General features: G+C 35.3%; 7 protein-coding genes and 1 long non-coding RNA gene across 14 annotated transcripts; 3 read left to right on the forward strand and 5 right to left on the reverse strand.

Annotated features, from left to right (window-relative positions):
- Nucleotides 1–6,965: 6,965 nt before the first annotated feature.
- LOC126810518 (meiosis-specific with OB domain-containing protein) lies at nucleotides 6,966–26,285 on the reverse strand. Of its 3 annotated transcripts, none has more exons than XM_050535629.2 (14): nucleotides 26,070–26,285; nucleotides 18,093–18,287; nucleotides 17,245–17,302; nucleotides 16,691–16,816; nucleotides 15,820–15,895; nucleotides 14,914–15,106; nucleotides 14,662–14,762; nucleotides 12,529–12,578; nucleotides 12,119–12,214; nucleotides 10,879–10,992; nucleotides 9,874–10,021; nucleotides 7,609–7,813; nucleotides 7,396–7,482; nucleotides 6,966–7,223 (listed from the first exon to the last, which is right to left on the reverse strand). In XM_050535629.2, exons 2-14 carry the CDS (start codon nucleotides 18,264–18,266, stop codon nucleotides 7,131–7,133), a joined length of 1,521 nt encoding a protein of 506 aa, XP_050391586.2. In that variant the 5' UTR covers nucleotides 18,267–18,287; nucleotides 26,070–26,285; the 3' UTR covers nucleotides 6,966–7,130. The 3 variants fall into 3 exon arrangements, with proteins under 3 accessions (XP_050391586.2, XP_050391584.2, XP_050391583.2); XM_050535627.2 differs by lacking the exon at nucleotides 26,070–26,285 and adding an exon at nucleotides 25,477–25,582; XM_050535626.2 differs by lacking the exon at nucleotides 26,070–26,285 and adding an exon at nucleotides 25,426–25,567.
- Nucleotides 25,805–42,790, forward strand: LOC126810521 (protein Njmu-R1). 2 transcript variants are annotated; one of them, XM_056099164.1, is made up of 11 exons: nucleotides 25,805–25,927; nucleotides 29,489–29,677; nucleotides 31,022–31,165; nucleotides 32,793–32,850; nucleotides 33,526–33,561; nucleotides 34,297–34,416; nucleotides 35,213–35,277; nucleotides 39,536–39,672; nucleotides 40,211–40,317; nucleotides 41,235–41,305; nucleotides 41,658–42,790. In XM_056099164.1, the coding sequence occupies exons 1-11, from the start codon at nucleotides 25,806–25,808 to the stop codon at nucleotides 41,794–41,796; spliced, it is 1,188 nt and encodes a 395-aa protein (XP_055955139.1). In that variant the 5' UTR covers nucleotide 25,805; the 3' UTR covers nucleotides 41,797–42,790. The 2 variants fall into 2 exon arrangements, with proteins under 2 accessions (XP_055955139.1, XP_055955140.1); XM_056099165.1 differs by lacking the exon at nucleotides 33,526–33,561.
- Nucleotides 42,791–44,129: 1,339 nt separating this feature from the next.
- On the reverse strand, nucleotides 44,130–56,389 carry LOC126810513 (src kinase-associated phosphoprotein 2). Its single transcript, XM_050535618.2, has 5 exons — nucleotides 56,191–56,389; nucleotides 49,682–49,759; nucleotides 49,370–49,486; nucleotides 47,054–47,130; nucleotides 44,130–46,048 (listed from the first exon to the last, which is right to left on the reverse strand). The coding sequence occupies exons 1-5, from the start codon at nucleotides 56,251–56,253 to the stop codon at nucleotides 45,454–45,456; spliced, it is 930 nt and encodes a 309-aa protein (XP_050391575.1). The 5' UTR covers nucleotides 56,254–56,389; the 3' UTR covers nucleotides 44,130–45,453.
- A 3,659-nt stretch (nucleotides 56,390–60,048) lies between these two features.
- On the reverse strand, nucleotides 60,049–77,933 carry LOC130010349 (syntaxin-binding protein 5-like). The gene is made up of 11 exons (XM_050537240.2): nucleotides 77,710–77,933; nucleotides 73,451–73,570; nucleotides 72,558–72,680; nucleotides 71,874–72,038; nucleotides 71,183–71,283; nucleotides 68,576–68,666; nucleotides 66,020–66,128; nucleotides 65,655–65,750; nucleotides 64,434–64,558; nucleotides 63,805–63,926; nucleotides 60,049–62,406 (listed from the first exon to the last, which is right to left on the reverse strand). Exons 2-11 carry the CDS (start codon nucleotides 73,524–73,526, stop codon nucleotides 62,269–62,271), a joined length of 1,146 nt encoding a protein of 381 aa, XP_050393197.1. The 5' UTR covers nucleotides 73,527–73,570; nucleotides 77,710–77,933; the 3' UTR covers nucleotides 60,049–62,268.
- Nucleotides 77,934–78,985: 1,052 nt separating this feature from the next.
- Nucleotides 78,986–169,478, reverse strand: LOC126811551 (syntaxin-binding protein 5). Its single transcript, XM_056099211.1, has 19 exons — nucleotides 169,214–169,478; nucleotides 169,017–169,114; nucleotides 138,830–138,911; nucleotides 137,140–137,240; nucleotides 125,673–125,807; nucleotides 125,278–125,341; nucleotides 124,195–124,278; nucleotides 123,675–123,798; nucleotides 121,758–121,836; nucleotides 121,269–121,423; nucleotides 120,420–120,492; nucleotides 119,477–119,627; nucleotides 94,924–94,991; nucleotides 93,129–93,369; nucleotides 87,813–87,959; nucleotides 84,609–84,754; nucleotides 83,812–83,900; nucleotides 80,473–80,573; nucleotides 78,986–79,196 (listed from the first exon to the last, which is right to left on the reverse strand). Exons 1-19 carry the CDS (start codon nucleotides 169,355–169,357, stop codon nucleotides 79,134–79,136), a joined length of 2,145 nt encoding a protein of 714 aa, XP_055955186.1. The 5' UTR covers nucleotides 169,358–169,478; the 3' UTR covers nucleotides 78,986–79,133.
- Nucleotides 113,591–114,742, forward strand: LOC126811562 (uncharacterized). The gene is made up of 2 exons (XR_007675641.2): nucleotides 113,591–113,671; nucleotides 114,353–114,742. It is a non-coding gene; the product is annotated as an uncharacterized LOC126811562 (long non-coding RNA).
- Nucleotides 169,479–173,936: 4,458 nt separating the features above from the next.
- LOC126811554 (oxygen-dependent coproporphyrinogen-III oxidase) lies at nucleotides 173,937–193,775 on the forward strand. 4 transcript variants are annotated; one of them, XM_050537243.2, is made up of 14 exons: nucleotides 173,937–174,051; nucleotides 175,420–175,524; nucleotides 176,754–176,814; nucleotides 180,503–180,586; nucleotides 180,964–181,014; nucleotides 181,177–181,251; nucleotides 183,645–183,763; nucleotides 184,399–184,468; nucleotides 184,645–184,770; nucleotides 185,621–185,732; nucleotides 186,377–186,456; nucleotides 186,773–186,852; nucleotides 190,904–191,033; nucleotides 193,017–193,775. In XM_050537243.2, exons 2-14 carry the CDS (start codon nucleotides 175,433–175,435, stop codon nucleotides 193,101–193,103), a joined length of 1,167 nt encoding a protein of 388 aa, XP_050393200.1. In that variant the 5' UTR covers nucleotides 173,937–174,051; nucleotides 175,420–175,432; the 3' UTR covers nucleotides 193,104–193,775. The 4 variants fall into 4 exon arrangements, with proteins under 4 accessions (XP_050393200.1, XP_050393203.1, XP_050393202.1 ...); XM_050537246.2 differs by lacking the exon at nucleotides 173,937–174,051 and adding an exon at nucleotides 174,101–174,119; XM_050537245.2 differs by lacking the exon at nucleotides 173,937–174,051 and adding an exon at nucleotides 174,156–174,174.
- A 9,975-nt stretch (nucleotides 193,776–203,750) lies between these two features.
- LOC126811555 (palmitoleoyl-protein carboxylesterase NOTUM) lies at nucleotides 203,751–237,380 on the reverse strand. Its single transcript, XM_050537247.1, has 12 exons — nucleotides 237,313–237,380; nucleotides 217,602–217,853; nucleotides 212,031–212,083; nucleotides 211,574–211,669; nucleotides 208,325–208,385; nucleotides 207,943–208,001; nucleotides 207,423–207,525; nucleotides 206,687–206,875; nucleotides 204,793–204,890; nucleotides 204,339–204,505; nucleotides 204,108–204,155; nucleotides 203,751–203,789 (listed from the first exon to the last, which is right to left on the reverse strand). Exons 2-10 carry the CDS (start codon nucleotides 217,844–217,846, stop codon nucleotides 204,348–204,350), a joined length of 1,062 nt encoding a protein of 353 aa, XP_050393204.1. The 5' UTR covers nucleotides 217,847–217,853; nucleotides 237,313–237,380; the 3' UTR covers nucleotides 203,751–203,789; nucleotides 204,108–204,155; nucleotides 204,339–204,347.
- Nucleotides 237,381–277,846: the final 40,466 nt, after the last annotated feature.

Below are 277,846 nucleotides of genomic sequence, written 5' to 3' on the forward strand. Positions count from 1 at the left end.
TCTGGTTTTGACGAAACTTAAAATATTGGTCTATCTTCCAAAGATCTCGGCATGTATCGGACAATAACTTCATGGATTATGACCCCTGATTGTACGAAAAATTATGTTTTTGGCTTGTGGACATGCTAGAGGTCACAATTTTCACCCAATTTTGATGAAACTTGAAATGCATGTTTATAACCCAAGATCTTGGTCCTTTCGATATTCACGCATGTCGGATCGTAACTTCCTGAATTATGGCCCCTAATTGTACGAAAAATCGCATTTTTAGCTTGTGGTCCCTATAAAGGTCACAATTATTAACCGATTTAAAAAAACGTTTGAATATATCACCGTTACACCATAAGGTTGGTTGAGTTTGAATTTCGTGAAAATCAGACCAAAACTGACGGACAAAATGGCTGCCCCTTGTAAGCAAATAATGTAAACATCTGGTATATCAAGATTGTGGACACTCTAGAGGTCACAATTTTGGTCCGATTTTGATGGAACTTGAAAAGCATGTTTGTACCTCAAAGATCTTGGTTCCTTTCAATATTCGCGCATATCGGATCACAACGTCCTGAATTATGGCCCCTGATTGTACAAAAAATCACGTATTTAGCATGTGGTCCCTTTAGAGGTCAGAATTTTTATCCGATTTAAAAAAAAAACGTGTGAATATATCACCGTCACACACTAAAATCTTGGTTCCTTTTGATAATCGCGGATATCCGAACATAACTTCCTGGATTTTGGCTCTTGATTGTTTGAAAAATCGTATTTTTAGCTTGCGGATTCTCTTAAGGTCACAAATTTTTTTTCTGATTTTAAAACCATAATGAAGGTTGAATTCGAATTTTGTGAAAATTAAAATGAAACTGCTCAACAAAATGGCCGCTCTTTGTACGCAAAGTGTATAAAAGTACGTAATACGAAGGTTGTGGACACTCTAGAGGTCACAATTTTTATCTGATTTTGACGAAACTTAAAACATATCTTTATATCTCAAAGATCTCAGTCCCTTTTGATATTTGCGCATTTCAGACCATAACTTTCTGGATTATTGACCCTGATTGTACAAAAAATCGCGTTTGTTTTTAGCTTGTTCTCTATCCATCACTTGCAAAATGTGGGTGTATCCTGCCTGGCAGCCGCTGGATTAATGTTTCAAGGCCGATAACTTTGGAATCAATAAACTGGTATCAGGGATGACTGACAGGGCTAATTTATTAGGAATATAAACATAAAATTAATTAATCAGCATAGGGTAGCAAAGAGAAATATTATGACTTTTACGATTTTGTGAAACACAATTTTTCAGCTGTTTGGGTTTTTTTTTTGCACCAGCATTATTTATTTATTCAGCTTCTAGCATGATGTTAATTTGTCGTGTCTTCGTCCTAATACTGCTTTAATGTATGGTTGTGAAAAAGCAAGATGTACATGGCCACTGTCAGCTACCATATACAGTAATTTCAAACAACCCAATCTCTAACCATAATTGTAATGAGAATTATGTCATCTTTACTGCATAACATTCATGAAATGTCAAAATACTTCAAAACTAAATTGACTGCTTTAATGTAAACGTATGACTGAATTAAAAGTAATAATGGAAGTAGAACAAAATACAAATTTAAACTGCTATATTTAAAGAATAAGTCATAAATTAGCATTTTTATACGCCCACATTTTCATGTGGACGTATTATGCTGTCCCCCTTGTTTGTCCGTCCGTCCACAATTTGTTTGTGGACACTCTACAGGTCACAATTTTTATCCGATTTCAACGAAACTTGAAATATAGCTTTATCTCCCTAAGATCTCAGTTCCTTTCGATATTGGCATGTATCGGACCATAACTTCATGAATTATGGCCCCTAATTGTACGAAAAATCACGTTTTTAGCTTGTGGACACTCTAAGAGGTCACAATTTTGATCCGATTTTGATGAAACTTGAAATGCATGCTTATAACTCAAAGATCTTGGGTCCTTTCGGTATTCGCGGATATCGGATCGTAACTTCCTGAATTATGGTCCCTGATTGTACGAAAAATCGCGTTTTTGGCTTGTGGTCCCTCCAGAGGTCACAATTATTATCCGATTTCAAAAAACGTTTGATTATATCACCATTACATCGTAATGAAGGTTGGGTTCGAATATCGGGAAAATCGGACCAAAACTGCCAGACAAAATGGCCGCCCCTCGTACGCAAATAGTGAAAACATCTGGTATATCAAGGTTTTGGACCCTCTGGAGGTCACAGTTTTGTGCTGATTTTGATGAAACTTGAAATGCATTTTTATAACCCAAAGATCTTGGTTCCTTTCGATATTCGCGCATATCGGATCGTAACTTCCTGGATGTTGGTCCCTGATTGGTCAAAAAATCACATTTTTAGTTTGTGGATTCTCCATAGGTCACAATTTTTTTTTTGATTTTAAAAACCGTTCAGATCACTATTCCACCATAATGATGGTTGAATTGGAATTTTGGGAAAATCGTAATGAAACTGCCGACAAAATGGCCGCTCTTTGTATGCAAATTGTATATAAGTATGTAATTCAAAGGTTATGGACCCTCTAGAGGTCACAATTTTTATCCAATTTTGATGAAACTTAAAACATATCTTTAGATTCCAAAAATCTCAGTCCCTTTTGATATTTGCGCATTTCAGACAATAACTTTCTGGATTATGGCCCCTGATTGTACAAAAACCATCTCTTGCAAAATGTGGGCATATCCTGCCTGGCAGACGCTGGTTACATATGTAGGCTACATAGCCAATTTACTACCAGTAAGCTTATTAGAATATTAGCGTGCATTCCCAGATGATGTTGGAATTATGTTGTGAATTTCCCTTCATACAAACTGATAAATAATAAAATGGTCACAATGACTTCTCTTGATAATGACTTCTCTTGCTAATGACTAGAGAAGCCTAGTCGAAAAAGTCGCTCAGTAATAAGCAGTAATTATATTCCATAGAATTGTGACCTAAACTGTTTAATCCAGTTCAATTACTAAACGAGGAAAATAGGACATCCATCCACAAAAACATCCATGGGGTGCGTGCAAGACAAAAACGTGAGGGTATCCTTAAAAGGCAGCCTGTTAGCTCGAGTGATGTAAGGAGCACTTCTTATGTGTTGATCTAATGGCTATTGGTTGTGAGAATACTGAGAGAATTAAGGCAGAAAAAGGAATTTACTTAGGCTTCAATATTTTTGTAAATGGATAGTGACTAAGGGCAAATACAAGCTGATAATTGTTTTGAAAGGGATTTGAAGCAAATTTTGGTTTTTTTATATCATAGTTGGATCTAAATTATAAGAATGGTTACCTTTTTATATGCCCACATTTTCATGTGGACGTATATTGTTGTCGCCCCTGTTTGTCCGTCCGTCCACAATTTGTTTGTGGACACTCTACAGGTCACAATTTTTATCCGATTTCAATGAAACTTGAAATATAGCTTTATCTCCCTAAGATCTCGGTTCCTTTCGATATTGGCATGTATCGGACCATAACTTCACGGATAATGGCCCCTGCGGAACGTTGCGCAACAAATCACACACTTCATAATACCAATTACTGTCCTGACTACTATCATTATCAAGTAACTGGAAACGAATTATGTGTATCACCCGCCTCAAAATTGTCCATGTGTTGGTCAGCAAGACGTCATTCACGACTTTGTCGAGAGTGCATCGTCTACATTGTCACTATGCACTCCGCCATTTTACGGTTTGCCGCTTTGAAACACGTGGAAATGTTTTAGTGTATAGAAAAAACAATAGATGGCACTTGCAGTTACGGTACTAATTTTAGCGAGGGCTTTACTGAGTATACGGTAATACCGGGTACGCGTATTTTAACGACATTTTATTATACGCCCACATTTTTATGTGGACGTATTATGCCGTCGCCCCTGTCCGTCCACAATTGTTTGTGGACTCTCTATAGGTCACAATTCTTATCCGATTTTGAGGAAACTTGAAATATAGGTTTATCACCAAAAGATCTCGGCTGCTTTCGATATTAGCATGTATCGGATCGAAACTTCATGGATTATGGCCCCTGATTGTACGAAAAATCACGTTTTTAGCTTGTGGACCCTATAGAGGTCACAATTTTTATCTGATTTTGTTGAAAATTTAAATGTAAATTTATAACCCAAAGATCTCGGTTCCTTTCGATATTTGCACATATCGGACCATAACTTCCTGAATTATGGCCCCTGATTGTACGAAAAATCGCGTTTTTAGCTTGTGGACCCTATAGAGGTCATAAATTTTATCCGATTTAAATATTATTATATCACCGTTACACCCTAAGGATGGCTGAGTTCGAATTTTGTGAAAATCTGCCAAAAATTGACAGACAAAATGGCCGCCGTTCGTTCTCAAATAATGTAAAAATATGGTATATCAAGGTCGTGGACCCTATAGACATCACAATTTTTATCCGATTTTGTTGAAACTTGAAATGTAAGTTTATAACCCAAAGATCTCAGTTCCTTTCGATATTCGCGCATATCGGACCGTAACTTCCTGAATTATCGCCCCTGATTGTATGAAAAATCTGGTGGACCCTAAAGAGGTCATAATTTTTATCCAATTTAAAAAAAACTGTATTATTATATCATTGTTACACCCTAAGGACGACTGAATTCGAATTTCGTGAAAATCAACCCCAAATTGACAGACAAAATGGCCGCCGTTTGTTCTCAAATAGCGTAAAAATATGGTATATCAAGGTTGTGGACCTTATAGAGGTCACAATTTTTATCCGATTTTGTTGAAACTTGAAATGTAAGTTTATAACCCAAAGATCTCGGTTCCTTTCGATATTTGCGCATATCGAATTGTAATTTCCTGAATTATGGCCCTTGATTGTAGGAAAAATCACTTTCTTTTTAGCTTGTTCTCTATCCATCTCTCGAAAATGTGGGCGTATCCTGCCTGGCAGCCACTGGTAATACCCGGTACTACCAGGTAGACGCATTAAAAGGGTTAGGGTTGGGGACCCTCTCGAGGTCACAATTGTCATCTGATTTTGATAAAACTTGAAATGCATTTTTACAACCCACAGATCTCGGTTTCTTTCAATATTCGCGCATATCAGACGTTGATTTCCTGAATTCTGGCCCCTGATTGTACGAAAAATCACGTTTTTAGCTTGTGGACCCCATTATAGAGGTCACAATTTTTATCCCATTTAAAAAACCGTTTGAATATATCACCGTTACACACTACGGATGGTTGAGTTAGAATTTTTCGAATAAAACAGAACGAAACTGACAGACAAAATGGCCGCCCCTCGTTCGCAAATAGTGTCACAATATTGTGTATCAGGGTTGTGGACCCTCTGGAGGTCACAATTTTCATCTGATTTTGATGAAACTTGAAATGCATGTTTATAACCCACAGATCTCAGTTCCTTTCGATATACGCGCATATCAGACCATAACTTCCTGAATTATGGTTCCTGATAGTACGAAAGATCGCCTTTTTTCGCTTGTGGATGCCATAGAGGTCACAATTTTTATCCAATTTAAAAAAAGGATGGCTGAGTTCAAATTTCATGAAAATGAGACCTCGCACGCAAATAGTGTAAACATCTGGTAAATCAAAGTTGTGGACCCTCTAGAGGCCACAATTTTGATGAAACTTGAAATGCAAGTTTATAACCCAAAGATATCGGTTCCTTTCAATATTCGCGCAAATCGGATTGTAACTTCCTGAATTATGGCCTGTGATTGTACGCAATTTCGCGTTTTTAGCTTGTGGTCCCTCTAGAGGTCACAATTATTATTCGATTTAAAAAAACGTTCGAATATATCATTGTTGCACCGTAATGTTTGTTGAGTTTGAATTTCGTATAAATCAGGCCAAAACTGCCGGACAAAATGGCCGCCCCTTGTTTGCAAATAGTGTAAACATCTGGTAAATCAAGGTTGTGGACCCTCTAGAGATCACAATTTTGATCCGATTTCGATTAAACTTGAAATACTTCTTTATAACCCAAAGATATTTGTTCCTGTCGATATTCACGCATATCGGATCGTAACTTCCTGAATTATGGCCCTGTAGCGGTCACAATTTTTATCCGATTTAAAAAAAACGTGTGAATATATCACCATTACACACTAAGATCTTAGTTCCTTAACTTAACTTCCTGGATTATGCCCCCTGATTGTTCCAAAAATCGCATTTTCAGCTTGCGGATTCTCTAGAGGTCACAATTTTTTTCCGATTTTAAAAACCTAGAATACATCACCATTCCACCATAAGGAAGGTTGAATTCGTATTTCAGGAAAATCGAAATGAAACTGCCCGACAAAATGGACGCTCTTTGTACGCAAATTGTGTAGATGTGTGTAATACATCGGTTGTGGACCCTTTAGAGGTCGCGATTTTTATCCGATTTTGATGAAACTTAAAACATATCTTTATATCCCAAAGATCTCTGTCCCTTTTGATATTTGCACATTTCAGGCCATAACTTTCTGGATTATTGACCCTGATTGTACAAAAAATCCTGTTTGTTTTCAGCTTGTTCTCTATCCATCTCTTGCAAAATGTGGGCGTATCCTGCCTGGCAGCCGCTGGTTTTATCAGGTCTAGAAATAATTTTAGTTGTAGTTGTAATAGACAAAATGTCAGGTTATACTGAAATTGTATCCAAAAAGGTAAATCGGCAGTGCAACACAAAAAAAAAGGCACCAGAGGAATGGTTCCTGACAAAACCTGAATTGTCCGGGACAGGTGGCTTTTTCCAGGCTAACTTTTCATATTCCACAATCAGTGAAGTCATTTTGTGTTGGTTCTGAGTGTTAAATACTTCTGTTTGTGCTAGTGTTAAATCACCAAGTGGAATATTAACAGGAATGTTACTTGATTTTGATGGATATGTGGTTGTATATTGTGGTCGCCTCTGTTTGTCATCCCTGATTTCTGGTTAACACTCTACAGACCAAATTATCATTTTATCTTTTATCAGTGAGATGAAGAAGTGAAGTCCATAGAATTAAACAATTTCTGATAACTTCTAGTTCATAAAATCTTCTGAATGCTCTAGCAACAGAAGTTCACTTAAATATCACAGATAGTTTGTGTTTAAAAAATAGATTTTACAGTTATCCTTTATAAAGATGAGAAATAGGAATGAACTTCATTGTGGTCTGCTACCATTAAAGATAAAATTCTTACAGTGATGCGCGAGTTGAATTTTTTGATCTGCAACAAACATCAGTTTTTGATATTAAAAAAAATAATCTATTATCGGTAATGAACATGAGTAAATTGGAATGAATCATTGTTCTTACTTGTTTATTTAATATTTCAGTAATAAACAAAATTAATATTTTAACATCAAAATCCACAAAAAACAATTTAAAAAATCTATTACCTTAAATTTCAGTTTACATCGTTCTAAAAGATAATTCCATTTTATTTGTGTTAATTTGTCCAGGTTTACTTCATTGATGTTATCTGCCTATTAGTATTAAAGAACAAAATATGAATAACAAATAGATAATTTAGAATGCATTAGCTTACTACATAATGGAAAGCATCATAACTTATTTGCATGCATTCAACATTTTAAAAATAAATGTTTTACCTTAAACCCCAAAATATTTTCAGCAGCTGTTGATTGTAGTTGACAGAAGTCTAAAGTCCCAGTATGATCAGATATTGATACTGATATGTTATATTCAAAAGCATTCTTGTTGCCGTTAAATATAGCATTATCTTCATCTCCTGAACATGATGGATTTAAACAAATAAAATTGGATTCTTCCTTCACTGTTCGTCTACATTTGTTGCTGCAGATAAAACATATTTCATTTCATTTGACTTTTCACTTGGAAAGAGCAGTAGGAATCAAACTCAAGTTTGGTGAGAAAGGACCCAGACAATGTACCAGCGGCTGCCAGGCAGGATACGCCCACATTTTCGAGAGATGGATAGAGAACAAGCTAAAAAGAAAGTGATTTTTCCTACAATCAAGGGCCATAATTCAGGAAATTACAATTCGATATGCGCAAATATCGAAAGGAACCGAGATCTTTGGGTTATAAACTTACATTTCAAGTTTCAACAAAATCGGATAAAAATTGTGACCTCTATAGGGTCCACAACCTTGATATACCCTATTTTTACGCTATTTGAGAACGAGGGGCGGTCATTTTGTCTGTCAGTTTTGGGCCGATTTTCACGAAATACGAACTCAGCCGTCCTTAGGGTGTAACGGTGATATAATAATACGTTTTTTAAAATCGAATAAACATTATGACCTCTACAAGCTAAAAACGCGATTTTTCGTACAATCAGGGGCCATAATTCAGGAAGTTACGGTCCGATATGCGCGAATATCGAAAGGAACTGAAATCTTTGGGTTATAAACTTACATTTCAAGTTTCAACAAAATCGGATAAAAATTGTGACCTCCATCGGGTCCACAACCTTGATATACCATATTTTTACGCAATTTGAGAACAAACGGTGGCCATTTTGTCTGTCAGTTTTGGGCCGATTTTCACGAAATTCGAACTCAGCCGTCCTTAGGTATTAACGGTGATATAATAATATGTTTTTTTAAATCAGATAAAAATAATGACCTCTATAGGGTCCACAAGCTAAAAACGCGATTTTTCGTACAATCAGGGGCCATAATTCAGGAAGTTACGGTCCGCTATGCACGAATATCGAAAGGAACCGAGATCTTTGTGTTATAAACTTACATTTCAAGTTTCAACAAAATCGGATAAAAATTGTGACCTTTATCAGGTCCACAACCTTGATATACCATATTTTTACGCTATTTGAGAACGAACGGGGGCCATTTTGTCTGTCAGTTTTGGGCCGATTTTCACGAAATTCGAACTCAGCCGTCCTTAGGGTTTTACGGTGATATAATAATACGTTTTTTTAAATCAGATAAAAATTATGACCTCTATAGGGTCCACAAGCTAAAAACACAATTATCATTCAATCAGGGGCCATAATTCAGGAAGTTACGGTTCGCTATGCGCGAATATCGAAAGGAACCGAGATCTTTGTGTTATAAACTTACATTTCAAGTTTCAACAAAATTGGATAAAAATTGTGACCTCTATCGGGTCCACAACCTTGATATACCATATTTTTACGCTATTTGAGAACAAACGGCGGCCATTTTGTCTTTCAGTTTTGGGCCGATTTTCACGAAATTCGAACTCAGCCGCCCTTAGGGTTTAACGGTGATATAATAATAAGTTTTTTTAAATCAGATAAAAATTATGACCATAATTCAGAAAGTTACGGTCCGATATGCACGATTATCGAATGGAACCGAGATCTTTCGGTTATAAGGATACATTTCAAGTTTAAACCAAATCGGATAAAAATTGTGACCTCTACAGTGTTCACAATTGCTAAAAAAGTGATTTTTCGTACAATCAGGGGCCATAATCCATGAAGTTACAGTCTGATACATGCCAATATCGAAAGGAACCGAGATCTTAGGGTGATAAACCTATATTTCAAGTTTCGTTGAAATCGGATAAAAATTGTGACCTGTAGACTGTTCACAAACAATTGTGGACGGACGGATGGACAGGGGCGACGACAATATACGTCCACATGAAAATGTGGGCGTATAAAAAGTAGAACTAGAATAATGCATTTTAACATAAATACTTTTGCAGTTAATAGACATGGTAGATTGCAAATTTATCACCATTAATACCATACCATGTAGGCATTCCCTGGTTTTTTTTTGTGAGCACATTATCTTCTGTAGTGTCATAATAACTGTTTCAACCTGCATTTGTTAACATTTTCATTGCTATTACCCTGGTGAACTTATTATGGTAAAAATAAAACACAGAGAAATTTCACATACCATACTTGTCTAGTAATTAAATGGTCTTCACTATCAATATCAAATTTTGACAAGAAAACAAAAGCAACACCATAATCTGCCTGAAAATCAGTGTTGTTGCATTTGGTCTTCATCTGTTCAATGTTGTAGATTTCCTTTATGCTTTCCACTGAAAGTTGTATTATTAATATTTGGCATCAGTTTGGTGTATGATAATTCAAGTAATTTTGCAACTAAGAAGATGATTCAGTAAAGAGCTTTTTCCAGACACATGAAATTATGTAATGGATCTAAGCCATAAGAATAATTTCAATGCAATTGTTCAACCAAATATGCATCCAAGGATTTAATAACATTTACTATAATATATAAGACTGTTGTCACCTGTCAGATTTTTTCCTGGATATAACTTGAAACTTGTGTACTTAAACATTGTAATGCAATTTAGGTACATTTGTGTTGCAGAAGAGTACCATGTAAACTCATATTATTATAACTCGAATGAGCGTATGGTTACCAGTCAAATCTCAAAGGGGGTAACCCAGAAATGGTCGTGGAACACTGAAAATCGATAGAATAGGTTCTCTCATGATCTCATTGCTTCACACCAAATTCGAAAAATCCATTAAAAACTAAAGGTGAACAGAAAAGGGGTGGAACGAAAGGTCACGAAAATCCTTTCATTACTGATGCTTCTAACCAAAATCTGTTTAAAAAAACTTAAAGGGTACAGTAAAGGGGATGCTATGGGGTGGAATGAAAGTTCGCGAAAATCCTCTCATGACTGATGCTTCAAACTAAATTTGAATAAAAAAACAACCCAAAACTTAGAAACTTTACAATTCAATGATTCATGGACCGACAGACATGGGTGACGACATAATTTCAGAGGGAATGTATAAAATATCCTTCCAGGATGAATTTGGAATGATTCTATTCATTTTATATTAAATTTCATGTTATTTACTAAATAATGGAGTTTTAGGATACAATGTTTTTTGTTTAATATAAAAGTAAAGTCCTCACAATCTGGATCTATTTCTTTCACAAAGTTTGCAATTTCTCCTTCATTACTTATATCATTTGTCCAACTGGTATCTGACATTGCATAACTATGTAAACTGTAAGCCTCTGTTGTCTCTGAAACAACAGCAGTACAACCTCAACGTTTTTATTTGCATATTATTACATCATTAAGAATAGTATACAAAACATACACATACATCAATATACATGTATACAAAAATATATTGTGATATAGCAATGAAAGTATAACAATGAAATGAAAATATGAAGTATAACCTTGTACATACATGTATAATGATCAAATATAGAGAAAGAACATGCAGCAGAAAAATAGACTAAGCAGGTGCTCCCCTTTTCTTAAAAGCATGATATGTGTACATTGCTACTGCTTTAGACAGAAAATCTGGCGGTTTAAAAAGAAGTTCAAAAGTTAATTGACAAGATTGTATTCAAGTATGGTAGATATATTTCAAGCACAGGTTTTCATATCTGGGACAGTGGAACGGTAGAAAGAGAACATTGGGTGCATAACCTTTGGTCAGGTTGAATATTCTTGTATCATTCTCTATTTCCAAAAAACATAACTATCTTCTAAATCCAATAATCCAATAATTTTTAAAGATGCCTTCCCGTGTACACACTGTGTTATTTGATTATATATTTGGACTAAAAACATATTCAAACTAATTTATCCATCAAAAGTTTGCTGCAAATGCCTCTCTAAACATTTTAATCTGAAGGAAAGTACCCCCATCTATTTTAAACAATCTTGTTTGTCATTTGACTTGACTGGGGGAGAATTCTTTTCTGGTTTGTGTTAGTTGCTATCTTTTTACCATAAATATTGAAGAGTAATAAAATTCTTGGATTATACTTTGTCAACTTCTCTTTCCACTGTTTAGTTGCAGAGTCTACTGGACATTTAATTCCCTAAATGTTATCACAACCGTTAGCCATTAGATCAACACAAATTCTCCTTAAGTCACTGTAGCTGACATATTGTCAGTCAAGGGCACCCTTACATTTTTGTATTGTGCACATTCCCATGAGTGTTTTTCAGGGAATCCATTACTTGTCTTGTAAGATTAGGTGTCTCTACTTTCCATATACCGGTACACCAAAATTGACATACATGTACTTTTATTGGAAATAACTACCTGATAAATACTTTTGTGGTTAATTATTTGATGTAATTATTTTTTTTTATCCGTTTTGTTTTAAACATACATGTTACACAAACCTGGATCTACTGTAAATATTGTTTTACTATCAGCCACAGCTATCATTGATGACTTAAAATCACTGTGAATAATTTTTACATCTGCAGCAAAAATAACTGAAATAAATTTAATCATGTGCATTATTAAAAACTTCATATTTAAATAACAGAATTGGTAGGTGCCTATAATTTTTGTTTATAAGATTTATAACTTTCTATTGAAGTAACAGAATTAATAACTTTCTATCAAAATAACAGAATTTATAACTTTCTATTGAAATAGCAGAATTAATAACTTTCTATTGAAACAATATAATTAATAACCTATTAATAACTTAATAACAAAATTAATAACTTTCTATCAAAGAATTAAATACAAACATTCAATCTTTAAACAAATTCCTATTACTATTATTAATACTTATTGATACCAGTTTGATGAGCTATCCAAGTCTGTACTTGCTCAACATTTATATTCCATCTAAAAATATAATTTTGTAAAAGATCATCTCAACTACCGGTACCAATTTTCTTTTCACAATAAGAAACATTCCAGTGTCATTTCATCAGATATCAGCTTTTGTCATCATATTTTCTTATTTAAACTTACAATTAAATAATGGAATCCACTATTGACAAGAGAAGAGGAATATTTTTATTGCAAATTCACAAGGATTATTTGGGATAGATCAATTCAAGTGCCCATTTAAATTTACAAATTTCAAAGAATAATGGCTTGGCGAATGTGGTCACAAATAAAGCAAAGATAGGTTGCCAGGTAACGAAATTACACCCACAGAAACTAAGTCGCCCGAGCAGTCAACAAGGGTTTTAAACACTATAAATGTATAAATTTAAAGTCAATGGGATGATAACTTTGGTCTGTAGAACATGAACAAGAATATTCAAAGAGGTCAAGGGCTATAACTCTGGCAGTAATTATGGGACATCGGCTTTTTTGCTTTATGACATTAAACACTGAGTATAAATTTAAAGTCAATCAGAAGATAACTTTGGTCTGGCAGTAATCATTTTACAAAGAGGTCAAGGGCCATAACTCTGACAGTAATTATCGTAAATCATGAAAAATCAATAGGCTTCTTCATCTTATGATCATAAACACTGTGTATAAATTTAAAGTCAGTTGGATATTAACTCTTTAACTCTAGAGCGTCCACAAGATTTTTCAAAGAGATCAAGGGCCATAACTCTGACAGTTATTATCGTAAATTGTTGAAAATCAATAGGCTTCTTCATCTCATGATCATAAACACTTTGTATAAATTAAGAGTCAGATATTAACTTTAGCCTCCAGAGCGTCCACAAGTTTCTTAAAGAGGTCAAGGGCCATAACTCTGGCAGTAATTATCAGAAATCGTTGAAAATCAATAGAATTCTTCTTCTTATGACCTTGACCTTAAACACTGTATATAAATTTAAAGTCAATCGGATATTCACTTTAAGCCCCTCGAGCGTACACAGGCAATTGTGGATGTCGGGCGCAACGACAATATACTACCACATTTCAATGTGGGACAGTGCATGGGCCTATAAAAATAACTTCCTTGATCCACACATGCATGCATGCATAATTGTTACATGTAGTTAAAGCTAGAGTAAACAAGCTAACAATGAGGCTGATGACCAATGGTATTGCTTAGCTCTGCTTAGCCTTAACGGAAAATGTTAATGATTTAAATCAGTTAAGACATTTACCTAATGAACATCTACACCAGACTTGTTATATTCCAAAGTCTTTACCAATCGAATCACTTATCACTACTTAGCCTAATCAGAAAATTCTTATCATCAAACTTAGTCATGGTATTGATGTGATGACACTATACAAGTTTCACCCCTCTCACTCATTTAGATTCAATATTGTTATTGAGTTCCAAAGTCTCGACCAATCAAATTGCTTATCTCTGTTTACCATTAGTTGAAAATGCTCATCAACCTCTGTCAAGACAATCACCTAATAAACACCTTAACCAAGTTTAAACATTGTACCTCAATTTATAGAAGGAGAGTAATTGTGTTCCAAAGTCTCGACTTATCTGATTGAAGTCTCTACTTAGCCTAAGCAGAAACTGCTCATTATCGAACTTAGTCAAGATATTGATGTAATGAAACTATACACAAGTTTCGTTTCAGCTCTCTCACTCATTTAGAATCAAAGTTATTGAGCTCCAAAGTCTTGACCAATCAAATTTCTTATCACTCGAATCTGCTTACAATGAGCAGAAAGTGCCCATTATCGAACTTAGTCCAGGCACTGATCTAAGTTTCATCTTTCTCACTTAATTAGAATTAAAGTTATCATGTCCTATAGCATCAGTCAATCCAATTGCTTATCTCCACTTAACCTAATCAGAGTATGCTCATCTTCGAACTCCATGAAGACATTCATCTAATAAACATTCTAGGTCAATTAGGAGAGTTATTGTGTCCCAAAAACTGTGACCAACAGACAGACAGACACATGGACGGATGGACACACCATTTAAATAGTCCCCTGCTTTCTTCAAAAGTTGGGGGACAGTAAAATTTTGTTTCAAGCTTACAGATCTAAGGTAAAGTTTGAGCATGTTTCGTCAAAAAGTAAAACTTCACATTTCTTTGTCATTTTTCCAGTCTTCGTGGTAATATCTCTGACTTTACCAAGCTGTAATAAAATAAAGTAGAATTGGGTTATTCTTTCCTAAGCAAAAATGTATAAGCTTATGAGCATTATGTAAATGTAAAACTGTTAATGAAGACTTAATTTTTAAACAAATTCTATTTTATATACATTTTGTACCATAAGAGTAACTCACTTTTTTGACAGCTGCTAATATATTTATGTGTTCTCCTTGTAAAGACATTCCATTAACATTTATATCTTCTAATGTGTAGTAGTCATTTTTAGGTTTTGTTGGCAAATGTTGAAGACCTCGAAAATTTTCAGAATCCCAGCCCGAATATAACTCTATATAGCCATGATTTTCCGAAATATTCAGTTGATAGGGACTAAGAAAACAATCCAACAGTGAGGCTGATGTCCCCCACCGAAATCCCAAAATAAACAGATGACACATTAATTAATTGCACATTTATCTTTTTCAAAAGTATAAAGTTATCGAGTAATCAAACTGATTATCTATGCTTAGTCTAAGCATAAAATGTTCACTATCAAACTCAAGTTTTGAAGTAACTGGTAAAGTCTGTCTCAAAAAGTGTGAGACAGACAGACAGACGGACAGACAGATAGACAGACGAACTCATTTTAATAGTCCCCTGTTTTCTTCGAAAGGCGGGGGACAAAAATCAAAATTGATACATACATGAAATGTTAACTCATTTCCTTTAAATACTGATTTTTGTTTTCAATTAAAATATAATGGCCATATTTTCCAAAATATTGAAACTCAAAAGTTTGGTAACAGGCAATGGCCCCCATTTTGCATCAACAAAAAAATTTCTTATGACTAATCAGATCTTGATCACAAATATTAATCGTGACTTGTAATTTCGAAGTCTTACTTCAAATTAGATATTAGTCAAAACATTTCTCAAGGTGCCAGTTCAATATATCGATCCAACATACTGTATTTAAATTTATTAAACAGGAGTTACTAAATGGACTCATTAGATTGGGTATATTGATGAGTCTGTAATAAAAGAATACCTAATCCAGACTCTCTTCGTTGTCAAACTGTAGTTAAATTGTAAATGGTCCTTACCTTGGTGTTGTGGGTTTATATTTATCATCCATTCCATTATTTGGTTTACTCTGAACTTGGGCATTACTAACCCGAACTGAAATACAGATAAATTTAAATACGGGTACATTATAATTTTCTCAACTGCAACATTATCTTTTAAAATACCCAAGTCAGCTCCATAGAACTCGGGAAAGGTCATTTGTTCTCATTTTAATATTTTATGTTAATTTGTGGCGTGTGACGATGTCTCCGATACAGCTATTTTACTAAGATATGATATTTTATGTTATCATATATAATCGTAGCCTATTAGTATCATTGAGTTTTGAATATGTTAAAAAAATTTCAAATCCTATCATAGCCAGTCTTACACAATCTTAGCGTATCTTGGCCAATGGAAGCATGTGAGTGAGTACAATCATGGACTATTGCAGTAGCATTTGAACTGAAGTAGTTGCTACCAACTGGGGGAGATACGCCCCTTCAAATCCTATCATAGCCAGTCTTACACAATCTTAGCGTATCTTGGCCAATGGAATCATGTGAGTATAACCATGGACTATTGCAGTAGCATTTGATCTGAAGTAGTTGCTACCAACTGGGAGAGATACGCCCCTGCAAGGTTCAAACCTTACACTGGGAAGAAAAAACAAGCTTCCACGTTAGAGTAGTGGTAACATGTATAAATGCTATTGCTTTCGATGTGTTCCTATTGAAGGATTTTAAGTTAAACTTGAAGTAGGCTGGTCACAGAAGGCTTTTATATGACTCAATGGTTGCCATTTGAATTATAAAGAAAAACAGTAGAGGTGACCAAAACATATTTCTTAAATTTTCCATTTTAATTTAGTTTAACTTTAATGGAAGTCCAGCTTAATAGCATACTTACCCACATCACCAATTTGTATTAATTGTGCTGCAGATAGAATATAACTTTCATTACCCCATGACGTAACATTTATAAAACTTTCTTCAGCATCTCTTACTGTTAATGCCAACAAGTATCTCTCTGTACCTAAATCAGTAAAAGAATGAAAAGATAATGAAATCTTTAACTAAAATCTAACCATAAAACTTGAATTAACTTCATCCTATTACTGATGCTCCCTATAAAAATAGTTTTATAAATGATTTTCTGAAAAGGCAGAAAATATGATAATTGCAATGATGACTGTCTAAAACATAAGAATGAACCATTTGAAAAAGACAACTGTATGATTTTGGACAGATTCAGATGAAAATAATATACATACTGAAGTCAACATTAAATGTGAGAGTAACAATAATGAGTATTTTTGTCTTAAAATGTCAAAGAAATGTCTGATCAATAAAAATATAAACTTTGATTAGATTGTAACAATTAACTTGAAATTTTATTTAATGCACAAATCCCCAATAGAAGGTGGGGAATATGAATCAACATGAGAACTGTAGAAAACTTACCCTTCTTGCTTATGATTGACTTAGGACCATCTTTGCTAATAACTAAACCAATAATAGTCTGGAGTGGAAGAGAATAATAACGTAATTTCAACTTGTATGATATCATGTTCCTGTAGCAACGACTGCAAGTTTTACAACATCGGGATAAGATGTATGTAGTTAAAGCGATATCAAGCCTTCTATTGAAAATGATATCGTATAAGATTATATGTGGAAATCCAATAAAGAGAAAATGAGCATATAAAATAGTTCTTTATTGTCATCTCTTTTCATGAAAGTAAAATTCCCATATAAAACTCAAAATTTCACTTGAGATTGTAGACAAGATTTTGAATACTATAAGTTTACAATTTGTAGAACTCTTCTGATTTTTCAATAAAAATAAGAAGGTCTCATTGAGGAATAAAACAATGTCTCAATAAGAAACAAGTAGATTGGCTCATCAACAAGGGTGGGTCAATATTTAAAGTTAATGGTGCTCCTGTCAACGAAACCCTTGTAAATATTCTACTTGCTGGAATTGTTTGGCTGGTCCTAAAGAGGAACCCCTAACAAAATTTCGGGTCATGATTTGGAGATTTTTTTTTCAAACTTTCTGTGATTCATATCATCATAAGGAGCAACCAAATGTCAAAATTCAGACTTAACCATTATTCATATAGTTGTTGCCCTTGATAACTTGAAAGTCACCCTTCAAAATGCTGCTATTGGGCATACACCTTCAAAATGCTGCTGTTGGGCATATACTCATTACCTGGGAATGCTATGTTTACAGTACTTAGTTGAAATCTTCAGGGAATTATTTAAACAACTAAAGTCCTTTAAAATTATCACTGGGAAGTACTTACAACATAGGAATGACTGGATGAAATATCATAAATCTTTAAAACTTCTGTAACTTTGGAACTACTGGTAGTAGTGTCATTATTTCCATTGAAAGATTGTCGTTGATTATTTGCACTCTTTGATTGGTACCCATTTCCTGAATTGAAATCCTCAAAATGACCTTTCCATGATGTCATAATGTATTGTTATCAGGGGATCTGAAATAGGCAATATTCAATAACTAGCTTTTATACATGTGTGTTACTAATAAAAGAAAGAAGTAGGCAAAGGCTTGCAAAGCAGAGAAGGTCTGATGAATCTGTCATTTGACCAGTTAACACATGTCATTCTACTTGTCATTTGTCTGGTAAACCTGTGTCATTCTCTTTGTCCATCATCTGGGTAACCTCAGTCATTCTCTTTTCATTCATCTGGTGAACCTGTGTCACTCTCTTTGTCAATCCAGTCCGGTGAACCTATGTCATTCTCTTTGATTAAGAACACTGGTGAACCTATGTCATTCTCTCTGATATTCTCTTCTTTGTCAGTCTCTTTGTCATTCTCCAGGTGAACCTGTGTCATTTGCCAGGTGAACCTGTGTCATTCTCTTTGTCATTCGTCTGGTGAACCTGTGTCATTATCTTTGTCATTCGTCTGGTGAACCTGTGTCATTATCTGTGTCATTCGTCTGGTGAACCTGTGTCATTCTCTTTGGCATTCACCTGGTTAACCTCTGTCATTCTCTTTCTCTTTCATCTGGTGAACCTTCATCAATCGACCAGTGAACATGTGGCATTCTAGTTGTCATCCATCTGGTGAACCCTTGTCATTCGCTTTGTCATTTGTTTGGTGAACCTGGCATTGTCTTTTTCATTCATTTGGGTAACTTTTCATTCTCTGTGTCATTCGTCTGGTGAACCTGTGTCATTATCTTTGTCATCCATCTGGTGAACCCTTTGTCAATCGTCCGGTGAACCTGTCATTCTCTTTGTCATTCGCATGGCGAACTTCTGTCATTCTCTTTGTCAGTCGGATTGGGTGGCTGAATGGTTAACATGTGTCATTGAGTCAAGTGGCGTAGTTTTAATTCCCCGCTTATAAGTGACAAGGAGTAATGTTGCCTGTCCAACGTCGTGGGTTTTCTCTGGGTCCTCTGGTTTCCTTCCACAGCTAAAGACCCCTACGCACAAGCAAATTATTGAAATAAAATATGTTAAACTCAATTTCTCTCTAGATCGACTGATGAACCTCTGTCATTCCTTTTGTCATTTGTCTAGTGAACCTTTGTCACTCTTTTTGTCATTCGTCTGATGAACCCCTGCCATTCAACTAGTGAATATGTGTCATTCTACTTGTCATTCCTCTTTGGGTGAACATGTGTCATTCTATGTGTCATTTGTCTTGTGAAAATGTGTCATTTAAATTGTCATTCCTCTGGTGAACATGTGTCATTCTCTTTGTCATTCATCTGGTGAATCTGATTCATTCTCTTTATCATTCGTCTGGTCACTGGAGGTGTATCCGTCATTCCTTTAGTCATTCTTCCATTGGGCTCTGTCATTATCTTTGTCATTCATCCAGTAAGCCTCTGCCATTCTCTGACATCTATGTGTCACTCATCCAGTCAGCCCCTGTTATCCATCCAGTAAGCCTCAGTCATTCTGCGTCATTCATCAAGTGAGCCTCTGTCATTCTCTTTGTCATTCCTTGCTGTCACTTTTTTTATACGCCCATATTTTCATGTGGACATATATTGTCATTGCCCTCTGTCCGTCCACAATTTGTTTGTAGATACTCTACAGGTCACAATTCTTATCCGATTTTGACGAAACTTGAAATATAGATTTATCTCCCTAAGATCTCGCTTCCTTTTGATATTGCCATCGGATCAAAACTTCATCGATTATGGCCTCTGATTGTGCGAAAAATCACATTTTTAGATTGTGAACACTCTAGAGATCACAATTTTCACCTGATTTAGATGAAACTTGAAATGCATGTTTATAACCCAAAGATCTTGGTTTCTTTTGATATTCGCGCATATCAAATCGTAAAATCCTGAATTATGGCCCCTGATTGTACGAAAAATCGCGTTTTTAGCTTGTGGTCCCTCCAGAGGTCAAAATTATTATCTGATTTAAAAAAAAAGTTTGAATATATCACCATCACCGTTACACAGTAATGATGGTTGAGTTCGAATTTCGTGAAAATCGGACTAAGACTACCAAACAAAATGGCCGCCCCTTATACGTAAATAGTTATGTGGACCCTCCAGAGGTCACAATTTTGATCCAATTTAGATGAAACTTGAAATGCATGTTTATAACCCAAAGATCTTGGTTTCTTTTGATATTCGCACATATCAAATCGTAAAATCCTGAATTAAGGCCCCTGATTGTACGAAAAATCGCGTTTTTAGCTTGTGGTCCCTCCAGAGGTCAAAATTATTATCCGATTTAAAAAAAACGTTTGAATATGTCACCATCCCCGTTACACAGTAATGATGGTTGAGTTCGAATTTCGTAAAAATCGGTCTAAAACTACCAAACAAAATGGCCGCCCCTTATACGTAAATAGTTATGTGGACCCTCCAGAGGTCACAATTTTGATCCAAATTTGATGAAACTTGAAATACATGTTTATAACCCAAAGATCTTGGTTCCTTTCTATATTTGCGGATATCGGATCATAACTTCCTGAATTATGGCCCTTTATTGTACGAGATATCGTGTTTTTAACTAGTGGTCCCTCTAGAGGTAACAATTTTTATCCGATTAACAAAAACATTTGAATATATCACCGTTACAACCTAATAATGGTTGAGTTTCGATATTTGTGCGTATCATCAGCAAAACCATGAAGCTGATGTTTATGAATAATTTTACCAAGTGAAGTCCCGAAGTACATACAGTAAGAAAAGAAGTGGACCTAGTGTTGATCTCTGTGGGGCTCCAATAGACAGCGGTTTGGATACAAAGTTGCTGCTATGAATATGGACACTTTGCTTCTGTTAGTTACTGAGTTAGATAAGACTTCAACCAATCCAGCGCAGATCCTTTGATTCCCACAGATAACTGCAGTTGATATTCATTAAACCCATTCCATGAAATGATTTAATTGTGTTGTCATAAGGGGAGAAGTTATTGTTTACAAATTTCTTGTCATTCGTCATTCTGAATGACTCAATCGGTTGCCATTCTTTCTTCATTCAGTAGGGAATCCTGATTATAGACTATCATAGCTACGAAAACGTAAATAACCAGCGGCTGCCAGGCAGGATATGCCCACATTTTCGAGAGATGGATAGAGAACAAGCTAAAAAGAAAGCGATTTTTCGTACAATCAGGGGCCATAATTCTGGCAGTTAAGGTCCGATATGCACGAATATCGAAAGGAACCGAGATCTTTGGATTATAAACTTACATTTCAAGTTTCAACAAAATCGGATAAAAATTGTGACCTCTATAGGGTCCACAACCTTGATATACCATATTTTTACGAACGGCGGCCATTTTGTCTGTCAATTTTGGGGCGATTTTCACAAAATTCGAACTCAACTGTCCTAAGTAAGGGTGGAACGGTAATATAATAATACAGTTTTTTAAATCGGATAAAAATTATGACCTCTAATGGGTCCACAAGCTAAAAACACAATTTTTCGTACAATCAGTGGCCATAATTCAGGAAGTTACGGTCCGATATGGGCGAATATCAAAAGGAACCGAGATCCTTGGGTTATAAACTTACATTTCAAGTTTCAACAAAATCGGATAAAATTGTGACCTCTATAGGGTCCACAACCTTGATATACCATATTTTTACGCTATTTGAGAACGAACGGCGGCCATTTTGTCTGTCAATTTTGGGCCGATTTTCATGAAATTCGAACTCATTCGTCCTTAGGGTGTAACGGTGATATAATAATATGTTTTTTTAAATCGGATAAAAATTATGACCTCTATAGGGTTCACAAGCAAAAACAAGCTAAAAACATGATTTTTCGTACAAACAGGGGCCATAATCCATGAAGTTTCGATCCGAGATCTTTGGATTGTAAACTTACATTTCAAGTTTCAACAAAATCTGATAAAAATTGTGACCTCTGGGTGTAACGGTGATATAATAATACGGTTTTTTAAATCGGATAAAAATTATGACCTCTATAGGGTCCACAAGCTAAAAACGTGATTTTTCGTTCAATCAGGGGCCATAATTCAGGAAGTTACGGTCCGATATGCGCGAATATCGAAAGGAACCGAGATCTTTGGGTTATCAACTTACATTTCAAGTTTCAACAAAATCGGATAAAAATTGTGACCTCTATAGTGTCCACAAGCTAAAAACATGATTTTTCGTACAAACAGGGGCCATAATCCATGAAGTTTCGATCCGATATATGCCAATATCGAAAGAAGCCGAGATCTTTTGGAGATAAACCTACATTTCAAGTTTCGTCAAAATCGGATAAGAATTGTGACCTGTAGAGGGTGGACGGACGGACGGACGGAGGCATAATACGTCCACATGAAAATGTGGGCGTATAAAAACGTTGAGATATACTGATGTGTTACGGAGGGTTGAGAGATGAGATTTCTTATCTAAGTCTATATCAGTTCTAATACTACTAGGCCTAGATCTATCACTATATCAACATATTTAGTATTTAAAGTAGGCCACCCACCCATAACATCATAACGATTAAAGTCCGTAACTCAATATCATCCAAAATCTTCGACATTGAAAACATAATCTTTTTTGCAATTTAAATCAGCATTGGTGTTGTGATCTTACCTGGAAAAGATGGGCTTCTGATATCCAATATTTAAGACAAAATAAACATTTTACCATTGGTACACGAATCGTGTACCATAATATGCGTTTCAGCGCCATTTGTAACAAGGTGCTCAAAGAATGAGGCTAGACATATACTGAGCGCCATGGAAAACGCATCACTTAGTTTTTCGTATAACAAAATTATTCTGTAAACATATCTTATTTATTTTGTTTCTTATTGTGAACAATATTCAAATGGGAACACATCAATAACAACACATTTGTACACTTATGGATGTTTAATCTGTAATCAACGGTACAAAGTCAGAGGGGTCAAAACCAAAAGTATGACACAGATGTCAGTAGCGCGTGTGTCCTCCACAGGCTCTTATACACGCTGTGCAGCGACGTTGCATGGAATTTACCAATGTTTGAAAGAAGGCCTGGGGAAAATTGTTCCATTCTTGGACAAGAGCAGCTTCTAAAGCAGCAATGGTGTGCATCTGTGGTCTCCGATACAGACGGCGTCCAATCTCATCCCAGACATGTTCTATCAGTGCCATGTCCGGAGACATGGCTGGCCAGTCCAAGACATTGATGTTGTTAGCAGCCAGGTAGTCCATGCTAAAACGGGCTGTATGCGGACGTGCATTATCCTGTTGGAAGTGCTGAAGTTGTGGGTGCGCTCGAAACATCGGAACAACAATTGGTTGCAAGACATCATCACGGTAGGCTACAGCATTAACGCGACCCCTGCAAATGTGTAGGGCAGTCCGGTGATGAAATGTGAAGCCTCCCCACACCATTACACTTCCCCCACCCATCGATTCGTTTCGAAGACGCAGCAGTCTGCAAGACGTCTCCACACATGTTGACGGCCATCAGCGTGATAAAGATGAAAGCGACTCTCATCACTGAAGAGCATACTTTGCCAGTCTACTCTTCTCCATGTCTGGTGTCCTTGAGCCCATATCAAACGCCGCTGACGGTGAAGATCCCTGAGGATAGCTCCGACATAAGGTCATCGTGCACGGGGTCCTACTTCTCTCAGACGACGTCTTACGGTGTTGGCACTTACTGGTCCTTGTCTTCCGACGACTGCTGCACCTGTTCGAGTCGCTGGGCGGAATCTGTCACGCAGATGAGTGACCCGGATGTAGCAGTCTTGAGCATGGGTTGTAACGCGTTGTGGACCAGGACGTTGACGGTCACGTGTTGATCCAGTAACTCGAACACGTTCCACCAACCTTACAAGTTACAATAGTGGACTGATGACAATTGAAGTGTCTGGCAATAGCACGTATAGACATGCCAGCCCTGGACATTCCCATGGCTTCATTCCGTTGATTTTCAGTAAGTCTTGGCATATCTAGCTCGATTCCTTCACACGTTCAACAACAAATTACGACAGATTGACGTTTCACAGTTCATGTACTGCACATTAAGTTGAAAACATGCTTTTAAAGGGCTCACACACAATGCTGCACGTGAATATTGGGTTTTTCATGTGCATCTTAGTGCAATTTTTTTTTTGGCACACGGGCCGATATTTTTTGCGTTTGGGAGCATTGTGTGAAACAATAGTTCATAGTATTGCATAATATTATACATACCCAACCACCTAGTAATAAAATATTTGGGAAAAAAAAGTGATGCGTTTTCCATGGCGCTCAGTATATTTCACAAGTCATGTCAAACGGTGATATCATGTTGTTATTTGAAGAGCATGCGCAATAAATAATATCGGTGTTGACTGGAATAACCAGACGCTAGAAACTGACTTACGGTTGAGACTTCTGGCCTATTTCGCCGAACATAACTGATGACAATTCACAGTAAAACGGACACGATTGAATTTAAAACAGTTTATCTAAATTTATATTACACTATTAAATATTATATGTGTTAATTGTGACCCATTGGTGCCAATTTCTAGGTCAAAAATATTAGCGATTTAGCTCCTTTAAAGGGACAATAACACTCTTGCTGACTTGACAGCTCCAGAAAATAACAAATAGTCTTATTCTAAGTACTAGATGTGTTAGTGTCCTACCTGTTGTGTAAATTATCTATTAAATCCTATTTTACTTGTCCAAAGAGTTCAAAAATAGTTTTAAATCCAAGTCACATTTGAAAAGCTTTATGTCAGGCTTTTCAAATCATTTAGTTGAATTTTTCCAATTTTTTAAATTGGGTGTGTAAAGATGAAATTTGTATCATCAATTATAGGCTAATTGGAATATTGTAAATAGTACAATTTGTTGACCAGAATAAAGATTGGGACATATTCAGTTACAAGGGTGGTGAGCCTTTAAACTTTAATTAATGCCAATTGTTAAATTATAACATTTTAATGTTAAGGCCAAGAATGCTGTTTCGGACACAGGACCAAAATGGTTTAGAAAATTTTAACCTATGATTATGGTCATATGCGACATGGTGTGATAGGCTATAGGGCCTAGAATATAGGCCCTAAAATGCAGGCTATAAACACTGCTAATAGTAATAGACACTGTCTACTTTAACTTTAATGGAAACACACAACCAACCACACTCACACTAGGCCTATCACACACCACTTACATTTCCGTTCAGTTATTATAAATATTATTAAATAGTAGTTGTAGATATTACAAGAAAGACTGAATGGAGAACTGTGCTAGATTGCCTTTCAGCAGTGGTGTTGGAAGACAAGGCTAATTTCAGCAGACGACAAAAATTGATGTCTGGTTAACCAGGTTTAAAAACACTCGCTGAATTATTTACAGAAACGAAATTGAGGGTAGACAAATCACCGGAATTCACTTACAAAATTGCTCTTTGTAAAATGTTTATAGAAAATCCTATGAAAATCAATATTTAATGAATTTACGTCAAGTCAAAAATTACCAACGGACTTTTTTTGGTATTTTTCTAGAAATCGGTCGTTTCGTTTCGGTTTCCAATCAGTAAAAAACTCCAAGATGGCAGACGAGAGCGATAGTGGATCTGTTCACAGTAATTTAAGTGAACAAAATGCCGATAAAAAAGCACCGTATAATAACTGTCTCAGATTTTATGCCTTATATTCGTTTTACCCTAATAGGTAATTATCATTTTTAAATGAAATGTAATATGTAACAGGCATTGCCTGAGTAGAGCAAAGCTACTGTGTGAACCATCGTAAATTTTAAACGGATTTCTTCGATTATGAACAAATTACTTAACTTTGGTCATTATAAACTTACCTGTGTGTTTGTAATGAACCCCCGTTCGATAAAATCCATTGCACAACTAATTATCACAACGATGAGAACAAGTTCTCTCTTGAAAAATTTGAAAATTTACTTGTAATTTCGACTGAGTCGATGTCAACAATGTCTTCGTGACGTATTGGTCGAATCCAATATACCTGTTGCGGGGGTTGGTTAACATTGAAAGATAGTTTGACAGCGCGATCATTTTGATTGTATATGGGTTTGGGCGACGAAAAATATCAATTGAAGGCAATAAAATAGGAGATTTATATGGAAACCATTGATCGCCAGTCTATCAAATTTTCTTCACAATTAAAATATCACTGATTGCACGGATACTCGTAAAAATAAAGTCATGTATAAACTATAAATATCCTATTTTCTTTATGTTATAAATAATTTAACAAGGATCATGAAGCTTACCTCCGAATTCTCTAAGTGTATTTTTAATTTTATACGCATTCTTTCGATCGAATAATAACCGCTTCAGTAACATCTTTAAGCGTGTTGCGGCAGCCCTCAGCGTGTCTATTGGGTGCCCGGGTGGGTATATAATGCTACTAAGCCCGTATGACCCCGTAAGAAGCGGAACATTAATTCTCGATTCGACAGTTTTGACCAAAGTGTGATAAAGCCCGTAAAACGAATGTATAGTTGTGTTTGTGCGGCATGCGTGTTCAAAAGTAAATAATCCCATCCGAGTCGCTAATCAAATAATTAGAACAAAATATTTCAAAAAGTAAAGCTATAAAATTTGCAGAGATTTTACTAGAATGTAAAAGATGGTAACTAAATACAGGAATGCGGGTAGTTATGTGTGCGAACGCTCAAACTCAATGCCAATTGTCGTAGGTATCCAGACCACTCGGACCAAAGACTACTCGGACTAAGACCAATTAAATTATATTATAAGGCTAGACAATATGCTATTTATTTATTATTAAATCACAATACAAAGAAGCAAATAATTCTTATACGGAATTCTTATATTTAGAGTTGTTTAGTTCAATTTTGTGTACGGAAAATAAATCAACGATTAGTTTTAAAATTAATTAATAATGGTGCCAAAAAAAAATATCAATCTAATTTTTCTTTACTCTTGCAATGAGACTCGGTATGTCCAGACTTTTGACAGTTTCTACATATACGGGTATACTGTTCTTGTCTGATAGCCTAATTTTACTTTTTCCACATTCGCTTAAATATCCCCAGTGGTTTCATTCCGTTCTACCCCACTAACCCCTGGGGTACTATATATGGGGGGGGGGGACACGTTTTCAAGTTATCCGCTCTTGATGCGTTAATATAAACAGCACATAATAATACGAAGACCAGACGTTTATATGCCCCTTTTTAAACGTGACTACAAGTGTGGTTCTCGATATTTTGCGATTTGGAATACAATTATCAATTTATTCAAACAACACGTTATTATTAGATCGAGTAGTCATATTAAAACACACACAATTAGCAATTTATTCAAATAACACTTTATTATTGGTTCGAGTAGTCATATTAAAATAAACACAATTATCAATTTATTAAAATAACACTTTATTATTGGTTCGAGTAATCATATTAAAACAAACGCAATTATCAATTTATTAAAACAACACTTTGTTATTGGTCCGAGTCGTCTTTCTGTTGGGTCCGAATAGTCTTTTTGTATGGTCCGAGTAGTCTACTTGTTTGGGCTGAGTGGTCTATCAGTTGGTCCGACTGGTCTTGAACCGAGTGGTCTTTGGTCCGAGTGGTCATGGATTCTTGTCGTAATTGTACTTGAATTTCCTATGCTGTCACCCCTAATACGAAATGATATCTTCCGCAGAGTGACGTAACCATCTTCCATATTGGTATTTTTCTCTGGGAAAAGTTTGTGATATTTCAATTTTTCAAGAGAGAACTTGTTTTCATCGTTGTGATAATTAGTTGTGCAATGGATTTTATCGAACGGGAGTTCATTACAAACACACAGGTAAGTTTATAATAACCAAAGTTAAGTAGTTTGTTCATAATCGAAGAAATCCGTTTAAATTTACCAAGACTCAGACAGTAGTGATTATTGTCAAATATAAAACCTTTATAATTAATTTTCTCAAGTGATACAAAAAATGTTTAATAATTTAGTTTTTTAAAAGTGATTTTTATTTAGATCTAAATTTTATACATTAATTTTGTCTTTAAAAAAAGAACAAAAAAGTGTGAGAATTATTTTCATTGACGTAAAAAATATGTGACGTCATTGATTAGACGCGTCATAGAAATAGTTCTACTTCTATGATGAGGCGTGTAATCTCGCTTGGCGAGATTTGGTGTGTAGAATTATTTTTGTTAGTTACGAGATCTCGCTTGGGCGAGATATGGTAAGCTGACATGCGCATTGCCTGTTTTGCCCAGTGTATCCGGTTCCGGTCTGAATTTTTTTTTAATCAACAGTCTGTGGGTGACATTTTCAATTACGCTCCTGTGTTACCGGAAAAGAGATTTGCTCCAGCACCGCGCTTTGTGCGGTGCTTTAGAGCTTCGCTCTGTAATAATCAAACAGTAATATAATAGAAACTGACATTAAAATTAATATTTGGCTTGCAGAGTGTGAGAGTGGGGCGTTTTTTCAACAAAAACACAGTAGGCCTATATAGCATGCTATTTAATAACCAATCAAGCAATATTCAGTCATAGTTATTAGTATGAAGGATACAGCTTTGCATATTAGTTGAACGCTCACTGTGCCGATTATTGACATTTCAATCCATGCCTTTTATCGGAAGTCATTACAAAACTGTTTTGTAGGCCTATTTAACATCACTTCTTTATATATAAATTATAGGCCTAACTTTAGGCTAGTAGTTCCTTTTACAAACTGTCTCTGAGCGGACGAAGTCAGCGGTGCTACATGTACACCGTACGGCCTACTCCTATATCAAATTGCAGCTGCCAAAGGCTCTTTTACGTGCATAGTCATACCAATGTGATCAATACCCATTTTTGCATCTAATAAATATGAATGTTTTTAGAAAAATACATGTAGGATGTAACTATGTAAGCTTATGCAACTAGTTTTCATCAAATATAATCAAACAAGTACATGTCTGACTTAAATCAAATGCCAAGTTCTGAGTTACTGGTTGGTAAAAGTTATTCAAAGAATATTTTTCTTAAAAGTTGTAGTTAATGACCAATATGAAGACAGCTGCAATGGTTAATTTTCAGAATTGAGTAGGCAAGAGAATTGTCGTTGTACATGTGTTACCTACTGCATACAGACAATGAAATATAGCCCATCCTCTTCAGTCCACAGAATGGGATCTAGATAACCAGGCCCTTACCATAATGATCTTCTACTTTAATTTTACATGAATTCTCCATGTTATTTAAAGCGTGTATAAAGACACATCTACATTTTATTGCAGATCTAATAAACATGGAAATACAACACCAGATGCTAAGCCGAATGAAGATGAGTGTAATTTTAGTTTAAGTATAGCTGCTACAAATTTGTCAGCTTCTGCTGAAACAGATCTACGTCGATGTCTAGCCAATAAATTGTCCAAGGGATCCTATATGCCAGGTTCAGGAAACTTTCTGTCATTAGGAATCAGGTAATGAAGCAGTTTTGACAAGATGTTATTGTGCATTGATTGGGTTATCACTTATCAAAGCTCCCTTTTCCATGCTAGGCACGGTTCTTTGTCACTATATGGTGGATTAAAAAATATGTTCGAGGCTGGTGAAACCCTTTTAATACGCCCACATTGAAATGTGGTCGTATATTGTCGTCGCCCCCGTCCGTCCGTCCGTATCTAGAGGCTAAAGTTAATATCCGATTGACTTTAAATTTATATACAGTGTTAAAGGCCATGAGACGAAGAAGCCTATTGATTTTCAGCGATTTCCGATAATTACTGCCAGAGTTATGGCCCTTGATCACTTCAAAAGATCTTGTGGACGCTCTAGAGGCCAAAGTTAATATCTGATTGACTTTAAATTTATACACAGTGTTTAAGGTCATGAGACGAAGAAGCCTATTGATTTTCAGCGATTTCTGATAATTACTGCCAGAGTTATGGCCCTTGATCACTTCAAAAGATCTTGTGGACGCTCTAGAGGCCAAAGTTAATATCCGATTGACTTTAAATTTATACACAGTGTTTAAGGTCATGAGACGAAGAAGCCTATTGATTTTCAGCAATTTACGATAATTACTGCCAGAGTTATGGCTCATGAGACGAAGAAGTCTATTCATTTTCAGTGATTTTCGATAATTACTGCCAGAGTTATGGCCCTTGATCACTTCAAAAAACCTTGTGGATGCTCTAAAGGCTAAAGTTAATATCTGATTGACTTTAAATTTATACACAGTGTTTGAGGTCACGAGGCGAAGAATCCTATTGATTTTCAAAGATTTCTGATAATTACTGCCAAAGTTATGGCCCTTGATCACTTTGAAAAATCTTGTGGACGCTCTAGAGGCCAAAGTTAATATCCGATTGACCTCAGATTGATACACAGAGTTTAAGATCTTGAGACGAACAAGTATATTGATTTTCAATGAATTTTTATGACTTGGAACAGCTAAATCCATGATACAGTATTAAAAGTTTTGTATACAAAACGTTAGCATGGGGCAGAACTTTATAAAAACCAAACAAATTCTAATGGTTTTCTGATTTGTTGCTCTTAATCAGATTTTAGTGTATTATAAATGTTTCATTACCGAAAAAAGTAAAAATATGCGACAACTCGTGTTGACTGCCCGGACGATTTAGCTGCTGTGGGCGTATGTTTGGTTGCCTGGCAACCTATCTTTTATCTTTCCAGAAAAATTATCTATGGGTGTGGTAATGTTAAAATGGACCAAGACAAGTGTTGCAATGCTGCATGTGTGTTCAATACTGTTTGTGTTATATATATAATGGTTTACAAATCTTTCATTTTTTTTATAGTTCAAGTGAAGATATCAGCAATTCAGCAGTTTGCTATTATAATGTTCTGTCCTGTGAACCTATAGAAATAGAAAACAATGGAGAACCAGAGTACAAACAATTTGTTGTCTGTTTTGTTTCTTTTTCTGATAGTTCTCTAGATTTATATCCTTTTTATAAGCCCACATTTTCATGTGGACGTACATGTATTATGCCGTCGCCTCTGTCTGTCCGTCCGTCTGTCCACAATTTGTCTGTGGACACTCTGCAGGTCACAATTTTTATCCGATTTTGATAAAACTTGAAATATAGGTCTATCTCTCAAAGATCTCGGTTCCTTTCAATATTTTCATGTATCGGACCATAAATTCATGGATTATGGCCCATGATTGTACGAACATTCAGGTTTTTAGCTTGTGGTCAGAATTTTGATCAGATTTTGATGAAACTTGAAATATATCTTTATAACCCACAGATCTTGGTTCCTGTCTATATTTGTACATATCGGATCGTAACTTCCTGAATTATGGCCCTTGATTACACGAAAAATTTGCGTTTTTAGCTTGTGGTCTCTCTAGAGGTCACAATTTTTATCCGATTTAAAAAAAACTTTGAATATATCATCTTTACACCCTAATGATGGTTTAATTCGAATTTTGTGAAAATCGGATCAAAACTGCTGGATAAAATGGCTGCCCCTCCTACGCAAATAGTGTAAATACAATGTATATAAGGTATATCATTCCACAATAATGAAGGTTGAATTCGAATTTCAGGAAAATCGAAACGAAACTGTCAGACAGAATTGTGTAAAAGTATGTAATACGAAGATTTTGAACCCTCTAGAGGTCACAATTTTTATCGGCTTTTGTTGAAGCTTAAAATCTTTCTTTATATCTCAAAGATCTCAGTCTCATTCGATATTTGCACATTTCAGACCATAACTTTCTGGATTATGGCCCGATTGTAGGAAAAATTACTATTGTTTTTAGCTTGTTCTCTATCCATCTCTTGCAAAATGTGGGTGTATCTTGCCTGGCAACCACTGGTTCATAAAGCATTCAAATTTAATTCATACATTGCATAATCTAGGGAGTCATGGAAGCTTAGTGGGTCGTGTGTTCGATCACAGGGAGTTAGCTGAGTGAGAAATTTCCTTGAAATATTCCTAACTGGCTTACCCTTGTCAGTAGTGTTGGATGTCTTGCATGACAAGGAAGAACTTCTAGTCATTCAGATTATACGAAAAAATGAGGTCTTGTGTACACTTTAGCGTGCAGGTAAAAGATTAGATGAAGATTAGGTGGAAATTGCATGCCATATTTCTATTTTCATTAGCTTGTTTTGTACATAAAAGTAGGACGTTAAATCCCATTTCATTTCAAACTGTGGTACACTGAATTACTTTAAAAGATTTGTGTTTTGTTTAATTAAACAATCCAAGATTTCACAGCATGTTGATTGATACATGTTCATTTAAGTATGCAAATCTAATGCCAAAATGTAAAAAAAAAAAATTATAGCTCATTAACTTTAACCAAATGTTTCCTCTCAAAATATCGTACTGGTCCGGGCCAATGACAAACTTATAGACATGATTCTTTGGCCACTACTTTAGTTGATTTGGAAACCTGTCAAGCTGAGAATGTGTATTTCTTTGAAAAATTATACTGATTTTTAAGTTGCATGTGACATTATTTTGCACAGGTTTGAACGCCCAATTGATCAGTTTGTTTTTTTCCGCACTGAGGTTAAATTTGAAAACCTGATATGATAACCTTAACCTGTATACATTTAGATTTGAGTTGGATACATACTGTAAAGGTATAACTAAACTTCTTGATGCTGAGGTGAGTAAAATACATGTACATTGATTAGTGAATGTTTCATGTATCATTGCATCATATAAATCCCATTAGTACATGTTTTCCAAACGGACTTTAGCCACACTCACACCACAGGTATCATATTGGTAATAAAAATGTAATTTATGAGCTACATCAGCAATGAGACATATTAAATCTAGTAAAGGGAGATAACTGTGGTATGAGTCATTAGTGCAATATTACCTCCCCTTAGACCACATCCAGAAAAATAACTCTAAAACAGTATTTGTATTTGAATATAAAATATAATTTTCTTTTAAGATTGAGTCATTATTTGTTTGTAGATTTTTGTAGCCATTTCATATAGGTTAAATGTTAAATCTTTACTTAAACTTAAAGCAAGTAATTTATTTCTGCTGAAGATTTGTTGCGTTTTGAAAACCGCAGGCATTAATAAGCTCAGCATCTGTTTTATTTTTTAGCAGTTTATAGCATTGAACATTTTATTCTATATTCATAATATTGTATGATAAGTTGTTGATTGTAACTCTAAGCATTTTATTTTTGCTTCATATATTATCTTTTTTTGAATTGTGCTGACACGCATACCAATACTATAAAACCAACAATACAATGTGTATATTTAATCTTTTTCCCTTTTTCTGCATTTCCTTTGCTGTCTGCATGTGTATTACACAGTCCTCTGTTCTTGTTTCTGATCCAACCAGTCAACAGGTGAGCTGCATTGATTAAATTAATATGAAACTTGGATGATACTTGTACGGGTATACCATACAAATATAGCATTTCTGATATTTTTTTTAGAATTATTATTGTTTGATATTACTGATTTGAACATTCTTGATAGTTGGTACAATGGTACTCAGGATATTCAAGTCTATGTGTACTTCTCCCTTGTCTGAATGCCTTGGATGGTACTAAAAACAGAATTCCACCCATGCTCCTTATTGCCGTGTACCTTAATAGGATTCTCTACAGTTGGAACTACTTGCAGAGTGGGCATAAAACCCACTGTCTGGGCAAATTTCCCTCATAGCAGCTGCATGACATATGCCTGTTTTCATTAGCCTGGTTTGTGCAGAACAGTAAGATGTTAACCCAATTTCATTTCATTTTGATACTCTATATAATAATGATCAACAATAAATCATTTTTATGACATAACTTGTTTATGTAGTTTATGCTTACATAATACTAATACTGAACTTGTACATATCTTTGACACATGTTTTAACATTTAATATATCTCTGGTTTAAAATTATAAAAAGGGAAAGATCTGAAATCACATGTAATCTCATGAAATAAATCAATTCTGGAAATGAACATGACATGTTTTTAAGCTATAATCATGTGGAGCATATTAACTTGATGGCATGTACCGCTATTATTATAATGATTATAGTTTTGTACATCTACCGAAATAATCATTTCTGTTGTTGTTATTGCAGTTATCACAGATTGATACTAATTTAAAAGATTATCTGGATAGTTGGCATCAAACAGTTTTAGAATATTTAACCAGATGCGTGAAAAGGCTTAATAAAAACATACATTATCTTATTTTTTCAGTAAGTCCTTTATATTTTGTTTTACACTAGCAGTATGCATTGAACCCTTTGTTTTGTCCATTTGTGGACACTCTACAGGTCACAATTTTTATCCGATTTTGAAAAAACTTGAAATATAGGTCTATCTCCCAAAGATCTCGGTTCCTTTCGATATTGGCATGTATGGGACCATAACTTCATGGATTACGGCCCCTGATTGTACGAAAAATCTCATTTTTAGCTTGTGGACCCAATTTTAAAAAATGGTTAAATTTATCACCGTTAGACCCTAATGATTTTGTGAAAGTCGGACCAAAACTGCCTGACACAATGGCGATGGCTTTTACGCAAATAGTGTAAAAGTATGTCATGCCAAGGTTGTGGACCCTCTAGAAGTCACAATTGTTATCCGATTTTGATGAAACTTAAAATATATGTTTATGTCCCAAAGATCTTGGTTCCTTTTGCTATTTGCGCATATCAGACCAGAACTACCTGGATTACGGCCCCTGATTGTACGGAAAAATTTTATCCGATTTTAAAAAACGTTTAAATAAATCACTGTTCCACCATAATGAAGGGGAAAATCAAAACCGACAGCCCGACAAAATGGCCGCTCTTTGTACGCAAAGTGTGTAAAAGTACGTAATACGAAAGTTGTGGACACTCTAGAAATAAAACTGAATCCTCTCCTATGTTTACATGTAGCTATGGCAAATACCTCATGTTTGGTTATAAACAATTTTATCATTTTATACACATTTAGTGTATTTATTACATTAATATTAATTAACTAAATCAGTTTGTTTTGTTTTAGTCATTGCTTGATGCTCAGTTAATTATAACAGGAGCTACACCACAAGAAGAGGAAGACATCAATAAGTAAGTATTTAACTAAGAATTACAATTGTTTATGGGCAGGGTAGGGGATTATTATTATTTTTGTCCCCCACCTATTTTAATGGGGGATTATTAAAATGGGTCTATCACACTTTTTAGGACATAATAACTCTCCTTCTAATTGATCTAGAATGTTCAAACCTGGTGTAGGTGAATGCCTTGATGGAGTTCAAAGATGAGCATTTTCTACATAGGCTAAGCAGAGATAAGCTGAAAGCATTGGTTGATGATTTGTGACACAATAACTTTGGTTCTAATTAAGCTAGAGTGATTAAACTTGATGTATAGTTTCAATATATTAATACCTTGACTATTTTTGATAATGGGCATTTTCGGCTCAGGGTAAGCAGAGCTTAAGGAATTTTGATTAGTTGAGACTTTGGAGCTCGATAACTTTGATTCTAATTGAGTGAGAATGGTGAAACTTGACTAAGTTCGATGGTGAGCATTTTTTGCTTAGGCTAAGTAGATACTTCAATCTGATTGGTCGAGACTTTGGGACACAATAACTACCCTTCTAATTGAGGTAGAATGTTCAAAACTTAAAGGGACAATAACACTCTTGCTGGCTTGAAAGCTCCAGACAATAAATAATATCTCTATCTAAGTAGTAGATGTTTAAGTGTCCTACCTGTTGTGTAAATTATCCATTACATCCTATTTTACTTGTCCAGAATGTTCGAAAATATTTTTAAATCGAAGTTTCATTTGAAAAGGTTTACGTTAGACGTTTCAAACCATTATGTTGAATTTTTCAAAATTTTTAAATAAGGTGTGTTAAGATGAAATTTGTATCATCAGTTAATTGAAATATTCTAAAATAGTACAATTTGTTGACCAGAATAAAGATTGTGACATATTATTCAGTTACAATAAGAGTGGTATTGAGGCTTTAAGGCGTTTTTTGATTAGCCAAAGTGATTTGCATTCAATCAAATTTTCATCTTTAACGTCCATCTAATTCAAATTGGTTACCCTAATCAACGAATTTATCAACACCGATTTCCGAAGCGATTTGATGTAATTTGATTGAATGCAAATCACTTTGGCTAATCAAAAAACGCCTTGAAGCCTCAAATTTGACGATTTGGTCGGGTGATCACGTGTTTTTTTCAACTGTGTCCAGCCACAACAATTGTTTACAGCTAATCGGAGCATTTAACGAACTCGCCAAAGTACTTTGAAATCGACTATATTGTCACATGACATCTCCACTAAATTCAAATCGATTTGGCAAGTCGATAAAAAAGCCTTTAGTGTAGGTGTTTATTAGGTGAATGCCTTAATGGAGTTCGAAGATGAGCATTTTCTGCTTAGGGTAAGCAGATATAAGCAATTTGATTGGTTGATGCTTTGGGGCATGAAAACTTGGCTTCTAATTAAGTGAGAGTGATGAAACTTGATTTATAGTTTCATTATGGTTACATCTCACTGTGCCCACTTTTGATTAATCCAATTAAGGTCTAATTAGGATTAGGTGTTATAGGTAATTAGATGGAAAAAAACAAATATTGAAAGTGACTAAATATTCAGTCTTATAATTGGTGAGATGAACTCACTGTAATCGTTAAAGTGATGAATTTTATTCAAAAAATGACACTTGAATATAATATGAATTATGTTCAGTAAGCCTACACATTACACGGTCTTTATAAGGACACACAGAAGTCAGTCTGTCATATTTCATCATGGCAAACGTTCAAGTAAACATCCAGTACATCCCCAATGCTCAAGGTGGAGAAAACTTAGTCCATGAAGAATACAAATTCCGAGTGAAGAATAGGAAGGCAGAACGAGTATACTGGAGATGTTGTATAAAAGGTTGTCCAGCAACCCTGAACACCCACCAAGGCTATATTACCAAATATTCCAGAAACCACAACCATGTTGCTAACCCACACAAGGTGGCAGTCGACAAATTTCTCGTTGCCATGAAAACCAAGGTGCAAGAGGAAACCAAACCAGTCTGTGCCATCTATCAAGAAGAAGTATCAGGTATGTATTTATCTCTAATGTTGTGTGCCGTTGATTTAAATGATTCAACGTTAAAGCATACTGAACATGTTCTTCCGTAACAAACCAATCAAGTGTCTGGTCGAGTATTAATGATATAATAATATGTATAATAAATATTTTCTTTTTGTTTGTTTACAGCCCTTCGATCTGACCGTGACTCAGGTGAGATGATCAGAGAGATTCCAACATTCTATAGTTGCTGTGCTTCCCTGTATAGAGCCCGAGCAAAGATCCTCCCAGCACTTCCTCAGACCCGCAACGATATCCAGCTTCCAGATTCTTACACCAAGACCACATCCGGAGACGACTTCCTTCTCCACGCAGCAGCCGACAACAGGTTTCTAGTGTTTTCCACACAAGAAAATCTTTACCATCTCGCCAATGCAGACACTATATACTGTGATGGAACATTTAGCATGAGTCCTACCTTATTCACCCAGATCTACACTATACATGCTTTTGTACACAATAAAATGTTCCCTTAGGTGTATGCACTATTACCCGATAAGAAGGAGGCAACATATGTTGAGTTCCTCAGATGTGTTAGAGACAAAACATTGGCACTTGTCAATGTTAATCTTAACCCAGGCCATGTGTTTACAGATTTCGAAGTTAGTATGCAAAATGCTGTGAGAACTGTGTTGCCGAGGTCAGAACTAAAAGGTTGGTTTTTTTCACTTTGGTCAGTGTATTTGGCGCAATGCGCAGAAATATGGACTACAAGCAGATTTTTCTCGGGTGCCAGAAATCAATAAAATCGTCAAGCAAGCAGCAGCATTACCATTAATTCCAATACAGCAGGTTGAAGATGTATGGCTGCATGCCCTTGATGATGCACCACTCCAAGATGCCAGAGTGTTGCAATTTGCAGATTACGTAACTGAGTTCTGGGTGGAGGGGCAGCATGGCAGAATGATGTGGAACCATTTCCACACTGAAGGTCCACGCACAACGAACCATGTTGAAGGATGGCATTCCAAGATAACATCCATTATTGCCACCCCTCACCCAAATATTTTTAAGTTGGTGGCTTTTTTTAAGAATGAACAAGCTTACTCCGAAGTAACCATTCTCCAGTTAGGTGCCAACGGAAAATTACGGCGTAAGAGAAGAAAGTACAGGCAACTAGAAACCCGACTCCAAACTCTGAAAACAGATCTTCAGAACAGTATAAAGACTGTATTCGAGTATGCCGATGGCGTAGCCCGTTTAACTACATTGTAAATTTTCATTGTTTATCTTGTTTTTGTGTGATGTATGTTATACTTTTATTACATATTTTATATATAAAACATCGAAAATTGTTATATTTTCATTAAATTATAAAGTGCTAATGTGATGTATGATATATCCATGTATGTTATATTTTTATTACATATTTTATATATAAAACATCGAAAATTGTTATATTTTCATTAAATTATAAAGTGCTAATGTGATGTATGATATATCCATGGATGTTATATTTTTATTAAATATATATAAAACATCGAAAAATAAAAAAAAAATTACATAAAATATTTGGGTTTTTTTTCCATCTAATTACCTATAACACCTAATCCTAATCCGCTTAATCCACTAATCCTAATTAGACCTTAATTGGATTAATCAAAAGTGGGCACAGTGAGGACACACCTTCATTATATCAATCCCTTAACTAAGTTCAATAATTAACATTTTCTACTGTGGATAAGCAGAGCGGTAAGTAATTTGATTGGTTGAGACTTCAGAGCTTTATAACTTTGATTCTAATTGAGTTAGAGTGGTGAAACTTTGTGTATAGTTTTATTAAAATTACATCAATACCTTGACTGAGTTTAATGAAAAGAATTTTCTGCTTTGGTTACGTAGTGATAAACAATTTTATTGGTCAAGACTTCGGAACATAACAACTCTTGATTTTAATTTAGTTCGGTTTTTAAAACTTTGTGTAGATGTTCAATGATTAACATTTTCCACTAAAGCTAAGCAGTTTCATTAGTCGATGCTTTGGTCGATAACTTTGATTCTAACTGATAGAGAGTGATGAACCTTGACTGAGTTTGATTGTGAAAATTTTCTGCTTAGACTAAGATTAGATAATCAGTTTGATTGCTCGATACTTTTCAAAAAGATAAATGTGCAATTAATTAGTATGTGTCATCTATTTATTTTGGGACATCTGCTGGGGACATCAGCCTCACTGTCGGCTTGTTTATATCTGATTTTATGCTTTTATTCACAGATTTGTTCAGTGTTGTAGTATAGCTCCACTTGTTGAACAGTTAAGACCAGAACTTGATGACAATCTCGTTGATATTAGAAATCAGCCCATTATCAAATTAAACTTGGACAAAGATTCTGTAACTTTTGACACTAACGGTGAGTGGACTTCGTTGAAAAGAAAAGATAAAATACTATGAAAGAACTTCCTGCTTACATGAAAATATCTGTTGGAGCAAAATGTTTATGTCTCATTGGAATATTGGAAAATTGATATTGTTATCTAATTACTGTATGTTGTGAAAACATTAAAGCTGATCAGGTATAATAATTGTTTAGCAATAATATTTTTAGTCAGCTGATAGTAGTGATAGTGAGAGAACTTCAATCAGTCAGGAGGCAATTGGTAGTTGACTGGCTAACCGGATGTGGACAGTTTGCTTGACACAGGATACACTGGATGTGGGCGTGGCCTGCCTGTGTTTTTGTTACCCCTAAGCGATCACCATGTTTCTTCTTCAAATTTAAAACAAGTATGGCGGTCGTTTAGGGTGTTACCTTTTTTTATTTAATTATTTCTGTAATTTTTAATTGGAGTTCTGCTTTAACTAAGTGCAGTTGGATTTTAGAACCCCGGAATTAAATTATCATTATTTTCATTTTTTGACTAACATATTTACTTATTTGTATTTTAAAGGTAACATTCCAAGTCAATTTTGTAGACTAGCTGGAGAACATCTTTTAACTATTGAGTCTCAAAACATAACAAAATTGCGTGATTCGTTAGAGTCAGTAAAGTTAGCAGTAAGTAAAATTTCTACCATGACATATGATTTTAAAGAAATGTTAGCATTTTATTTTGTTCAGTGTGTTTTTTTTTAAAATAAGATTATCGTAAACTGTTAGGTTAAGGGTAGAGCATAGATGTTGAATTATTTGTTATCTGCACGGTTAATGAACCTTTCTAGAAAGAGTATACATACCCTGTCTAGTGTATGACACTTATATAGTAAGTGCAGGAGGACCACACTACACGTAAAACAAAAATCTACAAGATAAACCTACGGACAAGACAGAAAATAGACATTACACCAAATAAACAAATATCAAATCAAGTGAATGGATCCGGGGGCCAGCCGTAAGCATCCACTGCGCTGTACCGTCCCGGGCCTGTAGTATCACAGACTTCACTCAAGTTTGAAAACAATCGGGAATACAAAAAAGACGTAACAGAAATAATGCATTTTGTATGAACATTTCACAAACTTCTGGCAATAAATCTTATAACAACTATCTCTTAGCAATGGTTGGCATTTTTTTTTTTTTTCAAATTTTCCATACCATATTTTTGACAGATCTTCTTTATCAAATTTTAAATTTATAGGTGAATATATTGTTTAGGACATACCTAAATGTTGTCATTATTTTGCTTCCAAAATTAAAGTGGTCTTGCGACCTACATGCTTTAGATGACTTTGCCAAATTCTATAACTTTTTCTAAAATCAAATTTGATTTAATATCATAACACCTATTTGCCCCACATAGATAAATATGGTTCTAATGTGGTAACCCAGGTGTAATTTATAAAATAACATTTACAGGTATAGGTATTGTATGTCTGTCTATAGACTAGTTGGTAATCAATCAATAAACTGTTGGATGAATTCCAGAATGTGAATTTTGTTAATTTGATATTAAATGATTGCATTATATTTTACAGTTTATTCATAACTTAAACAAAGTAAAGAGATTTTTAAAACAAGCTGAAATTGATCATTATGCTTTATACAGGTAACATTTTAATCTTACAAACAATAAATCAAGATGCATCATTTCTTAACAACTTGAAATGTACCAACATATAGCTATTATAGAAAGTTAATTACTCTTAGACTAATATTTTTTATTTTATTTTTGTTACATACTCACATTTTAATGTGGTTGTTCGTATTCATATTCACTATTTATCAGTGAATGATGTATGAGTTAGAATTATCAACATATCTGGTTCAAACTGAACAAGAAACTTATAATGTCTGATATAAAGCCAACCATACGAATTTTTAAAATATTATTTATTGATCTCCATCATAGTTCAGTTATGATATAATCTTCTGAAAATCATGTTCTTGTCTTTTTACAGATCTTATCTTTATTTACGTAAGTGTGGATCAGGTGAACTGTTGATAAGATATGTAAAAATTGATGCTACATCAGAAACGCTAAGTGTGTTAAAAACATTGGAAGAATTTATTCAGAAACAAGGGCATTCTTTGCAATAAATGTCTTTGAATTCAATAATATAACAGGGCTGTGAGCATATAAATATATATATATATATATATATATATGATTAAAAAAAGAAAGTAGTGCAAGATATCGTACATGTTTTACATTTTTTTTTATCATTCCACAATATGTTATGGTATTATTTATTTCATGTGAGTGAAAAATTTATTTTACATGTATACAATACTTTTATTTATTTAAATTGACTATGTTAGTCAATAAAGAGCATTTTTGAAATGTGACAAAAAGACTCAAATTATACTAGTCAATATACGGCACAAAGAGACATTATTTGATTATTAATGAGAGGGAATCATCTAGGATTGTTGTATATATAGTGCTATACACTATCAATAATGTACAAGATTATTTTCAGCATGGGATAAATTACAGATGTATATTTATTTACTTGCTATTTTACAATGAGCACAGTTCTAGCATCTAAATATTTGTATTAACTTAATCCCTAGTACCTTGCTTTAACATAGCCTCAGTTTTCCAAACAATTTCATTTTCGAATATAACAAAGGCTGAATTACATATGACATTACAAATTGACAATAATTAATTTTTTTTATCCTAATTGACAGGACTTTAGAACCTGAAATCAATAGTGTAATACCTCACTATCACAAGATCTGGTTTTATTAAAACATCTTTCAGTCAAACACATCATTTATCTAACAAATGGACATTATTAACTGACCATATTTAACTATTATTTATTTTTGTAATGTTTTAATTAATAGAGTATAATTGAAAAAATTATCATTAAACAGTTGAAGAAAAGTGTATTCTCTATAAATTCTGGACAAACTTAATCAATTGATCAAAATAAGATATTCATTTTTATCCAGTTATTGTTTTATTGTTACATTATTATGTATTGTTATAAATACTTTGTCTTTGTATAAGAGTACTAATCATGCTAATGTTCTATTATATCTTTCTTCCAAATATTTTTCATAAATAAAATGTACAGTTCAAGATTTTGTTATTTTCCCTTCTTAAAAAGTTAATTGAATATAATTATAGTAATGTTTTGTATTTTCGATTAACTGATTAGATGGGTTTGCCTGTGTGTTTGGAATACAATAACTTCTAATTGGGTTATAATGTTCAAACTTGGTGTGTGTGTGTGGGGGGGGGGGGTTGGATTGGGTGGCCGAATGCTTAGCACGTGCGCGCTGTATCATAAGGCCTGTCATTGAGTCAACTGGCATGGTTTCGAATCCCTGGTTGTACGTGACAAGGAGTACGCGACCCACCTGTCCACCCTCATGGGTTTCTCTGGGTCCTCCCACTGCTGCTAAAGACCCCTACGTGCAAGCAAATTATGGAAATAAAATTGAACCATATGTTAGTCCTGAAATGACCTAGTTTGTGTTGAGTGGACGTTAAACCCCATTTCTCTCTCTCTCCTAATCAACTGTTCAATCATGATTTAGAGCAATCTGGCCCACTCCTCTTGCAGTGCCACGGCCAATTCTTGCAGTGTTGTCGGTTGACGTAGATTCCGAAGAACAGGTCTCCCGATCAAATTAAACATAACACACTAAAGCAAAGATACGCTAAACAGTAAATCTTATGCAAGAACCGATAGGAAAGCAAACATGGATAGGATATACCAGCAAACTCCAGTTTTCATCAACCCTTCCTTGAAGTGTCAAATTTGACAATGAACCCCTCCCACGTGTATGGCGCTATTGCGTGTCGCATGTGCAGCTCAGTGGTTCTGTTGGGGTGATAAGTTCTTCATCTGTGAACATACTCTCAAAGCATGTCAAGTGTCCATGACTATTTATCATATCATATTTTTTTTGAAGAGTATATAAAAAAAATTAAACCATACGTTAGTCCCGAAATGACTTAGTTTGTGACGAGTGGATGTTAAACCCCATTTCTCTCTCTCTCTCTCAAACTTGGTGTAGATATTCATTTGCTAATTGTCTTGACTTTGTTTCGATAATAACCATTTTTTGCTAAGGCTAAGCAGAGATAAACAATTTGATTGGTTGATGTTTTACAAAAAGATAAATGTGCAAGTAATCGATATGTGTCATCTATTTATTTTGGGATTTAGGCAGGGGCCATCAACCTCACTGTTGGCTTGTTTCAACCAAGGCTCTTGTTTGAGTCATATCTGCCAGACTTGAATGAACTTGTGTAAAAACACTATTAAATTTGGATTATGCTTAACATTGTCATTACACACTATTCAAATACAAAAAAAAAGTTTATTGAAGCAGGAAAACTATTTTCCTCATAAATACACTATCGTAAAATGTGCATTGACATTACATAAATAAAAAAAAAACAATAGACAATAATATTAAAGTATTTTATTGTAAAAAAAGGATCTTTACTAAACTAAAAGAAGTACTACAATAATAATAATAATAATGGGAGAATTCTTAGACATTTTCTATGAAAACCAGTACTATGATTATACTCTAAATAGATCATATGGTAATTTTGGATTGAAAATTGACATAACATTACACTAGACATTCTATTTACTTCATAAATATGTACTTTTGTAATTAACAAGGAAAGATATTGCCTATTCTCAAAAGATTATCTTTACATTTTTATGTTAATAGATTTTTTTCAAACATTGTTGTGCCCAGTTTATAATTCTGAATGTATTGCAATAAGGGTGCTCGATTGTCAGTCCTAAATTGATAATTCAGCCCTGTCACAGTTCTACCAGTCCCGGCAGCTGAGGTGGTGTGAGTAGAATTGTGATGTATTTTAAGTAACAAATATTTTTCAGCTGTCATGATTTGTTGAGATATTTTTTGATGCAGTCGGCACATGCATTAAAGTATGCCCAGTCTTTGACATTGAAAACACAAATTATTTGTGAATTTAATTAAACATTGATGTTCTGATATCCAATATTTAAGACAAAATAAACATTTTACCATTGGTACACAAATCGTGTACCAGACTGTGTTTCAGCACCATTTGTAACAAGGGACTCAAAGAACGAGACTAGACATACTCCACAAGTCGTGTCAAACGGTGACGTCATGTTCTTATCTGAAGAGCATGCGCAATAAATACTACTGCTGTAGACTGGAATAACCAGGTGCTAGAGATTGCCATTTAATTGAGACTTCTCGTGTATTTCGTCGACCATAACTGATTTGAAATTAGGGTAAAAACGGAAACGATTGAATGTAAATCAGTTTATATACTTTCAAATTACATTATTATATGCATTTCGACCCATATATGTCAATTTCTAGGTATCAAATATTAGCGATTTAACTCCTTCAAGCAACATTTCTAACTGCTATGATAAGGAAGTAGCCTGGAACAAACATCTATATATATGTGTTATATCATTTTGTAAAGCAACTAATTGTGAAAATACTGCGTGGTAATATATTCTGAAACTCAGAGTTATTTGACTAAATTATTTTTGTCGAGATTTTTTTTTTGTGCAGAATTGAAATTAATCATGTTATTTTTTTGATTTGCATGTTTTAACTTACACATTGAACAAAAGCAAAAGTAATTTTTAAATTACTATTCAAATTTTGTAACAGATAGTAACCATTCAGCCTTTATTTTGCAAGTGACTAAACAATAAACAATACAAATATACAAAATTAGCTTTATGGAGTTTTTAATGCCATGTACTAGTTTGATTGTACGTTCAATGAGTTCATGTAACTTTTCAATGATTTAAATGGATCTTCATTATCACCATGTTGATATGATCCCCTTTTGAAGTTATTATTCGATAGAAAATTTTGTAAATCTGACAATGGACTTAAATCCTTTTTGTTTAATGTGTGTTGATCTTTTGGAATAGATGGAAAAGATTGTGGAATTAAGGCATGGATGTCATCTATCGATTCACCATCAGAATCTGAACTGTTGTCACGATTTCGAAAGATATTCGTCTGAACTGTTTCAGACTGTTTATTATTATTTTGTTGTGTCCTTTGATTTTTTTGTAAGACTTTAGTATATTCAACAGACTTGGTTGAACTTTTCGATTTGTGTGCGTCACTCTTGTTAATATCTTGATCTACAGTCTGACTTGCTCTGTTAAATACGTCATCATCTATGTTTACAGATTCATAGATTGAACTTTCTGTTTGGTTTTCGTTAGCTGTATTTGATTTATGCCTCATTTCTACGATAGGATCACATATTTCTGCATAATCATCTGGCAATGATACAGACTGTGATTGAACTTGTTCTACATCACTTGATGAATTTGATTTCCTGTAATGTAATAAATTATATCCATTTATTGAAAAAAAAAATGAATTAATAAGAAGAATTCGCTAGTTGGTATATGAACTAAAGTTATAAATAGCCATATAGAAATTTATGTGAAAATGCAAACTGAAATTTTTTCATTGTGCCAGGGGCCTGTAGACCCATGATTTTGCATAAGAACAAGATCCCATCCGGGCCTCCCAAAAACAATATATGTGTGGGTGGGAGAGGGGGGGCTCCCAGTGCCGCCAGGTAATATTAGTCTGTGTGGAACATGCTAGAGTTGTTTTGTTTCATATCCGACTCCCGGTATATGTTTGACACTAGTTAAGCATTATGATTATAATGTTGAAAATCACGTTGAAACTGCATGATTGTTTGCCATTTGCAAGGGGGCACAAAAACTCAAGGGGGGCGCAAAAACTCAAAACCATGACGCAAAGTTCGTCATTGCGTCCCTCTCACTGAGTCCCTGCAATGCACTATATAAATTATAAAACCATAATCTCAAAATACTTATACTTTTATGGTTCAGTTTGTGCATAACTTCTAAATGACATTCAAAACTTGACCTACATATAACCTTTTCACTTTTTTATATAACACTACATTTAAATATGGTTGTAGATTACAGTCAAACCATCTGTCCATACCAATCAAAGCTCTAAAGACCAAAGTTATCATCTGATTGACTTGAATTCTAAGCTTATATACATCGTTTATGTTACGGTGACATATAGAAGCTTAATTAATAGAATGTTTCTATGTTGCCCATAACCACTTTTAAATGCTCATTGTGATGTACATGTATGTTTCACTGACTGGTTACCTATCTTTATGAACTCAGGCCCAGTTAGGAAGATGGCGGTGTGAAAACAATAGAAACTGATGGTAAATTTAGAATTGATTGATGTGAATAATGTTTTTTATGAGTATGGTCTTAGACACTATGTTTGACTCATATTCAAGCATGTTGCCCTTCTAAGGTAATACAATGGCAATACTAACACATTATTATCATTTCTGGTCATAGCTGTCTGTAGATGTTTAACCCAGTCATTGCATTCTTCTGGAGAACTGGCAGTCTGAAAAATAATGTAGAATAATAATAAAAAACAAAGAGACTTTACTTTTGGTCATTAGACATTGCTGTCAAATGAAACAGGCTGCTGCATATGAAGCGAAGTAGCTTACACTTATTCTTTATAGAACACCCGATACTACACCTCCAGGGATGGTAACCCAATGATTTGTGACCCCCAAACTTGATAGGGTCCCCTCTTTAGTCAAACCAATTCATTAAACAATCCATTAAAAACTTTGTCCTGCGTAGTGTTCACATGCATTATAGAATAAAATATAACCTCAAAGATATCTTGGCAGGACTTGTTCGAAAATTTACGAACTGAAATTAAATATGTCCTTGGTTATACCTAAATAAAAAATCTTCCATCATGAACTCAGAACTAATTCACAATCACAACATTTTATAAATTTGAACTGTGACATTCTAAATTTCAACTCAAAGAAAAATGCATGTCAATTTATAGAAAAAAATTGTAAAGAATTTGGACCTGCAGAGATGTTGTAATTTGTATACATGTATGAAACCTCATTTCTAGGCTATTTGACTATCTTGCGAAAATTTTGCTCCAGATGGTCACGGTAGAACCAATGGGAGAATTCATTGCATGCTCTAGCATGAACCACAGTTACTAAATGTGTTGGACCACAGTTTAAACTTTAAAGATGCATTATGTAAGAGCTAAATCTGCTTAATGCAGATCTTTCCTTTGGTCTCAAAAGTTATAGAAATCATTAATTAGACAATTATTCACATACCAAGCCCATAATCAACTCTCTAGACCATCAGATGGTTTTGATTTTCAACGATTTAAACACGATTGTCAGTTAATATTTTCATTAAAAAATGGATAATCGAGACTTTGTTTATTATCGTAACAACAGTAGCAATGGCAATCAAGACTACAATGTTCTTCAAATGGCCGTAACTCCAATCAGAATGAAGTGATTTGATTGAAATTTTCAACATATTTCATTTCTATTATTTATTTTTATACGCCCACATAAGCCACATTTTTATGTGGACTTATATTATCATTGTCCCTGTCCGTCCAGACGTCAGTCCATGGTTTGTTCGTGGACAGTCTACAGGTCACAATTTTTATCTGATTTTGACGAAACTTGAAATATAGGTTTATCTCCAAAAAATCTCAGGCATGTATCGGACTGTAACTTCGTGTATTATGGCCCCTGATTGTACCAAAAATTCGAACTCAACCATCCTTAGGGTGTAACAGTGATATATTGTAACGTTTTTTTAAATTCGGATAAAAATTGTGACCTCTATGGGGTCCACAAGCTAAAAACACGATTTTTTTTGTACAATCAGGGGCCATAATTCAGAAAGTTATGGTCCCATATGCGCGAATATCGAAAGGAACCAAGATCTGTGGGTTATAAACATACATTTCAAGTTTAAACCAAATCGGATAAAAATTGTGACCTCTACAGTGTTCACAAGCTAAAAACGTGATTTTCCTTACAATCAAGGGCCATAATCCATGAAGTTACAGTCCAATACATGCCAATATCAAAAGGAACCAAGATCATAGGGTGATAAACCTATATTTCAAGTTTCATTGAAATCGGATAAAAATTTGGACCTGTAGAGTGTTCACAAACAATTGTGGACGGACGGACAGGGGCGACGACAATATACGTCCACATGAAAATGTGGGCGTATAAAAATCGCATTATTTTTTTTTAGCTTGTTCGCTGTCCATCTCTTTCAAAATGTGTGTGTATCTTGCATGGTAACCGCTGGTTTAATTATTATAGCAAGAACTGTCAGCTCTTTATCTAAATCTTACATTGTAATTAACTTTAAAAGCAACCAGGATGGTTAGATTCTGGCAAACTATTGTTATAGTTCTAGTATTCTTCCCAGAGATTTTCTGCCAATTAAATTGCATTTTGAAAGGTATGGAGGGGGGTTTGGTGGCCAAATGGTTAGCATGTGTGCACTGTATCATAAGGTCTGTCATAGAGTCAACTGGTATGGTTTTGATTCCCCGGTTGTACGTGACAAGGAGTAGGGTTGCCTGTCCAGTCTTGTGGGTTTCCTCCGGTTTCTTCCCAAAGACCCCTACGTGCAAGCGAATTATTGAAATAAAATTAAACATGTGTTAGTCCCAAAATGATCTAGTTTGTGTCGAATGTATGTTAAACCCCATTTCTCTCTCTCTCTCTCTCTCTCTCTCTCTCTCTCTCTCAGAAAGGTATAGAAATAATGATACTTACAAAGACAGTTGTTTTATCCTTAGTAGCAATTTCAAACTGCATTCCTGTGCGATCTGTGGTTACTTTCTTTATAGATTGAGCTTGTTTTAGGTCTATTGATGTAGCTACCGATGACTGCTGTAATATATAATATTTTATAGGTGTTTGACAAAATAATTATACAAATTTATTATAAGGAAGTGTGATGCATTAAATATCCTATGAGTCACCATCAATTTCGAGAAAAGAGGAAGAAAAACCCAGGAAACATTACATTTTGACCACTTTTTGCGTTCCTTTGTAACACCATCTATTAAAAAAAATTAATCATACTTTATTTGTACTTTCTTGGTGACAATGAAGAGTTGTATCTATTAAAAAGCACCAGTTTCTCTTCTTAGGTAAAAATCTCTGAAGAAAATAAAATAGATATCTTTAACATAATTATTTGATAATAAAGATCCTCATATGTCCAATATGTCAAAGCACAGTCCAGAATGTCTGACTCTTTACCTTCAACAATTTAAAGGGACCATCCCGATTTGAACAATGTCTCAGACAAACCAGCGGCTGCCAGGCAGGATACGCCCACATTTTCGAGAGATGGATAGAGAACAAGCTAACAAGAAAGTGATTTTTCCTACAGTCAAGGGCCATAATTCAGGAAATTACAATTCGATATGCGCATATATCGAAAGGAACTGAGATCTTTGTGTTATAAACTTACATTTCAAGTTTCAACAAAATCGGATAAAAATATTTTTACGCTATTTGAGATCGAACGGCGGCCATTTTGTCTGTCAATTTTGGGGCGATTTTCACAAAATTCAAACTCAACTGTCCTTAGGGTGGAATGGTAATATAATAATACGGTTTTTTAAATCGGATAAAAATTATGACCTGTAATGGGTCCACAAGCTAAAAACATGATTTTTCGTACAATCAGGGGCCATAATTCAGGAAGTTACGGTCCAATATGGGCAAATATTGAAAGGAACCGAGATCTTTGGGTTATAAACTTATATTTCAAGTTTCAACAACATCGGATAAAAATTGTGACCTCTATAGGGTCCACAACCTTGATATACCATATTTTTACGCTAATTGAGAACGAACGGCGGCCATTTTGTCTGTCAATTTTGGGGCGATTTTCACAAAATTCGAACTCAACTGTCCTAAGTAAGGGTGGAACGGTAATATAATAATACAGTTTTTTAAATCGGATAAAAATTATGACTTCTGTAGGGTCCACAAGCTAAAAACGTGATTTTTCGTACAATCAGGGGTCATAATTCAGGAAGTTACGGTCCGATATGCACGAATATCGAAAGGAACCGAGATCTTTGGGTTATAAACTTACATTTCAAGTTTCAACAAAATCGGATAAAAATTGTGACCCCTATAGGGTCCACAACCTTGATATACCATATTCTTACGCTATTTGGGAACGAATGGCGGCCATTTTGTCTGTCAATTTTGGGCCGATTTTCACAAAATTCGAACTTAGTCATCCTTAGTGTGTAACGGTGATATAATAGAACGTTTTTTTAAATTGGATAAAAATTATGACTTCTATAGTTACCCTGCTGTGTACATATGAAATTTAAGCACCACAATATAGAGGATGGTGTATTTACCTTGTCTGAAAATTTCAGCTCAAAATATTGAGTCATTTGGACACGTAATTCTTTTAAGATTTCGGGTCAATTGTTTCGTTGGGTGACCTGATAATCGATTGCCGTTCCTTTAAAAGTTTAAACAATGAATGACCCATGTGCTGTACTTGATAACGAAGGTAAATTTAACCTATACATTATTTTTATAAAGTAAAAGGCTGGTTTGATCCATTTTTGGCCGCCATCTTGAATATTTAATTTTCACCAAGGGTGACACGACCAAATCCACTCTGGAAAAATCAAGGGGACCCTACCCAACAATAATCCAGGGAGAAACATTATATATCAAACAAAAGTGGGTTCTCGGGCCTGGCGTCCGGACTAATTTTCAGATGAAGACTGACAAGTTTAAATTGTTTAAAAACGTATCACGTATATTAAGTTAGTTGCTCAAGGTTTTAACAGGCTTTTCACACAAAATTAAACAGTTTTATTCTCCAAAATATAATCTTTTTATGAGATGCATACATTGATCGAAAGTTTAATTATGTGTTAATAAGCTGTTCATTAAAAAATCCATATTAAAGTAGCTAAGTCCGTAAAATATCATCCAAAATCTTCGACATTGAAAACACAAATTTTTTTGCAATTTAAATCAGCATTGGTGTTGTGGTCTTACCTGGAAAAGATGGGCTTCTGATATCCAATATTTAAGACAAAATAAACATTTTACAATTGGTACACGAATCGTGTACCATAATGTGTTTCAGCGCCATCTGTAACAAGGTGCTCAAAGAATGAAGCTAGACATATTCGACAAGTCATGTCAAACGGTGATGCCATATTCTTATTTGGAGAGCATGCACAATATATACTATCGGTGTTGACTGGAATAACCAGATGCTAGAAACTGTCTTTCGGTTGAGACCACTGGCGTATTTCGCCGAACATAACTGATGGCAATTCACAGTAAAACGGAAACGATTGAATGTAAAACAGTATACATGTATATAAATTCATATTACATTATTATATGTGTTGCGACCCATATGTGTCAATTTCTAGGCCCAAAATATTAGCGATTTAGCTCCTTTAAATATTATAAGTTTTAGGGTTTCAATACTATAGATAACCCATTTATATTCAAAGTAATATTTAAAAGAAAATTACATAGTTTTAATTATTGTGTATAACTATAATACATATACATGTGCATGTATTTTTGTTCTGCAAAGTTTTACCTAACAATAAAATTCTTTTATCTGAAATTAACATGATAACCAAAATGAATTATTATTACATGGGGATAAAGTTCATAATTTATTGTGAACAGAAAGCTAAATTAAATAGTGTCCTTCTTGCCACTCAGTCACACTTTTTGCAAGGCTATATATTTATTTTTAGTGAATGAATTTCAATAAAATCTAAAATAGACCTTACTTTTCCTGTATAAGTATGAACATCAATGCTATCAATCAATGCATATTTAATTAGCCAACTATAATTTTTGGGGGGTTGATTCTTTGATATGAAACTGAACTAAATTTGAAATTGCATTCTTAATAATTGTATCTACCCTAACATTGATGCCACCTGCACATTTCACTATTTGATTATATGAAATGCAATTGTATTTCTAGTTTATAACTGATTTTGAAGCTTCATTTTATCTGTCTCCCACATAAATTCAAACATCAATGCCATCTGTAGCCTATGTATTTAATGAGTCTGTAGGAGTACCATATGACCAATATTTAGATACCCTTCTTGTATTTGATTGATAAATGTTACATTCACTGTAATCTATCCTTCATGTGAAAACTTAGATACTATAGGTTAGTTGTATCCTTAAGTCAGTTGTGCAATCCCATAGTTTTCTATACTTTAAAATAAAGAAGGCTAGGCATTGAGTTTGTTTTGCCAAATTTACAGACTAAATTTAACAAAATGTGGGTGTGACATCGCCCCTGTGGGGTCGGGACATGCACCAAAATAAATAGTTGCTATTTTTACGGTATAAGGAATAAATATGCCAAGTTTCAAGATGATCCATTCAGATTCAGAATTCCAGCCTGTAGACCAATATAAATGGGTATAACCCTTTGATGGATCATTCTGAATTGGATCCCAATATGTTAATAATTGCAACCTGTAGATTATTTACAGACAAAATATTAAACAAAAAGTGGGTGTGGAACTGCCCGAGGGGTGGACCATGTAGCAAGATCAATAGATGCCGTTTTTGGGGTATAAGGAAAATATATACTAAGTTCCAAGATAATCCTTTCAGAATTGTGGCATTCAGACGCTAAATATATAAAAAAAAATGGCTTGCCTCTGCCCCTAGGAGTCGGGCCATGCACCAAAATCAGTAGTTGCCGTTCTTAGGCTATAAGGAATACTTATATCAAGTTCCAAGACGATCCATTAAAAATTGTGGCACAGACACACAAAGCAAAAACAGGTGTGGCTCAGCCCCTGGGGGTCTGGTAACACCAAAAACAATAGGATCATCCTTAGAAGTAAAGTATCAAAAGGATCTGTAAAGAATTGCGGCCTGTCGGCGACACAAAGACACACAAAAAACTTGAGTATGGCTCTGTCCGAGGGTGTCAGGCATGCACCAAAAATAATAATGGTCATCTTTAGGGTATAAGGAATAAGTATGAAAAGTTTTTAAGACGATCCATTAAGAATTGCGGCCTGTAGGCGACACACAGACACACAAAGAGAAAATGGGAGTGGCTCTGTCCCTGGGGGTTGAAGATGCATCAAAAACAATAGGGGTGATCCTTAGGGTATAAGGAATAAGTATCCAAAGTTTCAAGATGATCTGATCTGTTAAGAAATGTATCCTGTATATGACAAACAAATAAATACAAAAAATGGGTGGGGCTCAGCCCCTGGGGGGCGGTGGGGGGGCATGCACCAAAAACAATAGGGATCATCCTTAGGGTATAAGGAATAAGTATACAAAATTTCAACATATAAAAAACTATAGAAAAATATTTTGTTCTATAGGTTTTGTAGACAAACGTATAAGAACCTGTTTGAATGGCATTTAGGTAGTAACTGAACCGTAACTACACAGGATCAATTGCTTGAAACATTGCTCAGTAATAAACAGTAATTGTATACCATAAAATTGTTTTCTGATTACAGACAAGCAAACTGTAGTTTTCTGTGGAATTTCACCGCATACTTATTCCTTCAGAATAATGACGGGAAACTGATCCATGCTAAAGAATTTATAATTTGGACATCTGTTTACTACAGAATTTCGCATAGAATATGTTCTGCAGAATGTGTTGGTCATGGTGCTCCTGTATTATTTTTTGTTACTTTAGTGTCATACAAAGTAACAAAATCTGTTTAACAAAAACATGTTTCATAACATGTGAAATAAATACATTTTTTTTCTCTCAAAGCAAATCTTTTAAACATTAACAATCGTATCTGGTCAGTTGTTGTAAAGCTGTATAAAAAGATTTGGTACGATATCAATAATAAATTATTATAGGAAACTACCATATTTATAAGCCCGAGAGGACCACTGACTTACTTTATAAAACTAAACCATAGTTTGTAGAAAAGACCTTCTCTCCAAACTCTATCAAAGGCTTTATAAATAGTTATTCTTACAGTCAATTAAATTAAGAAAAATAAGAATAGATGTCTTGTTTGGAACCTTACTTACATTTCTTACAGAGCAAATGAAAATAGTTTTCCTTCTGTCAATTACCTTTTTATATTTTGTGCATTAAATAAATTTATGTACATGTTTATATTGTAGGCTATGCTATCCTCAGTGGATGTATCGATACAATAAAATCTTATCTTATCTTTTTCTGCTCAACAAGGCTAATGAAGACATTCACACGCCATCTGTGCTATTTTAAAAGGAAATTTTGGTCAGCGCTATGGCCTACTCTTCAGCTCCTCCTAAGTGTGCCGTGAAATTTTGAACGGCACACTAAGAAAATGCAAAAAACCATGTGATCCCAATTGAGTATTCACTGGTGCTGCAAAAAACCATGTGATCCCAATTGAGTATTCACTGGTGCTGCAAAAAACCATGTGATCCCAATTGAGTATTCACTGGTGCTGCAAAAAACCATGTGATCCCAATTGAGTATTCACTGGTGCTGGTAAGTTCATAGTTGTGTTTCTCTTTATTTAGTTGGAGTCATTCTATGTGTTTATGACTAGTTTGTGTCTATATGGTTGTATGCCGTCTATGACTTGCCATGTTTTTATTTTGCAACATTCAAATATTTTTCATATATATATTTAGCCAAGTGTGCCGCTATATTTTCATGTGTTCCAAGGTGTGCCGTTAGCAAAAAAAAGGTTGAAAACCACTGGTCTAGACGCTGTGCCTTCCCAGGCCCTCTATCCTACATCCTTTCAGAACAGTTTGTGGCCGGAGGGACAAAGTGGGTCTACTTCATCTGTCCAGATATCGTTTTGATAGGAACTTAAATTGGGGAAACCCTGCTGGAAAATCCTGAGATAATTTCGAATTTTAAAATTCCACCTTTGATTGGATGACCACTGGGTCTAGGCATCTTCGCATAACCATTATCCGTAATATGTGAACATCATCATAGATTGTATTTCTAAAGGAGCTAAATCGCTAATTTTGGGACCTAGAAATTGACACTTAAATGGGTCGCAACGCATATAATAATGTAATATGAATGAATATGAATGTATATAAACTGATGTCCAGTCAATTGTTTCCGTTTTTACTGTAATTTCAAATCAATTATGTTCAGCGAAATACGCCAGATGTGTCAATCGAATGGCAACTTCTAGCGTCTGGTTATTCCAGTCTATACCGATAGTTCTTATGTATGCTCTCCAAATAAGAATATGACGTCACCATTTGACATGACTTGTGGAATATGTCTAGCCCCATTCTTCGAGTCCCTTGTTACAAATGGCACTGTATAACCCATTATGGTACAGGATTCATATGTAGCCTAATGGTAAAATGTTTATTTTGTCTTAAATATTAGGCCCTATATATATGGATATCAGAAGCCCATCTCTTTTCCCGGTAAGATCACAATATCAATGTTGATTTAAATTGGCATATAATTCGTGTTTTCAATGTCAAGAATTTGGATGATATTGAGTTAAAGACTTAGCTACGGAACTTTAATACTGTGGGAGGGAGTGTAATGATTGAATAATTATATTAACTAGCCTCCGCCCACTTACTGATACATGACCGGTCCCTTGTTTTTCTAGATGTCCCTCAATAGTTCTAACATTCAGTGCCATTCTGACCAATAGTTTGTATCATTTGTCAGTCACATATTTTAACGACACCATTGTTTTGCCCTAAGGCCAGTGACCTAATAAGTAATATTTCAACAATAGCCGTGGATAAACCTTCCTTGTCTGTTTACTTTTCCCGGTTGTGTCAAGGGAGATAATAATAGAGGCGGACCTGGATTCAGCCGGGTAAACCTTGGCCCACTGACTTCAATATTAAATCAATATTATGCCTTGGCCCAAGTATTGAAGGGACTTGACTATCTCGATTTTTTTTCTAAAGTAGATCAAAGAAATCTGTTGGCTGTGGCATTATTTTAATACCTGATTTCCCTTATGTCTGGCAGGAAATGTAAATTCAAACACACTTCTTTATATTCTGATGATAACAATGCATATCTTGATTATGGAAAAATTATTCATTTGTCAGAGATTTTAATAGCATTAGCAGTGAAGAAATTTACACAGTGAAATGAAATGAGGTTTGAATTCGTACACCATGCTGGGTACTATAAGGGAAATTTTCCCCTGGCTAGTGTTGTTTACAAGCACACAAAGAAGTACACAGCTGGACCTTGATAGTTTGTCCCATCCTAATGACTAGACCACATTTCCTTGCCAGGCCTTCTATCCAGCACCACTTAAACCAAAGAATTTTCTCGGCCAACACTGGGACTGAACCTGAGACCCCCTACATGTAGTTAGTGAGCCAGCTACATACAAACTTTGGATATGAAATTTACAATGGAAAACAATTAGAAAGCTTACTACCTATTTAGACTGACAGGGGGACGAGTAGGTCGCTGCATGGTTTAACGCATGTGCATTGGATTATAAGGTCTGTCATGAAGTCAAGTGGCATGGTTTCTCTTCCCTGTTTGAAGTTGACAAGGAGTAGGGTCGACTGTCCAACCTGGTTTCCTTCCATGCAAGAGAATTATAGAAACAAGCCACCAGTGAGACTGATGTCCCCCGCTGAAATCCCAAGATAAATAGAAGACACATATTAATTAATAGTGCATTTATTCTTTTCAAAAGTATCAAGCAATCAAACTGATTATCAACTATACACTAAGTTTCATCACTCTCTACCAGATAGATCTTGTCCCAAAGCATCAACCAATGAAATTGCTTAGCTCTGCAATGTTAATCATTGAACTCAGTCAAGACATTCACCTAATGAACATCTACATCAAGTTTAAATATTCTAAATCAATTAAAAGTAGGGTTGTTATGTTCCAAAGTCTTGACCAATCAAATTGCTTATCGCTCCCCACTCTCACTTACTTAGAACTAAAATTATCGTGTCCCAAAGCATCAATCAATCAAATTGCTTATCTCTGTTTACCCTAAGCAGAAAATTCTCATCTTCGAACTCCATCAAGGCATTCATCTAATAAACACCTATGCCAAGTGTGAACATTCTAGCTCAATTAGAATGAGAGTTATTGTGTTCCAAAGTCTCGACCAATCAAATTGCTTATCGCTCTGCTTACCCTGAGCAGAAAATGCTCATTATCGAACTTAGTCAAGGTAGGCCTATTGATGTAATAAAACTATACACCAAATTTCATCACTTTCACTTAATTAGAACTAAAGTTATCATGTCCCAAAGCATCAACCAATCAAATTGCTTATCTCTGCTTAACTCATCTTCGAACTACATCAAGGTATTGACCTAATAAACACCTACATCCCGTTTGAACATTCTAGCTCAATTACAAGGAATGTTATTGTGTCCCAAAAAGTGTGTCGGACAGACAGACGGACATACCCATTTTAATACTCCCCTGCTTTCTTTGAAAGGCGGGAGACAATAAAAGATTGAACTATGTTAGCCCCAAAATGACTTAGTTTGTGTCGAGTGGACATTAAACCCCATTTCTCTCTCTCTAATGATTGACCAGTCTCGTCCATTGTTTTGGTATGAATTGTCAACAAAGAGTTGATAATCTCAGTGTGGGGTAAACAATTCGAAATCTTCTGTTTATTTTCTTGCCAAATCAAATCTAAAATCCAGTTACTGATGTTACAAAAGGACATAGGCCTATGGTATAAACCTGAACTCCCAAGATGAAAAACCAACAACACCTTGCAGATTTGACTAACGAACTAAGGTATTTGTTATGGAATTTAAGCACATAAAGCTTAGACAATGCTCAACAAACCATTTATAGAAATAATTAACTATATGTAGCACTTATACCTAGGTCAGTCTGGCAGAACTGTGGTTAACTTTAATGTCAATTTTTTTGTTTATTTGATAGGTTATGCTCAAATCCTGTTGAATTTAAAAGGAGTTTATCGGTAGAGTAGTTGCTGAGAAAAATGCTTTTTTGTACAAAAATGTCCAAATGCTATACTAGGTAACTGCAAACACACAGATGAAAATATAAAAAATTTCAAAGCTCTTTCCCTTTTTTTCTGTCGATATTTATTTACCAGACGCACACAAGTATCTTTTCCAAACATTTCAGTGTTGGGGATATGTGATGATATCAATATTGAAATAATTATAACTGGTGAAAAAACTCAATTTTTTAAGTTTTATTTAGTTCAAATGCCAAATATTGCCCTATTTGGCTTGGGAGTTTTATTCTTTAAATGCCAAAATTTTGGATTTAATTATACTTCTCTATGACATTAATTAGGTTAGAATTCTAAAATGTTGATCATACTGTTTTAAACAAAAGCAAGGAGTTGAGGTAGCTGAGTTGGTAAGGTGCTGGCTCTCTTATTTGGATGTACGGAGTTCAATCCTGGTGTTGGTCAATAAAGTTCCTCAGGATTCTCCGACATGGTTTCCCCTCAGTGGGTGGAGGATTGAAGGCCACATAGTCATTTGGATGGGCTAGAAAAAGGTGCCATGTACACCTTGGCATGCACGTAAAAGAACCATGACAGTTGGAATTGAATTGCTGTCCAGGCAAAATTCCCTCTTAGCACACTGCATGATGTATGCTTGTCTTCATAAATCCGGTTGGAACAGAAGAGTAGGAGTTAAACCCTATTTCAATCATTCATTAGTATAAAAATTAACTCCATTTCCTTCATTCATTATTATCTATAAAGTTGACAAACACACTTTTTTTTAATATTACTCATTTTATTGGGTGATGTATCTTTTTTTGTACAGATTGTTGACTTAAATAGTGAGGAATAATCTAATGAAATAAGACTGGTAACAAGAAATGGTATTGGGGGGAGGAGGGGCGGAGGGGGAACTGGGGAGGGAGGGACTAACACCTATCATGTATATCATCATACTGTTGATATAAGTCTAACTAACATATATCAATGTAAAAAAAACAAATCAAACATTCTATGAACACTGTTGAGAATTAATAAAAATTGCAGTAGACAGATTTGTGCAAGCATTTTCAGCTTAATTTGGAACAGAAATGATTTACAATGTATAGATGAAATTAATCATATCATGCACATATTAAATTATGCAAACAATACTTACATATAGAGTGATCAAGTGATTTACCTATATGTTATTTATATATTACATGTTATAGAATTTTCAACAAAGACAAACTTAATATTGCTTATACTACAAATTTCATTATGATAATGACATATTTACAGTCTGTCATAATTTACACAATAATAAATAATATAATAAGAGTATTGTTAATTTTGAATATTTCTATATATTTAGTCAGTCTGTGCCTATATGTGCTGTAACTAATTAGTGCAAGGAAAATATAGATTTTATACATATTTTTGTAATTTTTGATGAAAGTGATCCAATAAGATCAATTTGACAACAGCACTGAAATTACTCTGTGCAAATATCATAAGTAATATATAATGTGTCAACACCTGAAATCTACATCCTAATTCTAAAAGTATGATAGTGTTTCAAGATTAATTAATGAAAACACTATGGATGAAATAGTTATGACATTAAGTTACAATCAACTGTCGATCAAGGATGACTCTTAGTTTTTAGATTTTTTGCCTTCTGTTTCCTGTAAATCTTCACAAAAGTGATACCTAAACATCTTTTAACACCATCATAGTGACCATTTTGTATGGACTAAATATTTCGATAGCACCCTTTTACAAAACAAGTACATTGAATGTGTTGATCATTTGATTATTCATAATCATATCAGACTGAAAGTTTTAAGTACATTTTTTTCTCACAGCAGCATTGTCCACCAAAAAAATTAAATATATTTCATCGAGCTAATTCACTGCAATACCAGAAAGTTTATATGTTATAAAGTTTTAATAGCCTGGGCATTAATTAATTTGAGAACTAAGATTTTAAAGGTGGGTAAGGAGACTTTTTCCCTCAATTATTTAAAATCTGTTCAATCAATTGATTAAACCCATTGTACGTATAAGCTTTACAGCCAAGAAGAAATTTTATTTGTAAAACATCTAATAAAATAAGGAATGAGTAAAGCAACATGTTATTAAATAGTCTTTAGTTTGTAGCACTACAGATTATGCTTAGGATTTCAAAGTTAAGATTCAATAAATTGAATATGTCACAGTATCATAATGGCATAAATTATAATAATAAATGAATAAATATTATGATTGTAACTGAATAACCTATATTTGTAATTGAATAAATTATGACCATAACATATTAATTTAATAAATATTTTAGATAAATAATTCAATCTTGAGTCCATAATAGAACAGTATAACATAAAAATATTATTTTCACTTGAAGGAATAAATTTGATTTCCATATAATTTTGAATCCAAAATTGATATACTCTTGAGAATAAATTGCATTTTCCTATGCTATTTAAATAGAATGAATTACTACACCATATTGTTTTCACAGAATAAACATAAACAGTATTATTTATTGATCACACAAATTTATTGTACTGAATGCAAAATGAGAAATGCAACAATAACTTGAATTGTATAATGCCCAATTCATCCAAACAATCTTTGGTTAGGATTGTAGAGAATATAAATGTAATAATAGTCCTGTGATGACAAATTATATATCAATAAAAATAACCTGAACTCTAAATTAAACACAAAGCTATTTTGATTGTGTATACATTTCTATAAATCAACTAACTTATTAACAACAATATTTAAATAATAAATAGAACATAATGAGTTTTCTTTAAATTTAAACTAATATTAATTCCATCTTCAAACTCATTCTGAATTCAGGGAAGGATTTAATAATGTTGAAATGTTGTGTAAAGAAAACCCTTAACAGATAAATTATGTTCTACAATAATTGTGGTTGATAGTATTATTAGTAGCCGTTAATTGGTTAGCTGCGAATTGGTCCCATGCGAACATGGAATGCATTAATAAAACCAAATGTACAAAAATCTAACGTCTATATACAACATAAATAAGCTCTGTATGAACAAACAACACAATCACAGCCATAATAACATATACAATCTCTCTTAATACATATAACATTATAAGAGGAACAATCTCTACAGCCTAAAACAATGGTAGACCAATATGGACTAGGCAACATTTCACACAAATTGACAATATTGCACTTGTTTACCTTGTTGTGGTAGTATAATTTCCTATACTGTACTTCTAGTGTCACAAGACAGTACCTAATCACCGACTAAAATTCTAAAACAACACAAATAGACATAAACCCTTGGTGTAACATCACACTTAAACAACTAAATATACAAAATAAGGTGATTATAGTACATAGTTTACAATAATAAAACAAATCATGTTATCAGCATAACAACGAAAAAAATCATCACATAGTATCCATTCTGGAATGAAAAGGTCCCCAGTTGAGCAGATGTAGGGAAAAATCTAGAGGTATTTGATCTGTGTCGGCGATGCCCCTTCAGACATGTGAAACCCAGGAATTCTGTTGCTAGAGTTCAGCAACCGAAACGTTTGTTGCTGAACGACAAAACTTTCCACAGAGTTGGAAGAGGCGACAAGCCTGGCGGTGCCAACATGCACAGCAATGCTAGACTGCAACAACTGTAGTCTTCCTTGATGACTAAGCCACTGTAACTAATGGTGTGCAATTCACTAAAACTGGTACCACTTTTTATCTTTGTATTTGTTCATGATTTGATGTGCTGCTTGAGCAAAACTTTCTGCCTGGGCCATCATTTGAGCCGATCTATCATCTAAATCGCCAAGTCTTTCCCCTCTCTCATTTAAAGCCTGAAAAGTGTTTCAATGTTCAAGAATTAGCTTGTTTGCCAGAAAATAACAGTTGGGTAACATTGTAATACTACCAGCGGTTGACAGGCAAGATACACCGACATTTTGCAAGAGATGGATAGAGAACAAGCTAAAAACCAAATCCAGAAAGTTATGGTCAGAAATAAGCAAATATCAAAAGCGACTGAGATCTTTGGGATACAAAGATACATTTTAAGTATCATCAAAATCAAATAAAAATTGTGACCTGTAGGAGATCCACAACCTTCGTATTACATACTTTTACACAATTTGCGTAATTAAAAAAGAGCGGCCATTTTGTCAGGCAGTTTTGTTTCAATTTTCCAGAAATTCAAATTCAACCTTCATTATGGTGGAATGGTGACATATTTAAATGTTTTTTTAAAATCGGAAAAAAAAAACTGTGACAAAACTGTGACCTCTAGAGAATCTACAATCAGTGGCCATAATCAAGGAAATTACAGTCTGATATGCGTGAATATTGAAAGCAAAAAGAGAGAGAAATGGGGTTTATCATCCACTTGACACAACATGGGACTAACATATGGTTCAATTATGCTATAACAGTAATAACTGTTTTTTTAAATTCGACAAATATCGTGCGAATATCGAAAGGAACAAAGATCTTTAGGTTATAAACATGTATTTCAAGTTCCATCAAAATTCACAAAATTCGAACTCAACCAACATTATGGTGTAATGGTGATATATTCGAACGTCTTTTATCAATGGGATAATAATTGTGACCTCTAGAGGGACCACAAGCTAAAAACACAATATTTCGTACTATCAGGGCCATAATTCAGGAAGATACGATCCATTATTCGCGGATATTGAAAGGAACCAAGATCTTTGAGTTATAAACGTGCATATCAAGTTTCATCAAAATCAGATGAAAATTGTGACCTCTAGAGCATCCACAAGCTAAAAACATGATTTTTTGTACAATCAGGGGGCATAATCAATGAAGTTATGGTCCAATATCGAAAGGAACCCAGATCTTTTTGAGATAGACCTATATTTCAAATTTCGTCAAAATTGGATAAAATTGTGACCTGTAGAGTGTCCACAAACAAATTGTGTTAGGATGGACAGAGGCAACGGCATAATACACCCACATGAAAATGTGAGCACATAAAAAGGAAATTGAACAAAAAGATCTTGTTTTTTTTACCTTTTTTTGCCATCATGATTTCTGTTTCACAACCTCAAATACAGTGTTTTAAATCTTATGAACAGAACAATGTCATGGTAAAGAATTGGTGTTTGCATATACAACCAAATTTTTCGTACTTTTTTGCCAAGTTAATTGATTTGATGCATCTATTAACAATTTAAAACCTTATATAAAACCCTTTTATATTTTTTGTCACTTACCAATCTAGTACGTGCCAAATCTCCAGCAATACCAGTACTCTCTGCTTTTAAATGAGCCATTCCTCCAGAACCAGGAATATGTTTGGCTAAACCTTTTGATGCTTTGCCACTAGACTCGCCAACTAAAATGTAAATTTTAAAAGAAAACCTTAAATTAAATTTATTTTCAATTAACTTGAAGTTGTTCATCAGCATTTGCATTTTTTCAGACAATATCTAACTTTACACTGCCTAATCCACTCTTAAATGTACTCAAATTAATAACATTTAACATATATATTTTAAAAAAAAAATAATTTGCCTAATATCAACAGCAAATAATGTCCCAGCTTGGATTGAATAGGATTAAAAAGAAACCCATCAAAAGACGTCAGACTTCAGCTAAGATTTTAGGTGGTAGTTTGTTTTGACAATATCCTATAAATAAGCTGAGGATGCCGACTGTTGAACCAATTTTGGACCGATATTCCAATTAGATATCCAGCTTCCTAAATATTACAGTTGCGTAGGATTAATTTTCTATAGAACATTCTATGCAAGATTGTAAAGTTGTCACAAAATGGAAATATTCATTCTAAACCCTTTTGTAATGTGTCTGTCCAGTAATCATAAAAAAAAAAAAAACTTACACAATTCTTCTCTGTCTAAAACACCAGTTCCTCCTCCAAAAAGATTTTTGAAGAAGCTTTGTTTGGGTGCCTCTGGTGTTTCACATGGTAAAAACAAATCTCCTAACATTTCATTTAAATTGTCACTGAAATGAGACAAATTTATGAATGTACAGACAAGAAAAGAATTGAAGGCCTTAAAAGATACTAGTGTCTACCCCTGTTCCCCCTTTCTGCAACAAGTGAATGGAGGAAATTAATGTGCACACAATATTTAGGAGAGAGAGAGAAATGGAGTTTAACGTTCACTCGACACAAAGTAGGTCATTTCGGGAGTAACATATGGTTTTTAATTTTTTATTTCAGGGGTCTTTAGCAGTGGGAGGACCCGGGGAAAACCCACGAGGTTGGACAGACGACCCTACTCCTTGTCATGTACAACCGGGGATTCAAAACCATGCAAGTTGACTCAATGACAGGCCTTATGATGCAGCGCACTGCTAACCATTCGGCCATCCAACCCCCCCACAATATTTAGGACATACGTGTGGAAATATGCTTACATATCAGCTATGTTGTGAAAAAAAAAAAAAGATAGTCACAGACAGCAGCTTATTTGAAATCTGATCGTGTTCACACCAAATATGAAGACAGCCACGCAGTGAGTAGAAATAAGCCCATACAGTAGATATGTCTCAACAGCAACTTATAGGAGAAGAAACTTGGGATGTTGAACTTGCCTTCAAGAAATCTGATTTCTGTTGTGCTTACAGAGCTTGAAAAAACCTGTTAAACACTGTTGCATATATGCTGAATAACAATAGGGTCCATGCTCTCATGATCACAATGCTTCGCACCTTTCTCTCAGGACCCCATGCTTCCCACCAAATTTGAAAAGAATTTCTTAAAAAATATAGCCTCTATCGCCTTAACAATGTTTATGACAAACGGGGCATAACTCTGGTTCGAAAGGTTGCAGAACACCAAATATCGATAGAGAGAGAGAGAGAAATGGGGTTTAACGTCCACTCGACACAAACTAGGTCATTTTGGGACTAACATATGGTTTAATTTTATTTACATAATTCGCTTGCGCGTAGGGGTCTTTAGCAGTGGGAGGAAACCGGAGGACCCGGAGAAAACCCACGAGGTTGGACAGGCGACCCTACTAATATCGATAGAGTTCATCCTCTCATGACCTGAATGCTAGACCATGACACCAATTTTTTTCATAGTGCTTACCATATTTCTGATGAGTAGGTTATTTTCTGTATTTCTGTAGGAGAACAAAGGTATAAGGCATGACCACTATTACTGAAACAGAATGTCCGTGCAACTCTGAAATACAAAAGATGATTAAATGAAAGGTCAAAATTGTAAAATAAGTTCAACAGGTGCCATGAATATAAATCAGCAAAGTATCTTTATCTTGTTCAATTCTATTGTAATAAAGCATCTCCTCAATCAATTCTTAATCGCCTTGGCATTTATAACATCATTAGTTTTGACAAGTATACCTTTTCGAAAATACAAATAAACTAAATATAACATTATCAATATCATTCAATTACAGTAAAAGTCATATGATTAAATAATATAAAACATACCTGTAGTCGGTAAGAGGCAAAAAATCAACATTTAAAAGTGGTTTTAAACTGGGTAAACTATAGGCCAATATACGACCATTGGCAACATAACACATTAAACATACACTCTCTGAAATAATAAAAACAATGTCTGATTTAAGCTTAGATTAATTCAAATTTCATGTTTAAACTAGAATTACACAGGTTTCATGCTGCAATCATTCCTTATCCATGATTAACATAAACATCATATAACAAGTTGTGAATAACATTTGTTACAGTCATAATTACTATTCATTATTCACATACGTACTAGTACTTGCGTCATTGTAAAGTATTAAGCATGTATGTAGTTGTCTCCCTTTAGTTGAAAACACACTCAATCAAGTTGTGCTCAGTCAATCATGGTTGTGCGCATGTCTAAATGAAATGAAATGAAATGGGGTTTAATGTCCTACTATTTTGCTCTGAATTGGGCTAATGAAGACGGGCATACACCATACAGTGTGTCAAGGGATCTTTTACGTGTACGTGAATGTGTACACGGGACCTCGGTTTCTTGTCCCATCCGAACGACTAGACAGTTGTTGTCAACCCCTCCGTCCTGCATCACTGATAAGGGAGAAACACGCTGGAAAATCTGGAATCTACTTTCTCGGACAATGCAGGGATCGAACACCCGACCTCCAAGCTAGCGAGCCAGCGTCTTACATGACCATGTCTAACAACAAATTTCTAAATACAAATCTACAAATACAAATCTTGCAAAACATTTCTCCCAAAACATTTGTGCAATAACATTTCTCCAAAAACATTTTTCGAATTCCATCGAACTGGAATATCATGACGACATGAGCGGAAATCAACCTTGAATACAATAAATCACCATACAATAAAGGAGAATCGAGCAAGCATATTAGTCCGGAAGGTGCGGAAGGTTTGGCATGCTAGTGGTGTATGTCTGGGTTAGGAGACCCCAGAAACCCAATTCTTAAGTTGCGCCAGTGGTGGGTGTGGTAGGAGGAGCCACCCATAGTACCCCCCAAAATGGGTTTATTCAACATGGAAGGTGCAAGTTCCACTTCAATGGCATTTGATAGAGGAATGTGCCCTGTACTAGGAAATATAACTTAAAAATGGGATTTTTGGTGGAAGGGCCACTTAAGAAGAGGCCAAAGGTCACTAATTAGCTATTTTTCGATTTTACTGAAAACGATTTTTCCATTATCTCGTGATCTATTCCAAGTATATTGCACAAAACTACATGGACATTTTTGATAGTGCTAGGAGCAAAAATATGAGACATAAAATAAATGAAGTTTTAGCTAAAAGTATGACATAATCTCAAAAATAACGAAAATATCACTCGACCCCCATCGGTAATTCAAATGTTAATCAACATGAAAGGTGCGAGTGAGAAACCAAGCCTAAATTGTACGGAATGATATCAGAAATCATTATCATCAACTTAAGAATGAAATTTCTGGTGGTCAGTGTACTTAAGAAGAGAATAATGCTGGTTTGCACAGAATGACCCCTAATTAGAAATTTCATTAACATGAAAGGTGCGACATTGGAACAAGGTGTAAAATGTAGGGAATGATCATAGGATTCACAACCACTAATTTAAGAATGAATATTTCCAGTGGTAAATGAACTTAAGAACAGCATATGTGACCAATAACCTTAAAAAAATCAGTGACAAGCAGTGCAATATGTTTCCTTACCGGTCTATAATATTTTTTTAATCCTTATTCACATATTTTTGAGAGTTTGGGTATCTTGATGCATTATTTTAAGATTACAATTTCTGCGCATGTACAAACAGATATAAACGTACAACAGTCCACCCGCTAAAACATGTGACTGGAATAAGCCCATTGCATGATGATCAAAAAGATAGAATCAGAGAACACATCAGTACATCGCAGAGTCCTCTCTAGTCTTTGATCCCGTTTCAATGTGTGTTGAGATCATACATCATCATGCAGTGGACTTCTACAGAAATAAGAGATCACAAAATCTTACAATAATTCCTATTTAGGCTTTTGAATTTTTATTTAAAATTTATAAACTATGAAATAAACAATGGTCCTCCTTTGATCGCTGTCGCTGATGTGAAATAGTTCCAAATCTTACTACTTTGTTGCATTTTTTTTCCTTTGTTTTATCTAACTGGTATACGCGTGATTGAAATGAAGGATGGAAACGAAGGGGGGGGGAGGGAATGGGGGGAGAAAATCACGTAACTGCCACTGTTGACAGACAGGAAGCTATGTAACTACATCGATTATCATAACAGAGACATTTTAATGAGTTTTAATAGTTTTATATCCACCACTATCGATAATTGTATCTGTAGTGGCCGATATATTTCACTGTCAATATCTGATATCAGTAGCCATATCAAACCATCACTAGTTATCTCCCTGGAATATAGTTTGGGTTAAAAAATTTCTATTGATGACAAATTTACTTGAAAATGCAAGGTGAAAATCAATACTTCATTTATAAATGCCAACCGCTAACAGTTAGTTGACATGGGGGGTGAAGATGGAAAATGATTTTAGTAAGTACCTCTAACAGAAACAACTTCAGCACGGACAACAAAAGAATTTTCTGTGATCTGGGCCTTGTAAGCACATGTTTGGGAAGGTAATGACATCACCTGCAAATAAAAATACAAATATAAAACAAACTCCTCATAAGAAGTTAGTGCTCATCGTAATTTCACATGTCATGTATAATATCATTTAAACTTAGCATATACATCATGGTATTGCACACAGCCTTATTAGAGTGAAGTCATGAAATAAAAGGCAGATATAGGGGGTGAATGTTAATTTATTAATACCGGTATCACAAAAGCTAGGAAAGTAACTGGTGTTGAGTTATGGTATAAGTTTAACAGTCCCTAAAAGAAATTAGAGCATCGCTAACGCTGCAATATATGTCCACATTCCTGCTTTCATTGATATGGTACCTTTTAAAATGAAGAAAATGAAATATGAAATAGCTGCAATGACTGTAATATGACAAGAGGCAAAGAAGGCTAGGCGTTGGGTTTGTTTTGCTAAATTTAGAGACTAATTATTATCAAAAAGAGTGGGTGTGACAATGCCCCAGGGGGTTGGGGAATGCACCAAAATAAACGGTTGCTGTTTTTACGGTGAGTCGGTGACTCTGTTCCAGGGGGTCACGCATGTACCAAAAATAATAGAGGTCATCCTTGGGGAACAAGGAATAAGTATGAAAAGTTTTCAAGACAATAGATTAAGAATTGCGGCCTGTAGCCGACACACAAAAAGAAAATGGGCGTGCACCACAAATACAATATCATTTACAGACAAAATATTAATAAAAAGTGGGTGGGGGGGTGGGGGAATCATGCCACCAAAATCGTTAGGGTTCTAAGATAATCCATTCAGAATTGTGGACTTCGAACGGGCTAAACACATAAACTGGACATGGCTCTGCCTCTGGGGGTCGGGACATGCACCAAAATCAATGGTTGCCGTCTTTTGGCTAAACCTATAAGGAACAAGCCAACAGTGGGGCTGATGTCTGCCGCCGAAATCCCAAAATAAATAGATGATACACATTAATTATTCGCACATTTATTTTTTTCAAAAGTCTCAAGCAATCAAACTGATTATCAACTATTATACACTAAGTTTCATCACTGTCTATCAGATAGAATCAAAGTTATTTTGTTCTAAAGCATCAACCAATGAAATTGTTCGCTCTGCTTGACTTTAGCTCTAAATGTTAATCATTCACCTACATGTAATGAACATCTACATCAAGTTTAAACATTCTACCTCAATTAAAAGCAGAGTTGTTATGTTCCAAAGTTTTTACCAATCAAATTGCTTATCGCTCCTTAGCCTAAGCAGAAAATTCTCATCATCGAACTTAGTCAAGGTAATAATATGATAAAACTATACAACAAGTGTCCTCACTCTCACTTAATTAGAACTAAAATTATCGTGTCCCAAAGCATCAACCAATCAAATTGCTTATCTCTGCTTATCCTAAGCAGACAATTCTCATCTTCGAACTTCATCAAGACATTCATCTAATAAACACCTACGCCAAGTGTGAACATTCTTGCTCAATTAGAATGAGAGTAATTGTAGGGGTCTTTAGCAGGTTTATCCTACGAAGAAAATGCTCATCTTCGAACACCATCAAGGCACTGACCTAATAAACACCTACACCAAGTTTGAACATTCTACCCCAATTCGAAGTAAAGTAATTGTTCCAAACTCTTGACCAATCAAATTTCTTATCGCTCTGCTTACCCTAAGCAGAAAATGCTCATCTTCGAACTCCATCAAGGCATTGACCTAATAAACACCTACACCAAGTTTGAACATTCTAGCTCAATTAGAAGGAAAGTTATTGTGTCCCAAAAAGTGTGATGGACAGACAGACGGATGGACAGACAGACAGACAGACAGACAAACCCATTTTAATAGTCCCCTAGGCAGGGGACAATAATATATTCTAAGTACAAAGACAATCCATTAAGAATTGTGGCCAGTAGGCAAAACACAGACATACAAAGAAAAAATGGGTGTGGCTCTGTCCCTGGGGGTCGGGCATTCACCAAAAAACAATTGGGATCAACCTTAGGGTATAAGGAATAAGTATGCAAAGTTTCAAGATGATATGTTAGGAAATGTGTCCTGTAGACAACAAACAAATACAAGAAATAGGTGTGGCTCTGCCCCTGGGGGTTGGACATGCACCAAAAACAAAAGGGATCATCCTTAGGGGATAAGAAATTAAGTATGTAAAGTTTCAAGACGATCAGTTAAGAATTGCGGCCCATAGGTGACATACAGACACACACACTATAATTTACATAGTTAATTATCAAATAATTGAACTACAGCGGTCGCAGATAATCACTCAATATTTCTTTTGAAATTTAATGAAAATATCATACAAACGTGTGTAATTTATTTACCAGTTTGAAAAAAATGCAAAAAAATGGAAAAGACCATAAAAGTGTCTAATATTGATTGTATTATGATAAATGATATATGAGACACAATCATTTCACCAGGTGTTACATTAATAGAATTATACATTAAATCATAAAATTGACAGTTTCATGTACTAATGTATTTTAAGTTCAAAATCTATTACATGTCAATAAATAATATGCATTCATACCCGAGCTTGTTTTTCTGAACAGATGATGCCAAATTGTCGATCACACAACTCAGTTGATGATGTAGGCGATATTCTTTGTTTACTTGTAACAGACATCTGTCCTGAAAATGCAAAATATGAAAAAATTAAAATACTTTGTTTAATTATCAACTGTTCACCTGTCTTAGGACACATAACAGACTAAGACTAGGGGTTCTTGCAAGATTTTTGTTCAAATCTGCAGTAATTGCTTATTGTGTCAAAAGGAAGTAATCTTTTGCAATGCAGAAGACAAAGTTTAACACACGTTTTACAAATTATTGCAACAGAGTGACATTTAGATTACCGGTATAAGGTAGCACCCTGAGTTTATTGCAAATCTTTTTGGATTGGACACTTAAAAATTATAAACAACATACTGGACAAAATTTATTATTAGAATTATTCAAAACATTAAGGCTGTATTCATTGAGAAATAAAGAATACAAATATATTGAATTCTTATACAAAATTTAGCCTAAGTTACCTCTTTGTTCACATTTTTACTTTTGAAAATGGTGAACACAATACAGTGGTTTCACTTAACAGGTTGTGGCAAAAGTACGGAGGTGGATGTCTATTTTAATGTGTTACTAGAAATTACATTCAAATATGCTTTCATAAATATTTTATACATTATTTTAATCAAAACAAGAAACACAAACAGGCGTACCAGACTTACTAAATTTTAAAGCTCTTTCATCTCTGGTCATATCTCTAGCTTCCTTGGGGTTTCCTGGTGATTCTTTCCAATGTTCACATTGGGATGGTATTAACACTCCATTACAGTCTAAAAATGACATGGCTAATATTGACCCTTTTAATCGGAATATTGTACCTGCAACAAAAACAGAAATATTAAATATAATTTATGACAATTTAGTAATATGATATGAGTACATAATGTTGTGTATCATTTGTATTTCTTTATTTTAGCGGATTAAAGATGTTATCTAGCTTGCTCTACTAACTGGTCAGTTAGCCTATGCAGGAAATCTGCACAGCAAAACATAGAGAGACCAAACAAAATAGCATAGACAATACAGATAATATAGGATATATTCATACTATCAAGACATGTCAATCACTTGATTGACTGATTGAAAATAATTTTCAATACAGTTTATGTCAAATAATTGTTATTTGAGTTTGCAGAAACCACCTGTAGTAGATCTATGGTTACATAGGTACAATAATAAAAATTATCGGAACATTTCAATGTTATCTTCTACAGGACATCAGAAAAAAACAAAAAAGTTTCATCTGTCCTCTGTCATTGCTATTTGATATGTCAAGAATTGTGGTAGATGCATTTCTGTTGATGGTGTGAACTATGCAAATTAAATGAAGAACTTGCCACTAGGAGAGACAATCACTGGTTGTGTTGCTCTCTGTTCCTCTGAAGTTGGTAAATTTAAAACTATAACTATCACAGACCCTAGACTGGTTCCCACATACAAACATGGACATGTAAAATTATCTGAAAATAAAACAAACACAAACTATATAGTAGGGTGCCCCCACCATAAATAGATATATCCAAGTATTTTGACAATTATACCACAATATCTCGTAATGAAAAAATAGACAGGCCAGGATAATCAAGACTATTTTCTATATAACATTACAGAAAGCTAGATCGATAAATCTAATTAAGTAACTCTTGAGTTAGGCAACTCAACAATTGTTTTGAGAACCTTGTAAAAGCAAAAAGAAAATACTACTAGTATTCTATTCTTGTCTAATGACGGAGCGTTGGAGTCATTAATGGTACCAAACCAAAAGATGCCACTCTGAACGATATAGCTAAGTTTCTAAAGCTGCTGTAACAACCAAAAAGCTAAGTATCGTTAATAAGATTTTTTACTAAGATTTTTTACGGCTTTAATAGTCGATAGATGTGTAGAAAAATTCATGTGTGATGGTTATTTATAGCCTAATAGAACATACCCCGAATTATTCTCATGCTGCGTGCATTCTATAGCCTGTAATCACATGAGAACTCACATTTAAGAGTGAACATTTACTGTGGTGAGTTTAATTATTAATAGAGCAAATTTTGACTGCGTGGGACACCCTATATATAGTTACTGATATGACCGGAAAGTAAATGAACAAATGATCACGTCATGAAATTCTAGTGGAAAATTTGAAACATAATTGTATCCTTAACATTGAACATCTGTACAAGGAATGTAAATAATAATCAAAACCAAGCAATTTTAACAATAATATCGTAAGAATCTTTACCTGTTTTGCGAGTATATGAGTCAGCAAATGTTAAACATTGAATGGCTTCTTTAGATACATTTTCTATACTAGACATACTAGAACTACGGGATCGAGAAAATGATGACCCATCATTACGATCTAAAAGAAAAACATATATTACACAATTAGACAAAATGTTCAAAAATGTATCTAAGTGTAAAGGTAAGCTTCCCAATAAATCAGATAATTTGAGTGCAATAATAGTAATGCTTAAAATTACTTATTGAAATTTATTACATGTATTTTCAAAATTAACAAACACAAATCTGTCCAGATATAGATGAATGAAATTTACATGTAAAGATATTATATTACATTATCAGGGAAAACAAAGGCTATATATAACACATTATAATTAATAATAATCTGTAATAATATAAAAATCAAATAAATTCAAATCTTCTTTAATAAAAAAGACATTGTCTTATTCTATACTTTAAAACATTTGGGAACAAACATCTATTTATAGTTTACTTCCATAATATATCAAAAAGAGAGATCACAGTAGTAGGCCACTGAGATTATAAAATCCCATGAACATTGTACAAATTTTATATATACATTACAGCAGCCTGAAACTCATGTTTTATTCAAATAATAGAGTACCTGATACTTTATACAAGCGGTTGCCATACAAGATACGCCCACATTTTGCAATAGATGGACGGAGAACTGGGAAACGGGGGTCATTCTCTCATTGTTCCAATGCTTTACATTGGATTAGAAATAAACCCTCTATCGTTTTCACAAGGTTTTCAAAAAAGGGGGTAACTACGAAATGGAAGGTTGCAGAATGCTAAATATATATATCGATTGGGTCCGAAATAAAACTCTGTACATATATGCCATATCCTTCAATAATAACGACAATATTTTTAAAATTAAACCTCTGTCAGCATGTGTATAAAATAAAAAATCTTTACGGTAAATAAAATTCTGTACAAATATGCCATATCCTTCAATAATAATGACAATATTTTTAATATTAAACGTCTGTCAGCATGTGTATAAAATAAAAAATCTTTACGGTAAATGCTATGTAAAACTGAATCTACCTAATCCCAACAGATGCATGTCACGCGTCATCGGGATTAGGCATTGAAGATTCTGTCTGAAAAATATATCATTAATGACTGCTTCTCGGGATATTCGGTGTTGTATCATGCGATTATATTTAACTGGTCAGTGAAACCACCAAATGTATGATACAATTATTATTTTAATATCTACCCAGAACTCATACGGAGCGTCAAAGACGGCGTGATTCCCGAGATTCACACTCATTGCCAAAATGGCTTATTTCCACAAAGGCAACTTGTTATTGCAGCCGACAAGCAAGTTGATTGACTTCTTAATCAACGAGTAATTATTAATCCGTTGTAATTGATTTCTGATATACCATAGTGGCCAGTTCATTGTTTTATCAATCGGCTGGACCTTTCATGAACCCAGTGGTTCAGAATGTGACCTCTAGGGGGTCCACAAGCTAAAAACATGAGTTTTGTACAATCAGGGGTCATAATCCAAGATGTTACGGTCAGATATGCGCGACTATAGTAAGGAACCGTGATCTTTGGGATATAAACACATATTTTAAGTTTTATCTAAATTGGATAAAAAAAAATTTATCCAATTTAGATAAAACTTAAAATTTTTCATAGAATCATGCGCCATAATCCATGAAGTTATATTCCGGTACATGTAATATCAAAAGGAACCAAGATACTTGGGATATAACCATATATTTTAAGTTTCGACAAAATTGGAAAAAAATTGTGACCTGTAGAGTGTCAATAAACAAATATAAACAAATGAATGTACGGACGGACAGGGGCAACAGCATAATACGGTCACATGAAATTGTTGGCATATAAAAAGGCAATGTTTCAAATTTGCACTATTCTTGTTATTTTATCAAATGATAATGTGATTTTGAACCAAATATTTCATCAAATATTATTTCTGATAATTATAAACTATCTGACATTGCAGCCAATCAACTATTTACAACATAAAATATAATGTGATAAATGTGTTTAGAGGTGCCCATAATTAGAAATAACCAAACTTTCATTTTATATAAAGCTGGATCATTTTGCTATTTACAATAAAAACATGCAGCAGATCACAAAATAAACTGTAATAATTCTGTTCCGTTATAGAAACTAGAGGTAAATAAAATTTAGATAAAGAAAAGATAAAAAGAATTTAGAAGTTTTACAAACTACAAAAGAAAATTAAATTATCTACTGGTACATCCTCTTTCCTTAGAAGAAATTCAATCATGTCTAAATCTTTTCTAACCATACATACACCCACATCAAACTTTAAGATCCAGCCAGGTATTCAGTCACAAATTCATTGTTATTTATCTAGAATAAGCCTGTACAATGTTTTACAATTTTTTTAAATGGATTTTCTAAAATCTGGTGTTGTCATATGTAATGACAAAGACAACAATTGTTCAATTAATGCACGGCCAGACTTGTTTTGGCAATGACAATATAAGACCACAATCCACAGATATTTTGGTAGGCGAATAAATAATATAATTAGTGCTATGTAGAGATACTCTACCTAACTCATTAATATCATAAACATCTATATAAATAATAGATCTGATCATAAAAATCATGGAAACACAGTGTTTAACTTCTTTTTTCTAAGTCAAGAGGATGTATACATGATTTGTAACACAATTTATTAAGCAAGTTCGCTTTGACTCTTTAAAGATAAGGACTTTCTTCTACTCTTTCAGAAGATGGTTATTACTCCTAAATTGAATTGTGTTGACCTTATAATAGATCATAGGGTCCATGACTGAACACAACCAACTAAAAAGTGCCCCTCTTGCAGACGTGGAAAATCTTTTTTTTTTTTCTTTTTTTAAATTGGAAGATGATAATAATGTATTGTAAATCTGTCTTCCACTTACTAGAAGCCTCCATAATTTAAACAAACCAGCTATAAAAGAACATTTAAAAAATATTTGAAAATAACAACAAAAGGATGATACAACTATGAACTGACGGTGTGGGAAGATTCCTCATCAACAATATTTAACAACAAAATCCAATATAAAAGTACAAGAGTTACTCTACCCCATGATGTCATTCACATTACTAAGGTGTGAAATATACATGTATATAGGTGAATCAAAGTTTGTAAAACACTGTATATTATCTATAGGTATTATTTTGTTCATTACATAAAGTGAATTAAAGTAGAATTAACTCTAACCTTTTTTCTAAGTTTGTATAAATGTTCATACATCAATGAAATTAAATGAGCCATACCAGATATATGTCTGTGACAGAAACTGGTTAATTCTGTGTGAAAGACTCGTAGAAAAGTTTATCCTAAAGATTTGTAATAATTATTCAAATAAATACAATCAATCACTTTTTGAGTGAAAAGCAAAATCTTTTCTTGAAAGCAGCATTTATCAGGTCACCTTTTGGACATAATCTACAAGCCAAGATTCTTTCTTTGTGTTTCGTAATCACATTAAGCAATTAAAGTGGCTCAATATTTTTGAGGTTAAACTTTCAGGCACATAACATAGGCAATTTCTTTACTATATATAACTCACTGTTGTTTAAACCACACCCACTCTTTGTTGTCTATACTTTAACTGAAAATAATGTCTGCATGTATTATGTCTTAATGTTTTTATTATATGTTACTATAAAATATATCACAACACTTTTTGAACTATATTTAGGACAGTGTAATAAATGTGCTCATGTGTAAAAATCCAATTAAAAAGGTTCACAAAACACAACACTAGACAACATGAAACCATTTTGGGATACTTTTTCTATCCAATAGATATAGAGTATTTATATACTGTTATAATTTCAAAGAGTTTTAAAATGCTAAATTTAGTAAAATAATAGCCTAAACTGTGCAAGAAAGGGTCAGTGGTCAGAAAATGAAACAGCCAGATAATGTCTAGAAAAATGTTTTCTAGTTGGTGATTTATTTATTTCTTTTAAAGTGACAGCACTGCATGTTTTGCTGACAAAAAATCACCAGACTTTAATCATGCCACATAGATAATTATGTGTTATGTTTATTTTTAAGGGAATAGAGAAGTATTAAAAGAATAGGTAAGATGAACATCATGGGGTTTAAGTAACATTTCACTACAACTAAAATATAAAGCCGGGCACCTCCACCATTCGATTCCTCCACAGACGCCACACTTTGAACCTTCTTCAATTTTTGGGTGGTACCTTGAGATTTTGTCCGCTGTATTGCCGGAGGATGTTGTCTCTTTTGTTTGAAACTCGTAGGACTCAAACACACACCGTTAATCTAGAAATCAAGGTTAAAATCAAATTCCAAATCAAATACCATTCAAAACCTAACATCACAAACCAATACATGCTCATGCAAAATAATCGCATTGCCCAAATTCTACAGACAGAAACACTGAAGTGAATCTAAAAATAAGCAAATATAGAAAACTGCTTGGAGTGTAACGTAATAGATCTATCTAAATGTTCTTTATAAATACAATCTAATTTTCATCCAAATTTGAAATTTTGATTTAATAAGAAATTCCCCGAGCAGTTTCCTTCTGAAAGACTATACATGAAAACCAGATGAAACCCATATACAAGAGAAACATTCACTTCTCTCCCAGATCTAGTGCAAGGGAAGCAAATCTCACCCTGAAAAAAGCCAAAAACATGGATAAAATATCAAACACCACAGATAAAAACATTACCATTAAAATACATACGACAGGTACTGAAGTATATACCTACCTACTTTTAAACTGTGTAAGATATCAGATACACTCATGCGCCTCACCGAAGGCTTGTGGGCATTTTCGGAACTTAAATCAACCACATCTACTTTAAAGCTGCTTTTCGGTTTCTCTTTTTCTTTTTCTGAATGTCTATGGGCATGATGAGAATCATCATTCTCTGTGTTTTTCATACCAGCTAACTGACGTATTTTAAGACTCATTTTGGTGCTCATTTTGCGCAATAAAGTTTTAGTATGGTTATCATGACTAGTGGTATGTTTATCAGTGGCCATTTTATGATTATTATTTTTAATATCAAACACATCTTTACTTTCGGATTCACTTTCTTCTTCAGAAGTTAAATTCAACTTTTGCAGTTGTTCATGTTGAGAAATTTTTCTATGAGGCGTAGGGACGCCAACACTGGGATCCGGATCCGAAGAAGTTCGTCGCAATAGAGGGTGTGGTTTATTACTTATGATGGCTGTCACAGGAGCCTCAATTTTAACGTGCTTATCGGATTCGTCTGATGATGTCTTAGTGAGAGGTGTTTTTTTATTTATATCTAACTTTAATCCTTTTGATTTTTTCTCAACACAGCTTGTACTTTTTGATTTAACCTTTGGTTTATTCTTTATTTTATTATCATCTTTGGAACATATTTCTACAGATTCCGATATTTCTTTACTATTCTCATCCCTGTTATTAACTTTATTTATATCATTCATAAAAACATTTGGTGTATTTATCTCTCCATTTTGGGGAATAACTACATATGGTGTAAATGGAATTTCATTATTGATATCTTCATCGCAAATTTCACTAGTAACGGCAGGCATTGAATGTTGATCCACATCCGCTTTTTTAGATTTACGTCTAGGTGGTGGAATGGGTGTAACTAAATCAGGTGGACAAGGTGTCGACTGAAACCAACACCAAAACAAAACAACAATTACACAAAGGCAACTAAAGATAAAGAAGGAAAAATTAAAAAATTAAAACAAACCAGACTGTTACAATTAACATAGAGTTATGGTGAAACAAAGCCGTGGGATTTTTTTATGGTTTCGAAACAATTAAAATGGGAAATCAAAGTAGAAATTTGAGAAGTAAAATATAAGATAGGTTGCCAGGCAACAAAACATACGCCCACAGCAGCTAAGTCATCCGGGGAGTCAACAAGGGTTGTCACATATTTTTTCTTTTGTCAGAAATGAAAATATTTACAACACACTAAAATCTGATTACTAGTAACCACCCATTTGGAGTTCTGCCCTATTTAGCATACAAAGCATTTAATATCAATTGCCAAAATCATGGGAAATCATTGAAAATTGATAGGCTTCTTAGTCTCATGACATTAAACACTGTATAAATATAGTCAAGATTTTTCAAAGTGATCAAGGGCCATAACTCGCGCAGTAATTATCCGAAATTGTTTAAAATCAATGGACTTCTTCGTTGTATGACCTTAAACACTGTGTGTAAATTTAAAGTCAATCAGATATTAACTGTAGCCCTTACAGTGATCAAGGGCCATAACTCAGGCAGTAATTATCAGAAATAGATGAAAATCAATAGGATTCTTCATCTCATGACCTTAAACACTGTGTATTTAAAGTCAATCGGATATTGACTTCAGCCGCTAGAGCATCAACAAGCAATTAGGGATGCTGAACTGACGACAATATATGACCACATTTCAATGTGGGTATATAAAAATCAATTTTGAAGACGAAATTCAACAAAAAATAATTTTTAAAATGATAAAAAATCCAAAATAAAAAAAAAACACAACAAAAAATAATTGTGGGTTTTTTTGTAGGTACGCTTAGAAATGACGATTTACTTGTACGATGAAATTACAACATATATATTTCAATTACGATGGTAAAAGTATTATAATACCATTTGGTGCAAAAACATCAACACATTAGATACATTTACTAGAACAACAGTCAATGGATCAATTAATTAGTAATCATATATATATATATAAATAATATTCAAATATTTGTTTAATGTTAGAATTTCACATAACATCACTATCCAGAATCTCTTATATGTTCATGAGAGTACACATGATGAGAGAGGGGGGGGGGGGAATTGGAATGAAAGTCAAAAAGGGACTTGGAATGATGGATATTTAAAGCAATTCTATTTAGTATTCTAATTTAATTTAAGAGTTGAGTTGGGAAATTATTACGGAAGTATAATTTTTTGATGTTGATATTAAACTTACTTGATCAGCTACAGGTGATTTACAATCTTCTGAGTTAATAACAGAAGCTGTTGTTTTATTTCTTGGTGACCGTGGAGCTCTTTGATATGGATCCATCGAACCTAGAAATCACAACATAAACAGGACTTTAATACATAGTATCAGGTCTAAATCTTTATAGATTTTCACAATAATTCACAAGTTTTCATTCAAAAGCAATTAGTTTTGCAAGAATCTTCAATAAAATACTGAAGTTGAGATCTGATATCAATTCTGTTTTAGTTTGATGTACAGTGGACTCTGTCACATTCGATCTCTGATCACTCCGGATTGCTACGACATCCGACATGATTTTCATGTCCCGATTTATTTCCTTATTACTTCAGCCAAAAAATCGCTGGTAAATCCGAATTCTGTATGTTCCAGATTCCGAAATCAATCAGCCGTTCCGTCACATAATTTCCATTTAATCGACACCGTATAATCCGTACTTCAAACAGTGGGTGTGAAGCATCCAATTATCGGTGAGATTAAAACTCATTGGGTGTGAAGCCAGAAAAGATTAACAAGCAATCACCAATCAATTATCGGTGAGATTAAAACTCACAAGCGCCGCTCTGTGTTGATTACTTTGATAATGTTATAAATTCTTTGTTGATTATTTTACAATTTATAATCTCTTGTAAGAGTGCGCTTGGTATTTGATTTTAGTTACTCATGTCAAATACCGCGACATTATATAAAAATTGCCGCGATTGAAGAATCATTATACACTATTGTATTCAAAATGTCTGATTGTCCTGCAAAGCGTGCCCGAACAGATTTGACATTAGATGTCAAGCGGCAACTTATTATAGCAGATTTCGAGAAAGTTCCACGACCTGTGCAGAAGGATTTAGCCGTTAAGTATTCAATTGGCCGAGCTACAGTGTCAGACATATTAAAGCGTAAAGATGAATTTAAACAGAAGTTTGCCTATAATTTAAACTGCAGTAAGAAACGATTTTATACCAACTCAAAATTTGAAGACGTCAACAGAATGACACATGAGTGGTTTGTACGCGGCAGAAATAAAAACATTCCAATATCATGTCCAATAATTAAGAGTAAAGCGTTACTTTTTGCGAATTTAAAGTTAGTGGCGAAAGTGCAGGTGTTGACATCGCTAGCGTTCAAGAATTCCGCGCGCGCATCCCGACTATTGTTGAAGGCTATTCTCCTGAAAACATTTTTATTTGTGATGAAACAGGTTTGTTTTTTAGAGCATTACCAGACCGATCATTATGTGATAAAACCAGCGGCTGCCAGGCAGGATACGCCCACATTTTCGAGAGATGGATAGAGAACAAGCTTAAAAGAAAGTGATTTTTCCTACAATCAAGGGCCATAATTCAGGAAATTACAATTCGATATGCGCAATTATTGAAAGGAACCGAGATCTTTGTGTTATAAACTTACATTTCAAGTTTCAACAAAATAGGGTCTATAGGGTCCACAGCCTTGATATACCATAATTTTACGCTATTTGAGAACGAAGGGCGGCCATTTTGTCTGTCAGTTTTGGGCCGATTTTCATGAAATTCGAACTCAGCCGTCCTTAGCGTGTAACGGTTATATAATAATACGTTTTTTTAAATCGGATAATATCGAAAGGAACCGAGATCTTTGGGTTATAAACTTACATTTCAAGTTTCAACAAAATCGGATAAAAATTGTGACCTCTACAGTGTTCACAAGCCAAAAACGTGATTTTTCGTACAATCAGGGGCCATAATCCATGAAGTTACGGTCCAATATACGCCAATATCGAAAGGAACCGAGATCTTAGGGTGATAAACCTATATTTCAAGTTTCATTGAAATCAGATAAAAATTGTGGACGGACGGACGGACGGACAGGGGCGACGACAATATACGTCCACATGAAAATGTGGGCGTATAAAAATGGGCACTATTGGGGGAAAAATTTCTAAAGAACGATTAACAATCCTATTTTGTTGTAGCGTAACCGGTGAAAAACTAAAGCCTCTTGTGATCCGTAAAGCAGAGAAACCAAGATGTTTTAGGGGAGTGGACAAAATCAACCTGCCAGTCAATTGGACGGCCAATCGCAAAGCTTGGATGACAGGTACCATTTACTCTGATTGGCTTGAAAAACTAAATCGTCAAATGAGGCGTCAACGACGTAACATTCTTTTGTTTATGGACAATGCACCGTCACATATCTGTGACACGTACAGCAACGTAAATATTAAATTTTTGCCACCAAATACTACATCAATATTACAACCACTAGATCAGGGTATAATCAGAGCATTTAAAGCACGATACAGACATCATATGATGACACATTTGATTACGCGAATAGATGAATGTAGTAAAGCCAGCGATTTGGTGAAGGGTGTGACTGTGCTAAATGCTATAAATTGGACTGCCAAAGCATGGCGTGAAACAACCGTTTCAACAATCAGCAAGTGTTTTAATCGATGTGGATTTAGTGTGGACATAACTCCCGATGATGAAGATGACAATGTGCCACTGGCAAGACTAATCGAGACCTTGGTGTCTGAAACCAACGCGAGTGAAGACGAGTTTGTGAATTTTGACAGTGAAATACCGACCGAGTGTGACGATGAACTGGACATCGAACGACAGATTATAAATGAACACGTAACAGAGAAGACAAGTGTACAATTGACTGAAGACGGGGACGATGAAGAATATACATTAACGACAGATTTGACCTATTCAAAATGCCTAAGCATCCTCAACGACATTAAACACTTTGCACAGATTAAGGACAAAAAGATGATCCCAACAATTAATTTGTTAGAAGATGTTGTCCAGGACTCCGCCTTACGATATGCTTCCGGTAATCTTAAGCAAACTACTTTAAACGACTACATGCATTGATATTATATTGTACGCATGCATTGATATTACATGTAAATGATTTTATGAATATATTGTACGCATGTATTGTTATTGTTAATTATTTAATGTAATAAAACTTTGAAAGTACAGAAAAGTTTATCATTTATAAAGGGAATAGCATTCTGGTGATTCGAAGCTACAATATAAAAATACTTCCGGTTTTCGAAGTTACAGTATTTCCGGTTTTGTGTGATCCGAATTATTGTAACGATCCCGTACGAGATCGGATGTGACAGAGTCCACTGTATTCTTTGCAATCTGACAAATTCGTGAGAAGAGTAAAATATAAGAGTGAACCTGAATGGTTATAAAGCTTTGGAGTATATACACAGATAAGAATACGATGTACAAATAATGCATAACTAATAGAATGTTACTATATTAGGTATTTTGCTTTGCTCAACAAAAGAAGAATATATAATCTTACCATATAAATCAGGTGTGCCTAAATTCAATAAGCAGGTTTTTTGCATAACATCTATGATGGCTATTCCAGATTCATTACCAAATGCCATACTGTAAAAATAATAATTATAAATTGATTTGTTTTATTTCAAGAAATTCAGTTTATTAATCTGCTTACACACAACTTAAAAAAACTATTCTTACTGATAATTACAAAGATAAGAGTTTTGAATTTCATGCCTATCATAGACTGTGTTCAACACTTGTATTCAAAGGACTTAGGTCATATTAACCCAAAGTGGCTGGTCAGAACAATTGGTCCTCAAATTTTTAGATCAATATTCATAATTCAAGTGATTATAGTAAATTTGCAATGTTCATTTTCAATTAAAAATGTTGCATACAGTATAACTATCTTTTTCTGCTCAGATAATTCAGCAACCATATCCTCCCCTATCCAACCTGTATCATAATCTCATTACCTACCAATCTGATCAAAACACTGATCTTAATTTCATTTTTGAATAGACTTTCATGTTATTACTACTTATATTCTCTGATTTAACTTAACTTCCATTTCTCTGGACTGATCAGCTTGACTTATCAGCAAACAATTAATGATTAAAATTATTTCACTAAAACAAAAGACAAACCATGCACCCTCTCAAATTACCCCCCCCCCATCCCTTGTAGTAAGTGACAGAGTGTTTAGCCAGTTTAAAATGATTGGTACTGTAGGCATAAAACTTCATGTCAAAACATTTCACCACATAGCATCAAAAGGGTCAGTCAAATCCATTACTATTTTAAATTACTTACACTCCATATGATGAATTTATTGATACACTGGTTATACTGCCTGGTGGTTCCCCATCAACAAAAGTTAAAACACAAACTAAATCAGGATGATAACCTGATCCCCATTTTCTACCACCACCTTTAACTCGTACTAATGTCTGTGGTTCCTTTGGTAAAACATGAATATTTAAATCAACATTATATTTAATACAATGTTTGTCACATGCATTGTATATATATTTTTCTAATTCACACAAAGACACAACGTTATTTTTCGTACAATCAGGAGTCATAAATCAGGATGTTACGCTCCAACATGCATCAATATCCAAAGGAACCAGGACCTTTGGGATGTACATGTCTAGAAAATCTCCTACGAGTATTGTTTGATATCAAACAAGCAGTTGCCATGCAAGATACGCCCACATTTTGCAAGAGATGGACAGAAAACGAGCTAAAGGAAAAAAAAGTGAATTTTCATACAAACAGCAGTCATAGCCAGAAAGTTAGAGTCCGATACGCGCAAGTATTGATAGGAACCTAGACCTTTGGGATATAATCATATATTTTAAACTTTATTAAAATCAGATAAAAATTATGACATCTAGAGGGTCCACAACCTTGGTATTACATACTTGTACACTATTTGCAGACAGTTTCGGTCCAATTTTCTTAAAATTCAAACTCTACTGTCATTATGGTGTTACAGTGAAAACAGTTTTTAAATCAGATAACCAGCGGCTGCCAGGCAGGATATGCCCACATTTTGCAAGAGATGGATAGAGAACAAGCTCAAAACAAAAACGATTTTTTGTACAATCAGGGGCCATAATCCCGAAAGTTATGGTTTGAAATACGCAAATATCAAAAGGGATTGAGATTTTTGGAATCAAAATTGGATAAAAACTGTGACCTCTAGGTATTACATACTTACATGTATACACAATTTGCGTACAAAGAGCGGCCATTTTGTCGGGCAGTTTCATTCCGATTTTCGCAAAATTCCAATTCAACCTTCAGTATGGTGGAATGGTGAAATATCTAACAGTTTTTAAATCGTAAAAAAAATTGTGACCTCTAGAGAATCAACAAGCTAAAAATGCGATTTTCGACCAATTAGGGGTCATAATTCAGGAAATTACGTTGCGATATATGTGTCATTATCAAAAGGAACCAAGATTTTTATGATAAAACATATATTTAAAGTTTCATCCAAATCGGATAAAAACTGTGGCCTCTAGAGGGTCCACAACCTTCACATACCATATTTTTACACTATTTGCGTACAATTTTTGTCCGATTTTCACGAAATTCAAACTCAACCATCATTAGTGTATAACTGTGATATATTCATACGCTTTTTTTTATATCGGATAAAAACTGTAGCCTCTATATGGACAATCAAGGGCCATAATTCAGGAAGTTACAATCCGATCTGCACGAATATCGACAGGAACCAAGATCTTTAAGTTATAAACATACATTTCAAGTTTCATCAAATTCGAAACAAAATTGTGATCTCTAGGAGGTCCACAACCTTGATATACCAGATGTTCACACTATTTGCGTACAAGGGGCGGCCATTTTGTCAGACAGTTTTGGTCCGATTTTCACGAAATTCGAACTCAACCATCATTAGGGTGTAACGGTGATATATTAAAACTTTTTTAAAATCGGATAAAAATTGTGACCTCCAGAGGGACCACAATTTAAAAGAGCAATTTTTCGTACAATCAGGGGTCATAATTCAGGAAGTTACGATCTGATCTGCACGAATATCGACAGGAACCAAGATCTTTAAGTTATAAACATACATTTCAAGTTTCATCAAAAATGAAACAAAATTGTGATCTCTAGGAGGTCCACAACCTTGATATACCAGATGTTCACACGATTTGCGTACAAAGGGCGGCCATTTTGTCAGACAGTTTTGGTCCGATTTTCACGAAATTCGAACTCAACCATCATTAGGGTGTAACGGTGATATACTAAAACTTTTTTAAAATCGGATAAAAATTGTGGCCTCCAGAGGGACCACAATTTAAAAGCGGAATTTTTCATACAATCAGGGGTCATAATTCAGGAAGTTACGATCCGATATGCACGAATATCGACAGGAACCAAGATCTTTGGGATATAAACATGCATTCCAAGTTTCATGAAAATTGTGACCTTGATATACCATATTTTACACTATTTGCGTACAAGAGGCGGCCATTTTGTCTGGAAGTTTTTGTCCGATTTTCACGAAATTTGAACTCGACCATTATTAGGGTGTAACGGTGATATACTAAAACGTTTTTTTTTAAATCGGATAAAAATTGTGACCTCTAAGGGACCACAAGCTAAAAAAACGATTTTTTGTACAATCAGGGGCCATAATCCATGAAGTTATGGTCCGATACATGCCAATATCAAAAGGAACCAAGATCTTTGGGAGATAGACCTATTGTGGATGGATAAATAGATGGATGGACGGACGGACGGACGGACAGGGGTGACGACAATATATGTCCACAAAATAAAAACAAGATTTTTTGTACAATCAAGGAACAATGTCAAGGAAGTTAGTCTGACATGTAAATATCGAATGAAACCAAGATCTTTGGGATTTAAACATACATGTATATTTTAAGTTTCATCAAAATCTGATTAAAATTGTGATATCTAGAGATCCACAATCTTGGTATTACATACTTTAACACTATTTGCATACGAGGAGCAGCCCTTTTGTCTGGAAATTTGGGTCCGATTTTCACGAAATTCGAACTCAACCATCATTTCGGAGATATATTTGAACTGTTTGTAAAATCTGATAAAAATTGTGAACTTTCGAGTCTCCACAAACTAAAATGAGTGGCCATAATCCATGAAGTTAGGGTCCGATACATGCCAATATCCAAAAGATCTTTGGCATATAAACCTGTATTTCAAGCTTCATCAAAATCTGATAAAAATTGTAACTAGTAGAGTGTCCACAACAAAATGTGGATGGACAGGGGCGACGACAATATACATCCCCATGAAAATGTCGGCTTAAAAAAAACAAAAAACAGATAGATCAACAGGCTTCAATTGATGAGACAATTGCTTTTTTTTTTTTCAGATGATCTATATCCAAATTCACAAACAAAATGTTTGACTTTATGATGTCCATACGAAATCTAACAATTGTGTCAACTGATCATGCACCAAACACATGAAAGTATGTTAGTTATGACTCACTTTGCCTGAATCTGAAGTATTGCTGGAATAAGAACCCATGCTACCACTTTGTTGGGTTGCCACCACGCTGAGACTTGGTTTAGGATAGTCATATTCTGGTGAGTCCAGCTCATCATTAATCTCATATACAATCGATACTTCTAACATCTGAAATTATACAATATATATCATAACATTAATATCCAAGGGCGAGGATTTGTCATAACTATTTGGGGGGACGAATGAATCCTGGAATTTGGAACATTTCATTACAAACTAAATAAATAATTACGAACAGTTTTTCTGTACCAGTGTTATTTCGATGAAGGCTGTAAGTGTAACTAGGGGTAATATGATGACAATATAGAAAAATTGAGTATCTTGGCGACATGAAGGGGGTCATTATGCACCGTACACGCCATCAAGTGGCTCAGTCGGTTTTGCGTCATGGAGTTGCGCAGCCAAGTTTTGTTACAGCACAGAGTGCTGAAGGATCGCTCGGCTGAGCAGGAACTAGCAGGGTTCAGCAGTGTGTGATGAGAAGATCTTCGACAGAAGAGAACGTCTGCCTCACTTCAGGTGACACAATGAGGAACGCTTCGTGCACAAGTGAAATAGATTTGGCCGAAAACTGGCGCTTGAAAAATGGCAATTCTTGTTCCAAGTCTCGATTCAGTTCCAGATACGTAGAAACAAGCTCACCATCATGTGGATATAAACCTGAAAATCTGTCCTGGCGATCAAAATCATGGGGGGGGGGGGGGACAGAGACCTATTCACCCCCCCCCCCCTTCCGATTCTAAGGGGGCACGTCTATGTTAATATCTATACAGACTTTATCAGCACAATGTGGCTCATTGCATAAGAACTGGCTCATTAACCTCAAAGACCTGGGTTCAATCCGGGCGTTGGCGAGAAAGTTCCTCACAATTTTCCAGCCAGTTTTTATTTCTTGGAAAAGTATTAAAAAGCTTCAGTTAATTGTAAAGGACTAGGATAAAGGTTTGCAGGTATCTTTCATCCCAAATTTTATTCACTAAAACATAACTGAGACTAAGGTCAATGACCAATAGCTTGCGCAATATAGACAGTGTAGCTCAGAATAACTCATCCAATGACTGAATCAAAATGCATTAACAAGAAGAATTCATAAGTATCGTAGACTGTAGACATACTGTATCTTATGAATGAAATAAAAAGTGTAGGATAAAATCTGTGTAAATGCCACATGGTAGACATACTGTATGTCTTTATTATAGACATTTTAAATCGCTAGACTGTTTTCATGGTTCATTGCCTTTAATCTTATTGAATTCCTGCTATCTGGTGAAGAAACAAGAAAAATCTGATGAAACCAGTCCCAAGAGAGAATTTTTATTAATAATCAAATACTTGTACTTCACTTGACCTAAAATTAATGTCTAAAATGTGTCTGATAGATTATCTTGACATAGGTCATAATGACCACAATCTTTAATCTTATCTTTACATGCATAATACACGTTACTCAAAAAATACATGTCCCTTCCAGTTACCATCAAATCTTTAGTAAACTATGATTGTATAGAAATACAACCCAAACGTAAATATCACACGATCTAATACACCCACTAGCAGCTAAGTCATCTGTGCTAGCTCTAAAATCAATGTTGTCTTAAAACCCACTGAGTAAATTTGAACAAATGTAACTAAGTTTTAAAAAATCACCCAAAGAACTCTTTTCCACACACAAACAAGTATTAAAGATAGATTGCCAGACAATGAAGCATATGCTCACAGGAGCTAAGTCATTTACAAAACACTAAAAACTGATCAAGAGCAACAATCATTATTAAGTAATTATCAGATTAGCATATTTATCCTGTTCTAAACTACTGAGCAATCAAATTTAGCTTAAGCAGAAAATGTGCATGATGGAAGTTTGAACTTTTTCGAGCTGTTGTAATGAAACTATACACCAAGTTTCATCCATCTCACTCGATCAAAATTGAGGTTATTGTGCCCCAAACTCCCAACTAATCCAATTGTTTATTACTCTTCTTTAAAACCTGAACAGAAAATACTAATTATTAAACTTTGTCAAGCTACTGATGTAATGAAACTATACACTAGGTTTCATGGCTCTCACTTAATTAGATTCAAAGTTATAGTAGTATCCCAAAATATCGACCAATCGAATTGCTTATTTGCTCTGCTAATTATCAAACTTAGTCAAAGTATTAATATAACAAGCCAACAGTGAGGCTGATGTCCCCCGCCGAAATAGGAAAATAATTAGAGGACACATATAAATTTATCACAAATTATCTTTTACAAAGTATTGAACAATCAAACAGTATATCTTTACTTCCAAAGTCTCGACCAATCAAATTGCGTATCGCTCTGCTTACCCTGAGCAGAAAATGCTCATTATCAAACTTAGTCAAGGTATTACTGTAATGAAACTATACACCAAGTTTCATCAATCTCACTTAATTAGAACTAAAGTTATCGTGTCCCAAAGCATCAACCAATCAAATTGCTTATCTCTGCTTACCCTAAGCGGAAAATGCTCATCTTCGAACTCCATCAAGGCATTGACCTAATCAACACATACACCAAGTTTGAACATTCTAGCTCAATTAGGAAGAGAGTTATCGTGCCCCAAAGTATCAACCAATCAAATTGCTTATCTCTGCTTACCCTAAGCGGAAAATGCTCATCTTCGAACTCCATCAAGGCATTGACCTAATAAACACATACACCAAGTTTGAACATTCTAGCTCAATTAAAAGTTATCGTGTCCCAAAGCATCAACCAATCAAATTGCTTATCTCTGCTTACCCTAAGCGGAAAATGCTCATCTTCGAACTCCATCAAGGCATTGACCTAATCAACACATACACCAAGTTTGAACATTCTAGCCCAATTAGGAAGAGAGTTATCGTGTCCCAAAGCATCAACCAATCAAATTGCTTATCTCTGCTTACCCTAAGCGGAAAATGCTCATCTTCGAACTCCATCAAGGCATTGACCTAATAAACACATACACCAAGTTTGAACATTCTAGCTCAATTAGGAAGAGAGTTATTGTGTCCCAAAAAGTGTGACGGACAGACAGACGGACGGACAGACAGACGGACAGACAGACGGACAGACAGAAGGACAGACAGACGGACAGACAGACAGACGGACGAACCCATTTTAATAGTCCCCTGCTTTCTTCGAAAGGCGGGGGACAATTAAACAATACACCAGGTATCATGGCTGTCACTCAGTTAGAAACAAAGTTATCATATCCCAAAGCATTGACAAATCAAACTGCTTATCGCCCCTTATTGTAATGGGAAGGTAATCTATAATTTCATTAGGGTTTTTTCTTCCTAATGACTGAAGCATCATTGAAAATATGATATTGAAAAATCAGACAAGAACTCTGACCTGTAGAGTGTTCACAAGAAATTTTGGACACAAGGACATACCCAGGTGACGAAAATGTACATGTATCTCATCATATGTGAACCTATAAAATGTTTTTTCCATTCTTTAAAACACAACAGAAAGAGTTATATAGAAAACTATATCTAAGTCAATTCCACAGACCAGAAGACCAACCATAACGAAAGTATCCTACAATTTTGTCACAAGATCTTGAAGCATAATGTAAAAAAGTCTGGAAAACTGTTGCGGACAGTCAAACAGACTGACTAAAGTGGAAATCTAAAGTCTCACAGTCAGCGATTTTATTAGTCGAGAAAAATCATGTGCCAGAGCAGATTGCTATCCCATATGATGCACATGAATAGTGACTAGTTAGTCATGTGAGCACAACTGTCTAAATTGTCTGTTTGGTAACACAAACGCGTTGAACCAACGAATGAGATCCATTAAATTTATCTACAGTTAGGTAGGATAGAAAATTGTGTTCTAATGATTTGTTGGCATATGAGACGTCTTAACTCAAGACAATGAAAATGTATATCACAAATATATTTGAAATAACATTTGCATATTAAGTATTTGAAATCTCAAGAGGTCTTGCATCACAGTAGGGATACCAACATAGATTAACATCGTTTGATAAACACCATCTGAACACAATCTGTTTGTGTTATTTTTTAACTAGAAACCACTGACTGTTTGACAAGACACTATCAAGTATTATGTAACCTTCTTCATGTTAACATGGACACAAGAAATGCAGTACTGGTAATAAAATCAATAATATAAATTTAAAACCTGTTGCTAAGTACAGTATCTAAAATATTTCTAATATAAAATGATAAAAGTGAATAAATAAATAATATGTGTAAATACCAGTACACCTGTCTATACCATAACTAATATAAGGGAAAAAGACACATCTGCTATAAATTTATACATTCCATATGGATGCATTCTTAATTTAGTTTGGGTATAGCTGACTCCGTAAATCAGGCCAGTGGTTGGTCCTGTAGCTACAAGTTGCTCTTTTTATAACACTGATAATACTATGAATGACATGTTGTCATTTGGCTAATAGTATTGTATTGACCTTGACTTTCAGATTACTGGTAATTTTAGCACTTAATGCATTTTTTAAAAATTGTATATCTATTTCTGTGTTTTGTTGACAATAAGTGCCGCACTAAGACATGTATGTGTACTTTAAATTTCTATCATACTGTGCAATAAAATGACAAAATGTCAATTAAAGTAAAATACCAATAGATTGTGAGAAACTACTGATTGCTACTAAACTTTAAAGATACATTAGTTAAAAATTTAATAAAGAGTTGGCCATTCTTGTTATAATAATTCAAAAATAGATGATAAAAAAAGAAAATATTGAAAAATTCAGTCAAATTACTTTATTCTGAACGCAGTCGTCACTGTTGGAAGTTTGGACTAGAAATAGGCATCAACTATCTAAGCACTGTCTCCGAGAATTGACGATCATTTGATTGACAGTTGATTTAATTATATGGACGACTGTTTAAATCCAAGCTGTATCTAACCCATCCGAGTGTCTACAGAGTTGATTTTGAGCTTGTCATGTAAATAAAGGTCTAATTAGTAACTTCTATAACATCTGAAGCCAAAAGGACTTGCAGTAATAGGCAGATTTAGCTCTTAACTAATTTATCTTTAATTCACCCTTTTCTAATTATATTATGGAAACCATAGCCATTGTGAAGGTTTACTGTTCTACATGGTGTCAATTATCATTTCCACAAACTAATTTTGGACGGACAGACAGGGGTGATGACAATATATGTCCACATAAAATTGTGGGCGTATAGAAATGTTTTTAGCGATTTCTAGAATTATGAAAATGGCCAATATTTTCCTAGCAAATATATTACATAGAAAACTTACTGGTATATCTATCGTGTTTTCATGTTTACAAAACTTGCATAACATGACATGAGTTGCTCCTGCTACACACATCCATCTACTCTCTTGACATAAATATATTATCTGTATAGCAAACGGATCTTCATCTTGAACATCTACATTTCGCTTTGGTTTTTCAAACATTTTGGCAGTTTTTAGTTTATATAAAATTTGTAAAGTCACTGCCGAAGCATCCCAAAACTTAAGGGAACCATCTGCATGGCTGAAATGTATAAATATTTATCAAATTAAATAATTACATGTTTTTTTACAAAATGTGTAAAGATAGGTTGCCAGGCTACGAAACCACACAGCAGGTAAGTCGTCTGAGCTAACCATAATGGTTGTTGCATTGTGAATCTTGTATATAAAAAAAGAAAATCTTTATATTGTACAATATTCTCAACACATTCAGAAGATTATATGACATAATCAGAATGAATAACTATAATTGTATCAATAATTATAAAATTTTTACGTAATCGTTAGTCATCGCAACAGTTCAGATGATGACTGCGTTCACAAGTTTCTACAAAGTGCCATAACTTTAGACATTATTAACCTAAATTCTATCTTTGTTTCATTAATTTGAATAATGAATAGAAACTTCAAATAGATTGGATGATTACTTTTGTCGTTTTAGTCTGTTCACAGGATACTACAAAGTTAAACAACAGCCACAAATATAAAGGAAATTATTAAATTCAACAGGCTTCATTTCATTTACTAATTTGAACAATGAATCAGATGATAACTTTTACCATTAATAAAGCGGTCACAAAATTCAAGGAAGTGAAACATTGGCCATAACTGTTGAAGTCATTTTCGAAATTGTTTTAATTCTAGGGTTCTTCGTTTCACTAATCTCAAAAACATTTTACAAGTGGCCGAACATCCAGAGAACTTACAGGGTCGACGGCATAATAGATCCACATGAAAATGTGGTCGTTAAAAATGATCAGTTGATAAAGTAATCTGTAGTGTGTTCACAAGAGATGCTTACAACGGATAAAATGTCACGTTTATATAATTGCTGTCAAAAAATCTGCATCCATAAAAGATAGGTTGCCAGGTAACGAGAGAGAAAGAGAGAAATGGGGTTTAACGTCCACTCGACACAAACTTGGTCATTTCGGGACTAACATTTGGTTTAATTTTATTTACATAATTCGCTTGCGCGCAGGGGTCTTTAGCAGTGGGAGGAAACCGGAGGACCCGGAGAAAACCCACGAGGATGGACAGGCGACCCTACTCCACGTACAACCGGGGATTCGAAACCACGCCAGTCGACTCAATGACAGACTTTATGATACAGCGCGCGCGCTAACCATTCAGCCATCCAACCCCCCGCCAGGTAACGAAACATACGCCCACAACAGCTAAGTCATCTGGGCAGTCAACAAGTGTTGTTGCATATTGATTGATTGTCTCATGAGCTTAAAAAAATTTATATTAACTTTAGCCAAGACTTTTCAAAGTGATCAAGGGCTTTAACTCTTGCAGTAATTATCAGAAATCGTTGAAAATGAACAGGATTCTTTAGACTCAAGAGCTTCTAAAAGGTTTTTCAAAGAGGTCAAGGGCCATAACTTTGGCAGTAATTACTGGAAATCGTTGAAAATCAATAGGATTCTGCGTCTTATGACCTTTAACACTGTGTATAAATTCAAAGTCAATTGGATATTAACTTTAACCGGACAGATGGACCGACGGACGGCAACGGCAATATACAACCACATTTCAATGTGGGTGCATAAAAACCATAAATAGTTCTTACCCTGTTATTATAATTTCTGGGTAACTACAAGTTGTTGTACCCCATTCACCACCTTGTATTGGCCAGGGCTGTAATAAAAATAAGCACCAAGTTAAACTCTAAAACAGTTAGATAAGTACAGTTTTTCAAGTCGATTATCAGTTGTTCCCATCATGACGAAAATGACTTCTTAAACAAGCCAACAGTGAGGCTGATGTCCCCCGCCAAAATCCAAAAATAAACAAATGAAACATATTAATTAATTGCACATTTATCTTTTTCAAAAGTATAAAGTTATCGAGTAATCAAACTGATTATCTATGCTTAGTCTAAGCATAAAATGTTCACTATCAAACTCAGGCTTTGAAGTAACTGGTAATGTCAAAGTTATCTTGTCCCAAAGCATTGACCAAAGAAATAGATAAACTCTGCTTAGCTTTAATGGGAAATATTAATCATTGAACTCAATCAAGACAATCGCCTAATTAACATCTATACCTCAACTATGTTGTTATGTTCCAAAATCTTGACCAATAAAATGGCTTATCCCTACTTAGCCTAAGCAGAAAATTATCATCATTGAACTTAGTCAGTGTATTGATATAATGAATTTATACCCAAAATTTGTCATTACTATCACCCAATTAGAACCAAAGTTATCATGTTCCAAAGTCTCAACCAATCAAACTGCTTAACTCTGCTCAATGGATCATTTTGAAACTTTGTATACTTATTCCTTACACACTAAGGATCACCCCCATTTTTTTTGGGTGCATGCCCAACCCTCAAGGTCAGAGAAATGCCCATTTTCTCTTTGTGTTTCTGTATAGGCCACAATTCTTAATGGATCGTCTTGGGAACTTTTCATACTTATTTTCTATACAAGGATGACCGCTATTTTTTTTGGTGCATGCCCGACCCCATGGGACAGAGCCACACCCAATTTTGTGTGTACCTTTGTGTCACCTTATTGTCGCAATTCTTAACAGATCCTTTTGAAACTTTGCATACCTATTCCTTATACCCTACTTAAGGATGATCCCTACTGTTTTTGGTGAATGGCCGACTCCTGGGGGCTGAGCCACACCCATTTTTTTCTTTGTGTGTCTATGTGTTGCTTATAGGCCACAATTTTTAATGGATCGTCTTGGAACTTGGTATAAGTATTCCTTATAGCCTAAGGATGGCAACTACAGTGGACTCTTGTCAAATCCGAGATCGTATGGGATTACTCAGTTTTCTCAAAGCCGGAATTATTATTGTAACTTCGAAAACCAGAAGTATTATTATAAGGCCGCGTTAATTAATTGTTTGTTTCTCATGACCTGCCCGCATGTCCGTTTTCATCCGTAATAATTACGCACTTCCATAATTATTCGGCAATACTATATACCGGAAAACAACCAGAAAACACCGGAAAACACCATTTTATACTGAATACCGGAAAACACCGGAAAAACACTAAATACCGGAAAACAACCTAAATACCGGAAAACACCCTAAATAGGTAACCCGGAGCCTGATCCTCTGTGTGCGGTTTTGGACCAAGTGAGCACCGATGAAGGAAGGTGAAGCTCATTACAATGTTCGTTTTACAAATAGCCCCCACCCCCCATAAAAAATTTCCGATTTTTTTTTCTCCAAAATTTTTTTTGACGAAAAAAATTATCTCACAAAAAAAGAATTCGAATTTTTCTGAAAAATTGGTTTTACAAAAAAACATTCGGTAGAAAATAACTTTACAGAGAAAAATACTGGAAAAAAAATTTGAATTGTTTTTGAGAGAAATTTGGGAGAAGAAATTGTTTAAAAAAATCTGAAAACAAATTTTTCTTTGACCGTAGGCAATCACTCGCTTGTATGTTAATGAACTTATTTCATCAGCGCTCACCTGGTCCAAAACCACACACGAGGACCAAACTTCGGGTTACTAAATAGCTACCGGAAAACTTAGAAGAGTAAACTGTGCCCGACATTTTTTTACAGAGCCCGCCGCGCCGCTCCGGAAGGGATCATTGTCAGGGTGGGACGGGGGTGAATTGTCCAGTCACGTGACAAACATAAATCTCCTCCTCAAACCATATTATTTCCACAGTCATTGTCATTAATCACAAATTACAGGATGATATACGACAATGCAGGTTTACTTTGAAATAGTGCGAATGATACTTTTCCATCTACAATCTTCAGATCAAAGTTCTTACACAGTGCAGCATAATTTGTGCAACAGAAAACATCTTGAATATCGATTGTCGGAAAAAAAATTTTCTCGGGGACATACAGTAAGATAAAATATGTAGTTTTCTCATGGACAATAGGGCGAAAGTTGGGGTTTTCTCAAGGAAAACTGGTCAACAAGTTGGGGAAAAAAGCTCGAAAAGTAATCAAGAAAAAAATCCTGTGTGTGGCCCTCGGAATATGATGGAATATTTTGAATATTATTATGGTTCAAGTGATTATATTTGACCCTGGAATGAAAGTAAGCTCAGAAACAAGTAGATTTTTAGCCCTTCCAACGAGATGGATAGCTCTTGGAAAGGATAGACACTTTTCAGATTACAGCCTGTCTGAGAATTGCGTGGCATCCATTTCGTTGGCATGTTATTCACGAATCCCGAATACCGTGCTGGCTTGTTACTAAAACAGACCGACCTACCTTGCATCCGACCATCTCCTCGCAACCCCTGACCGTAGGGGTAAGGGTACGTTGGGTGACCGACTCACAAGGAGACCACCATTTGTCGAGCGAATAGGGTGCTGACTGGTTTGTTAAAGTGCACGGGACAGTCATCTCCAGCAATTACCTGTTGTATTGCCGAATCCCGAATAACGTGCTGGCTCGTTATTCGGCACTAAAACAGAACGACCTACGTTGCATCCGACCATTTCCTCTCTGCTCCCCACGGTAGTTGTATTGCCGAATCCCGAATAACGAGCCAGTACGTTATTCGGGATTCGGGATTCACCACTAAAACAGAACGACCTTGTTGCATCAGACCATTTCCTCTCTACCCCGGGTTACCTATTTAGGGTGTTGTCCGGTATTTAGGATGTTTTCCGGTATTTAGTGTTTTTCCGGTATTCAGTATAAAATGGTGTTTTCCGGTTGTTTTCCAGTGTTTTCCGGTATATAGTATGGCCCATAATTATTTGGTCAAATTTAGTGATGTCCAAAATTTGTCCTTTAAAACTATATTTGTATGCCTTTAAATATGAACAATGAATTGACGCATTAAACTCAACTATTTATCGATGACCATGAAACCGTAGGTGATAAGTAAAGTAGGCTAGAATGTGAAAAAATACACAGAGTCCATCCGTAAAACCGGAAGTGATAAAGCCATATCATATCTGTCATCCATACCAAGAAATGGTACATGTAGGTCACCAAAGACCACATATATACTCTATAAGGCACTTGTCATTTGTAATAAAATTCACAGAAAGATATAAATGTCTTAATTCTTGCTAAATTATTTTATTTAAGTGACTAGCAACCAACGGTCCCAGAACTGCCGCCATGAGATAGTCTTGATCATGAAATACGGACTGGTTGACAATGCTTCACGCCTTTCACCGTATTTTATTAACAACACTATACAAACAGTCTCAAAAGGACACAAAGATACAAATAAATGGAAACAGTTTGATTAAGATAGACAAAATAATAATATTTATATTATCGTGATGCCATGTGCCGATGATGTGTTCAAAGTTGAAGCATAAACATACATGTACGGGCTATTACCATAGCATTGGTACTATCTTCCTTCACGGCTAGAGAAACGACCACGTGTGTAGTAAATTCTTTAACTGACCTGTTAAATAATCTAACTTATTTTGTATTTAAAAATCCAAGGGTATGCTTTTAATTATCTATGTCAGAACAAATCATCAACCAGTTTGGAACAGGTCATTTCGTAACCTGTCAAAGTAAGGACGGATAAAGAAATGAAATGCCAAGAATGAATGAATTAACGAACCATTAACTTAGAAGCGTATCAGTAATAATTTAGACCTATTACATGTATTATGATCAAGTCTTCCGATACCCGGCTATTGTGCAACCAATATTTTAATCTATAAAAATATTTAATAAATGGTTACCGTTGGTTTTTCAACGACCAAGTAACTGACATTAGTTATTGCTGAAATAGAAACAGCATTAAGCTAAAAAAAATTAAATTTCATCTCAATAATTAATAATTAGCGCATGCAGCATGTATATTTCACAAACTCAGGTCATGAGAAACTGACAATTAATTAACCACGACCTAATGTAGCTTCGAATTCCCAGAACGTTATTCCCTTTAAAAATGTACATTCAATATTTGTGACCCCCTATAGCATACTGAGTCACAATGAGGAAATTTTGAAAATTGAGTTATTGTTATTTTCACATTCTCTAATTCATTACCTTCAATTTGATGTATACTTTGTTTGAATTGGGCAAAAATTGACTGAACTGTGTCCATTAGAAGCTACCCAACTTACAAAAGCAAGTTTTGAGAAAAAGTATGTCAAAGATTTGGTATGTTCCAAAACAAAATCCCATAGCAACTAGGCCATTTATCTGCTGTTTTGTCGTTGAATATTTCTTTCCATGGGTTTTCAGGGGTGCTGAAGATGAAAATTGTAGTAAAAAATTGATCCTACTATTTCCGCAATTTATTTGCTATTTTGTCGTTTAATATGTTTTTTATTTAGGATTTCAAGGGTGCTGACGACAAAAATGGTAATAAATGCACTCCTTTCGTAACGAAACATCCACAACACATACGGCATAATATTCACATGATAGTTTTATATACTGAAGAACAATCTATACATTAGTAGTCTGTTGTAATATTATAACTTTGGTGAGTTAACTCAGTTAATCTCATCAATTAATTAGCACCTTAGTGCCAGCTAGTGGTCAGAAGATTAAGATTGTTGATTGGATAATCATCAAAGAAGCCGCCACAGCTGTACACGTGTTCATTTAACATGTGAATTAAAATAAGATTTTGCGTGTACGATAGGTCTATTATTATTTTCAGGTACCGTGACGTTATCAAAATATGAGTCCCTATAGAAAAGTCAATTTCATAGTCAAGAAATGCTTACGTTCACTTTCGTGCATTTTGGCTTTGATGTGAATATCAACATTATTCAGAGGATACTCAATGGCAGACTCGAGAATCGTTGCATTTCGGCTCGTTGGTCGTTCTCATTTTTTCGACCCATGGTGATAGAGAGAGAGAGAAATGGGGTTAACATCGACTCGACACAAACTATTTCAATAATTCGCTTGCGAGTAGGGGTCTTTAGCAGTGGGAGGAAACCGGAGGACCCGGAGAAAACCCACAAGGTTTGACAGGCGACCCTTGATGAAAAGAGAATTTTAAACAATAATATCCCAGATGCATTCCTTACTTTGCATGCCATATGAAGAAATGACAATAAACGGAATTCAGCTATCAATAAAATTCTCTTCGAAAAGAAAATTATTGGCCATTTTGTTTATTTCCATTTAAGGCCTATAGATTATTTTTTTAAAGATGAAATGAGATATCAAATAATCACCACTTGGATTAATTATTCGGAGTAAATAATGAGTTGTCAACGGCTTTATCATTGACCCGTGACAGTTCATTACTAATAGTATTACTCAATGACACACACCCGCTTGTCGATTAATTTACATAATCAGCCACGTGGTTTCGATTAACACTCAACGGCAATCTATATACGATCAGAATTATTTTTTTCTGCCACTTATCAGAGTGAATCGAATATAGGTACCCAAAAACATTATCGCCAAAACCAAATATTTATCGATAATGTCTTGCACGCGGAGCTAACGAGTTGTGTAGACAGCATGGCAACAGACGGAGTTTATTTATATTTTTGGGGGGTTTTAAAACTCGATTGTATCCGTTCAAAATCAATTCATCGACAATATTTTGATCATATTTGTAAACTAGAGATGCTCCGCTTTACAACGATGCCAATTATTACGCAAGAGGAATGACCGGTCGTCCCTCTGCAAGCGAGGAAAATTAACTAATTTCGCGAGAATTTTAAAGGCTCAATACCACTCTTGTTGTAACTGAATAATATGTCCCAATCTTTATTCTGGTCAACAAATTGTACTATTTTACAATATTTCAATTAATTGATGATACAAATTTCATCTAAACACACCTCATTTAAAATTTTTGAAAAATTCAACATAATGGTTTGAAACGTCTAACGTAAACCTTTTCAAATGAAACTTCGATTTAAAAATATTTTCGAACCCTCTGGACAAGTAAAATAGGATGTAATGGATAATTTACACAACAGGTAGGACACTTAAACATCTAGTACTTAGAGATATTATTTATTTTCTGGAGCTTTCAACCCAGCAAGAGTGTTATTGTCCCTTTAAGAAATAGGACCGATTTAAGAATACGGTTCTTTTACAAAACGTTCAAATACATGTGTTTTAAAATGTTTTATTGCTATTCTGATCTTTTGTGTCAATAGATAGTATATTTATAGACTAATTTTTGTGAAAATCTAAATTTTGATCAAAATCTATAATTTTCACTTATTTTGTCTTTATCTTATTATTGATTTGTGCGCATTTTGACTCATTTAGCTGTGGCTGGTCACATTTTATTACATTAATTTTTATTTCATTTAACATTCATAGGCATTTTGAATAGGTCAAGTCTTTCGTTAATTTATCTTCTTCATCGTCTATAGTTGATCGCACACTTGTCTTTGGTGTCACTTGTTCATTGATAATCTGTCGTTCTATGTCCAGGTCGTCGTCACACTGTTCGGATAGATCCCTAGGGTGAACAAACTTAGGTATTCAGGTTTAATCGGCATGCACAACGAATGTTTCCAACAGTTGCTAGGAATATTTTTACGACTGTGAATAATTCGTGGGTATTCTTGAGTATTTGTCACAACTGTCTTACAAGACTAGATTATAAAATTATCAAAGTAATCAACAAAGACCTACGAGAGCGAGTTTTAATCTCACCGATAATTGATTGCACAACGAATGTTTCCAACAGTTGCTAGGAATATTTTTACGACTGTGAATAATTCGTGGGTATTCTTGAGTATTTGTCACAACTGTCTTACAAGACTAGATTATAAAATTATCAAAGTAATCAACAAAGACCTACGAGAGCGAGTTTTAATCTCACCGATAATTGATTGGTGATCGCTTGTTAATCTTTTGTGGTTTCACACCCACGGATTGAAGATCGGATTATACAGTGTTGATTCAATGGAAATCATGTGACGGGACGGCTGATTGATGTCGTAAATCGGAATATTCAGAGTACTGATTACTCAAAGATTTTTTGCTGAAATAATAAGGAAATAAATTGGGACATGAAAATGATGTCGGATTTCACAGAGTGCCGGAGTATTTAGAGGTTGGATGTGACAAGTCCACTGTATTGAATTTGGTGCATGTTCAGACTCATAGGGGCAGAGCCACGCCCAATTTTTGTGTTTATTGTATACTTGACGAAATTCTGAATGGATCATCTTCAAACTTGGCATATGCATTCCTTATACTATAGCTAAACTATTCTGAACGGATTACCTTGGAACTATAATATAGTTCTGAATATTGTCTGTTTTAATTGTTATTACTATATCTACAAGAAGTGTTCCCCTAGATACATACATTACAATTAATATTCACAACAATTTAGATTAGAATATTAAAAGAATACAAGGAAGATTATAGACATAGAAAATGGGCTTATAACATAAACTATATACATGGATTAAAATATTACAATTGGCATACATTATTCCATCAAGTCTCATTCTTATTAGACTACTTACTATGAGGACTATGTGGTGACAATATTATAGTCATTGCAAGCATTTCATATTTCATGCTCTTCATTTTAAAAAGTTCCATATCAATCAAAGCAGGAACGTGGACATATATTGTAGCGTTAGCAGTGCTCTTGTTTAAATTTATGCAAGAGCTAAATCTGCCTATTGCAGGTCTTTCTTTAGGCCCAAAATGTTTTCTAAATTATTAATTAGACATTAAATAACTTATCCAGGCAACAATCAACTCTCGATGGCATCGGATTTCTCCGATATTAAATAGATTAGAACAGTTCAGCCATATTTTGATTTAAGCTAAAAATGGAAGAGCTAGACTTAGCTTCGAACAACCAGTACGGTGGTTGAAATCATTGCACACGTCTTGTCAAACCTTTAAAGGTTAATATCTTGGCTGGCAATAGAATAATTTGAATGAAATTTTCAAATTGTTCATTTTACATTATCTATTTTTGAACTATTATAGCAAGAATGGCTAGCTCTTTATCTAAATCTTACATAATGTATCTTACTTTAAATAAAATATGTAAAGTAAATACAAGTATGGAGATGTATCTTTATCAACAATCAAATATCAGTCAGGGGCAAAAAAAAAAACCCTTGAAAATACTTTCGATAAATGCACAAAATTACAATGAGCATCTTTTTGATTAAGCTTATTCAGAAATATCAGTCAAACATAACTTTAGGTTTTTTTTCTGTTAAAAATTTACATCTCTTAGAATGTATGCATGGTTTGTTCTGAATGAATTTTAATGTGCAGTCATCCTACATCGTCTTTTAAGGAATTAAGTTCAAAATAATTATGTTCAATTATAAAACATAAATAGGAATGCTGCTTCTATATTAGGTGCACGTTCAGATCTGTAATACAATTGTTGTGCTATTCAAATCTAATTTAAATACAGAGCTAGTATTAAAAAAAATGAATAAGGACAAGCAAGTGTTGAATTTAGTTAACATTCTGACATTTTTTAAGTTGTATTTTTTTGTATTTCAAGAAAAAAAAATAAATCAAATTTGATCTTTCTTCTTCTGAGAGAGAAATTGTCTTATGTCTATATGAAGCCTGCAAGTTATCTGAAGTTTAAATTGATATCCCAAGAGATAAAATAATCCATACAGTCTCAATTACCAGTATTAACTTGAGATCTCGCTCACTAAAAATAAATTGATACTCTGACACACAAGTTATTTCAAGGGATTTCATTAAAATCCTAATTTTCAAAAGGGGAAAAATCTTTGTTTACGCAGAAGCTGAGAACTTGCAACATGATATTTCTATAGAAAGCCTTTTTACAATATGTTGACATTTTAGTTCTGACATAAAGCTATTCTCCATGATCTGTGGTTAAGATATATTTGAATATGGATTAACATGAAAAAAACAACCCTTGGCTCTTAGTCTTAGAGCTCTTGCCAAATAAGGCTTTTAAATAATGGCATTATGATTGAAGAATTATACCCCTGGGTTTTACAATAGTTGGTGATTTATGTGCACGACAATACTGAAGTAGGAGAGGTTACAACCGCTCTGTCAGCTCAACTATCTTCTTTAAGACTTAGCACATCTTACTGTCATTTCCCATATATTTAGAACCAAATTGCCTCTAGAGAAAGATTGCTAACTAAAGCAGTTTTATGATAATAGGAAAATGATACTTTTCTATGATGATATTTATCGCAGTCCCGAATATGACAGATAAAAACTGACCTATTATTCATTGGCTATAAAAAACATAGATGTAAGTTAAAGACTGAAGAATTTATTTATTTTTTTTTTTTTTTAGAAAGATTGTACCTGTAGTCATCAGGGATAACCTGTCAATATTCACACGTTAAACTACATTTACACAAATTGATATATAATTTATCTTTTAGTAGCAGTCATGATTAATTTCAAAATAGAGATATCGAAAGAGAGAGAAATGTGATTTAAATGTCCACTTGACACAAACTAGGTGATTTTGGGACTACCATATGGTTAAATTTTGTTTCAATAATTGGCTTGTGTCTTGGGTTCTTTATCTGTGTGACAAAACCTGAGGACCCAGAGAATACCCACAGAGGTTGGGCAGACGACTCTACTTCTTGTCACGTATAAGCAGGGTATCAAAACCACGCCACTTGACTCAATGACAGGCTTGCTGATCTAGCGTGCACGTATGCAACCATTATTATTTCATAATAATAGCAGTCATGATTTAATTTCATATTCATATCTAAATTCTTGTGATAAGCTAAACTAGATGAACTCTGGCAAGAGTGTGATGATTTTTTTGGGTGGAAATAGTGTGCTATTTCACACTCCTGAAGATGGTTGATAATTTTGACTTCTGGGCATATAACAAATCAATTCAATAAACCATATGAAGTTATTTATCATGGGTTTAAATATATGATATATATCATCACCTCACTGAACCACATGAATTTGTTGTTTGAGTTCAATAAAAATATTAATTCACTTAATCATATCATTCAGATTTAAACTATTTCTTCATCTATATCCATAGCAATTTATTTCGAGTTTCAATTCAAACTACTAATTCACTAAACCATATCATTTTGTAATGTTGTTAAATTGATTTCACATGGCCTCTTAATTTTTCTCTGATCTCTAAAGCTGTCCCAAATAAACTATGTAGATAAGACCTGTTCTGAGATTATTTACCCATCATAAGGGTAACAGAACATAACATACAGCATACTCCTCGCATTGTTTGGTTTGATTAGAGCTAATCCCACTTAACATTGCTGTAAAGGAAGTAAATTTCTGTTCTAAATTATGACTGGTCAATAGTCTGATTAACAACCAATAGCTAACTGCGTAATAAGTGTTAAAACTTGTATTCGAAAATCCGTTCACGGATGCTTTAACTATTCGTGCTATCCAATGTTGTTTTTTTTCATAACTGTTCGTGTTATTTTGAAATGAGCAATAATTTTCTGCAAATAAGACTTGAAACTTATCGACAGATCTGAAGCTTTTAGTCTTTCTACCCCATACAACTGTTTTATTACTTTTAAATAGTCATAAGCAGCACAGTTCAAATATTAGACGAATGCCATGGCCCATGGCGAGCTCCTAGATGATTAGAGCTGTAGCTATTCAGCGGGTCCACGCAAAGTCACACGGTATACACATGGTCTCTGTTTATTTCCTCTGCTAAATTTAAATAGCTATGACTGACCAAATCTTATGTTAGTATTCCAGCCACCTTAGTACCATCAGAGCGTATGTTTTCCCCAGCGGGAAATAAAGTTACCACTAAAAGATCAAATCTGGATCCCGACACGGTCGACCATTGAATATTCTTATGTGAGATTTTAAAAGATAAAAAGCTATACACTCTAAACATAGCTGAACACATGACGCGTCATGTATGTTCTAATATTGAACACATAGGTCTAAAAAGAACACACCGTATTCTATGTGAGATCTCAGTGGTTCTCAACGAGATCACTAGTGTTCTAGCGATGTGTTCTGATCATGATGGATATGCTATATAATATCAAATCGTGTTTTATTCATGTAAAAATGAATGAAAATTGTTTAATGTTACGTTTTGAATATCACAAATTAAAAAAGTAACATACAACACACACTACACCGCGTCTCATTTTCTCATCGACTACACTCATAAAATATGTGTAGCCTTCACATTAAATGAAAGTATATTTACTATTAGTTGCTGTAGTTAACTTACACAATGTTATTTTTATATAAACAATTGGGTTTTTTTTATTTATCAATGAAAACAGTTATCAAAAAATAAACTTTTCTTGTCGGATTAAAATAGCACACTAGTGTTCATCTGGTGTTCTTTGGGAGAACACAATGTGTTCTGGTTTTTATGTATTTAGAGTTACCTACCCTTTAGAGCATGTGCATTGAATCCCGCACTTTGTTTCAAGTTTGCCTTCAGACATTGTACCGTTTGAGTATATTATTTTGTGTTTAGGTAAAATTATCAGGTAACTTTACCCCAATATGTAACGTATAGCGTAACGTTTATCGTGTATATGCTAGAGATAAGAAATGGAATAATTATTTTTTCAAAAATATATGCTCACGGCAAGGGTTAACATTTTTTGGGTAGGCGCTGGGGTTGAGAAAATTTGATGAGCGGTAGACATGACAAGAAGTCACGTGACGCGGCGAAGTGTCAAAGAACACTAAGTGTTCTAACTCAGAATGCATTGTGTTAGTATACACATAAACTAAGAAAAGTTATCATGGTTATGTTTCAGTGAACAAATAGCGGATATACACTGACATATGTAATTTTTCTGCTATAAAAACATTTTACATTGTATTTTCTATTCGATACATTACAATATACATGACATACATGCAAGTTGTAAGCCTACCGACTTGTTAGTTGTTACTTCTCTCCAATACGAGACTTTCTACTAAAATAATGACAACATTTTAGAACTTTTTTATTTATGTGTATTTTCGACCAAAACATTTTCAGTGTTTCAAAATCATTATGTCCGTAATCACAAACACGATCCTAAGTTTTATGTTGCGTGTTGTATTGGTAAATGTGGCTACACAACAAAAACATGGGTAAATTACCGTGTGCATGTTCATAGAAAACACCGAAATGAATCGGAAGTCGATGACTTGCCAATTAATAATGAAAGTGATGATGATTCTATGGAGTCTATGGACATCCCTTTTGCGAAAAATGTTAATAAATTTAATTCAATGTTCGCCCTTTCTTAGAAACGAAACATAATTTGACGCAGGCTGCGATTGATTCAATCTTATCATCTTCTGATATTTTAATTCAAAACCATCTGGAACATTATAAAAGTCAGGTAACAATTGCCCTAACACCACAGGAAGTAGACTTTACAGATATCGTTAAAAATATGACAACTTCTTCAGGCCTTAAAGAGTTAATGACCCATTCAAAGCGTAAAACGGTTTATAAACATAGTATAGAAACACTCGTTCAGCCCGTGGAAATTAAGATCGGTTATAAATTTGTTACGAGAAACGGTTCAATTACACAAGCGCCGAGAATCGGCTATGTTGTGCCTTTTGAACAAAATTTGAAAAAACTATTAGCGATGCCAGAGGTTTGGCATTTTGTCAACAATTGTCATGTCTCTAGTAACGAATTCAAGTATGATATATGTGATGGAGATCTTTTTCACAGACATCCCCTGTTTTCTCGGAATAATAAAGCTTTACAAATCATTCTAAATTGTGATGACATGGAAATTGTTAATCCTCTAGGAAGTCATATCAAGAAACACAAAATGACAATGTTTTATTTTACACTAGCAAACATACCTCCGGAATTTCGGCAGACACACTTGCAGCAAATTGGATTGGAAAATTTAAAGAGGGGGTAGGCTTTGCTTTAAAAAATTGTAGAAAATGTGAAGTTGAAAATACACATACTAAATCATACGTTGTTGAACGCGAGGTGATTATGAGAACTCAAAGAGAACACATTGAAAGATGTAATTTTCTTACCACCCTGTCATTGCAAGCAAAAACATATTGGAGCAAAATATGGGGAATAAATGGGAAAAGTTGTTTACTTAGTATACCTGGCTTTGATATGGTGGTTGGTCTTGTGAATGACCCAATGCATGTTTTGTTGGAAGGTGTAATTCCACATGAATTGTCTGAGGTGTTATTCCATTTCATTTACGCAAAGAGATTTTTCACTCTCAAATGGCTTAACCATTCACTTGAGTCTTTTAATTATTCATAATATTTGCATCGAAAAGCAAAACCAGAAAAAATTGACAGGAAACATCTCGATGGAAAGTCAAAAATCAAACAGACTGCATCTGCCATGCTTACACTAATTCACATTCTACCGATTTTAATCGGTCGCAAAATTCCCATAGGAGATACAAATTGGACAAATACCCTAAGGTTAATTCAAATAACTTTACTTTGTTTATCAAGTTATTGTTCAAATGATACTCCTTTTTATTTGACGACATTGATAGCAGAATACTTAAATAACTTTCAATTGTTATACCCTCGAGCATCATTTATTCCAAAGATGCATTACATGTTGCATCTTCCATCGCAAATGATTGCCTATGGACCTTTAAGACACCAATGGTGTATGCGCTTCGAGGGTAAAAATGGTTACTTTGCAAGTAAAAAATATAAAAATTTCAAAAACTTAGCTAAATCAATGGCATCAAAACACCAACTATACATGGCGTATATGCAAATTGATCAAAATGGAGAAAGATCCGCGAACTTCCTATATGGAGGTGATGAAGTAAAAGAAGGTTCTGAAATAAACTTTTCAGATTTGTACGAACATTTAGTTCCAAAACTAGAGGAATTGACCAGTCACTCTGTTGATGTTGTATACATGTGTGATTCAGTTTCAATCCATGGACATGAATACAGACAAGGATGTTGTCTTGTTCTGGAGTATGTTGATGATGAACCCATTTTTGCTATTCTAGAAGCAGTTGTCATAGTCAACCATGATAAATATTTCATAGTTGAAATGACTACCACCGAATATAATATCCACATCTTATCTTATATTCTGGCGAAATCAGGCATTAGGGATATTTTTGCATACCCTGCTTTACAATTCAAATGGCCTTTAAATGTTTATAAATATGGTGACCAAAATTGTGTTATGAATACAAATACTCACACATATGCTTTGCCATTCTAAAAACACAAGCTGTAAGAAAGTATATGGAACTGGGGAGAGATAGAACTTGAACCAAAACGAAATTTTATCAAAACGACTAATTGTATATTTATGTAATATAGGTTTAAGTTTTACAACTGACGTTTTTTATTGTTATTGTTTTAATTATAAACGATTTTCATAATAATTAGCATATATTTCAAAGTTTGATGCATTTATTGATGCGTTATCTATGTTCTGTCCATTCGAACTCTTGCATATACACACGTCTTCTGTATACGTTACGTATATGGATATATGTACTTTAGTGGTAGTTTCGGTGATAATTTCTTGAAAGTAATAATATATTTTTCAAAAGTATCACATCAAAATGTCTGTGTTTAAACTGTGGGATGCATCAAGAGTGAATAAGAAATTCATTGTCGCTTCAACACTTAAAGAATTGATTGAAAAGGGTAGGTATTCAATTACATTATTATCACTTTAACATAAAACATACAAAAATGGAAAGTCTTAAGCCGAAAATGGATTTCATTTTAAATTCTACTTATCTATCTTAATTATTACATCTACATATTGTAATTTTATAAATGTACTATACAAATGAAAGTTTTTTGTAAGATAATGTAACGCATTTTTCTAGGTAAAACGAAATTTAACTGTGATGCAACTTATAATTACACTGTTGTCTTGCAAGAGGATGGTACAGTTGTTGATGAAGATGAGATCTTGGCTCAAATAAAGGACCACACGTTACAACTACTCGCTGAAAACGAGACATGGTGCTATGCAGAAACTCTTTGCCGACTACAAGTGGTGAGCTACAATACTATTAAAAATATAGTTCAAACTACAATTGACCTTATGATAAACTGGAAAGGATATCGCACAGCTGATTGACGTTATATATTTCGAAAACCAGAAGTCAAAACTCAATGTTGTTAATTTACTGTAACATTTAAGTATTTAGTGTTATCTAAATTGTATTTACCTCTCCTCAATCGTAAATACATATGAGTGCTTGTCACTGCCATATCATAATTCGGAATTTTACATCGGGACACTTCCGAATACATGTTCTGTCAACATGTGAAGTTTGGTGACGGATCAGTCCAGTACTTTACGCGTGCACAGATTACAAACAGACAGACTTTCAACTTTATATATATATATAGATAAAAACTATTTCTTTTCATTTTTTATATAGCAACAGGTATAAAAGATGACATCGATAATATAACACTACCAACTTATAGTCCATTGGTGGCTAAGTATCTTGAAGACCCTGGTCCAGGTCAGATATCTGTTCCTGAGAGAGTCTGGAGTTTAATGATATCAGAAACGGCTAATTACTACTTGGTCAAATTTCCCAACATCGGAGATCAATCACATTATAGATCCATTGGCAATAAAATGTATCATCGATATCCATGTATATGATTAGATGGTAAGAACCCATGGGTAAGTACTAGATATTGTCAATTTCCTCCACTTTAAACTGCTCTTATTGCTGTTTTTACCGAATGAACCAGTATTTGTCATAGTGTTAAAACGGTTAGCGAGTATTACTAACTGTCTTAACATGAAAACGTGTTACTCAGGCAGGGGCCGCTGAGCGGTATCTGAGCTGGGGGGCTAACCGGAAAAAATTTTGAATTCTCAAACCAATTTCAACCAGATTCAAGTCAGCCCCCCTTTGATCAATGAATTTTTTTTTTAAAAAATAGGTCGCTGAAAAGTGGGGTGGGCTAAAGCCCCCCTAGCCCCTCCCCCCCTGCTCCGCGGTCCCTACAGGTTTATTATCACTGTAAAAACAGTCGACCACACGATGTGTGTGTTAGTTAGTTTAACATCTGCTGCCAGCTTAATGATGTTGCAGACTGGCATTTTTGCCAATAAGGATGAATTTTGCCAAGTTAGCGGCACATGACGTACTCTTACAACCGATTTTTAACTGTCGATGTGTCTTCAAAGTGATCTGCCTAATGAACACGGGAATCCGTTTTCCGTTTCCTTCGATAGATTAGAACTCTTTTTCATGTCAGCCCTCATCTGACAAGGAGGAACCCAGTCGGATAGATCCACAAGGTTGACCTCGACCTGACCGGGATGCGAACCCGGGTCCTCCACCATGAGAGGCAAGCGTCCTTACCACTCGACCACACCCGGCCCCCAGAGAATTACAAAATATCTACGGACACATAAAATAGCGACTGCTCCACTGAACACCTGGCGGTAACAATTGAGCATACAAACGACATTCTCAAATTCAACACATTATCCATGAAATCCGACCCGAAAACGAATGCCAGCTTAACCCTCTCAACACTATTTCTGACTCATTTTCTTTTATTTTGCAGTCGGCATTCAACAAAAGCCTGTCACAAAAAATAAGACATATCCGCTTAAGTTTGAAAGTCAAAAGTGGTGAATTACCTCAACATAATCAAACCAAAAAGAGGTGTATGTTTAACCTAACATCTAGCAGTAGGCCTTCAAATGAAAACGACAAACCGGCGACTACAAAAGAAGACATTGACAGGCATATTATAGAAATGAGGAAGGAACTAGGAAAAACCAAACCAAACGACAGTCATTTAGCCCAACTATTTAAAATTACAAGACCAGACCGCACGGAAATGATTTCTAAATTGGATGTAACACCACGCATGATTTTTGAAAAGTACCCTTGTCTCAAGGATGGTTCGTATGTAAGTTAAGTTATAGATTTATTTATATCAAGTTGGAAACCAATTAATATTCCGGGCGATTTCTGTCTGTCAGTGGTGTGACAAGAAATGGCATGGGAACTTCAGATGATAGACCGGTACAAATTGGCAGCGCACGTTAAAGATATCGAGGCCGTTGGAATTCGATAAAGTGTAAGAAAGAAATACCACTGTCTATGCACAATTTCGCACATTGCACTCAATCATGTATGTCCGAATATAACTCAATCACTTGCCGGGTTGATACAAATCTCAATTCATATCATTTCGACACCAGTTGCTTATATTCCAACATTCTTTAACGTTAGCGTGGGTGAGGGGAGTGTACCATATGAGTGTTGACAGATTGGAAAATCCAGATGATCTTTCCCCGAACAGGGATCAATCCCACGACCTCCTGGTTAGCGAGCAAGCACCGTACTCACTGAGCCATCGCGGCTCCGGTTAACGTCTAATATACAGCTAGATGATTTGTTCAATGACAGAACAATGAGTGATTAGTTGGACGTATTAATATCTTACGCCATCTAATCTACTCGGAGACAAAATATCAGCAAAGTCTCTGTTTTATTGACCTCTGACGACTCTGTTTTGTTGTTTCAGATTCTTAAAGAATTGTCACTTGCAGTTGGCAAAACCCGCATAAGAAGGATTTCACACAATCTCAAGTCACTAATGATGAGTGTTGAGGAACTAGGAAATAAGTAATAAATTATACAGTTCGTGTACTTGAAATAAACCAAAGTCCCGTGTGTAGATCAGCAGCGTACGTTGAAGATTTCGAGGCAGTTAGAATTTGAAGATGAGTAAGCAAAAATGTCCCATATTGCACTCAATAATCACAAAACCTTGACTTGTTTGTCCCAATATAAACCTGCCAGGCGTTGAATTGGCCATGAGCAGTAACCCATTTCATTTCCATTGTAATTATCATATACCATACGTAAACATTGTATCATTACTGTGTCTATTTCCTAGGATCCAATGAGAATGATGGAAGCGGTTAAATAAATAGAGAAACACACACAATGACATCAAGGCTCTAAAACCAAAGTAAATTCCATAATAACTGTAAATAATGTAAGTATTGAATTGTAGTTTTGGACAATGTCTACTTTGAATAAAATATTACCTGACCTGAGCTTTGTAAGCTTGAAATATTTTAAGTGTCTATCAGTTATTTAGTTTTGGTGGCTTCAAACATGTTTTCAAAATCGGTCAATTAATTTTAGTGCTAAATGAGAATTAACACAAAAAATGCAAATCCAATATGTATCGTTAGAGTTACCAGTATACAGCTAAAGATATGCTATAAAACAAATGCTTGTCGGAATTGGCCATGAGCAGTAACCCATTTCATTTCCATTGTAATTATCATATACCATACGTAAACATTGTATCATTACTGTGTCTATTTCCTAGGATCCAATGAGAATGATGGAAGCGGTTAAATAAATAGAGAAACACACACAATGACATCAAGGCTCTAAAACCAAAGTAAATTCCATAATAACCGTAAATAATGTAAGTATTGAATTGTAGTTTTGGACAATGTCTACTTTGAATAAAATATTACCTGACCTGAGCTTTGTAAGCTTGAAATATTTTAAGTGTCTATCAGTTATTTAGTTTTGGTGGCTTCAAACATGTTTTCAAAATCGGTCAATTAATTTTAGTGCTAAATGAGAATTAACACAAAAAATGCAAATCCAATATGTATCGTTAGAGTTACCGGTATACAGCTAAAGATATGCTATAAAACAAATGCTTGTCGGAAAAATTCCTGTTCATTGGTCATCACTTCATCATGCAGGAAATAAACTCAAGTCTTCATAATTTTCCGGAACAACCCGCCGCTATGCAAAATTGTCGGGAAGAAGTAATTTGTCGGGAAAAATGTTACCCCCCCCCCCCCCCGTCACAGAAATCAATGGACGGTGTACAGCTATTTGTCTACGAATATGGACTATTTTTGTAATATATTTCCATTCTCATACCCATCGGTTTTCTATCCTAAGGATATATGAAACCGATGGTTACGAGAATTTATATTTTGAGGTTTGAGGTTAAATCTTAATATTGTAATAGGCTTATTAATCGAGTTTACAATATAAGAAAATATAATTCTCACTTTAAAATAGGAAATGTGAAGTACCTATGTGTCCTTTATGAATTTAAAGTTGTATTATTTGTGTATTATTTCAGGATGTATTGGAGAGTGATATCGCCGCAGTATTAAATACAAAGGAACTGGAAGCACCACGTATACACATTTTTTCAACTGAAAGTGAACTTCAAGGAATATTTATTGCTTTTGATTCCGTGTTTTCGTCAATAGCAAAAGCGGGAGGTGTAATGGCTGCGGTATTAAAATTATTGGCAACATATTATATGTTTGATTTAGAGTATCCAAAACCCTTTTCGATGGTACTGGGGATAATGCAAACCTTTGTAATGGAGGAGCCGTACAAAAAGGAAACCAGTAAAAAATATAAAACATTTATAAAATCACTGAGAAGTATATATAACAAATACCCAAATTATCAAGAGTAACATGTATACATGTATATGTATTATTAAATACATTTATCTATATTTCTAATTGTTTTTATTTAAATTTAGCCAAGAAGACCGTTTCTTTGATTTCAGAACAGGTCGTGTTCACAATATCCACCAGAACACTATTGTGGTGTTCTAAATCTGTTACATCCGTCCAATGTGTCCAAAGTGTTCTCAGTGGGGGTCTTTAGAACACACGCAAGGCGTTCTGAGAGTAGAACAGTAATGTTTTCTACTAGAACACATACCGTTTACAATACAGAACACTATGTTCTCTGACAGATCACAGGTGTTCTGCAAGCCTTGAGAACACATATGACGTGTTCATTATCTGTTACATTTGTGTGTTCTGAAAGGCCATTTTATGTGTTCATTTTTGGAACACTATGTTTAGAGTGTAGCAAGTTTTAGACAGTAATCAATTAAAACTTGTTGTTTGAACAGTTCATGTGTGTTTCCTTCATATGGTGCCATTTATTACGGTTTGTTATGTAACACTTTTTGTGGTAAAGTTTTATTCTCGACAGTTTGATTATTTTGGGCCGACCCCTGTCTTTCCAATGTCGGCAGTGTGAGTCGGTCACAGGTTGTTTCTAACGAAATATAAAAGGATTGATCATTTCAAATAAATTGGTTCAGATAAATAAAGTTTTAGAAAACTTATGAAATGATTTTTCTTGTTATTTAGACAATGTTTTAAAATAAAACTGTTCTGGGTATAAAAGTTTGATGAAAGCCTTCCCCCTCTCTGCATGCGGCCATATTTATTCTTCAAAACGATGGCGTGATCATTTAATACGTCCTGCATTAAGCTTATTAGTGACAATGACAATATAGGCTATTAAAAAGATTAGCATTGTCAAAAGGATGTCTAATAATTCAAATCATCTATTTGAATAATTATCTTATGGTTTATTAGCCTTTATTCATACAATAGAGGAATTTGCATGCACTTAAAACATCAAAACTAAGTTTTAAAAATTACACACGAATAGTCTGAATATGTACGGATAGTGCAGACAGATAGCCGAATATCAAAATATGCCCCGAGTTTCAACACTATGCGTAACAATATAATTACACTTTAAACAGAGCTCCAAACTGGACCAAATATGTTTATTTAACGTTACGTCATGATTCACGATTTTAGATTTGATTGAACTGGAAGAATAGACACAACTCCCTCAAATTGGACCAAATATGTTTATATAACGTTACGTCATGACTCACGATTTTAGATTTGATTGAACTGGAAGAATAGACACACTCCCTCAAATGTGCAAGTATCAGAAGCCAGTCCAGCAATGGCAAGAGAGGGATTTTTCGGGCTATTGCTTCAGGAATATGAACATACAGCAGTTAAGTCATTCTGGCAGTCAATAAAAGTTGACCCATTGTGAATCTTTAGTTGAGTATAAAGAGAGAAAGAAATGGGGTTTAACGTCCAGTTGACACAAACTAGGTCATTTCGGGACTAACATATGGTTTAATTTTATTTACATAATTCGCTTGCGCATAGGGGTCTTTAGCAGTGGGAGGAAACCGGAGGACCCGAAGAAAACCCACAAGGTTGATCAGGCGACCCTACTCCTTGTCACGTACAACCTGGGAATCGAAACCATGCCAGTTGACTCAATGACAGACTTTATGATACAGCGCGCACACGCTAACCATTCAGCCATCCTAACCCAGTCAGTTGAGTAAAAAGCAATTTGTTTATACTGTACATCACTTGTGCTTTGATAAGATTCTATGACACAATGAACGACAATAATTGTCAGAAATTGTTAGAATAGAATTATTCATTTCACTAGTCTGAACAGTGCATACCAATTTCAAGCAAACTGGGTTATAACATTTATTGACAGTGCAAGCACAAGATTCTAAAAAGTTATCAAAGGCAATAACTCTGGAATTTATGATAAAACACTTAAATTCAAAGATCATTTGGCTCTGTAAAGAACACATTAATTTTAAATAGATCAAGGTATAAATGCAGTCTGTAGGTAGAGTGTTTACAAGAAATTGTGGATGAAAGAAAAGCACAAATAAATGTATCCTCTAATAATCTCCTAACAAGCTATGTTTTGATTGTAAATAGGTTTTAAAAAAACCCAAATCTTTAACTATATCTGTATCATAATAATAACAGCAGTTGCCAGGCAAGATACACCCTCATTTTGCACGAGATGGATAGAGAAAAAGCTAAAAACAAAAGCGATTTTATGTCCTATCAGGGGCCATAATCCAGAAAGTTATGGTCTGAAATGCACAATATCAAAAGGGACTGAGATCTTTGGGATATAAAGATATATTTTAAGTTTCATCAAAATCGGCTAAAAATTGTAACCTCTAGAGGGTCCACAAACTTCGTATTATATACTTCTACACAATTTGCGTACAAAGAGCAGCCATTTTGTCTGGCAGTTTCATTTCGATTTTCCCAAAATTTAAATTTAACCTCCATAATGGTGGAATGGTGATATATTTAATTGCTTTTTAAAATCGGATAAAAATGCTACTTTTCGAACAATCAGGGGCCATATTCAAGGAAGTAACGTTCGGATATGCGCGATTATCCAAAGGAACCAAGATCTTTGTGATATAAACATAATTGTAAAGTTTCATCAAAATCTGATAAAAATTGTGGCCTCTAGACAGTCCACAACCTTGAAATACCATATTTTTACCCTATTTGCATACTAGGGGCGGCCATTATGTCCAGCGGTTTTGGTCCAATTTTCACAAAATTCGAACTCAACAATCATTAGTGTGTAACGATGATATATTCACAAGTATTTTGAAATCGGATAAAATTTCAGACTTCTACGGGGGACCACAAGCTAAAAACACGATTTATCGTACAATCAAGGGCCATAATTCCGGAAGTTACGATCCGATATGTGCGAATATCGAAAGGGTTATAAACATGTAATTTTAAGTTTCATCAAAATTGGATCAAAATTGTGACCTCTAGAGGATCCACAACCCTGATATACCAGATGTTTACACTATTTGCGTACGAGGTGCGGCTATTCTGTCCTGCAGTTTTTGTCCGATTTTCATGAAATACAAACTCAGCCGTCCTTACGGTGTAACGGTGATATATTCACACATTTCTTTTTTAAATCGGATAATAATTGTTACCTGTACAGGTACCACAGGCTAAAAACGCGATTTTTTTGTACAATCAAGGGCCATAATTCAAGCAGTTGCGATCCGATATGCGCAAATATCGAAAGGAACCTAAGATCTTTGGGTTATAAACATGCATTTCAAGTTTCATCAAATTCGGGTAAAAATTGTGACCTCTAGAGTGTCCACAAGCTAAAAACGTGATTTTTCGTACAATCAAGGGCCATAATCTATGAAGTTATGGTCCGATACATACCAATATCGAAAGGAAACAAGACCTTTCAGAGATAGACCTATATTACAAGTTTCGTCAAAATCAGATAAAAATTGTGACCTGTAGAGTATCGACAAACAAACTGAGGTCAGACAGATGGAGAGGGGTGATGGCATAATACGTCCACGTAAAAATGTGGATGTATAAAAATATAGTACAATCGATCCTAAACGGCAATGAAATTCCGTAAATACAAAAAACTCAAATTGCAAATTAGTTTAATGATAATGTTTGATAGTGAAAAGAATCATTGTCGAAATTCTGTTCTTATTAAATCCTATGTGTCTTTAAAAGATAGGTTGCCAGGCAACGAAACATACGCTCACAGCAGCTAAATCGTCCGAGCGGTCGACAAGGGTTGTCGCATATTTATTCCTTTGTAGGTAATTGGGGGCCTTTACAAGACAGTTCCATACAGATTAGATTATAATTTTTGTCGTTTGAGGGTTCACAAGGTTCTACAAACTGAAACAAGGGTCTCTACAGAAGTTATTGAAATTTGACAGGCTTTTTCGTTTTACTAATTTAAATGATGCATATAAATTTCATACAGATCGGATGATCACTTTTGTCATTCAAATTCAAACATTCACAAGGTTCACAAAGTAAAACAAGGGCAATAACTCTAGAAATTGACGGAAATTGCTGAAATTCAATAGACCTCTGTTCCACAAATTTAAATGATGCATATAAATTTCATACATATCGGATGATAACGTTCATCAATCGAGCATTAACAAGGTTGAACAAAGTGAAACAAAAGCCATAACTCTAGAAGTAATTATTGTAAATTGCTGAAATACTATAGGCTTCTTCGTTTCCCAAATTTAAATAATGCATTTAAATTTCACAAAGATGGGATGATAACTTTTGGTGAATTAGCGTCCACAAGGTTCAACAAAGTTAAACAAGGGCCATAACTCTAGATGTAATGAACAGAAATTATTGAAATTAAATAGGCTTCTCCATCTCACTGTAAACCACATACATCAATTTTAAAACAATCGGATAATAACAAGAAATTGTGGATGATGGACGGGTGGACGGCAATATACGTCCACATTTCAATGTGGGCACATAAAAAGGCTTAAAAAAAGGATATAAAAAAGAAAAGAACCCGTTAACAAATATTCAACTGATGACATAAAATAATATCCGATTAACTCATATGTCATAGGCATGAACATTTGGCTATTTCTATGGGTGTGGTACAATATCTTCAATTTTTCAACATGTAATGAATAATAATGATGTTATTGTGGTATAACGAGTACACATATAATTATAATAGTTGTAATTAATTAATAACTGAATATAGTTAACATATAAGTATGATGAGTAATTATAATAATAACTCTAACCTTTTCACTGAATCCAGATTTTTTCTGTATTTTGGATCCGACTGAGTAAAAAGCTGGAATGAGATCGGGAGGACAGTCGGCATAATACTGACAGGCTGTAACTGGGGACTCGTGGATATCCATAGGATACGGGTTTTCAAAGCATGGGTAACTGAAATTATATACAACGCTTTTACACATTTCAATGGAATAAAACTCATTACTTTCAACAATTTTAATCCATCCTCTAAGAGTTTTTGATGTAAATTATAAGGTCAAAATAATATTGCGGAATGAAAGATACATTAGAAACCTACATACTTCATCTAAATTTCTGAACTGAATATCTTTCTTTGTGCATATAACTTACTGATCATTCTAATTATCCCATCAGATTTATACCATACAATTATCTGTACAGATTTATTATAAACAAAAAATATAGGGATCACTCTGCTAGAAATGTTATCAAAATACATAAATAATTTGCTTCAATTGTGCCTTCATTTCTGTGAATAAAGAAGGTCAAAATACCAATAATTGTAGCTGAATAAAATACACACCATTTGCTTCATGATTCCAAACAGTTCAAATAATTGCACATTTGTTTATTGATTTTTGCTATTAATGGCCTAATACATGTGAAAATTCCTATACTGTAACAAGACAAAATCACACCATTTGAATTATTAGCGGTTTATTCAAAATATTGTAATAAATGAAACATTACTTGACTTTACTGACATTTCTTTTTTAGATATTAAGTTTATGTCGGTGTGAGAATTGTGTCTAAAATGGATTTTTCTTTTTATTATTAATTTCTAAAGTAGACCCAGAAATATTCAATAACATAAAATTCCACACCAGAAATAATATTTCCATGGTTTTGATCAATTATAGACTCTATTTCTGTTTTGTAATAGTGTACACAGGCATTTTAGATTATTTCATTTAAATTATTTACCCTTGCGTTGTCAGATCTACAACAACCAAGTCATTTTGCAGCAGCACAACAATAGCGTAAGGATCCTGGAAATCTGTAAAAGATTTAAACATTTTTATAATAGATTGTCAGCACATTAATTTAAATGTAAGAATATGCAAACAGGGATAATAAATTAATGTTGTGTAATTGTTTTAATAACCGTTTAATGGAATTATACTCATAGCTTGCAGTAATCATTCTGTCACAAACATTATGTATTAATAATCAAGGTGTTAAATTTCTTTAAAACTTCGAATTAAACAAGATATTGATTTAATGATAAGGTCAATAGAAAAGAGTACATATTTTACAGACAAATACATATAAACCACAATTACAGAGCATAAAATATTTATATTATTGATTGATTCAATCTAGTTTACACAGCTCTAAACCCAATCTGATTAAAACACAGATCCTATTTCGCTTCGTTTTTTATAGTTTAAAATTTTGTTTTGTCTTTACTACACTATGATCTGGAAGAGTTGTTATATAACCCACATTCTGAATAATGTGAGGGATTAGCCAAAGAAACGGTCTGTTATGGCATGTTTTTGGAGTGAGGTACACAGAACTATTGTAACCCACTAGAAACATCAATGCTGATTGGTTAATCATATGTCTGATGTCATAGAGTCAAAAGTCGGTTGTATGACATCTGACGCGACCTCCCACTGCAACTTGTCAGATATTCATGTAGTAATAGGCCATCGAAAGTATAAAAAAAAACAAAAAAAAAAAACAGAACAAAATACAGATCTGTATTTTAAACAGATTGCTCTAAAACCTTATAAGCCTGATAACATAATTGTCTAATTATATAATTACCATTAGCCCAGGGTGTCTCACAAAGAACAACAAAATCAACAACATTATGTTCCATTTCTAATACAGTGGTACTCTTGCCATTCATGACAGTAATACATGGGGTTCGACCAGCTCTGTCATATGACATACCACCAGAAAATATGATAAGACCTTCACTGAAATACAGAAAAATGCACATTTAGACGAGGTAAATGCTTCAGCAAATTCCATTAGGTATAATGAAGCTAGATATAAGTTTGCTTCAATACTTATTGTGGAAAAGTTCTGAGAGACTACACTGATCATTAAAAATCATCTGTAAACTGAACTCAAACACTAGCCCTTTCTGCAAACTATGTTGGGTCAAAGCTAGATATGCAAGATAGTCCCTACACTCTCAATTGTCAACATAAAAAATTGATAAGACTCCTTTCACATTTTAACCTCACAATACTTCTTAAATAGACTTAACAAGTCTGTAAATACCAGGAAACACATAGTCTAACTTACCCTCCATTTCTAACAGATTTCCAGTCTATTTTAGTTATAGGTTTACAAGGGTCAGGCTTTCCATCTTTACCAATTTTAGCTACAAAATATGGATTGAGGAAACTTATAATACAAATGACTAGTACTAGTAGCTTTAACTATGAAATGAAATGGGGTTTAACGTCCTACTGTTCTGCTCCTAAACTGGGCTAATGAAGACGGGCATACGCCATACAGTGTGCTATGGGGGAAATTTTCCTACTCTTATTTCGAATTCCAACTGCCAAGTGATCTTTTACGTGCACGCCAATATGTACATGGGACCTCGGTTTTTCGTACCATCCGAACGACTATACAGATGTCCTTGTCAGGCCCTCCATCCTGCATCACTGACAAGGGAGAACCATGCCGGAAAATCTGGATGAACTTTCTCGGCCAATGCAGGGATCGAACACCCAACCTAGCGTGATCCCCCTTTAACTATGACCTTTTAAATAATCAGCAACATTTCAACTACAACCTTTTTCATTTTTTTTTTTTTTTTTTTAAATCAGAATGTGTGTTGATCACAGCCTGTTATTGAAAGCATTCAACAAAAGTTATCAACTTTGAAAATCGGAAATAGGAAAAAATTCTATTCATTCTGCCAGTGAAAAGTACAAGTATTACTATTATCTTAAATTTTGTATCAATTGGAATTAGTTACCCCCCTGATTATATTAATTTCCAATGCATTAAAAAAAAAACTTCCTAAAATTCAATGATTGACAATAAAAGGGTCTACTATTCAAATATAGTCTACAGTAATAAATGCCAGCGTCTACTCTTGGGTTCAGAATGGTCATCATTCTTTCGAAACTTTTATCTCCAGACAAGTCATATATCACAAACATATTGAAATTAACAACCTGCAGAAAGTGTGCTAAATATTCATCTATTACAACATTGTAGGTGTTGCTAGGAATCAGAAAAGAATTTCATTAACCAGGAATATTGTATTAAGTATCTCTGATAAAAAATCAATTTGAAATGTACAGAAATTTATCTCCCTCAGGATTTATCACATTCCTTAACTTAAGTAAATATTCATAATGTGCAATAGTTGCCAATTCTTTTCTTTTTAAAAACAAGCCAACGGTGAGACTGGTGTCCCCCGCCAAATTGAAAAAGTAACACATTTCTTAATTGCATATTCATCTTTCATAAAGCATCTATCATTTAGGTTATCTGTGATTGATGTAATGCCAAGTTTCACCATTCTCACTCAAATAGAATCAAAATTGTTGAGCTTCAAGTCTCAATCAATCAAATTGCTTATTACTCTACTTAACCTGATCAGAAAAATGTGTATAAAATCAAAAATCTTAGTCAAGATATTGATGTAATGAAACTATACACCAAGTTTCGTCACTGACTTAATCAGAAGCAAAAAGTTATCGTGTCGCAAAGCATCAACCAATCAAATTGCGTAACTCTGCTATGCCTCAGCAGAAAATGTTCATCATCGAACTCAGTCAAGGCATTCACTTAATAAACACCTACACCAAGTTTGAAAATTCTTTGCTGGAAGGATCTCTTTAATGGTGCACCTGTCCCAAAATAAAATTACTTTTATTGTCTCCAAATATCATCTAAAACTCGGTTCAAGTACGGCATATTATCAGCTACTTCCGTTTCTTTTCCATCAAAGTGTCATTTAACTGTATTGGTTGAAAATTGTGTCCTGATTATTTCTTGACTAATCAAAACCACTGTCTTATGTTTTTTTTCTTTTAATTCTTGCATTGGGTCGTGATACGTGATCTAAAATGGCAACGCCCTTGTAAACTGGTAAACTGGAATCACAAGGCTCAAAATGGATTTTGCTGGCGATTTGCATCGAAAGAATTGTGCACATCTATTGTCAAAAACAAATTAATTAATAATCAAGCTATATACCGTGTGGCAGCATAACATTTGTTGGTTTCTGTGGTGTTTTGAAGCCCCATGTGGTCAGACTTCCATCTGAATGACTGCACATAAACTGTTTGCCTTCATGTTGCCATGCTATCGAGCGGAGGGCCTAAAAGTACATTCAAATAATATGACACTATTTATAGCCTTATAGCCTCATCATCATCTAATATTGTTAATAGTTTCATTCAATCAATACCCTAAACACTGACAATATTTTCCTTATTTTTCACATAATCTTAGATATGTGAGTTTGGCACACACTTAATATTTTCTCCATCATAATCAGAGGAAACTCTTAAAAATATTAATCAGATATTTCTATACTGGTAGTATACATTAAGATAAACGACTTTCTTTTTTTCTTTTTTTAACTATTTTTCCATCAACAAAATTTTTTTTAATATCAGTTTACTGACTCATTTAACAGGACAGTGACTCAGTATAACATCTAATTATTGTTTATACTAAAAACATATCTAGATAATTTTATATTATTACTCACCTCTGGTGTAGGGAATCTATGTTCAGCTATTTTAGTTTTTAAATCCCAAAGTACCACAGCACCAGATTCAAAACCAATTAAAAGCTAAAAAAGTAAGATATTGATTGCAAGTAACAGTTCAATTAAATCTGTTACTTTATACACTCTTTACAAATATAGTCACTAAGTATTGGAGTAATAATGTAATTTTATGTTGTTAAACAACAATTATAAAATGGCAAGCATATCATCAATATTCCAATATCTGTTAAATAATATTATTTTTTACAGCTTGTGTCAATTTAGCTAGGAATTAAACACAAAAAGAAAAGTTTTTGCAACAAAAAGAGTAATAATTCTAGGATCAACAACAAAGGGGCAAGCAATTATTTCCGAGCATGAGGATGAAGAAAGCATATTTTATTGAAGTAATACACAGGGTAAGCCACGATAGTTGTAATGACTTATTGATTGACTTGTTGCTAGACTATCAGTAGCAGGAGGAAAAGACAAGAGAAAACACATCTTTCAAATTTATCGTTTAAGATTTTAGGCTCACATCACTAGCCCCATCAGCTAATAAATAATATTGATTAGAATTAAATTCTAACAAAAGCAAACTATTACAGTTTATAATACTCATGAATCAAACTATCCTTGTCATAGTATCAATATGTTTACAATTTTCACTTTATCTAAGGACGTCTCTTCAGAATAAGCACTCCTGTAACTTCTCAAACAAACATTTACTTGCTCATGGTGGGGGTAAAAGACTGTTCAGTCTGTTACCTTTTGTGGAATAAAATATGTATGTATTGAAATTACACTTCTAGAAAATGCATTTCTTTTAAATTGTTGGTCTCCTAAAATATTTACAATATTTATTTGTAGACTAAAATAAGGTTTTAATTGTTACACATGCAATGCAATGAGATGGAATGAAAATTCTGCTGGGACATAACCATCTCCACATACAGTTTTTCAGATTTCAACTGTCAAGGGACTTTAGATTTCCATCATTTCAGAAAAAAGAGATGTACATGTATGGCCCATGATAGCATATCACTCATTTAAATCATCATCTTTGTATACACAACAATTTACCTTGCTAGAATCAACGGGATTATCACTAAGGTGAACAACAGGACCAGGATGGGTTTTACGAGATCTGCCAAAATAAAGTCAAAGATGTGTAAGACAAGTACTTGTTAGCTTTCTGTCTTGATCGATCATTTAGTAAAATAAATTTAATTTGTTTCAGAACATCTTAGAAACGGTATGCAACATATATGATGTAGGCAGATATGTAATATTTATAGCTCGTCTGTAAAAAAATACATTTAGGTTAGAGGACTATAAAATTCTTAGTAGTTTCTATTTTGAGGTATTATATGCATTCAATTCAATAATATGCCGATTAAATATTAATAGACAATATTGGCAAAGTCAGGTATCTCGATTAAATGTGGAGAAAAAACTACATGTAATTTTACACTTACAATTCAATTGCTTTATTCCAATTTATAACATAGCCAGAAAGGATGAAAGACTCTATATTAACTAAATGGACATTTCCCCTTTCTGTTCCTATATACAACCATTTACTTTGAAAAGGGAGATGACAATATGTTATTCTGAAAAAGAAAGAATAGATTTAAGGATGATGACCTGTAGATGTTTTCTGTAATATTTTGTAAAGATTAGTCACATGGTGTTGACAACAGACTTTTTTATTTCTACATTTATGGTTTGTTGTCAACTTCTGAAGTACTGGTATATCCTGAATTGTCTAAAAGTAATATATATTTAAATCTTTATCAAAGAAACATTTAAAGTATTCTGCAACACCTGCAATGCACATTGGCTACTTCACTATGGTAACAGAACCCTGCTTCAAGAGTTCAAGAACTGAATTTTCCAAAATAATATAAAGGGGAATGAGGTAGCATTTACCCAAATAATATGAGTGTAGACTTGATTACCCAGAAATTTGTCTGAATTTTGATTGGGTTCCTCAATAAAACTACCCCTAAAACCCCTGCAAGCTTGAAAATGTTTTTTCAATATTAAGGGCGTGAAAAATCATTACTACTTAGGGCTAGCTAAAGAAAGGAACCAGTACAGTTTTAGTATGAAATGTGGACAGATAGATGGAGAGCCAAACAAACAGGGGTTATAACAATTATAATACTCCCTTGTAAAATGTGTAACTGCCTGAATTATGACCCCCCGATTGTACGAAAAATAGCATTTTAGCTTGTGGTCCCTCTAGAGGTCACAATTATTATCCGATTTAAAAAAAACCTTTGAATATATCACCGTTAACCTGTAATGATGCTTGAGTTCGAATTTCGTGAAAATCGGACCAAAACTGCCAGACAAAATGGCCGCCCCTCATACGCAAATAGTGTAAATATATTGTATATCAAGGTTGTGGAACCTCTAGAAGTCACAATTTATAAGCCAAAGATCGTTTCGTAACTTCCTGAATTATGGCCCTTTATTGTACGAAAAATAGCTTTTTGCTTAGCATGTTCTCTATCCATCTCTTGCAAAATGTGTGTGTATCCTGCCTGGCAGCCGCTGGTTGTATTAATCTTCTAAATTACTATTTAATGAATATTTTTTAAAATTGAAACTTTAAACATACATTATGCAAGAGGTAAATCTGCCTATTGCAGATCTTTCTTTAGGCCTGAAATGTTTTCTAAATAATTAATTAGACATTGATTAACTTATCCAGGTCATAATCAACTCTCGACTGTATCAGATTTCTCCCGATATTAAATAGATTAGAACAGTTCAGTCATATTTTGATTTAAGCTAAAAATGGAGGTGCGAGACTCGGTTCGAACAATCCGTACGGTGGTTGAAATTATTGCTCACATCTTATCAAACCTTCAAAGGCTAAGGTACATGTATCTCTGGTTGGTCAGCATTAACTAAGTATTGTTGTGTACATATTTTCTGATCATATTATCATATTTTATCTTTACTTGATAATGACTATCAGTAATAAGCAGTAATTGTATTCCATAGAATTGTGACTTGTATACTCTAGTTCAATTACTAAATGCCATTGAAACAATTTATAAAGTGTGGGCATATAAGAACAAATCTTTATGGTTAAGGAAAACATCATGGCTATATATAGTCTATTTTATTAAAAGTATACAGCCAAAAATCAAGATCTTTAAAGACCACATAAGATGAAGAATCTAAATTGCATGTACGTATAGCCAATGGTTACTATATCCACTTTACGGCAAGTTCACACCAATCTGATTAAAATTAATTCGGCTGTTAACGTTTAAGTATCCAACACACCAAAACGCTTTTCAATTACAACCATAATCCGGTTGATTGGCTGGTGACGGCACAGGAACTACACATAGTATATACATCATCTATATAATATATCACTGTCTGTACAATATATCCCTGTCTATACACACCACTAGTTGACAGGTGTGTATTGACGGACAAATTAACATGTGACTGGCCTAATCATAATCACCAAATTATCGTCTTGCGTTGTTATACATTAGACATTTGTGATTGGAATTAGCACATTTACCGGCAATTTGGACAACCCCGTAATACTTGATATCCCAAACTATTCCCTAGAAATACAGAAATACAAATTGTGCCAGTCATTTGTCGATATATATAATAACAATAACCATTTCTATACACAAAGAATAACTTTTATCGTAACTCCATTTGAAATTCACAGCGAATATGGAATTTTCCAATGACTATGCATAACAATAGATCGCCCTCATTTCTCAGTCAATCAACGGCGGGAATCTTACTACCATGTACGGTTCTAGTGTTGTCACGATTACAAAATTCTTGAATCAGTTAATCGGCTAGCCAAAAATCGTATCGGTGCCGATTAATCGGATGCCGTATAAATTCTATAATAAAGTAAAATAAATGTTTCTTTCGTTGGCTAATAATGTCGTTGTCTGTACTGCGTTACAGGGGTTTTCCCTTGTGATTGTTGATATGTAGGGCTGGGTATCGATAGTGATTTTTACTATCGATAATCGGCAATGAAATGTTGGTCGATAATCGATAGTATCGAAAACAAACTTATTTTCATGGTCGTCATCAAGACTGGATACAGTGTAAGTTCAAAGTTCAAAACCATACGAAGTTGCGAAAGATCGTTTGCTCCTGTCTAAGGAGATTTATTTGGAAAACATTAATAAAACTTGTTATATCACGTATATATACGTAAATTGATGTTGTTTATTATTAAAATAATGCAGCCGTGGTTCCGAATGAAGAAATATCGTAAATAATTATGTTAAGGGACCAAAATAAACTTGTTCCGATTCAAAACATTGCGTACGTGCGCGCGAAAATATCAATATGGCAGACGAATTCTGAAGCTTGCAAAGGGAAATAACTCTAACTTTATTTACACATCCGGGTATCTCCGATTTAGCGATATTCAACAATAATTTCTTCAAAACTAAAGTAACGTTTCAATGAGAGTGAATTTATGAAAACGGCTGTTCAATAAGCAGTCAAAATTTTGTTATGTGTTACATTGATACTTGATAGTAATTAAAGTGAGCGGTGTATTATGATTATAGGACCTAAGTCCGTAACTCAAAATCCTCCAAAATCTTCGACATCGAAAACACGAATTATTGGTCAATTTAAATCAACATTGATGATGTCAACTTACCGGGAAAAGATGAGCTTCTGATATCCGATATTTAAGATAAAATAATTTTTTTAACATTGGTACACGAATCGTGTACCATAATGCGCTTCAGCCCCAGTTGTATTGAGAGACTCGAGGGACGAGGCTAGACACATTGCACCAAATCAAATGGAGTTATGTAGACTAGACTAGAACATTGGTACACGAATCGTGTACCATAATGCGCTTCAGTCCCAGTTGTATTGAGAGACTCGAGGGACGAGGCTAGACACATTGCACCAAATCAAATGGAGTTATGTAGACTAGAATAACTAGACGCTAGAAATTTGCACTCGATTGAGATTGCTGACTTATTTCGCCGAACATAACTGATTTGAAATTGGAGTAAAAACGGAAACCATTAAATGTAAATCAGTTTATATACATTCATATTACAGTATTATATGCGTTGCGACCCACTTTTGTGAATTTCTAGGTCCCAAATGTTAGCGATTTAGCACCTTTAACTAAAAGAAAACATTGACATTTCAGACGCAAGAAAAATATACAAAGAGCGATAATCGATAGTAACCCACCGCTATCGATAGTGCTTTTCTGGGCCGTCCAATTGATACTATCGATTTATATCGATATTTTATCCAGCCCTATTGATAAGCGTGAGCATTGAATAGCTGACCTTATATTATTTTAATACATTTCTTTGGGTTTGAGCTAAAGAGATGTTGGAATACATTTTTTAAATTGTCAATAAACAACATGTACCAAGTCATTAGTTTTGATATTTAGTTACGCATTGGACTGAGTAAGAGTAGACATCCCCGCGTTCTGACTTACCCCCACAGCTTTAACTGCTAATTAAAAATCCAATACTGGATTACAATTCACTAGTACAACAATTCCTGTACATAGTATTTTAACATATAGCAATAATCATATTGACGGAAAACAACAAGAGAACCCGCACAAGACGATACAAATAAAAAAAAAACATGTGTCTTTAAAAAAGGCGGCAACATGTGCCGAGGGAGGAGAAAAGAAGAGCCTCCTGACTGGTAATGTCCGGTTTGGGAACTGTTTATTCGCGTCTCGGACACAGTAACATCACATTCTGATTGTGAATTAAATAACAAAATACAACTGAATTTAAAATTGTAAGGGAATCTTTCGATTATATTGTTGGAGAATTGTCTTCTTTCAAAACTATTACTTTATCAAAATTACATTGGTAGTTTATCGCTTGTAAAAAGGCATCGCCAACTTCCCCGTCTCGTGCGGCATGCATTCAGTCCATGTATTATAAAGTTCCGTGATATTATCATGTCTGTTATTGGCGTACGTGTCTGTTGACAGCTATTTCGTGCCAAAATCAACCATTTTACACATTTCGTAGTAAGCCATTCCTAATATGGTAGGTGAAGAATTCCATGCGACATCGAGTTCGTGTCACTGTAAATGGGAATTTCTGTATTGAGCCTTAAAAGACGTAGTTTCAATACGGTTTTAATATGCAGCAATTCAGTAGTGTGTTAAGCAGACAGTAAAAGTCAAACATTATATGTAATTGTATCAATATAAATTGGATGAAACGACTACCGATTTTTCAAAATGTGAATCGGTTTGAGCTAAAAAAACCGAAACAACTACGACTAAACCGATTAATCTAGACAACCAATATACGGTTCCATGCATATTACGGGCATAGTAACTGAGGTTAAATTTTGGCGCGAAAATTGCATGGGATTCATGGACATGAATATCAAATACACATGATCATACATGGAGTTCCTGATGCCGTTTGGGGAGTGATTAAACTGTCAATATAATTGCAAAATACCTTTATTATTAAGAAGTGAAACGATGTTAGACATTATAACCTAATCTTATCACAACCGTTTATCCTTCTAATAATATATATTCTGATTTCATATCAAGTCAATACACCAATCAACAAATAATACAAGGCTACTTTATTATAAAAATATCGGTGAACAAAGCTAATTGATTATTGGCTTAATAATAATTATAAACAACTGATGAGTAAAACTTAATTATTTTATACAATTAACAGGTGTACGATTCTACGATTAGTTGTCAGTGGAGAATTGTTTAGAGAAAAGTTCCTTCGTAACTTTTTTCGTTCGTTCGTGGGGTATTACGAACACATTCCATCTAAATGTCTTTGATCTGGCTGGCGTAAAAAAGATAATTAAGTAATCAGCATATTTCATCCCACATCGAGGTGTAAATTAATTTATAACCCCATGTCTGTGTAACTTTAGTCGGATTAATTAATGACAGATATTAACGACACTACACTTGCCATATTATTACTAATACACAAAGATAGTTAGATGACCCTCCTCAATCTGTTATTCGATTTAGATGGTTAACAACAAAATTTATTTGTACTGTTAATTCTAACGTATATTGAGTTCTTTTTTCGTATTTCATTTTTACGGTCTATTTCAGAGTAATAAAGTCAAATCCACATGCAGAAAGAAAGGTGTTTCAATCATGTTTGATGGAAATGTATCTTGAATTGTTTGGACTGCACACGATGGTGGAGGGACTATTACCAAAAAGTCACTTTAAAACACAGTTTTAAAATCGCCATCGTGAGAAGAGAGGACTTTATAAAACAAATGCTAAATTGGATCTTAAATCAAAATAAATTACAAAACAAATGATTCCATTTAATTAGGGAATTAAGGAATCAGTCAGGCTTTAATGAATACACACGCCGGTTGTATATAGGTAATTAAGGAATAAACATTCCGAATCTGCATACGGTCACTGTGACGTCGGCGTCTGAGGGGATTAAGACTGAGTGTTTTTGTTTACTGTCAAAGTCAATTTTACGGGAGGTCTCTTTTTGCGACATTGAGTGAAGATAGCCAAATTAATTTTAATTAGATTGGTTTAAACTTGCCGTAAAGTGGACATAGTAACCATTGGCTATACGTACCGAAAAATAATGTTGTCCATCTTATGTGCCCTTTAAAAATACATTATGTAAGATTTAGATAAAGAGCTAGCCATTCTTGCTATAATAGTTTGAAAATAGATAATGTAAACTGAATAATTTGAAAATTTCATCCAAATTAAACTATTGCGAGTGAAGATATTAGCCTTTGAAGGTTTGATAAGACGTGAGCAATAATTTCAACCACTGTACCTGGTTGTTCGAAGGGAAGTCTCGCACCTCCATTTTTAGCTTAAATCAAAATATGACTGAATTGTTCTAATATATCTAATATCGGAGAAATCCGATGCCATCGAGAGTTGATTATGGCCTGGATACGTTAATCAATGTCTAATTAATTATTTAGAAAATATTTCAGGCCTAAAGAAAGACCTGCAATAGGCAGATTTACCTCTTGCATAATGTATGTTTAAAGTTTCAATTTTAAAAAATATTCATTAAATAATAATTTAGAAGATTAATACAACCAGCGGCTGCCAGGCAGGATACACACACATTTTGCAAGAGATGGATAGAGAACATGCTAAGCAAAAAGCTATTTTTCGTACAATATGCGCAAATATAGACAAGAACCAAGAACTTTGGCTTATAAATTGTGACTTATATTTACACTTTTTGCGTAAGAGGGGCGGCCATTTTGTCTGTCAGTTTTGGTCCGATATTCACGATATTCGAACTCAAGCATCTTTACAGGGTAACGGTGAAATATTCAAAGCTCTTTTTAAATCGGATAATAATTGTGATCTCTTGAGGGACCATAAGCTAAAAACGAGATTTTTCGTACAATCAGGGGCCATAATTCAGGAAGTTACGATTCGATATGTGCAAATATCGAAAGGAACCATGATCTTTGGGTTATAAACATGTATTTCAAGTTTCATCAAAATCAGATGAAAATTGTGACCTCTAGAGTGAGTGTCCACAAGCTAAAAACGTGATTGTACGTACAATCAGGGGCCATAATCCATGAAGTTATGGTCCAATATATGCCAAAATTACCTATATTTTAAGTTTCGTCAAAATTGAACAAGCCAACAATGAGGCTGATGTCCTCCGCCGAAATCCCAAAATAAATAGATGACACATTTATTTTTTTCAAAAGTATCGAGCAATCAAACAACACACTAAGTTTCATAACTCTCTATCAGATAGAATCAAGATTATCTTGTCCCAAAGCATCAACCAATGAAATTGATTAGCTCTGCTTAGCTTTAGCTTGAAATGTTAATCATTGAAATCAGTCAAGACTTTCACTTAATGAACATCTACATCAGGTTTAAACATTCTACCTCAATTTAAAGCAGAGTTTTTATGTTCCAAAGTCTTGACCAATCAAATTGCTTATCGCTCCTTAGCCCAGGCCAAAAATTCGCACAATCAAACTTAGTCAAGGTAATGATATAATGAATCTATATTCAGAGTTTCATCGCTCTCACTTCATTATAACCGTGCCCCTAAAGCATCAACCAATCAGACTGCTTATCTCCGCCTACCGTAAGCAGACAATGTTCACCATCGAACTCCATCAAGGGAGTCACCAAATGAATGCCTACACCAAGTTTGAACATTCTACCTCAATTAGGAGAGTTATTATGTTCCAAAACTAATAATATAGAACTAATAATATGTACTTCTGTTGTGTCCAAGATAGTAAAGAAAATAACGTCATCTTTAGATGGCCAACCGCCACAACTTGTTAGCATGTATCAATTCTTTAAAGAGGCATTATGGGAGATTAGATAAAGAGTTGACTGTTCTTGCTATAATAGTTAAAAAATAGATAACATAAAGAGAATATGTTGAAAATTTCAGTCAAATAGCTTTTGAATTTTAAGCCTAGTCTTGATAATTAGTACGATAGAAAACATAGTCTCGATTATCCATTTTTGGATTTAATCATCAATGAGCGTTGAGCAGATCGGATTCAGATCCAGTGAAAATCCGACACATAAGATGACATCGAGAGTTGATTATGGTTTGGATAAGTTAATTAATGTCTAATTAATTGTTTATATATAACATTTCAGGCCTAAAGAAAGACCTGCAATAGGCAGATTTAGCTCTTGCATAATGTATGTTTAATAAATTTTGAGCTAAAATGTTTTGGTAAGTGCAGGAAAACAACACCACACATAAATCTGTAATTACTAAGTTGGACTAACATACAATGTCACACAAATATTTGAATACATACATGTATATAAAGAACCATGTAGACCAATACTGAAAACCATAGAAGATAATCAATGATTGAGGAACATAAAATTCTATTGTAGTCAATAATAAGAACCACAGATCTCTAAATTGTTGCAAAGTGGCTTAATCAAACCAATGAAATGAGTCTGTCACTTGAATTACTAATAGAATGCTAGACTGACGTCTGCAGATAATGTAGTCGACTATATGTATAGATATAGACATATATAAATTATTAAATATCAATACTTATATATATGTATTCCTGAATATTAGTCTATTGTGGGCGTATAAAGATCCAAATTTATACCAAATTCATTATTTACCAATGTCAACCAAAAAAAAAATAATTATATCCTACATGTACATGTTCCAAGTGAATGTCAATGCTATTAGGAGTCTCTCCTGAAGATAAAATTAACTTTATTAGAATGTTCCATCTCGAGTAAAACCATTCAGTCTCATTTTCAAAACAAATTTGAACTAAAATACTCAAAATATGTGTTCTTTTCATGCGTGTACCTAATCACTTGGATGTAAATGCCAATATTACACAATGTAACATTAGCAAGATTCATTTGTCGTTACAAGACTTTATAAGACAGATTCAGAAATCCAATCAAGATACTTGTCCTTTCTTTATTGACCATGTAAACAGAAGCAGAAGTCATGCCATTCACTATTTATCATGTTATATCAGAACTAAAAGTGGTAATAGCTAGAACCACAGCAGACGGGTTTCTATTAAGTGGCCATTTTAGTAACAGTTTAATAACTGGATAAATCAATGTTTACTAACAGCGTTTAACAACCTACAACCATTTTACGCATCTTTTGTGTTTTTAATGGGTTAAAAATTAGGCTTGGTTACAACTTGTACTTTCATGAAGTGCAATGTCATCTTAAAAATATAGCCCACGTATTTTTTGTTAGCATTATCCTCGGTGAGGTTCATCAGGTTTCAGAGAATGACTGTCAGAAATTGAATGTGCAGGCAACATTTATAAATTAATCTGTGTTATTATTATCAAATGAATGCTGCATGAAAATTCAAGAACTCCTATTAGCTTGAATGCTGGTATACCAATTGAGTATTTAATCAATTTATGATTTTCATGCAAATGTGTGGGAGCATGGGTGCATACTGTATATATGTATTGTAAATTTGGTAGGTCTGTATGACGATGAAATGTGGAGGTTTCTCAATAGCTATCTACAACTACAAAGTTTTTACAAAGTTAACCAATATGAAGATTTTGCTTTCACTGCAAGACTAAGAGTGTACATTAATAGATACTGCCTTCCACAGTAACTATTTCGCCACATAATTTCTGCCTGACAATCACAAACTTTATGTGCTTAGGGCAGGCAACAAATTGATTTGTGCACACACAGCTTTCTATTAGCAACTGTCTTGTCAGACTAAACTATGAATCAATAAATACTTGGCTAGTCTCTTGCCTTCATTGGCTTGACCTTCAAATAATCACCCACTCTTTTTTATTCACTTGGATATGCAACATTTTGTACAAACTGACCCTTTTAATCTTTGGAGTTTTTTTTAATTATAGTTAGTTATTATAATCAGGGAAACTGAGTGAGGTTTATGTTGACCCACATTACTTGATAAATCTGTGTTCCAGTTACAGCTTTTTTCAGGCAGCACTGCCTACTGACAAATTCTTCCCTCTCTAAATAATGACACAACCCGTCGCTTGATTGCTGAACTTTTGCATACAAACTAGGAGTTAGCACAACCAGTGTCTACAGCGGCTCCACATAACTTCTGATTGTCAGTTTTTACTATTCTATTAATGTCACTTGAAATCAAGACAAATGAATGAGACTAGCGACATAGCATTTACAAATTTTCCATTACTCCTATGTTTAAAGATTTATTTATTCTGATTGAATGAATGCCAATATTGTGCTGAGTTGCTGGCATTGGTACTTTTATCAATTCTTGACCTACATTTTAACCATCCGTTTTTCTGCCTTCACAACTACTGGTACATGCAACCTTATCATATAATTCAGTCAAAGCAGTGCCTTCTTTTTTGGTTTTCATTTTTATACGCCCACATTTTCATGTGGACGTATATTGTCGTCGCCCCTGTTCATCCGGACGTCCTTCCTCAATTGTTTGTGGACACTCTACAGGTCACAATTTTTATCCGATTTCAAAGAAACTTGAAATATAGGTTTATCTCCCTAAGATCTTGGTTCCTTTCGATATTGGCATGTATTGGACCGTAACTTCTTGGATTATGGCCCCTGATTGTACGAAAAATCGCGTTTTTAGCTTGTGGACCCTATAGAGAGAGAGAGAGAGAGAGAGAAATGGAGTTTAACGTCCACTCGACACAAACTAGGTCATTTCGGGACTAACACATGCTTTAATTTTATTTCAATAATTCGCTTGCGCGTAGGGGTCTTTAGCAGTGGGAGGAAACCAGAGAACCCGGAGAAAACCCACGAGGTTGGACAGGCGACCCTACTCTTTGCCACGTACAACCAGGGATTCGAAACAATTTTGATGAAACTTGAAATACATGTTTATTATAACCCGAAGATCTTGGTTCCTTTCGATATTTGTGCATATTGTATCGTAACTTCCTGAATTATGGCCCTTGACTGTACGAAAAATGGTGTTTTTTTAGCTTGTAGTCCCTCTAGAGGTCACAATTATTATCCGATTTAAAAAACCATGTGAATATATCACCGTTGCACCGCAATGATGGTCGAGTTCGAATTTCATGAAAATCGGACGAAAACTGCCAGACAAAATGGCCACCCCTCTACCCAAATAGAAATAGTGTAAACATCTGCTATATCAAGGTTGTGGACCCTCTAGAGGTCACAATTTTGATCCGATTTTAATGGAACTTGAAATGCATGTTTATAACCCAAAGACCTTGGTTCCTGTACCTTCCTGAATTATGGCCCTTGATGTTACGAAAAGTTGCTTTTTGATTAGGTTGTTCTCCATCCATCTCTTGAAAATTGTGGGCGTATCCTGCCTGGCAGCCGCTGTTTTTTAGTTGTTTTTTTTAAAATAAGGCAATTTATCAAAACCTTTAAAACTGTTGATATGAAATCAAATTACCTTTCTCTTTGAAATTTCAATGAGTGGACAATTTCTGGTCTTTTCTGTCGAAGGTTCCATAAATGAAGACTATCATCTGAGCAAACAGTAACTAAAGCACCCTGTAAACAAAAGCAAATGCAATTCAAAACAGCATGTTAAAATGTCACAGATACATTGCAACGACAAGAATGTATCCTATTTTTAAATTTGGGCTTCAATTGGTAGAAAACATATTCTATTGATAATCACCATTAACAAAATCAATTGAAATCCATAATCATTGACCAAACCGCATTGTTTTTTATTATGCACTTTTAGAAAACAACAGATCTGGTAGTCTTGTGATTTGCTGCGTTCGATATAAATGGACATTAAACCTCTGTTCTTTTTCATTCTGGTAAATTTTGAAATTCAATCCTGATGCTGCACCATATGAACATATAACCCATGATGCTGAATTCCACAAAGTACACCAAGTCTAAATGAAATGGTGTGAATGTAAATAAATGCATGCAGATTTGTATCTCAATCTAATGTATCAACATACCTTAAATTTACATCACACTGCACGTTTCACAAATATGAGAGGGAAGAAACTCCTATTAGAAATTGGTGATTTTTCTTTGTAATGCTTAGTAACTTCGATTGGCGTGGGATAAAAACATGCACAACTTTAGCGTGAAAACTGTTGGACAGGTTAGTATTAAAAGAATTTCATGTAGAATGGACTGTGTAGATACATGTACCACAATCATCTAGTTACACTCAATGTTGTAATTTTGTCAAATATTTATTGGAGTAGATCTCTTGGCATGTTGATATTATAACCATGCAACATAAATTCCCCTTAAAAGTAATTTAATTTTTCGCAGACAGCAAAATAAATCTGCCCACAGTAATTCTGTGTGCTATAAAGATGAGCATGTAAGAGGATTTGACATTATTGTTGTGATTTAATGTGAAGACTTAATATATACACCAGAGGATCGATACTTAAACTTCACTAGGCCACTATTTTATTTGGAAATTTGACAAAAGTCAGAACATTTCAGGAAAAAACAAACTCAATCAAATAAAAGGTTTGTCCGTTCTGAAAAGCCAAACATCCACATCCCAAAGACGTTATAATTATGAGGGATGAAGATTTACATTTACTGTACAATTTTCATCAATGTCAATCACCACAGATTTGTCTAATGGCTTTATTGATCGAATACAGATTTAAATAAAGACTGCATGTTCTTTTTTTTTCACGAAAATACCAAACAAATTGTTGGAAGCAGTGTAATGGAAAATGTTAACTTGTGAGTTGACGTAAAAAGCGAGACAACTTATTAGACTTGTAGCTTAGGTCACCTTGTCGGCTTATTTAGTTTTACATATATTGAAAATCTAATAGCTATTTTGCTGTCATGAAAACCATTAAGATGGTGAACAGGGAAATAATACAATTGGTTGCGATAGGCAGGCGCTTTTTCTAAACAATTAAAGAGAAATTACAGGGCTAATCTGTTACAGGATGAGACTTTAATCAGATTTACTTGCTTTCCTCACAATCTGATGATGCTGTTGCTATCTTCAATCGTCAACAAGATCAATTAACTTTTTAAGAGTTGTTTGAAGTTCATCATGATGATGTATTATTTATGTAGACAAACAATTGATTAAAAGCAGCACCTGAATAATATAGGTAATACATATGACTTACCTCATTAGCCAAGAAGAGAATCTGTGAGACTGCTACATCACCAAAATGTTCACATTGACAATCAACACCCGACTGCCCAATACTAATCATAAGAGTTAAGAAAAGCAAGTTTTCAAACATTTAATATCAACAATTAATTATATCTTTTCATCCATATTCATTAATTATCAAACTATGCAACCTTATTTATTACAAATGGTTTGGTGCCATAAAAGATATTATTTGTTTCAATTACTAGGGTGTTGAAAGAACAACTTTTAATGTTTGGAATGTCAAATCCAATTGTTTTTTTGATTCGACTTCCTCTTCAATTATCTAAAATATAAGATAATGGCAACCTGCCCTTCTCAATTTGATCAACACATATAATATATTCAGTAAATAATGTTTCTTATAAAAGGTATTGTTTTTTTTACAACCATGGTGCATGAAACAAAAATTGTAATTAAATCAAACTAATGGCAATCCTCAATTGAAAACTAATTAGTAATTAATTAGTAATCAATAAATCATTTCATGTCAAAATCAAAATTGATGATTGTAACACAGTTTTTAAATTTCAAATTTTAATTTGTATGATCCTTGCTAGGAATCTTTTTTCTAAATAATAACAACAACATGACCTGGGGTTGTTGGGTGTATTCTTATTATTACAATATTGATATTTTGTGATAGTAGAATCCACAGATCGAATATGAAGAACTGTCTGAGAATACAAATCACTGAATACGAATGAGTTACAACACATTGTATTAATTAAAAATCTATTTAAATCCAATGGAATATATAAAAGCTGTAAATCAACTTGTCTTTCACATCTCTGATCAATAAAAACATAACAAATCATTTTATTGCAATTTACTATCAAGAGTACATGCAAAGATTAACATTTCACAAACAAAACACCTCATCTTTAAATTGATTTTATCGACCTTTACAGGAATTGATATTTAATAAAGCTGATCGATAAGTGAGCTAGTTTTACTACCCACTAAACAAGCTTTCCATGTTACAGACAATTTATATACATTTCATGTTCATCTTTTTCTTATGCTTAATGTCAAACAAGTTGGTTTGGCCTTTTTCAAAGCAACTACCTTTGGTAACATATTGGATGACTTTAATGTGATATGTGGGAGTGTATGGAGCTGTAGAACATTGCAGCAAGTTTTTTCACTTTATTGCATGTAATCACGAATTCCTTGACACATTCTTATAACAGTAAAAAATAAAATGAACCATGTCTTACATTTCAGAACTGTCATCATATAAAAGAAAGTTAAGAGAACCACAAAATACACTCATGGACAAAAAGGAAACCCTGGCTTTTATATTTTTCCCCTCACAGATATGATGTGTTTTTTAAAACAAAAACATTTGTATTAAAGAAGGATATAATGTTACTTATTAAATATAAATAAGATAACATATTTATAGTAATCAACAACTCATCCATTTTTTTTTTTTTTTAACATCAACTACAGTGACAAGTTTCTTATGTTTACCTTTTGATTGACAAACTGTTGACAAGAAATGATGCCAACTCAACATGAACTAGTTCATTTAGGGACACACTTTATATTTTAAATTTCAAGAATTTGCTTCAGTGCGCGGGCATTATTCATGAAAATTTAAATCAAAATATTTTAAGGATGCAGCTTATCATTGGTTGAAGGTTAACAAAATAGTACAAAGTTTACACCTCAGATAATGAAAAGGTGGCATTCTTAAAAATTTTAGCCTAAGATTTTATGAATAAGGCGCAGGTCTTTTTGAAGTGGGAGGAAACCCAAGTTTCTGGAGAAAATAAAACAAGGTTATACAGGTAGCCCTACTCTTTACGCAAACATGCACAGGATCAAATCAAACTCATCATTTGCGTAGATTACAGGCCCTAAAGATTTATAGCCAGATTCTTACACCCCAAAATCACATATAATATTTGACATGTTTACATATAACTTAAGACAGTGAGCTAAATTTTGACTAAATATGTAATTAATAGGCCTACCGGTACTAAAAATAAAGGCTAACTGGAAAGTGTATTAGTGTAAGAGGGTTAGGTATAGTACATGTATATTTTCTGTTTGTTATAAAAGAGGTTTCTGAAGCAGAGCTATGCTTACTTTCATATTTAACACTCTCCTCTGGCCTATAAACATAAATCTATCAACCAATTGAAATATGAGAATATATTTATATACATGTACATGTATATACATGTATGGTTTGTCAAGTTTTACTCTCATGCAGGCCCACAGTACATGTATATATTATTATTATCATTTGTTTGTTTGTTAGAAATAGCAAACTCTAAAGATGGTACAAGCCCCTTACATATATACTCTTCAAAAAAAGTAGGGGATATTCAGAAACAATACAAAACTGCGGAAATGCACTGTTGTTTTTATTAGAAGGTAACTAGTGTATGTTCATATGGGCAGCTTATCTGACAGTCCCATTTCACTCGCAAAGAGATACACTGTCATAAGTGAAAATGGACGTTTTTGATTTTTGTCTTAATAGTGAGTAATTGCTCCACCAATCCTCAGACATTCAGCAATTCCTCGTGGCATGCTCCTAATCAACCGTCCAATCACGATTTGGGGCAATCTGACCCACTCCTCTTGCAGTGCCACTGTCAATTCTTGCAGTGTTGTCAGTTGACGTTGACGAACACGTCTCCCGATCATGTCCCAACATGCTCTATAGGGGAAAGGTCAGGACAATATGGTAACACTGGAGGTAGTCATTCACGACACGAGCGCGGTGGGAACAGGAATTATCATCTTGAAAGATGAAACGTCGACTTGCGCGTTGAGCAAAGGGCAGAACTATCTGTGCTAGGATGTGGTCACGGTAGTACACACCAGTGACTCCTTCTTGAACAATATGCAAGTCCGTTCTGCCAGTCATGGTGATTCCTCCCCACACCATCACAGACCCATGTCAGAATCTGTCATGCTGTCTGACGTCGTTAGCATGACGCTCATTTACACGCCTCCAAACGCGAGCACTCCTATCGGTAAAATCCAGAGTAAATCTGGACTCATCTGACTCATCGACGATTACCCAAATTTCGACGCTGCCTACACCATCAACGCCTGTTTGCCATGTGCTGGCAAGTTAATGGAGGCACAAAACGCGGTCGTCGCGCATGCAAATGGGCTGCATGTCGCCAATTTCTAATCATTTGGGGTGTAATTCGAATTCCTGTACCGTGGTACAAGTTAACAGAAAGCTGATTGGCCGTTTGTCCTCGATTTCGTAGGACCTGTGTACAAATGTATTGATCCTGGGCTTCTGTAGTGGCTCTAGAAGGACCTGAACGAGGTCTATCAACAGCGTTGTGTGTTTGTTGGTACTGGTTCCACAGTCTGCTGATCACAGACTGTGACACATTAAGCATGTTGGCTACAGCTTGCTGTGTAGAACCCATTTGAAGCATGCCAATAGCATGTGACGTTAATCATGTTGAAGACGTCTCATTGCAAATTAAGCGTAACACAAAAAAGTAAAGATATGCTAAACAGGAAATCTTATGCAAGAACTGATAGGAAAGCAAACATGGATAGGATAAACCAGCATACGGCAGTTTTCATCAACCCTTCCTTGAAGTGTCAAATCTGACAATGAACCCCATCCCACGTGTATGGCGCCTTGGCGTGTCACATGTGCAGCTCAGTGGTTCTGTTGAGGTGATAAGTTCTTCATCTGTGAACATACTCTCAAGGCATGTCAAGTGTCCATGACTATTTATCATATCACAACCTGCATAGGTATTTGCATCTGAATATCCCCTACATTTTTTTGAAGAGTATATATACCCAACTGCAGAAAGTTGTCCACACTACTAGGTTTATATTCAGATTTCTCTCATAAAGCATTGGCATGCACGTAAAAGATCCCTTGGCAGTTAGAATTCGATATAAGAGTAGGCCATAGTGCCACTGCCCGGACAAAATTTCCCTCATAGCACACTGCATGGCGTATGCCCGTCTTCATTAGCCCAGTATCGGAGCAGAACAGTAGGATGTTAAACCCCATTTCATTTCTCTCACAAAGCTACAAGTTTTATTCGTTTGTGAATTTTTTAGGATCAAGTAAGAATGTTCGCCTGTCACTTTATTGACTGGAGTTTATCTGTTTCACCATAGTCAGCATCCCATAGAAAGTAATGTTCGAATGGGAATTAAGATCAACTTAATTTGATAAGGTTATTAAGTTTTAAAAGCTACATGTACACACGGAAACACTAGCCAAAAGATTACAATTTTCCAAATCTTTAGTTGGGGATTTGTAATGTGTTTGAATAAAGCCATAATAAAAGAGAAAACTCATCGTAATTGATTTTCCACATTATGTCCCTTTAAATACATGTATGGGCAAATAAAAAATTATAAGCCATAAATAAAGAATTAATGTTTTATCACAGCTCACCTCCAAGCTTTTGTTATCACTGTTATACAGGATTTGTTTAATATGTTTTTCAATAAATTAACGTAAATTATGACATGTTATTAAGTCTGTCAAACTAGAGCATTTTGCTCTCAGAAACATTGACACATTGCTTTCTTTCAGAGAAATCCAAGCCAAAAGTGAGGCTGATGTCCCCCTCTCAATCCAAAATAAATACATGAGATATAATTGCACATTTATCTTTCTTTTTTTTTTAAAAAATAGAAAGATCAATCAACTGCTAAATATATAGCTGAAACATATATGCAGATAATGCTCATGATCGCACATGTTTTGATGTAGTGAAATCATACACCAAGTTCTACCACTATCCCTCTAGTAGACTCAATCGACCAATAAAATTGCTTCTCCGATTAGCTTTTAACTAAAAATGTTAATCATCAAATTCAGACAACACATACGCCTATTGAACAAATACACCAGGTATGAACATACTACCTAATTTTTAGTTATTGTGTTTCAAAGTCTTGACGAATCCAAACGCTTATTGCTACTTAGCCTAATGAGCTAAAGTATTAAGACTTATCTGTATGGTCCATCCATTATTTTTTTTGTATTTATCAGTGCCAATACATGTGTAATCGAAACTTTATCTAGATGGACTACTGCCAATGGTACTTTGACATGCACCCTAAACGTGTACCGTTCATAGTACCTTGGCTTTTCATCGCATCTGAACGACTAGACATATTTCTTGCCAGACCTTTGTTTGTCATCCAGATCCTCTGTTCTACAACACTCACTAGGGGAGACATTGATATATCCCATGGAACTGGGATCAAACCCGGGACCTTCTGGCAAGTGAGCCAGCATCTCACTGAGATACCAAGGCTTCAAGCCCAAAAGAGCTGAGTTGTTTTTTTAGAGATATTAAACAATCAGTGGTTGCCAGGCAAGATACGCTCACATTTTGCAAGAGACGGATAGAGAACAAGCTAAAAACAAAAGTGATTTTTCGTACAATCAGGGGCTATAATCCAGACAGTTATGATCTGTATGGTCTGAAATGTGCAAATATCGAAAGGGACTGAGATCTTTGGGATATAAAGATATATTTTAAGTTTCATCAAAATCAGATAAAAATTATGATCGTATGGCATACTTTCACACAATTTGCATACAAAGAGCGGCCATTTTGTCGGGCAGTTTTGTTTCGATTTTCCTGAAATTCGAATTCAACAATCATTATGGTGGAAAGGTGATGTATTTAAATGGTTTTTAAAATCGGATAAAAAATTGTGACCTCCAGAGAATCCACAAAGCTAAAAACGTGATTTTTGGTACAATCAAGGCCTATAATTCGGGAAGTAACAATCCGATATGCACGAATATCAAAATGAACCCAGATCTTTGGATTATAAACAAGGATTTCAAGTTTCATCAAAACCAGATGAAAATTGTGACCTCTAGCAGGTCCACAACCTTGATATACCATATTTTTACACATGCGTATGAGGGGCAGCCATTTAGTTCAGCAGTTTTGGGCCTATATTCACGTAATTTGAACTCAGTCGACATTACAGTGGAACGGTGATATATTCGAACGTTTTTTTTAAATCGTATAATAATTGTGACCTTTTTGTGAAATCAGGGGCCATAATTCAGGCAATTACGATCCGATATGCGCAAATATCGAAAGGAACCAAGATCTTAATCAAGTTACGACCCGATATGCATGAATATCGAAAGAAACCGAGATCTTTTGGATACAAACATGTATTTTAAGTTTGATCAAGATCGGATAAAAACTGTGCCTTCTAGTTCTAGAGGGTCCATAACCTTGCATGGTGTTACATACTTTTACACTATTTACGTACAAGTAGCAGCCATTTTGTCAAGCAGTTTCCTTCCAATTTTTATGAGATTTGAACTCAACCTTCACTGAGGTGTAACGGTGATATATTTAATTGTTTTTTGTTGTTTTTTTTAAAATTGAATACAAATTGTGACTTCTAGAGGGTCCATAAGCTAAAAACGTGATTCTTCGAACAATCAGGGGTCATAATCCAGGAAGTTACGTTCCAATATGCGTGATTATCGAGAGGAAACAAGATCTTTGTGATATAAACATGACAAAATCGAATAAAAATTGTGCCTTCTAGAGGGTCCACAACCTTGGCATTACATACTTTTAGACTATTTGAGTACAAGAAACGGCCATGTTGTCCAGCAGATTTGGTCAGATTTTTTAAGAAATTCAAACTCAACCTTCATTGAGGTGTAATAGGTGATATATTTAAACGTTTTTTGAAACTGAATCAAAATTGTGACTTCTAGAGGGTCCACAAGCTAAATCATGTTTTTTCGAACAATCAGGGACCATAATCCAGGAAGTTACATTCCAAAATGCGTGATTAACGAAAGGAACCAAGATCTTTGTGAAATAAACATAAATTTAAAGTTTCATCAAAATCATATCAAAATTGTGACCTCTTGAAGGTCCACAGCCTTGATATGACATACTTTTACAGTATTTGCGTTCAAGGAGCGTCCATTTTGTCCGGCAGTTTCGATTAAATTTTCACGAAATTGGAACTCAACCCTCCTTATGGTCTAATGGTGATATATTTAAAGGTTTTTTTTTTAAAATCGGATAAAAATTGTGACCTCTAGACGGACCACAAGCTAAAAACGTGATTTTTCGTACAATCAGGGGCCATATCTGGGAATATCGACAGGAACACAGAACTTTGGATTATAAACATATATTTCAAGTTTCATCAAAATCGACAAAAATTGTGACCTCTAAAGTGTCCACAAGCGAAAAACGTGATTTTTCATTCAATCAGGAGCCATAATTTTTTAAAATTAGATAAAAATTGTTACCTGTAGCGTGTCCAAATACAAAATGTGAAAGGACACACGGACGGACGGGGGCGACAAATTATACGTCCACATGAAAATGTGGGCGTATAAAAGTATTTTTATTTAAATGCTTCTTCATGTTATTTGATTTTTCTGATAAAAGAGAACAGTTGAGAGTTGTTACAACAGAAATATAAATTTATATTTAAAGCTGTGTTTGAAAGACAAAAGAACCGTCATTAATAATGGGTTGTGAAAGAGATATGAGATACTGTTATATTAAAATGGTTTTATATTCAGTAATACATTAACAGATACTTGTATTACAAGTAGATCAAATGATTGGTGCACAGATAAAAGCCAGAGCCAATGTAAACTGAATTTTAACTATAGAATCAGGTTGAGTTAATTTTCATTGTAAAATGCATTCTCATGGCAGCTAGATCAATATAGAGAAGTAGGCTCAGCAATATTACCACTTGAAATATGTTTCCTTGTCTGGAAACAGGTTTCAAATGTTCTTTAATGAGGCATTTCATTCAATTCTCCACCATTTGGATAAGTATAACAAAATTATAGGAGCTCTTCGTAGGTGATATTACATTTGTCAACACATGGTACAATTTTATGGACACACAATTACCGAGTTTTTAATACTAAGCGACGTTTCTACGAGGATACTCTCGTCTTTTATCATTTGCTTGATAAAGACGAGAGTATCCTTATCGAAACGGTGATAAAGACGAGAGTGTCCTCGTCGAAACGTCGCTTAGGATTAAACTCAGTAATTGTCAACTTTACTTGGTCTCTTATTGCAAAATTGGGACAAATCATTCCAGTAATTCCACGAATCTATTTTTCTCCTGTATGTATTCTGTTATATTAGAAATTGCAATGATAAGCTTAACCAGTGGTTGGTTGCCAGGCAAGATACGCCCACATTTTGCAAGAGATGGATAGAGAACAAGCTAAAAAGAAAGACCCATATTTCGTCAAAATCGGATAAAATTGTGACCTGTAGAGTGCCCACAAAACAAACTGTGGACGGACGGACAGACGGGGGTGACATAAAAACCTTCTCATACTACATAGCCTAATGGAAATTCATGTATCCAAACAAAACACAGTCACAGTTCCTGCCAATGGGTTATCATCTAAATATATGACATTAAGCACAAATCTGAATTTCATAGAAAATAAATTGGTCATGTACAGACGGATAAAACTGTGCAGGAAGATATGATTACTCAGGCTCACCAGCTGTATAAATGGCTAATAATAGTTGTTCAAGTAGCCACCAACAAAGCCAAGATTGTAAATAATGACAATAATTGTGCCATTATTTTGTTATTCTGTGCTTGAGGATTGATATTCCTACAAATTGATATGGTGATACTTAGTAAATACTTAATAAAGATTTTCTAGCATATGGTGTTTGTGAGTTGGATATCAGTTTCTAAATTCAATAAATCTGCTATCATGTCATATGAAAGCCAAAATATTTTTTTCATTCTTTCTAGCTAGGTTACAAAAATGCTACACTTTTATGGATATCTGTTCAATATGAAATGACCAAATTGATTCTTAATTTTATTCTTTCCGAAGTCTCTCTTAAAAATCTATTGTCCAAAATTGCTTGAATTTATAAATGTATGTTAAAATACCATAAAGATTGTATTTTTTAAAGGTTTTTCCTTCAGTGATATCTATGGAAAATCAATGAACATCTAGGTCTAAAAAGCAATATGATGGTCTACTACAAATTGGATTTAATGATGACTGGAAGAGGAATACTGGGAGGCCAAAATACATTTGTAGTATTGATGTAGAGACTGGATTAAGTTAAGTTCAAGATGTTATTGTTGGCATCTACATGATCCCCACACTTGTCTTCATTCTAATTCATTAATTTCCTTGCCATTTCAATGTTCGCTTACTATATTTTATCACCAGTTTGAAGGTAGATTCAGATTTCAAGTATTTATCGATATTGGTAACATGATGCCAATTTTATTTTCCCATGGAATTACCAACTCAAGATCTACAGTCAAATTCAGCATTGATTGTAAGAAATTACATTCTAACAAACGTCTGGGATCTGCAAACTTGAAAATATAAATCAGTATATCATCTAAATCTAATTAAAACAAAAGAATTTTGCCCGCCCACATCGTGTTGTCACAAAAATGACAGAATCAGAATGCAGCATAGCCCCCCCCCCCCAAAAAAAAACATGCAAGCTCCTATGACCAGGTAGTATTTAATACAGCCATTCACCCAATATTAAGGGGTAGAAAGATAGGTTGCCAGGCAATGAAACATACGCCCACAGCAGCTAAATCATCCGGGCAGTCAACAAGTGTTGTCGCATATATTTTTACTTTTTTCGGTAATGAAGCATTTATAATACACTAAATTCTGATTAAGAGTAACAACTCATGAATTAATTATCATAAAACCATTAGACCTTGTTTGGTTTTTATAAAGTTCTGCCCCATGCTAACGTTTAGTATACATGTACAAAACTTTTAATATCATGGATTCAGCTGTTCAAATCATAAAAATTCATTGAAAATCAATATACTTGTTCGTCTCAAGATCTTAAACTGTGTATCAATCTGAAGTCCATCGGATGATAACTTTAGCCTCTAGAGCGCCACAAGATTTTTCAAAGTGATAAGGGCAGTAGTTATTGGAATTCATTGAAAATCAATGGGATTGTTCGTCTCATGACCTCAAACAATGTGTATAAAATTAAAGTCAATCGGATATTAACTTTAGTCTCAAGATCTTAAACTCTGTGTATCATTATCAATCTGAAGTCAATCGGATTATAACTTTAGCCTCTAGAGCGTCCACAAGATTTTTTGAATTGATCAAGGGTCATAACTCTGGCAGTAATTATCGGAAATCGCTGAAAATCAAAAGGCTTCTTCATCTCATGGCCTTAAACACTGTATATAAATTTAAAGTCAATCAGATATTAACTTTAGCCTCTAGAGCGTTTACAATTAATTGTGGATGCCGGACGGACTGACAGGGGTGACAACAATATACGACCACATTTCAATGTGGGCATATAAAAACCATAACTGAGCACCCAAGATGGATTATCTAAAGTAAGTTAACAATGGTCAGCTATGACAGAGATTATAGACAATAGTAGTAATGAGATAATCCTTCTGCCAAGCTTTCATTTAAAGTTGTAAAAGTAGTTTGAGGAGATTAATTAGCCATATTTCGAAGAGCAATAATAATTGGCGTATGAGCTGAGTCAGCGGTTATTGCATATGTACCGAATTTGAAGCCAAATTTTGTAGTTTTGTCCGTATATAAAGTGGTGTTTTTCGCTGACTTTAGGGTATCAGATGGGAAATTACAAAGGCACCAGCAAAAACAGACAAGAACAACGCAATTCAAATTATTTCAACTGTGGCATTCATACACAGACCAGACTATTAGTACCAACCAGATACTAAAGAGATGTGGGGGAATTTATGGACCTAACTGAAGGACAAACTTACTAAATGGCTAACCTACTGAACGACATACTGACAGAAGAAAAAACATATTTATAAAAATTTATTAGTTGATCATGATATAAAAAAGTGTATTATTTAATAAATTGTTGATGTAATAAATAATAAAATGTATTATTTAATAAATTTGTTGATGTAATAAATAATTTAACATTATTATTTTTATAAATTGTTGATCTAATAAATTCTCATATAAAAATTTTTGATATAATAAATTTTTATATTACTGATTAATTTAATAAATAAAAAAAAATCAATATTTGTTGCGGTATTTATTTGTAACTTGGAATGATTGGGTTTTTTAAAGTTGGCATGAGTTGTCTTCTAACTTGGGATGAGTTGTCTTTTGACTTGGGATGAGCTGTCTTCTAACTTGGGATGAGTTGTCTTTGGGATGAGTTGTCAGGTATTCGTTTTAAAGATACACCGACGCACTCACATGATATTCTTTGAACTGTAGCTTTTGTTGGAGCGTAATTAGACTTGAGTCCCGTGACAGCCGCGTCGACATTCCTATCGGAAAAGTTGAGGTTTTTTAGTTGCATGACCAAATTATGGCATTCTGAAGTATATATCTTTGATTTTTGACATACAAAATTACTTCTTCCCCACGAGGTTGGGACTTACAACCAGTTTTTTAATTTGCCAAAACTTTATTATTATTAGCCTTCGTGCGAATCAATTCTTTTGAGGTCTTCCTTAGTCGATTTTTTAAACGAAAATTGTTTTTGTATACCTATAGATCCTTTTTAATAAATTCTAATTTTTCCTATTTAACTTGGTCAAATTCGTAGCATCGACAGATGTCTGTGTCTCTCTATTTATAAAATGTATCGTGCTGGAATCTGCCGATGGAAAAAAGGGGCTGTCGAAATAATCGTCATATAATTTTAAAGATTTATTAGAATTCTTTATATTTTTACCCAGCTTTCTAGTCTTTGTCTTCACTCTAACCAGCCTACTTTGAATACCTTTGTCATCAAACGTCACGCAGTCGTCTGTCATGTAAAGCAGTAATTATAGACTGGTGCTCTGTATTGGTCGAAATTTTATTAATGATGCCTAGTACTAGCCTACATGTATTTGTAATTCTTGCAAAAGGAAGTTTAGTTATTGTACCAAGATCATAGTGATCGCCCAAACCAATGCTGGATAGTAATTCATCGTTGGACGTCATGCCTGCTAATTGATTCGATTGACAACTAATTTAAAAAGAGTCTGTCGGTCAATTCTTAAACAAAATAAAAAGATTTGTTTCCCCCTTAACCATAAAAGCCAATAGTCTCGAACAGTAAATCTGGCCAACCGAGACTTCCCTTCGTTTTGATTAATTCCCGGTAGCAAATTTAAAATACAAACAATTTGTTAATTTCCTAACTTGGCAAAACTCGTCTTGGGCAATTCAATGGCTATTTTATGAACCTTGCAAAATTAAAAGATAAATATGGGTGGTATTTTTATCTTGCCCCACACAAGTATTTGGGAGATGTGAAATCACCAAAACTAAATGACAGCAGTCTGTAAATAAATAGCGAATTGAAAAATAAAAACATCATCATTGAGAAATTTGTCATTGCACAGTCAACACCTCTCACGGTAAGACCAAATTTCTTAGAGGCTAAATTTGGCTGCTCGGGGTACCCTATGTATATATTATTATTGTTAAGTATTGTTACAAGAAAAGAGGAAAGATTGTAGATTGTAGGTGGTTGACCACAGGTAGGCAGCAGGACGTACTGAAGGGCAGGTGTCTGATAAGTTATTTCTTAGACACTGTTCCTTAGTTAATGTACCTAGCCTGTGGGTCATTATTGTATATATTATCATTGTTAAGTAAGTTACAAGAATAGAGAACTATACCAAAAAAAAGTGAGTTGTTCAACTATTGTATGTTCAATCTTCTACACCCCTAACTACATTGAACATACAACCCATCGTTGAAGGTTGGACTACAAGCAGGTCCATAAACCCCAGATGATACTCCTTTTCAGTTTCCATTTTGTTCCTTGTAAAATCTGAGTGAGCTAAAAGCCACATTTCTGACTGAAACCCAACTCATGTATATATAAAACAATAGTGTGGGTGCTATTAATTTATATAAACAGGAAACATTAAAAATTCAAGGCCATTTCTTTAAAATTATAAACTGACCTACTGTAAAAGTAGTGTCTTTCTATTTGTAAACTGAAATGACAAATGAGTTACGTAAACCTGTTCAAAAGATCATTTCCGAAAACTAAATATTTTTATTTGAAATTGAAAGTTGCAGACACTGCAAGGTAAATTACATTGTAGTCTACACTGTCATATACTTAAACCTTCTTTTATTTATGGTGTCTGGTGAAATCTGGCACTACCTCTTTAACAAGTTTCATTAAAATCTCACGTATTGCTACAAAGCCAAACATAGAAAATTTTATGTAGTTACTAGAAGCTTGATCAAACTGTAACCGGTTAACAAGCATGACAAATCAGATTTTGTCTTATAATAATTATCTTAGTCTAGCTGTCAGACACATCTAATTCCCTTTAGGAGTAGTTACACAAAGACAACATGAAAATGACTTGGCTACGGTGACTTAGCCCCCTTATTCCATTTGCATTCACTGCCATATGAAGTAATTCGTGCATGTGTCGCATAAAAATGAATTGTCCAAGACACATAAAAATGGTGGTGCAGAATCAACACTTGAGAAATTTTCATTCCTGTTTAACTGATCTACAATAATTCAGATTGTTTGGTGTTAACCTAAAAGAACGGCAGAGATTTGAAACAAATCTCCAAGCCTTCAACTAACAACATAACCCTGGGAATTCAAAGATATAACAAATTGCGGTGCTTTGCAGTAATATAGACATGGAACAGTTTCAGATCAATTAAATGGATAAACATACGATGTGATTTATCACTGGAGATATAGATCAGGTCAAGAAGTGAGAATGCCATCAGCTAAAATCCTTAATGTTTTACCGTTTAAACAAACATAACTTGTGCTCATTGAAATCCTCGAACAAACACACCCGCATCGATCTGTTCATCAATTGATTTCTTTACTAACGACTGAAAATCTTATTACTCAGTATTGTGTAGACTAAAATGTAACAATACCGACAGGAGCGGCAACCAAATATTACTCTTCCGCTCAATATTATTATGATATTAAATATAGAATGAGACAGATCACAGGAGAGCAGTGACAGTTGAGGGAATGAATATACTCTTGTGCTTTCTAAAGACAGCAAATAGTCCTTGTCAACTACCTGATAACTCATAATACTTAGGTGAATAAATCAATACACTGGGATAAAATATGAGAGAAGTGATGAGAAGGCAGTCAGTCAGATTCCCCTCCCCAACTCACCAGAATGGTATATTCTACATGTATTCATATTGATCCACACTTCTTGTCTTCCCTACATCTTTTAATGGCATAAACTATTATATTGATGGCTGAAAGTCACCATCACTGAAAGAATGGGTAAAACGGATAAATAAATGTAGAGATTATAAAACGTCCCATTTTCAAATAACCAACATTCAGTATGAAAAGCTACCAAGTGTAGAAGATCTGACAATGTTTAATGTCAATTATTATTTGTTGCTGATGTAAGCTTGAAACCATTATCTTAAATCGTTTAAGTTATTCTAATGTAGCTCAACTAGACTAATCTTGTATCAGTATCAGTCTCATTAACCATTTACATTATTTATTGACATACTCAAAAAACAAACATTAGTCATTGGATAAACATTTTTATACTCCCACATTTTCATGTGGACGTATATTGCTGTCGCCCCTGTTCGTCCGAAAGTCCATCCACATTTTGTTTGTGGACCAGAACTGTCAACTCACCGCATTTTTGGTCTATTTTTAAAATATACGTGTTCAGAAAAATTCAGAAGGCCTCTGTAATTTCCGGAAGTTTCTGGAAGTTGTCACAAAATTTTTGATTAAATCGACTGATGCAGTTATTGGTCGCTATGCGAAACAATTTTTACGTTTTTTTCTGGTGGTCTTACTAATGTAAAAATACCATAATCTTTACCAATTATCTTTTATAAAGCAATATTGACAAAAATCATGCTTGGTAAAATTATATTTGACATTTTTTCATTCTGAAGGTTACATATTCAAATTTTAAATTATAGTCAGGACTCAATTGATTAATGACATAAATTTTATATGGTTACCATGGCTTGTCTTTATTTTATATTTATTACCCTTATAAACTAATTATTTAAAAATTTAATACAATTTTTGTGTTGTTGGGGCTACTTGTAGTTCAATCTTTCATTTTTAAATTACACTTGGAAGTTCGAATTTACGTGCTTTTGAAAATCTACTGCCAAATCATGGTTTCTACTGCATTTTCTACACTACCCTCCAATGTAGCTCTGAGAGGTTGACGTTTCTGTTATGAACCCTCTACAGGTCACAATTTTCATCCGATTTTGACTAAGATCTAAGTTCCTTTCACTATTGGCATGTATCAGACCATGGATTATGGCCCGGTTGTTTGAAAAATCACGGTTTTAGCTTGTGGACACTCTCGAGATCACAATTTTATATCCAACAGTTTTCAGTTCCTTTCGATATTCGCACATATCGGACCATAACTTTCTGCATTATAGTCCCTGATTGTACGAAAAATTGCGTTTTTAGCTTGTGGACCCATTAGTTAGAGGTCACAATTCTTATCTGACTGCAACAAGCGTTTAAATATATCACTGTTAAACCATAATGACAGTTGAGATCAAATTTCGTGAAAATCGAACCGAAACTTTCCATCAAAATGGTCGCTCCCTGTACACAAATAGTGTTAAAGCAGGTTGTGCATGTATCAAGGTTGTGGATCTTCTAGAGGTCACAATGTTTATCCGATTTTGATGAAATTTAGAAAAAGTTTATATCCAAAAGATCTTGGTTCCTTTCGATATTGGCGCATATCAGACAGTAACTTCCTGGATTATGGCCCTTGATTGTACAAAAAATAACAGTTTTATGAGCATGTGATTCATCTAGAGGTCACAATTTTTAACTGATTTTGATGAAACTCAAAATACATGTATATATCCCAAAGATCTCATTTCCTATTGATATTGATGGATGTTGGACCGTAACATGGATTATGGCCCCTTATTGTATGAAAATCACTTTTTTACCTCTTACCAAATGTGGGCGTATCTTGCATGGTAACCGCTTGCCTTAAAAAGTTAAATAACTAGAGTCCAAGAGGCCATACTCCTTGGAGTGTTTTATTTGATTAGAGCTAATCCCACTGTAAATGAAGCAAATTTCAATAGTCTGATTAACAACTAATTACTAATAGCTACATGTAACTGCATAACAATATCATTACGCTTTAAACAAAGCTCCAAATTAGACCAAACATGTTTAAATAACATTACGTCATAGCTTACGATTTTATTATGCCCAATTAACCAGTGCATAGCACTAGCAGAATATTGCAGAAAAACTAATTGCACAACAAACGAGGCTATCAACACGGATACAATGTAAACAATATTGTTTGGAGACGAACAATACTTTTACCGTTTTTAATACCTTAAATCACTGTCCAAAGTTTTAGGGAAGACCCCAGATTAAACGAAGAGCTGTCATGTTGGTGTACTTGGGATAGATTTGATTGAACGGGAAGAATAGACACACTCCCTCAAAAGCTCAAGTATCAGAAGCCAATCCAGCAATGGCCAGAAAGGGATTTCTCAAGATATTGCTCCAGGAATATGTCTTTCAATATGCTACATGTAACTATAAAATCACTTTCCAAGACAAATCTTTCCTGTCTTGCCCTTACAGTCAAAGTAATTGAAATTTACACTGCGAAAATTTTACGCCAATTTTTTAAGCAATCTACTGGAAAGTTCGCAACATAAATATGCAAGATGATTTAAAAAATTCTGAAGTTCTATTGAGTGCCTCCTTTGCCTCAATATTCTGCATGTAGATACGTACAGGTAATATGAAATATACTTTTATTTAGTTGAAATAAGTTTTCTGGTGGCACTATCAGGTGGGATAAACTTCATGCCTCAATTAAAAACAAAGTTATTGAGTTCCAAAAGGTGCAATGGATAGATAGACAGATGAATCCATTGTAATAAATACATGTATAGTCCTTTGCTCTCTCCAAATGGAATTTGATCCTTTTTTGTACATGAAATTATTCAAAAGATAAAGGAAAATATAGTGATTTGAAAGATTTACAGTTTCTAAGAATCTGAAAATGCAAATAAGTTCTAGAAACTGATTATTTAACCCGTTAAGTGAGTAGGTCGTTATATAACGTCCTGGACAACTGCCACTCACTGTGTGTAGGCCGGAATATAACGCCTTGGAGGTATTTTCCCCAACCTATTCTTAGAACATAGTTCGTCACTTGGGGAATTCCCCCACGATCGCAGCATGTGTAGGACGTCCTGGACAACTGCCACTCACTGTGTAGGGGGTAGTTAATGTTTTAAAAACGTCACGCTTAACTGGTTATAGTGAATCAAAAATTTTCAAATAATAAAATCAGTGCCGGTATTCATTGTGATGTGACGACCAGTACCATACACTAGTGTTGAAAATGTGGTCAGAAATGCTGGTTAAACCAACAGAAATTAGTTGACATTTATATAGGGCGACATCTTTGTCATCAGTCAGTACTTGAATGCTCAACGATTGTGTCACAATTGTCTCAATGAGAATAGATTTCTAGTCTTATCATGAAACACAGCTCAATATTGGTGATAAAAATATGTTTTATCTGCGAACTTGTAGCCAGTGATTTTAGCTCCAGTCCCATCAATGCTTTGACTATCCCACATGTGATTTACTGGTATTAGGCATGAATGATGGTAAATCTCTGTTAATACAAAACCAGCAATTGACTGGAATAATAGATGAAACCAAAACATTTCCTGCATTTCCTTCTTACACACAATCTCAGTGTAACTTCAGTTAGATATTCTTTTTACTGCAATTTCAAATTTTATGGTAATATTAAACTTGGTACTTATTACAATATATATGACCGAACAAAAAAGGGGGTAGAGTTAGTAGCAAAAAAAGAAAACAGAAGAGGATGCTAATACTAATAGACCTAACCATACTGTTACACGCAGGAGTCACCAGAGGCTGCCAGGCAGGATATGGCCACATTTTCGAGAGATGGATAGAGAACAAGCTAAAACGAAAGTGATTTTTCCTACAATCAGGGGCCATAATTTAGGAAGTTACGGTCCGATATGCGCGAATATCGAAAGGAACCGAGATCTTTGGGTTATAAACTTACATTTCAAGTTTCAACAAAATCGGATAAAAATTGTGACCTCTATAGGGTCCACAATCTTGATATACCATATTTTTACGCTATTTGAGAACGAAGGGCGGCCATTTTGTCTGTCAGTTTTGGGCCGATTTTCACGAAATTCGAGCTCAGCCGTCCTTAGGGTTTAACGGTGATATAATAATATGGTTTTTTATATCGGATAAAAATTATGACCTCTATAGGGTCCACAAGCTAAAAACGTGATTTTTTGTACAATCAGGGGCCATAATTCAGGAAGTAACGGTCCAATATGCGTGAATATCGAAAGGAACCGAGATCTTTGGGTTATAAGCTTACATTTCAAGTTTCAACAAAATCGGATAAAAATTGTGACCTCTATAGGGTCCACAATCTTGATATACCATATTTTCACGCTATTTGAGAACGAAGAGCGGCCATTTTGTCTGTCAATGTTGGGTCGATTTTCATGAAATTCTAGCTCAGCCGTACTTAGGGTTTAACGGTGATATAATAAGACGTTTTTTTAAATCGGATAAAAATTATGACCTATATAGGGTCCACAAGCTAAAAACGCAATTTCGTACAATCAGGGGCCATAATTCAGAAAGTTACGGTCCGATATGCGCGAATATCGAAAGGAACCAAGATATTTGGGTTATCAACTTATATTTTAAGTTTCAACAAAATCGGATAAAAATTGTGACCTCTACAGAGTTCACAAGCTAAAAACGTGATTTTTCGTACAATCAGGGGCCATAATCCATGAAGTTATGATTAGGGGGCTAATGAAGACAGCAATGATATGTCAAAATTGAGAGAGAGAGAGAGAGAAATGGCTAACACATGGTTCAATTTTATTTCAATAATTCGTTTGCGCGTAGGGGTCTTTAGCAGTGGGAGGAAACCAGAGGATCCGGAGAAAACCCACAAGGTTGGACAAGCGACCCTACTCCTTGTCATGTACAACCAGGGAATCGAAACCACGCCAGTTGACTCAATGACAGACCGTACGATACAGTGCACACATGCTAACCATTCGGCCAGCCAACCCCCACCAAAGATGAATGCAGACATAAGCTTATTTTAATAACCAATTAGAGAATAATACATCAAAACCCAGGAAGACTCTCTCATATTAACGATATTAAAAAACTCACAAAATGTGATGACAACACAAACCATAAATTTCAAATGAATACTGATTAACACAAGAATGGATGAAAGATAAAAGAAAGAACATGAATAGTCTATTACTATAATGGCTCAATTCAATAAATCTGTCTTTTATAAAGACGGCAATCTTAAAGTTCACATTAATTCCAATATTTCGTGGCTAAAATCACCAAATTTATAAATACACAGTTACATGTATGTTAAGATGTTCCTACTATAATCAGGGGTGTTTTGGAGGGTGGGTCCGAGTAGGCCCTGCCTATGTAGTTATTTTTTTTCCCCTCGACAGGATAGGCTCGGTATGTTCATGTCATTTATAATTTGTAATAGTAATAATGACTGCCTACATGTACATGAGGTCACTTTTGGTTTTGAGTTGATATCATTATGTTACATGCTGTATTATTCATACAACATATGAAGAGTCTTATCTTGCCGAATTAGACTTTTTTTTTTTTTTTTCATTTTTATATGGTTGTCTTTTGAGAGATGACAAAGAATAGGTGAACTTTCTATAGTTCATTATCACTGTTCAGTGACTTTTATCAAAATAGCAAACATGACATTGCTTTTGCAAAATTTTCTGGGCAATGTCTCTGTGATCCCCCGGCAGCATGGTTTGTTCTTATGGCACTCGCATTTATTCATTGGACAAGGCCTAACTTCTTTTTAATTTAGGAAAACAACCCTTTCTATAATAATAGCCCTTTGGTTATCATGGCATGGGATCAACAGACTTTTAATTGCCTGAAACAAAAAATGTCAACTCGTCTGTATTAAGATGAAGGCGTAAGACTGCAAGAGAGGAGAAACGTTAAAATCTTTAAGCAATTGTAACATCTTGCATCTAGCTATAGTGTGGGGTTAACTTTGTCCCACAGAACAACAAATTCCAATCTGATTAAAATACAGATCTATATTTCGTTTCGTTTTTTTATACTTTCGATGGCCTACACTACATGAAGATCTGACAAGTTATAGCGATAGGTCACGTCAGGGGTCAAAAGACCGACTTATGACCCTATGATGTCAGACATTTGATTAACCAATCAGCATTGATGTTACTAGTGGATTACCCACAGTTCCGTGAAAAACATGCCTAAAGCTCGCCGTAACAGACCGTTTCATTGACTTATCCCTGACACCATTCAGAACACGAATTAAATAACAACTCTTCCAGATCCAAGTGTAGTAAAGACAAGTAAAACGAAATTTTGAACTATAAAAACGAAACGAAATAGGATCTGTGTTTTAACCAGATTGAACAAAATCTGGCCAAGAATATTATCTATTAATTCCAGTAGATATTATTATCTTCCATAATCAGACTACACAAGAATCAGTTGAAGTCAGCATAAGTTATCAAATATTCATAGCTAAATAAGTGACAAGTTTCTCGTTTGTGGAATGGGTGAAATATGCTACATGTATATTATATTATTATAGATTAACAGGGTCTGTGTAACTTTTTGCTGACTGCAATCTAGATTCAAGCCATTTTGAAATTATATTCTCATCTTAGTTTACCATTAATTTAAAAACAAATACAAGATGAAGCAGTTCTATAAGAATGTGAGAGCAAAATAGATACATGTCAAACAAGGCTCTTACACAGATTTTTAGTCAGGCATCTCTATAGTCTTATTATTAGTTAGGAAATTTAAATCTGAAAATCCACTCATGGTAGGTGTCTGCTTCTTCCATTTAACCATTTTTTTTAATACAAAATACTACAATTTGCATTTTTTATTTCATTTATTTACATCGGATTCCCTGTGGCGATGATTTGCTCATCAGATGTAATATACTGTGTAAGACACTGGAGATCATATTTCAGCGACAGTAGAGTCAAAATGATAACGGTACTGCTTTTGTCAGTTTTCTGAACCTTCAAATGTTGAAAGGTTTCCGATGATTTTCATGTGAATTTTCTTCCTAAACATCTTAATCAATTGAAAGTTTGGTTATTCACTTCTCAGTTTTTTGTCCCATCCAAACAACTACTACTAGACAGTTGTCCTTGTCAGGACCTCCGTCCTGCCCCACTGACAAGGGGAAACCCCGTTGGAAAATCTCGATTAACTTTCTCGGCCAATGCAGGGATTGAACACGCGACCTACAGGCTAGCAAGCCAGCGTCTTACCCACTTAGCCACCGTGGCTCCACAAGTTATATAAGAAATATGAGAGTACTAGTATGTATATGAAACAGGAATCGAGCAAGATGTCAATGCAGCTATCTTGGAATTGTGACATCATATCATATATCGAAGTCTGTCAATTGATTCCAATTTCCAAAGAACAAGACTGCCAAATTTCATGTTGATCATACTAGAATTGGTGGAGCCACAGACTTGAAGAACATCACCCCCAAGAATAAGAAGGTTACCAAATGTATGCAAACAGTTCCAGGTTTAAAAAGTTGTGACCAAAACAATAACAACACCTATCAATAATGCATATCATAGAAAACAAGTTGCAGAAAGGTATGTGAAAAGGTAAATGATTCAGAATTCAGTGTATAGGGTCTTTCAAGGTTTATACATGTATGTAAAACTGAGATTAAACAGTGTCTTAACTTTCGGACACTTCCCTGGCCACTGACCATCCCAACATCCATCAAATAGGCTGTTCAGTCAGTAGGTCTATAATTTGGTGTAATTAAGAGATGAAATAGCTGACAATCGTTATTTAATTTTTCACACTATGTACATTATGAAATCAAAGATAACTAATTTCTTAATGAAAGTAAATGTACCACTGTCATTAAATGTTCAAGATAAAACAGATTTTTACATTAATATTCACCCAATAAGTAATAAGCTTATACATGTTTGAAAACCTTAAAATAAAAGGCAATGAACTATGAAAATGAAACAAGAAGGATCATGTAATAAAAGAGAATAAAAAATATTTGATATTTTAATTGTCACATGAATCTTCTTCATTTTTATACATCAAATTTATTTTTGTGTTCGTTTATGTATCATGACTACCTTAGGCTCTCTGACACACTATTACATGTAATAATCAATGTATCATCCGAGGTTTATTTACCTGTTTATAGTCCAACATTCGACGATGGTTTATATGTTCAATCTAGTTGGGGGTGTGAGATTGAACATACAATAATTCAATAACTGATTTCTTCTTGGTATGATCTTATATTCTGTAACAATACTTAACAATAATAATATATATACAATACTGAAAAACTGACCCACAGGCTAGGTAACTTAATAAGGAACAGCATCTAAGACAAAACTATCAGAGACCTGCCCTTCAGTATGTCCTCTGCCTGCCTGTGGTTAACTACCTTTTTTTAATATACAATTTTCAGGACTTTTATACCTTAGCTTTGTTTCTTAGTTACCCTAACTTTATAACTAGCCTGCAACATATACACTGGATTTGAATCCATATTGCTGCTCAACGCTCATTGATGATTTAATCTAAAAATTGATAATCAAGACTACATGTATGTTTTTTATTGTACCGACTTTAGTAATGATGATCGAGGTTAGGCCTTAAATTCAAAAGCTAATATCTAGGTTCAGAATAGATCAATTTGACGGAAATTTTCAGCATATTCCCTTTACATTATCTAGTTTTAACTAACATGGCTTTATATCTAATATCCCATAATGCCCCTTTAACTAATGTATCTTTAAAACTACATATACATGTATGTCCATAATTATAAATTAGTCAATACATGTACACTGTATTCAACACATGTTCAGTGCATTAATAATTCATTATATTATTTAGGCAGTCAAAAGCATACACAAGATGTTCATTGTATATGTATGTTAATCTAATGTCTTAAAATAATAAATGAATTATTTGAAAAAGAATTGAAAATATAAGCTTATAGTATATAGGCTACAATCTCTACAGGTGACCACTGTCATTATAAACTAATGATCGATTTGTTGTGCAAAGGGCAAAAAAATCAATATGGCTCCTTTTCCCATTTTATCATGTGTAACTTTAACATACATGTAACTCTTGCATTCATGCAGAAAACATCTTGTTTCTAAAAAACATCTGGTTATAACAATTAAAACTAAACTATGAGGATTGTCAACTTTCAGATTTTAAACTCTTACTCTCATATAAACCAGAATCTTCACAATGTCCTGCTGTTAAACTATATTTCTATAAAATTTTTATAAAACAAAGTTTTCTTGCAAGCAATTATATGTAGGCCTATACCGAGGACAAGAATATCAAGGAGGAAGCCAGCAGACATAATTAGAAATTAGTATGTGTACATTAGGGCACAGAGTTGTACATTATAAACTTCTAAATCGTTGTTCGTTTTACATTTATGCAAACTAAAGTGCACTGCAGGATACATTAAGTCAGAACATTTCAATGCAGTGCAAAATATCATTTTGATGACAAAAAATCTGTGACTAAAAAGTGTGTTTTGACCATCAGATTGCTGCAAATGAAAATAGAGTTGTCAAAAACAGGTAATCAATATCATTGGTGAACACATAATGTTAAAAAAAACCAAAAAAAAAACCTCTACATGTACACAATATACTCCAAAAATACAGAATGTAAATACTAAATAATATTTTTGAAAGAGGATAAAAATTAGTGCAAGATATTTTACATTAAGCTCTGATATTGTTCTTAACAAAATTAACAAACTTGTACAACTTAGTACAAGAGTAGAAATCTATACCTGTAGTAATGTCAACTGGTATTGATTCCTAAGTCAGCTTGTAAAATTATTTGCAATAGATATGACCTATTGATATTTATATTAAATTTGTAAACCTGTTGCCTACATGGTATATTTCTGTATAATACAAGATCACTACATGTACTATTCTTACTTAGACACCCATTTTCTCTAATACTTTTAATACTTTTATTAAAATTAGTCCCCTTGGGTTGAAAACAGACCAATTTTGGCTCCCTGGGATCTTTGTTGAACCTTATACATGTACCCCACAATAGAGTTTGTCAGTATGCAGAGGTTTCTGTTTGAGTGGTACAATACATATCATTTTATATTACAACTTAATATTTTTTGGTAATTTGTTATGGAGAATGTCATATTCTGAATTGGCTAAGATATGACTTGAAGTTCAGGTCAGTAATATTCCTGAATAAATTACTATCTTCGTTTATTTGATGGATAAACGGATATCATCAGTCAATCGAAATTAGGATTTTTCTACTACGACCAGTATCAGAAAATGCAGTAGGCAAAATAAGCTGATACGACACGATGGCATTTCTTCATATTTAAAACACAAATTATTGTTTTTGTCTATCACGTAACTTAAAAAGTTTTTATTCATTTGTGAATGGTAGACAAGCGGCACAATCATAATTGAAATTGCTTTATATAAAATAAAATTTCGTACGGCTATGCCATAGCCTTAAATAATAAGGACAATATTTTAAAAAATAGGTTGCCAGGCAACGAAACATACGCCCACAGCAGCTAAATCGTCCGGGCAGTCAACAAGAGTTGTCGCATATTTTTACTTTTTTCGGTAATGAAATATTTATAATACACTAAAATCTGATTAAGAGTAACAACTCATGAAGTAATTATCAGAAAATCATTAGAATTTGTTTGGTTTTTATAAAGTTCTGCCCCATGCTAATGTTTAGTATACAAAATTTATAATATCATGAATTTAACTGTTCAAGTCGTAAAAATTCATTGAAAATAAATATACTTGTTCGTCTCAAGATCTTAAACTCTGTGTATCAATCTGAAGTCAATCGGATGAGAACTTTAGCCTCTAGAGCATCACAAGATTTTTCAAAGTGAAAATCAATAGGATTCTTCGTCTCATGACATCAAACACTGTGTATAAATTTAAAGTCTATCGGATATTAACTTTAGCCTCTAGAGCATCTACAAGATTTTTCAAAGTGATCGAGGGCCATAACTCTGGCAGTAATTATCGGAAATCGCTGAAAATCAATAGGCTTCTTCGTCTCATGACCTTAAACAATGTGTATAAATTTAAAGTCAATCGGATATAAACTTTGGCCTCTAGAGCATCCACAAGATTTTTGAAGTGATCAAGGGCCATAACTCTGGCAGTAATTAACGTAAATCGCTGAAAATCAATAGTCTTCTTTGTCTCATGGCCTTAAGCACTGTATAAAAATTAAAAGTCAATCGGATAACAACTTTAGCCTCTAGAGCGTCCACAAGCAATTGTGGACGCCGGAAGGACGGACGGACCGACCCCAGATGGACGGACAGGGGCGACAACAATATACGACCACATTTCCATGTGAGCGTATAAAAATGAATAAAACTAAAACACTATTTAAAACTAAATTCAGCAATGCTTGTTTATTGACCTAAATCCAACCGATGCAAGTCATATTTTATCGGGAATTGGAAAGCATTATTAATATCTGTTTCTCTGGATATCCAGTGTTCTATCAGGAATTATTCAATGACTATAAATTTAACAATGGGTCAATGAAACCATTAAATGTATGATCCAATTATTATTTTAATATTTACCTGGAATTCGTACGGACGGAGCGTCAAAAACAGGGCGCAAATACTGTGATTCACAATCCATGCCGAGCAAGATGTCTTCATTACATTACAAAGGAAACTCACTGGACCTGTTATGAATAACCAGCAAGCTTGGGTTTGTTTTTTGTTTTTTACCAAATTATCAAAATTACCATTAAATATGCTAATTACTTGGATTATGAACCAGATGGCTGATTCTCACTAAGGTATGACTGTTATTGTTGCCGACAAGCAAGTTGATTGTCGATATTGACAGTATTTTTCATTACCGGTACATTCCCAGTATATTTTTCCTGATTGTTTTCTTTGAGGGGAGTCAATTTAGACATTGAGGCGAGCTATAAAAAGCGCACCTCGACTGACATCCAGGCGCGTCCAGGAGAGCAAGAGCGATCCCTCTCCTTTTTCTGGAAGGCCTGTATATAGAGCCTCGCCTTTTGAGTTTAACTGGACAAATCGCTCATACTTATCTACTCTACATGTATTACTCTTCATTCATTGTCAATTTCAGAATTAAATACATGTACTACACCAAATACAAATTAAATAGCACCATTATTATCAAGCTCCTTGTAAAAACTGGTTATTACATGTATGAAGTTATATTACATGGCAAGCTTATTCTGAACTTTTAAAAAAATATCATGAATCATCAGTAAATTGTTGCAATAAGCTTACATGTACATACAGTACAGCACAGTTTTACTTTTAGTTCTGGAAATGGTGATTCATACAAACATTCTTCACAAATTAAACATGCATTATGCAAGAGCTAAATCTGATTATTGCAAGTCTTAATTTAGGCTTCAGATGTTATAGAAATTATAAATTAGATCTTTATTTAAACAACAAGACCAAAATCAACTCTGTAGACCCACGGATGGCTCGGCTACAGCTCGGATTTAAATAGGATTTCACTAAATGATTAAATCAGATAAGGGGTAACCTGATGAAAATACGTCTGTTAGATCGAGGCTAAATGATAGAGTGTACTTAGCGAGGCCGATGTAAAGCGTTTCCGTATGCCATTGAAAACTTTACTTGATAATCGAGATATGTAGGTGGAGTTAACGCCTGTCAATCAAACGATCAGCGAAGGTGAAGACACAATTCGCTACCATTTCTAGGCAAATATTACAACGATGATAACTATGTTCAGAATAAAGTAATTTGACTGAATTTTTCAATATATTCTTCTTTCATCATCTACTTTTGAACTGTTATAGCAAGAATGGCCAACTCTCTATAAAAATCTCCCATAATGTATCTTTAATGAACTACAATTAATTATCAAAATGGTACATGTATATGTAAGTATAAGCTTATTATCATAAATACCAAATGCACTATTAGTATTACTACATTATAATAAGATAATCTATACAAATATAAAATATACAGAAATGCTAAATGGTTGAGTATGAGATCTTGACAGAAATTATGAATGACATTTAGCATAAATGAATGAAGTATATGTTTAAAGGAGGCATGATATACGTGTATTAAATGGGTTAATTGGAATCCTGTGTTAAAGTCTCTTAGAAACCATTATCCTAAATAATACAAATTTTTAGTTTCCTTACATGTATGTGTATATGTCTCCTTATGTATATATGCATTATGCAAGTCCACAAATTTGATACTATCCCAAAGTGCTTCAACAGCCATGTCCACCATTATATAGTGATAAGCATTCATTTATCGCAAGCCATTGCCACTCATATCGTAGATTGTGGATGGCTTCATTTTGCCTGACAAAAATATCCCTCTAAACACAATTTGAAGGACTGCCGAGACTGCAGCCACATAGTTCTGTGTCAGTGACAACTTTTGTGTAGGACAATAAATGTACACTGTACATAACTAAACCAGCTTTAAATGTGTTTTATATGTTTGTGATTTTTTTTTACTATTTTGATTAAATACATGTACCGGTAGGTACATGTGGGAGTACATTATTATTGCTTTATGGATTCTACTAATGATTTAAGTATCCCTGTCCCTGATTTCACAATCTTGTTTGTTATTCAAAGTTAAAGGTACATTTACATTGTAGTTTTGGAATCAAATTTGATTTAGATTTGTGTTTGACAGTTATGAAATTCATAAGCATTTCAATTTTTATGTACACTAATGTTAATACTAATAGTATTAGTAATGCACAAACCATCCCCTGTATCATCCCAGTTGAATCATTCCTTTCTAATTCACTAACCCCTGGGTCCATTCACGGGAGAGACACGGTCAAATTATCAACCCTTGACAATTGTGCTACATCTATTTTCATCGACCAATCAAAAGATAGGTTGCCAGGCAACAAAACATATGCTTACAGCAGCTAACAGCAGTCAACAAGAGTTGTCACATATTTTCACTTTTGTGGGTAATGAAACATGTATAATACACTAAAATCTGATTTATAGCGGTAAGAGAAACAACTCGGTAAGTAATTATCAGAAAATCATTAGAATTTGTTTGGCCCATGCTAACATTTAGTATACAAAACATTTAATATCATGGATTTAGCTGTTCAAGTAATCAAAAATCATTGAAAATTAATATATTTTTTCGTCTCAAGACCTTAAACTCTGTGTACCAATCTAAAGTCAATCGAAGTGATTATATATAGGTGTAAACATGGTGTATAAATATAAAATCAATCAGATGATAACTATGGTATCTAAAGCATCCACAAGATTTTTCAGAGTGATCAAGGACCATAACTCTGGCAGTAATTATCAGAAATCGTTGTAAATAGGCTTCTTCATCTCATGACCTTAAACACTGTGTATAAATTTAAAAGTCATTCTGATATTAAATTGAGACTCTAGAGGGTCCACAATTGTCTGGACCGCAGGCAGGGTTGACGACAATATACGACCACATTTCAATGTGGGCGTATATAAAAATTTTATTCCAACAAAGATCGCCAAATTGTTGTTGCAAACTTTGTCAAATTATTTTAGAACATCGTTTTGTGTGCATGTCACTTAAATTACTTGCAAACCTTCTCATATTCATAATTGAGTGTTCAAGTTGCTGTATTGTGGTGAACGTAAACAATGACACTAAAACATAAACTGCTTTTTGATAAGTTCGTAGAATCAACCTACCTGGCCAATGAAATCATCAAGGGCAGATAATTTGAATTCATGGAAACCCTGCGAATGCACATAGGGGTTAGTGGAGTAAAACGGACCAATACCACTGGGCATACCGATGATGTGCACAAACCAACATGCACCTTCTTGAAGTGATAATATATGTAAATTTATCTTGTCAACAATACATGTACATACAGCACAGAAATGAGGCATATCCGGTATGAAATACATACATCGGGCGATGGACAAAAATTACTTAATTGTAACGCACCCCCTCTTTTGAGACTGTGAAAAATGCATTAAGTACTAATGCTAAGAAATTTACATCAAATAACTTCAGCGTCCATGCAAATGACAGGGCAAAATTTCACCAACTACATATAATGAATTAAAAAATGAAAAACACCCAGGAATACATGTACCGTAACTATGTACATGTACTGACTGCATAATGTTGGCATATGAATGATACAGTACATGTATGTTTATCTGTTAGGTCCGTGCATCAATCAAACAAAATAATTTGGATAAAGTAGAATTTTATTTATTATTCAACAATGCAGCCATGAGGTCAAATACTGTACTATAGTCAGTGATTCCATGTTACTGACCTTGGCGATCCAGCTTAATTACGATCATCATGGTACAATTATTTTATAATTATTAATACAATTTCAATTTTCAGACATTAGTTTCCATGTATCTGTATCAATATTCAAAATTAACAGGTTCTAAAATATACCTCTATTACTACTTATTCATTAATATTATTGTTTTAGTTTTATAGAGAATCTGACTAAGTTTTATAGATAATATTGTCACGGCTGGCCTGTTGTACTTTACATAATACGAAAAACACCCACCCTGTGACCCTACACTAGAGGTTTCTCTACATTGGCATATATAAATATATATGCACAGTCATACAATTTTAGTAACAAGTAAAGTCAATGACTGATGTACAATGTACAAATACTGTCTACAATATATATTTATTCTAGTACCAGCTAACTCAAACTGGTCCCAATTTGCATGCATAAAATATCAAGTGGGAGCATTAAATTAAAATGTCATTGTCACTTACCTGAATTAATGATGAATTCAGCTGTAATACTCCTGATATACATTTATATTACATGTATGTAACACAAACTATTATTGTTTCTATATACCACAGTATGATATAAACACATTAAGTAAAATGTTGAATTTTGAATAGATCTATTCTATACATAAAAACTAAAAGGATACATCCGAAGTGACCCAGATTTGGTACCAATAGCCAAAATATGCTGCACTGGATCAAAAGCTACAGCAGTTGGATGAAATGGGAATCCATATCGAACGGTCTGAAATGACAATAATAATGATTATAAAAATATATGCGCAAGAACAAGTGTAAACAGATGACAAATAACGGTAGTTATCTTCGGTTTTGACATTCCTACCTTGCAAATCTGGAAATGTTGCGACTGAAGCGATTCCTCTATCTCCGTCTCAGACTTCGGAGCTGTGCTAACCGACGACCGTAGACCATCAAGGACCCCCTTGAGGGTAAATCTTTTCATTTTTCTGTTAACTGGCGAAGCCATCGGGATAATGTTTGTCGAATTGACCCATGTTGTTGTTTACTTTCTCTTGTAACGAAACATTTTGCTTGGAAAAACTGTCATTACGCTCAGCAATCTGGGAAATGTTGAAATGCCCGGATTACAATCCCAGCAGCCTTTGGCTAATGATGGTGAATATTATTTTGCCGGGGTCGAGTGCTGAATTATTTCACGTACATATTGACCGGTTTTGGTTCTTCTAGCAAGCAATAAGCCAAAAGTAATAAATTTAACCAAAGATACTCAAATAAATCTAGTAAATGGACATTGATAATATCACGCATGGATAAATATTGAATTATAATAAGTTCTTAATTATGCCCAGTCGAGGCGCGCGTTAATCAATTAATCCTTTCGCGGTTATCCCTAGCAATATGTTTTTCGCAGACAATTTGTTCAGATTCTTGTGATATTATTTCACCCATTTTTTTAAATTTTTTTTTAGATTTCATATTTCAAATAATGTATTGGGTTTTCTTTTTCCTTTTCTTTTTTTTTTTACACAGAATAGCTCATAGATGATAAATATTGATTTTCGCGTTATATTTGGCGAGGGCTAGAGAGTAGGCTAGGCCTAGGCCTATTCGACTCGCGCAGGCTGATTTGGAGGTTTTTTGGGGGTTTTTTTGTATTTATTTATTTATTCTTGGGTGGGTGGGATTGGAGGGTGTGTCTGTGAAGTATTGGTGTCTTCAAGTTTTTAATTTAAGGGTTTTTGGGGTTTTTTTTTTTTATATAAATTATTATTTTACTCTGTTCATTGCTGTAAAATGGGCATGTCGCAATTATATATAATAATATCTTGTTCACTGGATCAATTTTAAGAAACTATTATTTATTCGATTATCTCAAAGGTAAGCCAATACTAAATATCCCCGGTCGTAAAGGTTATGTTGACCTAAAACATAAATAACTTGCCACATTTGCAGTAGTATTGAGTCCAATACGTAAATAATGCATGCACCTTTTGGTTTAGTGGTATATATTTTAAAAGGAAAAGGGATTAATTCAAAATCGAAAATTATTTATTTAACAAACCAAATTAGCTACATTTCTATCTTCTTCATTTACGGGGAGAAAATTTAAAATTATTTTTATGGCACTGAACTATAATTTCAAACCATCGTTATAACAAATTTTCCGATTTGAAGGGATTTGGCTACTATTCAAACAGTAATATTGTGTATTAAAATAGATATGAAATGGAATGGTGTTGAACATCTCACTTTTCCTCGTCTAATAACTGGTAGTGTGCTATGGTAAATTTTGCTAGGACAGCGGTGGTACGGCCTACTCTTGTTTGGATTTCCAACTGCCAAGTGTCACGAGACCTCGGTTTTACTTCCCATCGGCACGACTAGACATTGTTCCTTGCCCCACTTACAAGGGGAATCCACACGGGAAAAACCCGGGGAACGTTGTCGAACCCATGGTCCTGAAAACCGCGTTTGTAATAATGGACATTGTTTGAGACAACACTGATGTTATTGTATATAGGGGGGGGGGGGCATCAACTCTTCTACAGTAAAATTTTGCCTAGAATACGATGCCGAGTGGGGCGTTTTCGAGATATTAGGTGTCAAAGGTCAAATGAGGTCATTTGCACTGAAAGTGAATGCGCAGCCATTCTTGTGTCATGAAAATATGCTGAAAACGATCGAAAGTAATCACTCTTTCAATAAAAAAAAAAAGTCAAAAGGTCAAATTTCCCGTTTTTGCACTAGAAAGATTTAAAGCAATAAAATGTCAGCGTAAAATGTGAAAACTAACGCGAAACCTGTTCTAATTAATATAGTAGGAAAATTTAAAACTCATAATTAGGTGGTCTTAGCACCCTACATTTACTTTGGAACGTCGAAAAAGATCTTGCATAACAGCTCCAAAACACTTCGAAATCTGTTTCAAAAATACGTAAAAACTGTCAAATCGAAATCTCCCCGATTTAGTTTAACAACGATTGTTATACATAATGAAACTAGTTGTCCGAAAAACAATTGAATAGTTTTATGGATGGACTCCTGGGTCACAAAGAACTAAGGTGAATTTAGCAAGTTTACATTTTTATTGAAAGGATGATTACTTTCGATCATTTTCATCTTGTTTTCATGATACAAGAATGACTGCACATTCACTTTCAGTGCAAATGAACTCATTTGACCTTTAACCCCGAATATCTCGAAAACCCCAACGACGGACTGATTACCACTTGGCATCATGTTCTACGCAAAATTTTACTATAGAGAAGTTGTGTGGGCTTTTGTGCCCATTTGATTCCCCCCCCCCCCCGGCATTGAGCCTCCAGACTAATATGCTTGTTCTTCAACCCCTTTCAATTTCTGAATAAAATATTGTTTTTAAAAAAAAGATTAATTTAGTGTTGGCTATTGTATATTTTTCAAGAAGCCGCATCCTTGAATCAGAAGGACAATTAACCTCCAATGCAAGAAAGAAAAAAACAACTCAAACACCCCAATAGGCCTACGTTATTAGCAACAGCCATTAACCATTGCAGATTCCGTCATAGGGTTAGGGCACGTGATTGTTAACGAAATTGTCGGTTAGGTTTAGCCCTAACCCGTGACCTATGACGAAATCTGCAACGATTAACACACCACTGATAATCTAATATTTCGAAATGAGTTACATAAGATAACAAAGTACTAGAATAAATCGAACGCTATTTAATGAATAAAATAATCATCATCGGAATCAAACTAGAAGGAACGAATAGGGTGGTGGTCACTGCGCTTTCACCTTCCGGATTTGAGAACCAGTTCTTTCCGGGCCTCAGATATGAATTTTACTAGGTGGTGCGATTTCTCTTTCGGACTCTTTTCTTTAATCGGATCCACGGTAAATCGGCGAGTATGCACTGTTTCACCAACCAGAATGTCTCGGATTCGAAACCGGTGCTGACCCGTAAAGAAAAAGGTCTAACCCTTCGGATGGTGCAAAAAAGACGTAAGAGTAAACCGTGTTTGATAATTTAATATACTTTGCAGAGGTATGTATATAGGTATTATTATATTCGATTAAAGGTCACATCAATACTTTGCAGACAATCTGGAAAAAAGCGATGCGGACATTAAATCATAGACTTTTAGTTGGTTTACCTTTAAAGCTTATAGATAAATTATAAAAAGTATATACAGAATACTGCAGCTAGACTTGTTACTTTAACTAAGAAATGTGTACACAGGGCTGTATTTAGCGGGGGTGGAGGGGGGTACATTGCACCCCCAGAAAAATAAGGCGCCCCGAGAAATTGCGTCCCCACCCCATCCAAAAAAACAAAAATTATTTGACAATCTTTCAATTATAAAATAATACATGCTCTTAAGGCACTGATCAGTCGATCGGTTTTAAGGGCGCCCACACGTTTGCCCCGATCAAAACTTTCTTATATCACATACGTGGATGTTATGGCGCCCCACCACTCTGCTGCACCTCCACTTTTAAAATCCTACATACGGCCCTGGTTGTACATCTCTATATTCTTTTAAAAAACAACTTAAAACACATTTATTTAACCAGGCTTTTAACTGACTCTGTATACAATCGTTAACATGTCCATAATCTTTTATTTATTTATGATTACATTGTCACTTTGTAAAGTGCCCCTGAACATGTTATATGAAAGGGCGCACTATAAATATGCTGTAATGATAATAATTATAATACTATGATGAAAGCAAATTATATTATTTATTATATCTCTAGTAAACTTTATAGATCATAATTTCAACGAATTGCGGGATATATAAACTGTGAATGCTATATATTCTTCTAAGATCCCACGAAGTTCCCAGGTCTCCTATGAACCACTAATCCTGAATAAGAGCTACCCCCGCCCCACTCATGTCCCTGTCTGTCTCGTCTCAGTTTTGCGGTGAATGTTTCTGGGGACTTTCCGGCGCGGTTTTCTGAGGGCCTGCAAGGACATAGTCTATAGTCGTTTGGATGGGAAGAAAAACTGAAGTGTCTTGTGCACATTGGCGTGCACGTAAAAGACACCTTGACAGTTGTAATTTGAAATAAGAGTGGGCCGTAGCGACTCTGTCCGGGCAACACCCCCCCCCCCCACACACACACACACACCGTAGTACTGTACGTAGTATGGTAAAATGAACACTGGCAGAATTTAAACATCTATATATATAGTAATTAGTGCATACGAATAAATTTAGCAACAAAGGCTAATGAAGTCTAAACGCCCCAATTCAAACTGTGACAGAAAGGTGTAGTCCTTAGGCATATCATTTCTTATAGAATTGTTTTTATTTACAACAAAATATTTTATTAAAATTCTAAATACGATCAAGGGGGTGCAACTCTGTTAACTGTCATTTACTCGTGATATTTATTTTCTTCTCATTCTAACATATAATTGATCAATGGAAGACCTGCCTTGACAGCAATATTTGTTACTTTTCAAAGAAACTTCGAATGTGGTTCAAAATCGAAGTGTGTACTATAGGCTACAAGTACCGTACCGTTTAAGCCGGTATACTATTATTATTAATGGACACGCCCACCTCCACGACCTGTCAACTTTTACCTTCGCTTTATAGGGGTCAAGGTAAAAGTATGGGTCGGCATACACGTCGTTTGTAGTGAACCGGTGAAAAGCTGGTATTCTAGTGTACTAAATTATTGATTAACTGAAAATTAGAATTGTAAGTACTGTTGTGAAATGGCACCCTTATTTATGCTGACTTTTATGGCGGTGTGTTACCCAAGTGAAGTAAGAATAGATTAGATGTTTTGAATAAATGTTTGGAAACAAGTTGGCTATACCGGTACCTGCTTTACTCTTAATTTTAGCTATTATGTAAAAATTAGATCTGCAATTTTTTTGTGTCATCGTGATAAAAGTCACGTAATTTAAAATCGTATCATTTGAAAATCGTATAGAAATAGTTAAGTATCAGTTATATTTATTAAGTTACCGATAACAACATTGTTTCTAAACTTCACTAAATTAAGCTTTTAATTTAAAAAAAGACAAGGTATTTGCAGCCTTAGTATAAATTTAGCTTCATGGCATGGTGATAATTACAGATGTAGTCAACTGATGGTAATTTGCATTTTACGAACAATATATCTAATTTTTAATGTTTTAGTTATAATATGTAGGCTATCAGTAGGACCTCATTGATTAAAGGAGCTAAATCGCTAATATTTGGGACCTACAAATTGACACAAATGGGTCGCAACGCATATAATAATATAATATGAATTCAATCGTTTCTGTTTTTACTCTAATTTCAAATCAGTTAAGTTCGGTGAAATACACCAGAAGTTTCAATCAAATGTTTATCTCTAGCATCTGGTTATTCCAGTCTACATAGTATTTATTGCGCATGCTCTTCACATAAGAATATATGGCGTCACTGTTTGACATGACTTGTGGAATATGTCTAGCCTCGTTCTTCAAGTCCCTTGTTACAAATGGGACTGAAACGCAATATGGTACAAGATTTGTGTTTGTGTACCAATGGTAAAATGTTTATTTTGTCTTAAATATTTGAAATCAAAAGCCCATCTTTTCCTGTTAAGATCACAATATCAATGTTGATTTAAATTGACCGATAATTCATGTTTTCTTTGGATGATATTGAGTTAGAGACTTTCCTACTTTAACACAAGGTACAATCTTATGGATACACAATTACTGAGTTTAATACTCTGCGGCACAAGAGTGTCCTCGCCAAAACACTGCATATTATTAGACTCAGTAATTGTTTATCCATAAAATTGTACCTTGTGATAATATGTTCAATTACTAAATGCCTATAAAAGTGTTACTCATTGAATGTTTAACATAAGAAAACCAAACAAAAATATCAGTAGATAACCTCCCAGCATGGATTAGTTAGAGGTTTATCGCACTATCTTGTTGATATCATCTTCAGACGCCGATTCTTATAAGCTCTAGAAAAGAATTCGGAAAGTAAAGTTTAATGTTAAGTCACTGTTAAATAACATTCTTGATAAATAACAAGGTTCAAAAATATATTGGTCTTTATTTCTGTTTATTGCAGAGAATACAAGAAAATGTCTAGTTCCATGAAAACATGTTTCCAAACATTTTATACACTGTCAGTTGTAAGATCCAAGATGGTGTTTCAAACATTTCAAAATAATAGGTAAGTCATTATTTGTCTTAACAGTAAAGCAGGGTAGCAGTGTTACAATCTCCAAGTATCAATTATAGTTTACAGATTCATGATCCACCCAATACCTTGATCAGACAAATCTAGTCCCTCACAGATGTCTTCTTGGTGTTGCCGTAGTAATTCCAAAGTTGGCAGAATTACTAAGGTTCTTGATGATCCAAACCTGACAGTATGAATAATTCTTGAAGTTGAATCGCTATAATCTAAAAAGGTAAATCCACAACAGTAATCCTAAACTTGAATTACAACAGAGAGATCAAGTCTCTCAAAACAGCACAATGTGAAACAGAGATAATTTCTTTCAATACAGCACAATAAGTGCAACAGCACGAAATGGCAATAAATTGAGAACAGACACCACTCACGGCAAACGTTGAGTTCGGTACGAAGAGCTGAGAAGGTTCTGTCCTCGGACTGGTCCGGTCTGGCTTATTATTCTCAAATTTTCAACGACTTTCCAGAACCTTCCAATTTTTTGTAGAACCCTCCAGAACCTTCCAATTATTTCTAAACACAATTTTTATCTGATTTTAGTTAAACTTGAAATATATGTTTATAACTCAAGGATCTCGGTTCCTTTCGATGTTAGTGCATATCGGACCATAACTTTCTGGATTATGGCCCTGGATTCTACAAAAAATCCCATTATTTTTTTTAGCTCGTTCTCTGTCCATCTCTTGAAAAATGTGGGCGTATCTTGCATGGCAACCGTTTGTTAATTTAATTCATTGCTTAACCTAACGAAAGGTTTTGGAATGCGGAATACGTATAGGGTTGTAATTATCCTCTCATGACCCCAGGGCTTAGCACGAGTTTTGAAACAAATATATTAAAGATTGTAGCCTCTATCATGTTCACAAGGTTTTCAGAAAAGGGGGCATAAGTCTGGAAGGAAAGGTTGTGGAACATTGAATATCGATACATTTGGTTCATCCACTCATAACTCTAATGCTGCACACCAGATTTGAAAAAAGTCCATTAAAAACTAGCATTTATTGCGTTCACAAGTCTTTTAGAAAAGGAGCATAACCCTGGTGTGAAAGGTCGCAAAACGCTGAATATATATCTAGTAAAATTATTAAGAAAATCTTTAAATTCAAAGGCAAAATTAAAGAATCATATTGCTCTCTTTATTGAAGTACTTATAGTTATTTATGATGATTCTAATTTCATATGCTACAAGATCATTGTTATTTCAGGTACAAGGTTTTAGGTGTTTTAATCAGTGGTGGGGTTTATTCTTATGTCACAGATAAAAAGGTAAGAGGAAAATGTCTGATATTATGTCACATCCTTATGCCGGTATCTTTGTGTTTCTGGACATAGAAATGAAATGAAATGGGGTTTTACGTCCTACTGTTCTGCTCCGGACCACCAAGCGCTATGAGGGGAATTTTGCCCAGACAGCGGCACTATGGTCTACTCTTATATCGAATTCCAACTGCCAATGTGTTCACGGGACCTCATTTTTTGTCCCATCCGAACGACTATATGTTGTCCCTTGCCAGGCCCTCTTGTTCTGTACTACTGACAACGGGGAACCACACCAGAAAATCTGGATAAACTGTCTCGGTCCAATGGGCAGAGAGAGTTCACAAAGGGCCTTTCTGCTAGAAATACTATATCTCCAATGTTTATAAATTCTGCATGCTTAGTTTTTATACGCTCTCATTTTCTTGTGGATATATATTGTCGTCGCCCCTGTCTGTCCATCCGTCCGTCCACAATTTGTTTGTCGACTCTCTACAGGTCACAATTTTTATCCGATTTTGACAAAACATAAAATATAGGTCTATCTCCCAAACATCTCGTTTCCTTTTGATATTGGCATATATCGGACGATAACTTCATGGATTATGGCCCCTGATTGTTCGAAAAATGATGTTTTTAGCTTGTGACACTCTAGAGTTCACAATTTTCATCTGATTTTGATGAAACTTGACATGCATGTTTATAACCCAAAGATCTTGGTTCCTTTCGATATTTGCACATATCGGATCGTAACTTCCTGAATTATGGCCCCTGATTGTACGAAAAATCGTGTTGTTAGCTTGTGGTCCCGCTAGAGGTCACAATTATTATCTGATTTTAAAAAAAGTTTGTAAATATCACCATTAGACTGTAATGATGCTTGAGTTTGAATTTTGTGAAAATCAGACTAAAACTGCTTGACAAAATGGCCTTCCATCACATGCAAATAGTGTAAAAATATGGTATATCAAGGTTGCGGATCCTCTAGAGGTCATAATTTTGATTCGATTTTGATGAAACTTGAAATATATGTTTATAGCCCAAAGATCTTGGTTCCTTTCAAAATTCGCGCATATCGTATCGGACCATAAATTCATGGATTATGGCCCGGTTGTTTGAAAAATCACGGTTTTAGCTTGTGGACACTCTAGAGATCACAAATTCATATCCAACAGTTTTCGGTTCCTTTCGATATTCGCACATATCAGACTGTAACTTTCTGCATTATACCCCCTGATTGTATGAAAAATGGACCCATTAGAGGTAACAATTTTTATCTGATTGCAACAAGCGTTTAAATATATCACTGTTAAACCATAATGACAGTTGAGATCAAATTTCGTGAAAATCGGACCGAAACTTCCCATCAAAATGTTCGCTCCCTGTACACAAATAGTGTTAAAGCAGGTTATACCAAGGTTGTGGATCTTCTAGAGGTCACAATGTTGATCCGATTTTGATGTTTATATCCCAAAGATCTTGGTTCCTTTTGATATTGGCGCATATCAGACAGTAACTTCCTGGATTATGGCCATTTATTGTACAAAAAATAACAGTTTTAGCATGTGGTCCATCTAGAGGTCACAATTTTTAGCGAATTTTGATGAAACTCAAAATACATGTATATGTGACAGTCAGTGTCTACAATCAAGCAATGTGTACAATGCCTGAAATATACCAGTCGATGTGTACATTGCCGGGTTAGATTAGGGTAAGGGTTGGGGTGGGGGTTAGGGTTAGGGTTACAAAGGCATTGAACACATTGCCTGATTGTAGACATTGACTGTAACATATATATCCCAAAGATCTCATTTCCTATTGATATTGACGGATGTTGGACTGTAACTCCCTGAATTATGGCCCTTGATTGTACCAAAAATTCACGTTTTTAGCTTGTGGTCACTCTAGAGGTAACAATTTTTTTCCGATTTAAAAGAAAACGTTTGAATATAACACCTTTACACCCTAATGATGGCTGAGTTCGAATTTCGTGAAAATTGGACCAAAATTGCCAGATAAAATGGCCGCCCCTTGTATGCAAATAGTGTAAATATATCGTATATCGAGGTTGTGGACCCTCTAGAGGCCACAATTTTGATGAAACTTGAAATACATATTTAATACCCAAAGATATTGGTTCCTTTCAATATTCACGCATATCGAATCATAACTTCCTGAATTATGGCCCTTGATTGTACGAAAAATCGTGTTTTTAGCTTGTGGTCCCTCTAGAGGTCACAATTTTTATCCGATTGAAAAAAAAAAAATGTTTGAATATATCACCGTTACACCCTTATGACGGCTGAATTCGAATTTGGTGAAAATCAGACCAAAACTGATGGACAAAATGGCCGCCCCTCGTACGTAAATAGTGTAAATATATGGTATCAAGGTGGTAGATGCTCAAGAAGTCACGATGTTGAGCCGATTTTGATGAAACTTGAAATATATCTTTATAACCCAAAGATCTTGGTTTCTGTCGATATTCGCGCATATCAGATTGTAACTTCCTGAATTACGGCCCTTGATTTTACGAAAAATCGCTTTTTGTTTAGCTTGTTCTCTATCCATCTCTTGCAAAATGTGGGCGTACCCTGCCTGGCAGCTGCTGGTTAATCATTTCAATAAAATGGAAAAGGGTTTAATGGTCATTTTGAAATGAAATTGTGTTTTTGTTATTTCTCTGTTTATGTGTGTGCTGTCTGTTGTAGGAGACTTTTGCCTGAATGCCAGTGTTTCTGCATATTTTTCCTAAATTTCAAACTCTCAATTGTTCTTTTATGTGCATGCAAGTGTGTACATGGCTGGATCTCTGAACAATTGGGCACTTTTTTGTTGTGAAGATTAGGCTTGAAAATTCCTGAAGGTTCTTCTCAGCCCATGCCAGGTTTTGAACTCGGGCATTCTAGTTGTGTTTAATTTGAACCTGGGACATCCTAGTCGAGTTTGATATGAACCCAGGACATCCTAGTCGAGTGTTTGATTTGAACCCTGGTCATTCTAGTCGAGTTTGATTTGAACCCAGGAACATCCTAGTCGAGTTTGATTTCAACCCTGGACATCCTAGTCGAGTTTGATTTGAACCTGGGACATATATCCTAGTCAAATCTGATTTGAACCCTGGACAATCTGTTCGAGTTTGATTTGAATCTGTGGGACATCCTAGTCGAGTTTAATTTGAACCCGGACATCCCAGTTGAGTTTGATTTGAATCTGTGGAACGTCCTAGTCGAGTTTGATTTGAATCCTAGACATCCTAGTCGAGTTGTATTTGAATCTGGGACATCCTAGTCAAATCTGATTTGAACCCTGGACATTTTAGCCGAGTTTGATTTGAATCTGTGGGACATCCTAGTCGAGTTTGATTTGAACCCGGACATCCTGGTCGAGTTTGATTTGAATCTGTGGAACATCCTAGTCGAGTTTGATTTGAATCTGTGGGACATCCTAGTCGAATTTGATTTGAACCCTGGACATCCTTGTCGAGTTTGATTTGAATCTGTGGGACATCCTAGTCAAGTTTGATTTGAATCTCGGACATCCTAGTTCAGTTTGATTTGAACCCGCTACATTCTAGTTGAGTTTGTAATCACTATTAGAGTATTTGAAGAAAACAAACACTGTTCATTGGTTAAAATGTTTGATTTTATGAGAATTTTATAAGTTGTTTTAACTTGTTATACATATTGAATTTAAGGTTTATGCAAAGGGTCACAATTTAAAAGATCTTAGAGCAGGTTGGATGACTGATTCCATAACAGACATAAAAACATTAGATGAGGTAATTATATATATCTTTTTACTGAAAGCAATGATAGCAATGCTGAACATTGTTTCATAAATAAAGCATGTCCAGTCTTTGCGTGGGATAAAAACATAGAATACTATACACTGTAACCTGGGTATCATTTAATCTTGTGTATCTAGCACTAATTTCTTTTACATTCGTTTAAGATCAAATCTTTATTTAAAAATTTGTAAAAACCATTTAAAATCACCAAAATCATCTAATTTGTACTTGTGTCCAGTTTAAAGCTGACTGATTAATTCTGATAATGATGATACATATTCCAAGTACATAAACCCTTTGCTTCTTTAATAGAAATGGTTGAATCCCTGTTGGTCTATATTTGATATGGTTTAGTGTATTATTTGTAGAAATCTGATGATATGAGATACAGAATGGAAATGATGATATTAAGGATACAGGTAAAGGCTTTTTGAAATCTATCTCTGTATTCAATTCCAAAAATCCTGCATACAAATTCTGTTATTTTCTTCCCCTCAAAATCTACAAAACTGATCTTCAGTTCCAGAAGTTATTAGTGTAAAATTAAAATATAATTAAACCTAGAAAAAAAATAATTTTAGGGAGATGTTTGTCGTGCCTTGGAACATTTAGATGGAGAACAGAAGTTTTTAATTGACAGATGGGAAAGAAAGGAGGTGAGACAGAATATAATCTCTTCTTGTTTTTTTGTGGAGTTTTGCATGTGACTCTGATATTTTTCAGCTGGAGCAAAAAGATGAATACCAGTTTTTATACACCCACATTGCCGCCCCTGTCCGTACTTCCGTCTGTTGGTCGGTCCGTTGTCCACAATTTATCATCTGATTGTTTTAAAATTACTTCTAAAGTTATGGCCCTTGTTTCACTTTGTTAAACCTTGTGAACTCTCTAATACCAAAAGTTATCATACGATCTTTGTGAAAATATATGCATTATTTGAATTAGTGAAATGAAGAAGCCTAATGAATTTCAGCAATTTCCGTTTATTATGCCTAGAGTTATGGCCCTGTATGAAATTTATATGCATCAATTAAATTAGTAAAAAGAAGAATCCTATTGAATTTCAGTTTATTACGTCTAGAGTTATGTCCCTTGTTTCACTGTGTTGAACCTTGTGAACACTCTAACGCCAAACGTTATCATCCGAACTGTATGAAATTGATATGCATCATTTAGATTAGTGAAACCATGAAACCTATTGAATTTCAGCCATTTACAATAATTGCTTCTAGAGTTATTGCCCTTGTTTCACATTGTCAACCTTGTTAATGCTTGATATCATCTGATATGTATGAAATTTATATGCATCATTTAAATTTGTGAAATGGAGGTCTGTCAAATTTCAAAATGTTCGGTAAATTACCTCCAGAGTTCAGGCCTTTGTTTCAGTTTATAGAACCTTGGGAATCCTCAAACGACAAAAATTATAATCTGATCTGTATGAAACTGTCTTGTTAATGCACCCAATTACCTACAAAAGAATAAATATGCAACAACCCTTGTCGACACCTTGAACAATTTAGCTGCTGTGGGCGTATGTTTCGTTGGCTGGCAACCTATCTTTTTATAAGTTTGGAATGTTGCTGAAGATAAAAAATGAAAAGTAATTCTTTGACCTAAAAGTATGAAAGCAGTTGATTGAAATAATAATATATTCCTCTGTATAGGATGACCATACAGCTGGAATTCTTTAAGAAACAGTTGTGTTTGTGGTTGCACTGCTTCCAAGGCAAAAAGAAGAAAAAATGGTGGTTATTTTTAATGTATTTCTACGTCCGCCATATTCATAATGTGGACGTATATTGCTGTTAACCCTGTCTGTGTGTGTCTGTGGGTCGCCTGCAGGGTTCATTCTTAAAGGATTGTCTTGAAACTTTGCATACTTATTCCTTATACCCTAAGGATGATCCTTATTGTTTTTGGTGCATGCCGGACCCCCCCAGGGGCAGAGCCACACCCATTTTTCATTTTTTGTATCTGTTTGTCGTCCTACAGGGCGCTATTCTTAATGGATTGTCTTGAAACTTGCATACTTATACCTGAAGGGTCACCCTTATTGTTTTTGGTGTATGCCAAACCCTCAGGGGCAGAGCCACACCTATTTTCTCTTTGTGTGTCTGTGTGTCACCTACAGGCTGCAATTCTTAATGGATCATTTTTAAAACTTTTCATACTTATTTTTTATACCCAAAGGATGACCTCCATTATATTTTGGTGCATGCCCGACCCCCTGGGACAGAGCCATGCCCAATGTGTGTCGCCTACAGGCAGCAATTGTTTTTTCTGAATGCCTGATCCCCAGTGGCAGGGCCACACCCATTTTTTCTTTTTGTTTCCCTGTGTGTTGCCTACAGGCCACATTCTTAATGGATTGTCTTGGAACTTGGCATATGTATTCCTTATAGCCTAAGGATGGCAACTGATTTTGGTGCATGTCCTGACCTCCAGGGGAAGAGCCACGCCCAATTTTTGTGTTTATTGTATACAGGCCACAATTTTGAATGAATCATCTTCGAACTTGGCATATGTATTCCTTATAGCCTAAGGACGACAACTATTGATTATGGTGCATGCCCCGACCCCCGGGGGCAGAGCCACGCCTATTTTTAGCATCTAAAGGCCACAATTCTGAATGGATTATCTTGAAACTTGGTATACTTATTCCTTATACCTTAAGGATGGCAATTATTGATTTTGGTGCATGATCCGCCCTGCTTGGGTGGTGCCACACCAATTTTTTGTTAATATTTTGTCTGTAAATAATCTACTGGTTGCAATTATTAACAGATTGGGTTCAAATTCGGCATGATCCACCATGGGGTTGTACCTATTTATATCGTTCCATATCCAACCCTCAAGGGCAGAGCCACGTCCAATTTTTTTTTGTTTATCGTCTGCTGCCTGCAATCCTGAATGGATCATCTTGGAACTTCGCATATTTATTTCTTTTACCGTAAAGACAGCAATTATTTATTTTGGTACATAACCCGACTCCCAGGAATGTGGACGTATATTTCATCGGTAGCGATGTTTTTGTTGTTTTATACAGGGAGGTGGAGGTATAACATGTGTATTACAAGATGGTAAAGTATTTGAGAAAGCTGGTGTTAATATATCTGTAGTACATGGTAAATTACCACCCGGTGCTATACAACAAATGAAATCCAGGTAAGTAGGCCTACATGGGACATTTCACATTAAATAGTGGGTATTGTTTAGTAACAATTTTCTTACACTGTTTAATACCATTGATTATCCAAATCATTTAATTTATTACATTAAAGGGACTAAATCACTAATATTTGGGACCTAGAAAGTGATTCAAATGGATCGCAACACATTTAATAATGTAATATGAATGTATATAAACTGATTTACATTCAATCATTTCTGTTTTTACTGTAATTTATAATCACTTATGTTCGGTGAAATACGCCAGAAGTCTCGATTGTATGGCAATCTCTAGCGTCTGGTTATTCCAGTCTACACTTATAGTATTTATTGCACATGATTTGTGGAATATGTCTAGCCTCATTCTTCAAGTCCCTTGTTACAAATGGTGCTGAAATGCATTATGGTACACGATTGGATATTGGATATCAGAAGCCCATCTTTTTCCAGTAAGATAACAACATCAATGTTCATTTAAATTGACAAATAATTTGTGTTTTCAATGCTGAAGACTATGGATCATATTGAGTTAGAGACTTAGCTACTTTAATATTATGATGGGATGACCCATCATACATTTGTTATGAGCACATACTTATCAAATGTTATGATTATTAACATTTGTATTTCAGAGGTAAGAAAAATTTAGAAGGTAAAGATCTACCATTTTTTGCGGCCGGTGTTAGTTCAGTTATTCATCCAGTAAGTACTTAGTTTGTTTTATTTAAAATCATGTTTCGAAAACAGTAAACCTTGTCCAGTCTCATATTTACATGGTCTTCTAGAATTACACAATTCAGAAAAAAACATTATTTAATTATTATTGTTGCTATTGAATTTTCTTTTGTGATTACTTATTTTTTATAACTATTTTTCAGAGGAATCCTCATGTACCTACTCTGCATTTTAATTATCGTTATTTTGAAGTAGAATCTAGTGATGGCAGTAAACAGTGGTGGTTTGGGGGTGGTACTGATTTAACACCATATTATCTAGTCAAAGAGGTAAAACCTGCATTGCTAAAACCCCATTTAAACCTGACCCCGATAAAGCACATATTACCAGCCTACCCGGTCTGGTTCTGGCTGTGACAGAATTATAAAAATTGGAGCTATTTACACTATTGGTGCCAGAACCATTTGTAGCACAGTTATGTGTGGAATTCTTCACTATATACATTATTATTTAGACCACACTGACAAAGTGGTCAAGTTAATTTTCAAAGTTTTAGTACATTATTAAAATTTACCAACTGTCAAAATTTTGATGTCAAAACCATAGTGCATATGGCCTCAGTAAATTGGACTAGGCTTTGTTTCCATTTTGGGGGTTGGATGGCTGAATGGTTAGCGCGTGCTTGCTGTATCATAAGGTCAACTGATCTGGTTTTGATTCCCCGGTTGTACGTGACAAGGAGAAGGGTCACCTGTCCAATCTCTTGGGTTTTCTCTTGGTCCTTCGGTTTCCTCCCACTGCGAAGACCCCTACGTGCAAGCGAATTATTGAAATAAAATTGAACCATATGTTAGTCCCAAAATGACCTAGTTTGGTTTCCATTTACACTAGCAAAATTTCAACCAAATCGCAATTGTGACCACGTCATGTTGGTTTCATGTCTCGACGGGGTACTGTTCATTTTTTATAGTGTAAATGGGATTTCATAAGATGAAGAGTCATGCTACTTCAGTTTTGATTTTATAAACAAATGCTATCAGTAATGTGCCTAGCAATATAGAGCACTGCCCTGACAAAAATGAAAGTTTTAACAACATAATAATTCTATATATGGTGACATAATCTAATATATTCTTTGTTTAATAATACATATATTAGTACAATTGTTTAATTTTTTAGGATGTAAAACATTTTCATTCAACATTAAAATCAGCTTGTGATAAACATGGTAAAGATCTGTATACTAAATATAAGAAATGGTGCGATGATTATTTCTACATCAAACATAGAGGTAAACATGGGATTGAGCACTGAATTTAATACTGCAAACACATAAACTGTTGTACCATGAAATTTCAGATCATGACAACATGTGAGAATGGTGTCGTCATGATCACATAAACACCCCACAGATAAATTTTCTCAATACACTAAAAGAGAATTCCATAGAATGGTAATGTTAAAAATCATGATGCAGATATTGGTTATAAAATGTGGCTTTTCTAAAACCAGGGTCATTTAATCTTCTACTGGAAGCAGCATTGCAATGAGATTGGAGAAGGATCCTACAAGCAGCGATTTTGGCTTCTTTTTCTTCACTTACCATAATCAACCCATATTGTACAACTTAGAAAAAAAATCAGCCACTTGCTCAATGCTGTAACCCTTTTGTTGCAATGTGCCAGAAAATGTTGACATGAAGGGTAGAAGAGTTGTATGTTTGCATGCTTGATATGTTTCTTTCCAACATGCTGGAATCACATTAAAAGATTTGAAAAGTATAAAGTTGCTCGAGTTTGCAAGTAAAAAATAAACCTATAATGAATGTTATGTAAGTGTTATTTTTATGTCAGAAATTCGAAATTACCATAAAATTAACATGATTCGAACAAGACACTATTTTTATACCAAAAATGATCTTTATTATTTAAACAGGTGAAAGTCGAGGTGTAGGAGGAATATTTTTTGATGATGTTGAAGATCCAAGTCAAGAGGAAGCTTTCAGATTTGTCAGAGTATGTGTATTATTTATTAAGTGGTATTTGACTTTAAGTGACTAACTATATGTAAAACTCTTAGACATATTCATCAATTGAGAGATCTTTAATCCCTTGCAGACAAGATGAATTTCAGTCCATAAATGGTTCAGTTAGGTTTCGTATTCAAATAGCTATGATAACTTGAAAGTTTCTCAAATTCAGCATCCTTTGCAGACCAGATAATAAAAAACAGTGCCATCTATAAAATATTCTGATACGTCTCTTTTAAATCTAATGCCAGTGTACTAATGATAAATTTAAGATGTCTAATCATAATGCTTGTATATTTCAGTCATGTGCTGAATCCGTTTTACCATCCTATGCTCCTATTGTTAGAAAACATAAGAGTGATAAATATGGAAATGCAGAAAGGTAACAACAATGTTTGGATATCATATAAGATTAAAGAGGCATTATTCAACAGTTAAATCTGCCTATTGCAGGTCTTTTTTTAGGCCTTAAATGTTATATAAATTATTAATTACTGTCTGAACTGTGGTAAATTATAAACGGATTTCTTCGATTATGAACAAACTATTCTACTTTGGTTATTATAAACTTACCTGTGTGTTTTAAATTACCTCAGGTTATATAAAATCCATTGTACAACTAAATATGCCAGAGAATAAAAAAGTTCTCTCTTGTAAAATTGAACTCATCACAAACTTGACACCGAGAAATACCAAATGAGTTTGGGCGTACAAACATAAATACGCCCGTAGTCCGGTATTTTGTTTCTGCCTTGTATTAATTATTTGGTTAGAGAGTTCGTTGGGATTATTTCTTTTGAACTACATTTGTTTTACTTGCCTTGAATCTCACCCTTGAGTATTTTTAATATTTCCTGATGAACTTAAGCAGTCCTGTCAATTATCCTGCAGCAATCTGCTGTAGCCTCAGCAAAATTAATAGCCAAGGCCATTGAATCATTGAATAGGTATATAACGTTATTTTTTTTTATATAAATACCCAAAATTATTATCAACAAATCATACCGCACATCGGTTTAATTATCGGCAGATAGTTCCATGTCTTTCTATTTCTCTTTGCATATTATTTCTGGTGTGCAAAAACTGTTCAGAATTTTATAATCGTGCGTCTCGGTAAGGCAATTGATTTCCGAAATCCCAGCAATGGATCCATACGATTGTACTCCAGTTATTACCTAAATATTTTGAAATCCACGTAGAATGGAATTTTCCGATGGCATTTAGTAGATCACGATCATGCCTCAGACAATCAACGCTTTGAATTCTATTACCGCAAAAAGTACCATGTTTATTTCTAAATGTTAGTCACAAAGTTGCCTATAATTGACAGGGATGTAATATGTTTTATAAAAATATATATAATATACAGGGGTGAAATGCAATATTATATTTACGAGTATTCATATAATCGGTGATATATTCATTGTGAATAAAATTAAGTAGACTGTCAATCAATTGTTTCCAAATTGATGTCATTGGCTGTTTTGATTACAACACACATGATTATCAAAATTTTTCAACCTTTACCCCCTTCAAGCTATTACGATGGTTTAGCTCATCATGTGACATGTGTAATGTTGTGATGGACACTGTCGAAAATACAAGCCAAAAAATTGACTTTTCAAGAGAACTTTTTTTTTCGTTGGGATATTTAATTGTGTAATGGATTTTATTCAACCGGAGGTGATTTCAAACACATAGGCAAGTTTTTAATAACAATTATTCAGTAGTAGTTTACACAATCGAAGAAATCCGTTTATAATTTACCACGGTTCAGACAGTAGACATCAATTAACTTACCTAGACCATAATCAACTCTCAATGCCATCCATCAGATGGTTTCAATTTTAAGTAGATTAGAACAGTTAGGCCATTTAATGATTTAATTTAAAAATGGAGAAGTGAGGCTAAGACTCAAATAACCAGCACCGTGGTTATGATAATAAACTTTCAATCCACACATCTTATCAAAACTACAAACCGTGATTATTTCGCTCAGAATAATTTAATTAAGTAATTTGAATGAATTTTTCTATATATTAATTTTTCATTTTGCATTTTTGAACTATTATAGTAAGAACGGTCAGTAATTTATCTAAATCTTACATAAAGTATCTTTAAAGCATGAAGTTTCTTCATGGATGAAATAAATGAGAAATAGTTAAGAGATTACTCTTTTCGGAAACACCTGATAGAATTTAATTGAGATGTTTGCATGTCTAATAAACAATCAATAAAGTGGGGGTGGGGCAAAGGCTTTCACAATGACAGGAGCAAAAATTAAATGAGTAGGGACAATTACTGTTTAACAATATCTTTATTATTTCTTATTGACATAAAAGATGGAGATCTGAAATATACTGAATAACAATACAAGAATGTATATATATTCCTCTAAAAACAATAGACAAAGGCAAATTCAATTATGGGTTTATATTTCATGAAACAATTACTTATAACCTGCAGAATTCAAATACTTGATTATCAACTTGTAATAGTTTCATGACCTGTTCATGACCTAATTTTATATTGAACAGTGTTTATTTACACAGTAAATTTTTTTGTCTTTCGCACTATTAAAATGGGTTCGTCTGTCTGTCCGTGTAGTACTATAAGACTTCTTTTCTTGTTGTGTTTGTTTCTTCGTGATCGTAACAAGACTACAGCATCAATGGTTTTTACAACTTTATTGCTAAGCTGTAATGGCTTTGAAGGTTCCTCGTTCTCAATAATAATGGCTGCTAGGATTTCTCAATGAGTTCTGATCTATCTCGCTCTAATTTCTGCAGGTCTTTGATAGCCTTGACGTTAATTTCCATCCCAAACATGGAATAAACCTCTTTATTTCACAGGACTAAAGGAGGAGACATTACCTTATTTAACCATAGGTCAATTAACAGCCAGAATTTGATGGATATCTTGACTATGGTTATGATTTTACCAAAATATCACTGTTTTTTATGTATAACTATATATTTACGTTCATTAAGTATGTGTGATTTGACTCTATAGACAGAGTGAAGCAAAGAACCAAAATTGTCTTAAAAACCAAAGTGTTACATCCTTCCATCTGTCTGTCTGTCACACTTTTTGGGACACAATAACTCTCCTTCTAATTGAGCTAGAATGTTCAGACTTGGTGTAGGTGTTTATTAGGGGAATGCCTTAATGGAGTTCAAAGATGAGCATTTACTGCTTAGGGTAAGCAGAGATAAGCAATTTGATTTGTTGATGCTTTGGGACACAATAACTTTAGTTCTAATAAGTAGAGTGATGAAACTTGGTGTATATGTAGTTTCATTATATCAATACCTTTCCTAAGTTTGATAATGAGCATTTTCTGCTTAGGGTAAGTAGAGCGATAAGCAATTTGATTGGCTGAGACTTCGGAAAACAAAAACTCTCCTTCTAATTGAGCTATAAAGTTCAAAATTGGTGTAGATGTTTATTAGGTCCGTGCCTTGATGGAGTCGAAGATGAGCATTTTCTGCTTGGGGTAAGCAGAGATAAGCAATTTGATTGGTTGATACCTTGGGACACGAGATGAAATTTGGTGTATAGTTTTATTACATCAATACCTTGAATAAGTTCGATAATGAGCATTTTCTGCTCCGGGTAAGTGTATCGATAAGCAATTTGATTGGTAGAGACTTTGGAACACAATAACTCTCATTCTAATTGAGCTAGAATGTTCACACTTGGCATAGGTGTTTATTAGGTGAATGCCTTGATGGAGTTCGAAGATGAGAATTTTCTGCCTAGGGTAAGCAGAGATAAGCAATTTGATTGGTTGATACTTTGTTCTAATTAAGTGAGAGTGAGGACATTTGGTGCATAGTTTTATCACATCAATTTCTTGACTAAGTTTGATAGTGAGCATTTTCTGCTAAGGGTAAGCAGAGCGATAAGGAATTTGATTGGTCGATTCTTTGGAACAGAATAACTTTGGTTTTAATTAAGTGAGAGTGATGAAACTCCGGGTATAGATTCATTACATCATTACCTTGACTAAGTTCGATAATGAGAATTTTCTGCTTAGGCTAAGAAGCGATAAGCAATATGATTGGTCAAGACTTTGGAACATAACAACTCTGCTTTTAATTAAGGTAGAATGTTTAAATTTGATGTAGATGTTCATTAGGTGAATGTCTTGACTGAGTTCAGTGATTAACATTTCGAACTAGAGCTAAAGCTAAACAGGGCTAAGAAATTTCATTGGTCGATGCTTTGGGACAAGATAACTTTGATTCTATCTGATAGTGATGGAACTTAGTGTATAGTTCATAATCAGTTTGATTGCTTGATACTCTTGAAAAAAATAAATGTGCGATTAATTAATATGCTTCATCTATTTATTTTGGGATTTCGGCGGGGGACATCAGCCTCACTGTTGGCTTGTGTAAAATGTGTTTATGATATATTGTGTTTTATAGAGAATGGCAGTTGTTGCGTAGAGGAAGATATGTAGAATTTAATCTGATTTATGATAGAGGAACTAAATTTGGACTTTATACACCAGGAGCAAGATATGAAAGTATACTCATGTCACTTCCATTAACTGCTGTGAGTATTGTGGATTTTGATGCTGTCTGTAAAAAATTTCCCTTATAACACACTTCATCAAGCGCAGATCCAGGGAAATAGTCGGAAATGACATCTACAGTGTTTCATTTATTCTAATTTTCTGGTGATGGTGACCTATACCTCTCCATCATGAGGTTCACCTTCAGAGGTGGCAAATTGTCACTACAACACTTCTATATGGAGATCTGACATTACTTGACCCCTAACTGAAGATCCTGGATCTGCCCTTGTGCATGGATTATGCCTGTCTTCAGAATAGTATAATGTAGAACCCCATTTCATTATACACCCACATTTTCATGTGGACGTATATTGTCGTCGCCCCTGGACGTCTGCCTGTCCACAATTCTTATCCCATTTTGACGAAACTTGAAACATAGGTTTATCTCCAAAAGATCTCGGTTCCTTTCAATATTGGCATATATCGGATCAAAACTTCATGGATCATGGCCCCTGATTGTGCGAAAAATCATGTTTTTAGCTTGTGGACCCTCTAGAAGTCACAATTTTTATCAGATTTTGATGAAACTTAAAATATATCTTTATATCATAAATATCTCAGTCCATTGCAATATTCACGCATTTCAGACAATAACTTCCTGGATTATGGCCCCTGATTGTACGGAAAATCGCTTTTTTTTTTTTAGCTTGTTCTTTATCCATCTCTTGCAAAATGTGGGCGTATCTTGCCTGGCAGCCGCTGGTTGGTTGATGTAATTAAACAATATTTACACACTCTATTCATGTTCTGCCATCTACCTGACTCAATAGCTAAATTGTGATCACCACAACAAAATCTTGACAAGGCTATTCTATATTTACTTAAATAAATGTTTGACAAGTATTTCTCAGGTTCTAATAATGATTTGTACTGACAATAATTAACTAGTTTTGAATTGGATACTACTTTGCTTGAAATGGTCTATGAAAGCTATATTACTACCAACTGATTGCTGTTCCCAAACAAATCCAAATCCATATTGATATAATAAAGCTTGAACATTTGAAGCCCATGTTATTATTCTAGCATTACCTAACGAAACTAATAAATCATGAAATGTATCTTTCATCTACTTTTTATATATTTATCATCCATTTTTTTTATGTATTTTTCATCCACTTTATAATGTATTTAGCATGCTGACTGTAATGTATAATTTACATGCTGCCTGAAAAGGGTGTTTTATGTAATAAAATCTATCTATCTATCTATCTATCTATCTATCTATCTATCTATCTAACATGTTCTTGGATATCTGCTTTGTGGCATTTTTATTAGCTGTAACCAATATTTGATACAGTTTGTTTGGTATATAATACTAAGAGGTCTTCGACCAAGCTCACCATAATTGGGAGCCACGGTGGCTAGGTGGTTAAGACGCTGGCTCGCTAGCCTGGAGGTCGGGTGTTCGATCCCTGCATTGGCCGAGAAAGTTCATCCTGATTTTCCGACGTGGTTTCCCCTTGTCAGTGGTGCAGAACGGAGGGCTTTCTTCATTAGCCCAGTATAGGAGCAGAACAGTAGGACGTTAAACCCCATTTCATTTCATTTCATTTCACTTCACCATAAATGACAGCATTGGGAAGTACAAGAGTTTACTTGCAGAATATATTTACAGAAATTTAAATGCAATGTTTCTATTAATGGGATATTTTTGTATCCCCATACTTATGATCCATAACAAAGAATAGGTACTATTATTCTATCAAATAAAAACAATAAACTAGATATACTAATATTACACTTACTGATAAATATTTTTAACATGTTACAAGCTTTCCTTGCTTGTTGTACTAGGGTGTTTATAGCAAGCAACCAATAGAGTTTAGGTGTAAACATTATTCCTAAATATTTTTTATATAAGGATGCAGCTTTTAAAGGGGTATTCCCATACCGCCATGTCTAAATACAACCTTGGTTTTACTTAAGTTGACACTCCTTTCGTTAATTCTGTCTTTCAGAGATGGGAATATTGTCACAAGCCATCCGAAGGCTCGAAGGAAGATCAGCTTATGGAAGTACTAAAATCACCGAGAGACTGGGTTTGAGAGATAACTAACAGACTATATAGTGCTAGGACGATAATATCTCATTGGAAAGTATTAAACATATCCATTGACAGCTTCCAACAATATATATTTTTAAGAGCAACATTATTTTTTATTTTTCTTCAGAATATTTTAAACTTTTATATTGTTTTATATAGCCTACATAGTCAAAACTCAATTAAACTATTCAGGCTAATTAAAAGGGCAGTCCCAGTACACAATAATTATAAGTTGCTTTAAGTATATACAGCAAATGTCTAAATGTGACAGTAGAGTCTATTTTGCCTTATCTCAAAATTTCAAGTCTAGAAATGATTGCTACGTAACACATTTAAGGAATTTCATTCTTCAATTGTATGAGTGACTTGATAATAGTGAGGAACACTTACCATTATAACTTTGACAAGTGTAGACATGGCTATCTAGGCACTTAGACATAGTGGAATTTGGGAACTTATGGTGAACTCCACATGGAAATTGAAAGTTTGTATTTCTTAAAAACATATCGCCAATTTTCAGAAAGTTGCATATGACAAGGATAAAGATTTAACTGGGACTGCTAACTTAATGCCAGTATGAGACATTGTTGTACTATTTGTTATATTCAAGATTTATATGTTGTCTTGATGATATAGTATTGAAAATAAAACAGAACATTATTTTGCTTTAAAAGCTCAAATTTTTATTCAGTGAATATGGCTTTGTAATACTGGAATTGCTTCCCTTTGACCCATTAAATTGTTCAATATAAAAATCCTATACCCCTTTAACTTTTTGGTCTGAATCCACTCTGCATTTCTTTAAATTGACTAATGGATAAAACATTTAAAACTAATGTAATAACAATAAACAGTGTCTAGGCTACTCTAGAGAAGTCACTAAGCTCTAAACACAACATGTTTTTCGGGCTTCATCATTTGTTTCATCCACTAGTCGGTGGTGCAGGACAGATGGTCTGACAAGGATAGTAATTTGGATGGGACAAAAAACTGAGGTCCTGTGTGCACGTAAAAGAACCCTTGGCAGTTGGAATTCGATATAAGAGTAGGCTGTAGTGCTGCTGTCAGGGCAAAATTTCCCTCATAACACACTGTATTGCATATGTCCGTGTCTTCATTAGCTGAGTCAAGCAAAACAGGATAAAATCCATTTCATTTATTTAATGGGTGGTATTTCTAATGCAAATCTGATTTACTGGTTGATTGAAGTTCACATGGGCTATATTGGACCATTGTCAGGTTACTGTATTCATGGGCTGAAATAGGGTCTAATTTCCATAAACTTCCCCAAATCTGGACTTAAGATATGTGCCTCACAGGATGATATTCTGCCCCAAAGTCACATAAATAAGACTATATTGGACTGCTTTCTTGCTGTTTTACTCACAGGCCGCAATTGCAGAAAAACGTACGTGTTTGCGCCGTCGACTTCCACGAGATTAAAAAAAATATCCCATTAAAACACAGATCCTATTTCGTTTCTTTTTTTATTGTTCAAAATTTCGTTTTACTTGTCTTTACTACACTAGAATCTGGAAGAGTTGTTATATAACCCATGTTCTGGATGCTGTGAGGGATTAGCCAATGAAACGGTCTGTTACGCCAAGTTTTTGGCTTGAGGTATACAGAACTGTGGGTAATCCACTAGAAACAACGCTGATTGCATGGTTAATCAAATGTCTGACGTAAATGGTTCAAAAGCCGCTGGTATGAACTCTGATGTGACCTTCCACTACAACTTGTCAGATTTTTGTGTGGTAGAGCCATTGAAAATATAAAAAAAAAACGAAATATAGATCTGTATTTTAATTGGATTGATTAGAAAAAGAGACAATAGAAAAAAAATACTGGTGATTAAAGATACATTATGGGAGATTAGATAAAGAGCTGGCAGTTCTCACTATAATAGTTAAAAACAAGATAATGTAAAGGGAATTTGCTAAAATTTCAGTCAAATTGATCTGCTCTGAACCAAGATTTTAGCAATTGAATTTTCGTCATTACTAAAGTCGGTACGATAAAAAACATAGTCTCGATTATCTATTTCATGATTAAATTATGAATGGAAGTTGAACAGCAAATCGGAACCTAATCCAATAAACATCGCAGGATAGTGATGGCATCGAGAGTTCATTACGGTCTGGATAAGTTAATTAATGTCTAATTAATAATTTAGATAACATTTCAGACCTTAAAAAAAAGACCTTCAATAGGCAGATTTAGCTCTTGAATAATGTATGTTTAATTTAATTGACTGCTTACATTTTCATAAAAGTTGCTATTATAACACAAAATCTATCGTCAACTATGATTCTTTTTTAGTATTTTGGCTATAGTGACAATCGAAAGTGAAATTGAAAGTGGCTCTTATATTAAAATCATCATTTTCGGTTGAGATTCGGGTATACGCCAGATCCAAACTAAGTATTTGAGTATTTTAATTAGTGTATGCCGAAATTCATAACTTTTCTACCCTCACACCCGCGACCTCCCTGTGCATCAGTTCTTCCGATTCCTCAAAAATTGCCTTGCTGTGACCCCTCCGTTTAATTTTTTAAAAGAGATCAATTGATAAAGACTCGCAGGCAACTAGTCTGTGTACGTACGAGCACGGGGATATTATAGTGGGATTTAGCAGAACACTTCAAGAAATATTTCCATTATAAAGTAATAATAAAAAGACCTCATAATGAAACCCATATTTAACCCTATCTATTGTTCCGCCATTCCTTTGATGTATTAGAGTTAAAAGGACGTCTTTCTACTAATTTACGTAGCAAAGTTTCATATTTCAACCGGGGCGGGGGGGTGGGGGCGACCATAGCTCTAAAATACCTACTGTAATGTAAAGTCGCGTAAAAATGTCGTATTGTGGGGTTAAAATGTTGTGATGTCATGGTGTCGGGTTATCGGCCATATTCCTCTCAATACTATGATTATGTTCCCCAGGATTTTGCAGAAAAGTAGGAAAATTGAATGAAATGAAATTGTGTTTAACGTCTAACTGTTCTGCTCGGACTGGGCTAATGAAGACGGGCATACGCTATACAGTGTACTGTGAGTGAAACATTGCCTGGATAGTGGCGCTACAGCCTACTCTTATATTCAATTCCAACTGTCAGATGGTCTTTCACGTGCTCGCTAATATGTACATGGAACCTCGATTTTTCGTTCCATCCAAAAGACTATACGTTATCTATCCTCTGCCAGGCCCTCCGTCATGTACCACTGTAAAGAGGAATCACACCGGAAAATTTCCGATGAGCTTTCTCGGCCAACGCAGTGATCGAACACGAGAACTAAACGTTAGCAAGCCAACGTCTTACTCACTGAGTCCCTGTGACTACCAGAAAAGTAAGACATTAAACCCCATTTCCGGAGTGATTCCTCTTTGACACTGGTACAGGACGGGGGTCTGGCAAGGGATAACGTATAGTTGTTCAGATGGGACAAAAACCGAGGCCCTATTTACTCAATGGCGAGCACGTAAAAGACCCCATGACAGCTGGAATTCAATATAAGAGCAGGCCGTAGCGCCACTATCATAGTAGGCCTACACTGTATATGGCATGTCAGTCTTCATTAGACCAGTCGGAGCACAACAACATTTTGCCCGGACAGCGGCGCTCCGGCCTACTCTTATAAAAAAAATTCCAATTACCAAGGGATCTTTCACGTGCACGCCAATGTATACACAAGACCTCGGTTTTTTGTCTCATCCGAACGACTAGACAACTGTTCTTTTCAGGCCCTCCTTCCTGCACCCCTGACAAGGAGAAACCACGCCGGAAAATATTGATGAACTTTCTCGGCCAAGTGGTTGACTATCCAGTATCTTTGGCCAAGTCAAGTAAGAGTTGCACCCCTTCCCACAATAAATCCCATAATTCTTATATTAATATGCACAATCAATCATGAATCGTGACGACGAATTGGGATTAATTTTAAAAATATAGATATTATGGCCCATGAAGAGAGAAATTTTACAATAAAAAAAATTAAGAGTGTTGGATATTGAACTGGTATGAAATCAAATGGATTATTTGAAATGACATTCTTAAATAAATTTTATGGGCGTCATCATCTTGTTTTAGGACGAGTTATCTCACTTAGACGTTTTTTATGATAATGTAAAAGACCGGATAATCTAGCCAATGGGCTATTTTTCTCAAATGTTGACAACGCATCCAGACTAATATCCGTAGAATATTTTTCTGGATGATAGAGACTATTGTATCATACTTATCAGATTTGCAGGTGGCGTTAAAAATATTTGAGCCTTTTTGAAAATCTAATCTTACTTTTATTTTTTGAAAAGAGCCGTGGTGGCTGAGTGGTTTCCTCGTGTCCCTGGTGCAGATAAGAGGGCCTGACAAGGTATTATGTTCAGTCGTTCATATGGGACAAAATTGCGGTCCCGTGTAAAAATTGCCGTGCAACAAAAGGAACCCTTCGCAGTTTTAATTCAAAATACGAGTAGGCCGTCAATTTCTATTCGATTTTAAAAACCGTTTAAATATATCATCGTTACACCATAATGCATAATGATGGTTACGTTTGAATTTCGTAAAAATTGGATTGAAACTGCCCGACAGAATGGCCGCTCGCTCCTTGAACGCAAATAGTGTAAAAGTATGTAATACCAAGGTTGTAGACCCTCTAGAGGTCACAATTTTTATCTGATTTTGATATAACCCGAAGATCTAAGTTCCTGTAGATTCACGCATATCGGACCGTAACTTCCGGGATTATGCTCCCTGATTGTACCAAAAAAAATCGTTTCTTTTTTTGAGCTTGTTCAAATGTGGCCGTATCTTGCATGGTGACCGCTTTGTTTAAAATAAATTTCAAACTTTGAAATCGGGTATAGTGTTGATGGTAAACGATTAACTAAGCCATTTGGTGCTTATTCTGAAAGTTTTACAACAATCGGTCTGTAAACATAGGTTATATGCAATTTGATTTTTAAAAAAAAAAAAAATAAAAAAATAACACACAAAAAAAAAATCCCAGAAAGTTTTGCTTGCTGAAATTTTGCTATATAGGATATGGATTTTTTGACAGATTTTAATAATCCTATTTTTCTTTAAGGTTCTTGAAAAAAAAACAGGACAACAAAACATATTAAAGGCTCAATACCACTCTTGTTGTAACTGAATAATATGTCCCAATCTTTATTCTGGTCAACAAATTGTACTATTTTACAATATTCCAATTAATTGATGATACAAATTTCATCTTAACACACCTAATTAAAAAAATTAGAAAAATTCAACTAAATGATTTGAAAAGCCTGACGTAAAGCTTTTCAAATGTGACTTGGATTTAAAAATATTTTTGAACCCTCTGGACAAGTAAAATAGGATTTAATGGATAATTTACACAACAGGTAGGACACTAACACATATAGTACTTAGAATAAGGCTATTTTTTTTATTTTCTGGAGCTGTCAAGCCAGCCAGAGTGTTATTGTCCCTTTAATCTACTTGTATAAAAACTATCAAACCTGTATCGAGAACAGGTCTAGTTCGGTTTCTATTATTTTGTGATTTGAACGCGCTAAATAAGCGCCATCCAGGTATTATACTTATTAAATTTTGTTGAAATCCACCAAACGGTAGAAATTGGCCGAATAATTTACCCTTTATAAGGCTTTGCAAAACCTTTATGGGACCAATCAACTTCATTTTGAACACATCTAAATATTCAGGAAACATAGCTACCATATTTGGCTGAACTGAAATCCGACAAGGAGTCCGGTTGTTGCCACTCACACATAGTTGCACACACAATTGGGAAGCAATGTACATTTAAAACAAATGGACTATTTTAGATTTTGTAAACATGTTATTTATTATTTTAATACATCAAATTATCCATGAAATAAACAGTTTTTAAAGGTAACAATTGACAGAGGTACCGTTTTATTATCTTTGGTATGAATAAATAAGAACACCAAACAAAGTCCACTGGCTTGTATTAATTACTAATAAACAAGAGAAAAAATTAACATAACATATATTCGTTTATAGCACTTTAATTATTTTTATCTACAAATAGAGCTCTAATGATTATTTACAATTTTTTCCCGACGTATAACCAAATATTCCAAGTGGCTGTCTTAACGTCCCTATACAGACCCCTGCCACCATTTTAGTTGGACTCGCAACGCTTGTTTTCGACAAAATATCACGTTTTTAGTTGAAAAGATAAAGCAATGGCGGCACCATGCTTTTCCAGTATGTCCTGGACAACGAACACAATCATCAGAAATAATTGCATCTATCGATCGTGTAGCTTGGATATGGTTAGCTTCGAATGAATAGACATACATTAATTTTTGAATTTTTATAGTCCGCCACTGCAAAGCCCATTATAGAAACGAAAAGGAAGTAAGTTTTGAATATTAGTAATTCTACCTAATATCATATAACACTCAAGCAAATGCCATGCAAGATACGTCCACATTTTACAAGAGATGGGAAGAGAACAAGCTAAAAAAAAACCCTGATTTTGATTACAATCAAGGGCTATAATCCAGGTAGTTACGTCCGATATATCAAAATCGGATAAAAGCTTGACCTATAGAGGGTCCACGACCTTGATATTACATACTTTTACACTATTAGCATACGGGGAGCGGCCATTTTGTCGGTCAGTTTCGGTCCCATTGTCACGAAATTCGAACTCACCCGTCAATAGGGTGTAACAGTGTTATGTTTGAACGGGTTTTTAAATCGGATAAAAATTGTGACTTTTAGTGGGTCCACAAGCTAAAAACGCGATTTTTCGTACAAGCATGGTCCATAATCCATGAAGTTACGGTCCGACATGCGCGAATATTGAAAGGAACCGATATCTTTGGGATATAGACAAACTGGCATTACATAGTTTTGCTCCAGTTTTCACGAAATTCAAACACAACCGTCTTTTGGGTGATAATATTTGAACGGTTTTAAAGTTGGATAAAAATGGTGCCACCTAGAGTGTCCACAAGCTAAAAAGGTGATTTTTCGTACAATTAGGGGCCATAATCCGTGAAGTTACATTCCGATATGCGCGAATATCGAAAAGAACAGATATCTTTGGAATATACGAACAGATATCTTTGGAATATAAACATACATTTTATGTTTCATCAAAATCGAATAAAAATCGTGACCTCTAGAGTGTCCACAAGCTAAAACGTGATTTTCATCCCAATCAGAGGCCATAATCCATGAAGTTACGGACACATGCCAATATCGTAAGGAACCAAGATCTTTTGGGATATAAACCTATATTTCAAGTTTCGTCAAAATCGAATAAAAATTGTGACCAGTAGAATGTCCACAAACAAAATGTAAACGGACGCCCGGACGGACAGGGGCGACGACAATATACGTTCAAATGAACATGTGGGCGTGTAAAAACATATTCGCCCGATAAGTACAAATTTATCTTTTCTGTATTCTCGAATCAGTACTAGGTGATTGCTGTTTCTGGAACACCATATTATACCATTTACTAGTTAATGAACTTCACATTATTTGAAATGACTGGAGATTCCACATGCTTATGAATATAACAGCTAATTATTATGAAAAAAAACCTAAAATGGTACAGTCCAACAAACCACAATATCATGAAGTGTTATAATTCTGTTAAAGAGCGTATTCTATTATTGTTAACTCTGGCAGTGATTTAATAAAATACACCAAAGAAATAATAGTTTAAAAAAGCTTCCAGCTTTTTGCAAAAATGAGCATACCGGCTTTAATTCACTAACCGGTGATCCACTCTAATGAACAAATATTTAGCTCACGCCTCCCAGATGCTTCCTTCCATTTCACTCTTCTTGGTAGATAACCGTGAATGATATCTGTGGACAAACAAACTCCCGGGATTACGGTAAGGAGGGCTTTTATGAGAAATTTTACTGCAACCGTCGTAAGCAATAACACTCATTTAATTATTTCAATTTCGTAATAGAAGCCCCAAAGGCATTGTACTGCATGGTCGGCAATTACAGGAGTTGGTGATATTTTTAATAGATGTGGATTAATCATTTACAAGAAACGTGTTAAGAGAAATAAACTATAAAAATACTTATGAAAAACAGCTACTGATTTATTACGAGGCGTTTCGAAGAGTATTCTCTCAACGTTAAGAGAAGTATCGAGAAAAGCTTAGGTGTTTAATTACTGTAATATACTTCATCTGAGACACAAAACAACATTGGGCTATTCACGAATACCCGTATTATCAGAGGTATGTTCATATCCCTCCCCTATCCCCTTTTCACCCAAATAATATATATTCGTACTGATAAAAACTAGTTTAAAAGCTACCAGAAATGTTTGTAAACATTGAGGTAAACATCAAGCTACCAATTTCAACCTTAGTTTTCAGAAATAGGCTAACAATACCCTACGGAAAACAAAAACCAAACATAATCTCTGAAAAGAAAAATAAAGCCCTGTCACTACAAACATCGGGTAATTTACCACGAAACCTCCCCTTTCATTCCCCAGAACAAATAAAATTTGAAATTACGAAAGTAAACAAATCTAACAAACAATAACGCACGAACATAAGTGAAATGAACGAAACTAAGAATGCGAAACAACACATCCAGTAATATTGGCAGCTTCAATATATATGTATGTATATATATATATATATAGACATCCTTTATATAAGTTACTAATCACAACCTAGTTTATATATATATACAGTATTGGTTTAGTAGTAGTCATTGTCTAGAACGGGTCCTTTTTTCACCCTGAATATGCATTTCAAAATGCTGCCACCATTTCTCGCTTTTCAATAACGACCTCTTCACTTGTAAATCCAAAATAGTTTCGTAATTCGCCCGTTCTTGTGAAATTTCGAGGTAATGATGGTATGGCAATTTCGTCCAAACGACTGGATTGTTCCCGTTTTGACGTCCACTTATGCAATATGCAACAAACTTCAATAACCACACAAATGAATGTTTTCCATTTTACGTGGGTCAATGCCCATCACAGTGGCAATGTTTTTCATGAAATACTGATTGACTTCGTTCATACTCTCCCATCGCCATTTTGGACAGGAACAGTTACAATGAGGCCAAGGACAGTTGTCCAATAATTGATGTTTACATGTTGCTCGAGATGCTCGTCTATCTCTTTCACCACGGCGACCTGAAACAATAATACAATTATACAAATGCATGAACGACTGAAATACGAATCTAGAAGGAACGGAAGATTTTCTTGAAAGAATCCATAACGATAACAGCTAAATAGGCAATGGAGAAGGGCATATGCCATACAGTGTGCTATATGGGAAATTTTGCCTGGCAATGGTTCTTTTACGTGCAAGTCAAAGTGTATACAGGACCTCGATTTTTTGTCCCATCCGAACGACTAGGCGCTTTCCTTGTCAAGCCCCCCCCCCCCCTGCGGGCCTGTCCCCAAACCACGCTGGAAAATTTCTAGGCCTACACCGGGATCGAACCCAAGGCCGCTGGTTAGTGAGCAAGCGACTCCCATCACGCACATTATTTGTATTCACATGCAAGGAGGTATAAATAACAGATTACTGAATAGACCCCTCGATAGTATTAAAAACGGAAAACCTGAGGAATTCAATATGGAAACCATACATAACAGGAATCAATTGGTCCTGAAATGTGTGTTCAGAAATGAACGCGCTCATGTTGTGGCAATCCCCAAAGTAAATTTCACCTTTGATATCATGACCCCAAAGCGACAAAATCAGATTTATTCCGTTTCCACCAGTGACTAAGGAACTGAGTTTATGGGGTAATATTGTCAAAAGATTGTGGGGTAATATATAGTCAAGCGAATATACAGCTTACCACGGTTTTTCCGTCGTTTCCTATTTTTTCGCCTTCGTTTCTTTCCTTTATTCTTTTTTCTGTTTTTGTTTTTGTTTCTGGATTTAGGATCATCTGATAGAGGTGTCTCATTACCACTTACTGGTGAACCAGTTAAACTGAAACATGATCTATTAGTGCATTATATTTAATTTAAAATTTATACAAATAATTCGCTGGTATTAACTGCAAAGGTTTGGGAGACAACTGCGTTTTTGCTTTCGGATACTACACATACACACAATCGTTTTTATAACTACTCTATTTGGGCACTGTTGTTGGTTTACACATTGTTCGTATTCATTCGCGGCCGCCGCAGTTTGTCGAAAACATTGTCCTTATAAATCAGCAACAACGGCGATAGTTAACGGTTGATGCTTGAAAAGCAAAACATTAGACCTGTGCATTAGGTACCGCGGTGGTGGGTTCGAATTTCGTTGTGTTCCCGGACAGTAATATCTAGTCTTCCAGTCGGGACGAAAACCCATATTCTCGGTCCAAATATACAATACACGTAAATGATTGCTGGGGTTTGCCCAGACAAAATTATCTCCCTCGTATTTCACACGTAACCATAGAAATAAAAAGAACAGTTTATTATTCCTTAATTATTTCCAGGTGATCTAGGTAAGCGACACCATGACTCATTAAAAAAATATTGGAAACAGACAGAATCTTCTAAATCTTTAGAGATAAATGGATTGATACCTTCTGTTCAAAATGGAGCCCTTGTCACATCCAGTTTTTCCATAGTTTGTTTCTTCCCAACAATATAAAGATTTAGCCAGTGTCTCGCCTTGTATTGTCATAGTATGCCATTCACTGAAATTAACAATGATTAATGTCAGCATTTCTTGTCTCATATTTGTAATTTGACAAAACCGTTAATACAGGTAGATGTTTAAACCAATCGAATTCCACAGACATATAGTATATGAATGTTTTCATTTCATTTTCACTCAGCAATCTGAGTCAATTTCTTCGTCAGTGTATCATTTATGACCACACCAAGGAGAACGTATAATTGCGGATGGTGCTGAAAGCAGATTTTTTTTATTATTGTATTTTCACCCAAGACTGACGAAACAGATTTTGAAATCTATGTTGCAAAACGAAAATGGGACTGGTAGTCCTTCTTACCTTTTCATAAGAATATCATGAGACACGCAAGCTGATGCAAACACGGCTCTGAAAATAAATGTAGGCATATATTACTTAGCTGATCATATAACTTTTACATTCTAGTAATCAATATATTTGTTAGAGCACTCTATTTTGTAAATGTCATATCAAATCAACATGTATATGAGTTGGTTTTGTATGTTATTATTTTAGAGAATGTACAGGATTACCAGAAAATGAATTAAGTACCCAGGTGACTCACGATGCATTCTGCAAGCTCATCTTCACCTCTTCTCCTAGACGTAATAAATACTGCCACTGATCATTGCCTAGATCTGATCTACCAAAACCACTAAATACATTATCCACTTTAATCTGAGCTGCATCATAGAGATTCTGAATAATATACACTGGAGCTGCAACGATAAAAAGACATAGGGCATGTTTTAGAAAAGGTTACCCAGGCAGCAAAATGAAGGACGCAGATACTGAAGTTTATTATTGTGATTCAAAGAAATGTAGGTTGGAGTTTTGTTTTAGCGATACTTTCAGCATCTTAAGTATTACACGAAAGTGTTGACCGAGTCTTCGCAATACTGCCATTGTCATGACTTTCACAAAACCAGACATTATGATGCTTATACGTATATTTTGTATCTGAATTGATGTGGAACAAGTGAAGTAGAATGACGTTAACACTTACTTTTTATAGAAGGATAAATACGATGCCCAAAATAACATCTCCATATCTCTGTTGGATATTTATTAACACACGCAGGAGGTAGTCTCGGATCCCATACACTAAAAAATCAAAGTCAGAATTGTCATAAACTGAACACATAACTGTAACAGATTCTTGGAAATCTTCTCTAATGTATACTATTCAAAAAAAGTAGGGGATATTTGATTTTTAAGTGTTATTAAAGTCACCTAATGAAACTGACGAAGAAACAAATGACAAAATGAAATGAAGTTCACATTCATCGATTTATTCCAAATGATCGTTAGACTAAGTAAGGCACAGACTGACCAATTTAAGGGTAAAATGATACCCGGGGTCAAACAGCAAAGTTACCACAGCATCACAACCAAGTCAGTAACGGGTAAATCCTCCTCTGTTTGCCAAACAAGCATTGATCCGACGTGGCATACTCCTAATGAGACGTCTAAGGTCATTTTGGTCCAGATTGTCCCATTCCTGTTGCAACGCAGCAGCAAGTTCTTGGACATTGGCAGGACGTTGTTGACGTTGACGTAACCTCTGTCCAAGCATGTCCCAGACATGCTCGATGGGGGAGAGGTCGGGATTCAGTGCTGGCCAAGGTAATGTGGTGATGTTCTGTTGTTGGAGGTAACCTGTAACGATCCTGGCCCTGTGACATCTTGCGTTGTCATCCTGGAAGATGAAACGGCGGCCATGACGTCGTGCGAACGGCACAACGTGGACTGCCAAGATGTTGTCCCGGTAGTACTGGCCTGTAACACGCCCTGCAACAACATGTAAAGCCGTTCTTCCAGCAACAGTGATGCCTCCCCACACCATAACAGAACCACCCCCAAATCGATCATGTCTGATGACGTTAACGTCTTGGAAGCGCTCGTTTCGACGACGCCACACCCTCCTACGTCTGTCCAAAATATCAACAGTGAACCTTGACTCATCTGAAAACATCACATTGCTCCAGCGTCGATTATCCCAGTGTTGACGATCCCTACACCAACGACGTCTTGCCTGAATGTGATGATCTCTCAAACAAGGGATCACGCGAGGACGTCGGGCGCGAAGGTGACCCCTATGCAGTCGATTCCGAATCGTCTGGCCACTCACTCTCACACCAGTGTCTGTTTGAAGACGAGCGCTGATCTGATTTGCTGTGATGACACGATTTCTCAAGCCCAAGGTACGGATAAATCGATCCTGGGCTTGAGTTGTCGCCCTTGGTCGACCTGAGCGTGGTCTGTCCTGTACAGATTGTGTATCACGGTATCTGGACCATAGCCTGCTTATGACAGACTGAGAAACATTCATCGTCTGCGCCACAACCGCCTGTGTTGTGCCGATCTGTAGCATGCCAAGGGCACGTAACCTTTCATTTTGGGTAAGCCGACGCATATCAAGATTTGTTTTCTGGTCACTAAAACAATTAAACTGATGTTTCCACCCTGGAATTCAATGCCACAATGACTGTAACATTCAAAGTCAGAGTCGTGCAAATCTTGGGTTGGACCCCCATGATGATCCCAAGCATCACCTGCATTCCATGCGGTAGCTATTGGTGCGTTTGGGCGTCACATGTAACTGGAAATGTTTCTTCTGTTAGGTTCTATTGTGACTTTTTTCGTAGTCATTTGCATATTTTAGTATTATGCCCCCAAAATCAAATATCCCCTACTTTTTTTGAATAGTATATTAATATTCAGTTCTTTGGTTTGTGAATCATTTGACAATTATGTGCTCTTTCTAATTACATTTTACAAGTTATACCGAAACGACTGTGTGCATTTTGAAACTGAAACTGATACGGAAAGGTCAGGTGGATCACAGCGGAACTCGATCCGTTTCAGGTAATAAGCCGAACAAAGATTATGTTACTTACTCTACACCCTTGCTGATACCAACTGTAGGAGGACAGGTATAGGCATCTCTACAATGTCTAGGTTTAAACGGTTCATTATCCATAAACCATCCAGCATCAACAACACCACGCACTTCAACTCTAGAAGCACTTTGTTTAACCTGTTCAGCTACTCGGTCTAGATTAATTAACACACCTGTACCACCAGCACTAAAATACACATTATAGCATATAACTACTCAAAGGCTATGGATTTGAAGCCGTGAAGCGATGGGACTGAGGGTGGGGCTTTGTACACACAACAAATACGTCTACCGAAGCAGAGTTTTAGTAAACGGAAAGATCTTGCAATTTCCTTATAAGACACTTACGTTTTGGTGCAAAATATAAAATACAACAGAAATTTGTTATGTCAAGGGTCTAAAAAGCCTCCTTGCACTCCCCTGCCCACCAACAATTGGTTAAGATTGGGGAATCGATATTCCAGTATCCAAATGACCTTGAAGGTGGGTGGGCAGGAAACCATTTCTCATGAACCTGACAATGACTTATAATTTCATCATTTGACATCATCTACACACAAGAATGTCAGTTCGTGCTGTGCTGAACGTGCGAGTGTTACTGTAAATAGTCTATGTCGACTTTTAGTCATGAAATGGTAAATAACAATTTATCACAATGTGTGGTTAGAAAGATGATTCTGGTTCTAATAGCGAATTGTTTGATGTTTATTGCTAAGTGATCTGTAGAACCTGACCTGCTTCCTACTAATAACATTTTCTTGGCATTTCTTAAACCTTTCTTTAACAACTCTTTTATAACTTCTTCCAGTATTAATGAACCCATGAACGAAAATTCACCTGTAAAGACAATGGAATGTAACATTTAATATCAATTGGCTTGAACTGGGAGTATAAATGCTTTATTCTCCAGGGTCTGAATGAAGCTGTGTATGGAGGTCATTATCCACTTTTCAAGAGGCGTTGCCACATGATTTGTTATCTAGATAAACATTGCGCATATAGACCAACGTGTGGAATACACAAATACAAAATGTCAACATTTCTATTCTTCTTTACTGCACATTAAAGCCCATTTAGTGCTATTACTGCAATTTGGAATTCTTTGTTGAGGGTGGTCTTCGTGACGAAGCATCTATAAATCGTGCATTTTACTTTGACAGTTAAAGGTTCTCACGGCCTTCTATATCGAATCTTTCCATGTCAATATTTTGCATATGGAGGAAAATATGACTATAACAATTGACATATACGTACTTTTAGAGGATGAATTTCTGGTCCCACTCCAGGAATCGCTGGAACAGTATGGAACGATTCTAGAATATAAAAGTGTATGTTTAAATTCGGCGAGTTTTATTGCGCTGTGATCCAATATTTGGATAATCATGGCACAACAATAAACTTCCTTTGGTAGCAAAATATATAACCTGTTATAAAAAAAAAGACTACATTTTGAGAATTTATGTTTAGGAAACAGTTGTCCTTTCGAAAGGTGCATTAGCCTTTTCTTTTTAATCTCTTGGTGAAATGCTCAAAGGATAAATTCAGCTACTGGATAAAGAGTGCGAATTGTACAGAACATAATAGATTTTGTTCGTGGATTTTCCCCAAAACTAATGAGTAGCAGGAAGGTACTTACACCATGTTGGCGTGAAAATAGTAAGGATTATCTTCTGGATTCCATGACAGAATTCCACTTCCTGTAAACAAAAAAGTCCAGAATTCACAAAGCAGTAGCCCATATTAACTATTAAGTTTATTCTAATGGTTACAACCTGATCCGGGAACGGTGGCTAACGACTAGATCGACCAATCCCGGTTCGAAGCCCAAGCAAAGACTACGGGTTCCAAATTTGTAAAAGTCATTTGGATGGTACAAAAGATCGGGTAAATGACCCTTTACATAAAGAAATTCGAAAACGAGTAGGTCAATACGTATACAGTGTACTACAAATTTTAGGGGTCTTTAGCTGTGGGAGGAAACCGGAGGAGTCTGAGAAACCTATATTCCATGTCACATTCACGCTTGGGATCGAAACCACGCCACTTGACTGGATGCCATATTTTGTGATCTAAAGCGCACACATTAGACCAATCGACCACCCAAATGGCGACAAGAAGGGAACAAAACCTTAACCTCTTTACGGAGATGATCGATAAAGACTGTTGCGGTAGTTCATGGATGGAGCTTTTAGATACCAACATAGTTTAGCGGAGTAATACTCTCTTCGGTCGGATATAACAGAGCGATTCTTCAATTCTTTAATATACCGGAACATAAATATACTGATATCGTCTTACGGTACTGGCAGACCAGTTACTGTATTTAGTAAGGTATCCAAACAAGTGACTGCCTTCAATGTACAAAGGGGATCACGTGGCTAAGTGGGTAAGACGCTGGCTCGCTAGCCTGGAGGTCGGGTTTTCGATCCCTGCATTGGCCGAGAAAGTTCATCCAGATTTTCCGGCGTGGTTTCCCCTTGTCAGTGATGCAGGACGGAGGGCCTGACAAGAACAGCTGTCTAGTCGTTCGCATGGGACGAAAAACCGAGGTCCCGTATACATATTGGCGGGCACGTAAAAGATCCCTTGGCAGTTGGAATTCTATATAAGAGTAGGCCGTAGTGCCGCTGCCCGGGCAAAATTTCCCTCATAGCACACTGTATGGCGTATGCCCGTCTTTATTAGCCCAGTTTAGGACGTTAAACCCAATTTCATTTCATTTCAATGAACAAATTTTGTTATATTTAAGGAAAATCAGATAATAGGATAAAAGTAAATGTTGTAATTAAAACTGACATGTCGATAGATGAACAATGTATAAAGGATTAAACAATATAATAAATCAACAAAAACAATAGATGGGATTAATGTCGTTAACCAATAACGGCTTGAAAAGTGAAGACAGACTAACGAATTACTATAATCCTTGAGTGGCATTTAGCGATTGAACACATTAAAAACACAACACAGTTTATATGGAAATACAATCACTGGTTCATAAGTATAGCACGACGTTTCGACAAGTATTCTCTTATCGTTATCAAGCACAAATGATGTGGAAATACAATCACTGGTTTATAAGTATAGCACGACGTTTCGACAAGTATTCTCTTATCGTTATCAAGCACAAATCTGGTTTATAAGTATAGCACGACGTTTCGACAAGTATTCTCTTATCGTTATCAAGCACAAATTTGTGCTTGATAACGATAAGAGAATACTTGTCGAAACGTCGTGCTATACTTATAAACCAGTGATTGTATTTCCATATAAACTGTGTTGTGTTTTTAACGAATTACTAGCCAGTTGATCTTAAAGTGGTTAATTTAAGATACATTAATTATATTAGTGATTGGCAGATTATCACACCATTATAATAGTAACTGAGCCAATTTTATTTGTCAAATCGCCAATTAAATTCAGTTATATTAAGATTCCGTACATTGTTGTCGCGTGGCAGATCTGGCTTATCCTTTTTTTCCTTGACGCGTGAACATTTCACCAACATTCTTTGATTTATTTTTAAGTTTGTATAATATAACGCATCGGCGTTGATATTTTTTTTTCATCGAGACAAATGAATTCTGTCAAGTCAAGAAGAATGTCTTTAATGTTGTAAAGCTCAACCATATAAATGTCATTTTTTGTCAAACCAACCCTTATAACATTATAATTAGTTCACAAAGAATCCGGTTAATATGTATGTAGGTATATACGGTATCCAAAAAGAAACCGATCAAGATTAAAATAGATTGGTATTAATCGTTATAATTATAGAATCGTTTTTAGAAGTATAACGTGAAGTGGTAGACATCGTCCTCTAATTAAAAGAGTTGGTTTCATATTATGTCACTGAGGTTATAGATAATAATGGGGACGAGTTTCAACTTTTGAGTAAGAATTGTTCACAACAACGTAATTTGTGAATGGCTTAAGTATCTTTTAATTGCAATCTGATTAAAATACATAACTATATTTCGTTTTTTTTTATTCTTTCGATGGTCTCTTAGCTACATGAAGATCTGACCAGTTGTAGTGGGAGGTCGCGTCAGAGGTCATACGAGCGGCTTTTAACTCCATGACGTAAGACATTTGATTAACCAATCAGCGTTGATGTTTCTAGTGGGTTACCCACAGTTCTGTGCAACTCACGCCAACGACTCCATGTAACAGACCATTTCATTGACTAATCACTATATCATCCAGACCGCGGGTTATATAACAACTCTTCCAGATCCTAATGTAGTAAAGGCAAGTAAAACAAAGTGTTGAACTATAAAAATACGAAAAGATGACAGGTTCAGGTAGCTGACCGTTGTGTTTTAATGAATACATTCGAGCTAATGTTTTACGTTGTTGTGAAGGAGTTTACCATCAGCTAACACATTTTGGATTGTCTGTGCTGTTCTGTATTTTCATTGGGTAGTTGCTAAACTGACGGTCTATGAAAAATACAACCCCTTAATTATTATAAACGGTTAGATATAGCTAAAGCCCTTTCTGACAGGGAGCCACGGTGGCTATAGGCGTGTAAGACGTTGGCTCGCTAACCTGGAGGTCGGGTGTTTGATCCCTGCATTGGACCGAGCAATTCATAGTCGTTCGGATGGGACGATAAACCGAGGTCCCGTGTACACATTTACGTGCACGTAAAACATCCTTGGCAGTTGGAATTAGATATAAGAGTAGGCCGTAGTTCCGCTGTTCGGGAAAAATTCCCCTCATAACACACTGTATGGCGTATGCCCGTTTTCATTTGCCCGGTCAGGAGCAGAACAGTAGGACGTTAAATCCCATTTCATATCATATATTTAGATTTATATGACCACATGCCATAACAACAAGTTTTAAATGCTAATTTTAATCATAGTTCACGTCATTTTACCTTTCCGATGACGCGGCCATCCCCTGGAACTCATATAATCATGCATTATTCTTAACCTCTCTGAACAGCTGACCTGGTCAAAACAATACCATCCACCTGATAAAATAAACATAAATATATACATAGGTCAATTAGAAAGTTGTTTGGACTTTTAGCTATTATTTCTTATCTACATCAAAGGCGACCGACACAAATTTTGGCACGACTGATGTACTTGTTGTCTGGCAAGCGAAGACCGCCGATCTCCTTACCATATTGTGTTCAAAGTTGCCCAAGAGCTTGTTTATTAATCTATTAATCGTAACTAATTGAAACTGTGTGCTATGCCATTCATTTACGGAAAATCAAAGGCGGTGTGGTGTGTCTGTAAGGTGGGCTCTGTGAATAACGATGCGATTATACGGGCCTTCAGGTTAATAAGATGAAATCCAGTATGCGCGTTAGTGAAGAAATTTACCTTCTAAGAAAACTATCCACTTTGAGCTGCCATGTGATTTACGTATATAATAACTGTAAAGAAGAAAAAAAGGAAACTGATAAAAGATACAGGATAGGATTAAAATTCTTTCTTGTAACAAGTTTATAATTTTTCTATTGAACTTGGAACAAATTAATAATAACAAGTGTTAATCAAATCTTATAGTAAATCATAACTAAATCGTATTTAGTAACAACAAAAAAAAGAGCACTTAAGGAGTGTTTTATTTTTTTTTTTATTTTTATATCATCTATAATTCAAAACTCTCGGGGTGTCGATAGTCAACAATTTCTCAAGTTCACTTGCCGGGGTGTCGGATCAAAGGTAACAACTTCAAAGAATACGAAACGACATTCCGCTGTAATCTTCGCGTGTTAGACTCTTTATTTGGCACATTATCCTGACAAGAGTATGTTAAAAACACGTCAATTAGACAACATAAAATATTAACCGAAAGTTCGGCGCCAAACTCTTCATTAGATGTTTTGAAAGTGAGTGTATTTTATATGTCTTAATAAAACTATCTCCTTGCACCTCAATCTTCACCTTCCTCTATATGTTTTATCTTTATAAATATGTATCTAGATTAGTTTTTATCCCAAAATAAATTTTATTTTCAAAACAAATGTGAAACTATTTGACTTTTATTTATTCGAACGGGATTTTAATGTCAGAAAACTGTACATTTAAGAATATCAATGATATTTTAATCCTTTATTTGAATATATTTGTAGTTTCATTGTCGTCAGAAATATAATCACTCGATAAAAATATATAAAATTCAGCAATTTTGGTTAGGCACATAAGCAGGGCCGGTTTTCGCACATTTGACTACTTTTCCCAAATTGGACATCGCGCTAATACGGGGCCCAGCAGCTCACCAACTTAAAACATTTCCAGGCAATCTGACAACAGGGCTATCAGGTGTGGCTATTTTTAGGTATTAATCAATTACTGATTGTGAAGTAAAGCATAGTTGGCCTTAAATATGAACACATATAAGAACAGTTAAGAGTTATTCATATCTTGCAATGTATTCATATCCTGTAACTTCGGGCCTCCCAAACTGTGCATCGCATTTTCTACAACCGGTTCTGCACATAAGCTGACTGCAGATTGCCTTACCACGCCAATTGCAAGAGGGGCGTAATAACAACCATGGGCCACATACGCCTATCGACAGCTGCGATTTCATAATTTACTGGTGTTTTTTGTCGGATAAGTCAAATAATTTTGTTAATCATAAGGTGAAAACAAAATAATCAAGAGGCATAGACGTAAAATTTATTACCGGAAACCGTTTTCCTTTTTTGAAAAAATCTAATAATATTACCGGTATATGACTTCGTTACCAAAACCTATTTAAATTTCGTAATGGAGTCTTTGACCATTGGGATTTTTTATCAATGTGCATATTACTGTAGAAATTATACTTGAAAATCGGTAGGAATTGTCTTTTTAAATGTGAACGTGTCTAATCCCTATTTATGTATTTTTATACCAAAATATGTCATATATATTATAATTAACTCTCTATATATCACGATATTAAAGTCTTTATGCTAAATACTTTTCATGTGATGTCATTTTAATGTCAATAAATGCTTAAGGTTGTGTATAAATTCGTTTAAAATCAAAAATAGACTTAAAGCTGCAATTTCATATTTTTAAGTTATATTTTTAAAATTTATTAAAATAAAGCCTTAAAATAGATGGTATCTATAAACAGTCCTACCTTGTTAAAGAATAATTCTTTAATTCACTATTGCCAGTTGAGAAATTGGCAAAAATATCATTTTCATCTTCATAACCAACGTTTGAAGTTAACTACTCCATGGTGGAGAATAGAAAACAAGAGAGGTAATTGGGAAGTAAATGTGTTATTATTTCCGGTGTAAATGAGTTTTAAGTGTGAGAATGACACCTATGATCGTATAATAGTGAGTTGACAACCTATTGAGCAAAAGACATAGAAATAATTATGTTTTGACTTTCTTAGAAAATATGAAATTGTAACTTTAAGATTGCCCCGTGGGATGCCTACTTATTTAAAAGATGAAGATATAATTGAAATGCTAGTAATCCTGATAAACATCAATTGACTATATTGAATCAATGGGTAATAAATGATACATTATCATGATAAAATCTTGTTGTTTCGTGTGTATTTTTATAGATTGCAAATTTTGTGCACTTAGTTGGCAATGAATAAATTTGCGGGAGAGATGTGACCAAAGCTGTCTGTCAATGTCGAGGAATTTGGCCGTTTATACAAACGTCAATGTCACCGACAATAGACAACCGAACCATATTATGGAACGAAATATGCTTTTAATTAAATGAAGTATTAAATCCAATATAACATGCTTGTAAAATTTGATACGCCGACATTCAATATGCATGTGTAGGAGGGATGGCCTGGCAAGGGCAGGGACTAATCGTTTGGATGGGACGAAAACCCAAAGTTTATCTGTTGGCATGCACGTAAAATAACCATTGACAGTAGAAATTCGGAATAGGCTGTAGCGACGCTGCCAGGGCAAAATAGCACATTGTTCTTCATTAGCTCAGTCGGTGCAGAAAATTAGGACTTTAAACCTGATTTCATTTCATTTCAATTTGGAATTGCAATTTTGGACGCGTTTTGCTTAGCTATCTTTCCGTTATTATTTACATTATAGAATTCGCGGTAAAGTAATGGATGTTTTGATATTGTAAGCCCGTAGATTGTCATCTGCTAAATTATCAATCATGAATGGAATTACTATAAACATTATATTCCAGATAATTTACTATGCCTGATAAAATCTGTTGATGTCATACACCATTATTGCACTAAACTTTCACATTTCTAACAACAGATTATTGTTTAATCATTCTATATTTAACACGTTAATCGTTCATAATTTTTATTATCTGAATCAAATCTATTATAATCATACATCGGTACCTTTCATTCTAGAACAAGATATTGTGACATTTGGTGAACAACACAAGATAAAGCTTTGCTGTTTTTAATAGCTTAGTTTATATGACAAACTTACAAAATAACCAAAAAATTCGGATTAGAATGCCAATTAGAACTGCGGTGGGGCCCAAGGCAAAGGTTGAGTCTCGGGTACCCACCCACGATTCTTTTGGTGAAATCTCCCCTCGATTATGGCATTTAACAATCAAAAATATCATAAAATGTTTTGTTATCTAGTTTTTGCGCCACAATGGGATGAATGAAGTATTTTACATATTGGATTAACCTTTTTTATGGGCATTTTCGATCTTAATGATCAATCCTGACCACTTTTATTCCAACATTAATTATCAAGTATAATTATCTAATTAAATAAATTTCCAGCACTTTAATTTAGTGAAACCTCTAATCTGTATCGTTTATATTGCCACTTTTATTAGCCCATTAATGTATAAAATTAAAATTTAAAATTCAGTATACCCTCGTTATTTCTGATAACCTTCGCTCGCCAATAGATAGCAGTTAATTTCTTTCTAAGGGTTATCGCTTCGAGCTACGTATCGGTACCTTTTATGCTAACAACTTATTGACGAGTGTTCGTAAACAAATTACTACAAGTGCATGTTAGGTGTTCCTTTTCAAAGAGCTAAACGAATTAAGTGGCTTTTAATGTTCGACTTTTAAATAGATGGCGTTTACATAAGGGCTAATCACTGGCGATATTTCCGTATATTGATAACCTCACACTAAGCGCGCTCTTTTGAAGAATTGACCCAGGTGACAGATAGCTTATTTCTACTTGTCTATATATTTGTATAAATGAAGGATTAGATAAAAGTTTAATGTGAAGTAGATGTTTAAGGTAATTTAACATCTGGTATTAGGAAGAGATATTTTTAAAAAAAAAGGAAAATATTAATGATAAGCAGAATGCATGACCGCTGAAAGCTGCGGATAGCTATTTCCGGTTGATATAAAGCTTCATAAAGTTCAAATATTAAATAAATATCAAGCTATATGAACATGTATAAAGAGTTATGGTAGCTCATTATGAAAAAAATAAGTATAACCTGCTTCGGACATGCTACTTGTCGCTACTCGTAGTCATAATTGCTTTGGATTCCTTGATTTTTCCCAAGTTTCCATTTTATTCAATCTTTTCGATTATATGTTCACACCCCTTTAAATTGCGGTCAGAACACTGTTGTGTGCGATACACCTTCGGTGGTGTGGACATTAAATCTTACGATTCTAACAGAACCTAACAATTATCTTATGCAATTTTAGTCGCCCAATCTTTACAGTTTAGCGGGGTTGGATGGCCGAATGGTTAGCGCGCGATGTATCATAATATCTGTCAAGGAGTCAACTGACGTGGTTTCGAATCCCCGGTTGTTCGTGACAAGAAGTTGGGTCGCCTGTCCAACCTCGTGGGTTACAACGTATGTCTTAGAAAACACTTAGCCGTAAATGAAAATGTTTCTAATATCGATGCTGTGAATGTTTGAATCAACAACAGTATATATTATAATATGTTCGCTCGTCTTGTCGATTCTAATTTCTAAATATTAAAATTGGTCTGTATGATGATAAAAGAATATAGGTTTATGAAGAAACTTGGTAATATGTTAAACTTGTTTGATAATAGCGCCTCTGTCCGAACGGGATATTAACGGTGACGTTTGACGTTACCTTCATCTAAGGCAGGTGCAAGACAGACCGCCTTTGATCTTTACCATAACTCCACGCTTTGAACTTGCCGACAAATAAACCCCCCGATATCGAAGGTAAAGCAAAAGTGTTGATTTGTGCTATAAATATTATGTTCATATTCGACGGTTTAATTAACTAATTAAATATCTACACTAATTAAAGCTGCCGTTTGATGTTCTATTTTTTTTAGGAAACTGTCTTTTGTCTCTTGTCAATAAAATGACGATTAAAGGCAATGTGGAAATTTGTCTTAATATCTTCAGTATGGTAAATCACATTTCCGTTTATTTCTTTCAAGAAATTCACTTTCAAAGGCCACGGTGTATAAAAGAGACGACTGACCCTTGATATTGAAACAAACTCTTTATTGGAAAATATTGTTCCTTGGGGATTCCTTTGGTGCAACAAGCCACTGTTTTTTGATTCAACATTGTTGCTGTGTATCAAAGTCTTTTTGCTCGCATTTGTTAAAAGCTTTAACTACTTTCGAATACCAATAATCGCCCGGTATTATCTTTTTGATGCTTTCAAATATACCATGGAGACAGTTAGAGCTACACGATTGTCAGACGCACCATTTTTTTTTTAAAACATACGTTTTATCTATCTTTATCTAAGTTAAAAAGAAAATTAATCGACTACGTGCTTTTGTGTGGTGATGTATAATGCCAGAAGAATAAATGTTTGAAACTCAGAAACTGATACACCTTTCGTTTCAATAATTAACCCTAACTTTAATAACTCTTGATCGTGATGGCATACCGCGTGATAATACGCTTATTTGGTGTTGTAAAACTTCAAACGACCGTATGAAAATATCGACCTTCCGTAATTACCGTAGATTAAAAATAGAAGGGAAAAATACTTACCCAGCTGGGCTTCCGTCATTACATGTCGCCGAACTATGACGGAGGAGTTTTCGCCGTAACTTGGGAACTTCTGTAACTCCGCAACTGTGTGTGGTTAATGCTATATGTCGTAATAATAATTGTCCTTGGCTGCCCAATTGGTTTAATTTATCTGTATTTAATATAATGTCGTTTCTGCCACGAGTTATTTGCCCGGCAATAATCAGCACCATGTATAACCCAACTACAACACTTAAAACTTCCATCGTCTAGCTGAAATGAACACCAAAGCTTTTATGAATCTTTTTCATAAAACAAATAGGTATAAGTAACAAGATAAGTTTTCAATGCAGTCTATACGTAAATCCATTGGCGGAGTGATTTCTTTGATGGAATGTTTCCGTTGAAAACAGGTCGGCATCATTTTGGCCACAAAGATAGCTTAAAAGATAAAGCGGTAAAGATCAAAGAAACTATGGACCCAAATGGAAACCAAATCTCTGTGAATCTAAGAAAGAGTGAAAAACGGTGAGACTAATGGAAAACTTTACAGATTGGAAATTCGTGTTATGTCTAAGACGTCTTTTTGTACTTCATAGTGCCCTTTGATTGTCGATCCTGCTAAAAGGATCAATGATTCTAAGATATGATTTGGCAAAGACTTTATTTGATTACAAACACAAGAAAACCTGTCTTAATCAACCGCGTGCCTTATTGGCTACAATTAAAGGATTTATATATACATATACAACTACATATATCTATATACAAAACAAACACATCGTATTATATACATGAAGGGTCATGTTCTTTCAAACACCCCACGTGTTCTTTAACTCAAGGCTTTATTGTCATATGATTACATCATATTAACGGAAGCTACTTTTTAAAAAAATCTAAACATGTCTATCATTTTTTAGGATAAAAGCCAATAAAATTAAACGATATTTAAACGGGTGATTCGTAAACTAGAGATAAAAGTTAAACATCTTTAACCTTGTCTTTTTACGTAAGAAGTTATGAATGAAAGGGATGGGTAAATGTACCAGACACGGATATTTAACCGACCCCGTGTCCAGTTAATTACCTTGATATTAACGAGAGTTGTATGTTGAGAATATATTAAAAATAATAACTAAGATGAAGGATGGGAAGCAGTTGGGGTTTAAGCCCGCTCCAATTCTTAAAGCCCAAATATTTTTTGCTCTCCCGTACATAAAGTAGCTAAGTCTCTAACTCAATATCATCCAAAATCTTCAACATTGAAAACACAAATTATTTGTCAATTTAAATCAACATTGATCCTGTGATCTCACCGAGAAAAGATGGGCTTCTGATATCCAATATTTAAGACAAAATAACATTTTGCCATTGGTACACGAATCGTGTACCATAATGCGTTTCAGCCCCAGATCTAGCAAGAGACTCGAGGAACGAGGCTAGACATATTGCACCAAACCAAACGGCGTATGTAGACTGGAATAACCAGGCGCTAGAAATTTGCATTCGATTGAGACTGCGGGCTTATTTCGCGGAATATAACTGATTTGAAATCAGAGTAAAAACGGAAACCATTGAATGTATATCAGTTTATATACATTCATATTACAGTATTATATGAGTTGAGACCCACTTGTGTCAATTTCTAGGTCCCAAATGTTAGCGATTTAGCTCCTTTAATATACAGAAAGTAAAATGTTAAGCACCCCCTGTATTTTTTACGTTTACACAGTTTTGGGATTTTAATTATGATTCTGATAAGAATTCCAGGATGCCGTATTTAAGCCAGAAATAAATTCACAATAACTATGGAGGTGGAGAGTCAGTAACACAATTCAACATCGTCATTGATAATAACCCACCACGTGTCCCGATGACCGCTTTTCTCCAAAACGATGCTGTGGCGACCCTGCCTTGGCCTATAATGAGTCCTGACCTCAACCCGTTAGAGCATGCTTGGAAAATCTTGAGAAAGCACGAGATGCCAAGGTTTTTAATCTTAACCCCAATAAAATCAGTTAGCACATATTTAACATTTGTGGGATTAAACTCCGTGGCCGAAACGTCGGTCTGCCAATTTTGATTGGACTATGTATTACTATTATTAAAGTCATTTTATTGAGTTACATTGTAATAAGACTGTTTAAATTAAATTCACCCGAAGAACTGTAACTGCAATTCCTGTAGCAATGTTTAGTTGTATTAACCATTACTACACTTCGTACGGTAAAGCAATATTTCTAATTACTGTAGTTGTCTTCCCCATGGCCCGGTTTCTGGGTTGACGCGCAGGTAAGATAAAAAGAAAAAGAAACCACGTTTTCTACACATGCTGTTGCAAGTCCATACAATCACCCTTAGCTTCCAGCTCCTAATTTCTCTTATTGTCACTCGGATTCACATGAACTACAGACATCCGAAAAGCCCACGCATCAATGCCCGTTTAAACAAGCCAATAGTAAGGCTGGTGTTCCCCGCCGCAATCCCAAAATGAATAGATGACACATATTACTTAATTGCACATTTATGTTTTTGAAACGTATCGAGCAATCAAACTGATTATCTATACTTAGTCTAAGCAGAAATGTTCACGATCGAACGCAGTCAGGGCTTTGAAGTACCTTGTACTAAGTTTCATCACTCTTCATAAGTTAGAATCAAAGTTATCTTGTCTCAAAGCATCGATCAATGAAAGTGCTTAGCTCTAGTTAGCTTTAGAGGAAAATTTTAATCATTGAACTCGGCCAAGACATTCATCTAATGAACATCTACACAAAGTTTAAACATTCTACTGCAATTACTAGCAGAGTTATGCTCCAAAGTCTTGACCAATCATCATGGAACTTAGTCAAGGTATTGATATAATGAATCTATACTCCTAGTTTCATCATTCTCACCCAATTAGATCTAAAGGTATGTGTTCCAAAGTCTCAACCAATAAAATTGCCCGTTTCTGCTTAGCCTAAGTGGAAAGGCGCATGATCGAACACTGTCAAAACATTCACCTAATAAACACCTACACCTACCTTAATTAAAAGAAGAGTTACTGTTTTCCAAAGTCTCGACCTATCAAATTGCTTATCATTCTGCTTACCCTGATAAGAAAATGCTTATTATACACCCAAGTGTTAGTGTTATCACTCTCACTTAAATTAGAAATTAAATTAGAACCAAAGGTGAACATTCTAGCTCAATTAGAAGGAAAGTTATTGTGTCCCAAAAAGTGTGACGGACACACAGACAGACAGGCGGACAGACCCATTTTAACAGTTCCCTTTTTTTCTTGGAAAGAAATGGCGGGGAACAATAACACAAGGCAGTTGTATGGGCGATTAGTTGGTCTGGGAACCTATACTATATATAGACCAATGGAAACAATTGCCCATCACGTCTATCAGTTATGGCAATGGTTATTCGCTTTAGTACTCTTCGTAAGCTTCGAGAATATGATCATGAGATGCGACATTAAAGGTTACCGGAACTGTTTAAATTCCATTAATTCTAGCTTTGTACATGTGTTTCAGAAATTAAGATCACGTGATTTATGTGTTCATAGACCTATTGGAAAGATGCTATTCTCATGAACCCAAAATCTAATAATATTTCCATCTTTCGTACAGTTAAGTAATACCGACAACACACTGAATGAGCCTAGACGATTAAAAAACTCTAAAAGGGTTTGAAAACTTTTCTTCCAAATCGTTCATTCACACTATTACCAATTTGATCAATGCATTCAGAGTCACGAATATAGTGAAGAAAAGGTACACCCAGTCTTATTGGTAATACCATGATTGAAGTCGGATTTCACTTTATCAATAAATACAATCCCCACGAAATTTAAAAAAAGGAAAAAAAAGGATAGTACTTATTGACCTATCAAGACATAACGCATATATACTTTTATCTACGTTTTTGACATATCTTGTTTAAGTCTGTATGCCAATATTCGCTCCATTACATGGCATCAAAGAGAAGAACTGTTTTTATATTTAATGCTTTTTATAGCAGCATACCTTTATTCTATATACCTATCTTTAGCTTCTCACATCTACCTTTGATTAGTTATAATTATCAACATCCTACAGGTAACGTGCGAACAGAAATAAACATACTAATATTTTATGGAGATTAATAAACTCTGTAATGGCCTTATCTTTGCTTAATTTCAGCTATTTTATTGGTAGCATCACGAAGAATATCGTTTTGAACTCATCCTTCTAACTATATATATTCACAACTCCATAATTACATAATTAATTGCAACGATAAAGATGTTTTCACAGAAATGAATAGTTTTATGTAGCCTTTATACACCCTGCTGTCAATTTTAACGCAGTGTGTAGATTTCATGTCATTTTAATAGCGATAATAGACAAATAAAACCGTCAAGTTCATCTTTAAGCTTTTACATTAGTAGTATTTCAATCATCTAGATGTTCTCAAAGTCATACTTCATGTAATATTAGGGGAGGTGTTAGTATGTTACATTGCTTAAATTACGACACGGGTTGAACAAGAGGCCGTCAGTTTACTGTATGACTATATTAAGTTTTAAGTTTATGATAATTCTTCAAACATATTCATCCTGATTTTTGGCATTGGGTTTCGTGATTAAATTACAGTACCAAAAACTGGCATTCCACAAAAATGTGCGAAGTTTACGTTTCTAACCAGATCATTTTAATTAACATTTATTAGTTAGTTTTATAAGAATTGATAATGAAGTGCATGCTGTCAAATGCATCTATGTTAATTTCGAAGAATTAATATTAGACTGCCCTGTAAATCACACCCCGGCTAAATTTTAAGATGGGTTAAAGTATAAAATTAATATTATAGGCTACTCAAAGCACATTTGTGCCAGCGCCTGTTGTACCGGGTGCCATTTCTATGGGTTGGCCATGGAAATGTACCAGGCGTTTGTCGATGATGCCTTGTTGGGCTAAATAGGCGATTAAAGATAAATGATCTGATCTGATTTTTTCTACGGCTAAATTGCTGGCTAGTTCAAATGTTTTTCTGCCGACATACTGCCCCTGTCACAGAATACTCTTGTATGGGATTGTTTCACGAGTCCCAAGGGGATAACCTATGGAAATTCACAATCGTACAACGTTCTTGGCAGAGATATCGCCCCAACATTGAGCTTTTTGAGTTCAGACGTTCAGGGATTGTTTTGCTTGTCCTAGGGAGAAACCCTATCGAAATTTAGAAGCACACAAATATTTTTAACAGGTTAACTGGCCGTCAGCGAAACCTTGTAAACGCTCTTCTTGTCAAAAGTTTTCACAATTATTTATTCGTACTTGCTGGGATTGTTTGGCTAATCACAAAGTGGAATATCAGTCGAAATTTGGAATCGCACAACAATTTGTTCGCAGAAGCACTGTCCTTGTTACCAAAACACTTGTAAGCGCACTGCTGGTGAGAGGTTTTCAGATTGTATCGAAGTCATTGCCTCTGAAAACTTGAAAGCCCCCCCCCCCCCAAATGCAAGTGGTAGGCATAAATTCGTTGTCCGCCAAAATGCTAGATTTTCATGGTGACAAGTCCCTCTGAGAGACTATTTCAGTAGATAGACGATTAACAAAATAAAGGTGCGCATTTAGAAAAAGAACAAATGATTTATAAAAGACTAATGTTAAATTTTATTTGTCTGCTTCTTTGATTTTCAAAAAGTGTACAAGGGCTTAAAGCCAAACATACTTATCTACTTCATTTACTTTAATATACTTGTACAGAGACAAAAGTTAAAGAATTCGTTAAAGAAAAAATACGGATAAGAGTAGCACTTGTCTAGAATTGAGTTAATGTTATTTGCACTTGTAGACAGTGTATTATTTGTACCGTCTTGTCGTTAAAACGGTTATGTCTGGTATTGTTCAGTATAGAAAGTTATAAAAAACAATTTAATGAAGTAGCACCAATGTGGAGTTATTATCAGGCACACTCATCTCTCAACAATAATGTAGCAAAATAGATTGAAGTTATTGAGCGGCTAATCTTTAAAGATCAAAAGGTTTAGTTAAGTAAATGATGATAGATCCACGGCTTGAACCATGTTTTTGATATGCCATCAAATGGAAGCAAAGTACTGCAACAGACGTCGAAATTTGCAAAACCCGATTGGAGATTTTGGCCTGGGATCAAAGTAAGTTGTTCGGTTGTCATACAACCTGCCAATGGGAAGAAAGGCAGCGTGTAAGGAACGTGGCGAAATCTTCTATAAAATATTGTTAATTCTAGAGTAAAGAGAGAGGTTATTTATCTAACAGTATGCCTCATTTCTTGTTCAACTAGCTCGATGATTTGTAGACCCCCAAGCCTCACGTAACGAATAAATATATAGAGGACTATTAAACATGAATAAAATCTAACTTGAGCTTTTTAAGAAACGTGAACACACTTTGATCATTTTTATTGTGACTTTATTGTGGTTCCAAATAAAGTTATTCTTAAAAATATGCCATGATTTAAGTCATGGTATAACGCCAACTTAAACTCGTCGCTTTATAAGTTTACAGGGATCTAATGACAAGGGTAATAACATGAATAAAATAGTTATTACACGGTTCTGTTCAGGGACTAGGTGACAGTGGATGTTTCACGAAGAAAAAGTTCCGGGGGGGGGGGGAACATAATCCCAATATGTATATCTGTTGGAGAGAGACGCGGTGACTCGGTGAATAATGTGGCTGGCCCACTAACCTGACAAGGGACAGAGACTTGTCGTTCGGATGGGACACAAACTCGTTGTCCTGCGAACACCCTGGCGTGCACGTAAAAGAACCCGTGACAGCTAGTATTCGAAATAAGAGTAGGCCGCAGCGCAGCTGTCCGATCAAAATATCCCCCATAGCACACTGTATGACGTATGTCTGTCGTCATTATCCCGGTTAGTACCGAAAAATGAGACGTTAAATCCCCTTTGGGCTGCACCCCTTCACTTAGCCCCTGGTTCCATTGAGGAATACAAACTCCGTCGAAAAAAAAGAAGAAAGGACAAGCAAGTAAATGAAATATAATCAAATGAACTTGTAATAAGGAAAGGGGATCAGTGATTGTAATCAAAGGCGATATGATATAAGATATAAGACAAATCAAACCAACAGACGAACCTTTCCGTACTGGTATAAAATAAACTTTAACCCGATATATTTAACCCGATATATTACGTAAAACAGTAAGAAATGGCAATTACAGGATCATATTTGTTCTAAGATAACACTATTCATTTGGTTAAAATAATAAAAAAATAATTGAAAAAAAATCTAATAGACCATTGGTAACTTACCTGTTCATAATAATCTCTTAAGTAATTTTGATCTTAGGGAAAAGTTTCTTGTCAGAAATTAGAATGAATCTTCCGAATTAACTATTAAGAAAAACACAACTAAATACCTCCAGAGAAATGTTCCAAACAGCTTTTACACAGAAAAAACACCTGCGTTATTTGTAGCGGCTAACATATTACCAATTTTTTAATTCATTCCATATTTGTAAAGTTTCAGTACTAAACGGTGCAATATTGAGGGCACGTGTTCGCGCTTTTCTAATGAACCCTTGCAGCCTGTTTCCACCATTTACGTCCGAATCAAACACTACATATAAGTAATCTGTTACTGTGTGTATTCTACCCTTCCTATACACAACACATCAACAAAGCATAAAACAGGTAACATAAAGTTGTGTATAAAATCGCTGTTCCTTGAACATAAAACGTCGTCAACTACAAAGTAAAAAGCCCCTCATATACACCATAAGTCTTGACTTAACCCAACTTACGGCCTAAGGCAAGGAGTTCTTATCAGCTTAATACGAAGAAGGATAATTTTCCGGTGATTTTACTGCGAAAGGTAGTATAGCTTTAAGTATTAAAATGGTTGGGTGTCGGCTCTTTGATGTGTTATAATTGTTACGGCTCAGGTTGCACTCACTATGGACTATTGGTGAAGACTTGTCGTTGCTTTGAAGCTACTTTCAACTTCGCCTTTGAACGTCCGTAATTGGTCGCTGGGAATCGAGCGAGAAAAATAGCACAGTCTTGTTTTGCTTTGTCGCCCGTCGAGAAATATTTTTAAAAGGTATAAGTTGTCGCCATGTTTTTTTTTGTAGTAGATAAATTTGTCATTGTATTATGATTGCATTCTAGTGTTAAATCAAAATATAAGTAAAGGTATAGGCCATATCGTACCTACAACATTTACCATCAAAAGGAAATGTTATCAAATTGTGTACAATATATAGAAATGGGTTTTATATCCCAAATGAATTATTTGGCTTTTTTGGTACGAGTTTTGATACATGCAACTATGAAACATTGTCGCAAAAGCCATATGCAGTTTTGGGGAAATTTTCTGCCACACTCAGCTCATCCCTTGCACACGCCACTGACGCTCCGTTTGTTTGACAACCAACTGTAGACTTCGTCGGGCAAGTACCAAAGAGAGACATGCTTATGTCGAACTATTGGGCAGTCCGTCTAAGTAGTAGAACGAATTTTCTGATGATGATGGAGGTGATGGGATGTGTGATAATCAAGGACGGATCCATAGAGGTTAAGAATTGCTCCCAGCGTTCCAAGATATTATGTGTTTACAGTAAACCAACTAGACTTTCCTTGGTGCATTGCACATCCCCGACACCGTTTCAAAATGGATGTCAAATTGATAATCAACATACACATATACCATCATAACGCGGCTCAGTCACACATATACCAATGCACTGCAATGCAAGTCGATGTTGCAGATGTTTGTACTCCAAGACATTCAAAAATGCACTGACCAATTAATTACTTACGTATTATTATATTGAATAATTAACGAGATGTGATAAGAAATATATATATATATATATATATACACCTAGCTGATTTAAAAAAATAAAATAACTTCCATATCGCTATAACACTCTTCAATGAAGTTCTGAAACCATGACATAAGTTTTTGTGTATCTGTTGAAGCAAAGACAGCATTGACGATACCATATAATTGTTTAAGTACATTAAAATTTGGTGAAACTTAAAACTAATCAACCAATAAAGTGTATATCGTATGCTTAAGAATGTATTATTAGAAGTAAATCCGGTCCAGCAAATTATAAATTTTGTAGTAATAGAAACTAATTGAAGAGTCCAGGGGAAGAACGATCGAAGTCACATTTTTGTCTTTTCGCATGAAAGGCATAACAAACTTTTGGACGGGAATGTTTGACGCGAACAGAACAACGAGTGGGTTTAATTACAACTTCAAAATGATGTTTAATACGACTCATAATTACCAGTACAACTGACTTCAACTCTTCAACTGCCGGAGGCAAATAATTTTTCCATTTCAGTAAAATAAAGAATATCGTATTAACAGAACTTTATTGTCCATTACAGTAATACAAGTATATCGTGTGAACAAAACATAAATGTCCATTACAGTAACACCAAGTATGTCGTATTTATATAAGTCTACCGTCTATTAAAGTACATTCTGCTCGCAGTGTTTAGTTTGATTAGAGCTAACTCCACTTAACACTGCTGTAATGGAAGCAAATTTCTGTTCCAAATTATGACTGGTCAATAGTCCGATTAACAACCAATAGCTAACTGCGTAACAATATCATTACGCTTTAAACAGAGCTCCAAATTGGACCAAATATGTTTACATAACGTTACGTCATGACTCACGATTTTATTATACCTAATTAACCAGTGCATAGCAGAATATTGCAGAAAAAAAACTAATTGCGTGACAAACGAGGCTATCAAAAAGCATGAAATGAAATGAAATGAAATGGGGTTTAACGTCCTACTGTTCTGATCCTAACCTTGGCTAATGAAGACGGGCATACGCCATAAGGTCTGCTATGAGGGAAATTTTGCCCGGGCAGCGGCGCTACGGCCTACTCTTATATCGAATTCCAACTGCCAAGGGATCTTTTACGTGCACGCCAATGTATACATCGGACCTCGGTTTTTCGTCCCATCCGAGCGACTAGACAGCTGTCCTTGTCAGGCCCTCCATCCTGCATCACTGACAAGGGGAAACCACGCCGGAAAATCTGAATGAACTTTCTCGGCCAATTCAGGGATCGAACACCCGACCTCCAGGCTAGCGAGCCAACGTCTTACCCACTTAGCCACGTGATCCCCCTCAAAAAGGATACAATGTAAACAATACTGTTTGGAGACGAACAATACTTTCACCGTTTTTAAAAGCTTAAATCAATGTCCAAAGTTTTAGGGAAGACCCCAGATTAAACGAAGGGCTGTAATTTTGCTGTGCTTGGGATAGATTTGATTGAACGGGAAGAATAGACACACACTCCCTCAAAAGTTCAAGTATCAGAAGCCAATCCAGTAATGGCCAGAGAGGGATTTATCTGGCCATTGCTTCAGGAATATGATTAAAGTACCATCATGTATACACTATTAATAAAACTATATTACCCATGACAGTAACGTCAAACAAAAGGTTATTGTCCATTTCATTAACGTCAAGTATATCTCATATTCACAGTACTAATAAGTCGTTAACAGAAACGTACTGCCCATGAAGATGGCACCAGGTTTATATATAGTATTATACCGTCCAGCAAAGTTCTGTCACGTTATTGCATTATCGGAAATTTACAGCACAGGAAAGAGCTTACAAATTATCGTATTATCCGAAATTTACCGTCCAGCAAAGTCAAGTTATCTTATTACAAATTTACAGCCAGGACCGGATTTTGATGAAGATAGGCCCTAGGCTATTCCACCTATGAGGCCCTTTCATATCCCCATCTCTCACGACCAGAGAAAGATGGGAGTATGTTTTAAATACAAATGAGCAAAGCACAGCATGGTAGCGGAAGGTTAAGACTACATTGCGCATGATAGTGTCAAAAATAGTATAGTCCAAGGTCCCACAGATCTTGAGGCCCTAGGCTTCTGCCTGTCAAACCTATATGTAAATCCGGCACTGTTTGCAGCCAATTATATTCTCAGAAATTTACCTTCCGAAAAGAACCATCAAGTTATCGTATTATTAAAAATTTAAGTCCAAGATTGTGCCGTCAACTTATCGTATTATTAGAAATGTACCAACCAAGTTAGTGCCTTCAATTTATCGAATTAAGTTCGTAAAGTTATATTTACCCTGATTATGAAGTAATGTTCTAACTCTTTAATTATAAAATTAATTGTAGATATCTTATCTTTAATTTTCTGATATTTTTTAACATAATTGTGTAAGTATTCATTTAATGTTTTATTCTACTACGCTTCACAATACACTAGCCTACCTTTTCTACTATAACGTCTAGTGAAAACCATTGCACTAAGGTACATTTAGGGTTCAAGTTATAGTACATGTACATTGTAGATTCTTTTCTGTACCAGCATTCCATTACTCCTTTATTAAAAGTAACGTACATCAAAAAGAAAGCATATGAACACCAGGATAATTCAACGAAATAATGGTATAATAATGGATGACTGATTTAAAAAATACCTCCTAATCTTTTGAGGGCTTTGGGAGTTAAGACAAAACAAAGTAATAGCCCTGGCATAGTCAAAATTTTTATAGTGTGTTTGATTCTGTAACATCGAGAACATCGTAAAACCCTTAATTAAGAGAATATTGGTTCAGAAGGATATACCAAGAAAGAGTAGCCGGTGGCCAAATATAACACTTGTAGCACAACTCAAAGACGGCCAAATTTATAGCACTGTCAGTTGAATGTTCAATGCTTATCTACATATATAAAGTCAAGATATTACGACACACCTTGACTGCGTTAGCCGACCCTGTTTGATCACTGTAGTTAGCTGAATGCAGCTTAATTTAACTTTTTAAAGATACATTATGTAAGATTTAGATAACGAGCTAGCCATTCTTGCTATACTAGTTCGAAAATAGATAATGTAAAATGAATAATTTGAAAATTTCATTCAAATTACTCTATTGCGAGCGAAGATATTAGCCTTTGAAGGTTTGACAAGACATGTGCAATAATTTCAACCACCGTACTGGTTGTTCGAAGCTGAATCTCGCTGTTTCATTTTTAGCTTAAATCAAAATATGGCTGAACTGTTCTAATCTATTTAATATCGGAGAGTTGATTATGGCCTGAATAAGTTAATTAATGTCTAATTAATAATTTAGAAAACATTTAAGGCCTAAAGAAAGACCTGCAATAGACAGATTTAGGTCTTGCATAATGCATGTTTAACTAAACTTTCTCTTAAAGTAGCTAAGTCTCTTAACTCAATATCATCCAAAGTCTTCGATATTGAAAACACGAATTATTTGTCAATTTAAATCAACATTGATGTTGTAATCTTACCGGGAAAAGATGATCTTCTGATATCCAATATTTAAGACAAAATAAACATTTTACCATTGCCACACGAATTGTGTACCATAATGCGTTTCAGCGCCATTTGTAACAAGGGACTTGAAGAACGAGGCTAGACATATTCCTCAAGTCATGTCAAACAGTGACTTCATACTCTTATCTGGAGAGCATGCACAATAAATAATATCGGTGTAGACTGGAATAACCAGAAACGGAAACGATTGAATGTAAATCGGTTTATTATACATTCATATTACATTATTATATGCTTTGAGACCCATTTGTGTCAATTTCTAGGTCACAAATATTAGCGATTTAACTCATTTAATTCTCACAATCCAGTTAATATCATGTATACTGCAAAGAAATGTGGCGATTTGTGCCACTGAAGTGCACATTTATAAACAGTTAACAAAGGATAAATGAAAACGTCTTTCATTTTCATATCAAAAATCTATATACCATTTCATTAAAAAAGATTATTTCATCGTTTGTTTTTTTACTAATTCAAAAACGGAAAGGTAACAATTGAATCACAGACTTTAATGTTTTTAGTAAATCGACGGGGTGAATAAGTGGGATGAAATTCTATGAAATCGATATGCCTTTGTCTATATAATGGCATTGTTTGACTCGTGGAATCACTTTATATCAAAAGACCCGGCTAGAAATGTAGAAAACGTGGCTAAAACAGAAAACATTTCGTTAGTCTGTTTTCAGTGGGTTTGATAAAAGCTGTATTAAATTAGTGGACAAATAGACTTGAATAGTTAAATGTTTAGTAACATAAACCATATTGATTAAAAAACAAAACATGAAAAACGGTTACCGAGTTCATATTCTTTACACAACAACACCTTTCACAATTTGATATTTAAGAATCTACATTATGTAATGTTTCTTAGACATTAAAAAAGTATTAGAAATACACAGGTGTCTAATAGTAAACAGGAACGGTTCCATGTTTCTACCACCTGTCAGAAAGGCGACGATAGAAAAATAAGTTTCAAATTCTGGCGTGGAATTGTAATTATTTGCAGGCATAAGACCCAGTTGCTTTCTGGGATGGTTGTCATTTCAATGTCATTTATTTGAAGGCGATTTCGTAGACCTATAGCATATTGGACCAGTTCTTATATCATCTAGTCAATTTCAGAGTAAACCTTAATAATGCCAAGCCCATCATACCCTTTAGAAATACCATTTGATATACGATACTTCGTAATTAAACATTGACATATACACGCCTTAGAAAATAAATTAATAACATATAATGTCAAATCTATACAAACTTTTCATATTTCTAAATTATAAACTGTGCTACAAAATTCCAATCTCAATGGCAAATTGGATTGGTTTGTTGGATGTTGGAAAAAACAGAAACTTAATGGTTATTTACCCCCAAGCGACAAAATAGATAATAAAACGATGGAATACCGACACCGTTAGTTTCGACAACGTACGGTCTTGTTTCGTTATTTTGGAGAAAGGCTATCGCTCTATAATGTTTTAATCTTATAAATTACTGACAATTCTCGTAGGCATATATATCATTATAATATACACTAGAATAATACACTATTTGGGAAAATTTTCCTTTTCATATGTTGTATTTTTGGGTTGCCTCCCTTGTTGTGAGATTGTTTTCACATAATTTTAAAGGACAATATTAGTGTTAGTCATCATCACATTTGTGATAAAACTGGTTAAACAGATTTTAGCTACGATAGGTGTGTTTTGAAGTTTTCAAGAGTTATCCTTCTTGATAAGTAACAAGTGATAACAGATACATGGGCGAATTTCTGCTCACTATAAATCCTTCGAAGACCAAAGTTATTATGTGAGGCTGTAAGAGGATATTTGATAATTCAAAAAAGTAATTGAATGTCACTAGATAAGGGAAAACGAGAAAAATAGATATATCCGGTACATTCCCTTGTTTTTATTTATTCTATACTTAATAAAAACCTGGTAATGCACGGACTTTTTCTATTTTTCTCGTTTTCTCTTATCTAGAGATTTTCTTTTGCGTTCGTCACTTCCCATTCTTGAAAGCTTCATAACGCATCTATCGTAGCAATCTCTATGTTGACATTATATTTGGAACGCGTTTAACGAGTTCTATCACATATTATGTGATAATGACTGACACCAATATTGTCCTTTAAGCGAAGCGTGTAGGCTCGCATGTTCCTGGAGCAATGACCGCGACAAATGTGTGATATAGCTTTATTTAACGTCCGCTTCCACGCGATAAAGAGAGACCAAGCCTTCTATATGGAAGATGGTAGGCCCGGGACTGTGCAGACAGTTGACGCTTCAGATAAATCCTATTTACTTGAATTGATTTAACTTGTAATGTTTTTTTACTTACAATGTATATGTGTTATGCCCATGTGTCTTGTCCGCGGTTTTTGTCTTTGGGATTTATAATTTGTTGTGATATGTGTTGCAGTTCTCCTACACTTAATATGAAACCATTGGACCTTTTAGCAGATTCAGTTTTTTAGATGCAGCAATAACGTATACAATAAAGTTTTGCACTGGATTTGTTCTATTGGATGAGTTGGTTATCTCGTTTATTTCAAATTTGTAGACTTACTGTTCTATCTCGTTTATTTCAAATTTGTAGACTTACTGCAAGTCGTCCTTACCTGCTAATTTCAGTATACTATCGAAAGCAAAATCGTTATATCCAAACCTACAGAGAAGGGTATTAATTAAGAACAATTAAACGCATCAAAATTAGTGATATCGACTCCTATTTTTCACCCACATCAAAGAAGCCACGTCCTCTTAGCACTCGATACGCATGGTGTGGACAGGTAACCTTGTGGCCCTCGATTAAAATCTTAATCCACGATAGTCTCATTAAACAGATAATAGGAAACGAATACATTTTAATTTTATGCCGAATCACAACAGGATTGAGGTCATTTTGCGTAAAACCAGAAAGTTTATCCATTAAATCTTTATTTGATTGATTTTAGATCAGGAAATATGTCTGACATTGAATCCTTCAACCATTTCATCTTTCTTTGAAGTAAAATTTGTTGAATATATGTCTTGTATGAGTATTTTTCTTCAGTTCCACAATCCACACAATGATTTGATTGAAACCCTCCAACTCATTGAATTACACTGAAGAGATCAGTTTGTGTGACAACTTTTGAAGTTTTATCAAGTATTATTGGTAATCTATATCCTATCAGGTTTTTTCCCTACTAATATTATACATACAGTACATAATACCACACACGGGACAATTGTCATGATAATTCTAAGATGGGGAGATTACCTTCATTTTTGAAGGCGCTCCCCGATAATCTGTTTGATTTCAGGTCACGGGTGACCACAATACAGTCACAATAAAAGAAATTATAGATAACGTGTACATTCACATCTTGGTTACTAATATTCATTCTGAACATGCGTAAAATTTGGGCTAACGGACGTTTCGTCCACATTGGTTAAATATGTGCTAAGGGTTAGAGCAAAAAATCACATTTTGCCGAAACGTCCTACATTCACAACTTAGGTATTATGATGTGTTTTCTGATTTTAGTGACAGGGTGGTATCATAGGTATCATAGCACACTGATCAGAAGTGAATTTTCGCTAGGCCGCTACAATCACTGATAAGGATGACATCGATGCGACTTAATGAGTCCCAAATATTAACTTTTTTCTTCCGTCAAATTAAATTCTAAAACATTTTTTTCATTTCTTAGAAAAATAAATAAAGCCGTTTGAATCATTTGTAGGTAAAAATCATTTCCTATTTAGTGTAAATGGGTATTAAAATAAGTAAAATTCACCATTTAGCCCGAATCAGTAGCGTCTTATGTAAACAATGCACGCGCTATTGAGCCAATGATTGACGCCGCGTGATGTGACGTCCCGTGTCGAAACAGTCATCTGTTACAGAGATATTAGAAGAAACAGATTGGTATCATAGGTCTAACTGTCATTTTTGAATAACCTTTTGCATTTTTGATTCCTTCTTCTGTCCCGTAGCCCAATGGTTAACGTGTGCGCGTTGCATCATAAGGTTTGTCACTGAGTCAAGTGTCGTGGTTTCGATTCCCCAGTTGTACGCTACAAAGAGTGAGGTCGCCTGACCAACCTCGTGGGTTTTCTACGGGTTCTCCAGTTTCCTCCCACTGCTAAAGACTCCTGGTTTCGAATCCCTGGTTGTACGTGGCAAGGAGTAGGGTCGTCTGTCCAACCTCGTGGGTTTTCTCCGGGTACTCCGGTTTCCTCCAACAGCTAAAGACCCCTACGCGCAATCGAATTATTGAAATCAAATTGAACCATGTGTTAGTCCCGAAATGACCTAGTTTGTGTCGAGTGGACGTTAAACCCCATCTGTCTCTCCCTCTCTCTCGCTAAAGACCCCTAAGCGCAAGCGAATTAATGAAATAAAATTGAACCATATGTTAGTCCCGAAATGACCTAGTTTGTGTCGAGTTGACGTTAATCTCTCTCTCTCTCTCTCTCTCTCTCTCTCTCTCTCTCTAGTAGCTCGGATGCGACAAGGGCATCAGTCTGCCTTCGAAAGTACCTCGGGGATTAGATATAAATGTAGCTTTATTGAGGGGGAAATTATCAAATTCATTTATATAAAGTGTTTCTTAATCAGGGTGTCTGCCTGCGTTAGCTTGTAGGACAACTTCCGACAATGTAAATTTGAACTTCTAAACCATTTGAATTTTTTTTCAACAAAATGTGGAGAGAATGTTGGCTATGCAGTTCCATTTGAAAATTACAGGGTGAAGTAGGGGAACATTGGATGGGTAAATGGTGAAACATAAGAAGAATTAATACATTAGACAATAAACATGGATGGGCGACGGAGCCTATTGAGCTATTGTTTATCATCATTAGTTTTATATTATATTAAATATCCGTCCTAAAATTAACCGATTTTATTTGAATGTACTGGTAAAGATTATACTGATAAACGAAACCGCAAATTTTTGAGAGAAAATGATATTCATTAAAATATAACCGTCTATATTACTAATGTATCACACGCCATTGGTAAAAAATATCTATCCCTTTGATCTTTATTTACTATATTCAATTTAATATAATATATAATTATGGTTCTCATTATCACATCAAAGTAGGTGTTGAGCTCCAAGGTAGGGGTTGTATTAATATCACCTAGATCACAGAGTACTCAACCGGTCTCCAGGCGTGAGAGAAAATTTCTTTAATATTAGAAAATAATTCGTTAGTGTGTGAAAGTAATGCGGTCTATATATTCACTAATCACTTCATAGAAAATACATAAATAATACCCTTTACTGCGTTTCTATTCAGTCTTCATTCAATAGAACACCCAAATTCTATCATTGAAATTACTTTTTTATCGTATATTTCGTTTCGGGATGGTTTGAGCCTCCATGCCTAATTACACCATGTCAAAAATCAAGTGTTTGAAGTCAAATTACTTTACATATTACTCAAAGAAAGAACAGTTCGTCGCTCAGCAGGCTCCTGTAAGTATCAAGGAAGATTTTGATGAGACAGTATTTAATCTTCACATCATTACATGCATTTTTATTCGTAACAATATGCGTAGAGTTACCTTCACGTGGTGGTCTCGCTCTAAACGACCACCTGACGTGTTAGCGGCCATTATGATTTCTCGGCGTTGTGTTGATACCCGTACTGCAATGATCAAATGGAATCCGAAAGCGTAAACACATATAGAAAGAGTGGCGTTCGAAAGACATTTAGCTCACTTCTCCAGATAAAAGAGCCATTTTCAGGTGATTTAATATTATTAAATTCAGTCAAACTTTTCACAGCCCCAATCAAGGTCCCGTATGACTATACCTAGTTAAAACCCAGATCAATGTTTTAGTTAGTGTAGTGGATGGCATGGTTTGTAGAGTGCGGTTTTGTTTTAGAGGGGGGGGGGGGCCGCCATCTTTTAAAATCCCTTGAGTAAACAAATACGACTTCCACTTCTTAGAACGCTAGTTGCCGATATGCCGAACCCCCCACCCCCGCAAAAAAAAAAAAAAAAAAACAAAAACAAAAAAACCCCAGAAAACCCCCAGAAAAACATTTAGCCTAAGTTCCACAAGTTACTAAATAAAAAGAATGTAGTTTCCATTAGCAAGGCAAGCGGCGCTTTTCGGGTCAATTTCCGAAGGTCTGTGTAGGCAGTGTCCCGTGTCCCAATAAAATATTCCACTTTTTTGGAACTCGGGATATCTGATCTTTTTTAGTTACCCCCTGCTTCTTTCCCAGTCCCAAATTTCATGTATCCGCGCTTGTATTGGTTATCATAGCCCAGAATAGGATCACATAATATAGTATGGAACTAAGATGTGTTAGCTTGTACAACATACTGGTAATAATAAAAGAAGACTTCATCTGATCCTATTCTAGGGTCTATCGAGACCGCTATCAGTATCGGAAATGGATACCGTTTGGTATGTGTGCCCTAAGATGACCCCCTTCGGTAATTTCAAATCTAAAAATGTTGTTAACATTGCTTCTAGTAGGCTATAGCTGTGATCAGTAAGTTCTTATGTAACATAAATCAACCACTACAAAGATAGAACAAATCTAAAAAAATACGTGTAATTCTAACATAATTCAAAAACACTATTGATAAAATCACAAAAGTTCAAAGCAGAGAAGATTAGAGTTAATGTTTTTGTACGTAGCTAAAGTCGTTAGCCATCAGAAGAGATCTATCGAGTGATTGACAGCAAAGTTGGCGCTTTTATGTTTGAGTTAATGACGTAGTCAATTTATAGGCGCTAACATCTATAGGGTGCCTTTTTATAGCCTAATTCCTTTTTGTTTACCTGATAAATGAATGATGTAAAGGCAACAAGTTAACCGATAGTTTCAACGAGTACTCAGTTGTCCCTTTATATTGTGATGTGTGAATTTTAAAATCAGAGAAAGAACACCCGTAGTTTTTTTTAACGCCAACGAATTTTCATATTAAAAGGCATTCTATAAAGTTGATTATTGTTCATGTTAAATAAATGCATCAAGGTAATTAGAAATATGGTTATACATTTTACAAGTTGTGATAAAGAAACGGGAGAGAGAGAGAAAAAAAAACCCACGTAGAAATAAGCGCTTTCCGTGTACCTCCGTTGAAACGTCCTGTATATATTCACAACAGATCTCGGCGGCGTGAAAATAACAAATCGTTAACATCAACAAAGTTTGTTAAACTACCGTTTTGTTTTGTCATTGCCAACGACATGTAAACAGTTTTATGTTTAAAAAACAGACCTACATTATAAGCGATTTAAATGAATGTATTAAAACAATGTCATTGTCATACGAAAAGTTCGTTATAGACATGAATATTTTTTAACGTAAAAATATTTAAATAAAATGGATTAAAACTTACCTCACACAAGTCATTACTCAAAAATCGTTACATAGAACCCGAGGTTTGTTTTCGTCACAAGATCCATTTGTGGTTTGAGGCAAATGCTGAAGTGTTGAGTAAGAATATACTAGGGTTTATGCCGCCTATATCGAAGAGGTTTCATGTCAACTATTGGCTAGCGGTAACTTCAAAGCTATTGACATAATGGCCTCGGTAAACGGCGTAAACAGGCCTGTCTCATGCTTATTGAGTCAACAGGAGTTGATAATATTCCCTTCATTTCTAATCGACAAAACAACTCTTTATCTCTACGGCTACTTATTTTTACAAATTAGTTCGCGAAACATTTATTTGGGGTATGCCTTTCACCCGATATATACTAAACATATGTGACCCCTATTACTATTGTAGTATTTGATAGTAAGCAGAAGGCTGCAGGTAGCAGTAAATAATCAGTAGACAAGCTCAAAAAGAAAAACGCTGGAGAATTCCTTTACTTTCTGAACTAGCCGCAAACTAGACTGCGTCTTAACTTTTGTGTTAAGTCGCTAAGTTTTCCGTCAAATGTTTTTAGTCTATGTAATGGCTGGACTGTCGTTTTCGTTCAAAGGAAGGTAAAGGAATTTTTCCAATTCTATTCTGTTGCCTGTGTTTTGCCAAATACAAAAGTTGTGCGACGGAGAAAAAAATGTTAGTTCCCGTTTCACTGAAAAGAAAGCTACTAGTAAATTGTTGACATCGTTTCAATACCTTTCCTCTTTAAAACTTATTAATCAGAGAGACCTAGATATTTGTTTAATAGTTGATTTTCCATTGTAAAAAGACTTGATAACCACATGTAAAATGTTCTGAATTTTGTCATACTGTATCAAAGCAACGGTGTGTGTGTTACGGTCTAAGAATAGTTCGAGAGTAATACAAAACATTTCTCCTCAAATGAATCAATCACCCAACTTTTGTAGTGAGGGATGTAGTGAATAAGAAATGGTATAGTTATTCCAGATCACAATATTAAAACGACCCTTTGGCTGCGTGGACGTCCTTAAAAAAATAAATACTGTATTATAATTTGAATATATTATAATAGCATGTATCTTGTACCATGTTTCAAGGCGAGGACCGAGACGTATCTTTGGATTTTTCAAGCTCGGTTCCCACATCTCAGAGTTAGCGCCAGTTATAATACGGTGGTCACATATTGTACCGTGTTTTATAGTGGTGATAGAATGATCATATCCTTATAGTATCATGTTTTATAGTTGTGATAGAATGATTATGTTATACTGTAGCATATTGGTGATAGAATGATCATGTTGTGTAGTAGTATGTTTTATAGTGGTGGTAGAATGATCATATCCTATATTGTACCAGGTGTTATAGTGGTGATAGAGTGATCATGTTATATTGTAATATGATGATATCCTATATTGTACCAGGTATTATAGTGGTGATAGAATGATCATGTTATATTGTAGCATGTTTTATAGTGGTGATAGAATGTTCATGTTAAATAGTAGCATGTTTTATAGTGGTGATACATATTGTGGGTTACATATATACCAATCCGATTAAAACACAGATCCTATTTCGTTTCGTTTTTATAGTTCAAAATTTCGTTTTACTTGTCTTTACTACACTTGGATCTGGAAGACTTGTTTTTTAACTCGTGTTCTGCTTGAAACGAGGGGCCAGCCAATCAAATGGTCTGTCGAATCAAGTGTTTGACCTTTTTTGCCCGGAACTGTGGGTAATCCACTAGTAACATCAATGCTGATTGGTTAATCAAATGTCTGACCCCTGACGTGACCTATCGCTATAACGTGTCAGATCTTCATGTAGTGTAGGCCATCGAAAGTATAAAAAAACGAAACGAAATATAGATCTGTATTTTAACCAGATTGCATATATACGAGGGGAAGTCAGTAAGTTCATAGAAGTAGATATAAAACAGAAGCCAATGGTTGTGATATTGGTTTTATTTTTCAATATAATCTCCCTGGACCTCGATGCCCTTTGCCCATTTGTCTTTGAGACTGTCTATGCCCTTGCGGTAGAAGTCTTCTGACTGGCCCCTCAGCCACGCCTCAGTAGCTGCCTTGAGTTCATCATCATCGCCAAATCTTGTACCACGCAAGTGTGATTTCAAATTGCGAAACAGATTGAAGTCGCTTGGGGCCAGATCTGGACTGTAGGGTGGTGGTTAAGTTGTTCAAAGCCACATTGTTGAAGTGCAGCCTGTGCACTGGAGCGTTGTCATGAAGAAGCATAACTCCAGCAGTCAACATGCCGCGCCTCTTCTTCTTGATCGACGCTCTCAGTTGCTTCAACAAGTCAGCATAGCAGACTCCTGTTATTGTAGTTTTAGGTGGTTTATAGTCTATAAGTATCACGCCCCTTGAATCCCAGAAAATGGTCGCCATGATCTTGCCAGCAGTAGGCTGAGTTCTGAACTTCTTGGGCGCAGTAGAGTGCTTATGCTTCCCTTGCATGGATTCTTGCTTGGTGTCAGGATCCCAGTGATGAATCCACGTTTCATCCCCTGTAACCAGACGGTCATGAAAGTTATTGGGATCAGCATTGTAGATGTCCAAGAGCTCACGACTGGATTCAATTCTCTGGTGTCGATCTTGTGCATTTAAGTTTTGTGGGACCCATCTTGCAGACACATTGGACATGTGCAAGTGCTCATGAATTATGGTGGAAACACTTCCATGAGAATCGCCAGGCTCTGAAGATATCTCGTCCACCTTTATTCTACGATCGGACATGATTAGGCCCTGACCCGTGCAACCATATCATATGTAATGGCTTCAACAGGCCTTCCTGGCCGTGGGTCATCTTCCAAGGAGCGATAACCGCGCGATGCTCAGTTTTAGAACTTTCCATGATTACAGGAGGGTACCTGTGTTCAACAGGCTGTAAATCTCAAGTAAGTGATCGGGAGGAGTTGTTTATGTCTGTAAACTGTCGTCAGATGGCCTAGCTCAATAATAACATCAACCATGATGTCTTCAGGGGTGTATCAATACTCACTTCTATGAATGTATTGACTTCCCTTGTGCGTTACAATTTATAGTGGTTGGGGTGGCTAAGTGTTCGATCCCTGCATTGGCCGAGAAAGATCACCCAGATTATCCGGCGTGGTTACCCCTTGTCAGTGATGTAGGACGGAGGGCCTGACAAGGACAGGTGTCTAGTCGTTCGGATGGGACGAAAGACCGAGGTCCCGTGTACACATTGGCGTGCACGTAAAAAAATCCCTTGACAGTTTTAATTCGATATAAGAGTAAGCCGTAGTGCTGCTGTCCGGACAAAATTTCCCTCATAGCACACTGTATGGCGTATGCCCGTCTTCATTAGCCCAGTCCGGAGCAGAACAATAGGACGTTAAACTCGATTTCATTTAATTTCGTTTTTATAGTGGTGATATAGGGTGTTACATTATACTGTGCTTTGTTTCATAGTGATATTAGAGGGGGGGGGGGGGGAGGGTACATTATATTTGACATTCTATATCGTACCATGTTTTATGGTACTGACAGTTTGATCAGATTAATTTGTACCATATTTTATGGTACTAACAGAATGATCATTATTATATCGCAACATGTTTTATGGCACTGACATAATAATCATATTATATTGTACTATGTTTTATGGTACTGCCAGAATGATATTATATCGTACCATGTTTTATGGTACTGGCAAAATGATCATTTTATATTCTATTACGTTTATGGTGCTGACAGAATTGTCATATTATATTTTATCATGTTTATGGTACTGACAGAATGACCATATTATGTTGTGCCATGTTTTATGGTACTGGCAGAATGATCATATTATTTCGTACCATGTTTTATGGTACATGTACTGTCAGAATGATCATATTATATTGTATCATGTTTATGGTACTGACAGAATTATTATACTGTATCCTGTTTGTGGTACTGACAGAATGATTATAGTATATTGTATTATGTTTATGGTACTGTCAGAATGATCATATTACATTGTACCATGCTTTATGGTACTGTCAGAATGATTATATTATATTGTATCAAGTTTATGGTACTAACAGAATGATTGTACATTGTATCATGTTTATGGTACTGTCAGAATGATCATATTATATTGTACCATGTTTTATAATACTGTCAGAATGATAATTATTATATTGTATCATGTTCATGGTACTGCAGAATGATTATATTATATTGTATCCTATTCATGGTACTACTGAATGATTATCTTACTGTCACAATGATCATATTATATTATACCATTATTATGTTTATAATGGTGATAAAAGGGTCGTATTATATTGTACGATTTTTATAATTCTGGTCATTTTATTTTATTCTACTGTACCATGTTTTATACAGATGCTAAAATGAAGACAATGCTTGGCCTGGTTTCGTAACATAATACAACAGAAATTTTAAGTAAGACAATATCTTCGATTCACCTGTTGATGGCACGAGTTGGCAACTACTCAAACAAATACTTTAATCAGTGGACAAAGGAGTAGCTTTTGAGATTTTTAAAAGAATGTAAGTGTTAATGCAGTGGATCCACTGATACACGCGAATTGTCTTTCGTGTGTTGCCAGGGAAGATCATAAAGGCTTGCACCTAAAATTCTTTTGTCACCTTATTTTAAAGTTGCCGCCAAATATTGCCCACGGAGTGACTATTTTAGCCGAATTCGTGATATGTTTATAAATCTATTTTTATGATAGGGAATAGGTTAGCTATCACCCCATTTAGCTGTAAGAATTAACGACAGGTGTCCTACAACAGCCAGGTTTGAGTATCCTTTCTGGAACACGTGATAAATCTTTCCGATTTGAATGTTTTATTTAACTAACATTCTGTGTTTTTTTGTACCTCGGGGGTTCGCTACCGGTGTTTTCCGAGAAAGCGCCTCGGTGTTTTCCGTCTTGGTTTCCCCTTGTCATCGGTGCAGGACGAAGGATCTGACAAGAAACAATGGGACGAAAAACGAGGTCCCATGTACACATTAATGGGCACTTTAAAGAACCTTTGACAGTTGGAATTCGAAATAAGAGTAGGCCGCTGTCCGAGCAAAATTCTCTTCATAGCACAATGTATGGCATATATCCGCCTCCATTAGCCCAGTCGATGCAGAAAGGTAGGACATTAAACCCCATTTCATTTCATAATACTTCCTGTAAACTAAAACAATATTTAGTTAGGAATGAATGTTGAAAATGTTAAGAATTATATAATTTGTCCGAGAAGGGCCAGGCTACGTAATTATCTAGCAATGTAAAGGCCCGGTCGATAAAAGACGTCTGGTGTTTAGAAACGGATCGTTTTAATTTTCTTGTCGGACAAGATCAAATGTCTTAAGATGATCCGTTTTATACTGTACTACAAATGATATTTATTGATATAAGCTAGATAATCGTTTCAGAGTTTCTGTCAACTTAAAATGAGATTATACATAGAAATCTTTAATCCGTTCATATTAAACTTCTTATCACATAGATGAATCGCTATATTCCCGTGGACAAAATTAAAAGATCAAATAAAGCTACGAGATTTTGCTTTGATGTCAGCCGCAAACCAAATATCATTTTGTAATATATACCTTATTATACGCTCTAACGATTCGCATGAATATTAAGTATGTGGGCAAATAGACTAATTTAATTGGTTGGCTTTATTCTATGTCAGGGAGATATATAGAAATATTTAGATTTAAGATTGTTGGTAGGGTTAGCCTGTGTTATACAAATCTTTAATTATACTTTTATTATACTTTATTCACAATTTTTTTCTCGGTATATAATATGAAGATAACTCCCACATTTAGTCAAGTATGAAAATGTATTGTACGAAACACAACTGACAAGCGTATGTGTATGTGATTTTGTATACGCATGCTGTCTTTAATGGACATTAATCGGTTAATCGGATATATTCGGACTAGATCGATATCAGTCCTGACACCGACCCTAGGCGCAACAGAAGAGAGACAGGATGTGACCTATTTGCTCCTACATTTGTTCTAATTCCAAATCACAAGAATCGTTTTACTGCACTTCGTGTGGACTCGAGGCAAATCCAATAAATAGGTGTTGATATTGGTATCCGATCTCGATATAGTATATAGATTTGAGTCTAATACGATTACCGCTGCTAAATGAAGAATGGGGCAGACGAAACAAATGAATATAAATCTATGCCCTCTCAAGAATCAGATAAGTTTCGATCCACCAAACACCCCAGTTGTACCGTGTGTCCAATATAAATCCTCTCGGTCCACGACAGGATAAGATAAGCTTCAACCCCTCGAACAATACCTCTAATAAAAGCGGAGAGATAACCCTCAAATCACAAATGAATAGGTGAGTCAGTACAGTTTTATAATGTGCATATTTATTACTGTGACAGAAAAATCATGTCGAAAATCACAGAAATGAAGTACGACTTGTGTCTTCAAGAAACGTTCAAGAACAAATGTCTCTCTGTTCACCGAAAAAGGCATGGGCAACACCACAATAATCGAAAACACGTGTGTATTTGCAGAGCCCGGTAAAGTCACGTCAGCTTAAATAAAATAAAACCAAGTACGAACAATCCAAACCATAAGACAGAATTCGAAGTCCTAAAAAACGTTATAGGCAAAATATTATTTTCAAGCAAAATAGTGTAATCAGCAAATGGACTGCTCCTCGTGTACAAAATACACGACAAACAGTGGTAACAGGTGTCCGGAAGAGTAAGCTTACCCTGCCTGGCGCCACACCCGCCAAAGCTGCATCCAAACTATTGGGCGAAATGTCGGTAAAATAGCGTGATTGGCCAATGAACTATCGGTATGCAAAATGCACGCGATGAACTGTGTTAACGATGTAGTAGATTATGTTTGCCTGGGCCCTGTTTCTCAAAATCTTAACTAAAGATAAAATCCAAATTTTAGTAGAGACTTCAATTTTGATTGGCTACGCACGAACATCAATCTAATATTATCCAATCAAATTACTAAAATTTGGATTTTATCATAGTTAAAATTTCGTGAAACAGGCACCTGTTTTGCAAAGGCTACACATCCAGTACATCCTCACTGTAATCGAAGATGAAAAAGACGGAACTGGCGAAAACTGTCCAAAGTAAATATCTATCTGTGTAAAATATTAGATATATTGGTACGTTTATATTGGTAAGGTCTGGATACCTATAACCAACTGATTTCCAATGATTTACTTCAAAGTTTGTGTACCCTTTAGCGTTTTATCTATCATCTTGTAAGTGCTGTAGGCGGAAAAGTAATTGTACGACTAGTTTTTGTATGTATATAGATAAAAAGATCTTGGAAGAGTTCCTTTTTGGTGTGCATCAGACCGCAAACTTCTTGAGTTATGGCCCCTGCCTTTTACACAAAATGTAAAATATGTACGGAGTTTGCGCAGTCTGCGGAGGCCATAATATTTGTCTGATTCAGATGTAACTTAACATATGGACACTTGCCCAAAAGCACGTATGAGGTTCTTCATGAAAAACTTGAGATACACAAGCTGGAAGTAGAGACAAGTAAACATGCAATTTCAGGCCCTACATTTCAACCTAACCAACCTCTCAACTCTTGTATCCTTCCGCATCAAAATTATGAATATTCACCAAAACCTGGCAGAAAATGTATTTTCAAACCCTTTTCCTCGATTCTACACCAAAAAGTCAACAAAAATCGCCATGCAAAGGGGTGAAAAAGGAAAAGGGAGACTAAAAATATCTTTGGCCCTTGTTTGGTGGGTGACGGCGTAGGAATATTTGGTGATCTGTGTCCATATATATTAAGGGTCTCAAGATCTTCGATGAGTTCGAGGTTTGTCCCCAACTCAGTGCCGAATTAACCATTAGGCAAACAAGGCCTCTGCCTTAGGGCTAAAAAAATCCAGGCCACAAAACAATAAAGTAAATATTTTTTTGATAATTATCAGGTGATGACAAAAATGGTTCCCTTTATTTTTATGTGAATAAATGGCACCCTTCTTCATCTACGCGTTCGTCCTTGAAGGCTTTTCATACTCTGTGTTGCCCGGCAAAGGGTGGACTGGACGTTTCGTCCCTTTACACACGCGATGTTTTGTTTACGTAAATAATATCGTAATTTTTGTTATTTTCTCATTGACTTCGCAATTGATATGTGATTTATATGTATTTCATGTAATTATAAACATGCCTACACCAACAAAACGTACGAAACATTGACGGAAACAAACTTCTTTACAAGGTAAAGCCGCGAAAATGACAAGGGAAGCTAAGGTGAGAATTCCGATCGTGGTTTTGTGAAAAGAGGATTCCCAGCTCTGTCAGCCATTCGTAAATCTCTAGTGTGAATATTTCCTATGTTTCTGACCGATGTCAGAAAAGCTTAGCTAACTAACGTAAATAACAGATCTCGGTGCCGCGTGAGAACGGGTCAACACCGCCTTTGTGTACTGGCACTTCTATTTGCATTGAAAGTGATTTGCTTCATAAAATTGACTTTAAAAAACTAACGAATGTGCAGCCGCAAAAGCGCACAAAGTTTTAATCTAGCCACTGTAATCTTATAGTAATTACAGTACTGTCAAAAAAAATGATTCTGATTTTTTTTTGTAATAAATTTTCTGTTGTTAAATTTAACTGTCTTCCTTTTATCGGTGAACCCAAACTATCTGTATTTTCAGGCCACCTATCAAAATGTGCCTCGGTGCCAGCAGAGCCTTAATCCGACAATGCCTTAACTGCCCGAGTTATGGCCCCAGCCTTTGAAGTAAAGTGCGTAACAAAGTTTGTTCCGCCCGCCCGCCCGTCCGTCCGTCATAGACGAAGCCCATCTATAGTCGGCATTCCGCTAGAACACGATGAGAGGCTACAGTTTTATTGGATTTATTTCAAATTTGGTGTGTAGCATTTTGGCCATGAAAGGACGAACCCTAGCGTTGCTTGACCTTCGTTCCGGAATTACCCTTCTTGTTATCGCGATAGAGATTACATATGTTGACCGATTTTTAAAAAAAATCGATGTGAAGCATTGAGATAGTAGGAGGATGAGCCCTGCAGTGCCTTCGAAAATATGGGCGAGTCTTGCATGACAACCGTTGTTTTTATTTTGTGTCTGTTTCTGGGCTCCATATGGACTAACCTTCTGCCAATCGGAAAATCTAATAAGCTATAGTATACTTCGTTACAGGTCTGTTACGGAAGTAACTAGTCAATGTAATCCAATCTCTAACCCAAACATCAAATATCTGTACATACATTTGGAAGTAGAAGTATGGGATGCACTACAGAAAATGATTAAAAATATCTCATTTGAAAATAAAACCAAACTGACCTACACCTCAGTGTCATGGTAATTTTAGACGAAATAAAAATAATTACCGGTTAACCAATCAGAATTCAAACAACGATATTCAACCAGGAAAACTTGTTGTAGAATGGATGTTTGTTTATAGATTTTAGAATATAAAACGGTTGTTTACAGACACCTGTCAATGAAATATATCATGTATGGGTGGTCCTGTAATATTCAACCAAACTGACATTTTGTGAAAAGTTCTGATATACCATGTAGTGATTATATATCGACATATAACTTTAGAAACCGGTTTGATTTGTATTTATTTCAGGTGTTATCTTCATTAGTCAAGCGTTCATCCGCGGCATAACGCTCCAACATCAGAATGTTCGAAATTCTTGGGAAAGTTGAGTCGCGGATCCTTTTTTTGCAGAGTTATTGCCTTTCTCGTCGAAACCAATAACCTCCTATAGCCCTAAAGATTAGAATATTTTGAGATTTGGCGCTGTTACCTATGTTCGCCCATTTCAATGGAAGTCTGGACGCCTAAATTGCCGATGGGCGAATTATCGTACATATACAGTTTTAAGACCATGTACCTTTATTATGAAATGTTTAAGCCCAAAATTTAAATTCGAATCTTATCAATTCTAATCTTTAAAATTCACATGAATTTCACTTACCGGCATCTTTATATGTCCTACGACTCCTAGACCTTGCAGCTCAGGGTTTTTGACATTTAACTATTTTAGAACTTGTTGGAGTTAGTCGGACAGTCAAAAGGAGAAAGGATATCGAAAAACAGAGTCAGGGTGGTAATATACACTGTCACCGAAGTCTTGAAAATACTCTAACAATGGATGTTTCTGTAATTCAGTTCTCGTACCTTTATATTGTTAAATACTTTACAGCAACTGGTGAGCGTATGCCAACGATATGTTTAACAATATTCTTATAATAACCATTATGAGCATCGCTTTATCTATTCATTACAAATATTTTGCCATTTGAACGAAATTAGACCTTATTACTCCCCTGCATCCGTAAGAAATATTGTAATTTATTGGGAATGTTCACTAAAATGGAATCGATTTATATATATGAGCACTACAGAAATGAGAGGTTTCTTGAATCGGAAGTTTGTATTTCACGAGCCAGCAATGAAGGGTTTCATAATCTGAACACAACTTATGGGCATATGTCAGTAGTTTACTCGAATACAAGACAAGGGTTCTCTTTGCCGGTGTTATCCAGATCATAATTATGTCAACAGAGTAAGTTACCTTACTGAAAATGTCCCAAAGCTAACCAAGGAACCTATCATTAAAAAAGTAACAATGTAGGACATCAAGGATTCTTTATCTTTTTTTCAGGAAAGGGGGTGGGGTAGGTTCATCGATATGGTTCAGTCAACATCTCTATAGCAAACTTCTTTTTTTTAGAACTATTCCCAGTAACACGTTCTGAATTGCGTATTGCCCCCCCCCCCCACACCCCTTCTGAATATTTTGACTACGGGTCGCGTTCAGAAAGCCATCCGTGCACGTTTGAAAAGTTAAAAATTCATAATTATGAAACCGTGAACGGGTCTGCTTGACGACATAGGTAACCTTTTCCCCCTTTTTTTCTGCGGAACTGTGACTTTAAATATGTCTCTACCACGCCTTGTATATATATCAGAGATTTGGTACATTTTAAAGAGTTGTAACATTTGTTACAAATTGTTGCCTATTTGTTTCTGATGTTAAATCAAGAAGTATTTAACCAGTATTTACACTGTGAGGTGATGAGAACAGGCTGGGGGCGTGCATCCCACTGTTTCCTATTCTCTTTAATTTGTTTGATCCAAATAGAGGGGGTGTATTTGAGTAAGGCCACGTGTTATCCTGTAACAATGGAATTTGGCCGTTTTGTAAACATGCATTTCATACATAGTCACATAGTTGTTAGATTGATTTATCGGGTTCTCATCAAGATCATGAAACAAAGGAATCATCTGCGCCTCATAGAATATAAAAATCAAACCAGCTCTGATGAATTAAAACAGAACAAATAATTATAAAATATAGTAAATTACTTTTTTTTCAGAATTGCGTGAAAATATTTATTTAGTCATCTCTGTTTAGTCTATATATACATGTATAACATTCTGAATTAATGTAGCGAAGCGCACCATCTACTTATCTATTTGTAACAATTATTTTTAATTTGTTGTCTAGAAATAACTTCTAAAAAACACGATATTCTTATTATTTTCAATAAAAAGAGTTTGGTATAATGCTATATGTATCCAAAACGAACCGAATAACATTCTTAAAATAGGAATCGTAAAAAGTTGGACAAAATGTTTTGTAGTTGTTGTCTTTGATAATGGTGGTTATTGGAATATGAACATGACTACCTGTTAAGAATGTGAAACTGTTTTGACTGATGAAAGATGAGTAAATGGATGAACAATGTGGATGTTTTCTAAGACAATAAACAATGTTAATATTGCACCGGCCAGTGGATTAGTCAGTTATGTGAAACATGTACACCTTCCCGCCCATAACTTCACCTTGTAAGCATGCCTGCAACACGAGAAAGATAATATAGTAAAAACGAAGGACGAAATGGCAGTGGGACAAAATATGATGGATATTGACATTGGGATAAATAAAATCCTATTCAGTTACTAACCTAAAGAATAGGACACGGGTAAAATGTCAGTCCAATTCCCATCCTCCGAATAAAATCCCAATACTCGGAGAACTAAGTGGTGATTCGCATGAGGCCCAACATACTCCTCGCTGCGTTTCCTTTGATTAGACCGTATCCCACCCAAACACTGCCATACTCCGCGCAAATTTCTGTCCCAAATTTTGACTGGTTAACAGTCCGATCAACAACCAGTACATAACGACGTAACAATATCAATCGGGATTAACCAGGGCTCTAAATATGTTACCTTAAGGGGTCTGGTGACAAATGCGGTTACATCACGCCAGAACGCGCGAAGTGTATTACTATCAATTAACTAGTACATAACAGAATATTGCACAGAAACTAATTGTGTGATAAACGAGGCTATCGAAAATAGCTACAATGTAAACATTTGGTAATGGCCGCGCACATGGAATCTTTTTATCATCTCTTGGACCGCACAGTAGATCAAAGAGAGAGGATAGACATACGACGTGCTTTTTTTGATAAAATAAATAATTCATGGATTTTCTTCACAAAAATGGATATATATTATCGTATATTTGGTACACGTTTATAGAATATGTATCGGAGATTTGAGTCAAAGAATTTTCGTTCCAGTAGCGAGTTTCAGCGACGGTCAAATTTACCTATGCGAGTATCGATGTTTGTTCCCGTTGCACCCAAGAGTAAAATATTTCTTGAAAACAGCACTAACAAAAACTAGGATTTTTGTTGAAAAAGGTCACCCCGTATTTAAGTCATGAAAATTCGTTATATTTTACACAGAAGAGATTTGATTGGACGATGAGAATGGACACGCCCCGTCAAAGACTCCAGTTTATAGTCGAAATACAATTCCTATAGAGGGATTTCTCGGGCCATTGCTTCAGGAATATGAAGGCCTAATAATCTGGCAGTTCATACAATTGGAATAGTGGGTCCTCGTATTTTGACCAGCAATATTTGATGGGTTTTGTATGTTTGTGTTTTTGTAAGTTGTATGTTTATGTATTGGAAATTGGAACTGCGTAGTACCAATTGTATATGTTATGTGGAGTTACCATATTAGAATAATCAGTTTATTTTCTGTACGGTATAAAAATATAACCTCTGGTCGTGGTCTCTTTGATATCCTGTTTCTTTGTTTATAAACCAAAAGCGAATTTAAGGAATTCTTATCAATTTGATACCGTGTGTAAACACTGGCGGTACTGATCGTTTTAGATGATAGTATATAGGTGGTTACAAAGCTAGTCTAAATCAACTCCATCAGATACTATACCTACACACTTTGAGTCATATACATGAATTGTAAAACCTGGATAGGTATGAGGCGAAATAAGCCATATTCGATAGATATTAATTAATACGATAGACTCGATTTATCTGTCTGTCCATTTTCATTGACGTGACCCCGGTCAATTCGCCTGTGTGTGTGTGTGGGGAGGGGAGTGGCCGAATGCGAATGGTTAGCGCGTGCGTGTTGTATCGTAAGGTCTGTCATTGAGTCAGCTGGCGTGGTTTCGATTTTCCGGTTGTACGTGACAAGGAGTAGGGTCGCTTGTCCGATCTCGTGGGTTTTCTGTTTCCTCCCACAGCTTTAGACCCCTACGCGCAAGCGAATTATTGAAATAAAATTGAACCATATGTTTGTCCCGAAATGACCTAATTTGTGTGTGTGTGTGTCTCTCTCTCTCTCCCAATTCGCCAGTTTTAGAGTCTGCATAGCTTGAGTTCAGCATGTGAGTTATTGTAGATAAACCAAAAAGGGATACATGACTTCTCAAAATCATGATTAAATTAGATTTTTACGGAAGTCCATTAGGGTCACTCATATGGAAAAAAAGATAACTATCTTATTATTACATGATAACTATCTTGTTATTACATGATAATTATCTTGTTATTACAAAATACGGAGAAGCCTAAGTGTAATTTTACTTTATTTTATGTTACAGAATCGGCACATTCATGTCATGCTCCCATTAATATTAATCGTTATTTTCATGCCCCCACCCCCATTAAAATAATAAAGTTCATACTCTCATTAACTTCGTACCAACTTCATACTCTCATTGATATCGTGATTCTTTAATTCCATGCTCTCCTTAAAGCCACGGAACGCTATTGGTTTCCGTAGATTCGGTCATTTTTTAGTGATTTTTCCATATATAAAAAGCCCACGTCAAAGCGAAGTTTGTTTCATGTTACACTAAAACAGTTCGTGACAATACATTTTATTTTTTCGTCTTTTTTTAAATCCTACACACCCTAAAAAAAAAAGAACATTACGAGCACTCTAGGGGCCCACGATGGCTCCGTGAGTAATGCGCTGGCTTGCTAACATGGAGGTACCGGGTTCGATCCCGATGTTAGCCTAGAAACTTCCTCTGGATTTTTCATCGTGGGCCCCCTTTATTAGTGGTGCAGGACGGAAGGTCTGGCAAGAAATAGTGTCTAGTTGTTCGGATGGGACAGAAACTTGAGGTCCCGTGTAAACGCCTGTGTGCTTGTAAAAGAACTATTGGTGGTTGGAATTCTACGAAGAGAAACAAAAAGCCGTTGTCCGGGCAAACTCCTCCCTCGTAGCACATGGCATGGTGTATGCCCATCCAGGGGCTAAGTGAGAGGGACGCAATGACGAGCTTTGCGTCATGCTTTAGAGTTTTTGCACCCCTCCCCCCTTGAGCGTTTTAAACCCCTCGCAAATGGCAAAAAAATCATGAGGTTTCAATGCGGTTTTCAATATTATTATCATAATCATAATGCTCAACCAGTGTCAAACATATACCGTGGGTCAGATATGCTACAAATCGACGCACACACATATAAATATTGTTTTTGTTATGGCCCTTTATTACGAAATCTTGTTAGAACTTTATAGGCAGCAATTAACTTATACCTATGAACATGAAGAATCCTATTAATTTCAACAATTTCTATTATAACTGCCAGAGTTATTACACTTTGTTATGAAATCTTGTTAGAACCCAGTAATTGTGATCTGATCTTTTTAAATGCTCGAGTCCATTGCTGCCTGACAACTTATGTTTTAAAAATTCCGATGTGAAGTTGGAGGTAAAATTGCATTATTAACTTGCTTTAAAAACTCTACGAAGACGCAGAAGAAGATCCCATTTTAAATACATTAGTTCACTTTTTAGCAGACAATTACGTTCTTTGATTGCCGACTGCCACTGGTTGTATAAAATAGATGGTTGTAATCCAAAGGTTCGGTTTGCGAACAAGATGTTTGAATATTTCAGATATCATCAATGATGCAGCTTTATGTTTAGAGAGTGGGAACATAACTATCGTTTGGTTAAACTTGATATGACCGTTATGAACATATACCCAAACGTTGTTGGCGATTACTGCTCTTTTCAATCAAGATCACATCTAAGGTTTGACAGGATCTGGATTCAGCATAATCATAATAATATATTCTTAATCGACCAAGTCGTCTGTAATAACGTTTATTTTGTCAAATAAAGGACCTGAAAGAGACCAACAAGGATAATTTGTAGAAACTATTTCAACTATTTAGACTTATAATGATGATCAATATTGTAGAATTGGGGACTGCCACCATGGGATACCAAATACATTCCCCGTCGATTTGAAATAACCGCATGGAATGTTGGAATTTGAAGGCGGGAAGCAGGTAAAGTTCATTCATGAGACAATACTAGCAGGTTAGAAAGATTCATTCACAAGAAACGTTCAATAGTCAAAATGTTTATTTTCTAACTTGAATGTTTAGAATTATTGTCGTGCTTCCATCGTACGATATGAGAAACTGGAAGAGGTTGGTTTGTAAATGAAAAGAAGACCAAGAAAAAAGAATTTTATTCACTTCTCTATAAACGTACATTTCACCTATTATAAACAATTCAATTTATATCTGAAAGTACAGCAATTTGGATTGTTGAGCGTTGCATCGTGTCATTTTGTTAAACTCAACATGGTGTAGCGATTTTTTTGTGAAAATGTCATGAAGTGCAACTTTATCCGTTCAAGTTCAAAATCTACATTCTGTTTTTTCTGGTTACGGAATTTATTTTAACACGTATATTCTTTTCTTTTCTAATACGGAGAGTGTAAATATTGAGAGTCCCTGTCATGGCTTAAGCACAGTCAGCCCTCACATATCGCCACTGATTGCAGGACAAATTGACTAGGGTAGACACATAGAATGAGTGCACAGACCATGCAACCGTGTATTTTAATGCTTTTTTTTTACTTCACTTTGCCCTGTGTGATTTACCTATAACAGGATACGCAGCTACAAAGTAAGATTAGGGATTTGTGCAAATTATTCTATAAATTTAAACATTTTGCCTTTAATTCATAAAGGGTGCAAGATATTGGACATGGAAGCATTTACAATAATGTGCTTCTTTATCAAAATTAACGCCAGTCGTATCTTCTTATAAAACAAAACTTCACATTGAACTGTTATAATCCATTTTCAAACGAATTAAACCCCACTTTATAATGTGTTTTATCTACATAATTGTTTCACCAAGAGTAGGCCATTACTAAAGCTATGGCGATATAGACCTGCCCACAAACATTTTTAGAAAATCTTTAAACAAGAACAACCCGTTACCATATCCACCTGAATTTTAACAACGGTCATGTTTGACATTATTGAGCTATTATCTTTTTTCTCTCGCTATTTTGGGCTCGAATGGATTGTTACAAATGCTAGCCTACAGAGATCCCAAATTGTAACTTTAAACAGAACCGCCCAGGATATGATTTTACAGGTAAACAGAAGAATTCCTAATCCAACATCAAAAACATTTTTTTGAAGAGGACGTTAATTACATGTTGATAAATCTATTTGTCCTTTTTGTTGCTCTTCATCTAATCTATTTTAAAATTTGGGTTTATTTAAAAATAGTAATGGCAATGGCTAAAATTCGTACATAAAAATAGCATATTCGTTAATATCGCTACAAAACATGTCTTTGATATCAGTCTGGGTAAAAGCACTGGAAGCGAGGGTTAAGTCCGACAACAAGAAGAAGAATAACCGATCATAATTTATTTAATCTAAGCAGAATTTCCCGTAATATAGGAATAGAAAAGTACAGCAAAAATTTGTTATATATGGTATTGGAACGTGCACGCTAGAAACAGAACGCACGGCACCCGAAACTATACTTTATAGATAACTGTGGTGATGTGTTGCACTCAGATTTTAGAATCAGAAATATTTATTAAAATATCTAACTAATACTAAATAAGATCCATTGTCTACTTTGAGGTGATATGTTAGTTCAGTTCGCGACGCTACATTGTTAAAACTGTTATAATTAAAAATAGATAGAGCAAAGACTTTAAGAATTGACGAAACGTTCTTGTCATTGTAAGAAATATTTATTGCAAGACGTTCACTTTAAACCTTGCTCTTCATATAATCACGTTTTCATTATCAGAAGTACTTTCATCATTATGCTCTCAGAAAGAAAACTATTCAAATGATATACTTTTCTGGGTGTCACATAACATTTTTGTAAGAATATCGAATTTCTTCATTAATCCCCTTACTTTTGAAGAAATCACATATCTAACTATCAAAGACCATCAAACAAAACTTGTAATTCTTATTCAATAGACGGCAATGTTAAAAATAACATTAACATTTCACCTTTTTACTATTTGAGGTCATACAAACTCTTACTCTACAAATCTCAATATGATGGATGGAAAACGAAACATTGATTGATAGTCATGTGAAAAAGTAAATTATATTTCTACAATTTTTCTTTATAAAAACAAATTACAAAAACGAAACTATTATAAACATTCCCACAATTAGAATTCAGATAAAATGGAAATTCTAATCTGACATTTCACTTATTATCAAATGAAATGATATATAATATATATACTTGACAGTGTTTTAAATGTATTTGTATCAGACAGAATATCTGTAAAAGGAACAAGATGATATTTTCGGCATACAATGTCAAAGATAGATTGTAAATTATATTGCACTCAAATTACTGACACGTTAGGTTTAATGTGTGTATGAACGAATGACATGTTTTTTTTTTTAAAACATCTTACTTTTCTGCACCTACCAGAGTAATGGAGACGGTCGTATGCCATGCAGTGTACTGTGAGGGAAAGTTTGATCGGACAGCAATTGAAATCCAGGTACAAAAGGTTAAAGTGCTGGCTAAGTAACCAGGAGGTGCGGGGTTCGATCCCGGTGTTGGTCGAGAAAGTTTATCGGGATTTTTTAGCGTGTGAGTGGTACGAAAAACCAAGTTATAGTGTACACTTTGGCGTGTACGTAAAATTAGGCCGTAGTGATGGTGTCCAGGCAAAATGTCACTCTTAGCACATTGTATGGCATATGTCCGTCTCAATTAGACCATTCGGAGCAGAAGAATTGGACGTTAAATCACATTTCATTTCATTTTATGATTTAGGGAGCCATGAACAGGTTGATACCGATGTAGACAGAAAATTTATGATTTTGTTTATGATTTTCAAATTAAATATATGAATCGATTCATCGATTCTTTCAAAGAACTTAATAATCTACCCTCTATACAGCACTTTGCGTTATGACCGTGTAGAGCATAGCACATCCAGAAAGTTACTCTGGATTTTCCAACCTGGTCTCACCTTGTCAGTGGTGCAGGATGGAAAGCATCTAGTCATATTATGTATGTGACGAAAAATTGAGGAAACCATGCATGCACATTAAAGTTTCCCATTCAGTTGAAATTCGAAATAAGAGTAGATCATAGTGCCGCTGTCAGGGCAAACGTTCTCTAATAGTACATTTTTCTCGAACTACACACGTGTTATAACCATATAATAAATGATCACATCACAGTCTACAAATGAACGAGTATTGTAGGTACGTCAGCTATTTTTGCTTGGGCTGCGAATTTCAAATGCGATATTTTTCTAGGTTCCCACTGTCGTGCGATGTGTTACGTACGCGACGATTGACCATTCTTATCTGGTCGTTGAATTTTTGTTTAAATCTCTAAAATTTCACGTTTGGATACGAGGTGATGTCGATACGTTCTGATACGATTTAATGTGCTTGGATGCAATATGGTCGCGGTTGGTAAAATTCAGGCGAAACGATCTGTCCCGCTCTGGTCTCCCGTTTAGATACGTTTCGATAGAATTGCCCCTATTGAGTTCACGATTGGCGTCCTAATCTCTATCATCCCGAAAAATATTCTACGTTGAAGACTAGGAGGTTCTGGGTGACCGAGACTATTGGCGTCCCCGATTTTGGAAGATCTGGTACATGCAGATACGTTTGATACGATGAGCTCTGTTGCTATACGATACGATTGTGGACGCGATGTCTTTTACGATCGGAATCGAGTGATCACGATTTGAGCTACGATTGGACCCCGGCGGGTATATATGCAGCCCGACTGTAGTGAACACTACAACCTACAACCATTGATGATGGCAGGAGTTGAGGATGATGGCAACGTGACATTTACAGTATTACTGTATGCTTACATTATCGCCAGAGAGGAAAAGACGAGCAGCAGCCACACCAGCCACATCCCAAACTACAAAGGGCCCGTAGAGCTGCAATCAGACAGTTCATGATGCTACCATGACTTACGGAGGAGAGGAGACAACAGCTTGGTCAATTCTCCAGCCTCCTAGACACCCTATTGAGACCGGAGGATCCATTAGCATTCCAAAATTACACAAGGGAACTATCCAATTTCAGGCAACCCCTCTCACGTGAACTGAAACTGCCATGTAATAAAACCCGAAAGGGGGATGATATCTCTTTGATTTTTAACCTGATATGGTTTATGTCCCCTTAATATAAGTAAGTTGGCCAAATTCACATAGTTCATCATATTATGGCATCTCTCATTACGTCCGGGAGCTAGGTGGGTTTTGTTCAACATGGAAGGTGCGTAAGGTTTGGGATGCTAGTGGCGTATGGCTGGGTTAGGAGATCCCAGAAACCCAATTCTTAAATTGCGCCAGTGGTGGGTGTGGTAGGGGGAGTCACCCATAGTGCCCCCTAAAATTGGTTTATTCAACATGGAAGGTGCAACTTCCACTTCAGTGGCATTTGATAGAGGAATGTGCCCTGAATTAGAAAATATAACTTAAGAATGGATTTTTTGGTGGAAAGGCCACTTGTGAAGAGGCCCTAGGTCACCAACAAGCAATTTTTCCGTTATCTGGTGATCTATTCCAGGTATGTTACACATAACTACATAGACATGTTTTATACTGCTAGGAGCAAAAATATGAGATATAAAATTAATGAAGTTTTAGACAAAGTATGACATAGTCTCAAACATAACGAAAATATCACTTGCCCCCATCGGTAATTAAAATTTTAATCAACATGAAAGGTGCAAGTGTGAAACGAAACCTAAATTGTGCGGAATAATATCAGAAATCATTATCATCAACTTAACAATGGAATTTCTGGTGGTCAGTTTAATTAAGAAGAGAATAATGTTGGTTTGCACCGAAGGAACAAGGTGTAAAATGTAGGAAATAATCATAGGATTTACAACCACAAACTTAAGAATGAATATTTGGGTAGTAAATGAACTTTAGAACAGCAGATGTGACCAATGCCCATAAAAAATCATTGACACACAGTAAAATATGGCCGGAATGCTAAGTTTCCTCTTGATCTCTGATAGTAACAGTGATACATGAATTTCCGCCCACTTCCTTCATTCTAATAGTCTTTTAAAACATAGATCAATGTCATGTTATTGCAGACATCAATCAAGACCCAATCAACCAGCACCTAACTTAGGCGAGGCAACTGTCGTCGTCAAAGGAAGCAATGCCGAGGTCATCATCAGGGGTATCCTGATCAGATTCCTCATTCCTCAATGTCCCCCTCAACCAATGACTCGGAGTTCAGGAGCATTAAACCACGTGATTTCATACCGCCCTTCCCTTAACTCCCAACCATCTTCTGGCGATGGGTGCTGGTTAATTCATGATTTGTCAGCGCTTCCCTACATCTTTGCGACCAAAACTGCACTTTTGATCTGTAGTGGCACTTCTGATTCGCAGGGAGGAATCATGCTACCACCGATGCCCTTCACTTTCTCCAGAAGATTTTTACATCTTGCCTTACATCTTACCCATTACGACTTCTCAAACACGATGTAGCGATGCCTGTTGAGTGAGTAAATTTTCCTCTAACCGCAGTTGTCACGTTTGACAATATCTTTATTAGATAATGATAGGTTACAATGTGGTTTGTCGTGGATGTACTGAATAATACATATATATTCACGCTGGTATTGCTGAATGTTTCAAGGTCACAAGTATTTGTACATTAATAAATATAGTATATATGTTATTGTTGTTTATTACAGTTTATGACAACTGGTGAACATGTTTTCAGATTGTGGTAATAAAGTTTGATTATGAACAGTTGATTTTATTGTTATTTGTAAGATGTATGATAGTTATTATTTGCCAAGGTTGAGTAATCCACATGTCTGGTTGCAGATATGATTGAATTGAATGCATGTGAACTGCCTGTTTTGTTGTCGTGATTTGATTGGTTGTGAGTGAAACTGTAGTATACGTGGTGGGAGATATGAATTTATATTGTCACTCTAATAATGGATTTTGGGAGAATCACACATATTCATTGGTCATATCATTCATGAATCGTTCGTAAATATATTTCAACTAAATGGGTGTTAGACCCTGTGTCGTTATAATGGTAATCTATGTGATTATGAGCAATAATTAGTACATTTACTTGTAAGTATTGTTTGATTTTTGTAATGTTGATAATCGTGGATGAATAGAAATAATTTGATTATTTGTTAAACATTGTGTTATGTTTTATAGGTGACCTGATTGTGATTGTGATTGTGATTCTGATAATGTTAATGTGCTACGGATAGTGTTACCTATATTGTTAGTCTGGTCGTTATTGTTTCATCAACCTTATCATCTTAATCATCTTTTTAAATGTGACGTGGAGAGTCAAATAGTTGGTGACTGCTGTGTGCGCGTGTACCATCAAATCGTCATCTCATCAACATATAAACGTGATTAGTGGTCTTTTGAATCGGTGGAGACGGTGATATTATTAGAGAATAATTACATAAATATATATATATATATATACATATTATAATTGTATTGACATATATTGTAGTTATATAAAGATATTTAAATTATACTGTGTTTTGTTAATGTGAACTATAAGTACATGACTGTCAATCCGCCCCAAAAAGAACCAAAGGTCCAATTTTGTGACAGCAGTGTCTTTTACAAGCTGTACATATGACCGAACCTTTCCTTTTCTGTAAAAAGCTGATATTGATGATATTCCAACATCCATCGAGATGTGACACTCCAATTTTAAGCAATGGTGGGGGAGAATGCACACATCTGGGTGGATTTTGGAATATCGTCAATGGTACCCGACAGAGCATTACAGATCGTCGGAGATTGCTGTGCATCTCAACAGAGCGTGGTGTTTGTCCTCTCCATGGCTGATCACGATCAGCCCTATAAAATGCCCTCACCCCATACCTGCTTGAATCATTCACACTACAACGTCAGCAGCATACCACGACTCACGACAGCTCAGAGAAACCAGGCGCTTGGAAGACTCGACGCTGGTCACAATGCCCAAGCCGTTGCCAATCACTTCCAGGTCAATGTTCGGACCATCTACACGCTTCAGCAACACTTTCGGGCCACCAACACCACGGATGATCGCCCCCGAACTCGTAGACCAAGGGTTACCACAAGACCGCGTTCATCAATCGTCTGGTTCACTCCATGTAAAGAGCCTGCGCTGCTGTTATTGTATCTGTTATTACTCACATCAGTCAGTTACATGTATACTATTCAAAACGAGAGCATCGCTATCGCTGCAATATACGTCCACATTCCAGCTTTGATTGATATGGTACTTTTTAAAATGAAGAGAATGAAATATGAAATGGCTGTAATATGATCAGAGGCAAAGAAGGCTAGGCGTTGGGTTTGTTTTGCCAAATTTACAGACAAAATACTAACAAAAAAGTGGGTGTGACACTGCCCCAGGAGGTCGGGGCAAGCATCAAAATAAATAGTTGCTGTCTTTACGGTATAAGGAATAAATATGCAATGTTCCAAGATGATCCATTCAGAATTGCAGGGTTGGCTTTGGAACAATATAAATAGGTACCACCCTGTTATTGAAATGAAAACATCAATAGTGCCGTCCTTAAGGTATAAGGAATAAGTATACCAAGTTCCAAGATAATCTATTCAGAATTGTGGCCTTCTAGCGCTAAAGGCAAAAATTGGGCGTGGCTCTGCCCCTGGGGATCGGGGCATTCACCAAAATCAATAGTTGATACCCTTAGGCTATAAGGCATATGCCAAGTACCAAGTTGATCCATTCAGAATTCCGGCCTGTAAACGATAAACACAAAAATTGGGCGTGGCTCTGCCCCTGGGGGTTGTGACATGCAGTTGTTGTCCTTGGGCTATAAGGAATACATATCCCAAGTTCAAAGACAATCCATTAAGAATCGTGGTCTGTAGGCAACTCACAGAGACACAAAGAAAAAATGGGCGTGGCTCTCCCCCTGGGGGTTGGGCAATCACCAAAAAACAACAGGGGGCATCCTTAGGGTATAAGGAATAGGTATGCAAGGTTTCAAAATGATCTGTTAAGAATTGCGGCCAGTAGGCGACACAAAAGGCACACAAACATTGGGGGTGGCTCTGTCCCAGGGGGTCGGGCATGTACCAAAAATAATAGAGGTCGGCCTTTGGGCATAAGTATGTAAAGTTTGAAGATGATAACTTAAGAATTGTGGCCTGTAGGCGACACACAGACACACAAAAAGAAAATGGGTGTGGTTCTGTCCCTGGGGGTTGGGCATACACCACAAACAATAGGGATGTTCCTTAGGGTACAAAGAATGTGTATGCAAGATTATAAGTTAAGAAATGTGGCCTGTAGACGACAAACAAACAAATACTAGAAATGGGCGTGGCTCTGCCCCTGGGGGTCGGGCATGCACCAAAAACAATAGGGATCTTCCTTGGGGTATAAGGAATAAGTATACCAAGTTTGAAGAAAATCCAGTAAGAATTGCGCCCTGTAGGCGACACAAAGACACACGAAAAGAAAATGGGCGTGGCTCTGCCCCTGGGGGTTGGGCATGCACCCCAAACGATAGGGATGTTCCTTAGGGTACAAAGAATGTGTATGCAAAGTTTCAAGATTATTAGTTAAGAAATGTGGCCTGTAGACGACAAACAAACAAATACTAGAAATGGGCGTGGCTCTGCCCCGGGGGGTCGGGCATGCACCAAAAACAATAGGGATCTTCCTTGGGGTATAAGGAATAAGTATACCAAGTTTGAAGAAAATCCATGAAGAATTGCGCCCTGTAGGCGAACCACAGACACACACACACACACACACACATACATACATACACACACACACACACACACACACACACACAGACAGGGGCGACGGCATAATACGTTCACATTATGAATGTGGACGTATAAAAAGTAGGGGATATTTGATTTTTAAGTGTTATTAAAGTCACCTAATGAAACTGACGAAGAAACAAATGACAAAATGAAATGAAGTTCACATTCATCGATTTATTCCAAATGATCGTTAGACTAAGTAAGGCACAGACTGACCATTATAAGGGTAAAATGATACCCGGGGTCAAACAGCAAAGTTACCACAGCATCACAACCAAGTCAGTAACGGGTAAATCCTCCTCTGTTTGCCAAACAAGCATTGATCCGACGTGGCATACTCCTAATGAGACGTCTAAGGTCATTTTGGTCCAGATTGTCCCATTCCTGTTGCAACGCAGCAGCAAGTTCTTGGACATTGGCAGGACGTTGTTGACGTTGACGTAACCTCTGTCCAAGCATGTCCCAGACATGCTCGATGGGGGAGAGGTCGGGACTCAGTGCTGGCCAAGGTAATGTGGTGATGTTCTGTTGTTGGAGGTAACCTGTAACGATCCTGGCCCTGTGACATCTTGCGTTGTCATCCTGGAAGATGAAACGGCGGCCATGACGTCGTGCGAACGGCACAACATGGACTGCCAAGATGTTGTCCCGGTAGTACTGGCCTGTAACACGCCCTGCAACAACATGTAAAGCCGTTCTTCCAGCAACAGTGATGCCTCCCCACACCATAACAGAACCACCCCCAAATCGATCATGTCTGATGACGTTAACGTCTTGGAAGCGCTCGTTTCGACGACGCCACACCCTCCTACGTCTGTCCAAAAAATCAACAGTGAACCTTGACTCATCTGAAAACATCACATTGCTCCAGCGTCGATTATCCCAGTGTTGACGATCCCTATACCAACGACGTCTTGCCTGAATGTGATGATCTCTCAAACAAGGGATCACGCGAGGACGTCGGGCGCGAAGGTGACCCCTATGCAGTCGATTCCGAATCGTCTGGCCACTCACTCTCACACCAGTGTCTGTTTGAAGACGAGCGCTGATCTGATTTGCTGTTATGACACGATTTCTCAAGGCCAAGGTACGGATAAATCGATCCTGGGCTTGAGTTGTCGCCCTTGGTCGACCTGAGCGTGGTCTGTCCTGTACAGATTGTGTATCACGGTATCTGGACCATAGCCTGCTTATGACAGACTGAGAAACATTCATCGTCCGCGCCACAACCGCCTGTGTTGTGCCGATCTGTAGCATGCCAAGGGCACGTAACCTTTCATTTTGGGTAAGCCGACGCATATCAAAATTTGTTTTCTGGTCACTAAAACAATTAAACTGATGTTTCCACCCTGGAATTCAATGCCACAATGACTGTAACATTCAAAGTCAGAGTCGTGCAAATCTTGGGCTGGACCCCCATGATGATCCCAAGCATCACCTGCATTCCATGCGGTAGCTATTGGTGCGTTTGGGCGTCACATGTAACTGGAAATGTTTCTTCTGTTAGGTTCTATAGTGACTTTTTTCGTAGTCATTTGCATATTTTAGTATTATGCCCCAAAAATCAAATATCCCCTACTTTTTTTGAATAGTATATATAGAGGGATAACTTGCGTTTCCCTTTTGCGTTCGTCACTTCTGATTACGCATCTATCGTCGCAATGATCTCTGTGTTAAAATTATATTTGGAACGTGTTTAACAAGTTCTATCAAATATGTGATAATGACTGACACCAATATTATCCTTTAAGACCATGATTTCAATCGTAGCGCGAATCGTCATAGTGGGGACCTAGCATTAGCTACGAGAACGTAGCTAAAAACGTAGAGATATACTAATGTGTTTGTTTTAGCTACGATTGGATAATTTCACCTGGCAAACTTTAAACTATTAAGACAAATATGACATATCCTGCAGGGTCGAGAGATGAGGTTTCTTATATGACTGGATGTGTTCTGAACGCAGGGAAGATTATAGTTTTTAATTAGATTGATTTGACAAACTATGATTATGGTTTATAAGTAATCAACTAATTTGAGAGAATGTTGGATCTACGTTATAGTATTATAGATCGTTTATTAACAATTGTAATATATACCTACTTTGGCGATTATTAATTTATACCAAGTACGTGAAAAATACATTATGTTAGGGTGTGGTGGATTCTTTGTAAACGGTGACTTGAATCAACTGTGAGTTATTTCTCTACCTTTTCAATGTAACATTTAATATAAATTCTGTTTGATCTTCCATGTTTAAAAGGCGTCAATTTGCTGAAATTAGATTCGCTGTCAATATTCTTCTAGAAGGCGTTATTTTACCTTTATAAACGGCTACTTGTCAACAATTTTAACTTATCACAGCTTAAATGAACTACGACGACCCCTGACCCATGTTTCATTATGCCAACGAGGCCTTTAATTTTCATAATCTTCACTACTGAAAACATCAAAGAAGAGTTTTGTAAACAGTGTTTAAAGATAAAATGATATCACATGTTCTGGATGTGTGTTTAAATTCTTCTCGTTAAGGCCCCCTTATATTCTTCTATTCAGATGAAAACTCGGCCCTGAATAAAAGCGACAATGGCAATCTAAAGTCAAGTAGAAGACTTCTACCCTTTTACATTTTAAATACTTATTTCGGTAATCTTGTCACTGTCATTTACTCGTGACATAAATCTATTATTAAGCGTTAATTCTAACCATCTCAAAGTTGGTAGTAACACAGTAAAATAATTTTATATCAACGGTCATCCATCTTGACAATGTTATAGTAAATCATGCACCTATAGACTGCATTAGCAGATTCTGCTTAGGTTAGTGTGGATAGGAAGGGAGGACAGCTGGAACACTTGTCCAGAGGCCCAGAGCCTAGAGGGGCCCGGAGGTATGCCGAGTAATGTTTTAAAAAAATTGTTGGTATAAATTAATAAAAAAAAGAATACACTCTTACTTGATCGTAAAGTAGAGGAAAACCGGTGGCTATTCTGAATATGCATGGGTACTGGGTAGTATTAGAATCGGATTCTGTCAGTCCGCTTTTTTGGAAAAATGTGTAAATTAAAAACTATGAGTAACTGCTCGGGCCTTCGCACGTCGGGGCCCCGGCCCGTACTCGCTCGGCTTGAGTTTGTGATAAAAAATATTCTTTTTGATGTTTTGGCAGTTTTTGTTCCATTTATTTGCTTGCGTAAAATTTTCTTTCAAAATCGTAAACATATGATTATTATTACACCAGTAAAACTAAACGTAGTACATGTATTTGGTATATGATGTGTTAAACCTCATTTTCTGTATTTTAGCAAAATGACCTCCAGTTACCCAAGATATAGGCCAAAATGACGCTAGAGACCTGATATCTTTTAAACATTTTCGAACCCGGGGGGAGAGATTCCCCCCCCCCCCCCAAAACCTCCAAACCTTCGCCGAGTTGCGAGCATAAATAACGTTGTTAGTGGGTGACACGCAAGGTTTACTTCATACTCATCACAATTACAAACCAGTGATTCTCAACCAGTGTGCCGCGGAATTGTGAAAGGCACACATTACTAAAATGCGAAAAACCACATGATCCTATTTGAGTATTCGCTGATAAGTTCATAGATGTGCCGCGAGATCTTCCTAAGTGTGCCGCGGAATTTTGAAAGGCACGCTCCTAATTGAGTATTCGCTTATAATTCATAGATGTGATTTTCTTTATTTAGTTTAAGACAATCTATGTTTCTATGACTAGTCTCTGTCTACGATTGTATGCCGTCTGCCGTCTAAATGTATATTTAGCCAGGTGTGCCGCTATTTTGTCATGTGTTTCAAGGTGTGCCGTTGGCAAAAAAAGGTTGAAAACCACTGACGTTAAGCCATAACATTATAAAAGTATGAAAAACATTTGTCACTCTGTACAATAAAATCGGCTAACGCACTCAGGGCATCGGGTGTATGCCTTTATTCCGCAACATATTTTGAAGGTGATTCTCGCGTTTGGTTGGTTTTTTTTATCTTAACAAAAATGAATTAGTACATCTTCGGATCATTTACATGATGACATTTTGTTTTCATATTTCTTTTCTGAACGTTATTTAACGAAACCCGACAATACTAATGTTAATATATAAGATCGAAAACTAAAAATTATGGCGTATAAAGAAACCAAATTCCTATAATTGTATAATAATGGATTCATTATATGAAATCCACGATAAAAGAGGAATATTTTTCAAATATACTATTCAAAAAAAGTAGGGGATATTTGATTTTGGGGGCATAATACTAAAATATGCAAATGACTACGAAAAAAGTCACTATAGAACCTAACAGAAGAAACATTTCCAGTTACATGTGACGCCCAAACGCACCAATAGCTACCGCATGGAATGCAGGTGATGCTTGGGATCATCATGGGGGTCCAACCCAAGATTTGCACGACTCTGACTTTGAATGTTACAGTCATTGTGGCATTGAATTCCAGGGTGGAAACATCAGTTTAATTGTTTTAGTGACCAGAAAACAAATTTTGATATGCGTCGGCTTACCCAAAATGAAAGGTTACGTGCCCTTGGCATGCTACAGATCGGCACAACACAGGTGGTTGTGGCGCGGACGATGAATGTTTCTCAGTCTGTCATAAGCAGGCTATGGTCCAGATACCGTGATACACAATCTGTACAGGACAGACCACGCTCAGGTCGACCAAGGGCGACAACTCAAGCCCAGGATCGATTTATCCGTACCTTGGCCTTGAGAAATCGTGTCATCACAGCAAATCAGATCAGCGCTCGTCTTCAAACAGACACTGGTGTGAGAGTGAGTGGCCAGACAATTCGGAATCGACTGCATAGGGGTCACCTTCGCGCCCGACGTCCTCGCGTGATCCCTTGTTTGAGAGATCATCACATTCAGGCAAGACGTCGTTGGTGTAGGGATCGTCAACACTGGGATAATCGACGCTGGAGCAATGTGATGTTTTCAGATGAGTCAAGGTTCACTGTTGATTTTTTGGACAGACGTAGGAGGGTGTGGCGTCGTCGAAACGAGCGCTTCCAAGACGTTAACGTCATCAGACATGATCGATTTGGGGGTGGTTCTGTTATGGTGTGGGGAGGCATCACTGTTGCTGGAAGAACGGCTTTACATGTTGTTGCAGGGCGTGTTACAGGCCAGTACTACCGGGACAACATCTTGGCAGTCCATGTTGTGCCGTTCGCACGACGTCATGGCCGCCGTTTCATCTTCCAGGATGACAACGCAAGATGTCACAGGGCCAGGATCGTTACAGGTTACCTCCAACAACAGAACATCACCACATTACCTTGGCCAGCACTGAGTCACGACCTCTCCCCCATCGAGCATGTCTGGGACATGCTTGGACAGAGGTTACGTCAACGTCAACAACGTCCTGCCAATGTCCAAGAACTTGCTGCTGCGTTGCAACAGGAATGGGACAATCTGGACCAAAATGACCTTAGACGTCTCATTAGGAGTATGCCACGTCGGATCAATGCTTGTTTGGCAAACAGAGGAGGATTTACCCGTTACTGACTTGGTTGTGATGCTGTGGTAACTTTGCTGTTTGACCCCGGGTATCATTTTACCCTTATAATGGTCAGTCTGTGCCTTACTTAGTCTAACGATCATTTGGATTAAATCGATGAATGTGAACTTCATTTCATTTTGTCATTTGTTTCTTCGTCAGTTTCATTAGGTGACTTTAATAACACTTAAAAATCAAATATCCCCTACTTTTTTTGAATAGTATAATAGAAAAAAAGTAAAACTTTTTTAAAGGTTAATCAACAAAAAATGTGAAAACCGCCATCAAATACAATTGTTTTTATTTTTTATTTCTTTTGTTATCGGTTCTAGTTAAATTTTATATAAATTATCTGGGTATGTGGTTGACATCTGTTCTACACATGGCCTCTTGTCTTCATTTAACTGAACAACAAGAGAAATAAATACACCATAATAATTAACCTTGGCCGGTATTACAGTTTGAAAACCTTACTTCAAAGACTTTGAGATAATTCGGGGTGCTTTTATTTGACAGGTTCATGGAACAATTTATGCTATTACATTTGGCGTGTGTATAAATGTCTAATCTACTTAAGTTGACATAAAGCAAAAATATATTAAGAATTCCGTGGTAAACATACTTTTTATTGGTAAAATGAAAAGGAATGGCGTAAACGTCTCGTATTAATACATCGACGTCTCCCCTACTCTTCTTCGAATTCTGCCAGTGGATTTTTTATATATACGCGCACTAATTTGTTTGTATACGAAGATTCAATTTTTGTTCCACTGATAAATGTGAACCGGGCTTGGACAATCCTGAAAGTCCTGCATCCTCTGGACGGTATAGAGGGGACAAATGACATAATAACTCGGGCAATAATCCGGTTTCTTTTTATGCTTTGTCAATTCACTACTGATCAAAACGACGGAAATTAACCCCAATTGGGTTATTTTTTACGCTAGCCATGTTACATACTTCTATATCTGAGCAACATTAAAACAAAGAAGACTGCCAGGGTATTGGCTTTTCTGATCTATTTTCCAAAATGCCATCTGTCTAGCTACAGTAAAAGGTGTACTACCTATTGGTACTCCAAGCCTTGACTTTCCATCTCATCCGAATAACATTTCCCTCTTACTTGCTTTCCCCCAGACGTTACACGCCTTTGTCGTTAATCTTCTAAACACATATAACATTGGCCATTACGTATACGTCTACATCTTTTTGATCCACAAATTCCTTTCTCTGAAATGGAAAATAAAAGCTGATTTTTTTTTCTTTTCTAGGTTTGATTTTGTGAGAGGAAAAAGAACCAGACAGCCATACCACCTTTTGATCAAGAAATAAACCATTAAGAAAAGATGCGCTCAGATATCAGAAGGAAAAACAGACAAATACTCTGTCACAATAACCATTCCAACATCGCAAATTACCTTCTGTCTTTCTCTTTTCTTTCTTACATTTACTTTTAAAAGCCAAGACCACGCTTTGGAGATTTTTTTACTTCAAACAACCCCGTCTCTTTGTTTTTGATTATGTTTGTTCTTTTCTTAAGCTAAACTTTGTCTTAGATGAGTTTATTTGTTGTGAAATATATATGGAAAGCTAGCGCGAATATTAGCGTGTGTGTGAAGTAAATGTCAAAAGTACCTTATATCCTTGCTATTTTCACTAAGAAAAGACCGAGTTTAACTTGGCTTTGCGAGATCACAAATAATGATTGATATTAAATTGCAACGTGAAAAGGTCGTCCAAATAGAACTTCACTTTGGGTTTACCTTAAAACAAACGTGTAAGAAGTGAATTTATTTAATATACAAGACGATATGCTTGAAGATCTTATCTTTATTCAAGTCTAAGATTAGCATACACTCTATATAGGAAGATTAACATCTGAAATATGTTACCTTTAGAGATGACTCCATGCGACGGAGTTGTATAATATCAGTCTTATTATTTATTAGTTTTGAATGTTATGTCATTATTATTTCTATCAATCAGATATCAAATTCATATAGTAGTAGCTATAACATAATCGCATTTGGAAATAACTGTAAATTTCGGGGTGTCTCCCCGTTTTCAGTTTGTAGGACGGAGGTTCTGGCAAGAGCGCCACCTAGTCGTTCGGATGGGACGAAAACCCGAGTTCCCATATACACGTTGGCCTGCACGTAAAAAAATCCTTAAAGGGGCATTATGGGAGGTTAGATAAAGAGTTGGAAGTTCGCGCTATAATAGTTAAAAAGTAGATAACGTAAATAATAGAATATGCTGGAAATTTCAGTCAAATTGCTCCACCCTGAACCGATATATTAGCCAAAGTCTTGATTATCCATTTTGACGTTAAATCATCCATCACAAAGTGTAGTAAATATCGCAGGCTAGCGATGGCATCGAGTCGATTATGGTCTGGATGACCTGGCGCCTGGTACGTTCGGGCATTTTTATGCGCGAACTCTTAGTTTTCTTTTTACTGACCTTGTATGAACTTATCCATAGCTATATCCTTACACCGAGAGAAATTATCTAGTCTCGGTGAAAAGAACCATGGTCATCTGGTAGAAAATTACTTTTGTATTTTTTGGAACGGAAAAGAGTGTTTTTAGAAGCAAACTAACCTGCCGCACATGAGGAAGTCATTATACTAATAATAAAAGGCGAGACCTCTTTTTGCGGCGCAGGCTTATCACTGAGTAGTAAACCGTCCACAAACAATAATATAGGAAGCCTAGTAGTGACGAGTGTAGTAAGTAGGCTATAGACTATAGGTTTGAGTCGAGATTACTCGCTTTCAGTTTACTCTGTTTTTGCGATAACCAATTATGTGAGAAATACCATACTGACATTCGGTTTTTAAAAGTTGTACGCGAAATAAATGCGTTTGTTAGATACTGACAGAGCAGCCCCGAGTCGAACAATCGCCGCCCGAGCTGTCTTCGTCAGCTAGTTTCACAATATCGTGCAATAGGTGTATTAATGTGATTTTTAGGTTTAACCCCGCAAACAATGCCAAAATAGTGTTTTCACTGCTTACAGAAAACTGAAATTTAAAAAAAAATTTTATGAGGGTGACCCTCCCACACACTCCCTATCGAGCTGCCGCTCGGTCTGCGCAGCCTCATGCCTGGCACATACTGTCAACATTGTATATTTTTCCGTTTCCGCCCTTCCCCCCCACAATATATATTTCACGGCTACGTTGCGACGGTACCAGCATACCCAGTTGTTGACACCCATTACATCACTCCTGTCTAACAAATCATAAAGCTGTGGTGTTACGGTGGCGGCATAGTATTTCACCGTAACACCACAGCCACTCTAACCATTCATAATACATCTAACTATCCCTTTACAGCACTTCACTCCCTACACATTTCCCCTCGCCCTACTTTCCCAAACGTCAACAACACATCTCATACATCCAGTTCGCTGATTAACCCTTGTACCACGTCTACTGGATGACCTGGCGCCTGGTACGTTCGGGCATTTTTATGCGCGAACTCTTGGGGTTTTTTTTACTGGCATGCGCACAGGTACTATTTCTTTTTCTTGTTAACAAGTACCCAAATCGGGGATTTCGTGCGGAGGTAGTTCGGAGGTAAACAGTCTGTGAAGTACAACACTTGCCACTGTACCTGTATATCGCTAATTATAAACCGAATGTGTGAAGACAGTTCATACATATCACTCAAAAATTTTTCAGTACAAACTCAGTTGATTCACGCTCGATTTGCTACTAAACAAACCCATCGGTTTATTTTCTCAACAGTGTGACCCGAAGTGACCGCGGATTTATTGACCTTGTATGAACTTATCCATAGCTATATCCTTACACCGAGAGATATTATCTAGTCTAGGTGAAAAGAACCATGGTCATCTGGTAGAAAATTACTTTTGTATTTTTTGGAACGGAAAACAGTGTTTTTAGAAGCAAACTAACCTGCCGCACATGAGGAAGTCATTATACTAATAATAAAAGGCGAGACCTCTTTTTGCGGCGCAGGCTTATCACTGAGTAGTAAACCGTCCACAAACAATAATAATATAGGAAGCCTAGTGACGAGTGTAGTACGTAGGCTATAGACTATAGGTTTGAGTCGAGATTACTCGCTTTCAGTTTACTCTGTTTTTGCGATAACCAATTATGTGAGAAATACCATACTGACATTCGGTTTTTAAAAGTTGTACGCGAACTAAATGCGTTTGTTAGATACTGACAGAGCAGCCCCGAGTCGAACAATCGCCGCCCGAGCTGTCTTCGTCAGCTAGTTTCACAATATCGTGCAATAGGTGTATTAATGTGATTTTTAGGTTTAACCCCGCAAACAATGCCAAAAAAGTGTTTTCACTGCTTACAGAAAACTGAAATTTAAAAAAAATTTTTTTTATTAGGGTGACCCTCCCACACACTCCCTATCGAGCTGCCGCTCGGTCTGCGCAGCCTCATGCCTGGCACATACTGTCAACATTGTATATTTTTCCGTTTCCGCCCTTCCCCCCCACAATATATATTTCACGGCTACGTTGCGACGGTACCAGCATACCCAGTTGTTGACACCCATGACATCACTCCTGTCTAACAAATCATAAAGCTGTGGTGTTACGGTGGCGGCATAGTATTTCACCGTAACACCACAGCCACTCTAACCATTCATAATACATCTAACTATCCCTTTACAGCACTTCACTCCCTACACATTTCCCCTCGTCCTACTTTCCCAAACGTCAACAACACATCTCATACATCCAGTTCGCTGATTAACCCTTGTACCACGTCTACTGGATGGCCTGGCGCCTGGTACGTTCGGGCATTTTTATGCGCGAACTCTTAGTTTTTTTTACTGGCATGCGCACAGGTACTATTTCTTTTTCTTTTAACAAGTACCCAAATCGGGGATTTCGTGCGGAGGTAGTTCGGAGGTAAACAGTCTGCTAAACAAACCCATCGGTTTATTTTCTCAACAGTGTGACCCGAAGTGAACGCGGATTTATTGACCTTGTATGAACTTATCCATAGCTATATCCTTACACCGAGAGAAATTATCTAGTCTCGGTGAAAAGAACCATGGTCATCTGGTAGAAAATTACTTTTGTATTTTTTGGAACGGAAAACAGTGTTTTTAGAAGCAAACCAACCTGCCGCACATGAGGAAGTCATTATACTAATAATAAAAGGCGAGACCTCTTTTTGCGGCGCAGGCTTATCACTGAGTAGTAAACCGTCCACAAACAATAATATAGGAAGCCTAGTGACGAGTGTTGTGGTAAGTAGGCTATAGACTATAGGTTTGAGTCGAGATTACTCGCTTTCAGTTTACTCTGTTTTTGCGATAACCAATTATGTGAGAAATACCATACTGACATTCGGTTTTTAAAAGTTGTACGCGAACTAAATGCGTTTGTTAGATACTGACAGAGCAGCCCCGAGTCGAACAATCGCCGCCCGAGCTGTCTTCGTCAGCTAGTTTCCCAATATCGTGCAATAGGTGTATTAATGTGATTTTTAGGTTTAACCCCGCAAACAATGCCAAAATAGTGTTTTCACTGCTTACAGAAAACTGAAATTTAAAAAAAAATTTTTTTATGAGGGTGACCCTCCCACACACTCCCTATCGAGCTGCCGCTCGGTCTGCGCAGCCTCATGCCTGGCACATACTGTCAACATTGTATATTTTTCCGTTTCCGCCCTTCCCCCCCACAATATATATTTCACGGCTACGTTGCGACGGTACCAGCATACCCAGTTGTTGACACCCATTACATCACTCCTGTCTAACAAATCATGAAGCTGTGGTGTTACGGTGGCGGCATAGTATTTCACCGTAACACCACAGCCACTCTAACCATTCATAATACATTTAACTATCCCTTTACAGCACTTCACTCCCTACACATTTCCCCTCGACCTACTTTCCCAAACGTCAACAACACATCTCATACATCCAGTTCGCTGATTAACCCTTGTACCACGTCTACTGGATAAGTTAATTAATAATTTAGATAACATTGCAATAGACAGTTGTAGCTCTTGCATAATGTATGTTTAACAACTGGAATTCAATTGTTGTCCGGGCAAAATTTCCATGGTAGCACACTGTGTGGCGTATGCCCGTCTTCATTATCCCGGCTATATGTGCAGAAAGTAGGACGTTAAACCCCATTTCATTCATTCATTATCTAACGTACTGTATCGATTGGGTAATGGTGGTTTGTACCGTTAATCTGGTCGAATATTTTTTTTACATAACTCAAGGGGAATATCTTTGTCGAATTCTTCCTTCCATAATACAGTATTCAAAAACCCCTTAAACAATATTTTAAAGTCTCTGAAGCCTACCCCCCCCCCCCCTTTACTCTTTAAAAATTTCTTAAACTTGTAACTCGTCCTAATACTAAAATTCAGTACCATTCACATTGGAACGAATGAATGAAGCGGGGTTTAACGTCCTACTTATTTGCTCCAACCGGGATTCCAAACATTGGTGTCGTAATAATTATGACAAAAGCTACAAATTGCTACAACTTTAAACAAAACGTTTTACCTTGAGGGATAAGCAGGAAGCCTGATAATTGAATAAAATTTGAGTAAGGGTAACGACTCGTGAAAGAGTTCTTTCTCACAATCCGTGATTTGAGACAGTCAAGGGGAAACAACTTCTTTTTGTAGACTTTCTGGGCCTGTTTTCTGCACCAAGCGGGGTGTGTGTACGGGTGGGTGGGTGTGGTGGGGCTGCCCAATTGGACACTTTCCCTGCAACTGGTAAGAGGAAACCAACGTATTTCTTCAAACGTAATAATTATTAATAATATGCACTCATTTTAGCAAGAATAAAGAATAGCCGAACAAGCGAATAATTTCGAATTTCTGACGGTGTAAAGCAGTAAAGTCGAGATACAATGAACTTATTTCATATGGGAGGGAGGGGGGCTGTCAGTGTAGCGAGCCCCCGGGAGAAACTATAATCTAAGGAACGTTTTAATGAGTAATTTATAATAAGAAATGTTGTGTTCGATTTCAGTGTCTCTCCACCATGTGAACTATAGAGGAACGGAAATGGGACAGAATCTCGGGATCTGCCTGTTTTGTTAAAGTTGACAGTGCATTTGTACAGTATATCTCCCCACGATCCACGCACTGGTGTCTGGTGGTACTGCTAACTGGGCTATTCAATACAATCGTGTATATAATGGTGATGAGAAGAAAGACCACAGAGGAGTGGAAGAATGATGACATGGATTCGAGCGCCGTAGGCCCGAAAATTTTTTTCAGATAGCGCCGTATAATATGTAATTGAGCTTTTAAAATTTTGGGACTGGGTCTGAAAATTTTAGTCAATTTCCTGTCATTTAAGTTCATTGATGGGGCGAAATTCTTGTGAAGGCGAGGATCAAAAGTGGGACAGAATCTCGAGACCTTCCTGACAATTCTGCCCGTTTTCTTAGAATTGACAGAACATTACAGTCTGCCGCCCCCCACACTAGTGGTATTACTATAACCGTGAACATGATAATGATGAGATATAGTATAAGACCACAATAACTCTGCTTTTAATTGAGGTAGAATGTTTAAACTTGATGTTGATGTTCATTAGGTGAATGTCTTGACTGAGTTCAATGATTAACATTTCGAGCTAAAGCAATTTCATTGGTCGATGCTTTGGGAAAAGATGACTTTGATTCTATCCGATAGAGGGTGATGAAACTAGGTGTATAGTCGATAATCAGTTTGATTGCTTGATACTTTTGAAAAAAATAAATGTGCGCTTATTAATTATTATTAATGTGTCATCTATTAATTTTGGGATTTCGGCTGTGGACATCAGTATGGTTTTCCTTACTTCCATGACGAAACTAGACATCCAAAAAATATAGATCTTATATACTCATATCTTCCATTGCACACAGGATTTTTCGCTCACTATCGTGTTTATTATTCCGCCAAACTGACCAACTGTTAATAAAGTTCAGAGCCCACTGATTTCTGCGTAAGGTATTTATGGGAACGGCATTGTTTGCACATTCACTGACGTCTTTTAGTCACTCGAAAATGAAAAGCGTTTATCATTTGTATCTCACAATTCGAAATATTCGAGTACAATAAATCCTTGATAAATATTTTCTGCACTTTGACTAGCTTTAAAGGACAATATTGGTGCCAGTCATTATCACATATGTGATAGAGTTGGTTAAACACATTCCAAATATACTTTTAACACAGAGATCATTGCTACAATAGCTGAGTAATACAGGTTTCCTGAGTCGGAAGTGACGAACGCCAAAGGAAAACACTAGTCATATCTCTATATAACTGACTGATGTGACGAGTGATAACGGATATACGGGCGAATTTCTGCTCACTAATAATTCATTCGAAGACCAAAAGTTGTTGTATGAGATTGTGAGAGGATATCTGACAATTCATAAAAAGAATTGACTGCCACTAGATAAGTGGACACGAAAGAAAAACAGGAAAAGTCCGTGCATTACCATGTTTTTATAAGATATAGAATGAATATAAACAAGGGCATGTACGGACTATTTATATTTTTCTCGTGTTCTCTTATCTAATGACATTCAATTACTTTATTGAATTGTCGGGTATCCTCTTACAGTCCCATGTATCAACTTTTGGTCTTCGGAGGAATTATTAGTGAGCAGAAATTCGGCCGTATATCTGTTATCACTCGTCACATCAGTCAGTTATATAGAGATATGACTCGTGTTTTCCTTTGGCGTTCGTCACTTCCGACTCAGGAACCCTGTATTACTCAGCTATCGTAGCAATGATATCTGTGTTACAATAATATTTGGAATGTGTTTAACCAGCTCTATCACATATGCGATAATGACTGGCACCAATATTGTCCTTTAAATAATTCTTTGTCATAATCTATGTTTTCTTTTTCAACTTTTCTTCTACAAACTGACTTGCGTGGATCCGTTTGTCATCCGAAACGCTTGACAACATTGCACAAAATGAATGCCCGTTTGTGAACACGTGATTACTAAAATGTAATGCACGTGCAACTTTCGACTTGTTTTCTTAATTTTGTCATATCACTCGCAGGGCCGATATGGACTAAACCAGAGCCTTATATATAGATATCACAGTTTTTATCCGATTTTGATGAAACTTACAATGTATGTTTTTAACCGTAACTTCTTGGATTATGACCCCTGATTGTACGAAAACTCAAATTTTTAGGTGGGCACAATTTTTATTGATTGTAAAAACCGTTCAAACATATCACTATTTACACCATTACGACTGAGTACAAATTCAAAGTTCAAATGGCCGCTCCTCTTTACGCAAATAATGTAAAAGCATATAATACCCAGGGCGACCATCGGATGTAAACTGTGGTCGCGACTAGTCTGAACCAGCACCCGAACGCAAATGGCCCGGACCATTGGCCCATGTCAGTTGTTTCGCCTGCTATATTTTCTGAAATTTACTCATTTCTAAAACTATATTTTTGACGATGTTGATGAAGAAATGCTTTTGAAACATTTTCTTATATACAACGCTGACTCCATCCGGGTTAACTGGTAACATGGAACATTTCACCATTTTTTTTTGTCGTGGGCCTATATATATATTCAAATAAGAAGATCTTAATCTGTCAAATTCATCAAGAAAATTCGAATATACCATACCCTAACCCTCATTCTCTAACTTCCGGGTGTTACCATGGAACCTGGGGGATCACGTGGCTAAGTGGGTAAGACGCTGGCTCGCTAGCCTGGAGATTGGGTGTTCGATCCCTGCATTGGCCTTGAAAGTTCATCCAGATTTTCCAGCGTGGTTTCCCCTTGTCAGTGATGCAGGACGGAGGGCCTGACAAGGACAGCTGTCTAGTCGTTCGGAAGGGACGAAAAACCGAGATCCCGTGTACACATTGGCGTGCACGTAAAAGATCCATCCTTGAACTATCCCGATCGTGCTCTATCGCATGGTACGGCTGGGAGATCACAATTTATTTCCGATTTGCGCTTATTGGGCAGTGACTTTCTTGATTACTGACCGTGATTGTACGAAAAATCACGTTTTTAACTTGGAGGTAGCAATGTTCATCTTATTTTCAAAATCGTTCAAATATATCACCGTTACATGGTTGAGTCCGAATTTCCTGAAAATCGGACCAAAACTTCCCGTCAAATGGCCGCTCCCCTTTACGCAAATAGTGTAAAAGTATATAATACCGAGGTTGTAACATTTTTTTTTATCCAATTTCGATGAAACTTAAAACGAGTGTTGGGAGTTCAAGTTTGGTGCGCATATATCGGACCTTCCGTTCTTGCGTTGTGCCAAATGCCTTTTACGCAAAATGTGAAATATGAAAGAAGTTTGTGGACCTCCCAGAGGCGACAATTTTTGTCCATTTCATGAAGTAAAAATTAAACTATGTGTTGAGGATCAAAAGTTCTTGGATGAGTTTCACTTTGGTACGCATGAGACCTTCCATCGTAGAGCTTTAAGCTCCTGCAATAGAATAATAGAAAAACTCTATCCCGTCGTGTTTTAATTAGCCAATCTGTCATAGATACAACGCAAATGAGATGGAATGA

The sequence above is a fragment of the Patella vulgata genome, chromosome 2 (genome assembly GCF_932274485.2).
Source record: "Patella vulgata chromosome 2, xgPatVulg1.2, whole genome shotgun sequence".
Lineage (NCBI taxonomy): Eukaryota > Metazoa > Mollusca > Gastropoda > Patellidae > Patella > Patella vulgata.

Excerpts from the sequence above, each read along its gene's own strand:
- LOC126811555 (XM_050537247.1), bottom strand. The coding sequence starts at position 217,846 with ATGGAAGTTTTAAGTGTTGTAGTTGGGTTATACATGGTGCTGATTATT. Across the intron at positions 204,891-206,686 it reads GGTATCAGCAAGGGTGTAGA|TGTATGGGATCCGAGACTAC; the intron begins GTAAGTAACATA and ends TTGATTTTTTAG. Across the intron at positions 204,506-204,792 it reads TATTTATCCTTCTATAAAAA|CTCCAGTGTATATTATTCAG; the intron begins GTAAGTGTTAAC and ends TTATCGTTGCAG.
- LOC126810518 (XM_050535629.2), bottom strand. The coding sequence starts at position 18,266 with ATGACATCATGGAAAGGTCATTTTGAGGATTTCAATTCAGGAAATGGG. Across the intron at positions 16,817-17,244 it reads GTCAATCATAAGCAAGAAGG|GTACAGAGAGATACTTGTTG; the intron begins GTAAGTTTTCTA and ends TTACTGATTTAG. Across the intron at positions 10,993-12,118 it reads AATATTTACAGTAGATCCAG|AGACAACAGAGGCTTACAGT; the intron begins GTTTGTGTAACA and ends CTGTTGTTTCAG.
- LOC130010349 (XM_050537240.2), bottom strand. The coding sequence starts at position 73,526 with ATGTCTAGTATAGAAAATGTATCTAAAGAAGCCATTCAATGTTTAACA. Across the intron at positions 66,129-68,575 it reads TGAAGTTGTTTCTGTTAGAG|AGAGTGTATGTTTAATGTGT; the intron begins GTACTTACTAAA and ends TTATTATTTCAG. Across the intron at positions 65,751-66,019 it reads TTGCCTCTTACCGACTACAG|AGTTGCACGGACATTCTGTT; the intron begins GTATGTTTTATA and ends TTTGTATTTCAG.
- LOC126811554 (XM_050537243.2), top strand. The coding sequence starts at position 175,433 with ATGTCTAGTTCCATGAAAACATGTTTCCAAACATTTTATACACTGTCA. Across the intron at positions 181,252-183,644 it reads ACAGATGGGAAAGAAAGGAG|GGAGGTGGAGGTATAACATG; the intron begins GTGAGACAGAAT and ends TGTTTTATACAG. Across the intron at positions 191,034-193,016 it reads TGTCACTTCCATTAACTGCT|AGATGGGAATATTGTCACAA; the intron begins GTGAGTATTGTG and ends TCTGTCTTTCAG.
- LOC126811551 (XM_056099211.1), bottom strand. The coding sequence starts at position 169,357 with ATGGCTTCGCCAGTTAACAGAAAAATGAAAAGATTTACCCTCAAGGGG. Across the intron at positions 138,912-169,016 it reads AAATCTGGGTCACTTCGGAT|TATTGGGCAGTCGGGTGTTG; the intron begins GTATCCTTTTAG and ends TCTTATGATTAG. Across the intron at positions 80,574-83,811 it reads AGGCACACCTGATTTATATG|GTTCGATGGATCCATATCAA; the intron begins GTAAGATTATAT and ends TGTGATTTCTAG.
- LOC126810513 (XM_050535618.2), bottom strand. The coding sequence starts at position 56,253 with ATGGCACTGAATGTTAGAACTATTGAGGGACATCTAGAAAAACAAGGG. Across the intron at positions 49,487-49,681 it reads ACCAAGAAAGTACAAATAAA|CAGTCATCGGTAGCTACATC; the intron begins GTATGATTAATT and ends TATATATTACAG. Across the intron at positions 47,131-49,369 it reads AGGATAAAACAACTGTCTTT|ACTGCCAGTTCTCCAGAAGA; the intron begins GTAAGTATCATT and ends ATTATTTTTCAG.
- LOC126810521 (XM_056099164.1), top strand. The coding sequence starts at position 25,806 with ATGGCAGACGAGAGCGATAGTGGATCTGTTCACAGTAATTTAAGTGAA. Across the intron at positions 25,928-29,488 it reads TATTCGTTTTACCCTAATAG|ATCTAATAAACATGGAAATA; the intron begins GTAATTATCATT and ends ATTTTATTGCAG. Across the intron at positions 31,166-32,792 it reads TCTGATAGTTCTCTAGATTT|ATTTAGATTTGAGTTGGATA; the intron begins ATATCCTTTTTA and ends TAACCTGTATAC.